This window comes from Battus philenor, unplaced genomic scaffold (assembly GCF_028537555.1).
Source record: "Battus philenor isolate CCGP_79_NKW_IND1 unplaced genomic scaffold, ilBatPhil1.0.hap1 SCAF_22, whole genome shotgun sequence".
NCBI lineage: Eukaryota > Metazoa > Arthropoda > Insecta > Lepidoptera > Papilionidae > Battus > Battus philenor.
Genome location: NW_027181685.1, coordinates 484128 through 696708, shown reverse-complemented (window position 1 = coordinate 696708; position 212581 = coordinate 484128). Strand labels below are relative to the sequence as shown.

At 35.2% G+C, this 212581-nt stretch overlaps 4 protein-coding genes across 4 annotated transcripts; 2 read left to right on the top strand and 2 right to left on the bottom strand.

Moving 5' to 3' along the window:
* The first annotated feature begins 1016 nt into the window (after positions 1–1016).
* LOC137923728 (uncharacterized) lies at positions 1017–20001 on the top strand. Its single transcript, XM_068766985.1, has 15 exons — positions 1017–1536; positions 2359–3046; positions 4249–4422; positions 4750–4946; positions 9585–9680; positions 9846–9969; positions 12650–12711; positions 13523–13674; positions 14364–14458; positions 15087–15159; positions 16203–16329; positions 16529–16652; positions 17015–17128; positions 18106–18282; positions 19128–20001. The coding sequence occupies exons 1-15, from the start codon at positions 1084–1086 to the stop codon at positions 19295–19297; spliced, it is 2826 nt and encodes a 941-aa protein (XP_068623086.1). The 5' UTR covers positions 1017–1083; the 3' UTR covers positions 19298–20001.
* A 4280-nt stretch (positions 20002–24281) lies between these two features.
* On the bottom strand, positions 24282–162025 carry ldd (lipid droplet defective). The gene is made up of 71 exons (XM_068766793.1): positions 161928–162025; positions 110079–110172; positions 107387–107477; positions 105983–106112; positions 103878–104020; positions 102493–102620; positions 100791–100970; positions 99397–99563; positions 97934–98233; positions 95791–96043; positions 94849–95031; positions 93809–94035; positions 92857–93070; positions 91898–92074; positions 90182–90411; positions 88965–89110; positions 87382–87512; positions 85045–85236; positions 84087–84292; positions 83048–83280; positions 81614–81744; positions 81315–81503; positions 79831–80546; positions 78480–78729; positions 77281–77463; positions 76142–76401; positions 74814–74982; positions 73836–74002; positions 72926–73178; positions 72092–72226; positions 70789–71000; positions 70230–70363; positions 69526–69656; positions 67577–67795; positions 66651–66855; positions 65322–65462; positions 63164–63303; positions 61858–62085; positions 60420–60555; positions 58906–59014; positions 57526–57711; positions 54034–54154; positions 52818–53008; positions 51816–51954; positions 50966–51167; positions 49681–49763; positions 48409–48524; positions 47684–47881; positions 47321–47482; positions 45837–45948; positions 44801–45066; positions 44024–44166; positions 42917–43061; positions 41091–41234; positions 40156–40255; positions 39408–39559; positions 38642–38848; positions 37785–37965; positions 36889–37001; positions 35606–35753; positions 35051–35158; positions 34754–34905; positions 33366–33493; positions 31998–32155; positions 30968–31109; positions 30297–30394; positions 28634–28782; positions 27646–27828; positions 26660–26808; positions 25455–25567; positions 24282–24735 (listed from the first exon to the last, which is right to left on the bottom strand). Exons 2-71 carry the CDS (start codon positions 110142–110144, stop codon positions 24598–24600), a joined length of 12132 nt encoding a protein of 4043 aa, XP_068622894.1. The 5' UTR covers positions 110145–110172; positions 161928–162025; the 3' UTR covers positions 24282–24597.
* Positions 162026–175830: 13805 nt separating this feature from the next.
* On the top strand, positions 175831–194524 carry Traf-like (TNF-receptor-associated factor-like). Its single transcript, XM_068767058.1, has 11 exons — positions 175831–175897; positions 178359–178524; positions 181054–181167; positions 183861–184006; positions 184429–184642; positions 186095–186236; positions 187831–188003; positions 188225–188420; positions 190730–190845; positions 192133–192288; positions 194234–194524. Exons 2-11 carry the CDS (start codon positions 178420–178422, stop codon positions 194453–194455), a joined length of 1584 nt encoding a protein of 527 aa, XP_068623159.1. The 5' UTR covers positions 175831–175897; positions 178359–178419; the 3' UTR covers positions 194456–194524.
* Positions 194525–198140: 3616 nt separating this feature from the next.
* On the bottom strand, positions 198141–211423 carry LOC137923773 (NEDD8 ultimate buster 1). Its single transcript, XM_068767041.1, has 14 exons — positions 211272–211423; positions 210768–211027; positions 210307–210407; positions 209393–209514; positions 208676–208833; positions 208195–208391; positions 207019–207143; positions 205621–205772; positions 204404–204572; positions 203012–203095; positions 201904–202015; positions 200081–200153; positions 198650–198825; positions 198141–198254 (listed from the first exon to the last, which is right to left on the bottom strand). The coding sequence occupies exons 1-13, from the start codon at positions 211395–211397 to the stop codon at positions 198699–198701; spliced, it is 1806 nt and encodes a 601-aa protein (XP_068623142.1). The 5' UTR covers positions 211398–211423; the 3' UTR covers positions 198141–198254; positions 198650–198698.
* Between the last annotated feature and the right edge of the window lie 1158 nt (positions 211424–212581).

The window sequence follows — 212581 nt, the reverse complement described above, 5'->3', positions numbered from 1 at the left end:
GAGATCGGATATGAAATGAGTTCTGCAGACGACCCAACGTCACTAATGTTGCTTGAAGAAATGCTTGTCTGGAGTAATGGTGAGCTGCGTATATTGCACATAACTGAGTCGTTAAGGTCTAAAGGTTCGCGAGTTGCGAGCACAAGCTAGTAGAAACAGCGAAGGTAAGCCTATCACTAGGTGTACCAATGACATAATTATGGTTCTGGAGAGATGCTGGATGCGGGCAGCCCAAGAGAGTTCACCGTGGCGATCCTATGGGAATATGATAATAATGATGATGAATGATCCTTGATTATGATTTACCCTATCCAAAATCAACGATTTCATTGATCGTAATTTTTTTAAAAGAAAAATTCTGTTTATGCTTACATTACTTTAACATAAAAAAAATGTTTTTCTTCTATTGAAAGTTATTCGTTTTTGTATTGTTTTGTTATTACTAAAATTTACCCTTGCTACTACTTACTAATAATTAAAAAAAAAAAAAAACAAAATTATTAATTTCCAAACCAAAATTTTTGATTTTTGGATAGGGATGATCTATAATGATTGCCAAATAAGCTATATATTTATGTTAGTAAGCTTATAAGCCTATTTTTAGTTACTATTCATGCAACACTGTATCATTTATCTAAGAATATAAAAAATTGTAATTTAGGTTTATTGATGAATATAAGAATAGTTTATATTCGTGTCATAAAAATGTGTGTAGGACAGTTTTAAAATTAGCTTATTATGATAATTCTTTTCGTAATACCGAATCATGGAATTTTGTAAATTATCTTATTATTATGAAATAAAGCAATATTAAATATCCTTCATTGGGTTTACTTAAAATAAAATTAAGTCGTTTACTTATAAATGAACAATATTAATGTTGTGTATTACCTTAATGAAATTTAAATTAAAATAATTAAGAAAGGAGTTTTTAATAATTATTACATTCTCTGTTAACACTGACAGATGATATCTATACAGAACGTAAACAAACCACACATGAGCAATGAGTTCGATCGATGTTTAATACGTTTTGAACAACTAATATCTACTTAAAGAGTAACGCTAGTTTTAAAAATTGCAATGTTACTAAAAAGGAATATATTTGAATATTTGACTTTAATTTCGTGCGGCGGTTCTTTATTATGTATACTTCTTAACTATGTCACCAATATTTCCCCTGTTACTGGAATATGGTTCCATTTGTATTTAGTCACTGTATTTGTAATATCAGTACTGTTTAGCTTTAAATTTATTCAGTGGTTATTACATCTAAACAAGCCAATTCAATACGATATCGATGGTTTAATTAAAAAATATCCATCTTTGTCATTCTTACCTGGATTCTTGCCTCGTACTGGTAAGAAAGATACAAAAGAGCCCAAAGAATATGACACGAACGAACTTAGTGTTATTTCAACTGTGTTGGAGAGGAAATTGGTTTCGTCATGGTACATGGCGTATATATCGCCCGAGATTGGTTTCCCATTTGCCTGTAAGCAAATGCTTGATCAAATGATCACCAAGACATTTCAGGTGGGTTGTTGTCGACACTATGTAAAATCGTGAACATAAATGTGCATTAAATAATTAATTAAGTTAATTTGGATACAGTAACAGTGTAACATACAGTAAATTTTATTTTTAATGTTATTTTAAATTTTATTCTATTCCACAATTTAAAAAATTCTTCCTATTGTCGAACTTTGTAGTGGATATGGGGGATTCTTTGCAATGTATTAGTATCTATATTTAAACCCTTTTATTATAGCTTGCTATAATGCCCAGAATAAATTTTTTCAGGTTTTTTAAGGATTGTTTATAAATATTTTTGTAAATTTTATTCATGTTAGAAGGCAAACCTGTGAAATCTAGCTGCTTCTAACATAGGTTCTGACAAAATAGATTGTGGTGCAAACATTATACAAACTAAATTTTAGTTGACTTGACAGTATATCTCTATTACTTCTATTCTTGGCACATTCCATGAATACATTGAAATAAGTTAGAGAAAATCATTGGCAAGTTATATTATCCTTTAAAAATACACTACCCGAAGTGGGGTTTACACTCCACAGGGGGCAATTTAGTTGTTAAAGAAGAGATTTAGAAAATGGATTAGATACAAGTTTAACTCTTTTGCTTCAATATACAAATTATGTTTGCTAAATTGGGGGGTGTAAAATTTTAGGAAGGTTTAAGTAAGGTGGGCATTGTACACTTAAAGTTGGGAGACATTGGTTTACACAGTAATTTGACTTTTTTTATGAGTTAATACTTAATAAACTTTCTAAATTTATTACATTTGGTATTATTGGTATAATAAACTGGTTTCTCTTTCAACTTTTGGTTTTTCAGATATGTGAAAAAATTGACACTAAAGATGTATATGTTGACATCTGTTCTGTCCTCACCAGCCATTTAAAGGAGTATAGCAAAGCTTTGAAGAGACATGAAGAAGCACCGACCAGCACTGTGGAGTCTTTGTACAAGAAATCTCATGCAACATCCCTTGACAAAAATTTCCAATCTGCTGACCATTGCATAAACTTACTCCGAATTATCCTCAAAGAACTTATCCCTCGGGAATTGTGGGATACTCCTCATTCAGAACTGCTTATCCGTGTGTTATCTAAGAAGCTGGATGCCTTCATCAATGATACTTTAAGTGATCCAGTTTGGTTGAATGATAAATTGCTTGCAGTAATTAAAGGAAAGAATATAGAAAAAATACCCGAGCCAAAGGAACAAGATGTTAAAGTCGAAGAAGAAACAAAAAAGGATTCGCCTGTTGAAATAGTAACAGAAATGAATCCTGCATTCTCAGTTGTGGAACCATTACCTATAATGAAGGATACAGTTCCATTTACCCAAAGTAGAATAGAAGAATCAAAAGAAGATTTTAAAGAGAGAGTGGAGAGTATAGTTGAAGAGAAACCTGTTCAAAGTACAGAGCCTGTGGATATAAAGTCATCACCAATTTTGAGACAAAGAAGGGGTAGACAAGGGAGAAATGAGGTGAAGATATATGACAGAGTTATTGAAGGTAATATGAAGAAGCATTTGTTTACTTATTCATAGGCGTATCTTGGCACATTTATAGCATAGAATATTTTTAATGGCCTTCGCTATAGGGGACTTTTCATACCACTATCTGATTTTTTGGACAGTGTCAATAGTTCTGTTTTATAAAATTTTGCACATATTTTTTTTATTTTAGCCCTATTCTAAGATTCCTCTTAAGATCTTTCTTTTTTTCTTCTTGCATTCTACAATTCCTCTACCGTTGTATTTCATACCAAATTTCCTTTTGTTCAATGCTATTCTTTCATCACCTAATCTTTAATTTTATTCTATTACTAACTCATTTTAGGTCTTTTTGGGTTTATGAAATTTAATTACAATGTATATTCTTTTACTATATGTATTATGGGTATTAAATATTTAGTATTCTATAAAACAGCCAAGGTTTCGGGTCACTGTATGCAGATAACACAAGATTAGTCATCATGGTGACCTATGAGATAGGTATGCCTTGCAGTGGATATCTGTCGGCTGGAATAAAGATGAAGAAGAAAGAGAATATGAGTGTAATTAAAACAGAACTCTAGCAAGCACTGACGTACATGTCACATCTAGATGTAGTCATCTATTTAATAAAGTTTTTAATCTATGTATTTTAAAACTTAATTCTTGATTCCCATAGGACATAATTTGAGGTAGTTTTTAATAATTTGTAAAAGATACTTAAAAAAAATAGAAACTTGTGTAGAGAACCTAAAATTGCAGAATTTAATGGGTATTGATTTTTTTTACATTTGACAGTCTGATTTGAACTTTCCTCGTTTGACAGTTCCATTTGAACTTTGCGCGTTTGACAGGTCCATGTGAACTTTCCTCGTTTGACAGTTCTATTTGAACTTTGCGCGTTTGACAGTTCCATTTGAACTTTGCGCGTTTGACAGTTCTTAATTATTTATTATTTTTATATGTATTGATTGGTGTGTTCAGCCAGTGTTAGTGAATATAATGAAGATATATTAGATATGTTTTGAAAAAATACATTTTGTAATTATTTTCTTACTTTGGATCAATTATGTTATTCACTTGTGTAAGTCATGTCTTACTTGATTATGTGGATTCTTGAGTTAAATATTAAGTTACCAGCAGTGGTAATTTATTCACAAATGCATTGGTAGATTATAGATTTTGCTTATGAAATAATAAAACTTAATGATAATATTATAGGAAGCATGAAGACCTGGGAGACTGACATGGACCTTCAGTGCATAAGTCTGGGCCAAGACCTGCTCGCAAGTTTGGACGGTGAGATCACGCTGAGCAGATTATGGGGACAAGATTTAGAACCTGATGGTAGCCCTAACCCACCAAGAGCAAAGTCGCCGCAGCCATTTTGGTTTGGTAAGGATTTGTTTACATGTAGATTTTATTGGTTTTAAACTTAGAGTACCTTTGTTTATCATGATTACCTTTTCATTACTTCTTATTTGTGTTTGGAATGATCAGTTGGGAGTCTTGACGCGATTTTTAAAGTTTCCCACCATTTATGATGTCGTTCGCATTCAGATATATGGCAATGATTCAATCTAGGCTTCTTTTCATGTGGTCTACATCCAGGTCTTCTGAGGATCTGAACAAATTCGTCCGTCTGCTTGCATGTGTCTTCCATGCCTGTGCGTGTAAATAAAGATATTTTATTTTGAATTTGAAAATGTTACATCAATGAAGGTGAAGAAGATGCTATAGAGCTGGAGTGTGGAGACACCAGCCCCCAGAAGACCAGTCCGCTGAAGAAGGAGAGCAGCCCCAAACCCACGGAGGTGCTACTCAAGGATATCCAGAGCACCGTTCACCAGGCCAAGAGCAAGATAGGCGACCTACAGGTCCCATACTCAAACCTAGATGTGCCCCGCAAGCATTCCAGTGTATGTCTCTTCCGCACTGTCTATTGGCTTTGTTTGCTTTTAGTTTTAAGTGTATATAGCATTAAGGCATGTATGTATGTATGTGTGTATGTATGTGTGTGTATGTCTTCTATAAATTTTCAAAATATATATTGGGAGGAAATTTCTTAGTTAATCGATTTAATTTGGCACTCTCTCCCTCTCCCTCTCTCTCTCTCTCTATATATAGCTTTAAAGGGGTAAATATATAAGTTTTTCTGTCATTTAATATCTGACACAACGTATATAAAAATCAGTAATGATAATTTTGTAGGAAAAAGCGTTTAAAATTGGATTTACTACGTAATAAAATTATTTATCGTTACTGTCTTTTCAGATTTTCTACTGCCAGAAATGATAGGCCTGTCAAATTTAAATATACTTACACAGTGATAAATTTATATATGATGAATGGAAATAGGTCTATGCTGTTAAAATGGTACAATCTATATTAAAAATAATTCTTTCAGAAATAAATAATGTAATGATGAAAATATAGCAAGAAGTGTTTGCCCTATTGCATTCCAATGGAAAAATTAAATTAATGTAACCATATTTAAGAGTTTTAACTTTATAGAGACCGATTGGAAATTGGTGAAAAATGTTTTGGAATGTGAATGAAATGTGAAAAATGGCTTTATACTGATAAATGAGCTATATAATCACCCCTTAGCTTTTACACCTATAACCAATCATTCAATATATGTATGACGGAGAGAGATGAGGAACATCTGGCGGAAGATGGTGAGGAATATCCTCCTGGTCATTCCTTTCGTATCCATAATTCCACTTGAGGGTGTGTCGAATTGAATACAAGTTACCGCGTATCACTTATTATTATTAAAAAAAAAAGAAATACAAATTGTTATTACAAATAATCAACTTAAAAAACAATGATCAAGGTAAAAGAATTAAATAAAAGAATAGAGTTGAGCGATCGCGATGTTCTCGGTGCGACGTGCGAGCACTATGGCTGCCCAAGCACGACTAACCCGAAATCGTGCGCACGCACTCCGATTACACCCGAACGTAGACGACCTCATGGATCATCCGAGGTTTCGTTACGCTCGGCGTTCCTCAACTCCGACATATATAACGGAGTGTAAATATGAAACGTTTATCCTCCTCAGCTTCCACGGAGAAAGTTTCGAAGTCCACTTCGAAACTTCTTCCGCCCCCAGCCACTTCAGCCTGGGCGAAGCCACTCTAACTTAGAAGCAAGCCTGCCACCTTTCCTTCCGCCCCATCGGTGGCTTCGAAACCCACCAAACCCCAAACCGGATCCCCTTCGCCTGCAGGAACTTAAAGCCCTCACGCTATACCTCGTCAATGTAGACCTTGACGAGGTCTGCATCCTCGCCGCAAAACTCCGCAAAGCCTCCGGTCCCTCAGAGCGCTTTCTCTGTATTGCGGAATACTCCGCCCTTCTCGCCGCCCTTAAAGCGGAATTTAAATAATATCCGCTCCCCCGTATCAACGCCAGAACACACGCCTCACATCGAGCCCCGATGGTCTCGATGCACATGTCACACACACTTACACATGACACGGCGGCCGCGTCCGCCTTACCCTCGTTCAAGCGAGCGCAGTCCGGAGAGGCCCGTGTCTCTCCCGACTGCCGAGTCCTTGCTTCGTGCTATATACGAGTCCTTGCTTCGTGCTACATACACTACACCCCACTCACTACACTATACACCTACACGGGTATAGTTCTCCGCGTGTGGACGTCTTAGTCGTAACTGGGGTACGATCTCCAGCGTAAAATTTGTAGTCCGTGGACCTCTGTTTCCACGGGCTCAATTTCAATGAAGCTGCACAAAGCATAAACCGGCTAGCAGCATAACTTCTAATACATCAAATGTAATGAAATGTATATTAGTTTAAAGTATAAAATACGAGATGGCGTTCGTGACGCTTGTCACACATATGGTTCGATAGATGGCGTAAGCAGACAAATACATCGCAACATAATTTGTTGTGAAAATTCGAAGAAGGGTGCTCTTTTAGTTTGGTTTAATACAACTATAGAAGACTTGAATAGATATGTCTATTTAATAATAACCAGGTCAAGGTTCAACTAACCCTTGGGTATTGCAAAACGGGTGACAGCTAAGAAAGGTCAATATTTCATATTTTACTTACATTGCGAACATTTATACTATTGTGATAAAAAAGTAAGGTGCAATTGTTAGTTAAAACTCCTACCCATTGGGAAGGCAGGTATTTTTTTTGGTAGAACTGTCTATTAACATTTGCCAAGCGTCTGTTTGTCAAAAGTTGGAATATTTGGTTCAGCTCAAACCATATTAAAAGATGTTTTCTATCTCAAACGCGTCAAATCGCAATTAGTCCATGTCATGCTGCGTTGGTTCTTCGTGAATATTTAATGGAATCAGGCGTTACCTCGCGGAAGTCCATCCTAAGTAAGAAAAGGACCAATATTTAGCCACTTCCGCACATGCAGTGGAGTCGTGCCCACTCTGTGTTTGGCACTAATCGGTGTAACATAACTCCTGAAGATGCCCCGTGGAGGGGTGAAACACGTGTTGAGTAATTTGGTGGTGGCGGTTGTGTGATTCGCATTGTTTGCCGCATACGCATTTATCAGCGGGCTGGCGGGCGGTGCATTTCATTGCACGACTCCACTGCATGTGCGGAAGTGGCTAAATATTGGTCATTTTCTTACTTGGTTCTTCGTGACTTTTTTTGCCAAAAATTCGACACCGTTTTTGCCTGATTTTGCTCCGTGACATCTGGCTATTCAGCTAATTGAAAATCCCAAAGCGGGTACGTCGTGTTGACTCGATTGAGGAGATGAAAATCTAATCGAAGATCTTGAAGGCTGTACTGGATATAGAATATTCCGATTGTTTCAAAGACTAGAAAAAGCGGTGGCAAAATTGCTTTTTATCACACGAGGATTATGTCAAAGGAGATGAAATTGATTTGAATGAAGATAGAAAGTCCTGCCAGAAGTTCCCCTATATTGGTATACTTCAAAAAACAAAAAACTAACACAAAAAAACTACACAGTTTCCTGTGAATGACCAATATTATATATCTATTTATTTTCTTCCATCGATAATATAAAAACAAATCTCAAAACAATTTTATCAGCGTAATTTGATATTATTTATATTTTCACAATCCTTGCATGATCTGTGCTTTTACACCCTGATGTTGCATGATTACGGAAATATGGCATGAACTGTGTTGCAATAATAAAAATATACAATTAACTATACTATATTTGCTGCACGCAATCTACACCGAAATGTAATTAACTGAATCTAATGACGTAAGAATGCGTTTACATGTGCACAAAATATCTATAACTTAGAATGAAAGTCTCCGTACTGTATTTAATCAGACTGACAATTTGAGGTATGGGGGGATATACCGTAATCGCCACGCATGACAGGCGATTTGGCGATCGTAGTGTGGTATTATGGTACGCGAAGGAGATGGCAATCAAAATAATGAATGCATACAGTGTGAATTATATAAGATTGTGTCCTGGTGTTTGAACCTGCGACCTATGATTGCTAGACTCAGTTGCCACTGTTCTATCACTGCTCAACACTAAGTAGTAGGTTAAAATCCAAGGTCAGCAAGCTCGAAGAATTGCACGTCTAAAGTGGCAGTGGGCGAGGTACATCACTCATGTGTCACTGTTGATCCCAAGTGGCTTTCATGTACAGGTAGGACCGCCACAAGGTTGACAAAAATAATTGTGAAAAATTATTGTAGATAATGTCACTGCTTACACAAGGCAGGGGAGTATAAAAGGTCCCCAAAAAGGCAAAAAAAATGTTGTATGTAAAAAAAGGAGCAATATTTAGCCACTTCCGCACATGCAGTGGTAGTCGTGCAACAAAGTGCACTACCCGCGAGCCCACTGATAAATGCGCATACGCCAAACAATGTGCAACAAACAACGGTGGTAGTTGTGTAATTCGCAGGCTGGCGGGCGGTGCACTTTGTTGCACGACTACAACTGCATGTGCGGAAGTGGCTGAATTTTGGTCCTTTTCTTACTTAGGATGGACTTCCGCAAAATAACGCTTGAATCAATTAAAAAAATGTTGTATACTTATTTGTAAATTTAAAACTTCTGGTATTAATATTTTGTCGTACAAAAGTGATCACTATTGGTCCAAATATTAATATTTAATGGAATCAGGCGGTGCACTTTGTTGCACGACTACCACTGCATGTGCGGAAGTGGCTAAATATTGGTTCTTTTCTTATCAAATATTAATATTTTTGGCAACGATTCCCCATATAAACTATAAGTGAACTTCCGTTACAAGCTGCGAAGGTTCGAAACGCGTTCCGATCTGTGAAAGTCAATAATAAATTAATCATTTTTATCTGTCACTTCTACAATACAATACAGTTGGATAGCTATTTATTTTGAATCTCTAATATAACTTCAAATTCTTCAAATAATAATTAATTTTTTTAACAAACTTGACATTAGACGTGGGTGTATATATAGTTTTTTTTAAAAGCTTCAGGGATGTAGTACACTTATGGTCTACCACTTATAGAACTGGATCTGTGATATCATGTGTGTTATTTAGTGTGTATCTTGAACGTGGTATGTACATCATTCAGGACGAGGCGGCCGGCATGATGGAGGGTTTGTTGGACTTCGGTATCGCGGGCATCAAAAAGGGGTTACGGTTCACCGGTCTTAGTGATGACTCTCAAGTAAGTGATCAGCCAGCTCTTCCTATGAGTTCATATATTTTTAAATTCTTACTTAAACTCATCTGGAGTTACTGAATGCAGGCTGCAAGATAACAATGGATCTCCACTGATATTCTTCTCTCTGCAACTTCTATCGTAATTATTAACACGTGTTTAAATGGATAGGAGAAGTCGCCGTCCCATCAGTCGAAGGACAAAGTGGAGAATATCTCACCTATGCAGGAAGTGAGCAGAAGTAAGCCGATTCCTGAACACAGGGATATAGCTGTGCCGTGTCTACCGCATAGAGGTATTGTATTGTATTTATAACGCCGTAAAAACAGATTACAACAATACCTCGCTTTGCGTCGTTTCGTTGTGCGTTATTTTTTTTTGAAGTTTCTTAGCTGCTTAATTAGTACTAATTTTCACTGTGAGTCGTTAGAATTTCGAGGTTACGTTGTTTTGGGTCCGAGTCTTTAATCTTTTTTTGAAATTTTCTTTTTTTTTCTAAAAGATGGCAACACTTGTTTTTAATTGCGGCATGCATCAAAACTCGGGGATTCCCTTTCTAACTAAAAATCAACGCAATTTGAAAAAAGTTTTATTTTCACTGTTTTGCTAATTTTAAGAGTTCAGTTTTAATTACGTAGTGTGTTGTGTTTTTTTTTTTAAAACAGAATAATAAATTTATATAAATTTTTACGTGTTGTTTCTGGTTACAAAAAAGGTAAATATTATTCCAATTTATTTAATGGCAGAGTTATATTATTTTTGTTTTCAATTTTCTTTTTAAAAAGTAGTATTTTCGTGACCCTGAAACCTATCTTCGATCTTTACATGGTTTGCTATAGAAAATCTTAATTCACTTTGCGACGTTTCAATTTGCGTCGTATTTTTTTGGAACGTAACCACGACGCAAAGTGAGGTATTGGTGTAGTAGAATTTACATTTTTTAAATGTATTACTGTGATAAAAAAGTAAGGTGAAACTGTCATTCAAAATTCTCGGGTATAAGGCAAGTAATTTTTTGTCCTAGGTTGGTAGGACTATCTATAACATTTGCCAAGGGTCTGTTAAAAGTTGGAATATAAATTGGCTCAGGCCAAATCATTTTGAAGATTGTTTTGTGTCTCGAACGCGTGAAGACTTGATTGGTCTATGTCATATTGCGTTGATTCTTCGCGACTCGATTCCATATTCCCCTGATTTGGCTTCGTGCGACTTCATATTTAGACTGGATATTCAGTAAACTCAAAAGCCAATGAGGCGACGCCGTTTTGACACGATTGAGGAGATAAAAATCCAGTCGAAGAAGGTCTGGACAGGTCTTTGAAGGACTGGAAAAAGCGTTGGCAAAAGTGTGTTCTATCGGATTGAAATTGGTTTGGAAGATCAAATAAAGAATTTATGTTTTATAAACAAATTCACCTTATTTTTTGATCACAGTATTATATCATAGTAACCTATGACACTAATAACATGAATTTGATTATTTTAACGAAAGTCAAACACGAAACGTTTTGAGACGATTTAACGTTCTACAATTTTGTCTGTATTGCAATATCTTGAAAGTTCCGATCGCTTCAGCGGTTGAAATTATAACAAACAAGACTTACAAATATTCGTTTACCTTGCAGACGATAGTAGGTACAAACGTATTACACGCATATAGAAAGGTTTTAAAGAGAACAAAACGTCGGTAAAACAGTACTACTTCTATGAGACATACCGGCTAGCGCCATCTAGTAGGTTTATAGAGAAACTATGATAAAACAGTCCTTTGTATTTACCAACCTTCAATAATTCTCTTCTTTTTAACTGATAGACGTACATTTTTTTTAAAATGGTCCCCGCTGTTGGGGACCTCTCGTTCCCCTATCTCGTGTGGGACAGGGACTTTTTATTTCTAGTAATTTATTCATATTTTTTATTATTATCATTCTTCTCTTTCATGTATCATCTTATCTGTCCTACTGTTTCTTTCATTCTACAATTTTGATAGACGTACATTGTAAGGTCCTATACCTTCTCTCTCCCTCGACCTTACTTATTGCAACCATAAAATCGTATTTGAAATATGAAGGAGAAATGTATAAAAATATGATAGAGCTTGGGAGCTTCTAACATAAAAGCCGATGGTAAAACACATTGGTAAAATTCCATATTAATACTTAAAAAGTAGTGGTACACCAGCGGTAGAGGGCTGAAGCTGGTGATTCGTCGCGGGTTCGATTCCGAAACCAAAATACCGAACTAATTCCCAAACCGACCACCAAGCGCGGCAATTATAGTATACACTCCATAGATATCGGAGGCCTATGTCTTGCATTAGGCTAAGTGATGTATCTTCCATCTCCCTCTAAAATCGTCACAGTGGCAAGTCTTGCGCTGTCAGCTTCCAGTGATTTCCCGCTAATGTCGTTGGTCGACCTGGTGAGAGTTCTACCCCGTATCTACTGCTTCTTGGTTATTCCTGTAAAACCTTTTTGTCCCCAACAGCCATCGATTGCACAAGCGATATGCTCTACCTTCTGACTTCACGGGCAATTCTTCGAGTGACTTTGGTTTTCCGGGATAACTCCGATCATAGCTCTCTCCAATCCTCTCTGGGTGACCTTGAGTGCTATTATAAGGTTTACCGTAAGCGACCACATCTCGGATCCATAAATTTCTTGTAAGGCATTGTGGTATTCAAGACAAGATGTTCTGAAACTTCCCGAACTCTGCCTATTCGAGTTGGATTCAGCTAGATTGCCTTATTATTCTGAATAATATTTTTTCAGTTTAACAAAACGTGACGGACCATGAAGTTTTGAGACGTTTTATAAAAGTAGTGTAAACTAATTCAAAGTAATGGCGTTTCGTGTAATTATTGAGTTGATGCGATGATGATATATTGTCTTTTGTAGTGATAGAATTGATTAGTTTTCATCTAAGAATCTTTTTATATCTTTTACGTATTTATCTTTTTTATATATCTTTTTAAGAAGACAACGGGTACGCACCGCCTTTGGTTAAACAACACCGTGTGACGTCACAGGACAGTGTGGTGAGGAATTTACACCATTTTTCTTCTCCATTTTTTAAAAGTCGAACCATTATTTATATGCACGTAAATTCATGGTAAACATATTTAGGCTTTATTACTATGTTTTTTTTATTTGCCCCTGCTATTGGGGGCCTCTCGTACCCCCTATCTTTTGTGGGACAGGGACTTTACGGGCAAATTTAATTATTCACATATTTTTTTATTATTTACTTTCTCTTCTTTGATACTTCACATTGTCTTTCGGTCTATTCTTTCATGCCACAATTCTGCTGTCTTTCCCTTTTGCTCTGTATCACCTTTCATTCATTCCTCTTTTCTTTTTACATTTTCATAATTACATTGTTATTTTATATCACATTTTGATTACTTAAATTCTATAATTATTTTATATCACAGTACTGTATATTATTTTGCTCTTATTTTGTCTTCATTATCTATTTATTTGCAATATTTACGTTTTATTTCTTTCTATAGCATTTTTTAACGATTTTTCTGCAGAGGGTGATGAATGACTGTTCGGTGTCTTTTTCGCTTATCAGGGAGGGGCTATTGACTCGATTTTAACGCCAGACCGGCACTCTCGGCATTATTATTATGTTTATATCAAACGCGGTTCCGTATACAGGGTGGTTGGTAAAGGTGACTTTGTCTATGTCGTCGGTCTACCTAGTGGGGAGGTGGGGAGGTCTACTCACGCTACGTCTACCGGTTCCTGATCTCCACTTGAGAACCTTTCGGCTCCAAGGGTACATGAGCGATATACCTCCGAAAACTAAATATTAAAAGCGTTTCAAGTCAAAGTTTATTACAGCCGTCCCAAAGTAAAGGCAGTGCTGGCAGTTGGCCACCGGTGCCGGTGGCGGAGTCCCCGGAGCCCGAATACGAGGAGGCTGCCGACCTGTCCACCAGCATCGCCAAACTGCGTTGTTTGCTGCAGCAGCGAGCAGAAACTTCTCATTACAGGTATATATTCGTGTAATTGTAATTTCGATGATCGTTATGTCTGCCGGTGATGACATATAAAAGTGAGACTTGGTTCAAGGTCACCCAGAGGACAAGGTAGAGAGCTATCATATAGCTATAGATCGAACTGTTACTGATGTAGTTTGAGGAATAGCTTGACTGAGATGGTAGTAGGCGGTGGAAGGTTTTTCAGTGGTACCAGGATCTGGAAGACGTGGTGCGGGTAGCCCTTGCATTAAGTGTAGCTACCTAAAATCAAGGTAGCAATAAGGAAAGTTACTGGTAATCGTGGTAGACCTTGGGGGAGGCCTAATTCTTGCATTGGACGATTAATGGCAGACAAGATGATGAAATTCAAATATATGTATATATATATATATATATATATATATATATATATATATATATATATATATATATACGCCCCGTGGAGGCGAGAATCACGTGCTGAGTGATTTGACGGTGGCAGTTGTGTAATTCGCATTGTTTGCCGCATACGCATTTATCATCGAGCTGGCGGGCGGTGTACTTTGTTGCACGACTACCACTGCATGTGCGGAAGTGGCTAAATATCGGTCCTTTTCTTACTTAGGATGGACTTCCGCATAGTAACGTCTGATTCCATTAAATAAATAAGAATATGATTGAATTTATTTGAGAGTTGTTCTCTTTATTGGTATTATGTCCAGGACTGACGACATATGGTGGGAGGGAGCGGAGGAGACCCGTGGGAGGACACAGCACCATCACTCCTCGCGACCCGTCGACACAGCCACGCTCGCGGGTGAGTCGCTTGTGATTTAGTTGTCAGGCTTGGTCTAGGTATTTAATAGTCCAGGCTGTTTTTCGAAATTTATAATTTTTTATTGAACAGTCAATTCAATTCGTATTTCCAAAATAAAAACAATATATATTTGTAGATTTCTTATTAAAACTCATATATTAGGAATCTATTTTATTTTAAGGAAACACAAATTATACATAAAACATAAATTAGCATTGACACGTAAAACGAACTGACTTAGCAAAAACGAAAGAGGCCAGGCGCCCACATATTAATTAAAATATTATTCGGTTGCAAGAACTTTGTGTCCTCACACATACCACTTCAAACAATTTTTAGTTTTATGTTGGTGATCTTGGTTTTTCTGGGTTTTTAGCCAAACACATCACTAGCTTAAGCAGTAGTGGTACAGCGGCAGAGAAATGAGACCTGGCATCGTAGTTAATGGGGTTACCATTGCTCACAAACAATTTTTGAAAGGGAATCGATTATGGTATACCCCCATAGGTGTCTTGGGGGGGGGGGGTCTATGTCCTGCAGCTGGTGACTAAGCGCTGCAAAGGACGACGACTTAGCGTTAAAAGACTGCAAGATATAAATAAACATATAATCATGTTTCCATCACCAGACGAATACGATATGAGTGTGGAGAGGAACTCATCTCCGGGTCAGACCTCGAACAACATGCAGAGATTGGACAAGTGAGTTTAATTTTTGGATATTGCAGTAATTATAAGATTCACATTTTTTTGTAAAAATAAATAATACATATGCTTCTAAAATCCTGAAAAGGTTGTACGAAAGGAAAAGATCGCGGGATTCCTAAGATATAAATAAAAATTAAAAATATTAAAATGTTATTATGTAGTTTTCCGAACGAGTTTGTTGACTTTGTAAAATCGACTGTATGTTGATTCAACTGGGTAAAACTGAGTGAGTTTGTTGACTCAAATCGGTAAAATCGACTGTATGTTGATTCAACTGGGTAAAACTGAGTGAGTTTGTTGACTCAAATTGGTTAAATTGACTGAGTTTTTTGACTAATTTGGGTAAAATCGACTCAGTTGGTTGATTCAAGTGGGTAAAACTGAGTGAGTTTGTTGAATCAAATTGGTTAAATCGACTGAGTTTTTTGACTAATTTGGGTAAAATCGACTCAGTAGGTTGATTTAACTCGACAAAACTGAGTGAGTTTGTTGACTCAAATTGGTTAAATCGACTGAGTTTTTTGACTAATTTGGGTAAAATCGACTCAGTTGGTTGATTCAATTGGGTAAAACTGAGTGAGTTTGTTGACTCAAATTGGTTAAATCGATTGAGTTTTTTTGACTAATTTGGGTAAAATCGACTCAGTTGGTTGATTAAGCTAGGTAAAACTGAGTGAGTTTGTTGACTCAAATTGGTTAAATCGACTGAGTTTTTTGACTAATTTGGTTAAAATCGACTCAGTTGGTTGATTCAACTGGGTAAAACTGAGTGAGTTTGTTGACTCAAATCGGTAAAACCGACTAATTTTGTTGACTCATTTGGGTAAAACCTACTTTGTTGACTCATTTGGATATAACCTACTGAGTTTCTTTGACACAATTGGGTAAAATCAAGTCAAGTTTATCGACTAAATTGCGTAATATCGACTGAGTTTGTTGACTCAATTGTGTCTCAAGACAAGTGATCGACGATCCAAAAATGATAATAATATGTCTAAATTACTATTTTAATTTTAAAATTTCTGTGTAATTTTCAGATTATTTCAGAGAACTGTCACTGGGGTATTTAATTCGATAAAGACGGCGGTGGGCGCCGAGGGAGAGGAGATTACTCCACGACCTCTCCACGACTGGACATACGTCTGCAGCTCCGTCGACCTAAGCGTAAGTCCAGGTTTTGATTTGAGAGAGGAAATTTCCTCTTCATCATCAGCTCTCTGACTTCCCAGGACTTTAATCATGTCTTGTAATCATACTGAAGAGAAGATTATTAATATGGATCATCGTATCTCGGAAGACTTCTGTCTGGTCTGCTCTTTGGACTATCAATAAGGGATGTGGTATGATCTGATGGGGTTTGCAGGTGGGTGGTGCTGTGGCTCGATTAGTGGGAGCCCGACGGGCGCTGGGTCATGTGGACGCGGCGCTGGACCCTTTGCAGCCGGATCCTGCGAGCCCACCTTCTACTGTTCCACCAGCTGACTTTGGTATGTACCATCCACGTGGCTTAATATCAAATTCGGTACACTACCATTTTAGCCGTTGGATGTCCACGTCATACATCGGCCTTGCTTTAAATTAAAAAAAAATGCTTTTAGTTATTTTTTTTAAATAAATGTAGCCTAAGTTACTTCTTATTACATCAGCTACTTGCCAGTATAAGTCCTGTCAAAATCGGTTCAGCTATTTCAGATTACAGATTAGACGGAGCAAACGGACAGACAGAAATATATATATATATATATTTATTTGTACCGATGTACCCTAGATAATCTCTTGCTCTAAGATTGCAAATCCTTTGACTGATGATGTATTAAGATGTCTTCTCTGCTTCTTCTTTGCCTGATAGAGGAGTGGTGTAGTGCACGCGGGCTTGCTTGGTGCGGCACGTGTGCTGTTGGCGGAGCCATGAGGCTTTGCAACTCGCACGTCACCTTCCGTGTGGCCACCTTACTGTTCGCTGGTCAGTATACACTTTTCTTATAAGTGGTAAGGTTTGGTATGTGACCATTTCAAGGTCATTCATGGATGGATCTGTGTTTGCTGTCGACGGCCGTTGGGCTCGAAAGGTTCTCGAGTTGCGACCACGAGGTCGCTGTAAGTCCATGTCATCAAGGTTTTTGGCCTATCTCTTGCAGTAGTGCCTCTATCAGCTGATGTGATAATAAAAAACATATACAAGCACATATAGAAGAATATATAGAAGCATATAGAGCTTCTAGAAAGATCTTAAACAGCTGCAGCACTTGAATCTACATATGTGGCCCCCTCATGGTCGCCTCATGGACGCCGGAACAAGAAACGACTAAAGTACATGACTATAAATCAAGCGACGCCCAACTGTGGGAACCTCTCATCTTTCACAGGTGTATAGTTTTTTTATATTCAGCTCTCAACTCATTTCGCTGAACCTGTACAAAGTCCAACAGTAATAAAAAAAATAGTTTCTTTATTCAATTAGGATAGAGAATCCAATTGTTGTCAGAGATATATTTACTTATATATACAGCAATACCCCGCTTTACGCGAGGGATACGTTCCAAAAAAAAAATCGCGTTAACCGAAATTCGCGTACAACGAGGTTTATGATTAAACATAGTCAAAAATTATTACAAAAAATTACAAATCATTTTAATCAATCACTTTAATTCTAGGAACACTTTATGCAATACATACTCTTATTTTTTACGGAAAAATACATCTATTGTCTTTTGGGTAACGTTTTGTTTACGTTCTTGTAAAATACGTTCATAACACCCAACACTGTTTTTAATTGTTTGACAGATGGTCAAGACACCATAGAGAAGTTGATGACTACATTATATTTATATGCACTCTTTCGCGTAATTCGAGGCATTTCAGCGCGAAATTTGCAATTCGCGTTATAGTGAAACCGCGTATAACGGGGTCGCGTAAAGCGGGGTATTACTGTATTTATAGATTTAGCGGAGTCGCTGTTGACGTCGTGGCTAGACGAGCTGAGCGGCTGGCTTAGGAAGCAGACGTTCGTAGTCTTCGAGCAGATGTCCAGCGGGCGCCTGGATTTGAACCCGCAGGAAGAGCTCCGACACCTGGATATTGAAGACACCTGTGCTGCTATCATGGCCGCATTGCCAGGTATGCGACCTTTTTTAATTTCATCGATTATTTCGTGAAAAAATCACCTAGGTCCGTTTGACTTTGAAATTCGACTGTCTATACAATTTTTTACAATTTTCAACTAAATTTCATAATCGGGAATTTTGTCCACTAGTTCAATTTATATTATGTATTTGTTTTATTTAAACGATTCTTATACAATTTATGTATAATCCTATCCTGTGATCAAACTTTGTTAGTAAGCGGTTGCGTGAATTATATAAGTAACAAAAGGACCAATATTTAGCAACTTCCGCACATGCAATGGTTGTCAACTTACTCTGTGTTTGGCACTAATCGGTGTAACATAACTCCTGAAGATGCCCCGTGGAGGGGTGAAACACGTGTTGAGTGAATTAACGGTGGCGTTTGTGTAGTTCGCATTGTTTGCCGCATACGCATTTATCAGCGGGCTGGCGGGCGGTGCACTTTGTTGCACGACTACCACTGCATGTGCGGAAGTGGCTAAATATTGGTCCTTTTCTTACTTAGGATGGACTTCCGCGAGGTAACGTCTGATTCCATTAAATATTAAAGTCCATAAAAAAACCAAGCAGAGACATGCGGAGCTGACTGTACCTTGTACAAATCCTTGTATATAAATTACGTACTAATTCTGAAATCATTGGTTAATCTCAAATTACTTAGGATGGACTTCCGCAATGTAACGCCTGATTCCATTAAATATGAATTATAATATATATATATATATATATACATATATATATATATATATATATATATATATATATATATATATATATATATACATGAAAATCGAACCTGCGACATACGATCGCAAGTCTGTTGGTTGTTACATATAGAGGTGTACGTGTTGAGCTCGGGCGCCGTGTCCGATGCAGTGCGGCTTGCCGTGTGCAGCCTCAGTCATGCTGCGATCAACCGGGAGCTGGTGCTTCGAGTGCTGGATTTGATTACGGCGCGATACCGACACGCAGCCGTCAGCCCCGACTACACGTTTCACGCGAACTGATTTGCAGACGGGAGACGAAGTGGCTCTCTTTAACTGATGGTAGTGAGGGTGGTGGAGCAAGTTTGGTATGTATTCTCTCCATTACATCCATTCGAATATTCATATCTGTTTTATCCGATAAATTCCGTATTGGATTATGACATTTGGGTTTACGTCATTTTATATCATCCCGAATCATTTCTAATGTCCGGAGAGCTCCGAACTCAGAATTAAATAGGCCATCTGTTATTTTAAGTGCTCTAAAGGTCAACTATAAAGCAGGAAGTGTGAAAGTGTATTTTTATGGCCCCCGTACCCCTTATCATGGTTCACAGGGACTTTTTTTTTAATTTCATATATGTTTATTTTAACTTTTATCCGTCACAAACTTTTCTATTGTTTTCTATACGGATAAGGAGATCGCTCCTTTCACAAATCGCCTGCTTCCGTCGACTTCCCTCCGAGGTACTACATGACTATTTTGATTTATTTAGTTTTTTTATTCTTATCTATTCTTTAGCTTAGCGATCGTGTGGGTTAGTATAGTGAAAACCGAACATAAAGAACACAAACATTTCCTATGTTGGAAGAGCGAGTGTTGAGGGCGCTAGTGTTCATTTGTGCTAGTATCTATAGGTGGGTTAGACTTGTAGGAACCTATCTAGAGAGAATACGAGTGTAAAGGGTGTGAATATTCGAGACTAGATGATGTAGGAGCAGGTATTGAGGGGGCAAGTGCAGAGGAAGCTAGCGCTGAAAGAGCAAGTGTTAGTGGATGACTGTTGAGTGAGCTATTGTTGACAAGTGTGAGCGTGTATTAGACATGAGTGTTGTCGAGACAGAAAATTTAGAGCACTGTTTCCCAACGTGAGGCCCACGCCCCACAGGTGGGCAATATGACTTTTAAGAGAGGCAATTAGAAAATTAAATCGACCCGAGTAGAGTACCTGGCGATAAATACTGCACATTGACCTTTCGAAAGAGATAATCGGCTAATTTTGTAGATAAATACAACGACAACATAAGTAGTGTCACATAGGTAATGTGGGTAATTATCGCCGGGTATTGTATAATTCTTTCGCTAATATATATATATATATATATTTATTTATTTATATATATATACACATACATATATATGTGTGTGGGAGTGAATCACGCAGGCGAATAATAGATGTTTTTAGATATTTTTTAAACACTATTTTTTCACTTCTTACATAGTTCATACCAACCGGCCCATCGCCATCTTCCCAGAGAAATCCACAATTCATTCATACTCTTCATTCATTCATCAATCAATCGCTCACTTCCTTCACTCTTACGTTCCGTTCCCACATGTGTATATATATCCTATATATTACTTAGGGGGTGTAAGAATTTTAGAAAGGCCTAAGTGGGGCGTGGTGTAAAAAGGGTTGGGAAACATTGATTTAGAGGGATGATAAGTGTTAAGGGAGCGAATGTTAAGGGGGCAGAGGTAAAAGCAAATATTTGAAAAGTCAATGTTGGATTATATATTTACTAAAAACTAATGTTATGGAGAGGCATTGAGACTTCTGTTTGTAGGTAGATTCCCCCTTTCTAAATATATCTTCTAAAATAATATTGTACTTTCAGAAAAACATATGTAAACATATGTATTAACCAAAGAAAATGAATCTCTTATCTACTGAATAATGGGAAAATCTTTATTTTAAATTTGTTAGATTTTAGGCATATTGTTGTAAGTTTGATTTTGTTGTAAAATGTTGTTTTTGTGTAACAAAAGAAATCGGTTGAACGTTACTGATAATAAAATGTATCGTAGTTGTACATTGTAAAAATGGTTTTGTTTACACTGCATATTTATATTATTAGTAAGACTGGAAAGTAATGTCGCTTTCTTAAATAAATTTACATGACTACATTTTTAACAAGTTTTTATTTCCAATTAACAATATATTCACCTTCGTTATCAACAACCTTTTGCCATATAGTATACAAAATCAATGCCGGAGCTGTAAAAATCAATTTCTTTTTCTGTAAAATATGTTGACAGATACGACATTACTTTCCGGTTCCTCTAATATTTAGTTATAATTTAATTAAAGTTCTAGATTAATTATTTGCAGCTAAATTAATTATTAAATTATCGTAATATTATAGTTTTTAATCAAAGTATATTGTTGATTTTTAGGGACTTTCCCTTTATGATTATATGTCTATGATCTCATTTGCAAAAAGCTTTATTCTTGTGTTCTAACATGTAATGCTATTAAAAATAAAAGATATTTATTAAATGTGTTTTATTTTAAAATCAAATATAATCTAATATATAAAATTCTCGTGTCACGGTGTTCTCACTTGAACTCCTCTGAAACGGCTTGACTGATTTTTACCAAATTTAACATGCGTATTCAGTATATCTGAGAATCGGCTACTATCTATTTTCTATACCCCTAAGTGATATAGGTTGTTCACACTTAAAAAAATTTTTTTATTTTTTTAACGAAATTTTTTGGTTTTATTTTTTTATGATACAGCATACAAGAATACATACAAACATAAATTTTCACCCCTCTACGATTAACCCTTATTTTTAATTTGTAAATTAAAATATTAATTTTTTTTTTGCAAAACGACGTTTGCGGGATCAGCTAGTACACTATAAACAGAATAAGCTGTTTCATAGCACGTCTAAACATTTATTATTTATGTGGAGTCCTGTCTGTGTTAACTCTGTGGTTTATTGTAATAAATGAAATAAACAGTTTGTTTTTTGAGCGACATTAGGGTTTTGCCTCATGCCAGGTCTAAGAAATTCTGTTTTAAACTTTAAGTGAGTCTAGGGGACTCCAGTGGGACTCTGTGTTTGTCACTAATCGGTGTAACATAACTCCTGAAGGTGCCCCGTGGAGAGGTGAAACTGTTGAGTGGTTTAACGGTGGCAGTTGTGTAATTCGCATTGTTTGCCGCATACGCATTTATCAGCGGGCGGTGCACTTTGTTGCACGACTACCACTGCATGTGCGGAAGTAGCTAAATATTGGTCCTTTTCTTACTTAAACTTTTAGTGTTTGCGATCCCCCTTTGCCTTTTGAGGTCACCTGGAGAACAATGCAAGGAGCAGTTTGAATAATTGCTCGTCTGAAATGGCAGTGAGAGTAGAGCACGAAAGGTTCTCAAGTGGCAACACGGAGGCTGCAGACGCCGTGTGGGTAGGGCTACCACTGTATGTTGCGACGACATAGTTAAGCTCACGGAAAGTAGATATATGCAGACAGCGTAAGGCCTGCCATTGTAGATATTTGGGGGAGGCCTATGTCCTTGCAGTGGGCTCTGTCAGCTGAAAAGAAGATCCCCTCTCCTTATATGGCTCAAGGTTACCCAGAGAGCAATGGAGACTGCTATGCTGCATTATCTATCTATCTGCAGAAGAACCAAAATCATCGACGTAGCTCGAAGAATTGGTAGTGGGCCGTTTCGGGGCCGTTGGCGCCGAAAGATTCTAGTGGCGAAAGTGGCGACTACGAGTCGTAGTCGCCACTTGAGACGGTGTGGGTAACCCCACTAGGTGGAACAACGACATAGAGTCACTGGATGTGGTCGTTCAGGAACGGTCATCGAGACGATATATGCGTGTCTATAGGCAATATGATTATGATTATATTTCATCATCAAAAAACTACTCTTCCGTTCTGCTTCGTAATGATATATATAGTTAAATATCGTTTATTGTTCTCTCTAATTAACCTTTTAAATAGTAAGAAAGGAAATATATAGCTACTTCCGCTATGCAGTAGCAGTCGTGCAATGAATTGCACCGCCTCGTGCATCCTCAGGAGTGCCCCGTGGAGGGGGGAAACACGTGTTGAGTGAATTAACGGTGGTAGTTGTTCGCATTGTTTGCCGCATACGCATTTATCAGCGGGCTGTCGGGCGCTCATAATGTAAATATTTCTACTTCAAACATCGAATCGGCACAAATGCCTTCGAGTGATGAAAGTGAATTCGAACCTTCGACTTGAAAATTTTTAATTTTCGATTTACACGTTTTCCTCAGGAACGTATCTACCGTGTAAATCGGGGGATAGGTGTACTATGAAATATGGGGTAATATAAAATAAAACATTCAATACCTCTAACCAAACGAGTTTTATTCAGCAATCCATTACAAGCATGCGTCAAATATATTATATCACAGAGCGCGTATAAAATCCGTCAACCGAAGGTAAACATTTGCGACCAGCGTATTTCAAAAACTACTTAACCTAAATTCATTTGACTAGGGATGAACGATTCGAGTAAATACATAATCGATGTCGAGTACTTTTTATATCGATTTTTTGACAGTCATCGATTAAAGTATCGATAAATATGAATACGATTATTTTTTATTTCGATAGATATTCAGCTGATTGGATGTTAATTTTGAACGCTTTATTTAAACGTGACCGAATATATCTTAAGTTCTAAAACGGACGCAATGGAAACTGCTTCCAAAAGTAATCTAATAGGAAAACATAGAATAGTTTATATTTTTTTGTTAAAATCGACAGTAACTAACTTTTTCATAAATTGTTTTTTCATCGGTTCTTTTTAATTTTTCAAAGATAAAGTATCGACACGAGTAATTATCAATACTTTAAGACTGATAAGCACTAAGTATCGATATTTTAAAACTAACACCGAGTAAGAATCGATACTAAGACTGATGCCGAGTAAGTATTTTTTGCTTTTAAACCGATACTGAGTAAGTGTCGATATTTTAAAACTAGTATCGATTAAGTATAAATACTTTAAGACCGATACTGTATCGAGTAAAAGTATCGATATTTCAGTGATATCATTTCATCCCTATACTTAACTTAAAATGTCATTATCTCTAAAACTGTCACTCTTCTTAAAAAAAATATTAATTAATGTCATAATTTATACAGATTTCACATTTATTTTTTTAAAATAAATCCATTGTTTTCTTTTATTTTATATGCATTTCCTTATTTATAAAGTTTTATTTTCGCTTTTAATTTAAGCCGTATTTATTTACAACTAATCTTTGATATAATTTGTTCTTGGGTTTACACAGATGATATATATTTTAACTGTTACATTAACATTTCCTTATAAATGGGTAACCACAGACTAAATTTGTTAAACAGAAAAAAATAGCATTGATTTCTGTTTTTCTATCAAATAATTTAGACTTAAAGAAGTACATAAAATAGGCAATTGTCATGATTAAAATATTTTTTTTCAACTAAAACTTATTAGGAAAATATTGTTCACTATATTTAGTCTAAAAGTTTTTCTCGCCTTGGCTTTAAAGCTAGATATTGCAATCACAGAGCGGTGACTGTGCTAAGGTCTTCGTGGCTGGCACGTCGCGACAGTGGAGGGGAGACGGCCGGGGACGGAGTCCGGACCTCCTCGATGTCAGTGCCCCGTGATTGACTGGACCCAGCGAAGTTTAGGAACATCTGTTGACAGGCAATATGCAATTTGAAGATCATACATTTTTTACATGTTTTATATACACAAATATTTAATTATACCGCAATGTTTCAAAATGAAAGTCTTTGACCAAAATGTGTTGCTGGTGATCACATTCGGATGAGAAGGCTCAAGGTCACCCAGAGAACAATGGAGAGGGCTATGCTCGGAGTTTCGATGCGAGATCGAATCAGAAATGACGAGGTCCGCAGAAGAACCCAGATGACCGACGTAGCCAGAAGGATTACACGTTTGAAGTGGCAGTGGTCAATGGCCAATGGACCCGAAAGATTCTAGAGTGGCGACCACGAGCCCGTAGACACAGCGTGGGTAGGTCCGCTAGGTGGAGCGAAGACATAGAGTCACTCGTAGTAGTCGTTCAAGAACGGTCATCGAGTCGATATTTGGGTGTCTATAGGCAATATGATGATGATTATATTTCATCAACAAAAAACTCTTCCGTTCTGCTTCGTAATGATATCTAAGTTAAATATCGTTTATTGTTCTCTCTAATTAACCTGTTAAATAATCATTAAATTCAAATGTTTATGTTTATTCAAATTGGCATATGCGCTTTTGAATCGTCGATTATTTTTATATTAGTAGTAAGCTACAACCGGCTCGGAACGCAGATTCTTTGGAGGAGGCCTAAGTCTTGCGGTGGACGTTCATCGGCTGAAAAGAAGAAGGAGAATGATAAGCAGACCTGATCAAGTGAGCTCTGGTTGACTGTGAAGTCTTCGATGTCGCAGGCGCTCTGTAGCTCTGCTGTGAGGCGGAACACATCACTAAGTTTCGTTGTTACTTGTTTACCGTCAACTGAAAACGAAACACAAGCCCTCTCATGAAAATAATTCTAAATATATTTATTGAATCGTCAATTATTTTAACAATATAAATGTTAAGCTACCACTGGCTCGCAATGATGATATACTAAGAGCCAGCCGGAAACTCAACATAGATTATTTTTAGATCAAACTTAACAATTAATAAAAGGACCAATATTTAGCCACTTTCGCACATGCAGTGGTAGTCGTGCAATAAAATGCACCGCCCGCCAGCCCGCTGATAAATGCGTATGCGGCAAACATAGAGAACTCTGTGTTTGGCACTAATCGGTGTAACATGACTCCTGAAGATGCCCCGTGGAGGATTAAAACACGTGTTGAGTGCTTTGGCGGTGGCGGTTGTGTGATTCGCATTGTTATAGATATATCAACATTGTAAATGTGTTGTTAGATTCTTTTATGGCGGGTAGATCTTGATGTAATAATGACACTAAATCCGAAGTAGAAGTGCATATATTAATGAAGATTAGTCGATATTTATACTAATATAAATAAAGAATTATATTTCTGTGGAATTCCCCTTTTCGATACGCCGCTGACGATGATGTAATGTTGCTCCTATAGTGTTAACAAATATACCACTTATTTTGATCAAGTAAAAACACTTGAACGCTATAATAAGATTTATTTAATAATAAACTTTTAATTTTATATATAAAATCGGGAGTTCTAAGTTACATTAGGAAACTTTAATATATATGTACACTCAGATCACGTGAAAGATTTGTTGAATTCTTCCTAGGGCCGAGAGGTCGAAATAGATGTGTGTATTTCATACGAGTTTCGCCTGTATTTATACCGATGTAAGTAAAGACGATGACGTAATATTGCCCCTACTACACCGATGTAAATAAATAATTATATATTTCTGTGGAATTCCTCTTTTTGATGCGCCGTTGATGATGACGTAATATCGATTCTGGAATACCGATGTAAATGATTACATTTCTGTGGGATTCCCCTTTTCAATGTGCCGATGACGATGACGTAATGATGCTCGTACAGATTTTTTTTTTTAACGAAATGTAGGCAAAAGTATAGAATAATTTGATGACAAACTTACCGACGCTGTCTGTGGGCAGCAAGAAATGCAGTGCGTTCCGATGCATGGCCTGCAGTTGAGCGTGAGGCGCGGACGACTGCAGACGTCTCCATGCTGCATGCACACCGCCGTCTCGTATCCTCCACCACACAGCCTGCCCACCTCCAAACCTGATGCACAAGTGATACATCACTTACGTAGTTTCCCAACATGGGGCGCACGCCACAAAGGGCAGCAAGTAGACACGTCTACACCTTAGTATTCATATTTTTTATTTCATATTTTATATCACGTGTTTAACCTCGAACGAACGAAATCATTGCTCTAAAACCAATAATAGACTACGTCCTGTGGATGATGGCAGATCCTGATGAAGAATCCGCAGTTCGTGCTAGATGTTCTGGAAATCCGAAACTAATGTTGATTTTATAAAAGCATGTAAAACGTCCACCGTTTGACATAGAGTTCTCCTCCTTACTTCATCACAATACATGTATTTACATTTTTGCATTTAAGATTCATTTACAATTTTATTATTCTTTCGTGTTTTCTTCTTAATTCTACACAATCATTAATGTATTTTCTTAAATTTACCTTTTAATACTATTATTTATTAACTAATTTAACTAAGAAAGGGACAAATATATAACTACTTCTGCTATGCAGCAGTAGTCGTGCAATCGAGTGCACCTGAGAATGCCCCGTGAAGGGGTAAAACACGTGTTGAGTGAATTAACGGCGGTAGTTGTTTCGCATTGTTTAACGCACGCGTATTTATCAGCGGGCTGACGGGCGGTGCACTTCATTGCACGACTACTGCTACATAGCGGAAGTAGGTATATATTAGTCCCTTTCTTAGTTAGGATGGACTTCCGCGAAGTAACGCCTGAATCTATTAGATATAACTAATTTAATTTATGACTAAATGTATATCTTAGTTTTATTACTGCATTTTTATAATTGTACAATAAAGTGTAATTAAATAAATAAACTTGGTTTATATATACCTTCGTAAGCACTGCTCAAGAGGGGCGAGGGCCCGGAGTTTGCCGTCTTGGAGGAGTGCGACACGTGCAGCCAGGCGTCGCGCGTCGTCCAGAGCGTGCGTGGACAACAACACTCCACGCCCGGCGTTGCACGCTCGCTGCACACCACGCGACACGCTCGCTCGAGATCCAGGATCCATGCCGCTGTTGGAACGTAATTACTTTTTTAAATAGGTTCACTATTATGGTAATTCTGGGAGAAGATTTGCATCTCTATCATTGGTCAACACAACCTGTATTGTCGAATTGTCTAAATCAGCAAAAACTTGCATAGACATAGTGTTTCACTCGTTTGCAGGTCAATGTATACGACTTTATAATGACTACCAAATCACGTAAATTTATTTGGTAATATAAGAAGTTAAGCATTCTGGTTAAATATATTATCATTTCTGGTTCTGCCGAGAGTCATATTACTCTGTGACAAAGTATGTTCAAGACAAAAATGTTTGGAAATAATCAAGAAATCTATAAACACGTCTGTGTTTGTTATATATACATATATATTTAGTTTTTTATAATTGTTTAACAATATTCAATATTGATTTATTTATTTAATGTAATCACAAAGTAATTTGTAGATTTTTATGAAAAAAAAAACGCGTATAAACTTGAGATATTCGGAGAAATATAATGACAATTAAAACTGCACGTTTGACAGTTCACTGTGAACTTCGCGTGTTTGATTGTTCGCTCGCTGCTAATTCATATCGTTTAACTCATCTGTCACAGGCAGTATTCATTTATCATTAAATTTATTTATTTTTCAACAGATATTAAAAATAACTTAATTAAAATGAAGTATTAAGAAATTTGGTATTTTTTTTTAATACCAATATTATCATTACGTTATCTATTATTTCTGAAGCCATGGATAAAGTATACCATATGTTAATTCACAGCAAATGATACATTCATCTTCTTAAAGCACATCTATCATCTTTTATACCTGGTCGGTTCGTCCAAGAGCACCAGTGGCGTTCTGCCCATGAAGGCCACGGCCGTACACAGCTTCCTCTTGTTCCCACCGCTGAGCTTGCCACTTCGTACGTCTCTATACTTCGTCAGGTCAAACATTTCTATCGTCCTCCTTATTACCTGTAACAATATTATTTATTCATTTATTTTGAAAAAAAAATTAATGGCCAAATTTAATGCTATTTAGGCATTTTTTGCCGGTTAACTTCTTAAAGGAAATATAAATATTTTACAACAGGGTTGGAGGTGAAACGTAGTGAAACCCCGCACTATACAGTATATTGTATGTATACATTTCCAGACGCCAATCAAAATCAAATACACGTAGTATTGACATTGTAAAAGTAACCACAAAAACAACAAGTCTGAGTTTGATGTTGTATCAGCTCTAGGAGCCTGTATCTTTAAGTTGAAGAATGCCTTGCATTCTTCTCACAACAACCAATGAAAGGCATAGGCCTTTCAAAGATATGGGGGATTATAATCGCCACTAGGCAAGTGGGTTGGCGATCGCATTGTGACAACTTGTTCGTTAGCACAAACAATCCTATATAATTAATGCACAAAGTGTGAACTGTATATGATTGCATCACGGTAATTTAACCCGAGACTTAATATTGCAAGTCTCTGTTCTCCATCGCTGAGTAACCACTGTCCATCAAGTTGATAATGATATGAATAAACATAATACCACCAACATTTGACAACGTAATTGTAAATATTTTTTCATAGTCAACAAAATTATGGTTAAGGCAAGAAGTTGCAACCATCTGTCAATGCGAGCCGTCCCGTATTCGTAAGAGAGATGAGAGAGTGAGTTGGAGATGGAGGAAAAGAAAGAAAGTCATCACCAGCACCAGCGCCATCGCCACCCTAATGGGAAATAACTAACGCCGCCACAAATTCCTTAACCCTTTCCACTCCAATGTCGAGTGTCACTCGACACTAATTTTATTCCACAAGCTCCACTGTCGAGTGATACTCGACATGGTGTAACACTCCTTTTTGCGGAAAATTTTAAAACAGGAAATACTTTTGTTACTAAAATGTTTGAATCACGAATGAATTAAACACATTCTAGAATCGCAAGATACTATAATTCAATTAAATTTTATCGATGCTACATAACAGCCTTGGAGTGGAAAGGGTTAAATACCGTAAAAGAATTATGAAGGAGGTGATAAATAAAAATAAACGTAAAATGTGAAACAAAAATACAAAACAGAAATAAAGATAGCAATTTGAAAATGTAACTAACTTTGATACCAAAGAAAGTAGCGAAGGAAGAGAAACAAAAAAAGGAAGAGAACAAAAGAAAATATGATGAATGAAATGATGGGGGAGGAGTCCTTGTCCTAAAACATGACAGAAGGAACGAGAGGCCCTCAAAAAGGTGGTCAAAAAAATATCTGTTATGTTCTATTTAATTCTATAGTTTAAAAAAAAATAGATATTTCCAATGCATGCTTTTACAGGCTTAAGGCTTGAGGTTGGGAGATAGCTCTAGTTTTTATATGTTATCAGAAATTGGTTGTTACTGCAAACGGAATAGAATTTAACTTGCAATGATTCACTAACAACTAGGATTAGTTTATAATATTAGTGAAACAGATGTAATTGGATAGATTTCTTACATCATCCTCATCAGTAATGCCGCGAAGCCTGCAGTAGAACTTCAAAGTCTCCCGTACTGTCATCAGAGGGTCGACGGCATCGCTTTGCGGACAGTAGCCTGAAATAGATTTATATTTTTATCTAATACACAAAGTTCAATATATACAAGGCTTAGAGAAAACTATGTGTAATTAAATATAGTGAATATACGGACGGTAGATATACATTCAAGTTCAAAATATCTTTATTCAAGTGCATTTAAATTTAGTGTTGATTTAATCCTTAGCTTTATCTTTTTAATTTTTGTGTGTGTGTGTGTGTGTGTCTGTTGTGTGTTTACGTATTTGGGTCTCTCTCTCTCTCTGTGTGTGCGTGAGTGTCTGTGTACCTTTACTTGTGTTTCTGTCTCGCTCTCTCTTTCTTCTCCCTCTCTCTGTTTGTATATGTGTGTGTGAGTGTCTATGAGTGACTGTCTTTCTCTCTGTGTGAGTGCCTATGTATCTTTGTGTGTTTCTCTGTCTGTGTATCTCTGTATCTCACGTTCTCTCTTTCTTTGTGTGTGTGTGTCTACCTCTCTCGATTCTGCGTGCGCGCGCCCATGTGTGTGAGTGTGTTGATTTGTGCGTATAGACATCAAGTAAATGAAGACTATATTGTCCGTGGAATTTTTAATTTTAAAAGTAATACTCACTGATGAGTCCTTTGCAAAGGTCCTGAGGGTTGACGCGTTTGTCGCCCAGGTAGATGCTTCCAGACGATGGTCTCAGCTGTCCAGTCAGCATTGAGAAGGTCGTAGACTTACCAGCACCGTTCTGCCCCAACAGCGCTGTGCACTGTCGAATTATTAAACAATCAGCGAATTTGAGATACTGAGAGATAATTATATACATGTCAAGTGATGGACGCCCATTTTAAGGAATAGGCCTTCTTCAAAGAAATCGATGGTAACTGGTGTTGCAGTGCCCGCAAACTGCCTTGTTATCGCTACAATAAAAAATCCCTTGCGAATGAGATTTGCCGAAATGACATATACATATACACACTTTATATATATGTATATATACTGTGTATACACAAAACAAATTGATATTATTTAATACATATATGATAAAAATTTGTTTAGTGTTATACATCCATTATATAAACGATTTGTTAGCAAAAAGCCTTTAACTTTCTACACCTATTTGAAAACACACTACAAAGTGTTTACTCTCTTATATTTTACATTAATTTATTTTATTTATTATTATACGATAGGTCAATAACTGGCACTAATATTCTTTATAGTTTTTTAAACCTTTAATTATTATATAGGGTGTTCCTTACATTTTTCGATAGCGTATGTGCTATACATTCTCGACTTTGAGTTCTTTACCAAAACAAACATTGTGTAAATATAATATACATACACAAAAACCGTATTAAAATCGTCGAAAGACGATGTAGACCCATTCTACCGGTCCCATTAGGTAAGTTTGGGCGAGGTTTATGTCCAACGGTGGACATTTATTCGTCATCGTTCTTTTGTTGTTTATCGTCAATTATTGCGCCAAATCATCTGACTGGAGTGCTTATATATGACATACAAATGTTTATTATCATTGACAATTACTATTTGGTTGCTAGCACCAACTTACACTTAACACCGGTTTTAAGGTGACTCAATTCTACGTCACTTTACATAGACCTATATAGTGACAAAGTTCGGAAAATATAATCACCTGTCCAGGAGGTATCCCAAGTGTGAGATCCCTTACAGCAACCCGGAGTCCGCCCAGCGTTGGGAAAGCCTTGCTGAGCCGCACGCACTGAGCCACGTCACTATGCGTTGAAGTCTGACTCTTTAGCGATCCACACTTCTCCTCAATGTCCACAAAACCTGTGATGTTTATTAAAAAATCATTATTATCATGATAGATTTCTTTAAGAGGGAGGAGGGTTAAGAAGGGTGAGAGGGAATGTTGAGGGGAAGGGGGAAGAGGAGGGGGAAGAGGAAGGGGAGGGAAAGGGGAGGGAAAGGGGAGGGGAGAGGACCTGATAGCAGTGTTGAGGAATGGATTGCGACTGTCCAATATCTTTTGACATTACGAAGCTTATCGGAGTAGCTTACAAATAAATAATTCATTAAATACCAAGACGATGGAAGATATAAAAGTTGTTATAACAACTATAAAGTTGGTAAAAATGTTCACATTGTTTATGTTTTATATATCTCTCACGAAGCCATTATAACCTCAAATTAAAAGATTTGTAGTGACAACAGCCGGCTATATAGATAACTGTGCGGTACAAAACTAGGATCGTTCGTATTTATATATACCCTTCTCTGTCGCACACATTATCTGTCGCTCTCACACAATCGCCAGGTGTGATTGGTTGTATAAGTAAAGTTTGTTCAAGGATTGGTTTTTCTTTTCAGACGATGGACGCCCATTGCAAGATATAGGCCTCCAATTAAGTATTTTGGACGAGAAGAAGTTTTGTTAACGCAGCTTTAAGGTTTAGCATAAATATAGAGCCTTGAAAAATAAAATACAGCCTAGTTTTACTTTTAACTGGCAAGAGACAGTTTCCTAAAGAGTATAATTTGTAAAATGCTAAATGCGTAATCATTGTTTTTTAAAATATGGTTTACCTATGGTACATTAACACGTTCACCGCGGGCCAAATTTTGAAGAACTTTCAGCTGGTGCGGCTGAGGTCGAATCAGCCTCAAGCTGAACTTCCTAGTAGTGCGGTTGAGGCCTTTTCTGCCTCATGTTTATCAATATTTTTTTACAATATTGAGTCAATGCTTCGCAGACATAAAGAAAGCTATATTTGTCTTTGTCATACCTCATACGGTTGAGTGTAAACAGCCGCTGCGCTAGAGAGAAAACACGAGTTTTACGCGCCGCACCAGTGCAAAGTTTACCATGAGGCTGAATCGACCTCAAGCCGCAGTGAACGTGTTAAAGATAGCAAATGAACTATACATTCATATCTATAAAAAATCATCCTGTATATTTACATCTAATTCTTTTACAGTTTATGAAATATAAAAACTATGTTATAACGAGGTAAATAAAAAATGTAGACATAAGACCTACCTGCATTAATGTTCCCAATGGTTTTCAGGCGAAGAGGTACGTGAGAAGCCAAGACCTGTTGCCTCTCTTGCAGTACTTCTGGATCTAGCTCGTTCTCCGCCAAAGGTTCTATCTTCTCCGATCGGAATCTAATTATAACATCATACAAATTATATGAAATGAATTGATATGAAATGTCAGTAAATAATATATATGTAATGAATTCCAAGACTAAAGAGATTACTCAGAAAATTATTTATTACAGTTATATATTTTACTCTTGGATTAAATTAGGCCAGTAACAACCGGCATAAAGTCTTTTAGGACATTTATATTATAACATATATATAACTATATTAAAATATATATTTAGTTACTGAGCAATTCAAAATTAATTTTAAATAATTAAATCCCAGTGTGGTTTTTTTTGTATAAAGTCGCCATAAATCTCTACCCTAAACCGGCGGAGGTTTTATACTACGTGATATACAGTTTTTTTTATTCCTAATTTCCTACTTCTTCCACACGTCTTCTTACATACCATGTCCTCAATCAACATAGTGGAGGGTGCCGCGTGTATCGGCTAGTTTATTTACTAATATCATGTCATAAGGCATGCGCGCCATCTTTTGATCTAATAGATGACATTTGGCATAACAGTATAGCTTGTTTGTTTTTTTTTCAACTTTTGCGTTTCTTATTAATTTACTTCTAATTGATTTAAGCCCTATTTTATATAAAAATAACATTATTTTTATTTATTTACGTTATACTATTTCAGGCGGTGCTACTAATCCTAGTGTGATAAACATTAGTGAAAATGATATATCTCAACTGCATTAGATTTATTTTAAATCTCCGCAAATTAGGCCATATATCTTCCTATCGATCTCAGCTCAAATGGCTGCCTATCCGACAGCGCCGTTATTTGCTTGCACGAACTAAACTTTTCTCTTTATTCTTACTTAACACCTCAATTCCAGTTCGTAGCCAGTGCACATGAAGACACTTCGCTCCTCGTGTAACCGTCTACTTCGATATCCCCCATAGTACCGACTTTACTCACTTCTTCGCAATACAACCTATTCTTTTCTGGAACGCGCTCCCCCTCGATATCAGGATGATCAGGAATCGTTGCGCATTCAAAGCGAAGGTTCGAAAGCTGTCGCTTGACAAGCTGACGGAATTATCAAGATAATTCGACTTTATTATTTATTATGTTTATATAAATAACATATATAGATGTATGGTTATTATCCTTCTCATTTTTATTTTATGTCTTTTATGATATTAACTTGTTTCACCTACCTTTAATTTACCATTGCACCGACTAAAGAATAACTTAAAGATAATGCCTTGTGCATTAAGTTTGCTGTTATGCATATGTTAAGTAAAAACTTAGCACTTACTTGACGAATATAACTTCGAAGCAGTCATATTCAATAGCGAGGTTAAGCAGGAAGAGGAAGGTACCGACTAGTATTAAGGCTACATAGTGGTACACGATGAGGTCTCCAAATAACGGGTCCAAATAGGTGTCCATGCCGAATTGTCCCAGGACCTAAAAAGGGGAACACATCTAGTTTCGTAATCTATTAATAAATTCTGGTGGACCTCCTATAACGCGGTACTTTGGTTCCTAGAAAATGCATTATTTGTGTGTATGAATTGCCTGAAATAAAATTGAACTGAAGCTAAATTCATACCTGTGCCTGAATAGTGTTTTTAGCGATTTCTAGAACACCATCTCCGAGGACGAACTGGGGACTCAACATCAGAATTTTGTGCAGAACCCATCTGGCGTTGTCGGTTGTCTGTAATCAGTGATTTAATATTAACTGTTAAGATATTTTGGTTTGTTAAATACACACAAACATACAGAGATTGAGTACATTGAGGTTATGGGATTCTTCCTAGGGCTAGTAGTTTTTGGAACAAACAACACGAAATCCGAAGTAGAAGTGTGTATATTCATCAAGCTTAGCCCATATTTATACAGATTTCAAAACAATCTTTAACCAATAGAAATTGTCAGCCAATCACAAGTCGAGAAATATTGCAGAGCGCCCTCTCTCGGCCGATGTATACAATGATTTATATTTCTGTGGGATTCCCCGCTTCGATGCGCCACCGACGATGACGTCATGCAGCTCCTATATATTTATAGCTGTCTCACCAGAGATTTTCTTTTTGAAATGTTTAATTAATTTATACTTAAATATTTGTTATGTAATGTGTAAATAAAATAGGTAAATCCATACATCAGACTCAGAGATGATGTCCAAGATGAGTAGTATAGCTATTCCCACGATGCCCACGAATGTGTTCGCACAGAAGAGGATCATGTTAGCGAGGCTCGGCTGGGAGAACAGCTTCTCCGTCACGTGCACGACTCCCGCACATCCGTACCTGAAGTAAAGATGTGTTCACATACAATTATACTTAGCAATTTGCACGTAAAAGAGAGAGACGGATAGCTATCGCATGTTTGTATTATAAATGTAAACTAAGGATTTTCGGAACGACAACATTACAAGCGCGGGCGTTTAAATTTTTTGAACCTAAAATAAGCAAGTATAAACTTATATATTTATTTAGGATGGCAATTCTATGCGTGTCAAGTATGAATGATAATAATTGGCCCTAGTCGATTCCATTATTTCAATTTCACACGTTTTATTCCGCCTTACTGAGTTCTAAATCTGAGTTAAAAGAGCCGAAGATATAAAGGATATATTTTTAGTTTTAGCTGATTTATTCTCTTTCTAATCCGTACTAAACTAAATGAGTAAAAGATATAAAAGAGTGATATCACAAGATCTAAAACATATAAATCACTATTTTCTTGTCAAGGATACATGCCAATCTCTTTTAGGTACAGTTCCGACACACACTCGAAAAAGCAGTCTCTCTCGAATTCTTGTCGAAATAGCAAAACTCGTAAAACGTAATACTGTGAAAACATCACGTAACACCAATCCAGATTCAAGATCACAAACCTTTGGATCTTCGGTCACGGAAAGTTAGGTAAGTTTCGTTGCCGTATCTGACTGTACCGATGTTCATAATGTATTTACATAACACTATGAAATACTGACTGTACAAAAATTTCGACTGTAAAAATGTCTAATTCATTTATAATAAACGGAATCAGATTTTTAAATAAAATTCCGTAAAAGAATATTGGACTAACATTAACAAAATTCAAAACTCTTATTAAAATTACTAGAATCCTTGGCAGTGATTTCGTCTGATTATTTTGATTTCATTTAGACTATATCTGATAAAGTGTAGGTGTAGTGGAGTTTCTTTCTGCTTCTTCTCCACAATTGTAACACCTTGAAAGCAGAGTAGACTCAAAAATGAAATAGATAAAAAGTTCCAATGTTGAATAAATGAATTTTATCTTTATGCAAAGTATATTTTAAGACATAGAATTTAGCAAGTTTTCTTACGACATTTTTACACTAGGCTACCATAGGTTTTAACAATTCTAGATGTCAAATTTAAAAAAGACAAGAATCGATATGTCTGAAGAACTCACCCATATAGAAGGATGAGGAGACATATAGCCGGTAAATTGTTTCTATTCACAAACACTGTGAAATGGAAGGCTTGCAACACCATCGCTGTGATAACGATGTTAATTACGATTATCTGGAATAAAAAATATTTGAATTAAGAACATTTTTGGTCTTTATTACCGCAAATTTTCACCTAATATTCGCCTACAAGGTATAAACCTCCAAAAATCGCCAACACTTGGCTTGCGCTCCCCGTATCCAATTGCAACAATATTTCCAAATATACAGTTCTATCATGTCTATCCGGGGATCAATCTATCCTTAACATCTCGTGTGCGTCCTACTAATCCCTCACTTTTCTCACTGTTCATATACCATGCAATCTCGTGACTTGCACTTCCATGACTACTGTAAAGGTCAAGAGACGCTGTCTCATCATTTCGGGCGATATGTCCACAGTTGGTCATAAACTTCGCACAGATTTCTAATAACCCCGATCAGAAATGTCCGGAACGTTTCATCAAACTTAGCCCATATCTATACAGATTTAAAACTAAGAAAACAATCTTCAACCAACAGAAATCTTCAGCGAATCAAAGGCCAAGAAATATTGTAAAGCGCCCTCTCTCGGCCGATGTATATAATGATTTATATTTCTGTGGGATTCCCCGTTTCGATTGCCGCCGACGATGACGTCTCATCAGAAACTACTCTTGCTTGCCGACGTCTGTAACTATCTGTCCACCTTGTTGGCGGTCTTTCTGGTCCTTGGTCTTCATAATACAACCTTAACCTCTGGTCATCTTTTCTGCGAACAGTGAACTATCCAATGCTACTTCCACTTGCCAACCTTCTGGTCTATATCAGTTAACTTTTTAATAAAATCAAAGAGAAGAATAGTAGGTAAAAAACTGACTGCCAAGTCCCAGACGAGTGCAGTGGTCCAGTAGAGAACAGGTGTAACTCCGGCCAGCATCTGAAGCCTCTTCTCCTGGCTGCAGCGTGCCGTAACTAGATAGATGGCGCCACCTGCGCTCACCAGGCTGTAAGCGATCAGGATCATGGCTGTGATGCCCGCGTCTGCGATATGCTGGTACCTGAAACCAAATTATTGTTAAGAGAGTAAAGTAACTGGTTTTATCTGAACAAACTTTTTGATTTTCCTACCCTAGTTTTTTTTTATTCTTGCGCCTTTCTGTGTAACATGTATATATTTAAAATTATGGCGTATAAGTTAAACTTTTTGGTTTGATTGTTAAGGAAGCAATTCGAAATTGAACTAGACACGAGTATAACCTTTTTGGTTTAGTATAAAAAATAAATATGTTACATAAGGAGGCGTAAGAATTTTAGATGGGCAAAGGTAAAATTGTACAATTGATATATTTTTATTGATTTTTTTTTATTATTTTGTGTCTTCTCTCTCATCCTTCTTAATATTTTCCATTCGTTTCTCTTTCTTTCTCTTCTCAATATCTTGTATTGGTTATATCACCTTTTCGTACATCGCCTCACTTCTATCGCCTTCTTTGCAGGGTTCTATATTTAAATTTATTTTTATTTGTTTATTTTTGCATTCTACATTTTTTGTCAACTTTTATAATTATCACTTTTATAAATAATATCAATTACGTTCTTTATTTAATGGCTCTTATCATAAGTCCTATGACCATCCTTCAGAAGTCTAGGGAGGTCTTGCGACGACTTATTAAAATCTATTGGGAGGACAATTTCCAGCTGTAGATGTCCTTGGGCTGGAAGAATGAAACTTACACAGTGTCCTTATTGATCGGCTCTTTAGAGATCTTGAGCGGGTGAGTGTAGGTTGTAATGCTGGTAGAATCCTGTTTGGTGATGGATCGGAGCACGGCGTTGTTCAATGCGTTCAAATAAGCTGGCATGGCGTGATGACCCTTATTATTGTACCAGGCTATCAGGTTTGAAGTGCTGTTGTTGACATTTGATGAATAACCGCCGTACCTGATGGAATATACAGGATGATTAGATATCGGCGTAATAGGTCTAAAACGGTAAATTTTTAGGAGCTTATTTGTCAATAAACTTACTGATATTATAACTTAAAATTCTAAGTTTTCGAAAGAGAAGATATCTTTTGTAAACCAAAGATAAATACATTTAAAAAACTTTTAAATTAAACGGTTTTTTGATACTCATATTGTGGTGGTTGTGGAAAAATATGTACCTAGTCCGCCATATTGGAACGGCGTCCATCTTGAATTTTAAATTTTGACATAATCATCGTGTTTTACTAGTGTAGCCCTTTCATTTGATATCCACATTGAGGGGGTTAAGGAAAAATATGTAATCCGCCATTTTGTATCGGCGGCCATCTTAGATTTATAATGTTATTGATTTTATTATATTGTATTGTCATTTAAATTAAATCTGTGTACTAAATTTCAGATCAATCTGACAACGGGAAGGTGCTTAAATTTCAATTTATAATTTTGACCCAAACAAATTCCGTACGGGTCGAACTGAATAAAACCGTTTAAAAACTCGAAAGAAATCCTTATACCTTTTCTCGATGTAAACTTCCTGTGAAGTAATCAACCAGTCGTTTAGTGTATTGGTATCATTGAACAACATCATTTCCGGCATCTGAGTGTAGTTTACGCTACTAAGGTTACATTCCTGCTTTATTTCACCGCACTTGCACTCCGGATTGTCCTGAAAAAATATAGTTATTGTAATATAAACCTTATTTTACTTACATAAGGTTCATAGTAAGATATATAACATAAGATTTGGAGAACTGTTTATTGTAAGGCTTTCGGATTCTTATCATCTTCGTTATATCTGGCGATATCTGACCACTGCCTCGATGACCAATATTGCTTACATCCAGCGACTTTCTGTGATCGTAACTATGTCGCTGGTGGACCTAACCCAGGGGTTCTACCTATGTTGCGTCTACCGGCATGGTCACCACTCAAGAACCTTTCCTTGCCACTTCAGACAAACGTATATTCGAGCTACGTCTTTGAGTTTTATTAATCTCATCTTTTCTGATTCGATCTCCGTTGATCTTTGAGTAACTTTGACCATGTCTCGGATCATCAGCGGTATCACACATTAGCGAAAGACCTTCGTCTTCAGGATCAGCCCGAACGCTGCTGATCCGAATTGGATTCTTGTTAAAGATTTGTAAAAATATTTCTTTCATACATTTTTAAGGAGCAATGGAGCATGTCAACAGCTAAGTTCAAAGTAACAAAATGACCTAATAAGTCGTGTATTATATATTTATGACGTAATTAAAATACCTTTTGAGTCCAATTCCGTGCACGCTTGTCGTATGCCAGTAAATCCATAATTTCTCGTGCGAACATTGGATTGAAGTTCCCGTTTATGTAGGGATTTTTACTGAAATAAAATATGGTTTTATCATATCACAGTGAAGATACTTTGCTTGGATTCGTGATTAATTTTGAAGGGATTGTTCTAGAAAGTCTATTTAAATAGTGTGACCAAACTTGATTTACATGCACAATTCAATTTATTTCGTTTCCCTTTTGGGAAAATAGGAAAGCCGCCACCCTATTTTCGGTTTTATTGCAGGATGACGTTATTAGGCAAAACAAGAAGTATGGCGAGGTATGGGAGGCTATGCGTAAAAACATAATGTGCGTGAATGCTGTATGTTGAATGTATTCTGAATGATGGAAATTGTGAAGGGTGTGAAAAGGAAGGTGAAAGTATGGGGCTGTATATCTCTGTCTCGAAAATGAGATTAAGGATAGGGTGTTTAAAAGAAAAAAATACTTGAATTATTAACTATATATCTCATGTAATTATTTAGAAGGACCTTCGACCTTTTCTTTACGTGTATATATATATATATATACATACACACATACATATACATATATATATATATATATATATATATATATATATATATTAATATATATATATACATATATATTTAAATACTTTTTAATTTTATTTTACTTTTTTGTGGTTTATCATATTGACCTGTTTCACCTATCTTTAATATATCTCTGCACCGCTCAAACTGTTAACAGGCAGAGAATGCCTTTGACATTAAATACTTATGCCTTTATATATAAATTGTATAAGAAGCGTTTTAAATAAATAAATTGTCATTAAAAGTTTTATATCTCATTTCGTTTTTCTTTTGTTTTGTAAAACAAATTTGATGTTATAAAAACCTATATATAAGTTATGGTATACTTACACTAGGAATTCTGTGGTGTTCTCATATAAGTCCCGGTGTAATTTCAAAGCGAACTCGTTGTTGGGCGGTGGTCGGATGTCGGAGAACGCCATGGCGATGATCACGAAGAGTGACGGCAGAACTAACAGCATGAACAGCAACGACCTGTACACAACAATAGGTTTTTTTTTTCTTTTATAAATACTCTTTTTCCATCTTGTTTTCCTACTGCCGCAAAATTCTCTGCCGCCAAATGGTAGAGATCTTTTATATAAGGTAAATATTTTTGTTTAGCTTTTATTTTACAATTATCATTCGTATTATTATTTTTGTTTATCTGCACGACTTATACATTTAATTCATGCTTTATTTTTCTTACCTAGATTGCTGATTATCAACTACTAATAATACATTGCTAATTATCTTTAACTTGTCTATTCATTATTTACATTTTATTTCTAGTATTTTCTATCCTATTTCTCACGTCTAAATTTATTTAGTTATTCTATCTATAATGTTATTTACATTTAGTATACGTAAGAAAAGAACCAATATTTAGCCACTTCCGAATAAGCAGTGGTAGTCGTGCAACAAAGTGCACCGCCCGCCAGCCCGCTGATAAATGCGCATGCGGGAAACAATGCGAAGTACAACTGCCGCCGTCAAATCACTCAACACGTATTTCACCCCTCCACGGGGCATCTTCAGGAGTTATGTTACATCGATTAGTGCCAAACACAGAGTGTTTGTTGGGCGGTGCACTTTGTTGCACGACTACCACGGCATGTGCGGAAGTGGCTAAATATTGGTCCTTTTCTTACTTAGGTTGAACTTCCGCAAGGTAACGCCTGATTCCATTAAATATTAGTATACGTGCCATCTATTACTCAAATTGGCATTGGCTTGGCATTAAGGCTGTCTCTATAGTTTTTAATATCTATCTTCTATTTTAAATTTTTGCATATATAATGTTTATACTGTAATATTTATTAATCTTAACTAAGATGCGTGCCGTCTTACATACAAATAGATTACATTTTGCACTTTATTAAGACCGTCCTAACACTAAATTAACTGCTACTACAGTAATACCCCGTTTTACGCGACCCCGTTATACGCGGTTTCACTATAACGCGAATTGCAAATTTCGCGCTCAAATTACGCGAAAGAATGCGTATAAATATAATGTAGTCATCAACTTCTCTATGGTGTCTTGACCATCTGTCAACCAATTAAAAACAGTGTTGGGTGTTATGAACGTATTTTACAAGAACGTAAATAAAACGTTACCCAAAAGACAGTAGATGTATTTTTCCGTAAAAAATAAGAGTATGTGCTGCATAAAGTGTTCCTAGAATTAAAGTGATTGATTAAAATGATTTGTATTTTTTTGAAATAATTTTTGACTATGTTTAATCATAAACCTCGTTATGCGCGAATTTCAGTTAACGCGATTTTTTTTGGAACGTATCCCTCGCGTAAAGCGGGGTATTACTGTATTTACATATATTTGATATTATAATGCAAACATCAAAAGTCGAAAGGTGTAGACTTGTACAATGTTACACAGATCCACGACACAATCGAGTGGTGGAGTGACATCAGACATTGAACACTCAATATAAAGTGGTCTAGAAAGTTCCTTACAGAACAATTTTCGAGTTTCTGAACGTTTATTCTTAACAGATGTGCATTCCGAGCCGGTGGTAGCTTATTACTTATAATGTTAAAATAATCGATGATTTAAAAGCACATGTAAATGACAATTTGAATAAACATACTATCAATTTGGAATTTATAGATGACAAAGATAACAATGGTGGTAATGATGGTGAAGAGTAACACACCTGTTCCTCGTGTAATGAAGGTAGCGAGCGTACATGAGCGCGAGGAATTGATTCCACGCGGAACCCACAAGTGGACCCTCGCGAGGAACCAGTGGCGCGCGGTCGTTCTTCAAGCTAGACGTCGATGCACTCTTAGATGGCGTTTCTGAAAATATTTACGTGATGAATCCTATTAATATTAAATTATTCTTCGTTTTCCTTTCAGGAGATGCCGACTAGGTAGAAATCTCCCTTAAAGATCGTCACGACGTCTTATCCTGTGCTGCGCACCGGCTACTTCAACCTTGTACTATATGAAACCAATTTTTTTTTTTAACTAAAGTCTTTAAAATGTCTGTTTTAAATATTTTAATGTTTTTGAAAAGAGAGTATTATATATATAAAACATTGTAAGAGCTATATTACGTCATTGTCAGCGACGCATCGAAAAGGGGAATTCTACAGAAATGTAATTCTTTATATGCATCAGTATAAAATGGGCGAAGCTCGAATGAAGTCAGCATTTCTGCTTCGGACTCCGTGTTGTTATCACCTCCTCGACTTACCGGACCTAGGAAGAATCCCACAGTGAAACTGAGTGTATGAGAAATTATATTTCTGTGGAATTCCCCTTTTTCGATGCGCTGCTGATGATGACGTAATGTAGCTTCAACAATATGATAACTATATGCATCTAAATCTATTTAACTTAAAAATATACAACAAAATATATTTTCACGACATCCAATTCTTCCTTAGAAGTGACGTCTTCCTTTGACTTTGGTTATAAACTTAGTCTAGAACTGCGGCAAATAGTATTAGCAGACGTTATAATTTTATGTTAAAAATATATTACTTGATAAAAAATATTAAAAATATGAAAAATTACAAAACGATACGGACACACACACATATATATATATATGTGTGTATTTACATGTATTTTTATATAGTCTTAGTATACCTATATATATTTACCTTAATCAGGCCATAAAAACTGTTATAAGTAATTAAAAATAAACAGAATAATACTTTTAAATTTGGAATCTGTTATTTTCATCTGGCAAGAAAAATCTCACACCATAAATAATAAAATACCAAAATAAAAAAGTATATTTAAAGCGTTACCTAATTCAATAGGCTGTTGTGGTGCACTTGCTTGGTTGCAGATGTTGAAAAAGACTTGCTCCAGGCTGCAGCAGTCCATGCTGAAATTGCAGAAACCTAGCACTGTCTGGCTGCCTTCCAGCACCGTGCACAGCTGGAGGTAACTGCGGAGAAATGTTCAATTAGTGATGATTACTTTAACAAGTTTTGAAAAGTGGTGTTCGATCATCAGAGGATTTTCTATTAAATTAAAGAAAAAAAATTTCTGTTTTATATTTGACTATACTCCTCCACACTCCACAGCAACACATCTTTTAATAAAGTTTAACACAGATTTACATATACACTTTGTCAGATATAGCCTAAATGAAATCAAAATAATCAGTCGACATCACTGCCAAGGATTCTTGACATTTAAATATTCGTTTATTGAATAATAAGCTTTTTCCGTCAATTTACTGTAACAGACAAAACGGGGACCATTTAAAAAAAAATAAAAATACTCTAATTTGAAAGTAAGAAAAGGACTAATATTTAGCCACTTCCGCACATGCAGTGGTAGTCGTGCAACAAAGTGCACCGCCCGCCAGCCCGCTGATAAATACACATGCAGCAAACAATGCAAATTACATAACTACCACCGTTAAAACACTTAACACGTGTTTCATCCCTCCACGGGGCATCTTCAGGAGTTATGTTACACTGATTAGTGCCTGGAATTTCGCAAAATAACGCCTGATTCCATTAATATCTAATTTGAAACTTCGTTCTCATCACCGCTTATATTAAATCACTTACTCGTTATTAACACCATCGGTGTCGAAGAAAGGTAAATTGATTTCTACTTCCAAGCCGTTAACATCCACGAGGTTTGCGTTCTTGACAACGTTCCTCACGGTAGCTAGTAAAAGTTTCGTCTTCTCCTCTAAAGACAGTTCTTCTTCTAAGATCTCCTGCATGCCGTCCAACTTTCTATTCTTCTCTGGGTACATTACAGTCAGCTTGTAACCGCTTCCAAGGCATCGTTTGATCTCTATCGGTGATCCTGACGTGTGCACTTGGCCCTGTTTGATAATTAAATTTAAATAAAAAAATGTATACAAATAAATAAAATTGGAATTGTCTGTATATTACAAAGTACTATATATTTAATAAATTGAAAGTGCCTCTGTGGAATACGGCCGAACGCGTAATATCTTTCAAGAGTGAACATAAGTTCATTTCTGGAACGAGCTGAACTTAGTAGGGATAGGAATCTGATCGGTGAATCTGAACACCAATGCATTGCAAGGCATCCCAGCTTCATAGCCAGTGTTTGACAAGGATTCAGATGTTATTATTTTCACTACCATTTGCATAGAAAATATTTAAATTAAAAAAAAAAAATCATCATTACGCACCGGCGCGAGACCGGCACTGCGAAAGGTATTGTCTTTTTCAATGCCGGGCCTCGCGTTTTTAGCACGTGGCGTACCCTTGTACTCATATTACAGGCGCAATGAGAATTATGAAAGATAACTAAAAACCAATAGTTTCCTAACGAAATTAGAACGTTCAAGCAATGAAGACACTTTAGCATGTTACTTCGCATGATGCCGGCGCCATAGTGGTACTTAAAAGTTAGTTGGTATGCATCTCGCGCCGGCGCGAGATCGGCTACTCACTATACACCTCGCGTCTCTTTGTGCACCATACAATTCGCAATGAACCAATAAAATGCTAAGAAATTACGTATCTACCACGTGACATCTAAAATTCTAAGTAGCTTTTATTATCCAATAGGTTATCATTGTTCTAGATAACATATACAAAGAGAGAAAATATCTTAACTTACCTTATGCATGATGACGATCTGGTCACTAAGTAGCTCGGCTTCGTCAAGATGATGCGTGCTCAGCAGTATGGTTCTGTTTTCTTGAAGTTTCAGTATCATCGACCAGATGTCTCTGTTTAACATAGGAATGGAGAAACAAGAATTGAGCTAAAATTAAAAATTGTGAATGAAAGTGTAAAAATAGGAAATTAAATAAATAAGTAAATAAAATAATACACATAAAAATGTATACCCAAAATAGATCACAGACGTGATATAGAATAAAAAAAGATAAAATTGTAATAGTAAAGGTATGAGGAGAAGAAGAATGGTATCGAATAAAAGGTAAAATGGATATGAAAGGGAAAGAAAGAAGAATTGCAGAAAGAAAGTCTATTGGGACCCCCGTACCCCATAGATATAGAGAGATTGATAGAGGGAGCAAGTGTCGCCTTCCTAATGGGTGACAACAATCTGCATCCTACATTGCTTAAGCAATATAAAAAGTCGAGTCGACTTCAGATACTAAGGGTCGGTAATAATTACAAGAAATAAACAAAACTGTTGATAAAATCATGTAAAAAGCAATACAGGCAAAATAATAAAAAAATTAGTGAAGCTTTAATTGTAATTGCAAATCTAGGAAGAAAGTTTCATGAAATGTAAAGTCGTAATCAGGGAACATAGATGAGCGAAGATGTCACGGACAAAAGGAAGGCATAAGAGATAAGCAAATATATGGAAATAAATAGTAGGACGTAGTTATAAACACAGCAGACGACTTATTGCAGAATAATGCGCAAGCTAAGCAATAGGTGGTGTCTATTTCTTAGATTTCTCTTTGACGAGTATGCTGTCTGAAAGATGGTGTAAACATTTGATTTTCCTTACAAGAAAAACAACTGGACAACGCCAGGAACATCTGATAATAGAGGAAGTTCGGAGTAAGGCTGCATGGAATTGCTACTCGCCAAAGTACTAGCTCAGACACACAGAGTACCCATATCGACTCTCAATAAGTTAAACAATAGAAAAAGATACTTGAATATCTTTAAAAAAGTATCAGAATAATGAAACTTGATTATGTAAAAAACAATTGAAAACTATATAAGGTGAACTGTAACGAGTTCGAATTAGAAATCAGAAGATTTAAAGATGAACGAAACTAACCAGTATAGCTTAGCGGGTTGGCAAGATTGGGAAGACCATAACGCAAGTAGAATATATAGCCTTAAGGTTCGGGATTAGAGACCACGGCTCGGAAAGCGTAGCCTCCGTCTTCCTTGCACATAGTGAACAAATAAATAATGTTAAAGTCGCAGGATGCAGAACGCTTTCAACCGGTCGAAGTTATGAGGGAGAAATTTGTCCAACTGTGTGATCCAAGAGCTTATGTTTTGTAGAGGGCGTTACTTGCAATAAAATTATTTTTTAACTCGACACACTGGCGCTTTTTTTTGCTTTCATTGTTAACTAATTTGATTAGATATATAAGATAAGCAAACCTTCTGGCAGCTGGATCGACTCCAGCGGTTGGTTCGTCAAGAACCACGAGACGCGGCTCCGCGACGAAGGCCAGCGCCACGCACAGCCTTCTCCTGGTACCTCCGGAGAGGGAGGACACTGGCTCGTCAGCAACAGGACCCAAGGAGAGCACTCGTAATATACTAGAAAGAATATATCTTATAATTTACCAACCAACGTGTAAAGTGTTATTGCTACCACCACATGATGGACACTGTTATGCAACCTGATGGTGTCTGTTGTTCGACGGAGAACGATGACCGCTTCGGATACCTTTATGAGAGCTTGTACATGTTTACATGTTGGATGTCACAAATAAAAGATAATAGGAAGTGATATATTACCTGTCGATCTGATCTTGCAGGTCTTGTAGATCGCGACCGCTCTTCAGTTGCGCGTACAGGTGTACGTGTTCGCGAGCGGTGAGCTGCCGGAACAGCACGTCTCGTTGCGGGCACACTCCCAGTCCAGCGCCGTCAGCACGCTCCCCCCTCAAAACTACGTGACCCTGAGTTGGCTGCAGCATTCCCGTCAGGATCTTACTGCAAGAAGTACTTATACTCAAAATCACTGTATAACATTTATTACTTAGAATATACACATGTGTATATATCTAAAAGTATATATATATTTACATGTGTATCGGAACTCTATACTTTGAGACAGGCGTCAACAGATGGCGCTAGTTGTTCATGAATATATATATATATATATATATATATATATATATATATATATATATATGTATTTATATTCAATTTTTCTTTGTGAGTATCGATTTTACCGCGCGGTGGCTCTTTACGCCTATTATTTATTCGCATTCACGATGGATTTTCAAATTTGTGAAAGACGATATAGTGAATTATGGGTTTATTATTAATTCTGGTTTTTCAAGTCTCTGCCACCAATTTTAACTTTTATTTACTTATACATAAGTATAAATAACATGTCATTGTATATCATCACGTTCAGAGACTGTGGCTTATCTGAAACCACCAATGAAACACAGTAATTTAGTTATTAAGAAGAAGAAATATGAAAAGAAGAGAGAGAAGAAGGTAGAACGTACATGAGAGTGGTTTTGCCGGCGCCGTTGTGGCCGAGTAGTGTAGTGATCTGCCCGGTGTGTAGTTCCACGGACACGTTGTCTAGTGCAAGCTTAGCCCTTGATCCGGTTCCGTACACCTTTGTAACAAATAATTAATATTTTATGGAATCAGGCGTTACCTCGCGGAAGTCCATCCTAAGTAAGAAAAGGACCAAACAATGCGAATTACACAACCGCCACCGCCAAATTACTGAACACGTGTTTCACCCCTCCACGGGGCATCTTCAGGAGTTATGTTACACCGATGCCTGAAGATGCCCCGTGAGGGGTGAAACACGTGTTGAGTAATTTGGCGGTGGCGGTTGTGTGATTCGCATTGTTTGCCGCATACTCATTTATCAGCGGGCTGGCGGGCGGTGCATTTTGTTGTACGACTACCACTGCATGTGCGGAAGTGGCTAAATATTGGTCCTTTTCTTAAATAATTAATAGAAATATAATAGATTATTATTAATTTTGGAGCATATAAATACATCCTGTATCACGCCACTGTTTGCTATGCTGTTATTCTTTCTAGGATATTATTGGTACATGTTCTACACTTTAGAAGTAGAAGTTGACTTTATCATATGAGACGCCAATCTCTCATTATACTAAATAGAAGTGTTGCTAGAGTTTCTTCCGTCACTTCTTCTACCAGCGCTAACGCTTTTCTTGGAATTCCATTGGTAGCAATGATATAAGCCAGGCAATAGCAATCGACCAAATTAAGGTGCATCCTTCTCGGGCGCACAGACCAAACAAAATATGGAGCGACCACCAGCGTTCAGCTCGATGGCGTCCCTACCCAGTGAAATTGTAGCAAGTATCGGCCAGAGCCGAGGCTTCCTAGGAAACTCTCGAGCGTTGCCTCCTTAAAAGAGGCAAGAGGCACCAGCGGATTCTGCAAATGCTATTTGGACAGCAGACCAAGTCAGATAAAAAAAACTTACCAAGAGAAATAATTTTTTTTTTATTATTACTTTAATCTATCGCAGTAACATATGACATTGATACACATGAAAGTTAAGGCTAAGTTGAATTTTTTAAGTACATACTACATTAAGTTACCATAAACTTTATTTTAAAAATGTAACATGTTAATTTAAAACACTTGGAAAATCTTAAAAATTGCCGTGGCACGGAACGTGTTAAAAGATACTAGTAGCGGGTATAGCAAATTTATTTTTAATTTTTAGACTACGATGATGAAAATAACTTTTTTTTTTAATTTAGTATGAATATAAACAATACCTTGGTAACATTGAGAACACTCACACCCGCCTTCTCACCCGACGCCGAACAGCTGATGATGCTCTTCTTCAGCGCTTTAAAGCCTGGAGAATAAGTTATCTTCTTTATATATCTTCCTGTATGAAGAGTTATGTGTACAGGATGATTTATTATAGGGGCTATAGTTTCTAGGTAAGTCAGTTCAACCTTAGTTGGCTACTGGAGATAATAACGAGCATTATAATTAAGTTAAAAGAAGTTATAAAGGGTATTACCCTAAATAAACTACACCTTTATCGAGTGAAATGTACCAACCGGAGTCTTTCAAGTCATTATAGAGGAATCAGGGGCGGCTTAACCTATAACACAAGGAGTGCAATGCACACGGGCGCTCAGGGGGCACTCCCTGAGACAACTAAAAGCATCGTCGTGGAATCTATCGCCGCTTAGTTTCGCAATAGAGATGTCCTACAGGCATAAAAATACATTTAAAAAACTTTTAAGTTAAACGGTTTTTTGATACCCATATTGTGGTGGTTGTGGAAAAATATGTACCTAGTCCGCCATATTGGAACGGCGTCCATCTTGAATTTTAAATTTTGACATATTCATCGTGTTTTACTAGTGTAGCCCTTTCATTTGATACCCATATTGAGGGGGTTAAGGAAAAATATGTAATCCGTCATTTTGTATCGGCGGCCATCTTAGATTGATAATATTATTGATTTTATTATATTGTATTGTCATCTAAATTAAATGTGTGTACCAAATTTCAGATCTATCTGACAACGGAAAGGTTCTTAAATTTCAATTTCTAATTTTGACCTAAATAAACAAATTCTCATAATTGGTCGAACTAAATAAAACTGTTTAAAAACAATAAGTGTTATTCTGCATAAGAAAGGCCGTATTTAATACCATACTGTAAGCTATACCTACTTATAAAATAGCTTGTTGGAATATCAAAAAACTTTCTTCTTACAACGGTAAAGTTAATAGTTACAGCTGGTGGGGGAGGGGGGTCAGGCCTAGGGGGCGCCAGGGTTTCATTGCACACGGGCGCTACACGAGCTAGAGCCGCCCCTGAGAGGAATTGGTGTAAACGCTTAAGGACGATGAATGTATTGCTCATTTGTTGTTAATCAATGTATCGTATATGTAAGTTAGAGAAATAATAAATAAAATAATGAAAAAAGTATGAAAATTTTGATACTTTTGCACTTAATTCAACTCTGTAGTGTATTAATAAAATAAATATATTCATCAATTATGACAATTAGTTCGGAGTGAATTTTTAGATACATACCGTATAACTTGTCAAGTAATAGTCCAATTAAGATATAAAGGACACCGTCTGCGGCGACAAGGATAGCCGCTAAGCCGATACTCATATCGTCGACGCCGTGGGGTGACTCCCACAAGTGGGCCCACTGCGCGCCCATCCCCGTAGCCTCGTAGCGCACGATGTAGAGGAAAGCGTAGCACAGTGATGATGACATCGAAACGCACTGTGCAAATAGATATCACTTTAAACTTCAACTGATATTTAAAAATTAATACAGTGCGATATTGGTTGCAATTGAGGCAGTGGTGGCCTAACTCTGGGGTCTGCGATCGTAGGTGGCGGTTTCGATTCCTGGGATACATATGCAAAACACACTCTGTGCATTAATTGTATTGAAACTTAATAGAGTGTGATATTGATTGTAATTGAGGCAGTGGTAGCCCAACGGTAGAGAACTGAGGTCTGCGACCGTAGGTGGCGGGTTCGATTTCTGGGATACATATGCAACTCACACTTTGTGCATTAATTATATAGAATTGCCAAAGCTCACAAACAATTTTCCATAGAATGAACAGCAGCGCCATCTAAGTAACATATCAAACTGCAATCGCCAACTCGTCTGCCAAGTGTGGCGATTATGGTATATCCTGACAGCTACAGTAAAAGATGCAATAAAGTGAGAGGTACACAATAGATCCCGTATAACTGTATTGCTTCAATTACCCCATTTTAACTTTACTCACGCCCCGTCAGCCCCGATTGGCTCGATAGTAAATTACGTCCTTTGTTCCCAACAGTCTCTTTTTTGTCGTCACAATATTAATAATCGTTTGTGAAAGAAATCTAAAGGATTAAGCGATCCATTACTCACCACAAGGAGTTTCAAGGAACTAGTAAGTAAAGCCTCCAAGGACAGGATGAGCACGAAAGGCATGAAGCTGATGAGGTAGGCGATGCCGGAACAAACTGCAGCAAAGCTGGCAGCTTTGAACATCTTCGACAGCATGTAACTGCAATGTAAATACATCAAATCATTTTTGAGTTCAGCTTGAAGATTGCTTCTTTCATTATCATCATTTTAATCATATGAGGTCCAATACTGGACATATACGTCCACTTTAGATTTACCTTTGTACAAGATGCAAGCGGTATACGTCCAATATTAAAAATTGTAAGAAGGTCTGAAAATTTAATGTGGGAGATTTTGAAATATATATATATCAAATAGTCCGGTGCAGCGTGGCTGGCTTTGGTCTAGTTGAAATCTTTGAAAGATATTGGAAGCAGGCAGCTTACCAGTTCCAGTACAAGCTACCAGTCCTTTTGGAAATATAGGGGGGGAGTAGGTAGCTATGTCCGGTGGTGACTATGATTGAAATGTCTAAGATATCTTGTGGAACTTTATTATATATATGTACACTCAAACTCATAATGAATTTGTAAAATTTTTGGAGCCAAATTTAAGCGTTGCGAGTTTATTTTAGAGGAATATAAAATCGAAATAGACGCCATAACAAACGGTGTGCCATTCGATACGCCGGAACTGTAGGAACACTATGGTATTATTTTCGCTGGTGTGTAAATATCTTTGTAATTTTGGCAATATAAGAATTGATAAGCGATTCGGTTTACTTAGAGCCAACAGAGTTTTATTTCAATTAAATTCGAACAATACAGTGCAAAAATATAATTGTTAATCTTCTTATATATGAAAAAAATATTCTTAGAAGTGGAGGGTGTTTAATACGTGGGCAGGGCCCCCACTTAGTGGACCTAGGACGTAAGTCACTGTATGTGTGCAGTGCTGGGCAGTTAAATGTCAAACTATGAGATAGGGGAGACAAAACGAGGGCATAAAAATTGTAATACTAACCAGAATGATAACACAGAGAAGGCGTAGATATAAAGCAGAATGAAGATCATAGATGGCGCTGTACGTGGTAGTATTCCTCCTGCAGTTAACACCGCCCCCACGCACGTGCAGGTCAACAACAGCTCAACCAATGACGACAGAAACCACGACAACGTGTGGTATGATAGATTTACTCCCATCACGGACATTAGCTAAAAATGGTTAAAATATATATATATCCATCCAGAAAGACATGTTTTAAATGATATGTGTATATATGTATATAATAATGTTTAGATATATTTCTCTACTTTTATAGAGTCTTTAGAAACTATCAATAATTCTAGATTATTTTTAAGCATACAGCCTTGAAGAAGATTGCGCGCCGGAAGAAAGGCTTTCAAATTAAGACCTCTTTTGGTGTCTAAAGTCGTAAGTCAGATGTTTACTCTCACGTAAGAAAAGGACCAATATTTAGCCACTTCTGCACATGCAGTGGTAGTCGTGCAATGAAATGCATCGCCCGCCAGCCCGCTAATAAATGCGTATGCGGCAAACAATGCGAATCACACAATCGCCACCGCCAAACTACTCAACACGTGTTTCACCTCTCCACGGGGCATCTTCAGGAGTTATGTTACACCGATTAGTGCCTCTGTGTTTGGCTTTTCTTACTTAGGATGGACTTCCGCGAGGTAACGCCTGATTCCATTAAATGTTTAACGTCCGACCACTTTTAATTTTTTTTTGATTTCACGTGATCTGATCTTTCTGCAATGTTGTATTTAGTTATTTTTTTAATGTTGTGTCGCCTATAAAGGAACATATAACAGAACAGTTATTTATACTTTGTCTGTATGTCCTTTATAGGATCATAAACTATTCATCTGATTATGCGATGACTTTTATCAAAGTTGTTGTGCATAAATTCGCGAGTTTATAGGATCAATTCAGTGGCGCCATTTGTCACAAATCAATTTTTGACAGATGGCGCCACTGTCATTCCAATGAATTTCGTATATCGCTGTGACAGTTCGTGCTGATTTGAATTGAAACGAAAATAGCGAACGAAAGATGACGTTTCGAGTTATGGGTGACATAAGAATTTATTTAAAGTTTAAAATAAATGTCCGGATCACGTAATTAAAATAAAATAATAAAAAAAAAACAATTTAATTTTTATGTTAAATTCCACGCAAAAATGACGGGGTACAGCTAGTTCATCTCGAAAACTTACAACAGTGTTTCCTGTTTCCTTATCAGACACAATGAACCTCACGACCGATGAAGTTGTGAACAGCAAGGAGAAGAAGAACGTCACCACCAGAGACTGGGAGTCATATAACGACGTCTGGAAACTGAAATCAAAAATATACTTTAGTATTATTCAAGTAAAAATAATATTCCTTCCCACATTGAACGTAGACATATTTATTTATTATAATGATTTTTGTTACATGTTTCAGTGTTTACAAAGTCTCTTAATCTATTGAAACGACTCCCTAATAATATCCTATTTTTAAAACTACTTTTCGTGACCACTCTTCCTTACTCCATATTGTCATCCTCAATTTGTACGCTAGTATCTGTGTGATTAGATCTATAGCGCTTGGGCAACATGAAATAAAATAATGTAGCAACTAATATATAATTAAGTATTCAAAATTGTATTGTTAATATATATAAATTTTAGCTGTATTTATCCATAAGAAAAAAATGTGTAATAAAAATTATAAAACGCTGTCGTGCCTCGCAGCTGGGAGAAGAAAGATCCGTATCAAATAGCTGCAACCCTCTCAGTGGCGTACCTAGGAGGGGGGCAGTGGGTGCGGTCCGCACCGGGCGGCACTTGCCTTGGGGCGGCATTTTTTATATTTACTTATAGTTGTAAAAAGCAACTAATTCATTTCATATTTATTTTCTTTTTCGAATATTAGAAGAAGAAAATAGTAAAACGAGATTAGATGCTGGAATATTACTCAATTCTATGCAATCTTTTTCTTTTCTATGTTACCTTCATTTATGGGAACCCGTCCTTTTGGAAATTAAGGACGCTCAAAATACCTGCAAGTAAAAGGGTTAAATGTCCACCAATGCCATATAAAACTAAATTCTTTGCAAACACATTTCATGGAACAAAGAAATACGCTAGTACAAAACGCTGTTATAGCAGCCAAAATAATTTGTGAAGAGTTGGAGATATCGACTGAGCGAGTTAGAAGAAGAAAAAATATGAGTGGGGAAAATTCGACGTGACAAGACGTGGGGCTATCCTTAGAAGAAGAAGTACGAAGAGAAATGTTTTCATCTATGGTCAGAATTATAAAGGAAATAAAAGAACGCTTCGATCAGTGGCATGGCCTTGTAAGAAAATATTCGTGTATAATACCGTGTAACCTACTAAATGAAGAATTTGAATGTCAAATAAATGACTTGATTTACATTGATAAAGAACAGTTCCATATTCAAAAAAAGGATCCAGGTTTTTATGGCTGTACCTACACTAAAAGAAGAGGCAAAACATTAGAAAAACGGGGAGAAGGGCCCTCTTGATCTGCTAAAATTTATTCAGCAGTATAGGTTGGAAAATTCTGTTCCCAACATTGTAATTTTGTTAAGTATTTTTTTAACAATTTCAATCAGTGTCGCTAGTTGCGAAAGAAGCTTCTCAAAATTGAAGTTGATAAAAAATTATCTTCGTTCTACAATGAGTCAATTAAGACTACAAAATCTTGCAATATTGTCAATGGAACAAGAAATTTCAAATAATATACATTTTGAGAGCATTATACACGATGTTTCTAGTATGAAAGCTAGAAGAGTAGATATTATATAAATATATTTACGAGTGCATACAAATGTGTCTAAAAAAATTTACTCTGTGTATTAATTAATATTGATTAAATAACTTAATAATTTATTTATGTCTTAATTATTTATTAATTTATAAAAACCACTATTTGATCGACTTATAATAGAAAGGGCAGCAAACTGGAGATCGCCCCGGGCGGCAAAAGTTCTAGGTACGCCACTGAACCCTCTCCCAACTGTCTGCGCTTAGTAAAAGCGAAAAAAATATTGTAAATAAACACTAGCGATACAAATTAGAATTAATAAAAAAAAAGTATCGATGCGGTTGCCGTATTCACCACATTGATGAATCTTGCGATCGCATCTTGAGTCTCGTCCGTGTATACACGCACGTGTGTGACGTGATATTGCTACCACCGTATGACACTTATACAGACTGAAACGGAATGTCTCTTCACCTTGTGAATGGTCGTCTTACGCTACATTTACCGGGTCTTTGTTTCCACACCAGAAACATAACCCGGTGGTCATCAGTTCTTGGCGCTATGGCCTGCTTAACACGTTGAACGCCATGGCGGTCACCATGTATCCGACAGCATACTGTACCCTGGGGCCACACTATTAAATCGAAAATCCTCAAAAAATCGCCAAGGTGTTTTTTTCCAAATATTTTCAGTAAAACCATTAAAAATAATGGGCGACTTACGGAAACAGCGATTTACCCATTATTTTTCAGCGGGGCCGCGCGGATCACATGCCTTGGTAAAAACAGTCGAAACACTGTCCGTTGGCTTCCCCTAGAGGCTTCTGAAGTGATCGAGGGCATGCGGACACGTGGTGTCCGACGCGGCCTCTTGGACCCAACATGATGGCAGTCACATGGTGTCCATGAACTAAACATGGTTTTTAGTCTGGCGTTCAACGTGTCAATCCCACTACAACTCGCTAATATGCTGGTTAATATCGTTTTCTATTTATCTAAGGATCCCTCTATTTCTGATTTAATTTAGTACAGATATCGTGTATAACTCTTACCACGGTGTATTGCCTGTGATCTTGCAAATAAGGTTAAATGTTAGAAAGTCGTAGATCTATATTTGTATTTTTCAACCTATTATGTGCTCTGTTCCATATTCGTCTTTCTAAAATTCTTATCCTCCCCTATGTAACATACGTCATTTTTATTTTAAAGTAAAAAGTTTCACTCTCCCACTGTGGGGCGTGGTGGCCATATTGTTAAACACTGGTCTATGTAAATACTATAGATATATAAAAGATATTTTTATGACAGGAATATTTATTGTATTTTTTTTATTCTACTTTTGTCCTTCACAATATCTTTCGTTTTGCTCTTTTATACCTTCTTCCTTTCCTCGCCTTTCTTCCATCATCTTACTCTAAGGTGGCTAGGTACATTTTATTTATTTTTATTCTTTAATTTTATCTTACATTTATTTTATCTTTCTTTACACATTTATTTTACTTTCTTAATTATTTATTACACATTTCGTTTTCTATTTCTTATTATTAGTTAACAATTTATATTGTGCAGAGTTTATTAAGTACTTTATTCTATACAGTTTTATTTCTTTCAACCGCATCACTCGCCACCCCACGAGCGAAAGATAGGAATGATGGATGAAGGTTGTCGTCGCCCATCATAACGGCGATGCTCTCTATGTCTATCTTTAACTTTGTTTCAGTCTCTAGGGCACTGCGCATCCGTGCATGTGCGGGACAGTAGGCCACAAGGTGGGCCACGGTCTGGTCCACGCCCGGTTCGCAGTAGCACGAGGGGTCCTCCTTGAGCTTGAACCTATGAAGGTACTCAGAGAACCCCCCTATTTATTGTATTTGAGTAGAGTAATTTAATATTAAATATAGAAACAATAATTATTTAATATAAATTTTCACTTACAAGTCCTTCCTGTAACAAGGATATGGCATTTGCTGCGTGTAAATCGCCCATTCGTCTGCCTCTTGTCTTTTATTATCTGTAGTAACATCTATGATTGCTCGATCGATTATATCTTGAATCTGTATGAAACCGCGGAAGTAGCGCATGTTGTCTATGAAGTTCGCTTCAGGGCCCGGAATCCAAAAGCTGTTAATTTGAAATATATTTATTAAAGTAAACATGCATGCTGCACATATGAACAGTAAATTATTTTTATATTATAACTAGCTGATCCCGCAAACGTTGTTTTGCAAAAAAAAAAATAGAGTTTTTAATTAACAAATAAAATATAAGGGTTGATCGTAGAGGAGTGAAAATTTAGGGTTGTATGTATTTTTGTATGCTGTGTCATAAAAAAATAAAAACAAAAAAATTTGCCTAAAAATAAAACAAAAAATTTAGGGGTGGACTACCCTTAACATTTAGGGGGATGAAAAATAGATGTTGACCGATTCTCAGACCTACTAAATACGCATATAAAATTTGGTAAAAATCGGTCAAGCCGTTTCAGAGGAGTTCAAGTTCGAACACCGTGACACGAGAATTTTATATATTAGATTATTAAGGTAGTATTGGGTTATATCGTTGGTAAGTGGCAATTGCTTTTATAAATGTTTAATGTATACATTGTTATATCAAACATGTAAATGTGTCAACAAACTAAGTTAGATTTCGTATCTCAAGTCTTGTGTACACACGCACGAATTCGTGTTTTACCACGATCAGAATAAAGATTTATATATACCAAGCTAACCTTCTAGATCAGTGATTCCCAAAGTGATCTATATCGACCCTTAGGGGTCTACGACAACCTGCAACAGGTCTACGTCAGCGAAAAAAAATTTGGGCGCCCATGAAATGAATATGGGGGTCCACGATAGTGGATCTCAACACATACACTGATAGTACCTATTTACTTACATCATACTATCTTATAATATCAAAACATTTACATTATTTATAAAAGTACCTATGAAGTAAAAAAATAATGATATATGTTTATAAAATTGTGTAAGTCGTAGGATGTTGGTATTCGCTTTATGGTCGCAATACATTTTGAAGTTGTAAAAACCTGAGAGTCGCAGTCTCAGAGCTTCGCTACCTTGCACTGACTTGTTCAATTCGTCACTCTAAAAATACGAATGTGGGACAAACAAATAAATTTACAGGAAATCAATATCAGGTAAGTAGGGGGTCTACCCAACACGGAAAAACATGGCAAGGGGTCTACGACACAAAAAAGTTTGGGGAACTCTGTTCTAGATTGACGAGATAATCAAAGAAAAACAAGATAATTTCAGGAATGAATATCTAGATTTAATTAATATTTGGTAAACTTACAAATTCTTCAATCTATTTGTAGTTGGTGTATTTTCTATGTCCATACGTATTTTATATTCCACGTTAAGAGGTACATCTGGAGTGGTGTCGTTGTTCAAGAACACTAATCCTGTAAAATAAGTAAAAAGGTTTTAATGCGATAAGATGTTCAATACTGAACAAAGGCCTCTCATGTAGGTAGGAATCGGAGGCAGCTGCGGGAGTAAGGTTAGATCTTGCCGCGTTACTGGAGGTTCTTCCAAAAATGCGTGAAGGTTGCATCACCTTGCCCAAATTGAGAGGAATATATTCACATAAAAATCTATTTATAAATATACTTATGGCAACTGCTTACTATATTTATATATAAACTAGCTGATCCCGCAAACGTTGTTTTGCAAAAAAAAAATAAATTAACAAATAAAAAATAACGGTTTATTGTAGAGGGGTAAAAATTTGGGGTTGTATGTATTTTTGTATGCTGTATGATAAATAAATTAAAAAATAAAAATTCGTCAAAAAATTAAAAAGAAATTTTTAAGGGTGAACAACCCTTATCACTTAGGGATATGGAAAATAGATAGTAGCCGATTCTCAGACCTGCTGAATACGAATATAAAATTTGGTAAAAATCGGTCGAGCCGTTTCGGAGGAGTTCAAGTTCGAACACCGTGACACGAGAATTTTATATATTAGATATACTGTAATATATTTTTAAATATCAACATATACTATATACATATATATACCAGTTTTAGAAATTTTGTAAAAGCGGACTTAAAGACTTTAGATATTCTCTACCAGTTGTTTTCTACATTCCACAGACGTAAAAGTCGGTGTCTTGGTTTTTAAAATTACATATATTTGCGATTTTTTTTCTCGCTTTTTCACATGTCAGTGTTTACTAAATTCCATAAAGTATATCTTAACTTAAGTCTTAGGTTCTTAAATCATTGAATCGCTCCGAGCCACTATCACTGGGCCACTTCCTTGAGAAGACAGTGCTGATGAGTTGGAGCCTGGTTTTGCGTTTTGCCTGAGGTCTTGGCACCGGGTCTCATATACGACCTTTTGTGTTTCCCAAGAAGTCCTCCTCCTCCGTACTATCGTACCCCACCACTCTCTACCAGTTAACCTCATAACAGACGGGTGTCAAATGATATATATATATATATATATATATATATATATATATATATATATGTGTGTGTAATTTTTGGAACATACAAATATTTTAATGAATATAAAATTTCCTTTGAGTGATATTACTAACGTGCCAAATCAATTGACAGGTGCTATGATGTGACTTCGATTGAGAGCTTTAAAAAAACTGGCTCATGATAAGGTCTCATAAAAAATATGGTCATTTTTATAACACATGTCCTTAATATAGAATACAAATTTTAATATAGAATATTCTTAGAAGATATGCAATAATATAGCAATAATAATAGCAACCTCTTCCAACAATAACTACATCTATACTAGTATTATATGATATAATGCCATTGTATCTATGAAGAAATTTTGTTTACCAGCTGAGAACTCGTTGACTCTCATCAGCCTAGCAGCTTCTTCACTTAGATGCTGTTCATCAGAGACTGGTTTGAAACGGTTTAAGTTCATGCACTCCAATATATCGGATCCCTTTTGTAGAATTCCGCCTAGATCCTGAAACAATATTTACGGATACAGAAACTTACAGAATAATACTAGACTTGTGATCTCTTATTGTCTAGTTTTCATTCGTTGAAGAAAATAAATAGAGAAGCTTTAATACACGGTTGCACTTATTAAGACTAGGGGCCACCCGGGAAAATCATGAACTGATGGCGGGCCGGCCGCCAGAAGTATAGGTAATTAATTTTTTTTAGTTTTATTCTGGAATAGAATTCAATATTTTTCGAATGTACGAGAGTATTATTTTTGCTGTCGGCGGGCCACCAGTATTCGACCGGCGGGCCGCGGTCTGTGCATCCATGCTTTAATATCATCACACCAGCCTATGGACGTCCCAAGATCATGACGATGAGCAGTCTTCTAGCATCTTGTGACTCCATGAACTTAATTAAGACGTCGCTTAACCTAGCGAAGGGCTACACTTGGCGCTTCAACCGTCTCGTGGTCGACACACGAAAACCTTTCATTAACACTACAGACTAGCTTCTGGGTGATCTTGGTTATTGTTGGATCTTTTTCATCATCATCTTCACTGATTGGATCTCGCAGCGAATTTCATTCATAGCTCTCTCCATTGCTCTTTAGGTCCATGACAGTCGTAGGTTACATGAGCTATGTACTGTCCATTGCCATTTCTATGATCTTGGTTGAACATAATTAAGGACTAATATATAGCTACTTCCGCTATGTAGCAGTAGTCGTGCAATAAAGTGCACCGCCTGCCAGTCCGCTGATAAATGCAATGGCAAACAATGCGAATATAATGTTACATCGACCAGTGGCACTAGTCTGTGTAATATTACTCCTGAGGATGCTCCGTGGAGGAGAAACACGTGTTGAGTGAATTAACGGTGGTAGTTGTGTTTCGCATTGTTTGCCGCATGCGCATTTATCAGCTAGCTGGCGGGCGGTGCACTTTAATGCACGATTACTGCTACATAGTGGAAGTAGCTATATATCAGTTCTTTTCTTACTCAGGATAGACTTCCGCAAAGTAACGCCCGAATCCAATATATATTTCTAGAACCTTCTCCGTAGTATAACTCCCCATGTCGATAGTTCAGTATTGTTTTTTGAGTTATAAGATTGAAATCTACGATCCGTGATACAAAGTGACTATTTGGCAAGTTATTTGGACAGTGATTTCTTGAGCGATTTGGAAGTTTGATTTGGTGACCGTCTGATTTGTGAATAAAGGACTCCTTTTGAACCATTGGTGTTTCATTCCGAGTCAGAACCCACAGTACGTAACAGTAATAAATAAAAAGTCAAATATCAGACAAGAGAACTTACCTGCACACCACCCAACTTTCCAAAGACTTCTTCGACATCGATATCAGGTATCTCCATATCTCCGAACAGGCTCGTCTTTAAGGATGTTGTGCTGGAAGCAGTGAGAATGTCCTTCAGCGCTGTCAGTCCATCGCGATGCTCAGATAAGGTCTCCACCGAGGTAAATGCTTTCGCGAAGGCGTGAACCAGATTCACTGTGTTCACAATAGGTGCAAAAGATTCATTAGCCTGTAAAGGAAAATATTAAATAGTTATTCCATCATATCAATCGATAGATGTCCATTGCTGGGTATCGGTTCTCCAACTCCTTCCCCAAGGATCGCTAAGATGATGGGCGGTGAAGCCTTAAGTGTACTTGATAAAAGAAATGGTAAGTTAAAATTGTAACAATAATTTATAAGGCATTTTAATTAAAAGGTGTATGGAACATTCTGTATATAAAAGATCCGAGTCTAGATACGCTTCTGATGTACGTCTTTTTTATTTACAAGGCATCGTGAAAAACTGTCTGTACCAAAGTTTTAACTGCAAGAAGTCTCTAATTTATTTTTAATAAATTGAATCAGAGTTTTCAGTGAAATTTTAGAAAGTCTTTCTGGACTACCATTTATAAAATTCTTAACAAAATGCTTATTATTCAATAAACGAATATTTAAATAACAAGAATCCTTGGCAATGATGTCGCCTGATTATTTTGATTTCATTTAGGCTATATCTGTTAAAGTGTATATGTATAAATCTGTATTGTTAAACTTTATTAAAAGGTGTGTTGTTATGGAGTTTATTTCTGCTTCTTCTTCAAATCTATAACACTTTGCGAACCAGAGTTGAGTCAAAAATAAAATATATTAAGAAATAAATAATAAGTTGAAGATCAATAAGAATTCTGTTAAAAGTTCCAATATTGAATAAATGAATGTTATCTTTATCTATCTAATGGATTCAGGCGTTACTTTGCGGAAGTCAACCCTTAGTAAGACAAGGATCAATATATAGCTACTTCCGCCAATGCCAGCTAAGCTATGTTTGGTACTAATCGGTGTAACATTACTCCTGAGGATGCCCCGTGTAGAGGCGAAACACGTATTGAGTGATTTAACGGCGGTAGTTGTGTTTCGCATTGTTTGCCGCACGCGCATTTATCAGCGTGCTGGCGAGCGATGCACTTTATTGCACGACTACTGCTGCATAGCGGAAGTAGCTATATATTGGTACTTTTCTTACTTATCTTTATCTAGATGAGTTTGTAACTAGTGTAATTTAGCATTCTCTCTGTGGTATAAACAGTTAATAATATGAGACATACCCTCCGTATGATCTTCTCGACAGCAGGCGAGGAGGGAGTGTAGAGGATTTTGCCCATGACAAGAGGCTTCACGAAACTCCATACGATCTTACCACCGTCAATGCTGACGATTTGTTTGTAAAACGTCCGACAGAAATCCGCTGAAAATTTAATAAAATTTAATATTTCTTGAAAATATTTTTATTATTATGGCACCCGCTATATGGACCTCTCGTTATTTCCTATTGTATTTATGGAACTGTGCATTACAATCTTATTAATTTTTTCACAAATTCTTTTATTTCTATGCTTATCTTTCATTCGTCGTATGATCTTCTTCGTTTTATGTTCTAAAATTTTTCTAGCATTCGATACCATACTAATTTTCTTTCATGCGTCACCTCACTTCCGTCTTCAGATTCCTCAACTAATACAAATACAGGTATTTATTACTTTTATTATTATTGACTTACATTTTCCGGTACACATTTCGGTGGTAGCTTAATGCTTATAGTGTTAAAATAATCGACGATACAAAAGCGCATGTAAATGCTTTTCAAAATAAACGTATTTTGAACTTGAATTCTACCAGTTAACTTAGTGGTGCTCATCAAGTTGACAGATGTATATATTATACTACTACTACTACTCCGCTAGCTCAGTGACCCAAAGTGGGTCTTGGCCTCCGAAGCGAGAGACTTCCACTTTCCTCTATCTTGCGCCATCGTCTGCCATTGGCTGACATTCAATTCGCGCAAGTCTGCCTCAACACGATCCAGCGATACCTGGGTCTACCCACTGGTCTTCGACCCCTCGGTTTTTCCAGGTACGCTACCTTCACGCTCCTATCCGATCCCATTCGCTCCAAGTGACCAAGCCATATATTATACTATTCATGAAGAATTATATACTTGTATACTAATTATTAATAGATACATACATAAATAGGAGAATATAATTTAATGTATTTTTTTCTTGGATTACGACTGGTCAATACTTTTAACTCTACATCAGGTTCAGGCAACTGGTTCTTCTTTTCAGCCAATGGATGCCCACTATATTTTTTCCTTCGTATTCTTAACTACCGAATGCATTGCCCTCGGGATTCTTATAAAATGTTTTTAAACAGATACCGAATGTTATCATTGAAGGATCGACGTTCTCTAATGGACGCCACTACACTTAAAAATATTTGTGGTGGCAATGTTAACTGTTCGGAACTGTTGTCCGAGGTACACTTTCGAATTCCTGCAGCAAGAACGCGTTCTAGATCTCTCTTTTTTTTTAACGGCTAGGACAAATATCGGTAAACGTGCATCCTTATATAGGATGAGTGACCTCCAGAATTCATATATTAGTGATATTGATATATTCTCGTGCTCTCTCGTATCTTTTAAAAAATAATTTCGTTCGACATTATTGAGTACATACAATGCAATTTAAACCATAATATAAATATATAAACAAACATAATATTCTCATATATAAAATTCTCGTGTCACGGTGTTCGAACTTGAACTCCTCTGAAACGGTTTGACTGATTTTTACCAAATTTTATATGCGTATTCAGTAGGTCTGATAATCGGCTACTATCTATTTTCCATACCCCTAAGTGATAAGGGTTGTTCACCCTTAAAATTTTTTTTAAAATTTTTACGATTTTTTTAGTTTTTATTTCTTTACGATACAGCAAACAAAAATACATACAACCCTAAATTTTTACCCCTCTACGATAAACCCTTATTTTTTATTTGTTAATTAATTTTTTTTTGCAAAACAACGTTTGCGGGATCAGCTAGTAAATATATAAACTATAGTCTTTGATCCCCTTTTAGTAATGTTTTTATTTTTATTAGTTTTTTCATTGTTTGACTATATATAAATCATTATATGTTCTCAGTGAGATAGTTATAAGGTAACAACTGTAACTAATTTTATATTTCTAAGCTTTAAAGTTTGTACTTTCTTACTGCCTTTTGTTACTGTCTATCTCCAATAAAGTAAATAAAGTATAAGGCATAGGATTTTCTCGCCCAAAGGTCGCCAAGATGACAAGGTCCAACGACTTCTCGCAGCCTTAATTATATCGTCAGTCCATTTAGTTGGGGACTTACCCACGCCGCGTTCAGTTCTGTTTTGGCTTTGGGTAATCAGGTTTGGTTACAAAATATAAACTCACTCGGCAAAACCTTCAACTGTTCAGGATCTGCTTCGCTGGACATATCCTTTGTTTCAACTATGGACTTGAAGAATCTGTTCACGTGGGTATGGAACGCCTTGCCGCACACCATTCTACCAGCGTCCGCCATGAAATCACCACCTGGAACGGCATCTCACCGTTTTATCATATGGTATTACCAACTATACCTAACAAAACCCATTACATCGCTTGCTATATATTTATTTATTTACTTTGGCTGTTAAATATTTATGAATACATAGTAAAACATATTTATTCTATAAACATCTAATAAAATTAAGTCAATCATACAATAAATTGAAAAGATCATCATGTTTAAAAGAGTTTTTAATGTAATAATAGAACTTGGGAATGAAATGTCTTAACCAGGGATCCTCAACACGTTTATACGGCACGCGAAGCGTTAAAATTTTTTTTAATTTAAATTATTTTATCGACTCTCATCAATATTTTTTGATTATCAATTTTTTTTGATCTCTCGTCAATATTTTGTTATAAAATTAATTGTAATAAAATAATGGTACATGCAAAGCTGAAACACTTAATAATAATAACCACCGATCAAAACTGAGTAGTGCAAGGTTAGCAAACTGTGTACGTATTGTATATACACTTGTATTATATTTGCAAAAAAAAAAATTTTTGCAAAAAAAAATTATCATTAAAATTTTGAACTTTATTTCTTTTTTCGTCATTATCTTGTTTATTTTTATTTTGTATGAAAATTTGCAAATTTTCTTATTCTATAATTGTTAATAAACGTTACATCATGTGTGGCAAAAACAAAAAAAATATATTTAAATTGTCTGTGGATTAAAAAGTTTGCTTACCCCTGATTTTTACTATTGTATTACGGATGTATGGAAAACTGACAAACTGTATGAATCCTTTGTAGTTTTGTATTGAAAAATGATTTTATGACAATTGTATTTGATTTATCTTGCAGTAAATAAAAAAATAATTATAGCACACAAATTTACTTATAATAAACTAATTAAAATTCATTTACGATGTCATTTTAAATGACCGTACAGCATTTGATATGATAATGCTTAAATTATTGCGTTAGAGATGTTTTTGAAAATGATCACCAAAATTTTGACATCACCCTGGTACCCCGAGTTTACGATGAAGTCTTCTCATATATGTACACGTTAAAAGTCGTAGGCTTGTATTTAACATTAAAGATTTCATCATAAATGAGGTTGATTCGATTGTCAGGTTCTTCATGTATTTCGTCTTTGGTTTCTAGTTAAATATATGAACATAAATGGAATATGACACAAGTAAATGAAGAATTATATGTACCTCCAAATAAACTGTCGAACGAGAAGTCATTTTTGAAATATTCCAGCACCGGCTCATTATCCAGCATGCCGCTCAGCAGTTCCACATTGTTCTGCATCGTGGGCATCAATGCCGCCATCCGGGGAAAGTTCTCCATCACCTCCTCGCCTTCAGCTGCGGTGATGTTCGACGCGGAGTATAGCTCGTTTAACAACCAATCTTTTACCTGGAGGAAAAGAATGAGAGATATTAAGAGGTATTTGACTAGGCCAGGGGTCATCAACCTTTTTAATTAAGAGGCCAATTCAAATTTTAAAAATTCTAAAGCTTATTTATAATAAATATTAGAATAAAAATTTCAATATAAAAAATTGCTCAGACGTGTCGAGATAGAACAAGTCGCTATGCGAGTCCCGGGACGGGCTATCGAAAAATAGCACAGCGCGAGGCAAGACCGCGTGGCGATCCCTGACCGGGAAATACCGCAGTCCCCCGTTTAGCGCACAGGGCGATCACCGGGGGGAGGGGGGAGGGGGTTAGTGGGTAGGAATCCCACATACCCCTGTCCTCCCCCAGAGGCAGGGCATCTTGAATACCGGAAGATTTCCCCCACCGAAACAAAAAAATGCGAGTAACTGGTTACCGCTTGTTGTTGTTTAGTATTTACTACAAATTTACTGTAATAAAATTTTTATGGGAGAACATCGATAAAATAAATTCAATTGTCGAATTGTCTTTTCTTACTAAGTTTGGACTTCCGCAAGATAACGCCTGATTCCATTAAATAATTTATTTATTGACAGCTTAATAATGATTAAACTAATGTTGTTGGGACTAATAAAAAGATTTATGGTCAGTTTCTTTGGACTGAGGTACCTCTAGACACCAGCTTCAATATAGAATAACTAAATTAATATTGGAGATGTTTAATCTGATAAGTAAATTACCTTGTTGATAATGAAGGTATAGTTCAAATTGTTAAGCAGAACAGGAACCACCTGCCGTGCTGTAGTTTCGTTCAGGTCGCAGAACTGCTCAATAACAGCTCCGTATACATCCTCCAAGGTCACGAAATCAAGATTTCCGGGCGCTATCACCTTCGCCATGTCTTCCATTTCGCAGACGAAGTCGCTGATGTGGAAATCATCTCTTTTCAAAACCAGGATCTAGTTTGTGGAAAAGTTTATATTATGTAACTTGTTGCAATATGCTATTGGATTCTCTTAGTTAAAACAATAAGGCTTGTTTTCGTGATGTTTTAAGACTCAACGAAGGTAGGTACCCAGAGAAAGTCAATTCCGTACTTGCATAAATTAGCAAGCCGAAATCATGACACATACTGTATTATATTGTTTCGATAGAAGTTTGTGCTGCTAGCCAGTGGCGCAGCTATGGTATTTGGGGCCTGGGGCAGATTGGGGCTTGGTGCCCCCCAAAGAGTAAATAATTTCAAAATTCAGAACAGAATGTAGTTAATATATATTTTTTTGATTCAAAATAATAATAAATATATATAAAATAACATTTAATGTTAATAAAATTTATCGGGAAAATATAAAAACGAACATTCCTCGCTTTTTGCCCTGCACAGTCATTAATCACATTTTCAAAATCAATAGTATCGACTAGTTCATGTTCTATTGACATTATTGCAAGATAATTTAATCTATTTATCATTACATAATCTTGCAATAATGTAATAATTTATTATTTTTGGCGTTTAGGGCCCTTTTAAAAAACACTTTATGTGTTTTGCTTATTAAACACTGTGTATATTATATTTTTGTACTTTTTTTAATGTTCATATTATTTAACAACATTTTTAGCACAAAATTAGTAAAATTCGATATTATTTTTATGTTATTTACTTTAAATTATGGTTTTCATTTTTCTTTTAACATTTCATTATTCATCATTCAAAAAAAAAATAAAAAAAAATATTTTCAACTTTGGTGCCCCCCCTGCTTGTGGTGCCTGGTGCGGCCGCCCCGCTCGCCACCCCCTAGCTACGCCACTGCTGCTAGCCCTAAGGCTTTTACAGCTTCGTTGGATCAGAGTTAACGAAGTGGGAGGTTCCGTGAATTATACTAAAAATCATAATGGATCGCGCAAGAGTGCCCACGAGTCCCTTCAACTCTTGTCCTCAGAGACTGCATAGTATATTGTGCCGATTGATGGTAAGTGACAATTGCTGGTTGGGCGAAGGCGAAAAGGCTTCCACCCGCAATTTTCCTGCTGGGGCTTTGGGCTAAAGCATCGTGTTTCAAAGCCTTCATATAACACATAGGTAAAACGAAGCTTACCTGATCGTGTAAATGTAAAGTGTACTGAATGAAGAGTGTGAATTGGAGGGTAGCGTGGACCACTCGGCTATCTAAGGAAGAATACTGATCCCACCTCGGATCGCCCACGTTGTTCGCGACGATGGATTCGGGAAGCCGACGCCGTTTACGTAACGAACGGTAGGAAGTGTGGTGAATGATTTTTGAGCATCGCACGAGTTTCTTTGTATGATGAGTGGCTGTTGACGTGGGAGTATTATCGTCTGCAGATTTAAAGGAGTCCGCATGTGGTGTATTATGACTGCGCTGAGGAAACCTAGCGAAAGGACTCGTAAGGATGTCTTTAGAACGGCTTGCGAGGTTTTTGAAGGAGCTGACGGAGGAGCAGGAAATAGAATTCTCTATGACAGGGTTGGGGTGAAAGGATTATAAGTGTATGTATGTTTGTATATATGTTACGTGGTGAAAAATAACATATGACGGACAGCGCCAATAGATGGCACTGGTAGTCGAATACATTGCGCTTGTTAATCAAGCATGATTTAATCGATAGTTGGTTGATAAATAAGAAAAAAAATCATGATCCTACACATATATGTTAATACAAAATTTACCGGTTTGAATTGGAAATATCCAACTTGGATCCTTGGTGCAGCGATCGACCAGAAGTTGGTGTTGTTGATACCCAAGTTGCTCAGGTCCATCTCCAGTCGGTCAGGATCAGAAAACAGATCTGATACGCGCACTGAAACAAACAACGTAAAGAAACTATGAGTCGTTTTTTATTTAGACAAGATAAGATTTACACTAAAATCCTTAGAAACTTTTGCTAAGCTTAAGACGCCCACTTAAGCCTTGTTACCATATGGAACCAGCACCAAAACGTTCCAAAAGCAAGACTTCATGGTAATCCTGTGAAAGAGTAGTATGTAGTTGCAGAAGAGAATGGAGGAGGGAAAATTGTCTCATTAATGGAACAAGAGGAAAGCCGTTAGGCCTTCCTGGAATATTTCAGGACATTGCTGGTGGAGTAATAAAAGACAAGAAAAGGTAACGAAATTTAGTGGACACGTCTTTGGTGAATATAGATATAATATATATTTATATATATATGTGTATATATGTATGTATATATATATATATATATATATATATATATATATATATATATATATATATATATATGTATATATATATTTCATAGATGTTTCCTTCAGAAAGTCTTGCACTGAAATGCTCGCAGCAAATCCAGCGTTGCATTGGTCTTCCGTTGGGCCCTTTGATGATATCTATTTTGCGAATATCTCGATAAAATTACCTTTCAGTTCATCTTCTAATAAAGAATTCTTGATATCTTGCAGCACAAGTAGGCCTTGACTCAGATCGTAGAGACTGGCCTCTAAATCTTCACTCTTGATCAGTGGAGTCAACTCGGTGATAAGACCACGAATGCTGGAATATAAAAGTTCTTTATATCTTCATGAAATCATATCTTCTTTATCTGTAAACGTTCGTACTTATGTATCAATTAGTAATAAACTTGGATTTTAATATGATTAAATTGTTAATTTTGACGTGAAGGATGTTCTAAAAGGTCGTTAATAAACCTTTGGTTAAAATTTTTTCAAACGGTAACTACCGCAGATATACTGATGTACAAACTGAGGATGGCAGTATGGAGTAAGGAAGTGGTCGCACAAAACGTTATCTTAAAAACTGGATATTGTTAGGGCATAGTTAAAATAGATTAAGAGACGTACATTTTTGTTTAAACATTAGTATTATTATAATTCATAAACAGAACATGATCTACCGGAAAAGTAAGAAGAAGACAGAAAGAAGACGAAGAAAGATAAGTGTAAATGCAGTTTTCATACCTATAAACAATGCTGTTCAAAGTGTCGTCAATGAGCAACTGCATAGTGGTATCGATGACGGATACCAAACGGCCCTGCATCACCCCTTCCACATCCACTTTGCTCACCACCCCCATCAACCTTGCCATGTGAGTGAATATATTTTCAATATGTTGTAGAATATTCGAGATGAAATTGAACCGCCAGAATTCATCTTCTTGGAGTCGTTTACGCTGAAATTAGGAAACACTATAATACAGTGATTGTCCAGCGGTACAAGAGTAAGACTTGCGATCATAGATCGCGGGTTTGATTGCATTAATTTAAATGTAGGATTGCCATTATTCACAAAACAAGTTCTAGACATCGATTGATGTGTTGGATCTTCTTTATCATCATCACCATCCGATAGATGATATGTATATATATATATATATAAAGAGGACGCCGCTGCCCATCCTGTAGAAACTAGTTTGCAATGCAGTTTTTGTCCCAAATCGAATCCGCGACCTATAATTGCAGGAACGTATATTAAACATTTTTATAAATCAAACGATTAGTACAGAAATTTTGGAATAGAACTAACTTAAAAATTGATTACAGTAATATAAACTTTAATTACATATAAAGCCTCTTAATTTAAATATGCATTACTTTTTATCATTTCTTAATCATAAAGCAAGGCTTTACGTAAAAAAATCTGTGAGAATTGTACATATAAATTCTATTATTATTTCTTCGCTTTAAAGCTACATTTAGTAAATTTTCAGAAATAAAATAACGAACCATTAAGTAACTAGTTTATAACTTCAATATTATATTAATAGCAACCGTTGATGGTGACGTAATTACGTCACCATCAACGGCGCATCGAACAGGGGAATCCCACGTCAGAGCGCTATAGTTACGTTTGCCGATAGATGGCGCTCTACAATACTTCTCGCCTTGTGATTGGCTGACGGTTTTTATTGGTTGAACATTTTTTTCATAGTTTTAAGAATCAGTATAAATGTGGGTGAAGATTGTAAACCCTTAAATGCACGACTTTTATTCATAATTTTAAAAATATATCTTGTAGATAGGTACACTACAGAGGAAATTATTTTTATATATTTATAATATTATTATACTTATTTAATTTTTTTTTCAAAACCTTATGTTGCAGCTATACAACACTATGCATTTATTGCTACTTATACCGTTTAAGTGGTATGTTGTGATTTGCATCATTATGTATTTAAGGGTATACACACTTCTACTTCGGACTTCTTGTTGTCATTACCTCCAACATCTACCCTAGGAAGAATCACAGAAATTTACTTACGTCATCAACAATCAAAGTTGTGTTCAAGTTATTGACGATGTTGTCGACGATCTTGCTGCAGTCGCAGCATTCGCACAGGTCTTCCCAGGTGTATTCGTCTTCAAACACCAGATCCTCCGGCTGAAGCTCCTGTAACTGATTATTTCAGGGGTGTCTTAACCTATAGTACAGGGTGTGCAATGCACACGGGCGCCGCCGTCTCGGGGGGCCCAGCGGTGCTCCCTGAAACAGCTGAGAGCACCAGAGACAGCAACAGAGATATGCTACAGGCATAAAAACAATGAGTGTTATTCTGCCGTCATAAGAAGAAAGGCCGTAACTAATACCATACTGTAAGCTATACCTACTTATAAAATAGCTTGTTGGAATATGAAAAAGCTTTCTTGTTACGACGGCAAAGTTAATAGTTATAGCCGCAGGAAGGGAGTCAGGCCTAGGGGGCGCCAGGGTTTCATTGCACACGGGCGCTACACGAACTTGAGCCGTTCCTGAATTATTTATTGATATATATGTTAGATAAGGAGAGAGAAAGATTAGAAGGTAGTTAAATTCTTGATTACCATATCATATAAACAATACTGTAGGATTTTATAAATACACCCTTACTGTAAAGTTAAACATAATAGATAAGAAACCATAATACTTTTGAAATATCCTTTCGTCGTTTCGTATGGCGAGTGAGAACGCTAGTAGAGTGGGTGTATATGTGTACAGCGTATGGTGTGTGACATTTGTGTTTTGTCTTGAATGTCTTTGAGGATACATGACAATTGTTACAGATTTAATTAGAGTTCAAGTTAATTAAATCCATGTCTATAAAATTTTCTTACTTACAATACGTATATTCACTTCACTGTTTTCCAAGGCTTTTATTAGATTTTCTTTTGTTATAAGTTTCTTTAAGCTATCTGAAAAGTTATATCCTTTCTTCAAGTAATTCTTTAAAGGAACATTCACGTCGAGTCTGTGAGCGACAGCTGTTAGAAGGTCTGTTAGATATTGAACTTCTTTGATGCCTTCGATCTCTTGCAAGTGTGGTAGCTCTGCGCGTATTAGTTTGAATGTGTGCGCTAGAACTTTGGTGAATCTAAAAATTTATAACCATTTATAATAAATACTGTGGAAAGATAAAATGAGAAATAAAACAAATATACAGCTTATAAATGTTTTGTATGATATGCAGAAACTCATTTTAGTTTGGAGATAATAAAATAATAAATAAAATAAATGCACATGTGGCAAACAACGCGAATTACACCACTACCACCATTAAATCACTCGACACGTGTTTCACCCCTCCACGGGGAATCCTCAGGAGTAATATTACACCGATTAGTGCTAAACACTCAGTCTTTTGACTCTGTGTTTGGCACTGATGCGCATTTATCAGCGGGCTGTCGGGCGGTGCACTTTATTGCACGACTACTGCTACATAGCGGAAGTAGCTATATATTAGACTGTTTCGAGGACTTTAAAAAGCGTTGGCAAAATTGCGTTTTGTCGGATGGAGATCATTTTTACGGTTATGAAATTGATTTTGAAGTATAAATAAAGGATTTTCATTTCATAAAATAAATTCATCTTAACTAAGAAAGAGACTAATATATGGAGCTATATATTAGTCAATTTCTTAGTTAGGATTGACTTCCGCGAGGTAACGCCTGAATATATTACGAATTCATCTTAGTTTTTGATAACTGAATTATTTAAAAATAATCCTCTATTGTACATTAGTGAAACTTACAATGTGGCATTCCCAAATGCGTTCCTTGAAACGTTCTGTGCTAGACAGCGCGCCAGTTTAGTGACCGGCGCCGTCATATCTTCTAGAAGATGCTGTTTCGTTAGCTCCAGGAACTCGTTCATTGATTTGTTCAATTCGAACTTCGTGTAGTTACGTGTGGATATCAACTGGTAAAAATATATTAAAAATCAAAATTGGGTTATATAGGTTTATTCTATTAAATAAACACCAAATTATTTTTCGTGTTAAATGAATTTAGTTAGGTTATTTTTAAGAGTTTAAGTTACACATATTATTGCATAGAGATCAAAAATAAATGTACCTCTTAATATTTCTATTCATACGCGACACGTATTTCAAGAGAATTTACATAGTTGTTATGTGATATACTTATAGATGACTTACGTTGATTTATTTTCTAGTATCATGTAATGATAAAATATAAGCTTGTGTACAATAAAACTTGTAAACATGTAAATATGTAAACATATACATATGTAAACATGTAAATATGTAAACATATAAACGTATGTATTGTTAGTTAGTTATGTGATTATTTATTGGATGCTAATAGTAGTAAAACTAAAAAAAATATTTACAGAATTATTTTAATAAGGTTCTAATCGATCTACACATCGACTGATTTGAAAACTCCAAACTTCTAGTCATTATTCATATTTCATATTTCTTCAATAATACTCCAATAATAACAGTTTAATTTTAACTAATTAGTAAATCTATTGCATTCACTTAAATTATAGTCTTTGTATATATCTATCTATTTTCGTATCTATGTATTTTTGAAAAATAAGACATGCACTGAACGAATTCTTACTAGTCTATAAATTTATTTAAGAGAAAATACAAAAAGTATAGGATACAATTACAAATAACACGTGACACTGGGGTTGTGTGAGACTGAAAAAGAAGACGGAACAAGACCGACTTTAAATAAAGAAGTAAATTAATCTATCTCACCTCTTTAATCGCCATATCCCAGTGAAAGTCATGCTTTAGCGTAAAGTATACATCTAGCAGGTTCATTTCATGTAAATTACAAAGAAGATTATCGTATTCCTGCTTCTTGTAAAGCTGCAAGTTGATCTGTTTGAACCAGGTCGTGAATTGGGAACATAAGGTGCACTGGCTGAAACGACACACGCAGTATTAACCATATATTTGTTGCATCTGTTTTTACTGAAGATATAACAGGTAGCATGGCGTAGAATAGATGGTTGTTGTAGTTTTATGTTTCTGGAGTGAAGAACATGACCTATCAGTGGAAGAAGTCGTCCCAGAATGAAGACAGACGACAGATAGATCGTTGGAAGACTGTGGAAGTGTAATGTTTACAACAGGTCCTATTGGAAATCTATGGGAGAAGCCCAGCCGTGGACAGTGGTCTTACAGCTCGTTCGTCTTCGGATCTCTTTATTCTTGATCTAGTACAGATATCCTGAGTATTGGCATCTTCTTGACTGGTGATGAAGCTGTGTGATTTTATGGATATGAAATATATTAAGAAATTTTTGTTCAAAAATATATGCCGCATTCCTCGGATTGTTAGATATTTATTAAATCGTTGCCCCTACCGAATAAACTCTTATTATGATATTGCAGGCTTGTTCCGTTTCTGTCAAATTCAGCATTATTGACCTTATTATATATTAACAAGAAGGAGATTTTTATACCAGTTGATTCTACTATTAATGTTTTCCATGAAAAAAGCATTACGTTATAATTCGAGAACGAAATTTAAAATATGAAATTTTTTACGGAAAAAATGTTCGATAAGTTTCTAGTAATGGGTACTACAGTCTACTTTTGTACTTTTTAAAAAATATATTTATGTTAACATCTTGTTACAATAATCTAGCACAAATTAAGGTTACAAAATTGTAAAAAATCATTGTGGAGAAACAGAAGTTGGCAGAAATCATGTTACAAAAATTTCCTAAAAATAATAATAAACTAAAAATAATAAACATCGTAAAGGACATTATTCTCAAAAATATTCAAATTTAACTCCAGTAAAATCTATTTTCCGTAATAATTCAGATAATTTCCAGAATACATAAATAGAAATTAAATAACCCTTGTAGGCTAAATAGAATGAAATTATTAAATAATCATTTTTTTTTACTTCACCTGCAAAATTTGATCTTTGAATTTACGGGTTTATTCGGTGGAGGCGACGGAATATTAATTTATTTTGCCATAAACATGAAGACATTTAAACAAAAACTCGAGAAACTGTATTCCTTTACAATTTTTTAAATCGTCTGTTGATTTACAAAGCATCTTACCTGTTATTCAACAGTAAAGTTCCGGCATCTACTATATTCGCTAATAATCCAAAAGATACTTTAGTTAGTGTTTCTTTAGACAACAGTCCAATAGCTGATGATCTGAAACGTACTAATTTTTCTTTCGTCACCCATTCTGGCACACGAGGAGATCTTGGACTGGTTACTACTTTATCTATATCAGATTCGATTTTGGATACATCTGTATTTAGAATCTCATAGTCAACGTTTGGTGATATATTTAAACTATTGTCGTATATCTGAAAAAGTAAAATTTCAGTAAATTTCTGCTTAGGCTCTTTCCCGTCTAATATTTAGCCCATTGCTGGTATCTTTGCCTTATTTTACACATAACCGACTTTGTTTTTCAGCATATCGTCGTCATTTATGCCCATAAATGGACTACAAGGAATAGGACTACCCAAAGATATCTATGGAGGGATATACCATAAATGCCAGGCTTGGAAGGTGGGTTGGCGATCGCAGTGTGGTATTATGGTAAGCAGAGATCGCTCCTGTTTATCCTCTGGAAACTTGTTTATCAGCAGTGGTAATCAAATCAATCAAAATCAATCAATAGCACAATATATAGGTAGTATAGTATAGTAGTGGTATATAGGTAGTAGTAGATTTTAGGTCTATTGTAGAACGCTACATGTATCATTGCAAAAGAACATTCTTTCGCGCCGTCATTGTATAGAAACTAATGTATTCTTGCTTATTAAAATATTTTCGGAATTATTTAGAATCTGTACAAAATACCATACATTCTAGAAGGAGGACAGGTAAGGTAAAATTCGGAAACGACTTTATCACAACTACGTATCACAGTGGAACTTGGGCACTTCAAGTCTAGGTTCTAACTCAGGTCGATTCATCGCTTGCATTGTAGCTGCAGCTATTTGGAGTTTAAAAGCATAAGTCTTAACACCCGTTAACGAAGCCTCGCTTATGATAGAAGTAAGAGTTCTATAGACAGACATTCTTCTTCTGTTCAGCCAATGGACGGCTACTGCAAGGTATAGGTGTCTATCAAAGATCATCACCATGATCGTTCCTAGGCTGCCTGTATCCGTCGACTTCCCACGATCTTAACTATGTCGTCCACTTTGATGGTAAAAATTTCCAATGTTTCATACCTGTGACGCGAATCTCAAAGGCATCAGTTCCTTGAATAACTCCGTCATGTTCTCCATGCAGAACTGTTGCTTCAATATGGACAAAGCGCCTGTTTCGTCGGGTATGTATTCAGATAACGCCGTGTTTAGGGCGCAGAAACCTTCTTTGCTATTTGTATTGATGTCTCGTATCAAACGCACCCACTGAAATGTTTATTTGTTGCCAGTTACCTACATTACATATTTTTAAAAACAAAGTAAATCAATTTATTTCAAAGATAGAATGGAAACGATCTTAGGTGTTTTTCCTTAGCGCAAAGTGAAAATGGAAGGCTTAACTATAACTTTCTAAATTCTGGCCGTTATGAATTTACAAATGAAAGCAGTAATCATCGGGGTCTTAGTGACTATGGGACAAAAAAATTGGTTAAAATTGGCTACTGAAAAAAGAGTTTTTACTACAAGAAGTCTATTGTTATCTATTAGTTATCCCGAATAGAGACGCTTAGCCTAGGCAGATGTAGAAGGAGGCGGGGGAAGGAGAATGTTTTGAAGCGGACTACGAAAATTTGATCATGGAAGCAGTAAAAGCCGATCTAGTAACATCTTTAGGGAGATGGGAGGAGTGGAAGCGGCATGTACGCCACCTTCTAATTTTTACAGAATCGGAAGGTGGTGTCTCCGTAACCAAGGGTTGGGAGCAATCGGATGTATCATGGTCTCCGAGGCACTTAATCTGGGGTGCAAAGAACAGATGCGAGCGGAGTGCCCGTAAAGCTGGCATCGGTGATATTAATTTGGACGGAACAGGCGTACTTATGTCTACTCGAGCCAAACCTGTACGCTGGTGGGAGAGATCGCTATCTGGTCATTTTCGTGTTTATGCTCGACGCAGACCCTCTAGGTGCGGAACCCTGAAGTAAGGCTTCACGTATGCCCACTCATGTAACGCTTGCGATCCGTAACAAAGTTCTTTAGTTAAACAATTTTGAATACTGTATCTACGCCGCTAAGAATCAAAGAATCTTTTGAATCGTGGGAAGATATATATTCGTTTGTCATTGCGTTTCTGTAAAACATATACTGCTCATATGGTAAAGGAATAAAATCCAGTGATACTATTTTTATATGTAGATATATATAGAATGAGATATATAGAATGTGTAATACAATGTGAATATAAGAAATCAGTTTTGGATCAAATATTTTATTATACTTACATGTATGTGATCAAGATTGTTAATAATGTCTTCGAAAATTTCAAAGATTTTTTCGATTCCGTCAAAGAATGTTACAGCATATGGACCATTGTAGAGCTGTCTCAACTTCTGCCACCAATCGCCCTCCGAGAGGAAGGAGATTATAACTTCTTGATGCTGAAGGTTGTTTTGAAGGTACTTCAGATAAACTGGTACGCCTAGATCGTAGGCATATTTGATTGTTGATTTTAAATAATTGATTACTTCTTTTCTGTTGAAATAAGAAATTAATGTGTAAATGTTATATACTCGTATAGCTAGTTTTCTGTCAATTTATGCATCGTCCACCCTCTTTCAAAATCCATGGTTTCCGAAATGTCAAATAACTCCCACTGCAAGGCATAAGCCTACCCCAAAGATCGTCATGATGACCAGTTCTACGCACCCTGCATCCAGCGACTTCCTGCAACCTATATGTCTTTGGTCTACCTAGAAGAGGGCTTACTCACTCTGCGTCAACCAGCTCGTGGTCACCACTAAAAAACCTTGGGACCTCAACGGTCTTCGATAGCACGAGCGATGTACCTCGCCCGCTGCCATTTCAGACACGAGCAATTCTTCGAGCTACTACCGTTTGGGTTACTACACAATAATATTTACTAGTCCTCATTATTTGTCTCTGCATACTTTTTACTGTCAGTTGTCATGAGTCGTTACAACCAGATGACATGTTTAGAGTGATCACTTTAAACAGGGTGATTGGAAATAAATGTAATTTATAAAGAGGTAGCATAGCTGATTTATCCATAAATCTGGAATAGTCATAAAAACAAGAAAAAAAATTCGCATATAAACGCATCCTTAGTTCGGTATGATGAATCAATTAGATACTTTTTCAACGTTCTGATATTGGCTCTGTATTACGAAAACAGTATAGGTCATATTATTTGAAAGGAGCTCAGAAATTCTTTCGGTGTTCAATAACTTTGAAGCTGTAAAATCTATATTCAATTATTTATTTTATTGTAAGAAATTTTTAATAATTTTGCAATGATAAATTCCTTAAACTTATGCTTTGATGAAAAAAATTAAGGCCATCTTATAATCTAAAGTACAGTACCCGGCTCTAAATATTGCATATCGACCTTTGGAATGAGACAATCGGCTAATTTCGGCTTCGTAGAGCGTTATCTCTGTCGCACGAAATACAACGACTGACGAAACTTCACATAGGTAGTATTGGATGGAGATAGTAGTCTGCGAAGCCCAAATTAGCCGATTGTCTCTTTTCAAAGGTCGAAGTGCCTTATTTATCGCCGGATACTGTATTTATGCTAAGTAAGATCGGAGCAAGAATGCAATCTTTTCTTACCTTTCTTTCATAAACACAGAGATATCTTCAACGTTCCCTTCGTCGTACTTTTTAAGTACATTCACAAGATGAATTAAACTTAGACGTGCATTAACAAAATCATCTTCAAGATCGAGCGCTAGTTCGTTAAATATAAAATCATAATTCATTGAACATATTTGCAGTTTCACTTTATTATTTTCACTTAATATTTCCTTAGATGTATCGTGACAAGAGTTTTTGATTGCCATAATTAAATTGTGATCTCCTTTTCGCCACAAATCATTTGTAATCGCATCAAAAATGACTGCTATAGCTTCTGTAGGCTTTCTTTTGAATGTTCGTCTTAATGTTGATATATCATCTATTATCTTTTTGGCTTCTTCTTCTGGTACATTGTGTAGTTTATCATTTAAATTAACATTTTCTATGTTATTTAGTACTTTATTAATAATAGTTACTACTCTAGTTAAATATATTGTTGATAGTACTAATTTATAATTAGCTTCGTTAAATGCACGGAATGATGGATTTGTTTCGTTGATTTTATAATTAAGCATTATATCAATGGCCTTTGTTAGTTTACCTCTAATTGTATCTATGTTAAGGTTTTCTTGTATATTAGTTTTGTTTTTCGATAATTCGTTAATGAAACTAGATAGAGCGTTGCCTTTCACGAAAGCGTTTTCGAAAGTGCTGTTCAATTCATCGACCAGAGATGTGAAGAAGTAATATTGCTGAAAAATTTGATTTTTGATTATAATATCTCAGAAGTATAGCAGTAATTATATTATTAGTAATTATTATTATATTGTAAAAATAAAGCCAGTTATAACCTATTGTAATACGCAACCAATACTTGGCAAATAAGCAATATAGTCCGTGGATTGACTTTATACAGATGTATAGATATACTCTATCACTTAGTAACTAACTTCTTAATATATCTAAATTATAAATAAAAAAACACAGTGATATTTGACGCCATTTGTAAAAGTTAAGATACGTTCAAATTATGACATTACTTTCGTGCCACCTGTTATTTAAATATAATGTTTTATGAACAAAATTGTTGTGCCACGTGTGAAAAGCAGTCACAAGATCTGCCATTTCACAATACTTGTTGCATTAAAACTATGGTGGGACAAAGATAGAAACTTATTTAAATAACGGGAACAAAAAACTATAATAATGAGGTTATCTAAAATTGCTTAGATATGTAGCAACAACATCCGGCTGCATAGATATGGCGCGAAAAACCATATATATAACTTTCTCTATCCCACGCATCTTCCGACACTCTCGCACAAACGACACATGTGATTGGTCGTAAAATAGGGATTGTGATTGGTTGTATAAATAAAGTTAGTTCTATTATTGGTGTACATAGCTTTAGTGTTGAGCATAAACACAGGGTCTTGGCAACTATCAGGCTGTTATCTATACTCGAGTTTTATTTTCAACTCTAAGAGTAACGAATTGTACGAATCAATTAATATACTTACAGGTTTGGCGACGACATCTAAAATGGCATTGTCTCCACGCGGCAAAGATATCCAGTAGAGAAATGACGGGCAGACGTATGGCTGTGCTTTGGTGATGATATCTTTGTCTATAGAGCTGCCTGGAGCGGGCATCAGACTTTTCACAACTGCTTCGCAATCCCAGAAAGTGCTGAGCGCGGCCCGACGTATCTAGTAAACAAAAAAGAACACTTCATTTGGGAAAAGAAGAAAAGCAATAAGAAAACTACAGTGTACATTCAAGTCCAGAAATCCTATAGTTAGAAAGAAAAGAAACTTACTTGAGACATGAAGCCGTAGTCCCCGTACGAGTTGACAAGAACACCAATGAACTCTGGCAACTTGTCGTATAACATGTACAGGCCAGTTTTCTTCGTGAAGCCCAGCAGTTGGAGCAAATTGCTGTTCGGCTCTGAAATTATATTTATATACATACATCAGTAGTACTTCTTCTTTTCAGCCAATGAACGCTCTGAGCAACACATAGGCCACTCCAAAGAATTTTATGAGAGGATATAACATCGTTACTCCTCTCTGGCGGGTTCAAGATCGATAGCAGTGTGGTATTATGGTACCCAGAGGACGCTGCTGTACATCCTTTGGAATTTGTTTGTGAACAGTGACAATCCTGTATATAATATGAAGGTGTATTCCGGGAATAAAACCCGCCACCTACGATCGAACGTTTCTGTCTTCTGCAGCTGGGCTACCACTACCCGAAGAATCATACTTGTAGCATATATATATATAAAACTATCTCACAGTATGAATTTATATATATAGAATACGCATACATGTACAATAATATAATGTCGTTAAAATTATGTAAATTTTTATATCCCACTAAGATTTTACCTTAGAGACATTTTTTTAAACAGCCGTAATCAGCCGTAGCGCGTCTTCTGATGGGTATACCCCTCTATAACGATTTCCAAAGAGACCGGTTAGAAGCGATCTGCATCCAGTGGTTTCCAAAGAGTAGATGGACATTCGCTTTGCTTACTGGTCTATGGTCTCCATTAGGAAATCTTAAAATGGAAGCAGTCAACTATCCTGCGCTGTTTGGCCTGGTTACTGCCATTTCAACCCACCAATCCGTTTGATTTTTTTTGATATATTTTAGTTTATCGATGGATCTGTTAATTCCTAATTCGATTCCAAAGACAAATTCCGTTCATCCAATCATAAAGTTTGTTTACAGATTGTAAACTAGACAGTTAACTTTACAGTAAGAAACTACGTTTCTGTGCGGTATATATCTCTATAGCCCAAGTGAAGAAGATATCACTTTAGAGCTATCCTTTTCAACATTATCAAATTTTATCATGAATACATTAAGGTAGAATACAATAATGAAGAATACATTAAGGTAGAATACATAAAGGTGGAGTAAATTAAGGTAGAATGCATTAAGGTGGAGTACATTAAGGTAGAATACACTAAGGTAGAATATAATACATTAAGGTAGAATACATAAAGGTGAAGTACATTAAGGTAGAATACATAAAAGTGAAGTACATTAAGGTAGAATACATTAAGGTGGAGTACATTAAAGTAGAATACATTAAGGTAGAGTACATTAAAGTAGAATATAATACATTTAGGTAGAATACATAAAGGTGAAGTACATTAAGGTAGAATACATTAAGGTGGAGTACATTAAGGTAGAATGTATTAGGGTAGAATATTCGTCGTACTTATGTATAAATACTAACCATGAATCTCTGTGAAATAAGTCAACAAATCGTCTGCAACATTGCTCACAGTCAGAGACAGGAACTTGAATATGTTCAACCAGGTAGCGCGTCCTACTTCTCGGCAGCTATCTTCAAGGATCGGTCCGCTGTTGCAGTCTACGAAATTCCTCCATAGACTAATCAGAGGTACTCCTCCTTTTACCGGCATTTGAATCGAGTTGAGGACAGTGTCCATTTTTGAAAATAGATTCCTGTATGAGAAAATTTCGCCTTAAGTCCACACGAACTATATGCAAACATTAAAGTTTTGTAAAAGTTATACATGTTTTTACAATCCTTTTTAAGCTTCACCTTAACATTGTTAAAGACGATTCAAGGTTGAGTTTATTAAAAATAAATTCAATTTGAAATTAATTCTTTAATATTAGTGTAATATAGAAAACAATATATCGTGTTTTGTCGCTTGTACGTTGTAAGGGCTGTATCTTCGACTTATCACCGTCAATGCAAGGGCCTTTCCCCAAAGATCACCACGATGACAGATCTTACGCTGACCGCATCTAGCTATATGTCATAACTATGTTCTCGGTCCGATTAGTGGGAAGCCTGTGCGATAGCCTCCCACTAGGTGGACTGACGATATAAGTGGGCCCTCTTGATTACAATTAAACAGTAACATTTTATATGTTTCGAGCGCTAGTCCAAACTGAAGTACACTGTTGGAAAGAGCGTGTAGTTGTTTGGAATATTTATGTTTTGGTCCTTATGTGTTCTTTACTATGTCGTCAGTTCATCTGGAGGGGAGGGGAGGGGGGGGGGTTGGAATCCACATCGCGTTTACCGGCTCGTTATCCCTGGTCGAGAACCTTCTGGCCACAAAGGCTGTTGGTTGTACAAGTGATGTGACTAAACCACTGCCATTTTAGACGAGTAATTCTTCCAAATACCTTGGCACATTATCACAGGCATAACATCATAAATCGTAGAGACACCAATTATTATATTCAGACAATATTCCGTTTAGTCTACCCTATGAATAAATAAAAAAATAGTTCACCTTAGAACATCCACATTTTCAGTGGTGTTAAAAGACTTGATGGCATACCGCCATGACTTCATCAACGTTAGACGGTCCGTATGTTCATCTAAAGAATCTATCAGTATATCTTTGATCATGTACGAATCTTCTATGAATCTATCGAAGGCTGCAGAGAACCTTAGAAAGACATGTGATCCACTAGTAGTGTTGCCATCATTCTGCTTCTGAAAAAATAGGTGTTACGTAATTCATATGTGGAGAAGTATAATAAGAAAGGAGATAAAAGAACTATCGATGACCAGTATATCAGGAATAAGGTGTAAAAGTCTTTTGACTGACTCAAATTGAGGACATAAGAAATTATAAAATTATCTCGTTGGATAAAGGTCACTTCTATCATTCCTATTGGAGATAGGTGTAGGGGGGATATATCTGGATTTTGCCAGACTACTAGCAGTGAACGTCGATGATGAAGATAGAATTCCATCACGCCAGACATTGGATGTAATTATTCTGAATTTTCAAAACACTACAATTTTATGCCTTAGACAATTATTTAAAGCCTATCTAATAGGTATTTAGGGATATTTGAGAAGACAATTTGAAAAAAGAATATTATGAAATTAAAGTTAAAAGTATGTTCTATCATCTATGACTTTTTCTAAACCTTTCCTAAGCGGTCTTGTGTTAAGCGAAAGCCTTTAGGGATGTGTTTTGAACATTCAGAAATTTTGGTGCCTTTTACTATACCAGTGTTGTACTGCAGATTCCAAATTACGTGGCAATATTTCAGCTTGATTAACATATCAGCTGATAAAAGCCTACTTCGTGACATAAACCTTAGTCAATGATCTTCATAATAACCAGTATAGCGCTATCCGCATCTAGCTACTTCCGGCGACCTTCACTAGATCATAGGCTCAACTAGAAGGGGGTTTAATCACACAGTATACCACCTTTACATATTCCAACTTACCTGTTTATAAATATCCTTAGTTTTCAAATAAGAGTTCCAATTCTCCTGTTCAGTATGGGACATGCACATTAAACTTTCCAACGCACGTACAGCCTCCTTAGAAGAATGGGTGATTGTCAGTAAATCAGCGAGACTTGTGGTCGAACACGGCCAGGATTTGTTTGCGTTCATTATTTCTATTATCGGATCTATCTGAAAGGCAATAAAATTATTATATTTTAATTTTGATATCACATGTAGGACATTATTAAAGCTGTAAACAAACAAGGTATCAATGATTTAAAAAAGTATAATAATTAGTTGACTTCAACTTAGTTTTAACCCTTAATTAGGCGCATGGGGTCAGGGCCACTTGAAATTCCAAAAAGTATGGCTTACAGTCTTCAGAGCGTACTAACGCTCTTTCTAGCTTCCTCATTCCCCCCGGGGTACGCGAATTAGTCACATCCAGAACATTAACGCATGTGCATGCATCGCTGTCCTTTAGAGAGCTGACCCCATGCGCCCAGTTACGTTACATTTTTTGGCGAAGGCAAGTGTTTACTTTTGTTGTTTTTTTGTGTTTATATTAGTATATTGTTTATTATTTATCTTTGTATGTGTGTATTTTGATACGGTATGATTTCTTTATGTATTTTTGAGTTTTTTCTATGCTTTTTCTTTTTTTTTAATTGAAATGCCTAACGACAAACAAGTATTGCAATGGCTGGATGAAGTGCTTGATGAAGAGCAAGATGTTGCTGCTTCGGATTCGCAAGACGAAACTTTAAACGATGCTGTCATTGATAGTGCTCATAATTCAGAAAGCGAAATTGAGGAGTCTGAACATATCCAAGACATCGAAAGACGGAAGATAATTATTTTTTATTTCGACATACTCAGAGAAATGGCTCGAAAGTGAAATGGTGTAAAGTACAAAATATTATTTTACATTTACCTGGAGTATAAACATATCTGGCATTTGTCATACACAAAGCGAATATTGAGAAGACTTTGACAAATTCCAGACGGATTTTCTTGAAGAAAATAGCTGCGGTACTTGTGGAAGATCACCAAAAACATCGCATACAACTACGTGCTGTACCAGCGACAACAAAAAAACGGCTCCATGAAGTTTATAATGTGAACAAGGCGGTTTATCAATCGACAGCTAAGCGCGGGCGCTGTTCATCATGTCCTAGAAAGGACGACAAAAAAGTGCCAACAAAATGTTTCAAGTGTCGTAAATTTATTTGTCAGCAACACTCAAGGATTTACTGCGTCGGATGCAGAACAGAAGATTCTGCTGATGAGGCTGATTAAACTTTATTTCTTAAGTTGATCTCGGCTATGCCAAAAAAATTAGTTTAAAGAGAGGTTTACTGTTTCAGTTTTTTTTTAATATTTTTAATATCATAGTAAGTATTTGTTTCTTAAAGTTAAGTATATTAAAGAACTTTATTAATTACTATAGAAATCCATTAAATTTTATTCCTTTTTGATACTACTTTCCCAATGTTTTTTTGGGGTCATTTAAGACCCCATGCGCCTAATTGAGTGATTTTCTTAATGCGCCTAATTAAGGGTTAAGTAAGTTACGATTTAAGTAAATAGTTAAAGGGATTCAAACACTGTAACATACAAAGGCACGGACGATAATGTCTGTGAAATACAGATCAAAGAAGTAGTTCGTTGATTCAGATGTTTTTTTTTTATGACCCCCTCTATTGGGGGCCTCTTGTACCCCTATTTATGGTGGGACTGGACTTAATTTGCAATTTAATTTTTCACATGATTTTTTATTTTCTCTCTCTTCTTTCATATTTTACTTTCTCTTTCGGTCTATTATCTATCTTTCATGCTACAATTCTACTTTCTTACCCTTTTGCTCTGTTCATCTATCATTCTTTCCTCTTTTCTTTTTACATTTTTTCATTTTACATTTTTATTTTACATTTTTACTTATGTTCTATAATACCTTATATATCACATTTGAGTTTTATTTTATCACATTTCTTATTGTATATTTGGATTTTTATTTTTTTGTATAACGTTTTTAACTATTTTCTTGCAACAAGCGAGGAATTCTTTCCTAGTTTCTTTTTCGCCTATGATTCAGATGTTACTAAGGTTCCTAAAAGACATTTTTAGCATTCTATAGATTCACAGTACGAATGCCGGTGTCAAGACGTTGTTGAAAGATGGACAAAGCACGGCACTCGGAGCTGACGACCCATGTTCGCATTCACCTTCACCGGATGGATTTCTAACCAATCTACTATTTTAAATTATCCTAGTAATGTTGTTAAGGAAGTTATTCCAGAAATGAAATAATTTTAAATATACATCAGAACTTACCTCAGTATCGTCTTGGACTATTAGATCAACTGCATCATAGAACAACTGGGCAATGTTCGGAATAATTTTACTCAAGCTCTGCACAGTGCCGGCTGGCAGAGGTGAAGTGAATGTTTCGTTCTTTGTCAGTGCTAAAATAAATACATTTAAAAAACTTTAACGTGGTTGTGGAAAAATATATACCTAGTTCGCCATATTGGAATGGCGTCCATCTTGAATTTTAAATTTTGATATAATCATCGTGTTGTACTAGTGTAGCCCTTTCATTTGATACCCATATTGAGGGGGTTAAGGAAATGTAATGTAAATATGTAATCCGCCATTTTGTATCGGCGGCCATCTTAGATTTATAATGTTATTGATTTTATTACATTGTATTGTCATCTAAATTAAATGTGTGTACCAAATTTCAGATCAATCTGACAACGGGAAGGTGCTTAAATTTCAATTTCTAATTTTGATCCAATTAATTATTCAACATAAGGCTTATTGCGTCTTTTCTTTTTAGCCGGTGGATGCTCTATGTAAGGCATGGACCTCCGATCCTGCGCGCCAGCAAGTCACCGCGACCTTATGTCGCCGGTTCATCTACTAGAGGGCCTACCCTTGCCTCTACTAGAGAACCTTCCAGCCCCAACTGCCATCGGTTGCACGAGAAATGTATCTCCACTGTCACTTAAGACAAGCAATTCTTCGAGCTACGGATCCCCTCATTTCATTTATCTCATGTGCGTCTTTATTTGCTTCAAAATGAGTTCATCATGTGATCGGAAAATATATGCTAAAGATCACACAGACAACGGGTGTAAGGTAAGGTGAACCATGTTCTATGAATTTTTTTTACAGTACAGTAACTCTCAGGACTCAATTGAGGTACTATTTTTAAAGCGTGTATATTGAATAAAGAGATCTTTCCAAATCTGATGGTATTTTAAACGCGCATGTAATTATTTTTGATAGTTTCTTAGGTTCTATGGTCATATAGGTATATATAATCAAAATGTTATTTTTTTGCAAAATTCTTATAGAACATTGAACAGATTATGTTAGATAGATCTTTTTTCATCATCATTTCGACCGTAAGACGTCTACTACTGGATACATGCCTTACTTCTTCTTCTTTCTTTTTTTTTAGATGACAGGCGGCCACTGTATACCATAGACCTCCTCCAAATATATCCACGATGAACGGTTCTACGCTGCCCGCATGCAGCAACTCAACCTTAACTATCTCGTCTTAGGGGGAGAGGGAGGGGGGGGGCAAGCTCATTGTCACCACTCGAGATCCTCGCCAAGGCTGAAAGACTCAAGAGGTCTAACTATACATATCTAATAGGTAATGGCCAGTATCCAGCATTTTAGACGGTCTGAACAAGCTCTTTCTGGTCTGTGGTGTTTAATCCAGGACCTTCACTTCCCACGGCTGTCTATATAGATCTTTATACGCGCTATGAGGTCTAACTAATACTAATACATTTTGTTTCAACCATAGGATTGTTCTTAATTTAAATTGTTAAATTCATTTGTGAGTAAATAGTGATTTTGTTTCTTAAAGTACTTTCATTGTTTTTGATATCGATTACCTGAAATTAACTTGGTGACGTCATCAATCAGTAATAATGGACCCGTGATCAGATCGAAATTGTATTTAATTTGTAGCCAGACATCACTCCTCACGTTAAAGATCTCCCGGTCCACGAGATCCAGAATCTGCAACGCTAATTTCATACTGGAACCAAAAAAAATTGTTTTGAATCAGTTTTATCAACATATAAGCGAATAGACGCCCACTGCAAGGTAAAAGCCTCCAACAAAGATCGCTGTGACTGGTCTTGTGCTGCCATCCAACGATTTCTCGCAACATTAACTATTTTATATTGTCGGTGTATCTAGTTAGGGGCGGTGTAATCTATAGTGCAGGGTGTGTAATATACACGGGCGCCGCGGTAATCCCTGAGACAGCTAAGAGCATTGTCTTGGACCATCATGGCCGTAACTAATACCATACTATAAGCTATACGTAATTATAAAATAGCTTGTTGGAATATGAAAAAACTTTTTTGTTACGACGGCAAAGTTGGAAGTTATAGCCGCGGGGGGGGGGGGGGGTAGGCCTAGGGGGCGCCAGGGTTTCATTGCACACGGGTGCTACACGAGCTAGAGCCGCCCCTGGGACCTTTGCCGCGTCAACCGGCTCCTGGTCGCCATGTATATATTTAAATCTTGAGCAAAGCCTTTTCGACTATATAATTTTGTTATGGTATTATTAAAGAATATAGACGAGGAAATAAATAAAGTAACCATGGGTGTAAGGAATTTGATCGATTATCATTGATTTTTTTTTGTGTTAATTGATTTGTAGCATTCATGTTTCTTATATCTGGCCACTATGGTTAAAATACTTTCACTTAAAAATATTCTTGGGCGTTTTAAATGCAAATCTGCATTTGGCTGTGTTGTTTGAAGTTGAAAAATGGTCTCAGATCATATCGGGGTCACCAATATATATATATATAATAGCAATATAATAGCAGGTTGGCTAGTAAGATGATAGCGAGGAGTGATCGATGTAGGTGTATTCACATATGTACAGAGTATTTACAATGTACACGAACTAACGCAACGGCAGTGACCACGTCACTGATGGGGTCCGAATTCAATTCGGCGTTCGAATTTTGAATTAACGCGCGAGAATGATTTGACATGTATTGTTGTCGTAGTTGCCAATAATACGGAGTGTGGACCACAAATTTTTTACTATGCGTTGTATGGATCAAAGGTACAAAATTATTATCATTACCTCATACGAATGTTTCTGCTCCAATTTTTAGAATTAAACCAAAACGATTTCACTTCTTTAATTGTTGCTGAGACTTCATCTCTGGTCTTGTTGTCCATGCCGTATGTTTTATATTCTAGAAAGTACGGATACAATTCGGCTACTTTCGCGTGTAGATTCTTTAAATCAGTTATTAGTTTAGTCCACTGAATGCCCACCATTTGTTGACTTCCAGATGTGATGTTTTCAACCTAGAAAAATCAATAGATGGATTATATTGAGGTATTAACGAAACTGCCCACAATTTAAGCAAAGAGAGAACCACTGATTTGTTGGTAAAATTCGCAATTTGACTTACTTCCAATCGCCCGTAGTACCACAGGACAGCATTGATAAACGTTGGTACAACGGGCCATTAATACATCGTGCGACTTTGGGTAGTCTTTAACGACAAAGTCGAATTCAACGTCAAAGTCAAAATCAACGTCAAAGGTAAAGTCAATGTCAACGTCAAGGACAAAGTCAACATCAACGTCAAAGTCAACGTCAAAATTGAAGTTGAAGACAACATCAAGGTCAGAGTCAAAGTCAACGTCAAAGTCAAAACAGCTTTAGTACCTGAGATCATTACAATTATTTATAATCGTCAGGTTATTTACGTTTAAGTTGGTTAAAGCGCCATCTATCGGAAACAAAAACTACTCAGTGGTGTTTGTAATTTTTTTGGATGAATTTATTTACAATTTTCTCTTTAAAGTTAGAACAATTCATTTCCAAACAACCTTACGGAGAATATATTGTGAAATAGAGTCATATGTTTCTTGGCTGAGCCTGTGCTAAATAAATTTTTGGAATTTACAAGGACATAAATTTACCGCGTCGTTTGATGGTTTATTATAAAGTGGTATACATACGAATGAATGAGACACTATAGAGCCTAAAAGCGTGTATAGCAAGCTTTATTTTTATTACCACGCTTACTTTGACAGAGGCATAAAAATAAATTTGTACTCGTATCATGATGTTCCCAAGGGTGTATAAATATAACTTTGGTATATAACTTTGTCAGTACAATAATTTCATAAAAGAAAAGCGTACCGAACGTGATACGGTGTATTTTACACGAGAACTTTTCATTTAATTTATGATATATATTTTTGTAACTTCACGTGTAGGCGACCTAAACAGTTGGTCCAGTGGTAGTATAAGTGTTAGGTAAACAGGTTAAAGCAAAGCCTTATAGTTCTAGAGAAGAGACCGGACAGTCACAGGGACAAGGTGAATACAACCTATTTAAGATTTGCAGTGATTACTTTATCGACCTTATAGGCTTTAGCAACGTATGTACATATATATAAATGAATATAATGCTTCCTATATTCTATAACTCACGTATATGTGTATATATGTAAAGAAACTAGTTTTTTTAAAAATAATTCCATTTTGTATGGCGCCGTATTTATTTAATGTCGGTAAAGCAGTAGCTGTTTAACCTTGACACTTCATAGATGGCGCTGTTAATAATGTTGTTAGGATGGCGTCTATTGCGGTCGCCGGTCGGTAAAGCAGTTGGTATTTGTGCAGAATAAACTTTTAAAAGGAATCCAAAATTTAAATAATGACTTTAAATGTCGTTTCTCTGTCTTTAGAACAACACATTATTGTTCATTTGAAACATATACCTACGTAGTCGAGAAAAATTGTCATATATATATATATATTTTATATGATACTCACAGCTTTGCCTAAATGGGAGTCACGTGTTAATATCTTCTCGAATATTCCAGTGATGCCACAAAGATTTTTAACAACAACCTCTTTGTCAACGTTTGAGGGAAATTTTAAATACATCGATGCATTGTCGACACCGGTACAAAAGGCGTCTTCACTGAAGGTTGAAAGTAATTTGTATGTCTGAAATCAAAGTGTATATTTAGTTCTGAAACGAAATATAATGAATATACAATTCAATAAATAGAAAGAAATAGTAATGGAAATAAAAATTGAGCATATTAACCTAGTAAGATAAAATAATATGAATAATGAAGATGAATAAAATATCGTCTACTGAAATTTGCTGATTTACTAGCTAGAAATTAATATTACTAGAAAGCAGTAGCGCCCCACACACCAGTAGGTCGAGGGTTGGATTCCCAAGCGACTTAAATATTAGTAAAACTCTGTGCATTTATTATATAGTCCCACAGCTCACACGCAAGTTTCCAGAGGATAAGCAGCACCATACCATATACTGCGATCGCCAACCCACCTGCCAAATGGCGATAATGGTATGTACTATATGTAGTATCGTTTCTCTTTTGGAAGAGATAGAGAGTCACCCCACTCTCTTGCGATATTGTTACAAAGTAATAAATGTGACGAGGGATGGAAGTCGATGCGTGAATATAATGTAAATGAATACCATGAGAACGATAAAAAATTTGAAGGATGAAAGAGAAAAGAAAGAGAGAAATTGTAAGTTATGAGAGAGAGAGAGGGTGAAAATAGAAAGCTTTATAGCTCTGTACCTAAAACAAGATGGCGGAAAAAGAGGCTTTCAATAACGGCGGTGATTAAAAATGGTATATCCGCCCATAGATATTTTTGGGAGAGGCTTATGGTTATGGGCGGTTATAGGCTGAAACTGTGGCGATTTAAACTAGACCTTCATTCGAATCTCCAATTGCAAATATTACCTTATCTTCATCGAGGGCGGTAGCCAATATGGTTCTTAGCATATCCGGGTACGCTTTCATCGCTTCCTTCGCTACATCACGAGGCGTTTCATCCATCTCTTCGTTTAATGCTGCGATTATAGTTGTTGCTTCGATAAAAAACGGCGCGATTTTGAATTCCAAAATGGGATTTTGTTTCACCACAGCTTTTGTTAATACTCCGTGAATTGTTACTCTGAAAAATGCAAAAAAAGAAATAAATTATTACAACCTTTTAAGTAATATGAGCCTAATAATTTTTTTAAATATCAGTGTAAAAATAAGCAATTAAATAAATAAGTAAATAAAATAATACATATAAAGATGTTAACCTAGAATAAATCAGAAATGTGATATAGAATAAAAACGAAGAAATTGTAATAAATAAGGTATAAGGAGGATAAATTTAGAGACGGAAGTACAAATCTAAACTAAGATAATTTTTATGTTAATTAGAGAAATCTAAATGAATCTTAAAATACTAGTATCGCCATATTACTAGTAAAAAAATGTTGTTATAAATATTATTTAATTTATTGTAGCAGTCTTTATGTAGTGTTGAAGGTAAAGATTAATTTAGTAGAAAAATGTTAAACTTTGCATGCGTTCAACACTGAGAAGACACATGAATCTTTAAAATTAACTATTGCTAATATGTGAAATCAACACGTTCAAGTTACAGAAGTAACAAGTAACTTATTGTCTTTTTATTATTAAACACGAAATGTATTCATTGCGATATATTAATTTAAATACATGTCCTCATTGTAATAATGTTTATAAACATTATTTTATACATCAAAGTGGATAATGGCACATGTGGATCTTTGTATAATGTATCAATATAAATATCGTAATAAAACAATAGAGATAGTTCTTAGACATGTTAAACTATCTTTATATAAAATGTAATATTTTTACTAAAATTTCTTACAACATCTGATTCCCGGCGTGTTTCTTGTTGCGAACTATTTTCATAATATCTGTATTGTCGTTGAAAATATTATTCCAATTTACAGTTGCTGGTATCATGTCGTCGATGTCCTGGATATAGCGAGTAAAATTTTGCAGGACCTTGAAGTCGTGGTCCAATGTGTACAGCTGGGAGGAAGTATCCTTGCCTAGAGTCTCTTGAATGAATAAAGATGCCATTGTATTTATCTGGAAATATAATTGTTTGGATTATTATGAAGCTGAGTATCCAACCTCACATCGGTGGGTTTGTGAAACGGGCATGGATCAGACCGTGGTCCATCTGGTAGCCCACCTGGTAGCCCACTGTCCCGCATTCGGAGGACTCCGAATGCTGGCTAAGCACGAAAATCTGCGAGGATACTATAGCCTCGCTAATAAATGACAAAGAAAAGAGTCGAACATTTCTTCAATTTTGCAGGAAAATCTCGGCAAAAGTAATAAATAGTAACAAAAGATAAAATGTAAAAATAGCAAATAAGGTAGAATAAAAAGAAAAGTAAATAGAACGAAATGTGTAAAAAATTAAAAAGATAAAGTAACATAAAATTGAGGAACGAGATGAGGAATGTAAGGATCAAAAAGGGAAAGGTAGAAGAAATGTAGAAAGAAAGGAAAAATACGAAAGACCATAAGATGAATGAATGAAGAGCGCGGAAATAAAAGTATTATATGACAAACTTATTAATTCGCATTGTTTGCCGCACGCGCATTTATCAGCGGGCTGGCGGGCTGCACTTTATTGCACGACTACTGCTACATAGCGGGAGTAGCTAGATATTAGTCCTTTTCCTACTTAAGATGGACTTCCGCAAAGTAACGCCTGAATCTATTAGATACCGTAGAAGAAGTGAATACGAAAGAAGATATTTAGAAAGAAAATCACTCTGAAGATGGTACTGTAAGTATGATATTTAAAAACATATCTTCTTTTTAAATTTCAACATTATGTTTGAAAATATAAACTGTTTCAGATTCAATTTATTATTCAAATGTACTAACATTGTTCCTGACTTCGTATATTCCAAAGCTATGAACTAAATCTGTAAGGTAATCCTTCCAAGCGTTGGTGCAAAGTTGGCTTCTCAGGGCAGCTGTTTCTTTGGTGTCCATATCGAAAAACTTTTGCAACTTTTTTTCATCGCAGAACATCTCTCCGGGAGAATCTAGTTTCGACGTAAGAATCTAAAATTTCATAAATTTACGTCAGATTAGTTTTTTTTTTTAAATTACTTGTTTCCCTTATGTGGATATTCAGGAATATGGCATATACAAACAAACAATAACTACTATTAAATTATATTTAAGTTAAGAACTAGGTTACAGATCTCAATTAAGCTGTGATATGTAATGCTTAAAAAAGTTAAAATTTTCTTAATTACACCAGCCATATATCATATATTAAAGTATAATATACATATCACAGCTTGCTTTCCTTTGTTCATGATATATTAATATAATTTGATTCTAAAAGGGTAAATTATAATTTGAATACTACATATACATTCTGTATTGATCAATTTAAAATAAGATGTTCTAAATATGAAAAATATATTAATCAAGTCTGGCTGTTTTATAGATAATACTGTTCTAAATTTAAAATGTTAAATTTCATTCATTCTAAATATTTAGCTGGCGTCACACCGACGAGTTTAACAATTTCTTCAAGGAGGTCGGTACAGTTTATTATTTCAATAAAACTACATATTTGGTTGTATAAGCAGAGATCATAGAACGATACAAATAGCTTACAATAAAACATTATTTTTTTACCGTTTTTATTTTACGCAACAACCAAACTTCTAGTATCTCTTGTATCTGTCTATACTCCAATTAGTCTGTGTATGTTTGAACCGTTTAATTCTGCATTTATTTCCATTTTTAAAATATCATTGATATTGATACAATGTGTTTGATTAAAACAACAAAAATTGCAACCATTACCTGAGCTCTTTCAGGATCAGCCAAAGCATCTAATCCATTTTCAAATATACGTAAAGGGAGAGCCTTTATCGCTTTCACACCTTCAGGGTGCCTAAGAGACACGTTATAAACCAGCTCCTCCAGGTTGACATTGATGTAAATTACCCTCTCTGCTCCCTCTATCAGTTTTGTAATCAAAGTAGAATAGAAGAGAACGTCATGTTTAGTTTTTTCCGGAAGCCATTTGTATACGAAGTTTGTGATTTGTGATATTCTGGAATGACAATTTAAATTTAAATAAAGAAAATAACTTGGAGATTCGATGCGAAGTTATATAAGAACATGGTTCGACAAATTACTCTCGAATAATGAACACGAGCCGGTAAACGTGGCATACGTCGGTCTTTAGGTGGACTGATGAACAATAGTTAAGATCGTGGGAATTCTTCGGATACTCGCAGCATGGGATCGGTAAGAAAAGGACCAATATTTATATACTTCCGCACATGCAGTGGTACACAGAGTGTTTGTTTTGAGTCACTGTGTTTAGCACTAATCGGTGTAATATAACTCCTGAAGATGCCCCGTGGAGGGGTGAAACACGTGTTGAGTGATTTAACGGTGGCAGTTGTGTAATTCACAAACACAGAGTGAGCTCACTCAGCCGCATACGAATTTAACAGCGGGCTGGCGGGCGGTGCACTTTGTTGCACGACTACCACTGCATGTGCGGAAGTGGCTAAATATTGGTCCTTTTCTTCTTCTTCTGCAAAATAACGCCTAATTTCATTAAATATGAAATCGGTAGTTTATGCATTGAGAAAGTCTATGCCTTGTAAATGTATCGGTTGTAAGACATTGATGATATAAGAGTATCGAATAAGCATTTGTAATATTGTAGTTTTTATAAATAAAACACAAATTACTTTTTTATATCATCTTAAGTTCTTTTACCAATGAATGTTGTGGACTGATAGTTGAACATTTATAACGATTTTATGGTTTATATCCTTTATGGAATTTATGTCACAAGGATTCTCGGATATTTTCGTGTCCTGGTTGGAACTGGTCTGACTTAGGACCCTTGTATCCAAAACCCGCGATATCTATCTTTACGATCACAATCTGTTTCTTTAGGTTGTCTGCTGAACTTCGATCAGTGTAACTAATCAATTTAAAAATTGACAAGATCTCAATATTATGTTCTAATATTACGACAATTAAGGTAAATATCAGATTATTCTAAAGTTTTTACTTATACATATAATGATTCTGTGTTCTTAACACGTTGAGTGCTGCGTCAGTCACCTATAATTGACACCGAGCTTTCTATTCAGGTCGCGTCAGTCACCGGTGACTGACAGTTGTTATATAAAATTTATCCAACGATTAAGTCCACCTATTTTGCGAGATTTTATTAACAATGTAATTGAACATGTTATGTGAAAAGTTTTCTTAAAATAAGGTAAATTTAAAAATTGTTGTCAAACTCAAAGTGTTATAACCAACCATTGAGTGAATTCTTTATTTTAGTATTAAGCTTGGCATTGCTGTACCACGATATCATACTGCCCGGTTTTATACAGAAGGTGTTATAAAACCGCGAGGCACTCAGAACAGAAAGTTGAAGACGTTTAGTCTAATTTTAGTATCTTATATCTACGGAACTTTGGGATCATAAGCACGGTCCGATACTTTTTTTATTCACCGGATAGAGATATCTGGGTCTACGTTGTTTTCCAACTGAGTCTAAAGGACCTCAACGAGAGAAAGAGTATTACATATAAAATTTACTACTTATCCGGAGTAAGAAAACTGTAGAAACTGGCGCATAGGTAGAAATTAAATCACTCTTAGATATTTAATGGATATTTAATGGAATCAGGCGTTACCTCGCGGAAGTCCATCCTAAGTAAGAAAAAGACCAATATTTAACCACTTCCGCACATGCAGTGGTAGTCATGCAATAAAGTGCACCGCTCGCCAGCCCGCTGATAAGTGCGTATGCGGCAAACAATGGGAATCACACAACCGCCACCGCCAAATTACTCAACACGTGTTTCACCCATCCACAGGGCATCTTCAGGAGTTATGTTACACCGATTAGTGCCAAACACAAAGTAAATCACTTTTAGATTAAAAAGTTTTTACATTTCATACTTACACATTAAATGCATTAAATGCGTCAACAGAAGTCCGATTACCAGAAATATCGTCAAATACTTCAACGGCATTTGTAAAAATATTAGACACATCCTCAATTGTTGCTTTTAAGTCTATTCCTTTATTATCTTCGCTTATTTCTAGGTCAGTTACTTCATCTGGAGTTTGCTTTCTTTGCTTTTCTAGAAATCTATTTAAATATTGTATTGCCATTATAGCTGAGTTAGCGAAGTCTTTGACGGATTTGTATGATTGCGTATCACCGAAGTTTGGTTCAATGTAGTCAAGCAGATTTGAAATTCTGAAATAGGAAGACGTAAGGTTAGATAAATAGGGTTAGATGTTAGATGTAAGTCTGTGAACAACACGCTCACGTTCATAATGTTAACTTCTCTTGGTACCATAAAATCAGTAAATCTTACAATACATTCCTGTGACAGATTAATGTTTGTTAAACAATGTTATTACTATATAAATGAATTTTGGAGTATTTTGTTTTTAAATCTATTGTTCTCCTATAATTTTTTGGGCACAGGGACTTTGATTTCACTAAGTTTTCTAGGTTTGTTCAAAGCGGAAATGTACCAGTCATTGTTTAGTTTTTGCAGTGTTTGCAACTGTAATGCCTTTTTATATGCACCTGAATATTTATTTTTGGAAACCAATTAAATTTTAATAAACAATTACGTTACAATTTTAGTAAAAACACAGATTAATTATGTTGAACGCGGAAGAAAAACCAAAATTACATGTGATTATAATAGGTTTTCGTAATATATTTCGTTTTTATTTTTGTTCTTGTTTCTAAAATGTACACAGAATAATGATTCTTGCTCTATTACTTTATATTAGTTTTTGGTGGGGCTTCAAAATTAAAACAGTTTATAAAGGATAAACAAAAGATGGACAATTATCACATTAAACTGAAAGGGACGAGTAGGAAAGAGAAAGGCGAACGATTATAATGGAATGTCAAGTCTTAGTAGGTACCGACAAATCTGGATGGATCTAGAGTAGGTCTTTTCTCGTGACAGATCTACGGTAATTTAAAACAAACCACTCTAACAATCTCACTAATTTATTTACTTGTATTTGGGTCTTATTTTTTTCCATTATAATTCAAAGCTGCTACAAGTATGCCTACAAAGTTCTGGGTGATGGATTTTGAGTGTTGTATCATCTCTATAAAATAAAAAAAATAGTCGCCGAGATTTGTGTCGTTTAATTAGTTTTTTTTCATTATATGTACACACTGAATATATTCGGAGAAATGTTATTGATAGAGAATGTTAGACAAGGAGATTTCTCGCACTGTTGTCGTCTTAGTCGACTCTTGCAGGTGTGTAAGTTTTTGGAAAGTAAGTAGTTTAAATTATTTTAATTATTGCTAGCTAAATGTAATCTTGTCTTAAATAAAAATAGCGTTTCAAAATCTTTATATTATTATATCGTAAATATACTTACACATCTAAATGAATGTAACTGAAATCCGGTGTTTCACCGTGAATGATCTCTGTGATTTCCGGTGGAAGGAAACTTTGCAGTGACATCATGCGCAATACGGCGTCCGCCATCTTGCCTAGCTCCGTGATCCTATCGTCCTTTGACAATTTGTAGTACATATTTCCTAGCTGTTGAAAAAAAATATATTTGTTTATATGTTCTTTCATGTCCTGTAGAATAGCTTAGGAAATAATTCCATACATTGGATATTAATCCACAAAAATGGACTCAAGTGTACTGCCGAAATAGATAGGTCGGGGTAAGTGACTAGATGCCATTGTAATATCGGTCATTGTAGCGATCTTTGTGGGATTACTACACCTTGCTATGAGTGATCAGTTGATACCAAAAATAAGTTTACATTTCTCACATTGCAAGACATTACATTGAAAGCTACGAGTAGAGTCTTTCAAAGATCCATGTAGAAGCTTTTGTTTAAAATTTATCTACAGGATAGCACCAGCAATAAGGATATGGTGGTGAGCAAGTCACAGGGGACAAGCATCATGATCTTAAAGTTCTAGAATAGAAACCACTAACTGGCAACGCAAGGTAAGAGATCTTAAGCCTCTGGATTGGGTAAAGCGCATAGCAATCCTTAAATATTTAATAGAATCAGGCTCAATCAGGGAAGTCCATTCTAAGTAAGAAAAGGACCGTGCGGAAGTGGCTAAATATTGGTCCTTTATTTGCATAGCAATTCATTATTCAGTGCTATCCAAGATATAGACATCAAGCTAGGAAGGCAGAGAATGGCAGCGTCACCTCCCCGGTACACGAACACTGCGAGGAAGTCGTGAATAATGCCTAAACTACGCCTAAGGTTGGACAATAGTGATGAATAGCTGTGACATAGTAATAAGAAAACAAATTTAACAGCTGAGACAAATAAACATGCAAATGAAAAAATGTAATGTTATTAGGGCCGAAAGGTTCTCGAGTTGTGAACACTAGCTGGTAGGCGCGGCGTGGGTTTACCCCCACCAGGTGGACAACGACATAGTCAATGTCACTGGAAGTCCTTGGGCAGAGCTGGACCGGTCATGGTGGGGATATTTGGAAACCCATGCCTTGCAGTGAACGTCCATCGCCTGAAAATAAGAAAAAGAAGATGTTTTCTGTTTCAACTGAAGAGATCCATATCTTCCAACACACTTTTAAGGTTGATGTATTTATTGTTTTTAGTCACAAAGACAAAATTTCTGCAATTATATATCTTTAGGACAGAAAACCTGACCGCGGCTGTAGAAGTACATTCAGTGTTGTACGTATAAATGACTAAACCGTGTTATACGATACCGCGTTGTATGAGGGTTACATGTAATCATATATAAATAATCAAATTATTGACATACCATTTGAAGATACTTTCCCAAATCCATATCAAGCAATAGATCAATGAGTAACTTTTGTGTCTCCTCTGATGATAAGGAACATACTTTCTCCACCAACTTATCCAAGTCTTCGAGATTATTCATTTTAATTGTCTTAACAACTGATTCTGGCTTGCATTTATCTAAATCTCCTTCTAATACCTGTAACAATAATACAATTAATAAAAGAAGAAATAACATTACAGATTTTATTGTAAAATTCTTCTCCTTCTTCTTAACCTTTTGACATCTACTACAAGGCATTGGTCGGCCCCAAAGATGATTGGTCCATAGCTGCTCGGTTCCAGCGACTTCTGGCGATCTTAACTATATCGCCGTTCCATCTAGTGAGGGTTCTACTCGCGATCAGAAAAATAGTTGAGAATTTCTATCTGATCAAGTAAGAAAAGGACCAATATTTAGCCACTTCCGCACATGCAGTGATAGTCGTGCAATAAAATGCACCGCCCGCTAGCCCGCTGATAAATGCGTATGCGGCAAACAATGCGAATCACACAACCGCCACCGCCAAATTACCCAAAACATGTTTCACCCACAGGGCATCTTCAGGAGTTATGTTACACCGATTAGTGCCAAACACAGAGTCTATCGATATCTGATCTTATTTAGCTTGGTGATAATAACAGTTTATTCACTTCTAGAAATTACAAAAGTGCTCCTACAAAGTGGACAGCATCAAAATCTCTGGATGCAAGCTTCCAACGAGTTCTGTTGTAAATTTATGGGGAAAGTCATTGTACAACAGGTGCAACGAAATGACCTTTTGTTTTGACGAAAATAATTATTTTCGTAACTCTTTAAATGAAGAAAGTGATGTATTCGTCATCTTCATTATTTCTACCATACGTCCGCCACTGGACATAGGCCTCTCCTGTGTATTTTAAATAGGACCAGTTGGAAGCGGCCTGAATCGTTTCAAGTTTATAGTATTGTTACAAAGCATGAGTTACAGAACTCTCTGAACAATAAACGCGGAACCCTGGGATCGGGAAGTGCGGTGAACACGTGTGACTTTAAAGTTATTTATAGATTTTAGTGTACGGTTCTCGGAAATTCTAACCGAGTACTATCTCGAACTTACTAGAACCTTATCCGTAGTATAAACAGATATACTCCCCATGTTGACAGTTGAGTTTTGTTTTTGAGTTATAAGATTAAGATCTACGATCAGTGATACCAAGTGACTATTTGGCAAGTTATTTGGACAGTGATTTCTTGAGTAATTTAGAAGCGAAGTTTGGACTAAGCGAAAATATACTTTGTGTTAAAGTAGGGTGACCATCTGATTTGTGAATAAAAGAATCGTTGTGAACCGGTGGTTTTCTTTCCGAGTCAGAACCCACAGTACGTAACGATATTTAAGAATTTTTATTTTGACACAAAATACGTTTTATTTTAAATCTATGGGGTAAGAAGCTGTGTCCGATGAACGTGATTGAAATGATGACGATGTTTTAGACAGTAGAACTAAATTAAACGCCAATATTTTGCTAAAGATTACAGATAGTTAGCGGCGTAGGTAAGCCCCCTGTAGGTAGACTGAGGAAATAGTTTAGGTGGCAGGAAATGATGAATGCGGGCAGCGCAGGACCAGGTGATGTCTGAGGTTGACTAAAACGCTACTCAAGTAGTTTCGTTGTAACATAAAGTAAGTTATACTTACACCTTCGAAGCTAAGCTGTGACTCCATCAAGTTATTAGCGATATGTTGACTGACGCCGAGTGTTTTGGATAAATATCTTTTCACCCTGTCCGGGTTTCTAAATAGATCTTTAACAGGGAGGCCGTTTTCTGAAAGCAGTTGTAAGATAAGCCAGTTTTTTTGTGGAGGCATGCTACGGCGGCGACAGGACTTCAGTTACATTAATATAAAGGTGTATTTGGCGATTCGTTCATTCAAATATTGAACGTTTCTAAATGCAAAATTGAACGCGACGTTACTAGAGTCTCTGACGTCTTTCACGTTCTTTATTTGAAGACAAGCGACTCGCTTTGGAAATATCGATCTGTTTAGTTTTTGTGCATCTTTCTTAATTACACTACGTATATTACATAGCAATGAAAGTGTATAAATTAGTTAACTCGCTTGTTCGATATTGTATCCGAACGTAACACTTTTTATTATTGTACTTGAGTGCGTGTATCGGAACGCACGGCGTCTTTCACCGGTTTCTGTCAAAGGCAATTTTTGCATCGTCATCCATCAACGGACATTACAAGTGTAACATATTTGATTTCTTTACATTAAAAAATTAATTAAATGTGCTTGTTTTATATCGATACCTAACATCGCTTTTAATTTTACCGTATTATTCTTATTAAAATAGTAAAATGAATAGTGAAGGATATTATAAAATGTGCAATCATATAGGGTGTCCGATGACAGAATTTGCATTTTAAATTTAAATTTTATGATAATTATTATTAATAAATATTTATTTTAGCAAAAAATAACGAGGAAAATTATGCGTATTTAATAAGTAATAAATAAAAATTGTCTAATTGCTGATAATATCATTAGGCACGCTCTTGGAATTTGACCTGGAATTTTGCTCCACTTGAAATGATTGTATGATAGCACTAACTTTATGAACGACATTTTCTTTAAGCGCTGAGATCGTCACTGGGTTCATCTCTTAGACATTATCTTTCATATACCCCCACAAAAAATTCCATAGGGGTAAGATCCGGTGATGAAACGACTTATCAATTTTTATTATTTAATTATTGGCTTAGTTTAGTTACTTTTATCAGTACTTTACTTCGTTCTGTTGTATTAATACTTTTATTTTTATCCCAATTTTTTTTCTTTGTAATATAAGTTAGTATTATAAATTCTTTCTCTGATTTTGTCCTAGCAAGGTAAGAGTGGATTAAAAGTTAATTGCGAGCTATATTTATAGCAATGTAACCCGATGTTTTGTTAAGAACATTACCTGTACAACATTAACTGTAATAATGTTTTGTATGTTTGTCATTACATATGGAGAAGAATACATTATGAGGAAACATGGTTAGGTAGACAACTCACGTCAAAAAGGTACTCACTTGTCAAATAAATGAAGTCTGGGACATCAGCCACGTCGGATAAAGTTGCCAGAAGTTTGAGAGCTTGGGGAACGCTTGCAGCTGTCTCCATCACTGAAGAATTGGTGAAGAGTGGTGACAACTGACTCTTCAGTTTCGTTAACCTGTTTAGTAAGTACTTGGTTAGTTACAAAGTAGAGGGCTATGTACGAAGATTCTGTGATATTAAAAATGAGGAGATAGCCTGATTTGCGAAAGTGATTTTTTTAATATTACTGTGTTTGCTTGAGGGTCTTTTTTTGTTTCGGTGGGGGAAATCTTCCGGTATTCAAGATGCTCTGCCTCTGGGGGGAGGACAGGGGTATGTGGGATTCCTACCCACTAAAACCCCCCCGGTGGTCGCCCTCTGCGCTAAACGGGGGACCGCGGTATCTCCCGGTCATGGATCGCCACACGGTCTTCCCTCGCGCCGTGCTATTTTTCGATAGCCCGTCCCGGGGTATGCGTGGATACGCTACCCCCGAAACCCTTGAGGTGCTATCACGATGGTTCGAGACCACGTCGAACCATCGTCCGCCTCAGAGTCGCCGAAGCTAGTGGGAGTTTAGGGCCCCCACCTTTTGTTTTATAGGTTGGCTGTACGTATTTTACTGTTGTATAATATTCTTTCCAAAAAAATCTATTTTTCCCTTCATCTAAACCCTTGCTTGAGGGTCTAGATGAAGGGAAATATAAAAAAACTAATAGTAATGTGAACATTCGGTTTAAAAGATCTGTATCAAAATTGAAACTCTAGGTTATTAAGGGTTAAAGGATTGCACGTTTGAAATGGCAGTGGCAGTGCTCGTTCAATCGTCGATCTAACTTCTTCCCAATTTGTTGGTTTTACTATTGCCACACATACCACCAGGCATATGAATATATCTGAAGTCTGGAGTTAATTACATAGCCATTATGATTTTGATACCCAGTTCTTACCGCTAATGCAAGCGGGCTACTGATGCCCATAGTGTTGTCGTCCAAACAACCGAACCTGTTGATCTAGTTGCATACCATCTGATGGCAACCCAAGACTGTTTATCTTGGAGATTATAGAAGAGTCTTATGTCTTGTAGTACGATGAATTAAAGGATACATCGAAATCATCATCATCATTCTTATCTATTATGTTGAAGGTTACAGTAAGGGTGTATTTATGAAATCCTAAACTATTGCTTATGCGATGGATATGGTAATCATGAATTAACCTACCTTCTAGTTTTTCTCTCTCCTTATCTAACATATATGCCAATATTTAATCCAGGGGCGTCTCTAGCTAGTATAGCGCCCGTGTGCAATGAAACCCTGGCGCCCCCTAGACCTGACCCCCTTCCGCGGCTATAACTATTATTTTTACTGTCGCTTCTAAACTTTAAATACGTGATATAAGGTTTTTTTTATAGTCCCCGCTATTGGGGACCTCTAGTTCCCTTATCTCGTGTGGGGCAGTGACTTTTTATTTTTTATTATTATCATTCTCCTCTTTCATCTATCATATTATCTGTCGTACTGTTTATTTCGTTCTACAATTTTCCCAGTCTTACTCTTTCATTCCATTAGCCATACATCCATTCTCAACCACTACATTCTTGGTTTTCTTACTATTTTATTTTGCAACATAACATTTAATGTTCAAACATTTAACACATATTTTCTTTATAATTATCATATTATATTATATTGTTTATTGAACTATTTTTGGTAATACTTTATTTATTTTATTTAAATGTTTTAGTGTTTGCTTTACTTTTTTATTCATATTCAAGTCTATTTGATTCTATTACTGTGTTTTATTTTTACCTGATATTTTTAGCTGTGAAATAAGGTTTATTTCGAGTTAAAACAAAATGTTGGAAAAAGAAGCCGCCCATTGGGCGCTCGTGTTTGATAACTGCCGCTATCGCACTAGCTTGCCGCTTCTGTCATATCATTGTTGTACTATGATGGTCCAAGACGATGCTCTTAGCTGTCTCAGGGAATGCCGCGGCGCCTCCAAGAACAGTAGCGCCTTTGTGCATTGCACACCCTGCACTATAGGTTAAGCCGCCCCTGATCGAAATACTCATATTTATCATATAAACACTCACTTGGAGTTCGAATAGGAAGGTATTTCTTCAAATTCATCCATCGGTGAGCATTCATTATTGACGCTGCAGATGAACGACTGAAGGAACGTCATAACTCCAGCGCTGGGCAACGCGCGAGCTGGGAACTGACCTGTACATAAATTATTTTAATTAAACATAATGCTTATGAGACGTTGTAGAAGTTGGTTACATGTTAAATATGTATGCTTGTTGCGATTTGGTGAAAAATTAAATACAGTGCAGTGTAACAATTCCCACAATTCAATTTCCCACTTACTATATCAAATTAAACTCTATATCTTGTCATTGTTTTATGTGAAACTTAATTTTGATGTCATAATTATTTATGCGCGCCATCTATTGGCATACTAGACACCATTTAGTATGATTGTATAGCTTTTTTTTGTTTCACATATCTATATCTAATTAATTTACTTCTACATGATTTAAGTATATTTATATAAAAATATAATTAGCTCTGTCTTATAATTATTTGTGTATGAAAATAATTTCAGGGCAGTGGATTTCTTAATGTAGATTTAATTCATGTCGTAGCACACTAGATGGCGCTAGTAGTCGATTTAATAGCGATTATTGTAAATATTCTGTCTTATAGCATATAAGGTGAGATAAAAAGATTATTCATGATCTACAGCTGGCTTTAATTACATGTCCGCATTACTAATTTATAATATATTTATGTTATACTATTTCTGATTTTCCTATTTATTTTATATAAACTTCATCAGCGGCGCTTGATGATCTGCAGAGGTTAGAGTCATAGTCCGTCAGGAAACTCCTCGTGAACTTATACTTGCAACACGGCCACATTGTATGGAAGAGCTTAGAAAATATAGAGAAGATCATATTTGTTGGTAATGTAGACGGTAGGCTTTCTACAAAAGGACTCAAGAAGGCTTTAGATCAGCCAGAGAGCGATGCAGAAGGCTATGCTCGGAGTTTCGCTGAATCAGAAATGAGAAGATACTCATAAGAACAGAACCGAAAAGTGTAATTTAATAAAAGTTTACATCACGTGTGTAATAAAATGGATTAATATATATAGCTACTTCCGCTATGCAGCAGTAGTCGTGCAATGAAGTGCAACGCCCGCCAGCCCGCTGTTAAATGCGCATGCGGCAAACTATGCGAATTACACAACCACCACCATTAAAACACTCAACACGTGTTTCACCCCTCCACGGGGCATCTCCAGGAGTTATGTTACACCGATTAGTGTGTTAGTGGTTAGACTCTGTGTTTGGCATTATTAGTCCCTTTCTTACTTAGGATGGACTACCGCAAAGTAACGCCTGAATCTATTAGATAATAAAATGTATAAAAATGGAACATATCACCTATATAAGTTTAATATTACTTGTAATGTATTAATAAAACACTTACATGTCGGAAAATCTTGGTTGTCCACATTAATTCTAACTATATACAGACTCATTATAACCGCTGTACCCCAAACCACGCCAGCGAGTGTTATCTGCAACAAAATTTAAAGTTTACACCGAAACTAAGTTAAATATTAGGCGGATCGCAAAGTAGTGTAGTTTCTGTCGACATATTTTACAGCATCTAAGTGAAGAAGCTGCTGGATTGATGAGAGTCAACAAGTTCTCAGCTGGTAAACAAAATTTCTTCACAGATATAATGGCATTATATCATTTAATTCTAGTATAGATGTAGTTATTGTTGCTATTCTTGGTTCTTCCATGGTTCCACAGATGGTGTAGTATTCTTGCATATCTTCTATATTAGAATATTCTATATTAAAATTTGTATTCCATAATAAGGCCATATGTGTTATAGAAATGACTTTATACCTTTTTTCACTGTTATTCAATCGAGCAATAGAATAGAAATATATTATGGGTCAGTTTTTTAAATCTCTCAATCGAAGTAGTTCCACCTGTTGTTCGATTTGGCGCGTCTGGCGAATGATGTCGTTTCTGTTGACATATTTTACAGAAAAATCGACTGATTTTTACCACTACGGCATTGATTTTGAATACTAGATGGCAAAAGGTTAATAACAAAGTGAATATATAGTTGATTAGAAATAAAAAAACTTGTTAAAAATGTAGTCGTGTGAATTTAACTTGAGAAAGCGACATTACTTTCCGGTCCTTATATATATTTATTATTTATAATGTATATCCAACTGAGATAATCGACTTTGTGTGGTTCACCAAGCATTTCTAAAGTTAAATTTGTTGTATAGACTTTATCTCATCAATGTATTGTTATTAAATTAATTATAATAAAATGGTGGTACATACTAAACCGAAACAACTAATAACAACCGATCAAAACTGAGCGAGCCATGATAAGAAAGCTACGCACGTATTATACTTAGTCTTGCCATAAATATTGTTATAAAGAAAAGCACGATTTTTTTTATACGTAACATTTATTCCTTTCATAGTGAGTTAGTTTAATACATCAATATATAACTATTAAAAATATACAATGTTTATTCGAAGCGGTCTCCATTGGCTGCAATACAGTCTTTTAAACGTTGAGGCCAGTTATCAATAGCAGCACGAACTCTTTCTAGAGGAAAATTCTTCACTGCCAACCGAATGGATCGTTTTAGGGACTCCAAATTATCATGGCGTTTAGAGCAAGCCTTACTCTCTAAAACTGACCATAAATCATAATCCAATGGATTTAGGTCAGGACTTGACGACGGCCAGTTTTCAGTGCTGATAAAGTCCGGAACGTTAGTTTTCAACCAAGATTGGGTGGATCGAGCTCTATGACCCGGTGCCGAGTCTTGTTGGTGTTAGTTAAAGGCTTAACTACCGTCTCAAGAATGGTATTTTGATAAACTTGTGCCGACGTTTTAATACCTTTTTCACAAAAATATGGCTCAGTCACCCCTTCATAGCTAACACCCCACCAAACCATCACTGAAGTGGGATAATGCCCACGTTGTACTCTGTTTACTAATTGCGAAGCTTCTTTAGAGCTTCCAGCATAAATACGGTCATTTTGTTTATTAAAATACTGCTCAATTGTAAAAATTTTCTCATCCGTAAACAAAATTTTTTTGTGACCTCCCTTTGCGTACCGCTTAAGTAGTTGTTTGGATTTTACCACCCTATTCTTCTTTAAATTATCAGTTAAGAAGTGACCAGTACGTCTCTTATAGGCTGCAAGTCCTAAGTCATCTTTTAATATACGCGACATGGTTCTAGGAGCTATCTTCATCTCCCGAGATAAAATCTTTTGCTTACGGACAGGATTTCTTCGAATTCTTTCCCTAACTGCTTTAATCACCTTTTTCACACGAACGGTACGTGGACGGCCAGATCTTTTTCTGTCACAAACAGAGGAGGTATCATTGTACCTATCAATAGCCCGGTAAACAAACATTTGACTAATACCAAGCGGGTGGAGGGTTTTAAAAATTGCACTTTTCTCCATACCTACTTTATGTAAGGCAATCACAGCGATTCGGTTCTCTTTATCACCCCACTCCATTTTAATATAACAAAATATTTAACAATATAATGGCGCGAAAATAAGAAAACACATCAAGCAATCATATAAAAATGACAGATTCCAAATTCAAACGTAATATTTTCTTTTTTTGAATAGTAACAGTATTTATGGCCAGACTAAGTATATACGCTTGTATCGAAAAAACGCAGCCAAATTTATCACAATTTTTTAAGTGTATTCGTTTTTTCGTTATATCCTAATGTCTATTAAAAATAAAGTTTTGTAAATTATTAATAACATACATAATGTGCGGCCCGACAAAAAATTATAATTTCCATTGATTGATAAAAAAGGTTGCTCACCCCTGGCTTAGCAGATTAACAAAGTGTTATATGTGAAGAATTATACTCTGCTACGTGATATCACTCTTTACAGCTGTACAAGAAGCCATTAAGGCTTTGCTCCGGAGGTCCAACAATTGGAAGTAACCACCATATCCCAGCGGATGGGCAGATTGAATTGGCAGTGGATCTAAACATTCTGGAAAGCCTTGGTCGTCAGAAGACGCTGGAAGAGCTATGAAGGCGTACTTCCAGAAGTAGACGTACGCCTATGTAAACATGATGAATGAACTCACCGGATTTCTCTTCCTCACGAGGTAATCCTTCCAGAGCAGCAGCCGGATCTGTCGGCTGGCCGCCATTTTGAAGCTGAAGTTTGCACCACCATCACTGCATAGAACAGACAGATTAATGTAAGATTTAGTACCATTCGACATTATGAAGCTAGATACAAAACCAGAAAGATAAGATGCTTGATAATAAAAGCTGTTCCTATGTTGCCCTATTTCATTAAGACATTGACTGCATGCACTAAGGAGATATGTTTATCGCTACTCTACAATTATTACCTATAACATGAGAACTATAAGATTATAAGAGAAAAGTTTATTCTTATTTATTGGAGATAAACAGTAACAAAAGGCAGTAAGAAAGTACAAACTTAGAAATATAAAATTAGTTACAATTGTTACCTTATAACTATCTCACTAAGAACATTTAATGATGTAAAGTCAAACAATGACAAAACAAATAAAAACATTACTAAACAGGGATCAAAGATCCAGCGCATTCTGCAGATCACACCGCAATAATTATTGTCACAGCAAGCCGTCACGTTCCAATGAGGTTTAAATTGTATTGTATGTATTCAATAATTTCGAACGAAATTGTCTTTTAAAAGATACGAGATAGCACGAGAATATATAAATATCACTAATATATGAATTGTGGAGGTCACATATCCTGTAAAAGTGTGCACGTTTACCGATATTTGTCTTAGCTGTTGATAAAAAAGAGAGATCTAGAACGCTCTTTACTCTCTCTCTCTCTCTCTTGTAAATATTATGACAATTAATTGTCGATATATACATATTGATGAAGAGTGGTGATAGCTCAGCGGTAGTGGAGTGTGACTTAGGTCGCGGGTTCATTTCTCGGGATACTTATTTTTTTCTCTTTTTCAGCCAATGGACGCCCATGCAATGCATATGTCCAAAGATAGCTGCGATGATTGGTCTTCCGGACTTCCGGCGACCATAAATATATGGTCAGTCTACCTTGTGAGAAGCCTTCCCTCGCGTCTACCGGTCGTGGTCACCACTCGAAAACCTTTCGATCCCAACGGCCATCACTCACACGAGCAATAACTCGGAATACAATCTTATAATTCAGACTTAGTGCGTTAATTATATAGGATTATCACTGTTCACAAAAATATCTTAACACTGTGAGCGCATACCCGTTTGCGTTCCAAAATACTACTTTCTGGTTTTATTATCAATTATTTCATTCATATACATCAGTCAATAAACGTCTGCGGCAAAACATGGGCATTCCCTAAAGATCGTCACAACGACCAGTCTATCGCAGCAGAGTTATTTAAATATATATTTTTAACTCTATTCAAAATCCAGACGAAAGGTACCTATTGTCTATTGTTTCTGAGGATGTTAATGCTTAGCCCTAAGACTTTTACAGCTTTATCGGTACTGAGTTCACGGAGCGGAAGGGTCCGTAAAGACGATAATATAATATCACATTGCAATCGCCAACCCGTCTACCAAGAGTGGCGATGATGATATATCTCCCCATAGATATCTTTGTAACAGGTTTATACTTTGCAGCGGGCATCGATAGATTCAAACAAGGATATATATAAGATTGGTTATAGATATAAAAGATTTAAAGGCACAAATGAATAGCGTATCTGTCATGAAAAAAAAAGTTTAAAATAAATGAACTAATATTTCCAATAATCCCATAAAAAGAGATCACTTTAAATGCGAGTGGCAAATAACTTCTGACAGTATAAAGTCTGCAGAGACAAATAGATAGAATAATAATTAATTTTTAAAGATAAAATAAATGTAAGATAAAATTAAAGAATAAAAATAAATAAAATGTACCTAGCCACCTTAGAGTAAGAAGATGATGGAAGAAAGGCGAGGAAAGAAAGAAGGTATAAAAGAGCAAAACGAAAGATATTGTGAAGGACAAAAGTAAAGAATGAAAGATATTGTGACGCGTGAAAGAGAGTGATAAATGAAGAAAAGACTGAAAAAATTATTGAACAATAAAGTCCCTGATCTTAAAAAGTTAGGGGTACGAGAGGCCCCCAATAGCGAGAGCCATAAAAAAAAATAATTTTCACACGTAATTTTTCTATCATTAAGTTTTCTATTATTTATAAAACCATTAATATTTAGATAGGTTGTTAAATACATTGATATTGTCAGTAAATGGGTAAAGCTTTACATTTATAATCAAACATTTTATATGAATAAGATTTTTACACTTACCATAATATCTATAAAACTCTGAGGCTTGAAGCCAAGAAATTTTGGTAAATATATTCCTTTTATAGAGTAGAAGTGACATAAGAAAGAAATTTCACAAATTTCGACACGTGTGGTAGTAAAAAGTGCGTAAATTAACAGAAACAAAGAAAACAGGCGGTGGACGGATTTTCTATAATAGAGATAATAAAACACTCTTAACATGTCTCATCGCAATTTATGAAGATTTTCCATTCAGGCCGCGTGGGGCGTATACGACCCACGCTTAAAAGGTTTCAAAAAAGTCGTTTAAGACATACGCTTTACACTTAGTCAACTGCAAAGCTATAATTAACAGGAAAAAGTTATAAATTTTAATATGCATTACGTATGCGTATTTTTCAATGAGAACTGCAAATGGCCTGAACGGAAAGTGAAGCGGGGGTTTATACGTCCCACATGGCTTGGAATGTGTTAAAGAAAAAGTTTCGTAAAAATTACAATACATTGTCTATATACGGATGGCCGCGAAGGCTTTTAGATCCTGGAGTGAAAAACGTGGATTGTAATGCAAAACGATATTCTACACCAGTGAATCCCAAAGTGATCTATATCGACCCCTAGGGGTCTATGACAACCTGCAAGGGGTCTACGTCAGCGAAAAAAAATTTGAGGGTCCATGAAATGAAAATGGGGGTCCACGATAGTGGATCTCAACATACACTGATAGTACCTATTTACTTACATCATATCATCTTATAATATCAAAACATTTACATTATTTATAAAAGTACCTATGAAGTAAAAAAATTGTTATATAAGTTTATAAAATTTTGTAAGTTGTAGGATGTTGGTACAATAGATTGGTTTAGTTGGTATAGTAGATATAAAATTTAATTTTGAGTAGTTTTAATTTAAATTCAATTAATAAATGTATAAATTAACATGTGTTTTTACTTTAAGTTTTTAACACTAAACTTTACTACAGTTAGAAATTTGCAGGAAATCAATATCAGGTAAGTAGGGGGTCTACCCAACACGGAAAAACATGGCAAGGGGTCTACGACACAAAAAAGTTTGGCGAACTCTGGTCTACACGGTGGACAGACAATATTGTTAAAGTTGTCAAAGGCGCTGAAGGGTCCTGTTGCAAATCTATAGGGGAGGCTTATATCCGGCTTATGTCCTGAAATGATGATGATTACATAGGAGATATATCAGCATGAAAATCGTTGCACTCGACGTTGCTGATATAATCACGCTAGCTGTAATTATTGGGTCAGCAGAGTTAATGGTGTATCATTACGTAAAACGCAGCGATTTGTAATTAAAAGTCGTGACATTATCTAATTTTCATATCATTTTTGTCTCTTTCATTCCGTACAGTTTATTAGATTTTTAACTAGTTTATTGCTCTCACTATGCTCGTAATATTCAGGTTTAAAACTTTAGGTGTCGGTATGTCATCATAGAATATGAATATAGAGAACAAACGAGTAAGAAGAAGCTGCAAGGCTGTATCAGAAATGAGGTAATCTGCAGAAGAACCAATATCACCAATGTAGCTCGGAGAATTGCTCGTCTGAATGGCAAAGAGCAGAGCACATCGCTTGTGTAGACGGCAATTGGAATGGAAAAGGTTCTCAGGTGGAAAGACCCTCTACTATATACCGACACCATAGGTAGAATCGCTGGATTGGACTTTCAGTGACATTATTTATTATTTTTTCAGTTAGTCCTTTTCATTTTTTATTTACACGTAAAACAAGAAATATAGAGATGCATAATAAATAAAGTTAAACCTTTTTAATGACATCAGTTACATAATCTGTACAATACAAACAGTATAGCCAAAGAAATGTGAAAAAAATACCTGATTTTATAAAAAAAATGATTAACCCGTTCACTGCGTGCCCAATTTTGAAGAACTTTTAGCTGGTGCGGCTGAGGTCGAATCAGCCTCAAGCTGAAATTCCTAGTAGTGCGGTTGAGGCCTTTTCTGCCTCATGTTCATCAATATTTTTTTACAATATTAAGTCAATGCTTCGCAGACATAAAGAAAGCTATATTTGTCTTTGTCATACCTCATACGGTTGAGTGTAAACAGCCGCCGCACTAGAGAGAAAACAAGAGTTTTACGCGCCGCACCAGTGCAAAGTTTACCATGAGGCTGAATCGACCTCAAGCCGCAGTGAACGTGTTAAGAAGATTTATTAGTAGAATATTACTTAAATGATTCTCATAAAACCGGAACTTTACCGCCGGAAATACGTGGAGTTGAATTAACGAGTTCCGGAAAAACGATACGTCACGGTATATCGTATATTGTCCGGGTGAATGCTATTGAAGGACGGTTTTGAATAGACAATGGGGTTGTCTGTTTAGCAAATATTCGGTGGCAAGCAGACCGTAACAAAGTGTGAAATAATATTATGAAACCTTCCGATATGTTGTGACAACTCTGATCGAGCGCCGGCGACTTAGACTCGGGGCGCCGGAAGCGAAAGCGGAGATCTCTTTCCTATTCTTTTTTTAATTTTATTAAGGCTTCTACACCGTAACGGAAGTAAGAGAATGAATTAAATCAAACTTGAATATCTCATAGGTAATAAGTCACGGAGGGTGCTATGCTCTAGAAGGAATGTCATCTACCAGATCAAATCAAGAAGCAGGGGACTCTTGGACAAACAAAAGTAACGGACAAAGCCTAGTGAATTTGTAAATTGAAACAGCAACACATAGGCATATTGCATCACAGTATAAAGCATCCACCCATAGCACCGCAAGGATGTAAATATAAAAAAATAATTAGATATATTATTCAAAGTGATATTAAGTTTGTTAACAATATATATGTAGCTAATTAAAATTCAACATCGCAGTACACTGGTAGATATAGGCCTCCATATAGATTTAAATAAATACATTTAAAAAACTTTTAAGTTAAACGGTTTTTTGATACCCATATTCTGGTGGTTGTGGAAAAATATGTACCTAGTCCGCCATATTGGAACGGCGTCCATCTGAATTTTAAATTTTGACATAACCATCGTGTTTCACTAGTGTAGCCCTTTCATTTGATATCCAATTTGAGGGGGTTAAAGAAAAATACGTAATCCGCCATTTTGCATCGGCGGCCATCTTAGATTTATAATATTATTGATTTTATTATATTGTATTGTCATCTAAATTAAACGTGTGTACCAAATTTCAGATCAATCTGACAACGGGAAGGTGCTTAAATTTCAATTCTAATTTTGATCCAAATAAATTCCGTACGGGTCGAACTAAATAAAACCGATTAAAAAGGAAAGAATTGGAAGCGGCCAGTATTGGCCAGAGTTTTCCGATATCCTCAACAAGATGAACTTGTGTGTATAAATCCTATGTTGCGGTGCGGTAAGTTATATTAACTTACTTACAGCGTTTTACAATGATAGCGTCATCTTTCCACCTACTCATTGCTACTTCCACTTGCAAATTGCATTAGATTCTGTCGGTATACTTTCGTTGGTGTACGGAACTACTCATTCCTGATGCCATCTCGTATAGGGAGTTCCTCTTCAGCATAATCCCCTCCGTTATTAATTGAGTAACTTCCTTATCAATGAGGCATTCACGAATAATTTTATTCCCTCGCTTACTTAAGTTAGATCCTCTTATTCCAGTTATGTTGTAGGAGTGCCTAAATAAAATTAAAAAGAGTTCACGTTTGTTTCGGAGCCCCAAGTCTTCACTCGCATATACTGGATACAGTGTAAGATACGCTGTGTTTTGCGGACTATAGTGGAGACGATAGTCACTTAAAGCGATCATATCTTTCATGTTACCTGACCTCTTAATTGCTTCAATTACCAATCCGCCCTAGAATCAATTGTGCAGAGAAAACCTGAAAAAACCTTCTACCTAAGTAAAAAAAAGGACCAATATTTAGCCACTTCCGCACATACAGTAGTCGTGCAATGAAATGCACCGCCCGCCAGTCCGCTGATAAATGCGTATGCGGCAAACAATGCGAATCACACAACCTCCACCGCCAAATTACTCAACACGTGTTTCACCCCTCCACGGGGCATTTTCAGGAGTTATGTTACACCGATTAGTGCCAAACACAGCCTTCTACCGATTTAACCGTTTAGCGAAAGTTAGGTATGCTTGAACACAAGCATATATGACTTAAATCAGTTTTATTTATTATAAGTTTTAAGATAATCATACATTGACTTACGTAAGAAGTCGTAGATAAGAAAATCTATTAATAAATAGTTGCATAGTTGCACATCATTTCCTGCGACGAACTCCGCTTCGTGTTTTCCACTACGGTGACATTTGCAAGTCAATTTAACTTGTAAATCTCTATTATTAAGTTCTAATAAGATGTTTATTACCGATTACGTAACTGATAAAGACCTGCTATATTTTATATTCTCATATAACCTTTATTGAAATTATAACTATGTGGTTTTTTTTATACAAATAAACCTGTTTTAATGCTGAATGCCAATAAACCTACCTCAATAAACTTTTTGGTATCTTTATATATACACTAGCTGATCCCGCAAACGTTGTTTTGCAAAAAAAAATTTGATATTTTAATTTACAAATAAAAAATAAGGGTTGATCGTAGAGGGGTGAAAATTTATGGTTGTATGTATTCTTGTATGCTGTATCATAAAAAAATAAAAACAAAAAATTTCGTTAAAAAAATAAAAAAAATTTTTAAGTGTGAACAACCTTTATCACTTAGGGGTATAGAAAATAGATAGTAGCCGATTCTCAGACCTACTGAATACGCATATTAAATTTGGTAAAAATCGGTCGAGCCGTTTCGGAGGAGTACGGTAACTAACATTGTGACATGGAAATTTTATATATTAGATTTATTTTTCACTCATAATCTTTATTGTAAAAATAACTATGTGTTTTTTATACAAACAAACCTGTTTTAACGCTGAATGTAGATCGCAATAATTATTATTAAGAAAGCAACTTAAAGCCTTACGAAATGAGCCACTCTCAACAAACTTATTGGTATATTTGTATATACATATATATATCTACACATACACACATACACACACACACACAAATATATATATATATATATATATATATATATATATATATATATATATATTAAAGTTTTAATAAAAGTTTAAAATCAATATTAAAGATTATTAAAAAAGGTATATTGTTCAATCTAAGAACAGTAAACTGATGTTAATGCGTGGAATTACATGTCGCTGTTCACTCAGGAAGCTAATTATTGTAACGCGCTCTTTATAAAACTATATTTGTAAAGAGCAACTGTTGAGTTTCTCGTTGGCTCTCAGCAGAACTGCCTTTCAAAACCGGCTGTAGCTTCCTGTAGGGACAACAATGCCGACACTTTATGAACGACGATTTGAAAGTTCTTGTAAGTCCTTGTATTCGAATAAATAATATTTGGATTTTGATTTTTATTTACTTATTTAAACATTTCTAAAAATTAAATATTCTTCCTACGAAACAATATGTGCATTCGAAACTTCTTTAGTTTTAAATACTTTATGTTGATTGACGATTCTAAAGTACTTGTAACAGCTAATTCGAATAAAGAATATTTTATTTACATTTGCACATATTTTGCACATACGAATCTTATCAAAACTACTAACCATAATTCATCGTATTCGGACCATACCCTAGATTAGTTCCCCAAACTTTTTTGTGTCTAAAGACCCCTTGCCATGTTTTTCCGTGTTGGGTAGACCCCCTACTTACCTAATATTGATTTTCTGTAAATTTCTAACTGTAGTGAAGTTTAGTGTTATAAAAATTAAAGTAAAAACACATGTTAATTTATTTATTTATTAATTGATTTTAAATTAAAACTACTCAAAATAAAATTTTGTATCTGTTGTGTAAAATATACGTCAATATTTTTAGTGAAAAGGATAAACCTGATGCTTAACAAGTGTTTTTACAAGTTCAAAATGTATTGCGACTACAAAGCGAATACCAACATCCTACGACTTACACAATTTTATAAACATATATAATAAAATTTTTACTTCATAGGTACTTTTATAAATAACATAAATGTTTTGATATTATAAGATAGTATGATGTAAGTAAATAGGTACTATCAGTGTATGTGTTGAGATCCACTATCGTGGACTCCCATTTTCATTTCATGGACCCCCAAATTTTTTTTCGCTGACGTAGATCCCTTGCAGGTTGTCATAGACCCCTAGGGGTCGATATAGACCACTTTAGGAATCACTGCCCTAGATCTTCCTGTGGTAAACTGGTTTAAAATCACTTTCGTCATATCAAGATACTACCTCACACTGTTTAAGAGTTCTCTTTTTTCCAGTCACTGTGTAGTCGGTGATCAGTTTTTGTGATGACCGTTGGTTCACTAGACCCTTGTATACTCAAAAAGTAAGATGAAATTGCCATTTAAAACACCCGGGCAAAGGCAAGTATTTTTTTTCCTAGGTCGGTAGGACGGTCTATAACATTTGACAAGCGATGTTTGTGAAAAGTTGGAATATCATTTGAAGCAGAAACCATTTTGAAGGATGTTTTGTGTTTCAAGCGTGTTAAGTTTCGATTGGTCCTGAAATAGCTTAATTTTGTAAAAAAAAAACCTCAAAAATTACACTGATATTGTTCCAAAATCACCGTAGCCGCTGATTCGGCTCTGTGCGATTTCTGGCTACTCAACAAACTCAAAACGCCATTGCGGGTATGCCGTTTTGACTTGATGGAGGTGACCTTGGAAGGTTGTACCAGAAAAAGATTAAAAAGGCAAAAGTGCGTTTTATCATATTTAATGGAATCAGGCGTTACCTTGCGGAATTCCGTCCTAAGTAAGAAAAGTACCAATATTTAGCCAAAGGGATGAAACACGTGTTGAGTAATTTGGCGGTGGCGGTTGTGAGATTCGCATTGTTTGCCGCATACGCATTTATCAGCGGGCTGGCGGGCGGTGCACTTTGTTGCACGACTACCACTGCATGTGCGGAGGTGGCTAAATATTGATAATTTGATTGTTAAGAAAGACATTTCGAAAGTGGACTCGATACGTGTTTAACCTTTAAAATAAAATAAAAAATGTCATACATAGGTGTGTGAGTGTTCGAATTTTAAAAGACTAAGGTGTGTCGTTTTGAAAAATACTGAAATATACCATTAATTTTTGAATACGCTGTTCATTCACATCAATTGAGATAAATGTTCCCCCTTTATTCCATATGTAAGCAATCATTAATATATTTATATTTCTGTCCCTTCAAAATTATGGTCAACGTACATAATACATGCGAACAATCATGTCAGCGACCTCGGACTTGTGTTTGAGATTGAACGCATTAACGCGTCTAAGTCGATGACGTATTCTATTAACAACAATATATTTTTTTTTAATTAAAAAAAAGTCTTTTATCGCCGGCCGTGAATACTCCTTTTTGAGGATTTGCATAAATTCCAGTATTAATTGATTTTTAATTATAATTTTGTGGTTCTAACGTTCTGGTTTGTGGTGCTGGTTGTTGTGGAAAGCCTTATACTACTGTGATAAAAAAATAAAGTGAAATTTTCATTTTAAACTCCCAGGTATTAGAAGGGCAGGTAATTTTTTTTTAGGTTGGTAGGCCTGTCTATATCAGAGTTCCCCAAACTTTTTTGTGTCGTAGACCCCTTGCCATGTTATTCCGTGTTGGGCAGACCCCCTACTTACCTGGTATTGATTTCCTGTAAATTTCTAACTGTAGTGAAGTTTAGTGTTAAAAACTTAAAATAAAAACACATGTTAATTTATACATTTATTAATTGAATTTAAATTAAAACTACTCAAAATAAAATTTTGTATCTGTTATGTAAAATATACGTAACATTAAATGTTTTGATATTATAAGATAGTGTGATGTAAGTAAATAGGTATAGATAAGTAAAACACTATCGGTGTATGTGTTGAGATCCCCTATCGTGGACCCCCATTTTCATTTCATGGACCCCCAAATTTTTTTTCGCTGACGTAGACCCCTTGCGGGTTATCATAGACCCCTAGGGGTCGATATAGACCACTTTGGGAATCACTGCTCTATATCATTTGCCAAGCGTCTGTTTATCAAAAGTTTTAATATCATTTGACTCAAACTATTTGTAGGATGTTTTGTGAGGTCGCAATTGGTGTCAAAATCGCTCAAAATTAAAAAAGAAATCGTTCCGCAACCACCGTATTCGCCTGATATAGCTCGATGCTACTTATAGCTATTCAGCAAACTCAAAATGCCAATGCGGAGACGGCATTTTTACACGATTGAGGAGTAAGAAAAGGACCAATATTTAGCCACTTCCGCACATGCAGTGGTAGTCGTGCAACAAAGTGCACCGCTCGCCAGCCCGCTGATAAATGCGTATGCGGCAAACAATGCGAATTATACAACCTCCACCGCCAAATCACTCAACACGTGTTTCACCCCTCCACGGGGCATCATCAGGAGTTATGTTACACCGATTAGTGCCAAACACAGAATTTGTTGCACGACTACCACTGCATGTGCGGAAGTGGCTAAATATTGGTCCTTTTCTTACTAAGGATGGACTTCCGCAAGGTAACGCCTGATTTCATTAAAAAAAAAAAACGACTGAGGAGATAAAAACCAAGTCGAAGGTCTATAAAGGAAATAGATTTTTGATTGTTACAAGGATTGGAAAAAGCGTTGGCAAGAGAGCTTTTTATGGGATTACTTTGAAGGGAATGAAATTCATTTGGAACAATAATAAAATAATTTACTTTTTATAAACTCTCTGATCACAATGTTACATTGAAGCAAACGTGATGAAGGTGAACTAAAAAGAAAATAGAACTTATCGATACCAACTAAACTCTAATAGGTAGAAAAATGAAAATCATGATCAGACATCCTGTGTGACAGGCAAACCTTAGTGGAATTATATCTCATTAGATCAGGATTATGGAGATTGAAGCCGAGCGAACGGAAGTCGAATTACGTACTAAATTAGGCAGCTTGGCCGAAGTAGGTAGCCGTAACTGAGAATTAGTTCCGGCAGAATGAACGGTTCGTGTACAGAAGTGTTTCCGTTGCGTGGCAAATAAACAAGAGCCTACCTCTTTGATCCTCACAACGTGATTGGTTTTAAGAGTAAAAGGTCTAGAGAGGTTAATTTTATTTATGAGCAAACAACATTAATGCTTTTACATCTATTATTTAATGGAATCAGGCGTTATCTTGCGGAAGTCCATCCTAAGTAAAAAAATGATTGGTCCTTTTCTTATTTAGCCACTTCCGCACATGTAGTGGTAGTCGTGCAACAAAGTGCACCGCCCGCCAGCCCGCTGATAAATGCGTATGCGGCAAACAACGCAAATTACACAACTGCCACCGTCAAATCACTCAACACGTGTTTCACCCCTCCACGGGTCTTCAGGAGTTATGTGACACCGATTAGTGTGTTAGTGGTTAGACTCTGTGTTTGGCATTATCAGCGGGCTGGCGGGCGGTGCACTTTGTTGCACGACTACCACTGCATGTGCGGAAGTGGCTAAATATTGGTCTTATTCTGTATCACACATTCGGAGTGATCACTTTATATAGGTATTATTATACACTTTAAGTCTGAAGTGTGTGAGTGAGAAAGTTAAATAAGTTCTGGCAATACATATCCTGAAGACATTTAGTAAACAATAATTGATTTTAAGGTGCTTTTTATTACTATATTGTCATAATATGTCAAGTTTTAGCCAATCTCTTTATCGAGAGAACTTGACCTATATTGCATCAAATTCCAGCAGTATATTATAGTAGGTACTATCTCCGTATAGGAGAAGTTCTTAGACAATTTCGTTAGACAGTAAAGTTTATGAAATGTGTGAAGATTTTAACCGCTTGACTGCTACACGGCGCAAAAGCGCTTCATTATTTTATCTTTAAAACTGCGGCGCAGCGATTTTGCGCTGCAGATCCCGTGTGTTTTTGTTTACCTAGATGTGCTCTTTTCACCGATGTTTCACCTATAACATTTTTTAATTTATCTTTTACCACATCACTGCTTGACACTATGGTAAGGAAAATCGAACGAAAAGAATTATTAGAATTGTTTTGATATTTGTCTTATTGAGAGTGTTTTATTTGACAACATCAAGTTAAAATATGTCCCGCAGTTATTGTGTTCTTGTAAAGATTGCTTGGCATTCAAATTGTTAATGCAGATATTATACAATAAACGAGGACTAGCTAACTTATTGGTTTATTTTTTGTTATTTTGAACAAAGTTTTCTCCGAACAACCTCTGATAGCAGGTTTGACTTTTTCAGGTTATAGACAATGTCTTTAGCCAGTGTGTTCCAAAAAAATTGTCATAACTTACTTCATTTCATTTCTTTCTATTCTTAAATTTTCTATAATTGTAGATAAGTCTAGGAATACATAGAAAACTAGCTATGAACCGTGACTTTCTCCGCGTGGAATTTTAACCAAAAAAAAAATAATAAGTTTTTTTTTTAATTGTGTGAACTGGACATAAATTTCATAATTCACATAAATTTTATGTCACTCACAATTTAAAACCTCATCATTCTTACGCTGTTTTCGTTTTAATTCAAATAAACGCAATACATGAAATTCATAGGAATGACGGTAGCGCCATCTATCGAAAATTGGTCATACCAACTTAGAAACCGCGGTCTCATGTACATCTTGCTAAAGATTATCACATGATCAAATGTATACTTTAAGATTCTAGAAAGGACACAGACAAATATTCATTTATAAATATATATAGATGAGTAAAAAATTATCTAAATTAAATATTACGATGAATCTAGATACTGAAGTACTTTACAATTCATTTTTTAAATAAATTTAAATAAATATAATAGAATTTTCGTTACCAAATAATTTAATAAAAATATCAATTTTAAATTTAGTAATTTGACAACTATAGGAACGTTCATTCATTTATCGAAGCCAACAGATGCCCACTGCAGGGCATGGGTTTTCCCCGATGATATTTATGGGGAGATATACCATAATCGCCACGCTTAGCAGTTTGGCGATCGCAGTGTGGTATTATGGTACGCAGAGAACGCTACTGCCCATCATTTTGAAATATATTTCTGAGTAGTGGTAATCCTATGTAATTAATGCACAATGTGTGAATAATTTATGATTATATCACCCGAATCAAAATCGCAACCAAAAATCACAAGTCTCAGTTGTCTACAGCTGAGAAACCACAGCTGATTACTTAATCTCATTGCAAATATTTAAACATATGTAATATAAATGTCTTGACTTTTCAAAGGTTTGAATGCATTTGGCGTGTGACAACAAATAATATATATTTACACCTACACCAATATCTAAAATATATTTTCTTTATATCTATAATAAATAATTATTCATATACACATAACACTGCATTTCTATCTTTTCAAGCTGCAATAAATCGTTATTTTACTAAACACTTCAACAAATTAAAAAATAAACAAAATTAAATTGCAATAAATTGGAGAATAGATTCTCCGAATTCAGTTGCCGCCATTTTGAATTCCAAGAAACGGTTCCACGCTGTCAACCGAATTAATTTAAAAAGTGATCTTTTTTTAAATATTTTGCATGTTCCATTTTTAAACACAAAATTTGCCGTTTCTGGCATTCTTTACACGATGCATCCTAATGTTTATATCCTAAATTTAATATTCTTATTACATTGAACAAGATGTCTTTCTAAAAATTACTTGCGTTTTGGCAAAATTGTCGCAAGCTGTTACATTCAACCACCAGGCTGAATTTTTACTCTTTGACACATTTAATTTTTTTTTTCGGTGAATCTAAATTTTTTTATGTCATCACTGTTGGACCTGGGCCCTATCATAGATTTCCAATAGGACTAGTTTTGTTTTAAATGCTTTTTAATTTAATTTTTAGACAGGATCGGTACAACACGGATTATTCTTTTAATTTCAGTTTAAGTATTTTACTTCCTTCCTTCCTTACTTCCAATGTGCTCATGTATTATCGAAATGTTACGGTATTTTGGATACCCAGCATTTTTCAAATGGATCAAAAAACTTATGTGTCAAATTTGAATTCTTCAGTTGCGTCACTTCTTTCATAAATGGAATCCATTTTATCCGTGTCTGTTTAACACTGTATTAGGTTTATAAAGATAACAATTGTTTTTAAAGATTTCGATCGCTTTTTTTTAAATAAAATTTTAAAATGTGAATCATTTTAGATGACATTTTAGATTTATTAATTATTTTTTGTTATGTAAAAAAAATATATAAAAATAGTTCGTAACGATTTTTTTTCTATCTTGATACTTTTTTTAAAATGTAAACTTTTTTATATCACCAAAACCAGCCATGATAAATAGGGGCAAGGCAACAAAATTCTAAAATTTGAAAGTAGAATTCTGCCAACATAATTTTTGTTCATAATTATAAAAAAAAAACATTTAATTAGACTTCCGCGTAGGTTAAAACGTATTTGTATTTGCTGAAGAAAATTTAATTACATAATATTTTACACAAATATCTGTAATATGTACATACATGCAATCAGTAATTGGAATAGGGGCAGTGATGCGGAAAATCATTTCATACATAAATACACACGGTAAAGCCGAAGAGATTCTTTTACAAGTTTTTACAAAACATTTGCGTAGTTCTTTTTTTAGATATGTAAAGAATATTCTGGATGATATAATCAATGGTGCCGGGATGTCGCTGGAACTGTCTTTGCTTATTGTATTTAATGGAATCAGGCGTTACCTCGCGGAAGTCCATCCTAAGTAAGAAAAGGACCAATATTTAGCCACTTCCGCACATGCAGTGGTAGTCGTGCAATGAAATGCACCGCCCGCCAGCACGTTGATAAATGCGTATGCGGCAAACAATGCGAATCACACAACCGCCACCGCCAAATTACTCAACACGTATTTCACCCCTCCACGGGGCATCTTCAGGAGTTATGTTACACCGATTAGTGCCAAACACAGAGTCTGTGTCGGTGTTTATTGTCACTGACTTTCCTCCAAATAGGTATTTGTATAATTATAAGATAAGCAAAATCAATCGTGAGTATAGCTTGATTATAGTATTTATAAATTAAAAATAGCTAATTATGCATAAGGCCGCACGCGACTTATTGTCTTTCGAAGGTTTATTGTTCTAGCACATAATGAGGCATAGAACGCTTATCAAACTCTATGGAAAGGTATAATGATGTTTTTGTGTTAGTTAAGAGTTTAAAGAAGGTCGATGCGCTGGTTGAAGCTTCGATTTCTTTTTAAAACTGCTGTCCAAATGGCATTTGCGGATTCCGCGGGTATCAGGTGGCGGGGCGCAAAAGTGTGTCTAGACCAGTGATTCCCAAAGTGGTCTATATCGACCCCTAGGGGTCTATGACAATCTGCAAGGGGTCTACGTAAGCGAAAAAAAATTTGGGGGTCCATGAAATGAAAATGGGGGTCCACGATAGTGGATCTCAACACATACACTGATAGTTCCTATTTACTTACATCATACTATCTTATAATATCAAAACATTTACATTATTTATAAAAGTACCTATGAAGAAAAAAAATTATTATTTTAATTCTCGTGTCACGGTGTTCGAACTTGAACTCCTCTGAAACGGCTTGACTGATTTTTACCAAATTTAATATGCGTATTCAGTAGGTCTGAGAATCGGCTACTATCTATTTTCTATACCCCTAAGTGATAAAAGTTGTTCACACTTAAAATTTTTTTTTTTTATTTTTTAACGAAATTTTTGGTTTTTATTTTTTTATGATACAGCATACAAGAATACATACAACCATAAATTTTCACCCCTCTACGATCAACCCTTATTTTTTATTTGTAAATTAAAATATCTATTTTTTTTGCAAATCAACGTTTGCGGGATCAGCTAGTATGTTTATAAAATTGTGTGTTGTAGGATGTTGGTATTGGCTTTGTGGTCGCAATACATTTTGAACTTGTAAAAACCTGAGAGTCGCAGTTTCGTGTTTATTTAATGTTACGTATAATTTACATAACAGATACAAAATTTTATTTTAAGTAGTTTTAATTTAAATTCAATTAATAAATGTATAAATTAACATGTGTTTTTACTTTAAGTTTTTAGCACTAAACTTCATTACAGTTAGATATTTACAGGGAATCATTATCAGGTAAGTAGGGGGTCTACCGAACACGGAAAAACATGGCAAGGGGTCTACGACACAAAAAAGTTTAGGGAACTCTGGCCTAAACTAAGACCTCTTTTAAAGTAACGAAGCCTGAAGGCTCTTGGGCCTGGGCTCTGGCCACCTCGTGTTACTATTTCACCGGATTGAGAGGTCACTGAGTTCGTACATCGCTTCGGTGAATGCTCGATCAACCGGTGCTGATGCCGATCTATGGGAGTGGTATATGTCTGGTAGTGAACGTTATCGTTTAAATAATGATGAACTGAGATCACCTCCATACCCTAATAGTTTTATTTAAAGTTTAAGGATTATATTGTAGAAGGTGACTTATTATTCAAGCTAGTAGAAGTACAGTAATGATTGTTAAAAATATCAGTCCCGTATTTTTAATACTACATACTAACATTGTCATTCTAAGTCGATCTTTAATGTTAACTGCAACGTATCAAAGTATAGTTTATGTAAGAAAAGGACCAATATTTAGCTACTTCAGCACATGCAGTAGTAGTCGTGCAACAAAGTGCACCGCCCGCCAGTCCGCTGATAAATGCGTATGCCGCAAACAATGCGAATCACACAACTGCCACTGCCAAATCACTCAACACGTGTTTCACCCCTCCACAGGGCATTTTCAGGAGTTATGTTACACCGATTAGTGCCAAACACAGAGTCAATAACTAATCACAACACTTAATTAGGATGGCCTTCCGCAAGTTAACGCCTAATTCCATTAAATATAGTTTATATATATTATAAAAAAAAATATATATATTTATATTGATTATAAAAATAAAATATTTTTTTTAAATGACTCCCTTAACATGGGAGATAATATATCATGTTGTCTATCTCGGTATTATGTGATTATATCCAACATAAATATTTATTTAACATAATGAATAATCGACCTTAGTAACATAAGAATGAATCTGTTAGCGACCGTGAAGTAACCGAGTCATATATAATTATAAATATTGTGTATGTTTTATATGCGCTGACTCTTTGATCTTTATTTACAGCTAAACAATTTATGCAAGAACGCATGAAAACTTTGGAACATTTTGACCTTAAGTTTGTCAAAAAACGTTCAAATTTAGACAAACATCAATGAATTCTAATAATTTTTGTCATATTATAAATAAATAATAGACATAAATTCAATTTTTCTATGAAAATTAAAATTTATAGAAAAATAACTAAAATTTGATTGATATTAGCGCCATCTATATTTATAAAGATGCACTAAAATGGGCAGCGCAAAAACGCTGCGTCGCAGTTTTCGAGACAAAAAGACGAAGCGCTTTTGCGCCGCGTAGCAGTCTAAGGGTTTATATTATTATATATGAACATATGCACGTAATATAAGACTGGACATCGCGACAATCTTTGAGGAAGACAAATGCCAAGCAACGAGCGTCTGTCGTCAGATATTGCAATAGTTATATATATAACAAAATATCATTATATGTTTACGTATTATATTGTAATTTAGTTGTTGACTTGTTAGTCTTCTTAAAGCAAATAATTTAGATTTAAAAGCGTGCATACCGTTGATTTGAAACAAGATCGATAGCCTGTATTGTATAGATCAGAGTGTTTCCGATTCGTCGTGATCATTTCAGTCCTTAGATCGCTATGACTCTCTCAAAGATTTCTATAGGGGTATATACGATAATTGCCAATTTAAATTTGATCATATCATTTACTATAGTGTTAACTTTAACGCAAATAATTAAAATTCGTAAAGTAAATGTTATCATATATCACATACATAAATAAGTTATATTTTAAAAATTATTATATCGGTTATATATATATATTTTGTAAACTAATGATTGTAAAAAGTAAATATTGATAGTGGAAGAATATAAGTAGCCTATATACTTGTGACGTAGAATGCAGTATATATATATATATATACATACATATATATATGTATATATATATGTGTATGTGATATTAATATATATATATATATATATATATATATATATATATATATTAATATCACAGAACATTAATGCATTAATGTTCTGTGATCATTTTAAAGACATCCTTAATACGTTCATATTAAGGATGTTTTGTCATTTAATGTTATCATTTTTGGCTGGTACAGCTTCGTCGAAATTTAACTGAACGACTTTCATTTGCAGATAGAGCGCTTTCATAGATTTTCAAGAGGACCAGCTAAAAGCGGCCTGCCTCCAAAGTTTCCTGACGACCTGAACATGGTCATCGGTTGATTTTATGGACATCCTACGCTATAGATTTCCAATCTGTAGTCTTCACTCTCTAGAATCATAAGGCACCAGCGGCCATCTGTTGAAATCTAATTCAAGATTTAATATAGTGCCGCAAAACATTATCAGACTACCATATACAAAATTCAAAATGCATGTTAAAAGTAAATTGACGGAAAAAGCTTATTATTCAATAAACGAATATTTAAATGACAAGAATCCTTTGCAGTGATGTAGATTGATTATTTTGATTTTTTTATGCCAGGGGTAAGTAACCTTTTTAACTTGCGGACCAATAATTTTTTTATGTGGGCCGCACATAAAGTAACACACATTAATAATTAACAATATTATATATTAAATAAACTTTAGAATAATGAAATAAACAAGATTAGAACAAAAAACAAGTATATATAAAAAATTTAATGAGAAATTTGGGTACTTTTTTTCGATACAAACGTATATACGAGTATAATACGTACGAAGCTTTCAAATCGTGCATCGCTCAGTTTTGATTCGTGGTTATTATTAGTAATTGTTTTGGTTTAGCATGTACCACCATTATTTTTTAACAATATATTCATGAGAGAAAGTCGATAAAATAAATTAAATTTTAAAAATGTTCGGCGGGTCGCATAAACATGTTTAACGGGCCGCGTGTTGCTCACCTCTGATTTAGGCTATATGTGATAAAGCGTATGTATAAACCTGTATTGTTAAACTTTATTAAAAGATATATTGTTGTGAAGATTCTTCCTGCTTCTTCTTTACAACTATAACTCTTTGCGAAGCAGAGTAATAATAAAAGTTCTAATGTTGAATAAATTAATTTTATCTTTATCTTCTCTGATATGCCTACTGCTACTTTCTAAAAAACCTGTACCATCTAAAATTGACGGGAAATTTATATGAAAAATTGTCGTGTAGTTAAATAAATAAATATAATTTTCTTTAATCAAAACGTTACGATATGTTCTCTATGAGACGGATGGACGGTTTCATGTTCTACAATATAGATTTCAAAGCGTACCAGGAAGTTACTTGTTGTAATATATACGGGTATAATAACAAAACCGTTGAGATTAAATACAAGTGTTTTGCTCGCAAGGACGTGGCAGCTCCGAGTGGCTTGAGATAAAATCAAAGAGAAACTGTAAACTATTGTACTGTATTATAATTATTTAAAATGGTCGACGTAATATATGACAAGGTTCAAAATTATTCTTCTGATTTGTTTTATATTCTGAGGGGTCGTGGTCATGCCTTGGTCGGTACTGGTAACCCTGCTGATCATTCTGAGCATCGCCATGTAGTTTGGTGTTTGGCGGTCTGAGTATATTCCTTCTCTAATGTCTGTACTGTCTCGTAAAAGAGCGTCCACGACATCGCTGGTCTTCTATTTTGCCTTGCACCACCGCACGTTCCCCTGAGTCCTTATTATGATGTCCAAAGAACAACGTTGTTTCTGAGCATCCGTCTCAAACATAACATTTCCAGGGCATCAATTTTCCGACGATCAAGAATTCTCATTCAATTATTAAGGTTTGTAATTACTAACAAACAAGTTTCTAGAGGAAGGGTAGCCAATGAAAAGAAGAATAATTAATGTAAAACGTGTGAATTATATGAGAGCGTATTTCGAGGATCGAATCCGCGACTTACATCTGTTCAATTCAATCCACAAGTAATTTCAGTTAAATTTCACTACGGAGCTCCGTCGGAGAAGAGTTAGAACGGGAGGAAACTCACAGGAAGGCATTTGTCAATAGACATATTGAGCTGAGAGATATCTTGTGTTACAATTTGATAGTATCTCACCCAGTTCAATGAGGAAATATTTAATGGAATCAGGCGTTATTTTGCGGAAGTCCATCCTAAGTAAGAAAAGGACCAATATTTAGCCACTTCCACACATTTGGCATTTGGCTGTGTTTAGCACTAATTGGTGTAACATAACTCCTGAAGATGCCCCGTGGAGTGAAACACGTGTTGAGTGATTTGACGGTGGCGGTTGTGTAATTCGCGTTGTTTGCTGCATGCGCATTTATCAGCGGGCTGGCTGGCGGTGCACTTTGTTCCACGACTACTACTGCATGTGCGGAAGTGGCTCAATATTGTCCTTTACTTACTTCAATAAGGAAAAGTTAAATAAGATTATGGCAAAAGAATTCCGTGTATTAATGTCATTTTTGGCAATATTACAACTCAGAATTCTAGAACGTTGTTCCATAACTGTTATGAGATTTTAAAAAAAGAATCACGTGATATTCCTCTAGAATATTCGAAATGATTATCATACACATAAACATAAATAAGTTCAAAACACAATAAACGTCAAGTTTTAATTGCTAATCCACGCACGTCAACAAAATGGAAATCAACAAGGCGATTATTATACGTAATAGCTTACATAGAAAAAAAACCACAAAAAACTTTAAATCCGATTAGTAACACCTTTTAACGTAATTGTCTATGATTTGATATTATTTTGTGCTGTTATATACAAAAAAATGGCGGACGGGTATATTTATTCATTTAAAAACATCATCAGCTTCTATATTTACCAAAGTTCTAGGTCTAATTAGGGTCAGCAAGAGGTCAGGTAACATCAGGTCAGGTCTGCGTGGTATATCGTTGATCACATAGTACCTTTCCATAAGACGAGTTGGTGGTGAAACACGTACAAGCTTTTGTTGGAGAAACAAATTTTAAAGAAACTTTCTTTAGCACCTTATAGGATTGTAATCCTTAAAATTGAATTTATTATGGTTCCAAATGAGTCCTGATTTGAAAAGTACCCAAAACAAACTTAGACAGGTTTGCGGAAATTCAATAATAATAATAATAAGAGGTCAAGTAACCTACAAAGTCTTCGTGGTATATTTTTATTTGACCACATGGTACCTTTCCATAAGACGAGTTGATGGTAAAACACGTACAGGCTTTTGTTGGAGAATCAAATTTTAAAGAAACTTTTTTTAGCTCCTTATATTATTGTATTGTATTGTATATTGTATTATTGTATTGTTATCCTTAAAATTTAAGTTATTATGGTTCCAAACAAGTCCTGATTTGAAAAGCATCCAAAACAAACTTAGTCAAGTTTGAGCAAATTCAGTAATTTCTTTAAAGTCTACGTGTTTTAATAAATAAATAAAAAAAAAATTTTTTTGACCGAACAGTAATGTAGAAGTAATGTAGAAAGTAATAGATACAGTAAGAACATTTAAAAGTTATCAATTTATTGAAGATTGGTCGCTTAGTTTCAAATTTATAATTTTTGAAATGAACAAAAAAGGGAGTCATCTGACAATTAAGCATGTAGTTTCAATTTAAAGGTTTATTATTTATTGTGTTATCAGTCGTTCTAAGTTATCAGAGTCATCTTACAATTAAGCAACTAGTTTCAATTTAAACCTTCATTACTTTCTACTAATCGACTTTTTGAAAGGCTATACATATATATGATAGACTTCGAGAAATAGCTGAAGTCAACAGGAATATAGCGTATTCGCCGCACCATGGTGGGAACTTTCCACGATATCATTCCTGCGGTGTATGCCATGTAACTTTGACAAATACAAACTTTCCGTATGGAACACTCATGCTGTTGAGATGGAGAGAAACATAGAGGGGGCAAGCGTCGCCTCCCTGGGGGGCGACAATCTGCGTCATACATTTCTTGAGTATTGTAAAAAAGCGCAGATCACAATAAATAAGAATCAGACTTAACCTAATACCAATAGTAAAGGTCGATAAGACTCGCAGGAAACAAAACTGTTGTTAAAAATCATATGAAAAGCAAGATAATGATTGAAAAACAAGGAAGCAAAACAGTGATTTAAAACAATGATTTTTGAATCCAATAGTAAAACTATAAATAATGTATAAAAATGAGCCATAAAAATTTGTTTTATGTAATGTAAAGCATTTATTGCAGGGGAGCTCGGGGTTCTCTGCGACTTTCATAAAACTGATATTCTTATAGTTGTACGAGTAGATAAATATCTACTCGTATAACAATGTTTTGTTTCTCCGCAAAAGTATTCAAATTAATAAAAAAAAAACAATGATAGACACGGTGTTAATACAAGGAATAATAAATACATTTAAAAAACTTTTAAGTTAAACGGTTTTTTGATACCCATATTGTGGTGGTTGTGGAAAAATATGTACCTAGTCCGCCATATTGGAACGGCGTTCATCTTGAATTTTAAATTTTGACATAATCAACGTGTTTTACTAGTGTAGCCCTTTCATTTGATACCCATATTGAGGGGGTTAAAGAAAAATATGTAATCCGCCATTTTGTATCGGCGGTCATCTTAGATTTATAATGTTATTGATTTTATTATATTGTATTGTCGTCTAAATTAAATGTGTGTACCAAATTTCAGATCAACGGGAAGGTGCTTGAATTTTAATTTCTAATTTTCATCCAAATAAAGAAATTCCGTACGGGTCGAACTAAATAAAACCGTTTAAAAATATGCTGTATACTCCTAGTGATCGTCTTCAAAGATGTATGTACAATAAAATTCCACAGTCAATTTCAGATCTGCCACTGGAGAGATTTAAAACCAATTGCGTGGAATTAAATGTCGCTGCTCACTCAGGAAGCTAATTACTGTCGCGCACTATTTTTAAAACTATATTTGTAAAGAGCAACTGTTGAGTTTCTCGCCGGCTCTCAGCAGAACTGCCTCTGGAGCCAGCAGTAGCTTCGTGTATGGACAACAATGCCGACACTTTATATTGATTGTCGATTCGAAAGTGTCTATGATAGCCTATTAAAATAAAGAATACGTTATCAGCTTCTCAAAGTAAAACATTGGTACTATGAAAGATATTTGCATTTGAAATTTCTTTAGTTTTATTTTAACTGAAACTTGCAATTGCAACATAGAATATGCGGGTGTTTGTTAAATCATCCAAAAATATATTACGGAATATTATATGCATAACGTTCCACTTTGAACATTCCGTCACATAATTTTAAGTCCATAATTTATTCAACTATTTTTTTAACATGCTTGTTGATAATACATTGCGATTGCGTGAGAATTTTATTTCTATCTATTTAAATTTGAATAATAAATAAAATTCAAAATTAGAATTGAGGAGATCGGTAGACAAATACTAGTAACCGACCTAGATATTTATCATCAAGCTAGACAGACGTAGATATCAAGGTCGTCGCAAGACCCTGGATAAAGGAAGCTTCAAACTGATCCTATTGAAGATCTTTGGGAAGGTCTTGCCTAGCAGTGGAAGTCAGAGAAGGATAGGAATAACGAATTTTAAATTGTAAGCTAAATGGTATCGAAGAACGTGGCGAAAGATGGAATGCGTATCAGGACTGTAAATAAAAGGAAGAGAATATAAAAAAATGTGATGAACGAAAGAGGATGCAGCAATAGAAATTGCTAAATATAATCCCTGGTCATCACCTTTTGATGTTATATCTGGCCAGATACAACAAGAGATGGTCTTTGGAAACCACAACACGTGTAAGAGATGCCGCCAAAGGTGTAAATGAAGCGACAAGATAGTAAAAATAGCAGGAAAGGAATGGAGAAAGAAGGAGGAGAAAACGGAAGTTAGGACTGCCTCGGATTTAATATTTTTTTTAATGTTGGAAACTACGGATTTTACTCCATACCAGTATTTTACAACCTTTTATATTCCATACCCCATCTTAGCCTTTCTCAAATTCGTGCCCCCCCATGTAACAATAGCCTCCCTTACCAATCAAATTGTCCTCCTGTGGGCCCCATGTTGGGAAACACGAGTAGTGTACACAGACAATTTCGATGGCAAATAATAATATAAATAGTAAAAAATCAAAATGTATTTATTCAAATTACTATAAAACAAATCAATTTAATGTCTTATTAATTATATATATTAAAATATTAATTTCATATTAATACATGTTTTAATGCGTTATTTATACATATGCATTGATATATTATATTGTAATTATAGTACGTGTATAATGATATATAAATATCTTATGTCTGTATAACATTAGCGAATTTCAAGAAGTTTTATATATACGTAACATTGTAAACAGTAACAAGAAGCATAAAACAAACAAACATAAATCATAACAATTTATATATATGTAACAGTCGAGTTAATAGAATAAATATTTTTATACGAATTGTGCGCTATTGTTATATTAAGTTTATGCAGAACTATATAGTGCATGGGGTCAAAAATCTTTATCTAGAAAAAGCCTACTCTTTCTTGTTTTCAGCCGACATACTCCCCCTTCACGCGACTGAATTAGGCTTCCACTGTCTTGATTGACATATATAATCGTCATACAATAAGTTTGTATTACTTAATCAAGTGTACAGATACACGTGCGATGAAACAAGTAGAGATATCGCTGTCGCAAGTACAACAAGTCGGACGGGTTGCGCCCGTGTAGTCATTACAACACTAGCTCCTTACGTCATAACATGCGCTCGCAACTGTACTACATATCTCTCTATCTCTATCACTCATTAATGAAATACTTTTTAGTCTCTCTCTTTCATGTTTATTAGATATTTCGTTTTAGAATAATGGCAAGCATATTATAATATACACTATGTTAATTTTTATTGAACAAATATATATGTAAATAGGTTAAAAGGCTTCTTAAAGTTTAAAAGAGTAAAGTAAAGATTAAGTAAAGATGGATTATACCCAAGTAGGCATATAATATAGTGAGTGAAGCTTGATGAGGGACCAAAATACCTACCTTTTCGGGGTCTATATTGGAGAGGTATGATGTGAAGGCTTTAAACTCCTCAGCTAGGGAAGGAGACTTGGGTCGAAGGTATGGATGGTTGTAAGGGAGGCAGATTTGCCTTTTAAATAGAGAAACTGCAGACAAAATAGATTGCGCGAAATAGCAATAATTGTAATAGTTTCCGTAAATAACCTTTTTCGACCACCGTTCATTCGATCAAGAAGTGTTTAACTTATATTTTAGGAAGCTTTTATATATAACTAATAGTAATATTTTAGACGTAAATAAAGTGGCGCATAAGTAATGTCATAATGTGAACTTGCCTTAACTTTTACATATGTCGTCAAATGTCACTATGCTTTGACGTTTATGATATAGATATATATACAGAATTAAAGTTAATAAGTGATGTAGTATATCTATATATATTTTGAAAAAATATTAATGTACTTCCACATTTAACATTACTTATGCGTATATATATATATATATATATATATATATATATATGCAAGTCAATTTAACGCGTAAATCTCTATTATTAAGTTCTAATAAGATGTTTATTACCGATTACGTAACTGATAAAAACTTGCCATATTTTATATTCAGAGGGGTGAAAATTTAAGGTTATATGTATATTTGTATGCTGTATCATAAAAAAGCAAAAACAAAAAATTTCGCCAAAAAAAATTAAAAAATTTTTTTTACGGTGGACCACCCTTATCTCTTAGGGGTATGGAAAATAGATAATGGACGATTCTCAGACCTACTGAATACGCATATAAAATTTGGTAAAAATCGGTCGAGCCATTTCGGAGGAGTACGGTAACTAACATTGTGACATGGAAATTTTATATATTACATATATTTTTTATTCATAACCTTAATTGTAAAAATAACTATGTGTTTTTTTTATACAAACAAACCTGTTTTATCGCTGAATGTAGATCGCGATAATTATTAAGAAAGCAACTTAGCTAAGCAAAAGCCTTACGAAATGAGCAACTTCAAATCTCAACAAACTTATTGGTATCTTTATATACATATACTTATATATATATATATATATATAAATATATTTGTATTATTATGAGAGAAGTGTTATAATTAGCTCTTTGTTTGACTACACCATTGCATGATTTGATTTGACTATTACCTACAGTAGTTAATCTTCGTGGGTGATCTGTGATTCAAATCTCTCACCCAAGTTATGCACTTTTCTTAAACGTAACAACTTCTTCACTAAACTATTTCTCTCTGGTTAAAAGATATGAACTCGGATATTAACAACAAGTGTTGAAAGATGCCCACATTTGATATTAGACCTCTAAGAAGCACGTCTGCCAATAGTAATTACAAGTTGATTATGATTTAGATCAGAGGTAAGTAACCTTTTTAATCAACGAGACCATTTGATTTTATTATTATTTGGCGGGCCGCACATAAAATTACACTTATTAAAAATTTACAAAAACTTTACTTATATGGTAAACATATAAATGGAAATATATCATGATCATACAGCCCGAGTATAGAACGTTCTGTCGGCTTCCTTATTTCCTGAGAAAAATAACAGGGAACAGATACCTACTGAGTCTGTATATTTTTCGGTAGAAGTGTTGGTGATCAAAGGGGGAATAGTAAGCAATAAAAAAAATTAAAATTCAATTAAAAAACTTCACGTTCATATTGCATATTTGTACAAGTTGGTGTGTAAGTAACTGGTCAGAAACAAATAATATCGGCTTAGAGTATACTACCGTTATTATATTATATATATACTAGCTGATCCCGCAAACGTTGTTTTGCAAAAAAAATTAAAGTTTTTAATTAACAAATGTAAGATAAGGGTTGATCGTAGAGGGGTGAAAATTTAGGTTTGTATGTATTTTTGTATGCTATATCATAATAAAAACCAAAAAAATTGTCTAAAAAATTAAAAATAAAATTTAGGGGTGGACCACCCTTATCACTTAGGGGTATGGAAAATAGATAGTAGCCGATTCTCAGACATACTGAATACGCATGTAAAATTTGGTAAAAATCGGTCAAGCCGTTTCGGAGGAGTTCAAGTTCGAACACCGTGACACGAGAATTTTATATATTAGATATATGATATATATATTATAGTTGTATACCATAGATAATAACTAAAAAAAAAAACAAAAAGAAACTATTCATATTGAGGTAGTCAGAGGTGCCAGAGGCAGTCTTATTGCTTCTGGCAATCTCTACCAGACAACCTTTGGATGGAGATGAGAGACATGAAGAAGAGGGAAGTTAAGGGAGTATATACATACAAATAGATACACTACTACACACGTACATATATGCAAACATACTTATATATATATACATATTTACGTGGAAAAGTTAATATAGTTTTAATTAATTTTATAAAAAATTGACGGAAGAAAGTCGATAAAATGAATTCAATTTTATTGGTGATATTTAACGGCAAGCCTGCAAGGTCCGCGTGTTTTAGACTGTTCTAGTATTTAATAAAATAGTAACCAATAGAAAGAATAACAAAAATTTTCCACAACAACAACATACATTCTAATACATGTGCTATTGTATATATATTTTTGTTTAAATATTTTATGTAATATTCATATAACTTTACGCAATTGAATGCCTAGTTAAAACAGATTTGTAATTTTTTTTTAACACCAATTAGATGTAATTAAACGCGTGTTATGTTTCGGAGTCGTAAACCACGGCTGCGTGATTACATTATAAAAACTTTTCATTATAAAATTTAATCCTACGATGATATCATCCGTGTTTTTCTTTATTAAAAGAACACTTCTATAGTTGAAGTTATAATTCAACGTACACCGAAGTTAGCCATGCGAGAGAATAACGTAATTGTAATGGATAGTGAATGATCCGTCACGGATAGTTGGTGATATCCTCATCTGGACACGTGATCAACGATGAAAACTAAATACACCTTCAAAACTGTGTTTGGCACTAATGTAAAACTTTTGCAGAGGTGAAATAAGAGGTTGGTAGTTAATTGATTCAGGCGTTACTTTGCGAAAGTCCATCCTAAGTAAGAAAAGGGCTAAAAACTGTGGGGGGAGGCACATATCCAATGGATGTACTATGTTTACCAGAAAAGTAGGTGTTTTAAAGTGTTTTTGCGGAAGTCCATCCTAAGTAAGAAAAGGAACAATATATAGCTACTTCCGCTATGTAACAGTAGTCGTGCAATAAAGTAGTGTGGACTCTCATTAATGTAACATTACCCCTGAAGATGCCCCGTGGAGGGGTGAAACACGTATGGAGTGATTTGTGCGCATGCGCATTTGTCAGCGGGTTGGCGGGCGGTGCACTTTATTCCACGACTACCACTGCATGTGCGGAAATGGCTAAATATTGGTCCTTTTCTTACTTAGTATGGACTTCCGCAAAAACCCTTTAAAACACCTACTTTTTTGGTAAACATAGGACATCCATTGGATTTATGCCTCCCCCTCACAGTTATTTAATACTGGTTGGAAGAAGACTACATCCAGTGTCATCTGGTGATCAAAATAATGTCATCTATTCACCTTCAGAGTTTTTTATAAGGATCTTTATTCCACGGACATTAGCTTCCGTGCCTTTGTTTTTACATTTTTGTTTAATGTTTCCGAATTTTTGGTTCACATTTTTCCATGTTTGTGTTTATGTCCCTTAATCTATTTACTAACCTAAATCGTAAAGTATTCCAAACTAATTTGAAGTCAATAAATTTTTATTATTTTTTTTTAAAATATTAATGTACACGATACGGAGACACTTAGCATCGCTAGAAAGGCTTCCACACGTTTAATTTTCCCGGACACAGCCCACGATGTTGGCAGGATTTTGGTCTCTTTATCACCACGAGGGTGGATGTCTCTCATTGCGTTTGTCGTTCTGTGATCTTCGCTCTAAAGTTTTATTTGTCTATATTGGTCAACAACTTTTTTTCTATGTTTCACAGACATTAGAGTCCGTGCTATTGTTTTTACGATTCTTTAATATTTCCAAATTTGTTTTTTCTCACGTTTCTTCGCATGACAAAAGTTTTACTAAGCCTCTTAAACTTCCTAACTCAAATCTTACATTCAAGTCATTAGTGTCTTGTTTGTTTTAAATGCCCTAACAATATTCAGTTTTAAGAATCACGTTTCGTGCGACCACTTCCTCGTTCCTACTCCATATTGACATCAAGTTGTACGCTAGTATCTGTGCGGTTGCCGTATTCGCCACATCGATGAACCTTGCGATTGCATTTTGAGTCTCCTCCGTGTATACAAGCACGAGTTGTAGTGACGTGATATTGGTACCACCGCGTGATGGACACTGTCATAAAGCCCCAATGATAACCGTCTCGCTCTTTAGCCCCTGACCCTCGTGGATGGTAAGCGTCCTTGAACCTGTCTTTGTACCGTAACCTTGGCTAATGAGTAATTGTTATCGGTTTAAATGTGAATCAGGTACAGGGTGTTTTTCTGTGTCGGAAAATTCTCCACAGAGTAAGGACGCTGGCTAGAGGAGATTACAATTCATCACGAGAGCTGATAGATACCAACTGCATGGAGTAGGCATCCTGCAAAGATCGGAGGATCCCACGATAATCGGCCTTACGCTGCCAGGATTCAGCGTCTTCCCGACCGTGGTACTTCTAAATCGTTGGTCCTACTAATGAGACCTCGCAACGCTGCTTCTACCAGTTCCAGGTCGCCACCCGAGATGCTTTTGACTTCGCTCACATCACACCCTGACATCGCACCCTGACTTGATCTTCTGCGGATCTTCTCATTCATGACTCGATCTCGCAGCAAAGCTCCTAGAAATTATAGCCCTAAATCTAAGTGACTGGTTGACCAGTATTGGCTACCATCATCCCCACCTCAGGGATAAGTACAAATCCCCCCCCCCCCATATCACTTAGCAGCGATGTGAAACGCGAGTTACACACGTTACAATACTGAGAAGTCGCACTTCTTTGAAGCTATGAATATGAGGCCTTAACATGATATGCTTGTATTGATTTAGTTCACAAGTCGTTGCAGTTTCTCGGAGTTTAATGCTGCGGTTACATTGTTGAGAGGTAGCGGATTATATTTTTGTTTAATTTATTTATTTTTGATTTAATTAAGGTACTAACTGCAATGTGTGATATTTATATAGGCTATAGTGTTATAATTGTAAAGGAAATCAACGTCATTTCAGCCGTAAGAAGCTTACCAGATGGGCATGTACTTCCTCCATTGACATGCAATAGGTTCGGTTGGAGAAGTCTTTTGACGACCTTACGGAAGTCCGTGGTTTTCACTCCAGAACCTTGAGGTTTCAGCGGTCGCCTTTTCTGCTTTATGAACCATTCTGTGGTAATCATTTGTATGAACTTTAAGGTCCTCTGCTCTCATTTATAAAATGAATATGTTATGATGTCATATAATAAACCAATTTTGACTTTAACTTTTTCATTTCAATCAGTTTTCTTAAATAACCCATCTCCTATTTAAATTTGTAGGTCTAGTGATTTACTTTTTATTAAATTTCTGAATTTAGCTAGACGATTTTAGTCTGACGTTAATTTATGGGACACATTTAATGTAGGAATTGTATAAAGTGTATCGAAACGTAACAAGTATAAATACTGTAACAAAATGCATTCGATTTCCTAATAAAAATAGTGTTTAAATCTGCCTATCATATATATAATGCAATAACGTATGTATATTTAATATATATACAGGATGATTAGGTATAGGTATAAAGGCTTTAAAGACTTGAAATATGTTTAAAAACATAAATAAATAAGTAATATAATATAAACAATAATTATTTTTATATCTAATAATACCTAATTTCGAAAAAAAAAATCTTACTTTTTGGGAAAGGTGTACTATAAATCAATAGACAATAATTGAGGTATAGATTTACGCCTTTAAATATTTTAAATATATTATGAGTCACCCTGTATATATTGCCGCTTGGAACATGAGCTTAAAATCTAATTCGCCTATGGTAAAAAAACATTACTAAATTATGATACTAAAACAATGCGACGAAAGAAAATAGGCGTTGTGTGTTAGAAGAAGAAAAGAGATGATAAGAGTATACAAGAAGATATACTCGTAGTAAAAGAATTGAAAAGGATATCAGAAGAGAACGTTTATAAAAAATGTAGTAAAAATCATTTGAAACAAAAGTCCTTGTCATAGATTTAAAATAGGAAAACGAATAGACGCCAAAAAGCGAAGCTATTTTTTTAAAAAAGATAAAAAGATGTTCTTGCATCTTAAGTTAAAAAGGTTATATATATAGCGTCATAATCTTGCAATAAAACACGAAGAATATTACAATGAACTGTGATAATTCAATTTTTATTACGCGACTTTAATTATGATTTGATACAACAAGAAATCAACGTACCGTGGCACTCGAGATGTTTCTAAGTCAGGTTTTTCCCGGCGGATATTTTTAATACATAACATCATACTTCTGCTAAGATCAGCAAGCGCGATAACAATAAGATTTTAATTTTAATTTTTTTTTTACCTTCCGCATTATTTTCGACCAGTACCATCTTACTGAAGTATTTGCGGAATTGTGTGCGTCTATTGCTGCAGAATGTCCAATAGAACGACCTGTTGGACATGGCCTGCATTCAATAACCTATGCTACGTAGTTCCGAGGTCTCCTATCCAAGTCCTCAAAGTCTTTTTTGCTTGATATGATCTGCCCACTATTTTAACTTGCTAATTATACAACCCTGGATCATTCTGTTCCATCTAATATTTTCTTAATGGTCTTGTTTTTTGAGCCTCTCGTTTAATATCTATATATGGTGGACAAGGTATGTATAGGGTAAAACAGGGTAATGGGGGTCACTTAAGTGAGAAATCAAATAAAAATTAATTATAAAACAAAATATTTATTGCAACCGCCTTTAAATATAATATAACTAATATACTATCAATTGAGATCAGTTTCAATCACTTTGGCAATCAACTTTGAAAATTATTCAAGTTTAAAAAAAAAACAGATTTGACTCCCATTGCACCGATATGAGGGTAATGGTGGTCACCCTGGGGGCAATCAGAGTCAATGAAAATCTAGCACATATCACAGACATAATCTTGAGCTGAGTCCCACCCAGTGCATTCCGAGTGAGCCCATAGACCACATGAGGTACATCTGAACCACATCTCATTGTTTCTGCCGAAATCGTTGCATACTGGGCACTTGTTTCCCACATCTTTTAGGTCATCATCCCCATCATGCTGGCACAAATCGTTAGTACCAACATCAGATACAGAGGTTTCATTCGATTCTTGAAGTATTTGACGCTTTACCTTTTCAGGAGTCTTCTTCACTACTTTACTTTTTTTCCCTGACCTTTACCTTTCCATTTCTTATTTTCTTTCTGTGTTTCTCCTTTTTTCTTTTCTTTCTAATTTTCTTTTTCTACAAGGTTTTCTTTCAATGGCGTTAAAGTTAAAAGTGTTGCATGTTGTTTTTTTCGGCATTGTCTTGTATTAATAATACGTGTCTTCTCTGGTAACTTGATTAAATCATGCAATGTAATTTGACTTGAAGTGCTAGGATCTGATGAGTTAATCGCAGACACTGACTGTTTTGGTGTGCTCGGTACTATGGGATGAAATTCTTTTGATGTGCTCGGAACTGGTGATTATGATTCTTTCGATACATGATCATTCGTGGGAAATGGGAGTCAACCGACTCTCATTACCCACTTCTACACAAATTAGAAAAAAAATGAATGAAAATAAAACTGTAACATATTAACACGCTAAGAACTGCACATCACAATTTTGAATGTCTAACTAAACACGTGTGAATGTCTTAATCGTATACTGCAAATTATTCGACACTTACCTTTTAATTTACATTGACGAAAAATTAGATCAGCGGAGCGAAAAAACAAAATACAGCCGTATCTCAGAAGTGTGGGCGCCAACTGGTGCGAGACTTTAGAGGCAACTCCTGGGGGCCAGGGCAGGGTAGAGGGCCTCATTTACGTGTCGCTCTCGTGTACTGTTTTGTGGATGTGTGGGTGATTCTCATTACCCACTGACTCTCATTACCCTACTCTCCCCTATACATATTAATTAATTTCCGATTTGGACTATGAACTCCTTTCTAGAACCTTAAGGTGCTAGCGGTCATGTTTTTTTAAAGCTACCTGTCCTGTCAACTGCTATTTCCATTTGCCGATTCGCTGGGATATATCGGATACTTTCATTTGTCTATGGGTTTCCTTTTTGCCGATTAGATCTTGTACACAAATTCAGAGAATTGCACTATCCTTGGGTAGATTCGTGGTAGGTTGCTAATAAGGGCCCAATAACACATTGGCCGTGAAAATTGCAGAAAGAGCAATCAGTAGAAATAAAAGTTGAAAGTAAGAATGAGTGTAAACAAAAAATTAGCAAATAGAGCAAAATAAAAATGAAATGTATATAAAATAAAATAAAGAAATGTAAAACTGAGGAATGAGGTGAGGAATGAATGATATCGAATGAAAGATCAGAGCAGAAGAAATGTGGAAAGAAAGATAAAGTACGAAAGATTATAACAAGAATGTGTAAATAAAAATAGTGTCAAAAAAATTATTAAATTAAATAAAACGACCCTACTCTTCCGAAAGATAAGGGTACGAGAGGCCCACAATTGGGCCACGAAAACACAATGATCGTAGACCTTCCTATTAAAGCACTAAGTTGATGATACATTATTCCGATAAGCCAGCTTATCTAAAAATTAAGTTAGCAGTTTCTAAGAACAATATATGTTGTGTGATCTTGAATTAATTTACTTATAAAATTTGCTGAGGTTATAAAACATTATTACTTTTGTTTATAAGTTTTACGTGACATAAAACTGAAGAGTCGAGAAAATATTACGTGCGTAAAGAGTAAAATTGCTAATGTCTGCAATATGTAATGTCAACAAGTGTTTATTTTGAGCCAAAAAGCTAAACCTGATTCGATAAACCTTTAGTTGTACGAAAACTAGGTAGTTAATGACTGTGTGGACAACTTATGCGCTGGTTTAATCTTCTTCTTTCTGTATAATAAACGTCCACTGTAAGACCTAGGCCTCCATCAAAGATCGCCACGATGCCCGGTGTTGCGCTGCTAGTGTCCAACGTTTTCCCGCGACCTACTAAGTCATTGGTCCTATTAATGGTGGGCCTAGCAACGTGTACCAGCTCCTGATCGCCACCCGAGATGCTTTTGGCTTCGCTCAATGTCACTTCATACAAGCAATTCTTCGAGTTATATCCCTGACTGGTTCTCTCGCGGATCTCCTCATTTCTATATCTATGTTACTTTGCGAATGTCCATCTTAAGTAAGAAAGGGACTAATATATAGCTACTTCCACTATGCAGCAGTAGTCGTGCAATGAAGTGCACCGCCCGCCAACCCGCTGATAAATGCGCGTGCAGCAAACGATGCGAAACACTACTCCCTCCACGGGCATCCTCAGGAGTAATGTTATACTGACCAGTGCCAAACACAAAGTGAGTTCCGTCCTATTGTCTATTGTCTCATGTGAAGTTTTTGCTGTTAGCCTTGCTTTTACAGCTTCATTTCAACGAGATCACGGAAGGGTCCGTGAACTAGAGCTCCATCCCTCACCGCTCTGTTATTTATATGCCACCTCTCGCACGCGCATTTATCAGCGGGCTGGTGGGCGGTGCACTTCATTGCACGACTACTGCTGCATAGCGGAAGTAGCTATATATTAGTCCCTTTCTTACTCTTTATTTCTGATTCTTTCTAGTAGCAAAGCTCCGAGATTTTATAGCCTTAGATCTAAATGACGGGCTTTTGTTTATTGGCTGCCATAATCCCCACCTCAGCGATAGGCACAAGTCCGCATCCAGAGATTTCCCTCGACCGTAACTATCGAGAAGCGTCTACCGGCATGTGGTCGCTGGAGAACCTTTCAGCTCCAACAGTCATCGGTTCCATGAGCGATGTGACCCCCCCCCCCCACTGCCACTTCAAGCGAGAAATTCTATCGAACTATATATATAATAATCTTGGTTCTTCTGCGGATCTCGTCATTTTTGATTCGATCAGCGAAATTCCGAGCATAGCCCTCTCCATTACTTAAGGTGACCTTGAGCCTCTTTTTTTGAGGCCCGTTTTTATTGATCACGGTTCGATCAAGTCCATAGATTCAGTCAAAGAGCTTCAAGATGGACACGACCGTCAGATATGAATAGAAGTTTGAGAAGAAGCGGTGGATGAATCTATAAAAGCACTGTTGCAACAGTATTGAGATAAATATTTGTTTGAAAGTAGCACTGAGAAGTTACAATGTCTCTCGTACAGGTGTAGGCTTCTATCTGCAATAGATTCAATTAAATTACAATTGGCATTATCCTTACGCAATTATAGTGATTGAATTATACCCATTGCAGGTTTAATTATCTTCCGGTGACTCTAGATGGAATTCCTTGTTGGTATAGACACTGTTGATCAGGTACTTTAATGAAAGTGTTTTAAAAAAATAACATTCCAACATATATTTCTAGTTGAGAAAGGAATCAATTGATTCTAATTTATTTAAAATTTTTGTTCTTCTCGTGAAACTTTTTTTTTATTAACAGTCGCCATATATCTCTATCCTAAAACGGCAGAAACCTTGTACTCCCTCTTTTTCTTAAATTCCTACTTATAGTAAGTAGTAAGAAGGGGTCACTTACTTTGTTTTTACCTACTTCAAAATTATCACTACATATTCGCAAGTGTTACAACTGGTTTGTGAACTAAAAATAAATAAAAAAAACAAACTTATTTGGTGAATGAAAATAAATAAAAATGATGTTCTATAGTTAATTCCAGGTAGCTTAGTTCGCTTGGTTTTAAGTTAGGACATTTGGGATAACCTTAAATATTTAAATGACTTCGAACTAAGGTTACATGAACTTAGAAACATCAATATTGCATTTGCTTATTGTATTATTTAATGGTTTTAGCTGTCTTGAATCTTAGTATCGTTCCGAAGCATTTGGATGCAGAAAAAATTTATACATCACACTCAAAAAGTGTCATATATACTATAACTTGAATTATCATCTCGTCTTTCTGCTATACACGTTGATTGTTAATAGATGTAGAAGCTAAAAAACTTTTGTATGTTTGTACAATAACTCTGTATATATAGTGTTTACTCTGAAATGTTTAATGCGACATGCCAATATCTTTTAGCAAAATCTGCGGGGATAGATAGTAAACAAAAATTAATTTTAAAATGTTGTAATAAGAAGCAATACGCACAGACGAAAACCGGCATATGTGACGTAACACAGCGCTAACAACTTTCCAAAAATGGTCACATTACTTAATAGTGAGCGATACATCGCAGAAAGAGAATGAGATGCATAACATAAAGATGTCTCAGCTCATAGACGTCCACTATACGGCATAGGCTTACCCGAAAGATATCTATGGGGGGATATATGCAGTGTGATATCTTGGTACATAGAGGACGCCACTGATCATCATAAATTTTCTCTCCTCGATTTCATTCATTTCATTCATTCCCATTCACCCACACGACCAATTCATAGTATGGCGTTCGATTGTACACTATCAAACAATAATTCCATTGGCCTATGCAGAGATCGTTACGCAAGCGACAATATTTATCCATTCCATTTGCAAAGCGTACAGCTGTTGCGACACCGCGAGGTCGTCGGATATATCCGTACCGCATTACCGACAGTCGCCATACTTTTAACCGACACTCGAGAAGGAGGTTCTTAAAACGCCTGACTAATTGACGATGTTTTAATCTTAGAGCATTCCATTAAAACTGAGCTATGGTGGCATTATGTTAAATATAATCTCTCATTTAATTTGTTATAATTGTTTTCTTTTCCTTATTGACAGTGATCACTCAGACAGCGATCGCCAAGAGAAGAATGAGTTCAAATTGAAGGAAATTAGAATAGAAATGATCTTCTCCTAAAATGAAAAGAACTTGACTGACGAGCTGAAATGCAGGGTCGGGACCAGAAATCTAGCGCTAAAGACAGTGCTCTAAGAGGAATGTTAAGCTCTCCCTCAAGATCTGGTAGTAAGGGCTATCAGGTCGATGAGAAACAATTTTAAAGTTGTAATTAAGATCAGGGATGGCAACGATAATTGTTGATTTAATAAATTATTCGCAACATTTAGTTTTCAATTATTTTTAACTATCCTTTTACTTCATTAATTAAATTTTTGTTACTTTTTGATTTGAATTCGATTAAATTAAAAGATTTTGCGCAGATTTTTGATATTATGATATTATTTTAAAGCTTATGAAATAGGCTTCCAATTTTTGTAAAGTCACTTTCTTAATTCAAATTCACATGACTACATTTTTTAGAAGTTTTTATTTCTAATCTACAATATATTCAGCTTTATTATCGGTATATGTATATAAAGAAGAGCTTTAAAAAATTAAAAGGCCATATCGGCTCCAAGGGCAAGGATGCTACCTCCGAAGGCTTCTGCTAGGTCATGCACGGAGTCCCGAATCCCTCTATCAGTGGGTAAGTGGTGTACTAGAGATCAACGCTGTGAGCAATGGATGAGCCATGAGGAGTGCCAACAAGCAAAAGAGGCAATACTTACATATGCTTTCGGCTCTAACGCATTGCTTCGGTTGTCGTGACCCGGACAGCCTACAGCCAGTCTTTTGTCCAGGACGTGCCTGGAAGAACGTGCCCCCTCGTACAACTTAGGTATAGATGGGTACCAACTTACTGTTCTATCCATCTCGGATCACGGCGTCCCTCCGAGATCGCAGGCAATATCAAGTGTCTGCTGGGATTTATCGAGGTCAACTCATGCTAAATGAACGCGATACCGCTTGGAGCACACCAGCCAGGAGATACTAGACAAGTATCAAATTAACTTGGTGAGTACAGATAGTTGTTAAGCTATTTATAACTAATTAATACAAGAAACAAATATATATATATATATATATATATATATATACACATATATATATATTTACTTCGCTTACTAATCAAACCTGACGATGAATTATTTCAATTTTCAGACAGGTTGCAAATGCATATAAGGTATGAAGTAATCTATTGTACAACGCATAAAGAGCTGTCGCAGTTTCAGACTATAGATGCACACTGCAAGGCATAGGTTCACTCTGAAGATAGGATATACATAGTCTGACATGATACGCATAGGACGCTACTATCTGTCATCTGTAAATCTGTTTGTGAGCAGTGGAAATCCTATATAATTAATACAAAAAGTGTGAATTGAAATACATCCGTATAAAGATTATAAATAAACACATTTTACATCTGTAAATTGTAATAATAACTTGTGTAAACATTTCAAAACAACTAACTTTAAAAACTTAATAAAAACTCGCATATTATGTCATATGAATAATTCTGTTACCTTATCTAACGCAATAATTATGACATTTAATTTGTACATTCGTTTTAAGACATCAACGAATCGACCGCATTCTTTATTTATGTAAATAGCACGTTAATATTATAATAATGTAAATATAGTATCTATTCTCCGCTCATTATATTACGACCTGCATGGTAAATTATGCTCCGTGTGGTAGATTAATGACTATTTGGTAGGATAAAGGAAAGGAAGGATTATCACATACACGGAAACTCCTTAAAAACTTTTTGTTACAACTCAGATTTTACATTTTTTTTTACTCTGATATTATGGCAAGGAATTGGATATCTAAATATATTTTTTCACATTTTTGTTTATTTAGTATTCTTTGTCTCTTATACATCTCTATCTCTTCCGCTCTCTTTTCTTGCATCCTTCATAATTTCTTTCTCTCTCGCGGCATATTATTTACATTTAATATCCCCCACCTTAACCACATCCCCATCCTTAACCACATATCTCACTCTTTTTTATTTTATAATCTAAATGTTTATAATTTTTGTTTTTGTTTATTTTATTATTATACATTATATATAATTATTTCCTCCTTCCTTTTTGTAATTTGTATTTTTACGTATATTTTATTATTCGATATCAAAGTAATTTACTTTTTCTTCATCTATATTCCGCTCATCCTTTTTCGAATTAATTTGTTTTATTACTTGTTCTATTATTTGTTTACAGAATCGCAAAAAAAAAACGGCACCTTCTGCTATCTTTACTTTGGTCGGTGATTTATATTCCTAATTCTAGTTCAGACTTAACTCTTCTCCTTCGATATAAGTAAAAGCAGGCAATTACGTCTGTCACGGTTTGGTCTTTCGCAGGGTCATAAAGACACAAGACCTTCCTTGAGTTTAAGCCTTTGTGGGTACTCAGCAAAACACTGTGTTCAGTTCCACTGTGCGAAGTACGCAATATGCAGACGGCGTCTCGAACTTACATATGTTATAAATAGGTAAAATAAAGTTTAGCATTAGAAATCGAAGATTTATTTTACTTTACATATAACATATTCACTGGTTACATATATACATACATATTTGAATTCTATACCTCTCATAGAACTAAATGTATATATAATAATTTACGTGAATACATACCACAATGTTATTTAAAAAAAACACGTAAATTATTTCATATCTTCAAGTTCAATCTTTACATTTATATGCAAATGCAACAAAACATGAAGGTTGTTGCGTACAGGAAGATGTAAGATATATATACTTTTAGTTTTTATATTAATTCAAGAATGTAACGAACAGATTCGCGATCATGGGTTATGGGTTCGATTCTGGAGATACAACCTTATATGATTCAGACATTGTGCATTAATTTTTTTTATGACCCCCACTATTGGGGGCCTCTCGTACCCCTATTTATGGTGGGACATGGACTTTATTTGCAATTTATTTTTTCACATAGTTTTTTATTTTCTTTCTCTTCTTCCGTACTTTATTGTCTCTTTCGGTCTATTATCTATCTTTCATGCTACAGTTCTTCTATCTTTCTCTTTTGCTCTGTTCAATCTTTCATTCTTTCCTCTTTTGTTATTACATTTTTCATTTTACTTTTTTTTTATTGTACATTTTTATTTTACAATATTATTACTTATCCTATAATTATTCTCTATCACAGTTTTATGTATCACTTTGGTTCTATATTATCCTTTTTTTATCTATTTATTTATTGTGTGCATTAATTATATAGGATTGCTACTGTTCATAAAAAAGTTTCCTCATGATAGGCAGCGTCGTCCTTTGCGTACCAAAATACAACACTGCGATCGCCAACACTCCTGCGAGTGGCGATTATGGTATATCCCACCATGGATGTTGTTGGCAATAGTACCAACCAAAAATGTTTTAGGTAAGATCTTGTCTATGGTTTAGCGAATTTGTAAAATATGTTTTTATCTGTGCGCTCTCTCTGCTCCCTGCCGCCACCGAGCACACGTGTTTTCGCTTCCTTGTGAAATTAAGTCTTAATAAATTAATTCATTCTCTGGACCAAGGCCTTTTAATTAAATACAGTCCACTATAGTCAATCCCATTCTTATACAGATGTTTTAGGAAGGGACATAGGCTTTAGGCCGAAACGACGTCGACGAAGGTATAACAAGAGATAGAGATAGAAGGCTTTGCTCAGGATTTCTTAAATCTAATCTGAAATGACCTGGTTTGTAGTACAAACATACATAACCCTATGAATTGACAAATTGAAGTGCTGATGAAGGTCACATAGCGTGAACAGATGATCAATGGAGTTTTATGATTCGGGAGTTAAGACCATGGAATGGCGCATCATAGGATGTCCACTACAAGGTAGATAGAGTACATCATTCAGATCCTCGGAAGATGATGAATGTTAAGATGGATGTCTCACGTGATGTGCAATGGGAGTATATTGGTTTAAGACCTTGACTTCCTAGGTTATAGGTTCGCACATCATCGCTAAAATGTGAAAGGTAACAACTTGTCCTTGGACTAAAAAGCGAATATATACTTACATGTGTATAAATCTGTTTTAAACTTTATTAATAGTTGTGTTGTTGTGGAGTATCTTCCTGCTTCTTCTTCACAACTATAACACCTTGCGAAGCAGAATAAAGTCAAAAATAAAATTTATTAAAAAAAATAAATACACAATAAGTTGACGACCAATGACTAAATGAATTTTATCTCATACTTCAGTATAATTGAAAAATATTAAAACTGGCCAATTTATTAAAAATATTAATAAAAATATATTTTATATTTCAAAGAATTTTTCTACAATCATTTCAAAAGGACTCAACACGTGATTTTTTTAATATTTTCATTGACGTCATCAGCTCGGTAAAAGCAGAGGTGTTTATATTTATATTATTACTTACCTTTAAAGAAGGCTTCAGTGCAACCAGAAAGCAATGGAGAGGGCTATGATCGAAGTTTCTATACGAGATCAGAGGATCAGTAATGGGGAGAACAGCAGAAGAACCAAGATAGCCGATGTAACTCGAAGAATTGCTCGTTCGAAGTGACAGTGAGTTGGGCATATCGCTCTTTCAACTGATGATCGTCGGAGCCAGAAGATTCTCGAGTGGCGACCACGATCCAGCAGACCGACAACACAGTTGAAATCTGTGGAAAGTCGCTGGTGAACATCGTGATGATTTTTGGGAGAGGATTGTGCCTTCCAATGAGCATTCATCAGCCTAAAAGAAGATGACGAAGAAGAAGCTAATGTTTAACGCGTAGAATTAAAAGATATATAATATTTTTCCTAGTGTTTAAAAACAGAATTTCTGTATATGTATGTGTCAAACCGGAGGTAAATAATAAAAATCTATGTAATGCAACCGGCTAATATTTATTTATATTATAAGCACGTAAACGTCATTGACAGCCGTAGACAAAACGATCACGTACATCGTAATATACCTTACACTTAAAATTGTTTAGTTTAACAATTTGCAATTGTTTGATATATTTTGCACAAAGTTGTTGATGTTTCGCTAGATTTATTATCTATATACGTTTATTTTATCTTATTTTTCCACTATTGGTTACATAATACATATTTTTTTGTATATCTTTGTAGGTTTTGTATTGGTGTGAACAAGACCATTGCCTAAATGGCATATGAAAATTACTACGGGTTTGATATGCGCAGATCTGGTTCAATATAAATCTTTAATGGAATCAGGCGTTACCTTGCGGAAATCTATACTTAGTAAGAAAACGACCAATATTTAGCCACTTCCGCACATGCAGTGGTAGTCGTGCAACAAAGTGCACCGCCCGCCAGACCGCTGATAAATGCGTATGCAAACAATGCGAATTACACAACTGCCACCATCAAATCACTCATCACGTGTTTGAGGGGTGAAACACGGGGCATCTTCAGGAGTTATGTTACACCGATAAGTGTTTTACACTCTGTTTTTGGCACTAATCGGTGTAACATAACTCCTTTTCTTACTCAATATAAATCTCTTTTGTAGGTAGGAAAGGACGAAACAGCCACGACATTCGACGCTACATATAACTGTACTGGTTTGTAAGATCACCTAGCTCGGAGATCTCTTTGGCAAGTACTCCATGGATTGACCTGACGCAGAGACCTGAACTAATGCGTGACTGACATTACTACCAGTTTGGAAAGCCTTTAAGCTGAAGAATCGAATGATATGATCGGAGGTTGGCATACCTCGTAATATACGAGCTGGCTTCGAACAGTTTATACAGAATGATTAGAATTAGATGTAAAAACTTAAAAACTTTTTCTGGAAAATGAGCTTATAATTCATTTGTATTGGAACTATTTTTCGATACACTTTTATTAGAGAGATTTCACAAGAACGGATACAACATAAAAAACTGAATATTTTAATTAACTGAATATATTCTGTAAGGAAATGATGATTTGTGTAAAAATGTCCTTCATTATGTGGCAGGCTGTGTAAGTTAGCTAGCCCATAGCCTGGGTTAATGAGAATAGGTCTAAGGCAGTGTTCTCCAACGTGAGATTCACGCCCCACAGGTGGACAACTTGATTGTTAAAGGGAGAAATTTAAGAGGGTAGTTAAACCCTTTTGCTTTAATTGGGAATAATATATGTTAATAGGCGAGCATAAGAATTTTAGAAAGGCTAAACTAGGGCATGGCACGAAAGAGATTGAAAAATACTGGTAATAATAAGCCTTTATTGCTGACATTTAAAAAAATTAAATCTGAAGAAATCCTAACTTACCCTTCCTCCTCCTTCTTTCTCTATTCCTTTCCCGCTATTGGAACTATTTCGTTGCTTTATCTATTTCTTTAGCGGCATCTTTTATACGCGTTGCCTTTTCTAAAAATCATCTCTTGATGTATCTGGTCAAATACAACATCAAAAGATGATGATATCCATTCGTAAGACTTCGACTGTCTTTTTAATAGTCTTCATTATTTGGGGCCTATCATTCCCTCTGTCGTAGGGACAGGAATTTTATGTAGCAATTTCTTTTGCTACATCCTTTTTCATTCATCACATATTCTTTGGGTCTGATCCTTTTATTCATAATCTGCGCATCACCTGTCTTCCATTGCCATATTATTTGATGTCATTTAGTTTACAGCTTAGGTTTTGGTTATGTTTAATGTTGAAAAGTGCTGGTGTAAGGCATCCCATGACTGTTATAAAAGGTGATTGAAGGGTTTGCGAATACGAATCCGAGAAACGTGAAGTGGTCTGGCTCGCTTCGGTACAGTATTGGGGGTTACCTGTGCGTTCCATAGGGGAATGGTTTTACTGGGTAGAAATTCCACATAACCCTGTCCTTCCTCCAGACAGCAGGGTATCTTTGTCCATCTAGTTTTCCTCCCACTCCGAAATTAAAAAAAAGCTTAAAAACATTTTTATAATCACATCCGGATTTCAATAAAAAAAAAACATTATGTTTTGTAATTAACATAAGCGGCCTTTGATTATAGCAGTATTAAATGTTTAGCGTGAGGAACGATTACTTAGATAATAAACTAAATATTCATAGTTTTTTGACGGACAATCATTTTTTTTTAATTAATCGTTTAAATGTTCGAAAGAATCTTTATACAAAAAAATAATTCCGGTTTCTATTTTACGAAATATAACTTGAAAACGTCTTAACTGATTTCATTCGTCTTTTTATATATATGTCTTAATACTATGTAGAAGGTTTTTATGGAAAAAAAATTCCATCATTGTTAAAAAAACACAAAATTGGGAAAAATATAGACATTTGAAATTACACATAACATAATAGCGACATTGGTTTGTCATCTTTCAACCAATGAACGCTCACCGTTATAAAGTTATCACTGTAAAATAAGTGTTGGATATAGTGCGAAAATATATCGTCTTTGTAACCTTCATATATACAATTTGTTTGTTCAATTCGTCAGATTTGACGATCAAGTACGTGCACAGGTTATTTCACAACCACCTACTAAAAGCCTTTTTATTAAAAACTGACAAAAAAATAATTGATTTATTCAACTAAGTACAAATTATAGTTGTAAATATTTATCACTTAAGTTAAAAGGTTCGAATCTAATTTAAGATGTGTTTTAAGTTAGTGCTAGTCAATTAAGTTTTTATGCAGCTTTATCGATATAGATCTCACAGAAACAGGAGGTCCGCGAGCAAAAAACTTTTCTAGCAGGTTTAGTACAACGATGACGTTTGCAGGAAGAGGAACTATACCTTATATTTGCGTTTTTTTTATTACCCCCGCTATTGGTGGCCTCTCGTACCCCTATTTATGGTGGGATAGGGACTTTATTAGCATTTAATTTATTCACTTAATTATTTTATTTTCATTCTCTTCTCTTTCATTCTTCACATAATCTTTCATTCTGTTCTTTTATACCACAATTCTGCTTTCTTTCCCTTTTGCTCTGTTTTACCATTCTTTCATCCTCTTTTCATTTTACATTTTCTTAATTTATAGTTTTGTTGTATCACATTTTTATCTTTATCTTTATCACAGTTTAATATTATTTATTTTTACATATCTTTTTTGTTTTTGTTTTTGTTTGTTGATGCCTAACTTTTATTTTTTTCTATTGCATATTGTATAATTCTTTTGCAATAACTGAGGAATTCTTTCATGGTTTCTTTTCCGCCTATCAGGGAGGGTATTGTCTTCTCCCTGATATTTGCGTTGTATATACATTACCGAACACCCTGTTGGATATGGGAGACAGCCGAGACGGAAGACCCGAAGAGGACCAAGATTACGACGTGATCAATGATCCTGACCCAAGCAAAGCAGCGGGCGAAGCTTTACTCGAAAACACCCACGTCCGTCATGAAGGAACGTATCCACACGTAGAAATCTATATTAAAGGCTATACCTCCCGTGCAGGTGTATATTGTGACTGTAGTATGGTTATGTTTGGTCGCTTAACGAGAGCTGCGCACGCGCCGGTGTCTTTATTATTTGTATGATACGTTTGCGGTGCATCTTGCCCCAAGGTGGGCTTTATGTGGGATGTCATTCTAATCATACAAATAATGTTGTAATGACTGATATTTTTGTTACAAAAATCATGTATCATATGGTTTCCATTTAATTCCAGTGTAATATTTAAAGTGTGTACTATGTTTTTAAAATAAAACTCTAACGGATATTAAGGCATAACATATTTAGACGATGGAATTTTGTTACTTTTATAAAAAAAGCAGAAACACTCATTTATTTAAAATATAACATACTTGCCTCATACATGGCACGGAAGAACGTGAGGTCCACAGAACGGGATGGTATTAAAATAAAATCATAGGTCACATTACCAGTTACCAAGCCACACATATAAACGGATCACAGATCAACAATCGCGTACGAAGTTTATTATACCCTATTATATGCAAACTCGATATAACAATTCATGTCAACATGTATACAAATGGACGGAGTAATGAGATACGTAAATAGATATATTGCATCTTCTATACAGATCTTAATGGATGATTTATATTTATTTCCTAATTGTTTCTATTATATTCTTTTATGGCGATAGCTTGTTCTCGTTATGAGCACAGATAAACTATAAATAAGTAAATAAATTTAAAAAATTGTACCGACATTTTGAATTTTAATTTTTACTTTGTGTTTAAATATTTTTTTTTTATAAATCGTCACTTTTCTAACTTGTTACAAATGCCTATAATGTTTTAAGTTAGATATTGCACAAAGATATTTACAGGAAGATATACTATAATAGCCACATATTGGATATCGTCTTGTGATTTCGTGGGAATAAAACTACTCTGGGATAGTATATGTCGACTTGTCCAATGTTATATTGTTAGATCCACGTCACAATAGAACAGAGAGATATACAAAGCAGGTTGTGTCGATAAGAAAAAAAGAATATATAATTATAATCTTTTTAAATCTGATAATTTTAAGAAAAACATTGGACATTTATATATTAAATCAAATTTGTTGTTGATAGTTGACAGATGTTTTGTTATATTTAACATCACTATGACTTGTCAAGAGACTGTCCCTTTACTTTAAAAATGTCAAGTAAATACTTACTTATTCTCCGTTGATGTAGGTGCTGTAAGCCCGAAGGCTTTTACAACTTTATCTGAGTTGAGTTCACGGAGCGGAAGGTTTCGTGAAGGTAATAGTATATGCTATTTTTAATTGATTGTTTATTATGTTTTAATTGAGTCGATAAATCCAGGTAAATAAAATAAAATGGAATGCTTCTTAACATCTTCATATTTAAAATACCGCAATGTATTAATACGAAGGTCTTTAATCGTGTGTGATATTAGGATTCTGGGACTTATTGTAAGGCTCAAGTTCATTCAGAGAACAATGGAGAGTGCTTTGAGTTTCACAGCGAGATCCTATGTAATTGATGGGAAGAAGTGGTAGTAGGAGGGGGAAATTCCACATGGAAATTATATAAACTAACTAATGAATAAATACATTTAAAAAACTTTTTAGTTAAACGGTTTTTTGATACCCATATTGTGGTGGTTGTGGAAAAATATGTACCTAGTCCGCCATATGGGAACGGCGTCCATCTTGAATTTTAAATTTTGACATAATCATCGTGTTTTACTAGTGTAGCCCTTTCAATACCCATATTGAGGGGGTTAAGGAAAAATATGTAATCCGCCATTTTGTATCGGCGGCCATCTTAGATTTATAAAGTTATTGATTTTATTATATTGTATTGTCATCTAAATTAAATGTGTGTATCAAATTTCAGATCAATCTGACAAGGGGAAGGTGCTTAAATTTCAATTTCTAATTTTGAACCAAACAAATTCCGTACGGGTCGAACTAAATGAAACCGTTTAAAATGGAATTCGATTTCTTTTGTTTTTTTATATGTTTGAATTACACGGAGTACTAATAATTTTTCATTTGAAATAGCAGTGGGAGATTTATATATATCTCTTGTGATATCGATGGTTGTTTGGCCTGAAATGTTCTCGGGTAAAGACAGCCAATAGACGCGGGTAGGCGTGATTAAACCATCCAGTAGAAGAACCGTCGAAATAATGAATGTCGTAAGAAATATCTTGATACATGTGTCGTAAGATTGGTCATCGTAGCGACGTCTATATGCAAGATCAAGATAGTTATTTTATTACTTAATAATAATAATAAATCAATAAAAAATATCACGTGATATCGTGTTTACATATGAATGTTACATGTGTTATATATGCCTAAATTTCTTAGTTCTTGTATCGAAGTTTAAAAAGAATGTAATCGATTTTCAAGGCTGCTGCAGATTACATAAGATGCCTCTAATCCAGGGCTTCTTAAACTTTGGTCATTCATGACCCCATTTATGATTGCGAGTTTCTTAACGACCCCATAAAAATATTAAAAAAAATTGATGATTTATTTACTAAGTAACAATATGCATATACATATGAAAATATATAGTTTTAGAATTCGTTTTGAAACATACAAAAATCTAAAATTTAAAATTGTACAAAAAATTATAAAATTGTATTTATATTAGATTGACATTAAAATCTCTCGACCCCAGAATTTTGCCACGCGACCCCATTTGGAGTCGCGACCCATAGTATAGAAGCCCTGCTCTAACCTAATACACGGTACGCTAAAATCGATAGACTTAATATCGACGTTTTCTAATCAACTAAACGATTTAATTCAGTTTTATTGCCAATTCTGATAAGTTTATTTTTTTACATATCAACGTACGTAAGGGACAATGATAAAGGAGTTTGAAAAGAACACTTTATACCATGATCCAGTTCGACAGTGATCACATTCATTTATATAGGAGACTAACAGCTGTAGTTTATTATACAGGGTGATTGATTATACATGTAAATTATGTCAAGTGATGAATGTATATGTAAAATCTTTCGAGAAATCAATTGTTTAAGAAATAATAAATAGCTTGGATTACTTACAGGTGGCGCAAAAGTAATGTCAAAATTTAAACTGGAAGCCATTTTGTTATAAATTAAAAAAGAAGTCTGTAATAAAAAAGAGTTTATTTTAACATATAAGATTGATTAAATTAATTAGATAAAATGATATAACTCAAGTGGCCACCTACAGAGTCGATGCATAATTTTAGCACTTTGAATTGTTTCTCGTCAAATATCTTCTTCAATATTAACTTAATGAGATTTTAAATAGTCCCAAAGGATGAATTCTGAAGACCACTGATCTGGAGCGCCATGACGAGGAAAATTACGTAGAAATTCACGCTGAATCAAAACGACAGATCGATATTTTATCACATAAGTAGAAATAATGAAATATATCATCATCATTTTGAAGCCTTGGAGGACGTGTATAGTTACATTATAGTTTATTCTTATAGATCTACTCTATTTCTTTTTAATAATTAATTCGCTATATATCTACATGATAAATATCTACGCACAGCAAAATTTGACGCCATTTGCAAAAATTAAAGCACTTTCATATTATGACATTACTTTTGCGCCACCTGTTAAAAATTCAAATTAATTATTGTTTATTATCTATCTCAACAGACTTTGTACTGCTAGAAGTTAATGGCTTCGTATACCAATAGATTTTATAGTGATCGCTTTACATGGAGTTATTAGAGTTTTTTTTGTACAATAATGTTTAATATATTCAAGCCTTTAAAAGCCTTTACATATATAAAATAATGTATATAACGATTGTATGTTTACACTGTAATTGAATTTTATCAACATAAAAACTTTATTAATTTATAAATTTCTTTTTGCTAATATACATATATATATCTTGATTTGAAAGTTAAACATTAAAACTTTTCTCTCGAACGAAAATCTAAGTAGATTTTTTTGGACTGGAATTCTCTGCACAAATGTCGTTTTCAGGTTCTGCAGATCCGAAGTGGTAGGATACAGGAGGCGCCTATCCTGAGTCCTTTTATAAGGTAGAAAAGCTTAAGGATACCCGAAATAGCTTCGGCTCGGGTCGCCACGTGCTTCTATTTCACCAAATAAGATCAATGTCACGCTGCTTATAACAATTGACTGTACGCAAAATGACAAAAATAAGGTAATTGCAAGCACAACGAACTACATTTAGTGTTTATTAGATACATATGGATGTATTATATTGAGATACATAGGCCGTGCAAAAGTATTTTAAAATTTATTTTCGAATGGAAATGAAATGAAAAAAAATTGTAAAACACGATTTTTTATTCCACAGACATTAGCGTCCGTGTATTTTTTACAATTACATTTATTATTTTCGATTTTTTTATTGCTTGCGGTCTATATATATATCAGTGTTTACTTAGTCTCCTAAACTATTTCCTAACTTAAATTGTAAACTATTTAAGTTGTAACTAAGTTGAAGTCAACTAATTATTATGATTTTTTTCTAGCCACATATGCAATATTCTCACATATTCTCTGCTCATTATTTAATCAACCAAACCTTAAATAAAGGATCATTTTATATATATACACTTTTTTATATATTTTTTATATATATATACTTTTTTCAGATTTAATGACGCTCTTACAATGTCCAGTTTTAACACTACGGTTCGTGCGACCACTTCGTCATCTCTACGTGGAAAATGGTTTCAAGATGCCGAAGTAATAGCTCCGTTCATAAACCTCTTATAAAAGACATCTTATACTTTAGTTAATTTCATTATTTTTATTTTACTGAATTTTAATATGAGACAGAAACTAATTCTTTATTTATTTTACTGATGTGATAAAGATTTCTTGTCAGATGTTTTAGATACAATCTTATATAATTCACACTTAGTGTAACAATTATATAGGATTGCCACTGCTCACAAATAAGGTTCCAGAGGATGTACAGCAGTGTCCTCTGCGTACCATAATACCACACTGCGATCGTCAACTCTGCTATCAAGCGTGGTGATGCTATATCCCCCTGTAGCAGTGTTTCCCAACGTAGGGCCTATGCCCAAAAGGGAGCAATTTGGTTATTAGGGGGTAATTGGAAAGACGACTCGATACGAGTTAAAATAGAAGAGTTATACACACACACACATATATATATATATATATATATATATATATATATATATATATATATATATATATATATATATATAAATATACATATATATATATATATATAGTTTATCACAAGTACACAATTCCATACTTATTATCTCTACATTATTTTTGCTATATCAGCCATTAGATATAATAGAATTAGTTCTCATTTATATCTACAGTAGAAAAATATAGTTCTTATTTGAATATATATATATATATATGTATATATATATATAACGTTATATTATCAAAAAGTACAATTTATTTGCAGACCGCATTTGTAATGTCATTAAACTTAAAAATATTGTGTGGCTATGTTTTCTTTTGGACATGTCCAATTATATATTTATTTTTCACGTGTTGGAAAATCATCAAAATTATTTATGTATACATATAAATATTTCACTTACAATGTTTTCGTTTCAAAAATCAAACTTAATAACATTTTTTTAAAATTATCAATCAAAGAAAACTTCTAAAATTTTTATATTTTTTACAAACGATTATTCCTAACTAATACAGGACAGTGTACGTAAAGTTCAAAAGAAAAAATAAACAGGGTTGTAGGTTATATAAAATATAGAAATAACTTATAACACAATGTAGTGAATTAAAATGCACACTCTCAACATTCATTCGCATTCAGTTTTTTTGCACCTTCTTTATTTTATATTTTTACTGCAACGTTGATCGTCCTTGTGTCTTTAATTATAATTTTTAATTGCAGTTTTTACAATCCAATTTGAACATATTTTTTTAAAAGTCAAGTTTATAATCGGTTTATATATATGTAGATATATATAAATAATTGTAGAGGATAATAAAAAAAATTCTTTTGATATGTTAATAAAAATTTGTGACATTACAATCTTTCGTAATGTATGAACAGATGAAAAGATATAGAGGGTAACTGCATTACTTAAATTACGGAGTAACTAATATACGACTTACATCGACTAGCCCAAGTTTAAACTTCTGTTTGTTCACACAACACTGATCACAGTTAGTATATTTAAATTAATAATTATTATTATTTAATCGCGCGCGTTTAACTGTTAAACAAAGACGTGTGTCGACGACGGATAGCGCATAAGAACTGGCGGCAAAATGCGCTGCCGGTTGCGCACGCGCAGATTCCAAAATCGAAAACATAAAGGCGGCGACACACTGGATACTTCACGCTCATCGTTAAATTGCTTAGTGATGGATATCAAATAGTATTTACAAAAAATCAGTTGTGTATTTTTCGTTTGGATACGCTGTCGGCCTTTATAGTGTTTCTGCTTATTTGAGATGTTTTATTTAATTTAGTGAAAATATATACCCAAAACGACAGATGGCCGTTGGTGTCGAGGGGTTCTCAAGACCTGGGTAGACTTCTCACTTAGTAAAGTGACGGCGTAGTCAAGGTGGTGACCTGATGGTGAGCAGTCGCTGAATACGGGCAGGGTCAAGACAAGTCATTGCAGCGGTATTCGGGAGAAACATGTACCTAGCAGTGTGTATTCATCGGCATGAATATATACAGTAAGTATAGTAATGTGACACTAAGTAGGGCATATAACATGCAGAACAGATGGACACTGAGATACCTCGGCCTACAAATGCAGCGAAAGACATTCGCCCATGAACCGAACAGAAGATCTTATTAAAGAAAGAAATTAGATATAGGCTGCTTTCGAAAGGTTCTATAGGAAATCTAGAGAGGTCTACGTCTAGCAGTGGTGGTAATATATCTGAAATGATACCTATAACAGGCAGTATATAGGTAAGTAGAAACGCAAATATTCTTAAGCCAGATAAAGTTCAGAATCTATAAGGTACAAAGGAAAAAGGAATGAAACAAGACATTAATATATATAATAAGAAATATAACATAGGTTTGACTAAACCAATTCATGCCTTACCTTGTTATGGTTTATTCGTTTGTAAAATTGTCTAAATGAATCTCATTTCAGCAATACAGCAAATGTTTCAGTTAGCAAAAATCGATCACAGTTGTTCTCGTATTTCACGAGCTGGTGGTGGAGAAGGTAGAGAGGGTTCTAGATTGATCAAAGATTTAGTCAAGGTTACAGGAAGTCGCTGGAACGGGCATTTCATGACCTGACATCTGGACGATCCTCGAGGAATGAAGGAGTCAAATAAAGGAACATCGCAGCACTTATGGATAACGAGGAGAGTCGCGAGACCATTCCAGAATACTGTAGAAGGATCATAGGAGATATCATTAAAAGGAACAAGTAGAGCAAACAAGTGTATAATACTAATCAAGAGAAATACTCATATCTGTAATTATAGTAAAGAAAATAGGAAAGCCAAAATTAAATTATAAAGTAATGTAAATATAAGAATAAATCAAAACAACAAAATGTAAAACATTAGTATTCCTGTAGGAACGCGACGAAAGTTAGGTGATGAATGAAAGGATTAGGAAAAAATGAAAGGAATGACCGAATTTGTGATGAATTAAAGATGTCTGAAAAAATTACTTTGAAAAGGAAAAAACATGAGGATATAATATGATGAAAATAGTCTCTGTATACCCAAGACAGAGGAAGTGCGAGAGTCCCAACTCCCCAAAAAAAAGTAAAAAAATATTATTGATGAAGTTTGCAGTAGGCTTCTATCGGCATACATGATAATGGTGATGTCTTTATACCAAATAAGTAAAATATTATAGTAGTTTTTTTATGGCCCCCGCTATTGGAGACCTCTCGTATCCCTAATTTGTTGGAATCAGGGTCATTGTTTACAAATAAGTTTTTCAAATTTTTATCTTTATTCTTCACTCACTTTCATTCATCTCAATTTATTTTGTTCTTACCTTTTTTCCTTCACAATATCTTTCATTTTGTTCTTTCATTCCTTCTTGCTTTCATCGCCTTCCTTCCAACATTTAATTACTCTTAGGTGGCTAGATACATTTCTTTTATTCTTTATTTAATTACTTATCCTATTTTTTAAATCACAGTTTTTCTTTTTTTGGGTTTGACCTTTTTTTTACAATACAACGTTTCTTATTCTATTTTCAGTTTATTTTTCCTATTATTAATTGACTAGTTATTTGTGCAATTTATTTTGTACCTACTTATTTATTACAGTAGTTAAACTACTCTAAGTACTCCACAACGATGACCTGACTATAGGCGCTGGATGCTGAACAGTTCTTATTTCTCCTATTGGGAGGCACATGTCTAGCAGTAAATGTACTTCAGTACAAATAATAAGGTCTCATTTATTTACTAACATATTGAGGTCTTGGACACATTTCAGATACTTTTTCTGTGGATAATCAGTTAAAGCAGAGAATTCGAAGTTCAAGTTGAAGTTTGGTCCCCACTGGCACCTTTAAGTTAAAATGCTGAACACGTGTTGATATAAACTCTCCTCTTGTCCCGTGCACCAGAATCTGCAAGCTTGACCTTGGAAGCAGTGATCGATTTTAAACAATTACGAGATTTTAGAACGTACTTACATCGACGTATTAATACTTAAATGTTATGAGTCTTTAAACAGGATAGACCTTTGACCGTTTTTAGATTATTTGTATATTTACTGCAATAATAACGTGACTTTGTCCAAATTATTGCGATAAGATAATTTTTTTAATATTTCACACTATAACATTGACTTTTTGCGCGAGTAGGTCCCCCACTACGAGGACCGATGTAATATTTTATTTATTTGTTTATTCATTTATTTATTTATTTAGTTATTTAAACACTTTTTATACATTACATATATAACAGCGAACTTAATTATGAAGGCATTCTCTACCAGTTAACCATTTGGGCAGTGATAAATTATTTAATGGAATCAGGCGTTACCTTGCGGAAGTCCATCCTAAGTAAGAAAAGGACCAATATTTAGCCACTTCCGCACATGCACTGGTAGTCGTGCAACAAAGTGCACCGCCCGCCAGCCCGCTGATAAATGCGTATGCGGCAAACAATGCGAATCACACAACCGCCACCGCCAAATTACTCAACACGTGTTTCACCCCTCCACGGGGCATCTTCAGGAGCTATATTACACCGATTAGTGCCAAACACAGAGTGATAAATTAATAAAGGTAGGTAAAACAAGTTAATATTATAAAAGTTAAATAGTAAAATCAAATTGAGTAGAAAAATGATAATCATATATAAACACCTTATATAAATATATTAATGGCCGCTACATTATACAGTTATATATAAATATACAATAATATATATATTTCAATATCTATTCATATGCTATATATACCAACAATCGTGATGATTGCGTCAACTTGTCAAGCGAAAGCTTTCGAACCTTCGCTTTAAATGCGCAACTATTGCTGATCATCCTAATACCAAGGAAGAGTGCGTTCCTGAGAAGAATATCTTGTATTGAGAAGGAGTGAGTAAAGTCGGTACTATGGGAGATATCTAAGTATACGATTGCTCTAGGAGCGAAGTGTCTTCGTGTGCACTGGCTACGAACTAAAATTGAGATGTTAAGGAGACAGGAGAAGTTGGAGAAAAGAGCAAAGAGAAAAGTGTAGTTAGTGCATTAAAAAACGGCGCTGTCGAATACGTAGCCATTTTAGCTGAGAACGATAGGGAGATATATGGTCGAATTTGAGGAGAAAAATTACATTGATATTTACCATATTAATAATGGTTTAGTTACGTGGTCATTTGGTCTGCCCGCTGCTACTTGAACTTTGCCCGGGCTATGTCTGTTAATTTCATTTGTCTACCTATCTCCCTATTCCAGATTCGATGTCAAAAATATAATACCTATCGAGCAAATCGGTTTTTTAGCGACTGTAAATTTATTAAAGGTCAGAAGGTGATTGAAGCCAGAAGAGACGGTGATTACTCTAACACACACACACACACACACACACACACACACACACACACACACATATATATATATATATATATATATATATATGTGTGTGTGTGTAAGAAATGGACAAATATATACCAAGTCACTCAGTGTTTGGCACTAATTGCGTAACAATACTCCTGAGGATATAAGTTTAACAGCATCATAGGAAGAAAAAGTAAAATAAACGACAGTTAGAAAAGGACCAATATTTAGCCACTTCCGCACATGCAGTGGTAGTCGTGCAACAAAGCGCACCGCCCGTCAGCCATAGTGACTCTGTGTTTGGCACTAATCGGTGTAACATAACTCCTGAAGATGCCCCGTGGGGGGGTAAAACACGTGTTGAGTGATTTAACGGTGGCAGTTGTGTATTTCGCATTGTTTGCCGCATGCGCATTTACCAACTGGCTGGCGGGCGGTGCACTTTATTGCACGACTACTGCTGCATAGCGGAAGTAGCTATATATTAATCCTTTTCTTACTTAAGATGGACTTCCGCAAAGTAACGCCTGAATCCATTAGACTTTTAAAACATCTACTTTTCTGGTAAACAGTACATCCATTGGATATATGCCTCCCCCCACAGTTTTCTAATACTGGTTGGAAAAAGACTACAACAAGCGTCATGTATTATTACGTACGTCATGTATTACATGTATACATATATTAGTCCTTTTATTACTTAGGATCGACTTCCGCAAAGTAACGTCTGAATCTATTAGATATATCTCTATGTTATATAACATTATGTATATATCCAATTTGTATCATTAAAAGGATATACCATGTAGTACGAAGAGAAAGCTGTTGCACATTCTCTTGAAAACTGATCCCTCTGTCACCTCGTACATCGATGGGAGAAAATGGGGTTAGTGATAGCTGTTGGGGCAGAAAGGTTCTCGAGTGGTAGGTAGACTGTCGTTAGTGTGAAGTAGCTGGATACAGGCAGCGCAGGTCAGGTCATCCTGGCGATCTTTGAGGGAGGCATAAGCCAGGTGTCCACCGGCTAAAAATAATAATAAGAAGAATCAATGTGTAATGTTTTACTTCTAGAATTTCCTACTTTCTTTAGGTGAAGACTTGTGAATATCATTCTGCTACTTTTGCGTACATATCTGCTAGCTGTTAGCCTTTTTATAATTAAGAAAATATTTATATATGTGATTCGATCAATAAGTTATTACAATACGAAATTTTTCGTAGCTAGTTCTGAAATAAATAAATAATTTAAAAATCAATTGTTATTTTTAGGTATAAAACGCATACGCAGTATCTGTGTGCGTGCAATTTGAACCATTCAAAATTCTCTAACAATGCTCCAAACATGCCCATTGAATACGTCAATAATGCTATGAAATGAACTGCTTCGATTCTACGCGAAAACCTAGATTTATAAACAAATACCTACTTAAGCCCGTCACGTGGTCGCAATTCCAAATGTTTTCCTTACTGTATCGGATAATGTAAACACAATTTCTGTGGACTATTTCGAATATTTATACATTTTTATGTAAAAAAAAACTAGATATACTACTACTAGACTAGCTGCTACTATAGCAACAAATATTTAATTATTTTTGGGTCATTTTATTATTTTTGTTCATTTAAAAAAAATCGAAACTTCATCATTCGTTCGCTGTTTTCGTTTCAATTTAAATCAGCAAGAACTATCACAGTGATATATGAAATTCGTTGGAATAACATTGGCACAACACAAACCAACTTAAAAAACCTTCGTGGTTACATGCGAAACAACTGTAAAAAATCGTTATATGATCAAATGCATAGTTTACATTTCTATAAAAGACATACATATAGTGATAGAAATATATCAAATTTTTAATTTACTTTAATGCGAAGTCGATGTACATATCAAGCAATTTGTTAATTTGATTTGCATATATCAAACTATACACTATTTGGTAATTGCATGGGAATAGTAATAGTAAAAATAGCTACGTATGTGAGATAAGTATTAAAAATAAGTCAGTGTAAATGTCTCCAAGGAGCTGGTAAAAATAATCACAGTTTACACGGTAGATGACTGAGACTCGAGATAACAGGTTGTGGGTTCGATTCCATATACATAATTTTATATAGTTCACAGTTTGTGCAATAATTATATAGGATTGCCACTGTACATAAACAAGTTTCTGTAGGATAGACAGTAGCGCCCTCTTCGTACCAAAATACCAAATTGCGATCGTTAAACCGCCTACCTAACGTTACGATTATGGTATATCCCCTAATAAATATGTTTTGTGGGGCCAGTGTCTTGTATTTTGCATCTATCGGCTGAAATGCTGACAACTACACTCTGTATACTTATTACACCTATCCCCCGATTTACACGGTAGATGCGTTCCTGAGGAAAACGTGTAAATCGAAAATAAAAAATTTTCAAGTCAAAACCGTGTAAATCGAAAAACTCGCAGAAAATGCATGATTTTGCTATTTAACAGTTGCGGATTTTTTTTTCAATAATTTTAGGTGTACACAGAAATTAAAATAAAATGCATTGACATGTAAAAATATTTAATATATTACGGAAAAACTGTTTTTTTTTTCATATTTAATTACAATATACATTAAACAGAAGAACAAAAAAGAAATTATTCTCAATCTTTTTTTCGGAATCGAAGGATCGAATTCATTGTCATCAATCGAAGTTATTTGTGCCGATTAGATGTTTGAAGCAGAAATATTTACATTACGAGAGATGGTAATAAAATCGGTTATTAAAACGAAAAAAAAACTTATTCAAAAAACCGTGTAAAAGCGAAAACGTGTAAAACGAGTACCGTGTAAATCGGGGGATAGGTGTACTTAGATTTGTAATAACTATTTGCTTTATATAATTTAACTAGCTGATCCCGCAAACGTTTCTTAGCAAAAAAATAAGTTTTTAATTAAGAAATAAAAAATAAGGGTTGATCGCAGAGGAGTGAAAATTTAGGGTTGTATGTGTTTTTGTATGCTGTATCATGAAAAAATAAAAAACAAATATTTTGTCAAAAAAAAATTTAGGGGTGGACTTAACATTTAGGGGATGAAAAATAGATGTTGTCCGATTCTCCGCCCTGGCCGATATGCGCGCTAAGATTCACGAAAATCGGTCGAGCCGTTTCGGAGGAGTTCAATCACGCACACCGTGACACGAGAATTTTATATATTAAAGTTTTAATATTGATTCCACGGGCTCAGGAGTTCAATATACTGTTTTTAGATCTGAGAGTATAGACAGTGTTGGTTACTTCAGATATACGTTCATCTGGATTATTTTGGATTGATGTCAGAAAACCTTATGCAATGATCCACAAGACAAGCTGCTGGGAATATTTCTGGTAGCTCAGAGAGTTTTTTTTTATAGCCTATAGAAGGCCTTTCTTTTCCACTGTTTTGTGTGTGGCAGAAACGTTACAGCTTCGGATTAAAATATTTTTTACTTGACAATTTCTTTTTCTCTTCTCTTACATCCTTCACATTTATCTTTCATTCATTCCTTTCTAATCTTCTTCCTCACGTCACGTTCCCTCATCTGCTCGCTCCGAGAGATTGCCCAGCGACGACATTCTTCAGGAATATATTCGCTAGGAGCATATTGGCAGATAAGTTTGTATAGCAAATCCGAGTCGACATCCTCTGCTCATTATAGTGGTCGCTACGAGAAAGTGACCACCGACGGTATTCTTCAGGAATACGTTCCATAGAAATGATGGTTGTTCAAATAAAGACGCCAGCGCTTTTAGACGTTTTTATGTGAGTATTATGTTTACATTAAAAAATCAAAACAAATAATTATGTGTTAAAAACTAATTTAAATACATCATTATAAAACGATAATTTGTAAAATATATTTATGCGCATGTTAATAAGAAATCTGGTTTTCGATGTGGATGATGATTTTGTTGACGTCGAGGAAATGTTAAGGTGGATTGGTTCGGAACGGGGCCAAGGACGCTTGCAAGGTTACGCTTGTCTCAACCTTGACCCGCAATAGATATATAACATATAGATGCGACCGCATAATAGGGCAAATTACCTCCTTATTGAGAAGGGGGATAAGCATACTATGTAATGCTATCATATAAATCTGAGCTTCAAAAGGTTTTAAAATTGTAATCTTTGCTATATTAATAATTTGTCGCTAAACTATTGCCATTATTATTTAAAGCTTCAGCCAGTATTTAATAATGCTCTTTCTCTTTCTTTTTTTCTCTTTTACTTACTATTGTGGCGTTCATTAGAACGCACCCAAATTTATTATCTATGAACGCATCTGTTTTTGCATGCCCCTTCTTACACTCGGTACATTTCGCTCTCTCTCTGATGCGCCGCGCTACCGAGCGGACGTGTCGCTTGTTGTCGCTGTTCAACAAAGTAAATACTTGTAACTCAGATTGAGATTTCTTGTTCTGTGATATTATATCATAAGTTTAACCATCCGGCGAGTGTTTTTCTTTACATCGAATTATCTATTACGGAACAAGAGGCCTGCACAAACGACCTATATCACTATATAAGATTCATATTTTTTGTAATGCTAAGTTTTACAACAAAACGTATGACTTATCAGATGCACTAGTATTTTAAGAGTTGGCAATAGTTTCGACAGAAAATTTCTATGAGCAGCGGTAGCCTAATGGAAGAGTATTGAGACTTGAGATCGTATTCGCAGATTCGATTCCCGGGATACTGGCTTATGCAATTCACACTCTGTGCATTCATTATATAGGATTGTCACTGATTACTAACAAGTTTCCAGATTATTGAGATGGGCAGCGACTTTTGTGGACTAATTCTTTCGTCTTATTAATAGAATAGTTAATTACAGCAAACTTTGAGAACCCTATCATACTATAGTCCCGGTATGTCTGCAGTAATATATTCACTATCATTATTTCTGCCCCAGGACGTCTCCAGCTGGATAAAGGCTTCTCCCGTACATTCCTTATGACCTATTGAAATCAGCCTGCATGCAGAGTTTTCCAATAGTCGTAACATAGTCATCTACTACAAGATAATGGGTAAAAAATAAATGTAAAAAAATGTAAATCAGAATTATTATTACAGAAAACAAAATAAAAGAAGCTATAAAAAACCAAAACGCTACCAGGAATGTAGATGAGGTATAAAGGTGACGTGTGAAGGAAGGAATGAATGACTGTATGGAATGTGAATGTAACAGATGCAATAAAAAGGGAAAAAGAAATTGCTAAGAAAGAAAGGAGAAAAATTAAAAAAATATATGTTTTATCCCGAAACTGTAACGCTCCCCCCCTCCCCTGCACTAAGCAGAGAGAACGAGAGGCCCTGAAAGACGGGCGCCATTAAAATAAAAAAAAACATGATCATCTATCTGCAGTGTGTTCAGACGTCCAGCGCTGTGTTTGCAGGTCTGTGGAGTCCACTTCAGCAATTAGCTGATCTATACTCTACTTGGCCTACCCATTGTCAGCACGCTTCATTGATTACTTTCGTTAAACGACAGATCTCCTCGTTCCTCATTCGATCCCGTAGAGAAATACTCGAGCATAGCCTCTGTGAGTTTGCTGATGTGGCCAAGAGTGAGAGTGGAAGTGAGAGATGCATTGGTCATCCAATTATTCAACTCCTTACTTGTTTATAAGGAAGTTTACATCCTAACACGTCAATTTTTGATATTAAAAAAACGAAAAACTACCTCTGCTATACAGGTATGAATGCATGACATGACAGTGGAATTGCAAAGGCGTGAAAAAATAAATAAAAATTATCTGTTACTTTTGTCGGTAGAGACATGAAGGCGTCAAAAAACAATAAAAAAAATAAAATAAAATGTATTTCTGCCAGTTGTCAGATGAGGTACGAAGGTGATTAAAAATCAAATTAAAAAAAAATATCTGTCATTTCACGGTAGAGACATGAAGACATGAAAATAAAAAAGGCGAAAAACTATCTTTGCCGCTTGACGCTAGAGGTATGAAAGGGTGAAAAAAATACAATAAAAACAAAATCTATCTTCGCCACTTGGCAGCAGAGGTATAAAGGCGTTAAAATAAAAAAAAACGAACAACTATCAAATTTCGTAATAAATCCTCGTTTTCTTATATTTCTTCGGAATTTAAAAACGTTTATGGAATCCTAAATCCACTTTTGGAAATGTGCTTTATCTTTATCGCTTCCAAATGAACCGATTGGAATCGGTTGCATCCAGTTTCTATTCACGACCTTAAAATTTTTAAATAGTGCAATGATATTCAAACCAGTACATGAAAATAATATTTACATATGCATTTTATTTATGCAGAAATCGATTCCGTGTTTGTCGATCTGCGCCAAAAAGAACCGGAAAATATCATAAATCAAAATTAATTTGAACTTTACATGTATATATTGTTAATAAAACACTGAATCAATTTAAAATTGAAATATCACAAATAATATGTTTACTTTTATAGTGATACATTTGTTTTGTATCCATATTTATTATTTCATAAATTTATTCTTACAATGTTTACTTATTTATTACATTTATATCACAAGTTTCCTTTATATATTTACTGTATATATAAGAATATATGTTACATATATAGGGAAATAGAATGTTATAATTGTAAATTGAGAAAAGAGCTTTCATGTTATATGGGAGATATATGATATATGACTCTGTGTTTGGCACTAATAGGTGTAACATAACTCCTGAAGATGCCCCGTGGAGGGGTGAAACACGTGTCGAGTAATTTGGCGGTGGCGGTAGTGTAGTTCGCATTGTTTGCCGCATGCGCATTTGTCAGCGGGCTAGCGGGCGGTGCACTTTGTTGGACTACTACCACTGCATGTGCGGAAGTGGCTAAATATTGGTCCTTTTCTTACATAGGATGGACTTCCGCAAGGTAACGCCTGATTCCATTAGATATATATAAGCTCACAGAAATTTTGAACAGCGATAGCCCAGTGGTAGAGGACTGAGACTTGCGACCGTAGATCGCAGGTTCAATCCCCGGGAAACAGTCGTAAGTAATTCACACTTTGTGCAGATAATTATATAAAATTTATTAAGTTTCCAGACGACAGACAGCAGCTTGCTCTGCGTACCATAATACCACACTGCGATCGCCAACTCGCCAGCATGGCGATTATGATATATCCCCCATTGATATCTTTGGTTAAGGCTTACTCTGAAATGGGCGTCTATGGACTGAAACGACGACTACAAAATTTAAAACCCTTCATTATTTCGAGCACAAAGAGAGCATTAGAGTAGCGCCTCTCTTGCGTAATGACAGACAAGGTTTACTTTTAAAGAGATCCACGTTTTCATTGTCATTGACGTACGGCTAGACTCCGGCAGCAGATTGTTTGTTATTAAGCCTTTCGTTCGGAACCTTTGTACCTATGAAACAGTTCTTCTCTTGAAGTATTATGTTACCGTCGGATATTGCACCGTGAACAAAAACTATACGCGCAATTGTAGTTGAATCATGAGCTTTTATGTACGCTTTAATTACAAACATGTAATATTCTAACATTTAATTATATTACGATTAAAACCCGCATAAATAATAAAGCTAATAATGATCTTTTTTAGCTATTTTGCTTAACTGATACAAAAAAATTTTAGTTTAAAATACGAATTCTGTTCCCGGACATACTTTATATACTCTACACGATCAATGGATCTTTCTATGAGGTAAGATAAGAGACATCAATACCTATCGATTTCACTACACGACTAATCGGTAAATACATAGAACTGTTTTATCATATTTTCTCGAAAAATCTACTAGATGGCGCTAGTCAGTAATCATATAAGACGTAGTACTGATTTACCGACGTTTTGCTCTTTTTAAAATCACTCTGTATGCTTGTAATGCTGCAAGATATAAATATGACAAAAATTGTTTTTGTCTCCTGGATCTTTAAGAGCAGCCAACCATCGTCTGCACTGATATATTAGAATCTGTAATTATTTTGAAAATATCCGATTGTTTGGTACAATCTTATCATGAAACTGTTTGTCTGCGCCTAAATTTTAACTGAAACAATCTGAATAGGCCTTCCGTATCATGTAACCACAGATAATAATTGTTGTTTTAAATTTGATATAACAATGAAATTGATGTATTTTTAGCAAATATACTTAAATTGATCGTTTAATTTACTTATTTTTCTGTCTGAATGTTTTGACCACATGGTCGCTTTCTATCAGGCGAGTTCTTCTTGAAAAATCTTAACTTGGTCGTCGCGACAGATCGAGCCCTTCGTTATTCGAAAATTTATCACAAACAGAATCGTGGCGGCATTTATTTCGATAAAACAATGAACGACTGAGGGAAATGAAATGAATCAAAACAAAGCTATCATTTACACAAATAAAAACATATCGATTCCGTACAACGGAAAGCTTCAGTAACAGCGACGTAAAATAAAATCCTATATTTTCTTAAAACATTTATTTATGTAAGCGAAAGGTTTTACAAATGCATATGCGTTTTTATACGCAATGTTTTTAAGATTTTCAATTTCCTTGATTAATATTTATATATAAACATAAAGTGTGTTTTTTTACAGGACTGTCAGGACATTGTATAGGTTATAATTTATCTTGAAATTTTGCTCTCTTAGAAGTTTTTAAAATATAACAATAAAATGGAACTTTACCATAAACTTTTGATTCCGTTTGTTTGATTTTAGGTGATAGTATTGTATAATATTATTTGAATAAAATGTAATAATGTCAATGTAGCCTAAGTATGTAATAAAATAAAAACATTTGTTTTCAGATGCAACGCTTTATTGTTTTACTGTAAGTTCAGTAAAGGTTCAGGACGCTCTTTCTCTCTGCGCGTGCGGCAAACAATGTTACACTATCGGTGTAACATTAGTCCTGAAGATGCCCCGTGCAGGGGTGAAACACGTATTGAGTGATTTAACGGTGGTAGTTGTGTAATTCGCATTGTTTACCGCACGCGCATTTATCAGCGGGCTGGCGGGCGGTGCACTTTATTGCACGACTACTACTGCATTGGAGGAAGTAGCTATATATTGGTCCTTTTCTTATATAACTTATCCAATTAAAATAAATCTTTCATTTAAATATCTTAACTATTATGTAAACATTTATGTATTTTATGGTGTTGAAAGATATATGATGTTACATTTAGAAATACACAGTTCGTTATTAATCTTAGATAACACTCTACCACACGGATTCTGAATCCACGACAAAATTTAAAATATCACTTGTCTGTAATAAGAAATTGATTTGTGTTATAGTGTGTTATGGATTTTGTATGTCAAAAATAATTGATTTAAATCAATGTTTCCGAACGTGAGGTCTACGCTCCACGCTTTAATATATAAGATAATCTTTTATTTGTTTTTTCGTTGTTTGACTATAAATCATTATATGTTCCCAGTGAGATAGTTATAAGGTAACAACTGTAACTAATTTTATATTTCTAAGCTTCTAAGTTTGTACTTTCTTACTGCCTTTTGTTACTGTCTATCTTCAATAAAGTAAATAATAAATATATATGTTGCATAAGGGAGTATAATAATTTAAGAAAAGTTAAGGCTGCGAGATCGAAGCAGATATGAGATTAACAGAAGATTCAAGATTGCCGACAAAGCTCGAAGATTGCTCATCTAAAGTGGCAGGAGTACCGGTGCAACCGTTGCGACCGAAAGTGTCTCAAGTGGCGACTTGCAGCTGGTACATGCAGTGTGGGTAGCAATGCAGTGTAGGTAGACATACCATTAGGTAGACCGCTGATATAGTTAAGTTAAAAAGAAAGGTGTGCATATAAATAAAAATTTTAAAAAAATATTACGATCAAAAAATCAAAGATATGAACCCTTGACCCATAAAAGCGATATGCCAATAGCTATCCAAGCATGTATTGCTATCTCCAACGCCCCGTATCAGATAACTACGAACTGATAAGAATTTGTGAATCATGTTCCATTACGCCTCTGGTATAGATCGCGCGTACTGCGACTTATTGTTTTGTGTACATTCCAAAGATTCAGTGTTATTATATACAAAACATCATTAGATTCTATATAATACGGTAAGTAATTTTGACCTTTATTTACAATTTCATCGAATACGACAGGAAATGTAGAAAAAAAAGAAAAGAATTTTAGGAGTAGAGATGTTATTTGTCCTAGCAAAATGAAACAAAATTTGTTTCATTTAACTAGGAGTATAATAGCTGTTCCATACGGAATGCTTTCTTAAATAAATTCATACCTATTTATACAACTATGGGAATAGTATGTGATACCATCAGAGAGGTTTATCAAAGAGTTCGATGTTTATTGTAACGTATGATAAAACGTTGAGTTCTATTCAGTCCTTTTTTTAATTCTCACGCCCTGTCACCTCGCTGTTTAGCATAGCATATAGCAGACTTAAAATAAAAGTTTAATAATGTTTCTGTTATATTTCTCTTTACATTACTACTTGTTCAATTTTTTTATCTGACCGACTCTTGTCTCTTCTCTGTTTCCTTTACATCATGGATGCACAGACCGCGGCCTGCCGGTCGAATACTGGTGGCCCGCCGACAATAAAAATAATACTCTCGTACATTCGAAAAATATTGAATTCTATTCCAGAATAAAACCAAAGAAATTTAATTACCTATACTTCTGGCGGCCGGCCCACCATCAGTTCATAATTTACCCGAGTGGCCCCTAGTCTTAATAAGTCTGTGCAACCATGCTTTACATTATCATCTTAGTCTAATCTAGTCTTCCCTACTTTCTTATTATTAAACATTTACGTCAATCTAAAATCACCGAAAATGTTTGATACAATGGTTTACTTTAAACATATCTCTAGTTCTGTTCTATTAATAATTGTATCGTCCTTGTCAATGTTATTAACACATACTAAACACATTTGAATGTTGGTATCTATTGCTTTAGGATATTTTAGGGGATAGGACACCGACAGCTAGACCTTTTTAAAATAAACCTCGTAAATCTTCCATGACTGTCTCGAGGAGTTACATTAGTTATTCTTCCGTGGGATACCATCAAACCCTTGAGTTAGTTAGTTAAATCATTCCTATCTTTCGCTCGTGGGGTGGCGAGTGAAACGGTTGAAAGAAATAAAACTGTATAGAATAAGGTACTTAATAAGCTCTGCATAAAATAAATTGTTAATTAATAATAAGAAATAGAAAAAGAAATGTTTAATAAAGAATTAAGAAAGTAAAATAAATGTGTAAATAAAGATAAATTAAATGTAAGATAAAATGAAAGAATAAAAATAAATAAAATGAACCTAGCCAACTTAGAGTAAGAAGATGATGGAAGAAAGGCGAGGAAAGAAAGAAGGTATAAAAGAGCAAAACGAAAGATACTGTGAAGAACGAAAGTAAAGAATGAAAGACATTGTGACGCGTGAAAGAGAGTGATAAATAAAGAAAAGACTGCACAAAAAAAATATTCAACAATAGACTCCCTAATCCCAAAAAGTTAGGGGTACGAGAGGCCCCCAATAGCGGGGGCCAAAAAAACCCTTGAGTTATTTGGACAAAGGATCAAAGGAATGTGATGGTCTCCGGTTCTTCAACCTATTAACATTGACTGCAAATAACCGTAAAGATTTTCAATGAGAGAATTCATGGAAGGATAGAATCTTGGTTTCCTTATCATAATTTCAGCCATAGGATTTCCACTACCAGACATAAGCCTTTTCTATATATTTATAATAAAACCAATAGGAATCAGACTGTATCTCAACTATCATTTATAATATATATGTATTTACATATATATGTATAGACCACATAGACGAGCAAACATAGCGTACAGCGTCACACAGTGGTAGGCAGATGAATTTGTTGGATTTAAAAATGTGATTATTAATGTAAAAAAACTATAATCTAGGAATGTAGGAGAAAGAAAAGGATGTAAGCGAAGAATAATAGATAATGTGAACGACGAAAGAGCATGTATAAATAAAATTAAAAAAAAAACTCATTTTACTCTAATTTGTAAAGTCCCTACTCTGAACAAGGCGGTGGAAAGGATACCCATAAAACAACCTTGTCTTGTCTTGGTCGTCAATAACACTGGATTCAAACACTGGATTTAGAATTAATATAAGACCAGGTAATCAGATTTACATAAAGTAATAAAAATAGAGTACAATTGTAGATATCAAAAAAAGATAAAAATAAAAAGCAAAAGAAAACAATGAATTGTGATAAACTGATAAAAACCATGTACTGTGATGATTAAGGAGAGGGTGAGAGGTGATGCAAAGAAGGAAATTAAGAATGAATGAGAATATAAGACTGTGATGTATGATAGAAAATGAATGAATGATAAAATGAAGATCGATAGAAGAGAATGACAATAAATAGGGTGTACCAGAGGTTCCCAATTTTTGGACTATATTTAAAAGAACACTGGATACAAACTGCTACCAACCGGTTCTATAGGAAATCCATGGGGGAAGTACATGGGTATATTAATGAATGTATTACTAACTAATGTCTTACTAATTTGTCCCAGCAAATGTGACTAACAACGGTGTTGGCTATTCGTCTGATGTTCCTCCATAATTGATGATACAATGAGCTTGGACAAGTTGAAGGTGGACCGAGAGGGCGGCAGCCTCGGCAAGAAGGACAGCGCCTGCTACTTCTGCAATGACTTGTTCGAGATGGGGAAATTGCAGGTATTTTTATGCAAGTATAATTATACAAGTATAATTTCAATACTATGATTAGAGCTGCAAGATCGAAATGAAGAGTTCCCTAGAAGAATTAAGGTTATCGATCTATCTGGTACAATTGTGAGCAGTGCAAGGTCGCCTATTGTATCTGTGCAGGTGTCAGCTGATATAAATGAATGAATGTAGCACAATTTAGATATATGTTACACACACACGGATATATATATATATATATATATACATCCGCTATATACTACATATATATACATCCGATATATATATATCCGCTGATATCTCTGCTCGCTGTGCCCCTAACTTCGTATGCGTTTTAACGAGAAAAAAATTTACATTTTAACATTTTTTTTTTCGTTCAAAAATTTTTAAAATAAAAGTAACCTGCCAAAATAGATTCGGCAATTTTAGACATTAACACAAACAGACAGACTGATTGACAGATAGGCAAATATTTAAAAAAAATTTATGATTTTGGTATATGTACCGTATGTATATTAATATGGGTTTTATTTAATATTACAAACAGGCACTTCAATTTTAATATAAAATAAAGTCAACCATAAAAGTCTTTAATAAAAATCTTACGTTTTCGCCTATCTTATTTAAGTATAAAATTTCAAATTATCTATACAGGGTCATTGATTATAGATGTTACAGGTTAAAAGAAATGAATGTATATCATATTTGTCAGTAAAAAGTGATCACTCTGAAATGTTACATTAATGTAATGAAATAACTTCTGGTAGTACACATAATAATTGGAACTAACACTTCATTTATTATCATTACATTATTTATTATTTCTTAAATCATTGATAGTTTTATAAAGTGTACAATACATTGATACACTAAATGAGGTATATATTCACATATTTATACCTTTTACATCTATAACCACTTACCATATTAAAAAGGTTTCCGAAAGAATACGACAGCCATCAATATTTCATAAAATAGGTTAATAAAAATACGACGTCGTTATTGGTTAAAAAGATTTATTGACACTTCTCTTTGAATAAAAGTCTCAATAATCCGGTCTGTCTCGCCTTCGAGTATTGTTAAGATGCGAATAAAATAAATTTTTTGAAAATAAAACGAAGTTGGTACGCGGAATGGGCGTACCAAAACGAACTAAAAGCAAGACACCTAATACATGAAACAAATTTAAACAGAGATTATTATTGAATATACCGAATTTTATAATGTATCTTTATTAAATTTTATTTATAAAGTATTTCAAACGTAATTTTTACATAAAACGAAAATATAAACTTATAAAAATATTACAGAACTAATTTTAATTTTAATCACAGGCAACTATAACTTGCACTAAAATTAAAATATAAATCTGATCAAAAATAAGTCTGTAACCTACATCATCAGATCAGCCGACAGACACCCAATTCAAGGCATTCTCCACCTCCTGAGATCACCACCGGTCTTGCACTGCCCGCATCTAGAACCTTCCCCGGATCTTCACTATATTGTCGGTCCTCCTAGAGGATCTATTCCCTAGTTGAATCAAACTCAAACTAGGCAATAACATAATACTGTGTTCAAAAAGTAAAGTCAATCTGTTTAGAAAATATAAAAATTTTATTTATTCTTCCAAATTAATTTCATCCACTTCTAAGTAAACCCATCCGATAAAACACACTCTTGTAAACGCTTTTACAGTCCATAAAAACAGTCGGAATAGTATCTTTCTTGTACCTCCACAATCGTATCAAAACGGCAATCCTCCCAGCATTTGCGTTTTGAGTTATCCAGAAGCCGCACGGAGCTGAATCAGGCTAATACGGTGGTCGCGGAACGATATCAGTTCAGCTTTGCAAAAAGCGCGAAGAACCAATGCAGTGTGACATCGACCAATCGACACTTGACGAGAGACAAAACATCCTTAAAAATGCAATTACAACTTTTGATAAACAGACTCTTGGCAAGTGTTATAGACAGTCTCACTAACCTAGGAATTTTTTTTTTTAATGGAATCAGGCGTTACCTTGCGGAAGTCCAACCTTAGTAAGAAAAGGACCAATATTTAGCCACTTCCGCACTTGCAGTAGTAGTCGTGCAACAAAGTGGACCGCCCGCCAGCCCGATGTTAATTGCGTATGCGGCAAACAATGCGAATCACACAACTGCCACCGCCAAATCACTCAACACGTGTTTCACCCCTCCACGAGGCATCTTCAGGTTACATCGATTAGTGCCAAACACAGTTCGTTTGACTCTGTGTTTGGCACTAATCTCCTTCTCGTCCTTTTCTTACTTAGGAAATAAATTACCTGCCTTCCTAATGCCCGGGAGTTTTAAACGACAATTTCACATTACTTTTTGATGGCAGAGCAAATTGCAATATTTCTTAAATATATTACTATTTTTACTTAATTTTTATACATAATAGCAGCTTTATTGATTATTGATTTCGTATGTCATGTACATGCGTTCACCTTGAAATTTAATCTAAAGTTGTATAAGAGTGAATCTGTTATTTATCTTGGTTACTACGTTCAGAATCATCTGAGACAGTGCGGCAGCATCCTGGAGCAATGCCCGCTGAGATGCGGAGCCTGGATACAGCGCAAACATAAAGATGGACACGTCAAGGAATGTCCACAGATGGAGAAGGTATGACAACTTTCACATATTTAATTTTCTTTAGAAATTTATTCTCATCTTTGTTTTAAAATCTATGTGACTGTAAACCACGAATCTCAAATGTCTACTACTGTTGAATATACAGAGTGATTGCTAATTGTAAAAGCCTTAAAGTTGTGAATGTATCGAGGTATCATTTGTCGCTACCTTTAAAGTTTTTACACCTATTTTCAATCACCCTGTAAGTATATATTTCGACAGGCAAATATAATTTCTGGCAGTATAAAGTTTACACGGACAAATAGTAAACAAAAATTAATTTTAATATGTAATAATACGAATTTTCAAAATGATTTTTTCTTACTATATTATAATTGCGCTATTATTTCTGAAATGTTGTAGGCGTGTTGAAAAAATAGTTTAGTTTATAATAGTTTAAGATAGGAAATAGTTTAGGTAAAGACTGGAATAATTAAACTTAGTGAAAACATGTAAAAACGTGAGCAAAAAAATTCTGGAATATTAAACGTAAATGTCAAACAAAACCACGGACGTTAATGTCTGTGGAATATAGATCCTAATATGATATGATAATGAAAATTGGAAACAGGAAAGCAATAAATAAATAAAAAGGACGAGAATAATGAAAATAATAAACAAGAGTATTAAAATAGTTCTGATATTAGAGATGTAAATTAAATGAGATATAGATAGTATTAAAATAATTAAGATTTAAGAATAAATAAATTGTTAAACAAATGATAAATATAAACATAAAATTGTACAACTCTAGAAGGAATGAAAGATGTGGAGGACATTAGAGTAAAGAATGAAAGACATTGATGACGAATATTATTTGAAAAATTTTAATATAAATAAAGATCCTGTCCACCCATGATAAGGGTTGAACGAGATATTCCAACAAAAAGGGTCAAATTAAAAAAAAACCTAGTGATTTCATACTACCTTTTATTTAATTATGTATATACTGATAAATATATGTAATTGTAATTGTTCTATAATAATTTTATAGACCTCTATTTATTTCCTAAATCAATGGCGTCTATAATAAAAGTATGACGTTTTTAAAGATAAAAGAATTGCAATTTGAAAAACGCAATTAAAAAGTCGTACGATGAAATATAACCCGTCGCGAATGTCTTGTAGTTTGTTTATTTTAAACCATCTCGATTATTGATGGGAATTTTGAAAATATAATTGTTAAATCATATTTTTAAACTCCACGAGACGCGGGTTTACCGAGAAATCGTGTTGCTATATGAATGATTTCTTTCTTTTTTCGACGCCCTGAACCTTGCCAGATTTCTCGTTAAACATTCCTTAGAGGTTTTATTTCATACGAGACAGACAGACGGTATATTATTCCACTTACCAGCTTTATGATGCAAAAAGTAAATATTACTTGTAAAACTTTGTGTCGTTATCTTTTTTAGCTATGTATAAATTTAAAACATATTATAATACCTTTATCCAAAAGTATCAGATATTATTTGTATTTAAGCCTATTATATGCATGTTTTTAACCAAAAACAACTTTGAAATTGCTGTCTCCCGCTTGTCGTCGCCTCGTGTTGGTTTATGTTGGTGAAATTATACAAAATCTTTTATTTGTTATATTTAACATGCCAAAAAATTCGTAATATCTGTTCTAAGGTGACATCTACTTGTAGGAATATTTCTATGTAAGAAAAGGACCAATATTTAGTCACCCCCGCAAATGCAGTGGTAGTCGTGCAACAAAGTACACTGCCCGCCAGCCCGCTGATAAATGAGAATGAATGAAGCTGATAGATGAGAACTCTGTGTTTGGCACTAATCGGTGTAACATAACTCCTGAAGATGCCCCGTGGAGGGGTGAAACACGTGTTGAGTAATTTGGCGGTTGCGGTTGTGTGTTTCGCATTGTTTACCGCATACGCATTTATCAGCGGGCTGGCGGGCGGTGCACTTTGTTGCACGACTACCACTGCATGTGCAGAAGTGGCTAAATATTGGTCCTTTACTTCTTTAGGATGGACTTCCGCAAGGTAACGCCTGATTCCATTAAATATTTAAGAATATTTCTATTAAAATTCAAGTCTCAATCCACTTATAGCAGCCTAGAGGTGGAAGATTGATACTTTCGATCGTGGATCACGGTTTCCATTCTTACTTTGTACATTAAATTACATAGGATTGCCAATTCACATAAAGAAATTTCGAAAGATAACGACAAGACCTTATAGCTAGAGATATGCTACACGGTGATAAGTGTGTAAAAGGAACAGGTGTGAAAGCTTTGAAAGGTTGAATCAAATGCATCCTAAATAAAAATCAGTGGTTTCAGAAATAAACACGTAATGGTGATATAGTAAAGGAAAAGCGCCTGTCGCCTAATAGAAAAAAATATTAATGCAACATGCATCTGATTGATTACTTTATACAGAATGATGGAAAATAGTTGTTTAAACTTTAAAATTTTATGCTCAAAAATAAGGTACACGTTCACCCCTCTAAACCATTTCTCTAGAAAAAGTACGGCCTAGTGTTCGTACATGACTATAGAAATATATATATATATATATATATATAAGTAATTGGGTTATATATTATATAAAAAGCTACTTTGACTTTACCTTACCGTCTTTGAACCATGAACGACTTTCCACATTTTTCCAACACATGTAAGAATAAAATAAGAAAAATTAAAAAAAAAATTACAGGCACGCAACTCATCGTCTCCATCCCACGCGAGACTCTCTGACCCGGCACCCCCCGTTCTTCCCCCGAGCAATCACACATGGACACCCAAGTCTATACCTCTAGAAGAATGCGTCACATACTTGGAGAAAGAAGTAGCCGGTATCAAGTGAGTGAATATATTTTAATAACAATTAATGGTTTCATTAAAAACACCTGAATTTGTACTTGGGTAAATACTACACTAGGTAAACTGCAAACATTGTAAAAGTCAACAGAAACAATGTGTGCCAAATTCAGTCTGTTTTCTGCAATCCAGTTCTACATTTAACCACCAAGAGACAGTCTCCTAAAGGAGGTCGCATCTAACAGGTTCTATAGGAAATTTTTGAGGATAGCCTATCTAGATTTGGACGTGATTATGACGTTTGCATGCGTACACAGCCCTGTCTATAATGATGCTAGCTTATAAAGTAATGTTTAGAGTCCTCTGAATGATCCAAGAATTCTTTGGAGAAGTCTCATTTCCAATGGTGGTGGTCTCACAGCAGATATGGATAAGCTTTTACTAAAAAGTTAATAAATCACCAGATTAACCCTCACGGAGACGACTGGCCTTCGCGACGTCCACGCCACGGAGCTGGAGAACCTTCGCACCAAGCTAATCCTGGTGGAGGAACGAAGCCAGCACTTTCTGTCCACGCTGGTGTCCCTACGAGCAGCTGTTGACGACGAAGCCGAACGAGCTGCCAACTGGGCTGCGCAATTCAAACATGATTTGGCGAATGTGCAACTCGCCTTACAAGTAACAATCTATTACACAAATGATTGTTAGATATAAAAACCTTAATGGAGTGAATTAACCTATTTAGAATCATTCTGTATAAAATGAACATTCTAGAATATAAAATATGCCAGTGAGGAGTGGTTGTTAGAGCATGTCCCTTGTTTCGTAATAGGTATTTAATGGAATCAGGCTTTACCTCGCGGAAGTCCATCCTAAGTAAGAAAAGGACCAATATTTAGCCACTTGCGCACATGCAGTGGTAGTCGTGCAATATAAAGCACCGCCCGCCAGCCCAAACGCCCAAACCACTCAACATGTGTTTTACCCCTCCACGGAGCATCTTCACGAGTTATGTTACCACTAATCGGTGTAATTTTATTGGTTTTAATTATTATTTTTATTCATTTTATTGCACGACTGCAACTGCATGTGCGGAAGTGGCTAAATATTGGTCCTTTTCTTACCGTAACAGGTAATCCGATGTAAGGAAAACAATCGCCGTATGGTTAAAACGTATAATATAATATCACAGAATATGAAATCTCAATCTGAGTTATAATTATTTCCTTTATTGTACTGCGGTTCTATAAATGGCTGGCTACACGAATTTGGCTTACAGTACATATAATAGGGAAACCGGAAAGGAATGTCGTTTCTGTCGACATATTATACAGAAAAACCCGATTGATTTTTACTGTTCCGGAAATGAAAATTTGTATACTATCTAGTATTCTAGCCATCTGGCTAAAAGTTTTAAAAAAGAAGATGAATGTATTGTTGATTAGAAATAAAAGCTTGTTGAAAATGTAGTCGTATGAATTTAACTTAAGAAAGCGACATTACTTTCCCGTCCCGCTAACATATAAGGAATTTCCACCTAGGTCACTCATCACGATATTTTTAAAACCATGACACTTAGAAACTTAAAATTGGATTTAAATATTTCATTCGTAATATATTATATCAGCTAAGATCGAATTTTAATAAATTCTTTTCACAAGAGGTTTGAGGAGGCGTTTATTAACTTCGCGAATCGGACGGCAGACAATCACTTTAAGATAAATTCAAAAGTGAAAAAAGAGACAATAATATAAATGATATCACTAGTCATAGCACATCATTATCATCATCATTTATGATGTTGTATGTCCATTCGTGTGATGAAGATGCTTCTTTTAACTGAAAAGAAGAAGATATCCACTTCTAGACATAGGCATTTCAAAAATCCAATGAAGTCGGAAGCGATCTGCATCCTGTCTTCCGACAAAGAGGTCAGACGAACTTTACCTGTTCTTCTGTCCACTTTGATAAATACATTATTAAACATTTGTGTATATGAAAAGAATGTATGAAAATATTTATTTGAATTTGGAATTAAAAATAAACCTTCAACTGTTCACCAGCTCACAGTAAATTCAAAAACGTCCACATTATTGGTATGAAAGAGATGTATCTGACTGCGTATTCCAGGAGTTGCAGAGTCAGCAGCTGACAACAGTTATGAGATTGGAGAGTACAGTGAGTAGTTTGGTGCATGAACAGAACGAGAGGGAGCTACTGGAGCAGGCGCTAACACAACACGATAACAGGATACGTGCGGTCGGCAAGCTGGGCAAGTACATTTTTTCTTTTTTTAAAAATCTAGTGATATGCAACATAATCTCCTTCTCAATACAACGTATTCTTCTCTGGAACGCGCTCCTCCCCGATACCAGGGTGATCAGGAGTCGTTGCGTATTCAAAGCAAAGATTCGAAAGCTGTCGCTTGACAAGCTGACAGAATCATCGCGATAATTCGACTTTATTATTTATTATATTTATATAAATAGCATATGCATATATATATATATATATATATATATACATACCAACATCATCAATTTAAGTACAGGACGTTCCATGACGGATATAGGCTTCCCCCATAGATTTCAAAAGGCCCAATTGGAAGCGGCTAGCATACATTTTCCAACCTTTACAAAATCTCTCTTGTACCTTCTTAATGATATCTTTGTGAATTCAAGAATAACAAAGTCTTAGGATAGATTAGATGTCCTATATTAGGTGTAGTATCATCTCTTATGAGATATATCAGAGATAAAGTTTATCTTAAAAGTGTTTCTTTTTATGCCGATGTTCAATGACATTCATTTTGTTCTTTGTTTGTTTTTAGTTCGTATTTAACATACAATCGATGCGGCTTAAGAACTCGAAGAGGTTTTCTTCTTCGTCTCCTTTTCTTTAGCCGATGGGCGCCCACTGCAGGGCATAGGTCTCCCCGAAAGATCGTCAAGATGACCGGTCAAGCATCCTGCGCTGGCCGCATCCAGCGACTTCCCACGACTTTAACTATGTCATCCTCCTGGTGGGGGGCCTGCTTACGTCGCGTGTACCTGCTCGTGGTCACCACTCGAGAACCCTTGGGCTTCAGCGATCATCGGTTGCACGAACAATGTGCCCCGCCTACTGTCATTTTAGGCGAGCAATTCTTCGAGTTACTTTGGTGACCTTTGTTCTTTTGCAGATCTCCCCATTTCTGATTTCTCTCTCGTTCTCTTGACATAATTCAAAAATCGATTCTATTTTTCTTTGTAATTTAGTCATGTATTCTTTTCTCATAGTCGTTTTATGTCGATAACTTGGTTCTTGTGCGGATCGCCTCATTTTTTATTCGATCTCGCAACGAAACTCCGAGCGAGCGAATTAAATCAAAATATTCTTTATTGGAATATGCTATTACAAGCACTTTCAAATCGTCAATCAACAGATTGTCGCCATTGTTGTCCCTACAGCAAGCTACCGCTGGCTCGGAAGGCAGTTCAGCTGAGAGCCGGCAAGAAACTCAACAGTTGCTCTTTACAAATATTGTTTTATAAAGAGCGCGCGACAATAATTAGCTTCCTGAGTGAGCAGCGACATTTAATTCCACTTTTTTATAATATTTTTATAATACCGGTTTTAAATCTCTCCAGTGGCAGATCTGAAATTGATTGCGGAATTTTGTTGTACACACTTTTACTGTACCTTGTGCAGAAAACAATTTATTTCACTTTTAAAAACGAATACTAGGAGTGTACAGCTTGTTCTTATTCCTTGTATGAACACCGTGTCTGTTGTATATGTCTGTTGATAGTTTAACTGCAATAATAAGAATAAATAAATTGTAAAATTAGGTGATATATAGACATATATAATTAATTGAATTGCAGAAGAAGTAATAGAATATATAAAGCAGACGGTAGAAGAAGAAAGAGAAAGGAATGCAGAGAGCCGAGCGGCGCTGGAAGCAGAGCTGATGGAGGCACGGCGATCGTCCGAACAGCTGGTTAACTTGGCTGCTTTGCGGATGCAGCTGGAGACCAGCGCTGTAGCTGAAAGACCGGTAAAATTACTGTTTTTGATCTTCTAGAACTCACTTATAAGTCTGTATTATTTTGAAACGTGTTGTGACGGCCTTAACTAAGGTCCATATTCCGCCTTATTGGTGAACGTTCTTCTGTGAGGTTACTGGTATGTGGTTCCCATTCCATTATATTTAATCGCTATGTTTACCCATCCACTTGCACTACTATTTAATAAGGTATCAAAATATTCTTGCCCCAGGAGTTGGACAGGGTGGCAGTACTGGAGGTGGCAAATGCGGAGACGCGTGCTGAGGCGGCGGAAAACTCCGCTCGAATGGACACCATCAGCAGGGACCTTCGCGCCCTGACCAAGTCATACCACAAGATACGCGGCGAGATAGTTGACTTCCAGGCCAGGATCAATTCCACTAGTCCCGACTTGGGGAGCGACGACGGTACTTAAAACTTTCATTTATTTTCACTGCACAAACAATTCAATTAGAAAGAATAAGATAGTATTTGAACATGTTATTTATAATTCTAAAGTGTTTGTAACGGTCTATTTGTATAGAGAATATTTTAATTTAAACAGTATATTTGGTCATTGATTCATTCATTCGCTCATTCATCCATTCACTCACTCACTCATTCATTCGTTCGTTCATTCACTCAATTAGTCATTTATTCATTCATTCATTCATACGTTCGTTCGTTCGTTCGTTCGATCGTTCATTCATTCATAGACGCATTAACATCGCCGCAATGGCCGATGTCGCGCTGACTTCTCGCAACCTTGATTTTGACGTCAGTAGTAGGAGGCTTACCCACGCCTTGTCTACCGACTCGTAATCATTACTCAAGAACCTTCCGACCGTAACAGCCTTCAGCTGCACGAGCGAAGTGCCCCGCCATCTGCTACTTTAAATGATCTCGTCTTTTCTGTTTTGATTTCGCATCGAAATTCCGTGCATAGCACATTGCTCTCTGGGTGACTTTCATCTTTCTTACAAGAACTTACTGTATATATAAATATATGTATTTGTGTGTGTAATTGTCAACAAAAGACTTTTGAATGAATGAAATCAATATAAATTTCTTTGTTTATCCATTCATTTATTCCTTTATTTATTACATATTAGTTTATTTGTCATTGTTTATTTGCTCAATTCCTTCACCAGTGGAGATAATGTATTCCATTAGTAAATTTGTCTATATGTAAATGGTTGAATTCCTCTGGGTGTACATTCTAAAACTTGCCCATTGGTCAGTTAGTGAATTATAATTGCGTTTCCTTTGTTCATGTCGCCTGTTTACCAATTATCGTGTATGTCTGTTGGTTTATATCTGACTTTATCTACACATAATAATAATTTTGTTAATTTGTCTATTGATCAATCCGTCAATTGGTAATTTTTATTCCTTCCATTGATCTGTTAGTAAATTTGTAAATAAAATACATAACATTAAAGTTACTAATTAAAATCTGATTTGAAAAGGTACGATTTTGGTTTCTGAGGGACAAATCGATATTTTTTTTTAAAAATAAAAGACTTTAGAAGTAGCGTAGTGCTTTCTCAACTGAAATTAAACACTGTTTAAGTATACCGCATGTACTGTTCCGTACGGAATGACTCCCATCCGCTGCAGACACTGCAAGCTCTAATCAGAGAACACCAGAGACCACTTCAACAAACACTACTCACCACACCATAACACCCGCTCTTAGAGCTGTCGTCTCCTTAACACGTTCACTGCGGGCCCAATTTTGAAGAACTTTCAGTTGGTGCGGCTGAGGTCGAATCAGCCTCAAGCTGAACTTCCTAGTAGTGCGGTTGAGGCCTTTTCTGCCTCATGTTTCGGTTGAGTGTAAACAGCCGCCGCACTAGAGTGAAAACACGAGTTTTACGCGCCGCACCAGTGCAAAGTCTACCATGAGGCTGAATCGGCCTCAAGCCGCAGTGAACGTGTTAACAGCGAACAGCGTGGGCGAACCAAGGTTGGATCCGGATACATCGTACGCTCGCATGTGGTCCACGCTGCCGTCCCAAGCCGCATACACAACATCAACACTACACAGCTCTACTCGGGTAGAGCGGTTCACTACGTGCGAATTGACGCTTCCATATTTAAAATCTTCACTGCCGGTGTCTTCAACGTGGGAATCAGCCAGAAGTCAACTTTCTTTTTTGTTGTTTATTTACTTAAAAAGAATTCAATGTTATGAATTAAGTACCATTTGCATATACAAGGCAATGAAATAAATTTACTAAATAAATAAACGTTATAAAAAAATTAATAGTATCACGCACCGGCGCGAGATCGGCACTGCGAAAGGAATACTTTCTATCAGTGCCGGGTCTTGTGTTTTTTGTCACATGGCGAGCCCTTTTTCGTATTCATATTGTAGGCGCCATAAAAAAATTAAAAAAGAAAACTAAAAAGCAACAGTTCGTCAACGAAGTAAGAACGTTCGAGCGCGGTGCAGATACGTTAGCATATAACTTCGCGCGATGCCGGCGTTGTAATGGCTCATAAAAGTTGGTCGGAATGATCTCGCACCGGCGCGAGACTGGCTTCTCACCGTACTCCTTGCAACTCGCGCCGGCGCGAGACCGGCAGCTAAGTAGTTAAACCAATTCGTCATTACAAAAGACAGTGTATACTGTACGAAATCGTAATATTGTCTGTAGCTTCAAATAATTTAAAATTTCTCGCTTAATATTCGTTGAATCTTAAACTTGAAGTAATAAAAGATGTTTTTCAGGACACTTCATATGGAGGATAGACAATTTTACATCCAGGATGAAGGAAGCCAAGGAGAAAGACGCAGTCCTGACGAGTCCACATTTCCGTACCAGTAAATATGGATACACGCTTAAGGCAATCAATATTTTTTTACTTTATTTTACGAATAAAACTATACTGAAAGTATACATTGTTATTGCGATGTTAATAATATACATATATATATATATATATATATATATATATATATATATATATATGTATACACACATAAATGTATATAGGTATATGTAAATACGTATATATATATACTGCTAAACAATCGTTCCCCGATATCTGTTACCTTAAACAATAGTATGCCTCCATTATCGTCGTCATAGCCCCCCGAAACCTCCCCCAATAATCACAATGAAGCACGGACAGCGACCCTGGTGTGAAGTGGGATCCATTACACTTATTGCTGGGCAGTCCGAAGTACGGTTCGCGAAGGTACGACTTGGAGTCAGAGATGGGGAGAAGGTTAGACCTTGGCGGCTTCCTGGAGATCATCTCCAATGAGTAACTCGTTCCGTTCCTTCTCGCTTTCACAGAGCAGGTAATGAATGATGTACCGGACAATAACGGTAGGAAGTAACCTGGTGGAACTACTGGATCATCAGGCGCCGCTGGTTAAGTCTGCATAGCATAAATAGAAAAGTTATAAATAGTATAACATAAATAGATAACAAATTAGTGTATACGATATAAAGCTAATGTCAATTATATATAAAATAGAACTTAAATCAATAAAAAGTAAATTAATTAGATATAGATAAGTGAAACGAAAAATCCAACAAGGTATATCATCAATGTAAATGCCATCTGTTAGACCAATAGATGGCGCGCATACGTAATTATGACATTAAAATTGAAATCCACATAAAACAATGACAAGAGATAGAGTTAAGTAATTTGATATAGTAAGAAGGAAATTAGGAAAACTGTAAGAGGTAGTACAAGGTCTTCGCCGTTTTTAGGATAAAAGTTTATGGCAACTATAAATGATAAAAAACAATAAAAAAAAACATAATAAGTAAACTACCAAAACCATTTTTTTTTCTTGCAATATTATTCCTTCGTGGTATTTATTTAAAATCGAACTACAAAAATTCTTTTGGGATGAGGAATCTTCTGCTTAGCAGCGTCTTAAACGTGATGACAGAAAAAGAATAAATTTGTTTATAGTTCGAGAATGTTTTCAGAAAAACATGAAATAAAATGTTGTAATATATATATGTACAGTTAGAGATAAGTTACGAAGATTCTTTCGTCAATTTATATCGTATTGGAACGCTTTGTACAGGAAAAAAAATCAACGAAATTTGTTTGATAAGAAAAAAATATTAAAAAATATATTATTGAATGTGTTGAATCCCTTGATAGGCAGAGGTGAATCTGAACGGAATCGGCAAATGGAAAGGACGACACATCACCAGCACCGTGCGGCTGGTGGCGGGGCCTTACGACCCATTGCTGGAGTGGCCCTGCGAGCTGAACATCAACATCGTCTTGAAGGACCAGCCCGCGAACAGGAGTCAGGTGAGGAACACAACAACACCATACTATATTACAAGATACCTTATGTGAAAACCTTAATATACCTCCGTTCAACTTACCGGACCTTCTCAAAAAAAATCTACAGCAAAAAGTTTTGAACAGTTGGCCCGGCACATTGTTTTAAATCTCAAGGCAATTCATGGTCGGTAGCGCTTGGGCAGCGACTTAAAATAAAATAATGTACTAACTAATATATATTGAGTAAAAATTACAATATGTATAAATTTAGCTGTATTTACCCATAAGAGAATATTGTGTAAGAAAAATTGTAAAAATTATAAAACGCTGTCGTGCCTCGCAGCTGGGAGAAGAAAGATTCGTATCAAATAGCGGCAACTCTCTCCCAACTGTCTGCGCTTAGTAAAAGTGAAAAAAAAATTGTTAAAAACACTAGCGATACAAATTAGAATTAATAAAAAAAGCATATTACAAGATAGCACACAGATACTAGCGCACAACCTAAAGATAGCAATAATGATAATTAGTTGACTTTAATTTACTTCTAAATAGTTTAAAATTTAAGTTAGTAAATAGATCAAGAGACTTAGTAAACAATGTGACATGCAAAAACGTGAACAAAAGAAATATTAAATGTAATTGTTAAAACAAAGGCATGGACGCTTATGTGTGAGGAATATAGATTTTATTTCAGGCAGACCTCATAGCGAGTAGAACAGGCCGCTGGATCTTTGAGGTTCTGGAATGATGATCACAGACTGATAAGCCCAGCGTTGAACGTCCACCTATATGAACTGAATACCTTGTTGAGGACTTCGGAAGTCGCCGCTTTTGATCATTCCTGTTGAAAATCTATGGAAAAAACCTGTGCCCAGCGTTGGACCTACTATCGTAGAATGTTGATGAAAGCGCTAATGTTCTTCTATTCATGTTTCTGATAAAACAATATTGTGTACACTAAGAACTAGATTTTTGAAGACGGCTCTTGGAGCTTTCATAATGTTACGATTTTTCTGTAATGTTTAAGAGGGATCGGAAAGTAATGTCGCTTTCTTACGTTAAATTTACACGACTACAATCAACAATATATTTACCTCTGTTGTCAACAATCTTTTGCCGTCCAGTATTCAAATTTTGAATTCCGGAGCGGTAAAAATCGATCTGTTTTTCTGTAAAATATGTCAGTACGACAGAAACGACATTACTTTCCGGCCCCCCTAATATTACACATCCTTATCTTACTGTGATCAAAAAGTAAGGTGATTTTTATTCAATTTTAATCCAAATCAATTTCATTCACTTCAAAGTAATCTCCGTCTGATAAAAGGCATTTTTGCCCACGCTTTTTTCAATCCTCAAAACAGTCTAAATAGTCTTTTTCCGGTATAGCCTTCAAGAAATTCGATTCGGTTTTATCTCCTCAATCGTGTTATAATGTCGCCCCGCTTTGGCATTTTGAATTTGCTGAATATCCAGAAGTCGTACGGAGCCAAATCAGGTGAATACGGTGCTAGCAGAAAAATATGAATCGAGTTTTTGAAAAATATGAAGAACCAATACAATATGACATCGATCAATCTAGACGATGCGTTTGACACATAAAACATCCTTTAAAATGATTTAAACTGATCTAAATAATATTCAAACTTTTGATAATCAGACGCTTGAGGAATATTATAGACAGTTCTACTAACCTAGGAAAAAAATTACCTACCTTCCTAATGCCTGGGTGTTTTAAATGACAAATGGTGTTTATCTTACTTTTTGATCACATTAAATTCGATATGTAGTAAGACTTCTTGTCAATGGACAATCGTTGTGATTTTTCAGTGTATAATAAATAGTAAAACTGAAATGAATAATTGAATAAGTAAGAATTCAAATTTACAAACAATAAAGAAGCCTTTTTTATCAATTGGGACTAAATTTTAGGTATAGAAAACAGGAACTAATTTAATGCACTTTCCAGGCCATGGATATAGTGAAGTCCTTGCAGCTTAAACGTAAGTCCTCGTCGAAGAGGCACGACTACGACGAACCAAGCGACGAGAGAACAAAATCCACGGAGAACCTTGATATGAACGTCATACAAATGAAGAGACAGTATATATTCATACCGCACACCAGTCTCGACAAGTTTGAATATATCAAAAATGACGTCATGTTCCTTGAATTTATTGTCAATCAATGATTTGTTATACAGTTTTGAATATACAAGTCTGTCTTGTTTATTTGGAATATACAGATGCAAATTAAATCTATAGCTTTCAAAACACGTCAAATATTTTGAAAAGACATTGCAGCTCTTTTTTAAATATTTTAAATCATTTATTATTAAAGAACAATTCCAATTAGCTCTCAATGTAATAAAACATTCACTATATACATAGTGATTGTTACTCATATTTCAGCAAAAAGCTTTAAAGGCACTTTTTTCCAACAATCTTCTATAAAGTCATCTCTCTTAAATATGTTACGATAATTTATTTTTACTGTAAAAATTCTGCAGAGATCGATATAAATCAATAATTAATTTTAGTGTGAAATAATCCGAACTTCAAAAAGGTTTTCTATTTATATTTTCATTACGTTATTTTTTATTTCTAATACCATTGATTTTTAGATAAGGTGTATACAGAAACTGACATCAAATGAACTATGTATACAATCTTTCGAAGATTTAATATCTATTTCCGATCATCCTATATATGCCTTACAAGAGGTGGGCGTTGCGAATTGATATTTTAACTACTGCAATTAGTAACGATAAGCCTTATGTATGTTTGTATCAAATAAATAAATATTACCTATTTTAAGTATAATTTGAACTGTGTTCGGATAAATCATTCTTTATTTACAAAGAAAGCTTTTTCCAACAGTAGAAACATTACTAAATAGATTATTAATTTTATAAATTGATTGTTATATTCTTTAATGTATTAAGAGAAAAAAGATTTGTTTCTTAAAGTGTTAAAAGGTTTTTTATTTATAAAACAATTGTTATGTTTTTAATTTATTTTGTTTTAAAAATTTTACAACAGCATATATTTTGTCGTTCAAATAAATATATATAATAAATTAAAATAATCTTTTTATTATAACGTAATGGGTATTGATTTTAACATATGTTAATAATGTTACTAAGCACGAGTTACAAAACCCTCTAACCAATAAACACGGGACCCTAGCATTAATAAGTGCCGTGAACACGCGTGACATTGAAGTTATTTATATATTTTTGTGTACGGTTCTCGGAAATTCTAACCGTGTACTATCTCGAACTTACTAGAACCTTTTTCGTAGTATAAATAAGTGTACTTCCTAAGTCGACAGTTCATTGTTGTTTTTCGTGTTATAAGATTAAGATCTACGATCAGTTATACAAAGTGACTATTTGGTAAGTTACTTGGACAGTGAGTTCTTAAGCGATTTGGAAGCGTAGTTTGTACTAAACGAATATACTTTGTGTTAGTGTGACCATCTGATTTGTGAATGAAGGACTCCTTGTGAACCAGTGGTGTTTCATTCCGAGTCAGAATCCACAGTACGTAACAATAGACAATATTTTTCCTTCCTAAGAATCGAGTACGTAATGTCAAATATAATAGTAAAGAATACTTTAATTGATTCAAATTTTTATTCACTGACATTCATTACATTATCACGTGTGTAGGTAAGAAAAGGACCAATATTTAGCCACTTATGCACATGCAGTGGAAGTCGTGCAATTTATTGCACCGCCCGCCAGCCCGCTGATAAATGCGTATGCGGCAAACAATGCGAATCACACAACCGCCACCACCAAATCACTCAACACGTGTTTCACCCCTCCACGGTACCATACCATATCACACTGCATCACCAATCCGCCTGATTTGCGATTTTGGTATTTCCCTTCTAGGTATTTTTAAGGGAGGCGAATGCCCTGAGGCGACACGAGAATTTTCTTGGCTTCTTTTATAAATTTTAAAAAATTGTAAATAGATGATAATGTAATTTCGGAATGAATTTACAATTTTTTTAACTTAAATTTGTATAAAAAATATTACCTCTTTGTAGCAAAATTGATTCAATAATAAATAAACACTTAAGTGGACGAATCAAAACCCACTCCGAACCTCTTAGTCTCCTTCCGAAGCGACAAGAGAAATAACGAACGACTACACAGGAAATAAAACTGCAATTATCAATTACATATATTTATTTACTAACACTCAATAACATGTGGACACATATAATGGGGTCTTACAACTGGCACGGTTTCGCGTCCCATAAATCAACGTCGTTACGCTACGTTAGAAAACATTTTAATTTGTCCTTTAGAAACAGATAAAATTTAAAAAAGTGGATATAAATACATGGTTAAAATAATATAAATAACATCATAAGCTGCAAAGAATTCATATTACAAAAGCAAAAACGTTCTCAAAGACCAGATCACGACTTCACGTTGATTTATGGGACAGTCTTTGTTTATATATATATATATGTTATGGATAGATGTCGCTAACAGACAAGTTCTCACTATAGTTTAACACAGTGCTTGCAACTTTTTATGTGCAACGCCCCCCCTTAGCCTTTCTTATATATATATTTATATATTAAAACGAAAGGTTTACACTCAAGTTTCGAATTGCCCCCTTTAACAATCAAATTGCTCCCCCATGGGGCGTGAGTCTTGCGTTAGGAAACACTGATTTAACAAACATAACGTTGCTTTTTGCGACCTTGACTTTGTCGATGGTCTACTTATATATATACATATAGTATATATATATACACATATATAAATATATGTATATATATACATATATACACACATATATATATTAATAATCTAACGAAATATGACCTTTTAAATTTTAAAATTCAAAATCATTAAAATTTTAAATCCACGTCAAGCTGACTAGTAATATTAGGAGTTAACACTCTATAGTTATAATTTTGTTATTTAAAAACATGGGCACATCACATAGAAAATACTTTTAAATGAAAATCTTTCATCACCCTACTCTTTGGCGAATATAATACTTATATATATTTTTAAACATGGCAACACCACAAAAGTTTTTTTTTGGCTACAACAAAGGCGGTTAAAATCATTTTCAAATAATTAATTTTTATTCATAAAATTTTAAAAGCCAATTTAACAGGCGTAATTGTAACATATTTAAAAAATCGGCTAAGCCGATTCCACATAGAGCAACAGACATTCAAGCATCTACATTTCTATATATGTAATACTTATGCATACTGACATATGTACTAATTTTATATTAATACAGAGGTATAAGGAGGTAGTAATTAGCTTTATTATCTTCCCACTGCTGGGAAATAAACCTGAGAGTAGTAATTAACTAATTATTACATAGTTTTCCAAAAACATGTCAGTTTTTTTTATCTTTTAGCATCAAAAGCTTTTCGGCATCAATAGCCTGCCGGAATCGAACCTACAAGCTATAAAATGCCACTAGGCTAAAATACTTACAAATAATTATTGTTTTAACACATAAAGCATTTTGTGCTTATTGTTCGCCGGTATCACAATATAGCGGTCATAATAATAATTTTGAAATGCAAAATCGTATATAATCAAGTCAAAGTAAATATGAAATGCATGTAAGCGCATGATTTTGAATTTCAAAATGTTTTCTTATTACTTGATTTATTATAAAAATGTATATTTTTGTATGTACGTTAAACTGTATAGTTATATATATATATATATATATTTATGTATATATATATATATATAGTTATATATATATATATATACATATATATATATATATATATATATATATATATATATTTATATATATATATATATAACTATATATATATACATATAAATATACGTATCTTAGTAGGGAGCCATTAATTTTAAAAAAATAACATTTTCTTGATTTAAAACGTAAATTAAGTCCTTATATTTAAATATGGCAAGTGAAGTATAGTTGTGTTCCAGATGATGGGCACCCTGTTGAAATCTGCAATAAAAAGATAAAAATAAACATTGTAATTTAACGTTAATCACGTAGGAATCACTGCCCACGTTTCTAAGTCCACAGCTGGACATAGGTTTCCTATAGATGTGCAATTGACCAGTTGGAAGCGGCTTGCACCCAATATTTTCTAACGACCTTAATGTCACCTTTTCATCTTACTGGTGGACATCCTCATGACAAATGAGCTTTATAAAGGTGATGATTAAAATTAGATGTAAAAGCTTAAAAACTTTTTTCTGGCAAATTCATTTGTATAGGATCTATTTTTCGATACAGTTCTATTAGAGAGATTTCACAAGAGCGGATACAACATAAAAAAACTGAATATAATTATTTTGTAAGGAAATGATGATTTGTGTAAAAAGTTTTTTGATCACCCTGTAGTAATGGAGCCTCTCACTCCGGTAGATGTTGGTGACGAGGTATTCACAGCAAGGACTTGTACTCTGCGAGGTACTGCTCCTCCTCCAGCAGCGAGGTGTCCAGATAATCGTCCTCATCACCACGGATTGCTGAAGACAGCCGGTGAAGCGCCAGTTCACGCTCGCGCCGCCTGTGCCCATATACATGTCAGATCAGACAAGTTCATTAGAATTAAAATATATGCAAAATGATGATTGACTGACTGAGAGTGAGGAGTACATATCTGAGGTGGACAAGAGGGAAAGAGAAAGAGAGACTGACACACAAATTCAAATATCTTTAGGTAGGCATTTGTACACGCTTTTAAATCGTCAAATATTTTAACATTATAAGCAGTGATACATCAGGGGTTCAGAACACTGATCTGCTGAGAAGAACTGCCACTAACAAACATTTGCATCTCTCTTTTTATCTAGACATAGTGCCTATTGCCATACATAAACCAGCTTATACAACGACATTTTCACATACAAGCATGTTTAAACTTTTTATCGTTTTTAGCATATTATAAGTATATACTTAATAAAGCAACACATTCATTTAAACTAGAAAAAAATAGTAAATTCACATAGGAATGAAAAATGGAACGCAAAAATGGCTAAGTTTAAAGCTAGAAAGGAACGGATATATGGTTATGACAGTCAGGTATGGATACGATATATAAGACTAAAAGAGACGAATACTTTAGAATTGGACGAAGTTTAAAGCTAGAAAAAGACTAATATATGATTATGACAGTCAGTTACGAATACGATATATAAGAGTAAAAGAGACGAATACTCTAGTATTGGATGAAGTTTAAAGCTAGAAAAGGACGGATATATGGTTATGACAGTCCGTTACGGACACGATATATGAGTAAAAGAGACGAATACTCTAGCATTGAATAAAGTTTAAAGCTAGAAAAAGACGGCAATAGGTGAATGAGAGATTGATACGTTATAAAAGTGTATGAAATACGTGTAATTTAGAATTGGAGGGATGAAGTATGATACTAAAAAGGGACGGATAAATGTGTATCAGAGAGACGAAGTGAGTTTCACAATAGCGAATTTAACAGGAAAAGCGTAAGAAAAATAAGAGAATCCAATTAAAAAGTATATCAGTGGAGTGGTGGATGGATTTTTTTTATTTCACTCTCATAGATTTGTATGTGAGCCGACATGAAGTTAGCTTATATCGTTGTACAGTATGAATGAACAATAAGAGATAAACAGAATGATTTATTATATGTGTTAAACATTCAAGGGGGGTGAATGTACAGTTCATTTGCTGATAATTTTTTAAGAGCGTGTACTACCTATTTCCAACTATCCTGTATTTTTTTGTACAGTCAGTATAAACAATTTGCGAAATATAGTTTTATTTAGAACATATTTGTTTACCTTTTCTCCCGTTCTTGTTGTTTTTTACGTGTTGCCCCAGCGTTGCTGGTAGAAGGATTGGCTCCATCCTCTTCTGAAATGGGATAGATACAAATTAATTATTTTATATGTAACCTGCATGGTCCAGTTCAGTACTTTTAAACTTTTTATGTGCCTTGCTCAACCTTGGCTTAATCTTTCTTATATTCTTACGCCTTACTATATAACATATACTTTTATATTAAGTTGAAAAGGTTAAACTCGAGCCGAGTTCACTTTCAGATCGCCCCCCTTAATATTGAAATTGCCCCCCCCCCCCATGGGGCGTGGGCTCCAAGTTGGAAAACACTGGTCTAGTCGTTATAACTTCGACTTACGTCACCCCGTACAATATTAATGCAAATAAATAAATTAATCCTCGGGACGAGAAATTTTCAATATTCACCAAAACAAAAGAAAGGGACAGGTAAATGAACCGCCCTGGCATCTTTGCTACACAGCTACCCGAAGTGGTTTTACCCCCTTTATTTATTATTTTTTTTAATTTATTTATTTATTATTTATTTATCCTGATCACGGTGATATTTAGCAGGGAAAATATATAATCTAGATTTATTACCCAAATTAAGTATATTTAAAAATGACAAGTGCAGAATAGTTGTGTGCCCATCATGGGCACCATGTTCAAATCTACAACCGTGACATAAAATATTGCAATTAAATATTGTTCACGTTTCAAGGAAGCTCATTTACTACCATATTAACCGGAAGGAAGTTCACAGCTGGACTAAAGCCTTTCGAATAGATTTCCAATAAGTCGTAAGTGGCCTGTATCTAGTCTTATTCATTATCATCATACTGCTGAACTATATGCCTCTCCCATAGATGTTCAATAGTTAAGATGCATCTTCCAACGATCTTAAAAAAGTTTTTCGCTGCGCTCGCTGGTCTATAGTCTCCACACCAGAACCTGAAGATCCCAATGGGCACATAATCTGCGCGCCATATGACTTGCCTTCTGCCATTTCAACTTGCCCAATCCACTTGACTATATCGGTTACTTTCGTTTTTAAACGGTTTTATTTAGTTCGACCCGTACGAAATTTATTTGTTTATTTGGATCAAAATTAGAAATTTAAGCACCTTCCCGTTGTCAGATTGATCTGAAATTTGGTACACACATTTAATTTAGATGACAATACAATATAATAAAATCAATAACATTATAAATCTAAGATGGCCGCCGATACAAAATGGCGGATTACATATTTTTCCTTAACCCCCTCAATATGGGTATCAAATGAAAGGGCTACACTAATAAAACACGATGCTTATGTTAAAATTTAAAATTCAATATGGACGCCGTTCCAATATGGCGGACTAGGTACATATTTTTCCACGACCACCACAATATGGGTATCAAAAAACCGTTTAACTTAAAAGTTTTTTTAAATATGGTATGTCCTCATTTTTGATTCGATTTCGTAGAAAAATTCCAAGTCAATCGGGGCCCAAAGTGAGATACCATGCTTCACTCCCGTATGTCCTTTACTGGTAGCATACATTGATCGGAGAACTTCCTTTTAACGCACTGAAGGGAAAATTTTACAAATATGCCTGTATATAGAGATTCTCACCATTATGTGTTATTCTATCTCTCTCTTTTAATCCGTAGTCTCGTCTCACTCGCACGACTAGGTATAGTTACGTATCTCTCAAGCCAACACTAACTTTCGGTAAATATTAATCATCATACGATAAATCTGGAAACTTACAGGATGAACAGGTTTCGGATTTGAGGATCTGGAATTGATGGTTCATATGAAACAGAACAGGTGACTGACCTGCAGGGATGTTGATCCCGGAGACGAGCAGCTCAACAGCAGCCTGCAGCTCGTTGTTGCACAGTTGTAAAGCGCTTCGGACTTCTTCGCTGCTGTAGCCCATCGCCTCCAGCTGGATATAGTGACGAGGAAGTTCATCAATAACACACCATTAATATAGCTTGACTATATGTCAATATAACAATATGTTTGTCAAGAGTGGCACTAATCGGTGTAACATAACTCCTGAAAATGCCCCGTGGAAGGGTGAAACACGTGTTGAGTAGTTTGGCGATGGCGGTTGTGTGATTCGCATTGTTTGCCGTATACGCATTTATCAACGGGCTGGCGGGCGGTGCACTTTATTGCACGACTACCACTGCATGTGCGGAAGTGGCTAATTATTGGTCCTTTTCTTACTTAGTATAGACTTCCGCGAGGTAACGCCTGATTCCATTAAATATAAAAATATTTCGTTACGGCTTTTCTTAAAGTGGGATTAAACAATGAAATAAACCAATGATATAAAATTCACGTATTTTCATTAATATAACATACCTAATGTATCACGATTTTATTATCTGCATTATTGGATGATAAAATAAACATTTTATTGTACTGTGTGTATTTTTTATTTATTATTATTCTAAGTATGTAACATTCAAAGTTTCTGATGCATGTATTCGTTTCCAGGGTAGCTTGAATGGGTAAAACAAGAAACCATTAGGAAATCTAGGAATGTGAAGTGTCTAAGTAATGGTGGAATGATGATAAAAAGAAGGGTTTAAGGAACCCCCATGATGACAACTACTTTACCAAGTACACTAGACAACTTTGTGTCACTTAGTAAATATTTCTTTAAAGTTATTTAATATTTATTTCTTATGAGTCACTTTGTAGATATTTCGTTCGAGTCACTTTGTAGATATTTCGTTCGAATCACTTAGTAGATATTTCTTTCGAGTCGAGTAGTAGATATTTTGTTCGAATCACTTAGTAGATATTTCTTTCAAGTCACGTTGTAGATATTTCTTTCAGGTCACGTTGTAGATATTTCTTTCGTGTTACTTAGTAGATATTTTCATACTAATTTTTTTTAATGAATTAATCACGACAATGATGGTCTCACCTCCGCGATCATCTTGTTGTCTGGTTGTATCGGCGACTCCTCTGAGCTGCCTGTACTGCTGGCCTCACCAGATATGTCACCCAACTAAAAAAAAACCACCAACACTCTTTATATTTTGTAAGACACCATATACCAGCACATAAAAATACTGGATTCGTTTTACATAATTTCAGAAAACTTTATGACATGATCTGATTATTGCACTGTGCTCCAATGTAGAAATATTTCATAAGTCATTGTTCCAATAGTATACCGTTCGCACTGATACAAGCCTCCACCATATGTTTCTAATTTGACCCCTTGATAGCTGCATTATTTGAATAAAAAGCTATCAGGATTCCAAACGCATCTTAATACTAAAAATCTCAAACGCAGTTGAATAATCATTTTTATTATGATCACTTTTTATGATGACTTCAAGATACATTGACATCATGTAACAAACTGAGCTGGGGTGAGTCCTCAGAACCAAATAAATTGTGATGACTTTGAAAGTGATCTCATAAATACATAAACTATTTAATCATACTTTCTCTAAAACTCTACTAGATGGCGCTAGTCAGTAAGCCACAACAGTACTGTTTTACCGACGTTTAGCTCTCTTTAAAACCACTCTGTATGTAATATGTGCTCTAAAAAACAAATAATTATATATCACAAAAAATTGTGTTTCTGTCTTCCTGGACCTTGAAGTAACCAACCATCTTCTGCATGGTCTATGAGAAAAAGAAGCTTAAACTCTATTAACCTTTTAAGTGCCATGAGGACCGCCGGCTACCTCACGATACCCAACAATAGGTGCCGTGAGGGCCGCCGGCTACCTCACAATTTCATCTGTACATCTAAGGAATATTATTTTTTTCCGACCCTCCGGTAATTATGACGCTTCATTAGGCACCTAGCAACTGAATCACGGGATGGTTTACGATTTGCAGCATGTTTTAGAAACGGTTACCATGGGTGCCAATGAGACCGCGGGCGGCCTCACTTTTTATATAAAAATTTACATTAGAATATGTATATAGAAACCTTTCTTTGTATTGAATTCGCAATTTATTCATATTTCAAAGCTGGCTGTGAAAACCTATCGTGTTTTCTGTGTTACAAAAACGTGACCCGCCGGCGACCTCATGGCACACCGAGTACTCTGTTGCCTTTAAGTGCCATGAAGGTCGCCGGCGGTCTCAGTACATAATGACATACATAATGTGTTATATTCATTCATAGAATGTAAAGATCTCGAATTTTCACATAAGGAAAGCCTACACTTGATATTTCCATTTGGTACCTGGGGAAGTCTTGGCCAAAACAGCTTGGCAGTTAAAAGGTTAAGGCATGTTTATCATTATTAAGATGTTAATATATATATAGTTTTTATATAATCTCCCTTACCAACTCCGGCTGTGTTTGCAAGATACGGATAGCGTCTTGCAGGCTGTTGTTGCAGTGGCGGAGTGCAAGAAGCGACAGCTTCCGTACAAACCCCATTCCCACCAGCGCGTGTAGGGCACCCGCGTTTACTGGTGACCCATCCGAACACACGCCCAGTAAGCGCTGACGCCTAGAACCAAAGCTCTATTTAACACTAATTATACCAACACTTGCTAGGCACTTATTTCTATCATAACGGGTAAAATGACTCGATTTTACATTTCTTACTTGAATTTATAAAATATAGTTACTAGGAACGAAAGGAAAATAAAATTTATTATAGTTAAATAGAATAGTATATTGACAATTTCTATTACAAACGCAGAGAAATAAAAATTCTTGATACTGAGTTAAAATGGGTCATTTGACCCGTTATGGTATGTTTAGTGTTAAATTGTAGCTATATATTTCTGGAAGAAATATATCTAAGAAAGTAAAAGCTTTAAAGTTTCTACACCTATTTCCAATCGTCCTGTATAAAGTTATCACCCTTATATATGTCACTTTTTTTCTAGTCAATACGAAAGGACAACAACCTCGGGCAATACAAAGTCTACAGATAAGAAACAGTAATTTATTTTAATATGTACTTTAATATGTATATTATCATTACTTTATTTATTATTTCTATAACCGTACAATATTAGCTACATATGAGGATATAGAGGAAATTGAAACCTCTGACCTTAGCTGTCAAAAATTTGACGTCAATCAAAAACCAAAATAAGGTATGTTAGGATGTAATCAAACAATAATCGTGTACTATAAAACATTTAAATGAAATATATTTTTCTTTTTGTCTTTTCTATTCAATATTGGCATACAAGTCTAGGATCAGCTATAGTGGAATTCGACACCTTGGTTACTTGCCTGATGGTCAGTTTATTTTTTTTATAATCACACTAATGCCAATGTGGCCAACCATTTTTATATTAACGAAGATCGATGGCTCCCTGGATAGCCTCGGCTACATAATACAATTTCACCGGATTATGAGGTCACCAAGCTTTTACGGGTATCTACCATGAAGTGATCAGGCTCAAAGGCCATGTAACTTCAACTTGGGAGACTGTCCTTTATTTTCAGGGCTTCGCCTTGATCTCGAAGTCACAATGGGTAGGAAAGTAATGGAAAAAAATGTTGTCTCCCTCGTGGGCGACGATAGTCAGGTACCCTACCTGTCGCGACGATGCTGGGCTCGCTGGTCAGCCCGGGCAGCCAGTTGAAGATGAGCTTGATCAGGGTCTCCAGCAGCTCCACGAAGGCCCACCCGCGCCTGTGCCCGCGTCCAGCCCAGCTCCATCAGACGGTTTACCGCTGCCTCGTCCACCTGACAATAAACCAAAAAATAAAAACAATTTCGTATCAGAATAATGTCAATGTTATTATTTAATTGGAAGAGTCCTAATTGCGAAAAAAAATTATATAATCAAAAGTTCATTATCACCATCATCATTGTAGCAATAGGATGCCCACAGCTGGACATATGACTTTTCGATTTCTAATTGACAGATTGGAAGCGGCCCATATCTAGTTTCTCGTTTCCCAATGACCTTAACTAGATTTTCTGTTCACATTTGGGTGGCCGTTCTTCACTGCACCTGCAGATCAGTGATATCTACTCCAAAACCATAAGGCTCCACTGACCATCTGTTTAGCAAGGTTACCTTTTACCACTTCAACTTATCAATCTGTTCGGCTATATATTATCCCATAAGAATAACCTCTAGAACATGATTTGTAGACACTATGGTTACTTCTACCAAATGATTAATTTATTTGATACCTATATTGCTATGGTTGAGGAGCAGTGGTAGCACAGCGGTAGAGGACTGAGACTTGCGATCATAGGTCGCAAGTTCGATTGTCGGAATAGAATTATATACAGTAATACCCCGCTTTACGCGAGGGATACGTTCCAAAAAAAATCGCGTTAACTGAAATTCGCGTATAACGAGGTTTATGATAAAACATAGTCAAAAATTATTACAAAAATATACAAATCATTTTAATCAATCACTTTAATTCCTAGGAACAATTTATGCAACACATACTCTTATTTTTTACGGAAAAATACATCTATTGTCTTTTGGGTAACGTTTTATTTACGTTCTTGTAAAATACGTTCATAACACCCAACACTGTTTTTAATTGTTTGACAGATGGTCAAGACACCATAGAGAAGTTGATGACTACATTACATTTATATGTACTTTTTCGCGTAATTCGAAGCATTTGAGCGCGAAATTTGCAATTCGCGTTATAGTGAAACCGCGTATAACGGGGTCGCGTAAAGGTATTACTGTACAAGTCACACTTGGCGCATTAATAATATGGGATTGCCACTGCTCATTAACAAGTGTAAAGAGGATTGGCAGCAGCGTCCTCTGCATACCATAATACCACACTGCGATCACCAACCCGTCAATCGTATATCTTAGATGAAGGCATATATCTTGCAGAAGGCCTATGGGCTGGGCTAGGCTTAATGTGAAGCCATGTGACACGCCCATTTTATCATTAATGCCGAAGAATGAATCAGTCGCAATAAGTCATACAAGAATGCTATTACTTACCCTTAAACCATTTAACTCAATCTCCGCTTTGTCCAGCAAGACCTTCGCTTCAGCTCTCTTATTCTGATGAAAAGCCACGATCCCCTGCAGCAAGTACAGCCTCATCAGCAAGACTCGCTCGTTCGCTGTAACATGATCTAACTATAGCCATACAGAATGTAAAAGTAAACTAAAGAATACAACAGAAATAAATCAAAATTGTCTTGTAGCAATTCTAAGAGAAGGCATTGAAAGGAAATTGAGTAGGAAAAGAAATGGAAGAGTTTGTGATGGATAAAAGAGGAAATAATGTGTGACATTGAGATGGATAAAAGATGAGAGTAAAAATAAAAATAAGTGAAAAATAAATTTAGTTAAAATATTTCCCGTGAATCATGACAAGGGGTGAACGAGAAGTCCCAAAAAACGGGGGCTATAAAAGAAACATGATGTAGTAAAGTCCCCTGCAGATTGGCATACTCCAGATTCCAGATAGAATTCCTAATTCTATTCAATTTGAAACTGTTTCTAAATAAGAAAGTAGCTGGTATTTTTGAAAAATTTTCTATTAGTTTTCGTTAGGAAGCTTAATAAGGAATGGTCTCTGCAATACAGAGAAAGCCTAGGAGCTACAGACACTGTAACAAACTGAAAACGATCATGAGGTCGTTTTATTCTTCTCAGCCACGTGTTTCTGGCAGAGAAGTTGTCACATGGGTAGTCACTCTGTTTTTTTTAGTCCTCCGGCATCTATTCATCACCTCGCCACCTAATGCGTTTGAACATGTCCTTCGAAATAGCAATTCCGAACCATTAACTCCATAAAAGTTTTTAGCATGACCGTTTTAGCCCCTTTTATGCCCCCGCCATTATGCCCCCCTTCCTATTTAAAAGTTATTTCCAGCCAGTTTTAATTATTTATTTTATTTTCCACTTTAAATACTTTGTGAACTTTTGCTAATTTAGACTTTTTACCATTTTACAGATAAGGAACAAAAATGGACCCATAGTTGTATCTTGCAGCACACCCATATATCAATTTTGCCTACGTACTTTTGTATGTAAAATTTACATTCTTACGTAGATCTTAGTCTCTGTAACTCTAACCCCCTCTCTATCTCTCTCGGTTTACCCCTCGCTCAAAAAAAGAGAAGATTGATATAGATACTAGCTGTGAGGTAATGACATAAGACTAACCTGCACTTCCCTTGATTTGCTGTAGACGCTTCTGGTCGTTGCCATAGCTGTTCCTAAGAGCCTGTTCTGCAGCAGCCAAACGTACGGCGGCATCGGATGCCGAGCTGACGCTCCGAAGCCCTGCGTAACACCACGCTATGTCCAGCTGCAGTATACCCCAGTTGTCTACCACCTGTAGCAGTGACGATCGGCACTCACTGCATTCAGAAAACAAAAAATCTGCACACCTAGTGTTTGATATAATATTTTTTGACACCAAGGGGATATTCAAAGGTAGTTACTTCATTGAACATTCACGTAAGTGATCTAAGTGCTAGGTGGCATCATAACCCGGTTTAAATTTTTGTATATATGCTGGAGGCAAGTCTACCTAGGTTGCTTTTAAGCTTCGGTGCCTTAAAAGAGGTGTTAAACTAAGCGCTCTACCTGGACAGCAGTGTAGGCAAGGTAAAAAGCAATAATTTAGCAAATAAAAGCTTACTTGAACTGCCTATCAGCATCAAGAAGTAATACCAAAGCGAGAGAATAGTCCTTCTGTTTGATGGCCGCACGGCCACGCTCGTGCAGCGCCAGTCCAACCAACAGCGATTTCCTCTCCGCTGCCGGGAGCTCCACGGTCTTTCCGGACTGATCCTCTAGCTACAAAGAAATTGAATAACTTTATCTTATATTATCATTAAAGCAACAACATGTCTACTGATGGACAAATATTTCCATCAAAGGTATCCAATAAGGCCAGTTGAAAGCAGTTTACCAGGTTGTCTATCCATCTCGAAGATAGACATTTTATGCTTCATGACGGATGTGTTCTCTCTGGAGATTTCCAATAGAACCTCCAGTAAACTTCCTGTATCTTGGGCGTTCCGATGAACTTATTCAAACCATCTAAAGGTCCCTGGTCTAAGTACCCTAAGACCCCTATGTAGCTTGCCCATGACCACAGGGAAGTTGAAGTGGTAATGGGTTACCATCTGTCTTCTATAAATCTCATAACCTTCTCCATGATTCTTGGAGCAACTGTAATTTTGCCATTTTTACCATAAATGTAAAAATTAAAATGATGAATTTCTTTACTGGTCTGGTCCATAAGTTCGGGAGACACCCTTGCTTTTGCCCAGGTGGTCGGAAATATTGACCCGATACCATTACAGCTAGCTAAACTGTTTAACCTAAAATAAATAAACCACTAAATGCTCACCTTAATGTATTCATCATCATCAGCAAGTTCATTTACGTATTCCGACAGTAGTGCTGCATCATCTCTGGTTGTCTTCATCTCGATGTACATGTTGTCTTCTTTCTTCACTTCATCCGGAGTCACTGCATAGAGTACCATCATATTTACATTATATATCTCTATACTTGGTATATATATATATATATATTTAAAAAGTTGAGTTAATATGGAACACACTTTTGTAGCACAAATTCCGAAATATGAAGAGATCAGTGAGAATGGTTTAACTATTTCTATGTGGGACAGAAATAACATTAGTGTTAAAAGATATATATGACAATTCAATCACCCTGTATGAAATAATCAATCTGAAATATGTTACATTAAATATTTTTTTCTCTTTGAATGTGACAGGCCAATAAATTCAGGCAGTACAAAATCTGCAGAGACAGATAGTAAACAATAAATAATTTTATGTGACAAGTAAAGTTCCCATGAGCCCACGTCACCCATATCCGATGACAACAAGAGTTCCCATCACTGATCAACTAGGCTAGACTACTTAATAAGAATTTAAGCACATATTTAAACGTAAATTCTTGTAGAGTGACCTGATAGAAATTTCATTGTAAGCGCTTGTGGTAGTGAAAAACTATAGTTTCAATACCTATTTCCAATCATCCTGTACAATGATATCATTCTGATATTTGTTACATTAATATTTCTTCTATTTGGATTTGACAGGTGCTTTTTCTTACTATATTATCATTACATTATTATTTCTGAAACCTGACAGGGTTCACTATATATTTATTGACAGCGAATGGACTATACATAAGGCTAATAATAATCATTATGTATATGTAAAGTAAGACCATATATAGTACCAATTCTATAAATAACATTCAGAAAGTTTTAGAAAATAAATTACTTACTTTCTAACACAATGGCCATCAGCATAGCACCATTCTTGACATTTTGTTTGTTAAGATTCAAATTTGAGGTCACAATCTTGCCATTTGATATGAGTTTCACCCTGCAATCATGTATAAAATAAATCATCATCACCCCAGCAAGATGTCCACTGCTGAACATGGTACTATAGCATAGATTTCTATATAAGACTTTTGTTTCATGGCCTCCCCCTTTTGAGGGCCTCTTGTACATTGCCCATCTTAGGTACACAGGGATACTATAACAATAATAATTTCTTTACAGAACTCTATTATTTAGATTGGTGCATTTCTTCAATCTTAATATCAATTATTATTTCTTCTTTTATTCCTCACATATTGTATAATTTTTAAATTGCCATATATGAAAGTCACAATGGGGTAACATATTCTAACAATGATAAATAAAATATTCAAATAAAAACTATGTGAGTTTAATATACCTAGATTCTGTTACTCCAATTTCAGCAGCAACTGCACTTATGAGTTCTGAGCCAAGTACATCCAACTTCTTTTGTATTTTTAATACAGTTGACTTCTCTTTTGGTATATTGACTTTGATTCTAAATGTTGCCAGTCCCGTCTCCTTGAACTCATCATTGGCCTTAACCCTGTCTATTGAATGCAATTGCAGTTCATGCAATGCAGCTGTCACCATATCCAATTCTAATGATAAGTCGGCTGCATATTTCTTTGCAAGTTCCTACAACATATATTGTTTTATAAGCTAAAAATAGACATCACATATTTTATAATTAAAAATAGGAAGAAAATAACATACTGTTTATTGTATAACTTGTTGTTTAGTTTAAATCTGAATATTTAACCTTTAATTTTATTCTATAATTAGTTCTCTCTATCGATTATATATACTTAATTAATTTTAAATCGCGTCAATTAAGAATTCCGTAATGTATACAGACATAAAAACATTGTAAACAATAAACCTGCAACTGTTGCGACATTAAATTTTCGGTGTCCAAGTAAGGTGGCTCCCATAACTTAATCTTCTCTTCGTTCAGTTTCGCGCGCAACTTTATCAGTAAATCCTCGTGCTGAAGATTATTCTCCATCGCAGATAGATGATCAGATTCGCTAAGTGATTTGCACAATTGTAGCAAAAATTCACACAAACGTCAAAGTCACAAACAACAATTGTCAAACTATATGAACCACAGATTAGCATCACAATGATCAAATTTTTAATATAATACATTAACGTTGTGTGACATGAATTTTCAGTGGAATAAGTTTAAAATTAAAGATTTTTTAGTGATTTTATTGTATATGTTATTTTTTAGTTTAGTGCTCAATTCATTAGCTTCTCTCCGAGCATTAATGTTTCTTGGACCGATGCTTTTTACATACGCATACGCATTTATCTTTTTCATTGAAAGGTGTTTAACGAAACTAATTAGAGCAAATTAGTTACAAAAATGTACATGTTTCTTTATTTCAGTTAAGACAGAGAATCCCTCTTTACTCCTACGGTTTTTTACTTCTATGGTAATATTCCTATTGGTATATAAATAGCTATGTAACTTATTCCAAGCATTCTGTAATAGTGTCTTGTACGACACGATCGTGTGGTGTACTTCATACAATTTTTTATTTTGATTAGTATTAACAAACTCCCTTTACTGCTATGATTCTCTACTCTTAAATGCAGGTTTGGACTCTATCCATCCGTGCCTGAAAGAGGAGACGAAATGTGAGAGCCAGATAAACTGTAAAACTATTTCTATTTGTATTTAAATTAATAATTATAACACTAGGGGGAGTTATCGCTGTTACTGCCAACGCTATGATAGTTCTCTCGGGCATTGTGACAATGTCAAACGCGCTTTTTTATATTTTAGCGCCAATTTGTGCCGCCATATGCCTTTAAAAATAAAGTACTTCACTTACTACATTAATAATATAAAGTAATTATTTTTTTCTAAATTTGGATGAACAGTTCGATACGTGAAACTACGATGTTGCCAATTAACTCAAAATCTTAATAAAAAAAGTTTTGCGTGTTACAAAATAGTAAATATTTATGTTCAACCGATTAAATTCACAATAATCACCTAATTTACTGGTTTTGTGTTTAGTAGTTTTCATTACGCACTTCATTAAGTTTTGTACGAAGCTATTGTAATTCTTATTAGTATTGCGATTTAATTTTCGAACGTATTCGATTTTTAAATACGAGATTTCTGCATTAAAATGGGAATCATATTATTGAGCATTGGTAATATATTCATTCATATTT

Bases quoted from the DNA above. Each gene is read 5' to 3' on its own strand.
- LOC137923728 (XM_068766985.1), top strand. From the start codon at position 1,084: ATGTTACTAAAAAGGAATATATTTGAATATTTGACTTTAATTTCGTGC. The intron at 9,970-12,649 runs GTATTGTATTGT...TATCTTTTTAAG, and splicing joins GCCGTGTCTACCGCATAGAG to AAGACAACGGGTACGCACCG. The intron at 15,160-16,202 runs GTGAGTTTAATT...TGTAATTTTCAG, and splicing joins AACATGCAGAGATTGGACAA to ATTATTTCAGAGAACTGTCA.
- ldd (XM_068766793.1), bottom strand. From the start codon at position 110,144: ATGGCGGCCAGCCGACAGATCCGGCTGCTGCTCTGGAAGGATTACCTC. The intron at 73,179-73,835 runs GTAAGTTTCACT...ATAAATTTTTAG, and splicing joins GCATTTGGGAATGCCACATT to ATTCACCAAAGTTCTAGCGC. The intron at 47,483-47,683 runs GTAATATATCAC...TATTCTTTCTAG, and splicing joins CTGCAAGATCAGATCGACAG to TATATTACGAGTGCTCTCCT.
- Traf-like (XM_068767058.1), top strand. From the start codon at position 178,420: ATGAGCTTGGACAAGTTGAAGGTGGACCGAGAGGGCGGCAGCCTCGGC. The intron at 184,643-186,094 runs GTAACAATCTAT...TGCGTATTCCAG, and splicing joins ATGTGCAACTCGCCTTACAA to GAGTTGCAGAGTCAGCAGCT. The intron at 186,237-187,830 runs GCAAGTACATTT...ATTGAATTGCAG, and splicing joins ACGTGCGGTCGGCAAGCTGG to AAGAAGTAATAGAATATATA.
- LOC137923773 (XM_068767041.1), bottom strand. From the start codon at position 211,397: ATGGAGAATAATCTTCAGCACGAGGATTTACTGATAAAGTTGCGCGCG. The intron at 210,408-210,767 runs GTATATTAAACT...ACATGATTGCAG, and splicing joins ATTGGAGTAACAGAATCTAG to GGTGAAACTCATATCAAATG. The intron at 208,392-208,675 runs GTAAGCTTTTAT...TTCTGAATGCAG, and splicing joins GATGCTGATAGGCAGTTCAA to TGAGTGCCGATCGTCACTGC.